Genomic DNA, 233576 nt, shown 5'->3' on the forward strand with positions numbered 1-233576 from the left:
TCGTTGAGAACAGTTGACAATAGTCCATTCCAGAGAACGTGAGTTCAAATCCCACCATGGCAATTTGAGAATACAAAATCTTGCAAAGCTATCGGATTGTCGTAAAAACCCAAATAGTTCATTAATATCCTTCAGGGAAGGAAACCTGTCATCCTTACCCGGTCTGGCCTATCTGTGATTCCAGTCCCACACCAAGATGGTTGACTCTTAACTGGCTTCTGAAGTGGCTTAGCAAGTTACTCAGTTGTATCAAACCGCTAAAATACAGTACCACATGGACTGCAAGTGGTAAAAGAAGACCCACTACCACCTTCTCAGGGCAACTAAAAATGGGCAATAAATGCCCGCCTTGCCAGCGACACCCACATCCTGAGAGTAAATAATAAAAAAAGACTAGAAATTACCATTGATGAAGTTATCCTGTGAACACTTAATGAGCGTTTAGCAAATTCTTCTCTCCTGTATCTCAATCAAAAAGTTAACCCATTTAAAATATAAAGATTTATAGCATTAAAACAGCAGAGAGAAAAATATGATATCATGCTGACAATTATTTACTGGCTAATATGTCTAAGTTGCACTGTCTTAGCTTTGTTATTTCTGAAAGAAAATTTGTTTAGAAACAGTAAAGAAGGCAAAAAAAAAATGCACCAGACATGCAAGAAAACATCATGTGGGTGGAACAGTATTTGAAGTTATTTTTATTCTTGAGTTGAAGCTGCTACATCATCAGGTTGAAAATTCATTGCAACTGCAACCAACTTTAGAATTAGATTTCCCTACATTACACTTCAAAAGTACTGTATTGATCATCCTGAGGTTTTGTACGGTGCTGGAGAAATGTAAATCCTTTCCTAGCCTTTTGATTTACATTATTGCAACTCTTTCCAAACTTGGAGCGTTTAAGTCCAAAAATTCACACTATAAAGTACAACCAGTGAAAGTGAGAGATGTTTCTTGTAAATCATAGACATTAGTCCCATTGTCTGGTCTGTGTTTTCTCTTACTACAGTGAGAAAGATCAGTGTTAAAAATACATTGAGGGGTTCCCCAGTGAGTCAGGTGTAAGATCTGGAACTGGATTATTCTACAGCTCATCTCTTGCTACTTGCTTGGGGAAAAACATTAAAAAGCATCAAATTAGGTGGGCTTTGATCTTATCAATGTTTTACTGTCCGTCATTAACAGTTGTGTAAAAATAAAAGGAAGATATACTATCAACGCCACTCCACAGTAAGGACTTGATTAGATGATCTTTGACATTAAAAAAAATTGTCCTTGAGGTTGCAGTTAAATATTTAAAATCTACACTTATAAACATATTACCCCCTATCGCAATCAATTATCTGCCTGTTACTGCTGTAAGCTATACAAAAGGTTTGAATATGTTTAGAATAACAAGATTTAAAGAACAAAACCAAAATACTGTGGATGCTGTAATCTGAAATAAAAACAGAACATGCTGGAAACATTTAGCAGGACAGGCAGTATATGTGGAGGGTGAAACAGAGTTAACATTTCACGTCGATGACCTTTCATCAGAACGGTTAAAGAGTTAAAGGTCATCTGATCAAGTCTTTATTATGGAGTGGTGTTGATAATATCTTCCTTTTATTTTTACAGAATCATTAATGACAGAAGAGTTACAGAACGTCTGGCTCAGGAGCAGGGAAATTCCCTTTCCACGGGAGCTTCCCATGTTTGACAATTTTCACTGCTTAGATTGTGCAAAATGAAAGTGGTGGATCTGAATAAAGAGCAGCTCATTGGACCTCTCTTCAACAGAACTTCATTCAACACCGAGAGAGTCACTGAGGTGAACAGAAGATCCTTCAGCAGAAATCCATTCAGCAACTCAAAGTCAAAGATGAACAGAGCAGCTGCTGTGATGACTCTCATCCTGCTTCTGTGTGTCATTACTGCACAGGGTATGTTGTCCTTTGTGATCTTGTGTTTTATTTCTCATTGCACTGAAGTGTGAAAAAGAGTCTCGAAGCTGAGTTTGTAACATGTTTATTCAACCCTATTATATGCATCCCAGTCTGTTCCTCAGTTATATGGAGGCTTGAACAAATTTTATTTTATAACTAAAATCTGCATATAGTAATATTTTTTGAAATGTGGTGATGTCACACTGAATCATTTTTATTTCCTTTTAATTTGAAACTTCACAGCCTGCTAATGACTGCTGCTGATATTAGTGAAGAAATGCTTAATGCGTTCATACAACAGTCCTCCATCTTTTTAATGTCGGTGTTCACCTTTTTAATGTAGCCTGTTTACATTCCATGGATTGATGCCTACACTAAAGCAATAGGCAGAGGAGTGGTATATGAAAGAGTTAACCATTCGCCCACTAAAATCAGCAACAGTAATTTCCAGGTTCATGTTTCTGAAAGTTGTCTTTGCAAAATCTTGTAAAATATGCAATATAAAAAAAATATAATGAACTTTTTTTATTGACCAAAAACTATTAAAATAAGGAGTAATGAGACTCCACATTTTTAAAGGTTAATTTTTAGTTGTTTGGCCGTCATTAAGACTCACCGCGTTATTAAAACTTAATTTAATCGTACCTGTTTTTTGCCGATATTAGTTACTTTCCAGCTGGGCAGAAGAACAAGTTGACGCTGGTCCATTGATTCTGTTGATTGTAGCTGGCAATATCCCTTTAATACGAAGCTGTCATATCGCTGGCAAACCAGGAGGAGCAAGTTCCGGATTTCTGCGTTTCACTCTGCATGGGTGAACGCCAGAACTTGCTCTTCGATTTCGCCACTAACAACAGTGAACATTGTTGAGCTCACTGTGGCGTTAGTAATGGCATTCACCGTCATTTCATGGTTACTATGGTGCTACAACCTAGTAAATTCCAGGCCATTATATTTTAATACCGTGCAGGTACGTCTCTCTGGATTTTGTAGGTGTGCTGCTAATTAAGGCTTCAGGAGCGATACTTTCTGGAAGTATTTGAGAATTAGGACAGATATATCAAAGCAGGCCACGTACAGAAGAAATAAAATTATCTCAATGCCGACACAAAATGTGCCAGGATTCACTCCACCTCAATCGATAATTGAATATAACTTAAAATACCTTTTCACAGGCATTCCGATCCCAGGAAACCAAGGTCGTTGTAAATGTATCCGGCCTACCACCAGGCTTATTAACCCGAAGTACATGCGAAGTTTGAAATATATTCCCAAAGGATCCCACTGTGTGACAACAGAGATAATGTAAGTAAACATATCAGAGCATCACCTTTTAATCAAAGAACTGAAACCACTTTTCTCCTTTTACAATCTCCATTTGCTAAACTGTGTTCTTTGCTCAAGACACTTAGGATTAATCGGTTTGTTTATGAGGCAGATTTTAAGAGTTTTCTTTTAATTCTTTTACTTAGTTCTCTCCTTTCAGTGGGAGACATCCAATTTCTGTTGATTCGATTTTTAAGGTTTACCTTCTCTTCACAGTGTCACCATGAAAAATGGGAAGAAATTGTGTGTGGATCCTAAAGCCAAGTGGGTGAAGATTATCATAGAAGCCAAGAAAGGTTGGTGTTTGTTAGAATTCGGACTTTTACTGTGAATAAAAATAACAAATGGCAAAAAGTAGCTTTTACTTCTCAATTTTGTCTCCTTCCCCCTTGTCCCCTCTCCTGAAGGTTTTAACTTCTTTGTGGGCAACAGTTCTGTTCATACTCATACTGACTTCATATGTGAATTGTTTCAGTATAGACAACATGAGCTTCCAACTTGCATCATTGTTGCAATGTGCCTTTTAATGGGGATAGAAGGGAGAGATTCTCTTTCTATTCCTGTGAATTGCATGGACGTTGATGGTGCTGCTCATCTTAAATAAAAGTCAGGTTTATAATGTTTCATAATTTATTTAATGAAGATATTGTGCAGTACGTTTACAGATGTGAAAGATTTCCAATTGAAAACGGAATTTACTTTTTTTCAGGTACCAAACTGCACTGAGAAATGACAGAGTGATGGGATCCCACACCTGAATAATTTGAAGTATCACGAATGGTGCAATGAAGAAAGCTTTGGGGCAGTGCATTAAACCTCGGATGTCATCCTCTGCTAGCTTGTTCTACCATTTCCTCTTTCTTTTTTGTTGAGAATGTTCCCACCTGTCAAGCTCATTGCTAATGTTAATGCAAAGTAATTTTTTTTGAATATTATAATTTTAACACAGACAAAGAGATCAATTAAAAAGTGCAATGTACATAAACTTTGTGCCACGGTTGAGGTTTTTTTCGCAGGGTGTAATGCATGTGATTTTTACGATACTGTTACAAGTTACATTGTGACTGCATTCAATTTGCTTTCAGTTCTCCACAACTATTGGAAAATAATTTCCAATTAACTAAAGATTTAGGTACGGGAGGAAATTTCAATATATTTGTGTATTTGTGGAGGAATCTAAATGAGACAGGTAGTTTCAGTTATTACATTTTATTGTTTGAAATAAAAGTGGGACATGGACCGTAGTTTTGGAATAACTCAAATTATTTTCTGTGGAAATATTGTTCAAAATGAACTTGTATAATTTCTTGATCACACACTACCTCCTCACCTCTCCATGTTTTGATTGGAACGAGAGGTTGACAATCCTTAAGTGTCCAGATTGGAACAACTATTATTTCTATTAAAATAGTCTGAGAGGGGTTTGCAGTGACCAATAATTTAATCAATTAAATAAACACATTCCTCCATTTTATTACTTGTAGATATATTGTAATGTTGCATTGTTTCAAACTAAATTTGGTGCAATTTTTCATTTCCTGTTAAAATCCTGTTGATATTCTATATAGTATATAGATGGCAAGGCAAAAGTTTTTAATTGTTGAATCAAATACACTCCTAGCTCCAATTTGAACCAAAACTTTTATATTAAAATACAACCACAACCATTGCCTGTCACTAACATTGATGGCATTTTACTTCAGTGTTTATTAGTCACTGACATTTTAACTGTAACCTGGGTTTTTTCTGTAAAACATCAGACTTAGAATCTATCCGAAACTGAAGTTTGTGAGAAGCAAATTCTCTGTAGAAATGCTATTGTGTGTAAAGTACCTACATTTTAGAAGATAGTGCTCCTTATTGTATGATATTAACTGGAAGAAATGGCATTTGTAAATAGAACTATTCTCTATAAAGTGATCTTTTGCATTGAGGAATTTTTCACTGACTGGGACCAGTTGACTAAAAGGGATAGATTTTGTCATTGTGTGATAGTGTAAAATGGGTGATATTGAATCGGCAGCCTGTTTTACATCTCTCCTGATTTTTATTTCAATTTAAGTCAATGGAAATAAAAATCGAGAGAGATGTAAAACGGGCTGCTGATTATCGCACAAGGTCAGAATTACCCCAAAATCACAGAAGATTTTTGTGTAACAGTTGTGTTGCATGTAACTAGATTTGAGTATAAACTAGATTTCTCCAGTAGATAAGTTGAGTGATTGACCTAATAAAAAGCGATGGCCTAGAAATTTGATCATGCAGAGCCACTTTTCCAGTGCTAAATGGCTTCATAAGACTTCAATATGGTGGGCAGGAAGTGCACGCTGATTACAAGCCAAAAGTGTGCTGCCCGCCATATTGGTATAGGTAAAAACACCAGACAGCCAGGGCCTGAGCCTGAAACAGGTGTTAGGCCCTTAACATATTTAAATAAGGGGCCCAATGCCTGTTTGAAGCCCCGTCTACAATATTGGGTTGATCTGAGGCAGTCGGCACTGGCTGCGCTCAGGAAAACTTGATCTACATGTGGCCTAGCAGACTCTTTGTGCAACAGTTGTGTTGAGTATAATGCTGAGTATCACTCAATTAAGTTGCTACATGTAACTTGTTTGTGAATTAATCTTTTATGCAAATTGTATTTAAGTTATTAAAATAAACTAGATTTCTTATTAAAAATGTGTTACCACTGTTTCTCAATCGCCACCAAAACAGTCATGTGTTCCAATAGATAAGGGTGGTAGAGGGTGGTAGAAGTTTGGAACTCTCTTCCGCAAACGGCAATTGATACTGGCTCAATTGCTAAATTTAAATCTGAGATAGATAGCTTTTTGGCAATCAAAGGTATTAAGGGATATGGGCCAAAGGCGGGTATATGGAGTTAGATCACAGATCTGCCATGATCTTATCAAATGGCGGAGCTGGCACGAGGGGCTGAATGGCCTACTCCTGTTCCTATGTTCCTATGTGTTCCTCCGGTAGGTAAGTTTACCTTAGACAACGATTAATTTTAAAGATGTAAAGCGTCCACAGGATAGCAATTTTCATATTAAGTTAACTAATGATTGTATTTTTTTGGAAGTTTTAGAGGAGTTGTGTAACAGTTCAGGCTATTTCCCAATACTTCTCTCATATCCAACTCAGAATTCTTCTTTCATCAGCAGTGCTTATTCACTGTGAACCAAAATATGACCACTGCACAAAGTAATCTGCATTTTTGGTGGACAAAGAATCCTTTCAGCTCTGAGGTATGCACTACATCAAAAACAGCTTGCATTTATATAGCGCCTTTAATGTAATAAAATGTGTCAAGGTGCTTCACAGGAATGTTATCAAACAAAATTTGACACTCAGCTACATAAGGAGATATTAGGCTAGGTGACCAAAAGCTTGGTCAAAGAAGTAGGTTTTAAGGAGCATCTTAAAGGAGGAGAGAGACGTAGAGAGGTGGAGAGGTTTAGGGAGGGAATTCCAAGGCTTAGGGCCGAGGCAGAATTGGAGGAGCGCAGAGATCTCGGTGGGATGTAGGGCTAGAGGAGGTTACAGAGATAGGGAGAGGAGAGGCCATGGAGGGATTTGAAAACAAGGAGCCAATGTAGGTCAGCGAGCACAGGGTGATGGGTGAATGGCACATGGTGTGAGTTAGGATATAGGCAGCAGAGTTTTGGATGAGCTCAAGTTTATGGAGGGTGGATGATGGGAGGCCGGCCAGGAGAACATTGGAATAGTTAAGTCTAGAGGTAACAAAGGAATGGATGAGGGTTTCAGCATCAGATGAGCGAGGCAGGGGCAGAGACGGGTGATGTCACAGAGGTGGAAGTAGGCAGTCTTGGTGATGGAGCGGATATGTGGGCAGAAGTTCATCTCAGGGTCAAATAGGACGCCAAGGTTGAGAATGGTCTGGTTCAGCCTCAGACAGTGGCCAGGGAGAGGGATGGAGTCGGTGGGTAGGGAATGGAATTTGTGGCAGGGGCTGATGACAATGGCTAGGAATAGTAATGCATTACACCATACGCTCATGAGGGGAAATGTAGAAATTTTTATCATTGGAAATAAAGTCAACCCTGAGATCTGTGACAAATTACAGGATTCAACCTCACTCCAAATGCTTTTTCCCATGTCCATTGCCAAAAGTTCACTTTCCATACACAGTTCTTATTCACTATGGAACTGAATCTTGACCTCATGCTCAAAATAATTGGAGAAAAGTTTCTCTGGGTGAACAATGAACAATGAATTTTTTTTATTATTTCTGGTTTGCATGTAGAAATTCCACAAAGTTTCACATCACTTCAGAAAATGAACAAAATCAACCATGTGAGACACTTGTGTAGCACGCTAACTTATCAAACTGGTTTATTCATGAATAGCATTATTTACAACAGGGATCAGTAAATGCAAGATACTGAAATCAGTCCAAAAAAAGTCCAGAACCCGTTCATAAATTGATCAACAGACAAATTAGGCAGATGAAATCCTCTGAAAACTTTCTTTTAGACCTTCACATACCTTTTAGAAAGAAATAGCAGACGTATCCCTAAGCAAGCAAACAGAATACAGTTTTGTAGGAAAGGCATAGGTGCATGCTACCTTTTCAGTGGCAGCCTCCAGCGGTCCCTTTAAGGAGCACTGGTTGCCAAGTGCCTGGAAAATCTGCAGTCATATGAATTCAATTCTGCAAATAGAGCCTAACATTTGTTTCAAGTACGGGGCTATGTCACCTACAGAAAGAAAAAAAAGACTTAGAATCATAGAATCATAGAAAGTTACGGCACAGAAGGAGGCCGTTCAGCCCATCGTGTCCATGCTGGCTGAAAAAGAGCTATCCAGCTTAATCCCACTTTCAAGCACTTGATCTGTAGCCCTGTAGGTTATGGCACTTCATGTGCACATCCAAGTACTTTTAAATGAGTTGAAGGTTTCTGCCTCTATCACCCTTTCAGGCAGTGAGTCCCAGATCCCCACCATCATTTAGGTGAAAAAAAAATTTCCTCAGCTCCCCATTAATCCTTCTACTAATTACTTTAAATCTATGCCCCCTGGTCACTGACCCCTCTGCTAAGGAAAATAGGTCCTTCTTATCCACTCTATCTAGTCCCGTCGTAATTTTATACACCTCAATTAAATCTCCCCTCAGCCTCCTTTGTTCCAAAGAAAACAACCCAGCCTATCCAATCTTTTCTCATAGCTAAAATTCTCCAGCCCTGGCAACATCCTCGTAAATCTCCTCTGTACCCTCTCTAGTGCAATCACATCTTTCCTGTAATGTGGTGACCAGAACTGTATGCAGTACTCAAACTGTGGCCTAACCAATGTTTTATACAGTTCTAGCATAACCTCCCTGCTCTTATATTCTATGCCTTGGCTAATAAAGGAAAGTATCCCGTACGCCATTTTAACCACCTTATCTACCTGTCCTGCTACCTTCAGGGATCTGTGGACATGCACTCCAAGGTCTCTTTGTTCCTCTACATCTCTCAGTATTCTCCCATTTAGTGTGTACTCTCTTGCCTTGTTTGCCCTCCCCAAATGCATTACCTCACATTTCTCTGGATTGAATTCCATTTGCCACTTTTCTGTCCACCTGACCAGTCCATTGATATCTTCCTGCAGTCTACAGCTTTCCTCTTCACTATCAACCAAACGGCCAATTTTTGTATCATCTGCAAACTTCTTGATCAAGCCCCCCACATTCAAGTCCAAATCATTAATATAAACCACAAGGGACCTAGTACTGAACCTTGCAGGACCCCACTGGAAGCAGCCTTCCAGTCGCAAAAACACTGTCAACCATTACCTTTTGCTTCCTACCACTCTTGAATAAAGGTCAAAGTTTCTTGCACCAAAATCAGTTGTCTGCTGCACTTTGTCACAACCCCCAAATAAGTCCAAGGTCTAGAACCCAGGGAGTGGGAGCGATTCGGACTGCTCAGAAGTCAGAGGTGAAGCTGACACACACCACCACCCCCTACAAATAGCTCACCATGGACTACTCCTCAGAATCAGTTTCTTTCTTGGACACACGAATCTCCATCAAAGACGGGCACCTCAGCACCTCACTCTTCCGCAAGCCCACGGACAACCTCACGATGCTCCACTTTTCCAGCTTCCACCCTAACCACGTCAAAGAGGCCATCCCCAATGGACAGGCCCTGCTCAGACGAGGAGGAACGCGATGGACACCTACAGACGCTGAAAGACGCCCTAGTAAGAACGGGATATGACGCTCGACTCATCGATCGACAGTTCCGACGGGCTACAGCGAAAAATCGCATAGACCTCCTCAGAAGACTAACACGGGACGCAATCAACAGAGTACCCTTCGTCGTCCAGTACTTCCCCGGAGCGGAGAAACGACGCCATGTTCTCCGCAGCCTTCAACATGTCATCAATGACGACGAACACCTCGCTATGGCCATCCCCACACCTCCACTTTAAACAGCCACCCAACCTCAAACAGACTATCATTCGCAGCAAATTACCCAGCTTTCAGGAGAACAGCGTCCATGACACCACACAACCCTGCCACGGTAACCTCTGCAAGACATGCCAGATCATCGACACAGATACCACCATCACACGAGAGGACACCACCCACCAGGTGCATGGTTCATACTCCTGTGACTCGGCCAACGTTGTCTACCTCATACGTTGCAGGAAAGGATGCCCCAGAGCATGGTACATTGGCGAGACCACGCAGACGCTGCGACAACGGATGAACGGACACCGCGCAACAATCGCCAAACAGGAGGGTTCCCTCCCAGTCGGGGAACACTTCAGCAGTCAGGGGCATTCAGCCACCGACCTTCGGGTAAGCGTACTCCAAGGCGGCCTTCGAGACACACGACAACGCAAAATCGTCGAGCAGAAATTGATAGCCAAGTTCCGCACCCATGAGGACGGCCTCAACCGGGATCTTGGGTTCATGTCACGCTACACGTAACCCCACCAGCGAACAAAAGCTATCTGTTTTTAATATAACGGGTCATTTGCTGGCTTTCTCTGCCTTCCGGATGTTTCTGCCTCTCTCTCTCTGTTTTTTTCTCCTGTTTGTTTTTTTTTTTGTTGACTATATATTCGGGGGCTCTGTAGGTAACACCTCTCTGTCTGAACATGGTGATTGCCTTGGCAACGGGCAGTTGCAAAGACTATCTGTAATCACCATGTATTGTTCTGTGATTTATAAATGCGTAGGCTTCGAGGAGTTCCTGACATTTACCTGAGGAAGGAGGAAGCCTCCGAAAGCTTGTAAATTTCAAATAAAATCGTTGGACTATAACTTGGTGTTGTAAAATTGTTTACAATTGTCAACCCCAGTCCATCACCGGCATCTCCACATCATACCACTGAGCAATTTTGGATCCAACTGGCCACTTTCGCTTGGATCCTATGAGCTTGTACTTTATTGACCAGTCTGCTATTTGGGACCTTGTCAAAAGTCCATGTGCACTACATCAAATCCATTACCCTCATCAATCCTCCTTGTTAACTCCTCAAAAAATTCAATCAAGTTAGCCAGACATGACCTTCCCTTAACAAATCCATGCTGACTGTCCTTGATTAACTTGTGCCTTTCTAAATGACGATTTATGCTGTCCCTCAGAATTGATTCCAATAATTTGCCCACCACTGAGGTTGATTGACTGGCCTGTAATTATTCGGTCTAACCCTTTCTTCCTTTTTAAACAATGGTACAACATTAACAGTCCTCCAATCCTCCGGCACCACGCCTGTAACCAGGGAGGATTGGAAAATGATGGTCAGAGCCTCCGTTATTTCCTCCCTTGTTTCTCCTAACAGCCTAGGATACATTTCATCCAGGCCTGGCGATTTATCTACTTTAAAAGATGCTAATCCCCTTAATACTTCCTCTCTCTATGTTTATCCCATCCAATATTTCACACTCCTCCTCCTTAACTGCAATCTCTGCATCGTCCCCCTCTTTTGTGAAGACAGACGCAAAGTATTCATTAAGAACCATATCCACATCATCCGCCTCCATACATATGTTATCTTTTTGGTTTCTAATAGGCTCTACTCTTTCCTTAGTTATCCTCTTGCTCTTTATGTATTTATATTGCATTTATATAGTGCCTTTCATGATCTCAGGACGCCCCAAAGCGCTTTACAGCCAATGAAGTACTGTTTAAGTGTAATCACTGTTGTAATGTAGGAAAAGCGACGTGTGTTGGTTGAGAGATAAATACTGGCCAGGACACCTAGAGAAGTCCTCTGCTCTTCAAATATTGTCATGGGATCTTTTACACCCACTTGAGAGGGAAGATCGAGCCTTGCTTTAACATTTCATCTGAAAAACAGCACCCCCAACAGTGCAGCACGGCCTCAGTACTGCACTGAAGTGATCAGCCTAGATGTGTTCAAATCTCTGGAATGGGACGTGAACCCTTAACCTTTTGACTCAGAGGCAAGAGTGCTACCACTGAGCCAAGGCTGAAGAGCCTTTACGAATGTGATGGGCGGCACATTTTGATGCAGAGTGAGCACGCACACACCACCGCTACATTGGTTTTATGTTGGTAGAACATACAGCTGAGAGTGGAAAATCCAGGCTAAATTTCATAACTTGGCTCAGACACTGGTATAAACCCCAGATGCATCTTGAACAGATTTCGGTTTCATTTTCGAGGCTTGAAAGGTGCTGTAGTGACTCATCCGTTTGCAGTTTGTACAGTGGTTAAGAGAATTCCAGAGCAAACTTCATTCAGCCAGCAGCCTGTCTTGGTGAATTTGTGCAAATTCCAGGAAATCACTTTGCTCTAACCCTTAGTGACACTTGTTTCAGAATTTTTACCTCACCAGTTAAATGGAAGGGAAAGGTGTTTAACATTAGGAACATAAGAAAATAGAAAAGTAGCTGACTGAAAAAGACTGATAAGAAAAAGGGAACTTGCCTTTGGGTTCAGTGGAAGATCAGTCGAAACCCTATTTATGAGTGTATCCGGGGTTTTTGCCGATCTTCCACTAAAATTATGGGGGTTGACCGGAAGAACAATGCGGAAATTCCCAGCATATGCACTCCATCTAGCCAATCCTAAAATTAATCCCTCTTATTTACACACTCCATCAAATTCAAATCACTCGACAGCACCTCCAAAACCTGCGACCTCCACCACCTAGAAGGACAAGGGCAGCAGGTGCATGAGAACACCAGTACCTCCAAGTTCCCCTCCAAGTCACACACCATCCTGACTTGGACATATATCACTGTTCCTTCTTCATTGCTGGGTCAAAAAGCTGGAACTCCCTACCTAACAGCACTGTGGGAGTACCTTCACCACACGGACTGCAGAGGTTCAAGAAGACGGCTCACCACCTCCTTCTCAAGGGCAACTGGAATTCTGGCCTTGCTAGTGATGCCATATCCTGGGAATGAATTAAAAAAATATTAATTTCTAAGTTACTTGAAGAAGGAGGTGCAGCAACCTCTCCTGGATGCTAGGGAAAGACACCACTGTAGGAGGAGAAAAACACATCCTGGCTGTTACCCTGTCTTCTGCATTTATTGCCCTGACCATTGTTTCTGTACCTTTCTGAGCAGCATTCAGGCGGTTAATTCAATAGGGAAGTAATCACGGATTTATGTCACCTTAAGTTACATCGAAATTACAGCACACAAACAGGTCATTCGGACCAATTGGTCTATGCTGGTGATTATGCTCCATAGTAGCCTCCTCCCTCCCTACTTCATCTAACCCGATCAGCATATCCTTTTATTCCTTTCTCCATCAGGTTCTTATCTAGCTTCTCCTCAAATGTTTCTATGCTATTTGCCTCAACTACTTCTTGTGGTAGTGTGTTCCCCATTCTTACCATTTTTTGGGTAAAGAAGTTTCTCCTGAATTCCCTATGGGATTTATTACGGATATTGATGGCCTTTAGTTTTGGACTCCCCCACAAGTGGAAACATTTTCTCCACGACTTTTCATGGGATGTGGGCATCGCTGGCAAGGCCAGCATTTATTGCCCATCCCTAATTGCCCATGAGAAAGTGGTGGTGAGCCGCCTTCTTGAACTGTTGCAGTCCGTGTGGTGAAGGTTCTCCCACAGTACTGTTAGGTAGGGAGTTCCAGGATTTTGACCCAGCGATGATGAAGGAACGGCGATATATTTCCAAGTCGGGATGGTGTGTGACTTGGAGGGGAACGTGCAGGTGGTGTTGTTCCCATGTGCCTGCTGCCCTTGTCCTTCTAGGTGGTAGAGGTCGTGGGTTTGGGAGGTGCTGTCGAAGAAACCTTAGCAAGTTGCTGCAATGCATCCTGTAGATGGTACACACTGCAGCCACGGTGCGCCAGTGATGAAGGGAGTGAATGTTTAGGGTGTTGGATGGGGTGCCAATCAAGCGGGCTGCCTTTGTCCTGGATGGTGTCGAGCTTCTTGAGTGTTGTTGGAACTGCGCTCATCCAGGAAAGTGGAGATTATTCCATCACACTCCTGACTTGTGCCTTGTAGATGGTGGAAAGGCTTTGGGGAGTGAGGAGGTGAGGCACTCGCCGCAGAATACCCAGCCTCTGACCTGCTCTTGTAGCCACAGTATTTATGTGGCTGGTCCAGGTAAGTTTCTGGTCAATGATGACCCCCCAGGATGTTGATGGTGGGGGATTTGGCGATGGTAATGCCGTTGAATGTCAAGGGGAGGTGGTTAGACTCTCTCTTGTTGGAGATGGTCATTGCCTGGCACTTGTCTGGCGCAAATGTTACTTGCCACTTATGAGCCCAAGCCTGGATGTTGTCCAGGTCTTGCTGCATGCGGGCTCGGACTGCTTCATTATCAGAGGGGTTATGAATGGAACGGAACACTGTGCAATCATCAGCAAACATCCCCATTTCTGACCTTACGATGGAGGGAAGGTCATTGATGAAGCAGCTGAAGATGGTTGGGCCAAGGTCACTGCCTTAAGGAACTCCTGCAGCAACGTTCTGGGGCTGAGATGATTGGCCTCCAACAACCACTACCATATTTCTATGTGCTAGGTATGACTCCAGCCACTGGAGAGTTTTCCCCCTGATTCCCATTGACTTCAATTTTATTAGGGCTCCTTGGGGCCACACTCGGTTAAATGCTGCCTTGATGTCAAGGGCACTCACTCTCATCTCACCTCTGGAATCCATGTTTCGACCAAGGCTGTAATGAGGTCTGGAGCCGAGTGGTCCTGGCGGAACCCAAATGGAACATCGGTGAGCAGGCTATTGGTGAGCAAGTGCCGCTTGATGGCACTGTCGACGACACCTTCCATCACTTTGCTGATGATTGAGAGTAGACTGATGGGGCGGTATTTGGCCGGATTGGATTTGTCCTGCTTTTTGTGGACAGGACATGCCTGGGCAATTTTTCACATTGTCGGGTAGATGCCAGTGTTGTAGCTGTACTGGAACAATTTGGCTAGAGGTGCGGCGAGTTCTGGAGTACAAGTCGTCAGCACTACAGCTAGGATGTTGTCGGGGCCCATAGCCTTTGTTGTATCCAGTGCACTCAGCCGTTTCTTGATATCACGTGGAGTGAATTGAATTGGCTGAAGACTGGCTTCTGTGATGGTGGGAATCTTGGGAGGAGGCCGAGATGGATCATCCACTCGGCACTTCTGGCTGAAGATGGTTGCAAACGCTTCAGCCTTCTCTTTTGCACTTACGTGCTGGACTCTGCCATCATTAAGGATGGGGATGTTCACAGAGCCTCCTCCTCCCGTTAGTTGTTTAATTGTCCACCATCATTCACGACTGGATGTGACAGGACTGCAGAGCTTTGATCTGATCCATTGGTTGTGGAATCGCTTAGGTCTCTCTATAGCATGTTGCTTCCGTTGTTTAGCATTCATGTAGTCCTGTGTTGTAGCTTCACCAGGTTGGCACCTCATTTTTAGGTATGCCTGGTGCTGCTCCTGGCATGCTGTTCTACCAGCCTCATTGAACCAGGGTTGACTCCCTGGCTTGTTGGTAATGGTAGAGTGAGGAATATGCCGGGCCATGAGGTTACAGATTGTGCTGGAATACAATTCTGCTGCTGCTGATGGCCCACAGCGCCTCATGGATGCCCAGTTTTGTGCTGCTAGTTCTGTTCTGAATCTATCCCATTTAGCACGGTGGTAGTGCCACACAACACATTGGATGGTGTCCTCAGTGTGAAGACGGGACTTCGACTACTCTATCAGACCCTTTCATTACCTTAAAGACCTCTATCAGATCACCCCTCAGCTCTCCTTCTGTTTAATCTTTCCTGATAAGTATATCCTCTCAGTTCTGGTATCATTGTCGTGAATCTACTTTGCACCCTCTCCAAAGCCTCTATATTCTTTTTATAATATGGAGACTAGAACCATTCACAATACTCCAAGTGTGGTCTAACCAAGGTTCTATACAAGTTTAACATAACTTCTCTGCTTTTCAATTCTGTCCCTCTAGAAATGAACCCCAGTGCTTGGTTTGCCTTTTTTATGGCCTTATTAACCTGCATCACCACTTGTAGTGATTTGTGTATCTGTATCCATAGATCCCTTTGCTGCTCTATCCCATTTAGCGTCTTATTATTCAAGCAGTATGTTCATATTCTTCCTGCCAAAATACACCACCTCACACTTATCTATATTGAAATTCATTTGCCAATTACATGCCCAATCTGCAAGTTTATTTATGTCTTCTTGCATTTTGATGCATTCTTCTTTTGTATTTACTGTACCTACCAATTTGGTGTCGTCCTCAAATTTTGAAATTTTACTTCCGATACCGGAGTACAAATTGTTTATGTAAATTGTGAACAACAGTGGTCCTAGCACTGATCCCTGTGGAACACCACTTCCCACATTTGGCCAGTCTGAGTAGCTACCCTTAATCCCTACTTTCTGTTTTCTGTTTTGTAGCCAACTTGCTATCCATTCTGCTACGTAGCCCCTGACTGGACATGCTCTGACCTTTGTCATGAGTTTAGAATGCGGTACCTTATCGAAGGCCTTTTGAAAATCCAAATATATTAAATCTACTGCATTACCCCTGGCTACTGTTTCTGTTACTTCTTCAAAGAATTCAATAAGGTTGGTCAGACTTTCCCTTCTGAAATCTATGTTGACTATTCTTTATTATATTTTCATTCTCTAGATGTCTTTCTGTTACATCTTTGAGTAAAGATTCTATTATCTTTCCTACCACCGATGTTAAGCTAACTGGTCTATGTTTCCCTGGACTTGTTTTAGCTTACTTTTTAAATATGAGACCAGCAATAGCTGCCCGCCAGTCCTCTGGCACTATTCCCTTTTCTAATGAATTTTTATATATATGTAATAGTGCTTCTGCTATCTCCTCCCTAACTTTTAATATTCGCGGCTGCAAACCATCTGGACCAAGGGTTTATCCTATCTAAGTTTGATTAGTTTATCACTTATTTCTCCTCTTTCATGGTTCCTCTTTGCTTTCATAATTGATCTTATGGCTTGTTTCCTAACCTTTTCATATTCCCTTTTGTCATCCTTTCCTTTATTGTCTATTTACTTAGAGTATGCCCTTTTCTTTAGTTTCAATTTTATCCTTATCTCTTTATTCATCCATTGTGTTTCATTGTTGGCTAATCTGTTCTTGCTTTTTAAGAGGAATATATTTCTCCTTACTCTATTGATCATTGTTTTAAATATTTCCCACTGCTGTTCTATCTCTTTGACTGTCAACATTTTTTTCCAGTTTACCTTCTCTAGTTTCACTCTCATCCCCTCAGAATTAGCTTTTTTCCAATCTATTAATTTGGTCTTTGTCTTACTCAGTCATTATTTTGAACCTTATTATATTATGATTACTATTGCCTAGATATTCTCCTACGCTTACTTCTCTTATATGCTCTGGTTCATTTCCCATTACTAGATCCAGCAATGATTCCTCTCTTGTTGGGCTTCTCACTTACTGGGCAAGAAAGGAGTCCTGTACACACTGTAAAAACTCTGTTCCCTTTTCTCCTTTCCTTACCTCTTCTTGCCAGTTTATTTGCATTTCCCTTTTACTGTTGTAAATAATGCGATGCATTAATAAACCCATCTGCTAGGTTAGTGTGCTATAAAGATGTCTCACATGGTTGATTTTGTTCATTTACTGAAGTGATGTGAGGTCAGTTTTTAATTTCATAGTGAATGAGAACTTGCCTATGGAAAGTGGACATTTTGCACTGGGCATGGGAAAGAAAGGATTTGAAGCGAATCTGAATCCAACAATAGTCACAGATCTTAGGGTTCACCTTTCTTCAGATCATAAAATTCTCTACAATGTTTATATTTTTATTAGGAATTTGTAGCTTGTCAGTACTTTAGTAACCTTAATAATGTCTTCTCTGACTACCTTGGATGACTATCTGTGGTTCTCTGGATGAGAGAAGTTGAGATGTACACAAAACAGACTAGTACAAACTCTGACGACAGGTCATTGACCTGAAACATTAAATTTGTTTCTCTCTCCACATATGCTGCCTGACCTGCTGAATATTTCCAGCATTGTCTGTTTTGATTTCAGATTTCCGGCATCCGCAGTATTTTGCTTTTGTTCTAGTACAAACTCTATTTATTTGGACTAACAAATATGGACTCTGAATTGCTAAGGCTTCTAGTTATAATATTTGCAACATCAGCAGAGCCTGTGCCAAGACTCTGGCAGTGTGTTGTGTCCTGAATAAAAGTGAGTTGCATGCTTGGTACGCAAGGTCTGCCCTGTTACTCTTCAAAACCCAACATGCTGAATAGGAGTCTTTCACTGCAGTAAGTGCTTCATAATGGGCTGGCTTTGATTAATTGTGAACAATAATATCTTTCTATCTTCCTTTGTACTGACCTGGATCAAAGGTAAAGAGAAATGTATCTGGGAGTGGAACCTTTGCTGGTCAGCCCCTTCTTGCTGAACTGCTGTATGTGCAAAAGCTAATGACAGGGTTCATATCTATGGTAAAGCTTTGCATCAAGGACATATGGTCCAAGATACTGAGGGATTCTTAACTTGCATTGTTTGGGGAAGAACACTAAGTTAAGTGATGTATAAAAATCTAACTAAATCTGCTATTTAATCTGGCTTCTGTTAATCTTACTACTGAATGCATTTGATTCACAGTTTTCAGTCTATATCTTATTTTTTTTATTCATTCATGGGATGTGGGCATCGCTGGCGAGGCCATCATTTATTACCCATCCTTAATTGCCCTTGAGAAGGTGGTGGTGAGCCGCCTTCTTGAACCGCTGCAGTCCGTGTGGTGAAGTTTCTCCCACAGTGCTGTTAGGAAGGGAGTTCCAGGATTTTGACCCAGCGACGATGAAGGAACGGCGATATATTTCCAAGTCGGGATGGTGTGTGACTTGGAGGGGAACGTGCAGGTGGTGTTGTTCCCATGTGCCTGCTGCTCTTGTCCTTCTAGGTGGTAGAGATCGCGGGTTTGGGAGGTGCTGTCGAAGAAGTCTTGGCGAGTTGCTGCAGTGCATCCTGTGGATGGTACACACTGCAGCCACAGTGCGTCAGTGGTGAAGAGAGTGAATGTTTAGGGTGGTGGATGGGGTGCCAATCAAGCGGGCTGCTTTGTCCTGGATGGTGTCGAGCTTCTTGAGTGTTGTTGGAGCTGCACTCATCCAGGCAAGTGTAGAGTATTCCATCACACTCCTGACTTGTGCCTTGTCGATGGTGGAAAGGCTTTGGGGAGTCAGGAGGTGAGTCACTCACCGCAGAATACCCTATGGCCTATCACTGTGGTAATTTCTATTAATTGGAGAAATCAGTGGGTAAATGTTTGGAGACTCCATTCCTGAAGGGGATTTTCACTTGATGGGAGTGGGGAATGGATATTCAGATCTACAGGTCAGTGTGTCCAGTCCACAGTGCTTCTGATTAATTTTAATGGGCAAAAATTTGTGAACACCAGGAAAAGGGCACGTAAAACCTCTGGGTCTGAATCTCCAGTCCAGGCTCCATCAATTTACATTCCGCATCTGAGTCAGAGTCCGAACATTTGAGTGTTATTCATCACTATTTCTAGTGGGTAACTCACAGATGCAAGGAATCATTGTTGACTGCAATTGCATATTACTTTGTGCATAAATAGCCTGAACTGTAACACAAACTACTCTAAAACATCTAAAAAACACAACCACTAGATAACTTTATGTGAAAATTGATACCCTAAAGATGCTGTACATGTTTTATATTAATCATTGTCTAAGGTGAACCTTGAACTAAATGCCCTTTATTAGTCAGTTCATTAAGCTTATCTACTCGAGATATACAACAACTTGCATTTATCAATACCTCTAACGTAGTAAAACGTCCCAAGGCGCTTCACAGGAGGGTTAACAAACAAAAGCTGACACCGAGCCACATAAGGAGATAGGACAAGGACAAAGTCAGCATGGCTTTATGAAGGGGAAGTCATGTCTGACAAATTTGCTTGAGTTCTTTGAGGACGTAATTTACAGGGTGGATAAAAGGGAACCAGTGGACGTAGTGTATTTAGACTTCCAGAAGGCATTCGACAAGGTGCCACATTAAAGATTATTGCTCAAGATAAAGAATCACTGGATTGGGGGTAATATTCTGGCATGGGTGGAGGATTGGTTATCTAACAGGAAGCAGAGAGTTGGGATAAATGGTTCATTCTCGGACTGGCAACCAGTAGCCAGTGGTGTTCCGCAGGGGTCGGTGCTGGGTCCCCAACTCTTTACAATCTATATTAACAATTTGGAGGAGGGGACCGAGTGTAACATATCAAAGTTTGCAGATGATACAAAGATGGGAGGGAAAGTGGTGAGTGAGGAGGACATAAAAAACCTACAAGGGGATATAGACAGGCTGGGTGAGTGGGCGGAGATTTGGCAGATGCAAATACAATATTGGAAAATGTGAGGTTATGCACTTTGGCAGGAAAAATCAGAGAGCAAGTTATTATCTTAATGGCGAGAAACTGGAAAGTACTGCAGTACAAAGGGATCTGGGGGTCCTAGTGCAAGAAAATCAAAAAGTTAGTATGCAGGTGCAGCAGGTGATCAAGAAGGCCAACGGAATGTTGGCTTTTATTGCTAGGGGGATAGAATATATAAACAGGGAGGTATTGCTGCAGTTATATAAGGTATTGGTGAGACCGCACCTGGAATACTACATACAGTTTTGGTCTCCATACTTAAGAAAAGACATACTTGCTCTCGAGGCAGTACAAAGAAGGGTCACTCGGTTAATCCCAGGGATGAGGGGGTGGACATATGAGGAGAGGTTGAGTAGATTGGGACTCTACTCATTGGAGTTCAGAAGAATGAGAGGCGATCTTATTGAAACATATAAGATTGTAAAGGGGCTTGATCGGGTGGATGCGGTAAGGATGTTCCCAAGGATGGGTGAAACTAGAACTAGGGGACATAATCTTAGAATAAGAGGCTGCTCTTTCAAAACTGAGATGAGGAGAAACTTCTTCACTCAGAGGGTAGTAGGTCTGTGGAATTTTCTGCCCCAGGAAGCTGTGGAAGCTACATCATTAAATACATTTAAAACAGAAATAGACAGTTTCCGAGAAGTAAAGGGAATTAGGGGTTACGGGGAGCGGGCAGGAAATTGGACATGAATTTAGATTTGAGGTTAGGATCAGATCAGCCATGATCTTATTGAATGGCGGAGCAGGCTCGAGGGGCCGATTGGCCTTGTCCTGCTCCTATTTCTTATGTTCTTATGAGGTACTAGGACAGGTGACCAAAAGCCTGGTCAAAGAGGTAGGTTTTAAGGAGCGTCTTAAAGGAGGAGAGAGAGGTAGAGAGGTGGAGAGGTTTAGGGAGGGAATTCCAGAGCTTAGGGCCTAGGCAGCTGAAGGCACGGCCGCCAATGTTGGAGTGCTAAAAATCGGGGATAGAATTGAAGGAGTGCAGAGATCTCTGACGATTGTAGGGCTGAATGAGGTTAGTTAGATAAGGAGGGGTGAGGTCATGGAGGGATTTGAAAACAAGGATGAGAATTTTTAAATCGAGGCATTGCTTGACCGGGAGCCAATGTAGGTCAGTGAGCACAGGGGTGATGGGTGAACAGGACTTGGTGCGAGTTAGGATATGGGCAGTAGAGTTTTGGATGAGCACACAACTATTTTGGTGATGATTGAGAAAAAGTATTAAAAAAATATTCTTCATAAGAAATCTAGTTTATTTTAATCGCTTAAATACATTTTAGTTAACAAGTACAAAAACATTTAAAGAATTCATTCACACACACAGGTCAAATGTGGAAACTCTACACTCAATATAACTGTAACACACAGTTCTTTCATGAGACTTTTGGTCAATCGGACCCAGTCAATGAAAAATTCCTTAGTGCTTTTGTAGCAACAGATTTTTACTGATCACTGTACAGAGGTCAGTTCTATTTACAAACGTTAGTTCTTCTTATAATATCATACATTAAGGAGCACTACCATCCAAAATGTGGGTACTTTATACAGAATAAGACTGATTGAAACTACCATCCGAGAATGGGTGGGCATCGGCCAGATGGCAGCATAAACGGGGCGATGAGTGACCCAATGCCATTTCGGGCCACTGATGCCCCATTTACACCAGGGGTAGGGCATTAAGATTGGCCTTAATATCATTTCTACAGAGAATTTCCTTTTCACAAACTTCAGTTTTGGATAGATTCTGAGGTGTGATGTTTTATAGAGCAAACCACAAGGTTCCCTTAAAATGTCAGTGACCAATAAACACTGCAGTAAAATGGTATCAATATTAGTGACAGGCAATGTTATTGTATTTTAATATCTTGCCATCATTATATCATATAGGATTTCAGCAGGAAAGGAAAAATTGCACCAAATTTGGTTCGTGAATGAGTTTGAAATAACGTAACATTACAGTATATCTACAAGTAATAAAATGGAGGAATGTGTTTATATAATTGACAAAATTAATGGTCACTGCAAACCCCTCTCAGACTATTTTAGTAGAAATAACAAAGGATAATTATTCCAATCTGGACACTTAAGGATCGTCAACCTCTCATTCTAGGCAAAACATAGAGCAGTGAGGAGGTAGTGTGTGATCAAGAAATTATACAAGTTCATTTTGAACAATATTTCTGTGGAGAATTGGGTGACATGCAATGCACGTAATAACTGGTATTTTTTGTCCCATTTTGTCCCATTTAGATTCCTTTGCAAGTACACAAATCTATTCATATTTCCTCCTGTACCTGCATCTTTTGTTGATTGGAAATGATTTTCCAAAAATTATGGAGAACTGTAAACAAATTGAATTCAGTCGCAATATAACTTGTAACAGTCTACACTTAAAAATCGTACACATCACACCCTGTGAAAGAAACCTCAGTCTTGGCACCAAGTTTCACAACAAACCTCTGACTGTTTCCTTAGGCCTCGGCTAAACAATTACAGTGTGACAAAGTTGAAATGTGAAATCATTTTCAGAAAACAATGACGTGAAAATACTCAAACAAACTATCGGAAGGTGACATCAGAGAGTTAACACCCTGGACAAAGCTTCCTTCATTGCAACGTTCATTGTACTTCAGGTTATCCAGGTGTGGAGTCGAGTCCATCCCATTGCGGTTTCATTTCTCAGTTGTGTCGTCTGGCACCTGAAATAAAATAAATTGCATTTTTAATTGAAATCTTTCCAACTAATATTCACTTTAATATAGTGCACAATATCTTCAACAACAAAATTATGAAACATTAGTCGATCTCCTGTGGCATTGCACATGGAGAGTCAAGACAATGTATAATCTTCAAGGCAGCAGAATGGGGGGCAGGGGATAACTGGACATGGGCGAGCAGATGTAATTCAGTATCTATTTTAACTTCATACTTTCTGTCCTTATTTTTAAAGTTCCATTATAAGTTCCTATGTCCAGATTGCTAATGGAAACCGCCTGTAATTAAACCCCCCTGCAGTTGTGGTGCTGGAGCGCTGAAGTCAAATATTTGATGTATTATAAATAGAATATGAACCTCACTTTAATACAAGGTGACTAGCATTGCTAATGGTTGTGATTTTGTTAATAATTCATTCTAATTTAATTGACCTTGCATAATAATTTTAATGTGCATGATATAGGGGAGCGGAGAGAAAGGCTCTGAATTTCCCGGGGACAGCCGTGCACTCCCAGTGTAGGTCAGTCAGGAATGCAGCACAGGGCGCAGAAAATTGTACAGGAACCAGAAACACCAGGTGCTAGCTCAGGTGATGAATTTCCCTCGGGGCCATTTTGGGATGGAAACTCCATCTGCTCCAATTACAATTCATGACTTAGGAAGGAGTGGGGCCGGGGGAGGAAATTCCTTGTGGCTGGCCTCCCTAATGCTGAGTGACCTGGTGTACAGGTCTGCTCTGCAGTGGAAGTGGTGTCCACTTGGAGGTCCAGCCCTGGGTGCTTGCCTGAGACCCTAATGAGAATTCCAGCACAACAATTGTTTTCGGTCCCGATATAAATGTGCGGAGGATTTTCAACCGTAAAAACTTTCTATCCTGGAGATTCAGGCACATTTAAACAATAATGGAGAAGCAGTAAATTATAAATCAAATTTTGAGAGCTGGCAACAGCGAATAACTCAAAAATGGCAGGATAGATGGTCTGCCTTTTGCTTAGCATCTTCTCTATTTAACATGAAAAAATATATGCATTTAAAATCTTAATTCTAGTTTTTTTTTATTCATACGCAAATTCTGAATTCTGACAAACACCAAACACCAACCTTTTTTGGCTTTAATGATAATCTTCACCCACTCAGCATCAGGACTCACACATATTTTGTTCCCATTTCTTTTGGTAACACTGTGAAGAGAAGGTAAACCTTTAAAATCTAATCCACAGAAATTGGATGTCTCCCACTGAAAGGTGAGAAATTAGCAAAAGTATTAAGAGAAAATCCTTCAAATGTGCCTCATAAACAAACTGTGATTGATCCAAAATGTTTTGAATAAAGAGCACAGTTTATTAAATGGACGTCACAGAAGGAGAAATGTTAATGGTGATGTTCTGACACATTTACTCACATTATCTCTGGTGTCTCACAGTGGGATCCTTCGGGAATATATTTCAAACTCCGGATGAGCCGTGGATTGATAAAATTGGAGCTGTTCTGAGTGCACAGGCAACGACCTAGGGTTCCTGGAACTGGAATACCTGTGAAAAGATCCATTTAACTTAGATTTAATTATCGATTGAGGTGGAGAGAATCCTGGCACTTTGTATCAGAGATGAGATATTTTAACTTATTCTACAATGGTCCACAAGGAAATATTAAGTATCTATCCAAACTAATCATGCTGATTATATTAACCTGGAGATGACTGCCTTATATTTTTTATAAAAATCTGCAAGGAAATCTTTTATAAACATAAAGTTCTGGGTTAAAGGGGATTAAGATTATTGAATGCAGCTCTGTTTGAGAATTCAGCATTATTCGATGCATAACCAAACATCACACCGGGACATGTGTAGCTGGATCAGTAACTCAACAGAAAGACTCCTTTCCACAATACAGTATAATGAGAAATAAAACACAAGATTACAAAGGACAACATACCCTGTGCAGTAATGGCACACAGAATCAGGATGAGAATCGTCACAGTAGCTGCTCTGTTCATCTTTGACTTTGAGTTGCTGAATGGATTTCTGCTGAAAGATCTTCTGTTCACCTCAGTGACTCTCTCGGTGTTGAATGAAGTTCTGTTGAAGAGAGGTCCAATGAGCTCCTATTTATTGAGATCCTCTACTCTCACTTTGCATAATCTCGAGCAGAGAAAGTTGTCAAATATAGGAAGCTCCTGTGGAAGGGAATTTCCCTGTTCCCTGAGTCAGACGTTCTTTCACTTATGCAATAATAAATATATTCAGAACTTGTACATAGTTTACAGCAGCAACAGGCAAATAATCTGTTATGATAGGTGGTGATTTGTTTATAAGTGTGGATTTGAAAGGATTAATTGGAACAATGTCTTTTTTTCATGTCAAAACTCTTCTGATCAAGTCTTTTGCATGCAGTGATGTGTATAATCTCTTTTTAATTTTGCACAACCATTAATGACAGATGATTAAACATTGATAAGACTTGTCTGTCTGTCACATAACCTGGTCCTTATTATTGTTATTCCCAAGTAAGTAGCATCACATGAGCTGCAGAATAATCCAATTCCCAATCTTACATCTAACCCACAGGGGAATTCCTCACTGTATTTTTGATCCTGATCTTTCTCATGTGGAAAGAGGAAACACTGGCCAGACAACAGAACTAAACTCTGTGATTTACGGGAAATATCTTTTCCCTTTTACTAGCTGCATTTTATTATTGTGACTCTTTAGATGCTAATGTTCCAAAATTGTAAAGATTTTTGCTAGTTTAAATGCTTACAATGTACAAGTTAGTTACAGTTGCTACTTGTGATGAATTTTCACCTTCAATGTACTTTCAGTTTGATGATGTAAAATGTCAAGTTAAGGATTAGAATTATCTACAAATCTTGAATCGCCAGAAGTGTGTTCTTGCATATCTGGTGCCTCTGCTATATTCCATGCTATTTCCAATCAAAATTTGTCCCATAAATAACAGAGTTAAGACAAAGAATCTTAAACACATTTGTGAAGTTGCCTCAATTTTTGACCAGTGATTTAGAGCTCAATTATGTGGTCGCAATTCAGTGGTGGCAGGACTGCTGTCCTTTGAGTGTGATGCGCTGAAAGTTAATCTACATAATGTCCGGGTGCTTGGATGCTGGATGATGCATTGGGAGTGCACTTGTTAAGGGTGCGGAATCTGGTGGCAGCAGCTCTTAAAAGTCTGTTGGTCTCCTTGTTCTGCTCCTGAAGCAGTAGGAATGGTTGTAGTCATCAAAGAAGACATTTCAATTTGCAGCTTTGGAGATCCAATTACATGAGATCCTTCACAAAAAGATACTCCTTTTTGGAGTGGTGGGACATCCACCTGTAGAGAGCAGCACCAGTGAAGCCTGCATAGAGGTTGCACAAACGGGGTTTCTGCCAAATGTCCACTGAAGTTACGGCGGTGGAGCAGGACAAGCCCCGGGGAAATTCCCAGTGTATATTCCAAAAGCCATTAATTGGCTTTGAAGTGGGTTATGATGTCCTGAGGGTATGGAAGCTGTAATGCAAATGGGAATTCTTTCTTCTTTCACCAGCCTTAGTTAAAAATTAGCATAAAAAGGATGATTTTAAATGCTCCCTTCCGGCATAAATGGGGCAGTAGAAGCTTTAAAATGGAGTTGTTAACTCATTGCCCTGCATACGGTGGTACTCCGGCTGCTGCCATCTTGGATAGGGTCCTGAAATAGGTGGCCGGAGTACTCGCCTGTTTCAGATGGGATGCCACTTTTAATATGCAAATCAAGGTCCCATGACCCCAGTTACAATTTTGAGATACAAACGGGTGGAGCATGCGTGGCGTGAACTCTGCCCATATGTACCAGGTGTAGTGTGACCTAACTAATGGTCCTTAAAGGGACCGCTAGAGATTGCTCAGAAAATGGCCCAGGATTATTTAGGAGCCGTGTAGTGAATTTTTAGCCCGGTGTAGTTTGGTTCATGTAATCAATCTTACAACACCAAGTTATAGTCCAACAATTTTATTTGAAAATCACAAGCTTTCGGAGGCTTCCTCCTTCGTCACCTGACGAAGGAGGAAGCCTCCGAAAGCTTGTGATTTTCAAATAAAATTGTTGGACTATGAATTGGTGTTGTAAGATTGTTTACATTTGTCAACCCCAGTCCATCACCGGCATCTCCACATCATAGTTTGGTTCAGACTTTGGTATAAACAGCAGTTTCACTTTCCAGATTTGCCAGGTGCTGAGGGTGCAGCTGTGGTGACTCCTCCCCCTGCAGTTTGTACAGGGCTTAAGGAATTTCCAGATGTGTTGGTGAACTTCTGAATTCCAGGAAATCAGCAATGTTAAAGTGGGAAACTGCCATCCCTACCTGATCTGATCTACATATGACTCCAGATCTGCACTTCATGGTTGACTGGTAATGCCCTCAGGGCAATAAGGAATGGGCAGTAAATGCAGCTTTGCCAGCATTGCCCACATCCCAGGAACAAATATAAAAACAATCTATTACCATTAACACTTGGTACAAACCACCTGTGGTTGCAGGCCCCTCCACGTCCCCTTTCCCCTACAGTATTAGTTGAGTGAGTTGCCAGGATTTGCTTTGCCTCCTTCTCCTGCTGCCCTCCTGTAGCCTGTTTTTCACAGGAATTGTGCACAATCTCTTCCTGCACAACAAAAGGTTGCTTTTCACTATTTAAGATTTCTCGACACTTCTCATTAAAGTTTAGACTGTTACTTTCAACTTGGATTCTGAGACCACAGTTCCAGGAGTTAGTTACCTGTGATTCTTTTATTAAATCCATTTACTGTCTCCAGGGCGCCTTCCTCAGAAGATTGCAGTTGACCATGTCTTGCACAAGGTGGCAGCCAGGCTCAATGTTCTGTACAGTACCAGCAGGACCTGGCAACAGAAGTGGAAGACAGTACACATTAAGGAATGTGGTGAGGTAAGACTATCTAATAATCCCATGAATGTTCTCAGAGCCCAGGACTGTTTTCCCAACGCTATCAATCCACACTGGCCCTATCCCCAGTATTTTTAAAAATTCATTCTCGGGATGTGGGCATCACTGCCAAAGCTGGTATTTATTGCCCATCCTTAGTTGCCCTGAGAAGGTAGTGGTGGACCTTCTTCTTGAACCCTGGTAGCAGTTTGATACAACTGAGTGGCTTGTGAGGCCACTTCAGAGGGTAGTTAAGAGTCAACCATGTTGGTGTGGGACTGGAGTCACATACAGGCCAGACTGGGTGAGGACAGCAGGTATCTTTCCTTAAAGGACAGTATGTCTCCAGTATGTTTTCACATATCTTGCCCCCTAAAACATATTTTTGTTTGTCCCCTGACTGTAGGCAACACTAGCAAGGCGATATTTAGTTCCCATCATTATGGTGGTGAGCCTTCCTTTGTGGTGCAGACTTTATGGTGATGATGCTCCCATGATGTTGCTTTGTAGCGATTGTTTTACAGCTGAGTGACTTGCTAGGCTGACCTGCAGACTCAATCCAGCACAGGGCCAGCCAGCCCAAAGTGGTCAAAGCCACCATTACATCAAACTTTTATGCCATTCACTCATTTCAAGTCAATATTGGAAATATTTGCTAGAGCAGTGAGATGTCCATACATCAATGCATCACTACAGCCTTGTTTGCCAATCATAGAATCATAGAAGGCACAGAAGGAGGCCATTCAGCCCATTGTGTCCATGCCGGCCAAAAAAGAGCTATCCAGCTTAATTCCACTTTCCAGCACTTGGTCCGTAGCCCTGTAGGTTACGTCACTTCAAGTGCACATCCAAGTACTTTTTAAATGAGTTGAGGGTTTCTGCCTCTACCACCCTTTCAGGCAGTGAGTTCCAGACCCCCACCACCCTCTGGGTGAAAAAAATTCTCCTCAGCTCCCCTCTAATCCTCTTACCAATTATTTTAAACCTATGCCCTCCGGTTACTGAACCCTCTGCTAAGGGAAAGAGGTCCTTCATACCCACTCTATCTGGGCCCCTCATAATTTCTCCAGTCCTGGCAACATACTTGTAAATCTCCACTGTACCCTCTCTAGTGCAATTACATCTTTCCTGTAATGTGGTGACCAGAACTGTATGCAGTACTCAAAGCTGTGGCCTAACTAGTGCTTTATACAGTTCTAGCATAACCTCCGTGCTCTTATACTCTTTGCCTCTGCTAATAAAGGAAAGTATCCCATTTGCCTTTTTAACCACCTTATCGACCTGTCCTGCTACCTTCAGGGATCTGTGTACATGCACTCCAAGGCCCCTCTGTTCCTCTACACCTCTCAGTATCCTCCCATTTATTGTGTATTCCCTGGCCTTGTTTGTCCTCCCCAAATGCATTACCTCACACTTCTCTGGATTTAATTCCATTTGCCATTTTTCTGCCCACCTGACCAGTCTATTGATATCTTCCTGCAGTCTACAGCTTCCCTCCTCACTATCAATCACATGGCCAATTTTTGTATGCAAACTTCTTAATCATGTCGCTTACATTTAGGTCTAAATCACTAATATATACCAAAAAAAGCAAGGGACTTAGTACTGAACCCTGTGGAACCCCACATATGTGACTCTCCCCAAGGAAAGGAGACAATAACTCAAGAGGGTGTAACACTCCAATAGGTGCCTGCATTCTCAAAGATGCAGGACCACATTTGATGGAACCCATCATCCATCAGGGTACCAAACAATAACCTTGCTCGTCCAACAGAAGCGAGGTGGTTAGGCAGTTAAAGGCCCGAGTTACTTACATGCCCTGAACTGCCAGGATCCTGCTGTCAGCAATTTTAACCAGCATCGACATCTGCCCAAAGCGAGGTCCTTCTTTACATATGCATGTCGGATCCCGATGATGTCATCAGGACCCGAATGAAATTTTAACTCATGCCTGATTGGGAAGCGGCTGTGACTTTCCCACCAGTCCTACCCAGAACAGAATAGGTTCATCCAGAGAAGAGACCAAAAAAGGGAAATGCTTTTCTTTCCTTTGTGGGATCAGGAGGAGAATCCACAAGGAAAGCTTCGGTCACCCCTACCCCGGACTCCCCGTCTACCTGAATGTAAGACCCCGTGAGACGTCCCTGGAACCTAATCCCACCACCTACCTTGTATTGGCGGATGGCCTCCGGCTCGCTTAATTTTCCGCCAAAGTGGGTGGGAAGTGGACTGACAGCGCAATGATGAGGACCAGGAGTTAAAATAGCTTGGGCCTGATTTCTGCAGCAGCGGGTGAGTTTCCAATTTACCTCGCCAGCCACCTGCTCGGCAACCAGGTAGAGTTAAAATTGGGCCCTCTGTGAATCACAAAGAATTCCATTTGATCAATGTGCATGTGGTCTCGGATCACTATAACTGATTGAGGTGACTGCAAGAAATCCCAGCAGCAGGCATGATGCAATCATCTTGTGACAGTCTACGGTGCCACAACTATTTGAAGGAGCAGGCAGAGTGGACGGGTGGTAGCTGGGGGATGATTCCTGCTCCTTGCTGCACTCTCCTATTGACACCAACGTGGAAAACCCACACCGAAGTCACAAAAAAATACAGTGAGCCTCATGCCTCCACCCAAAACCTGGTGGAACATCTAATTAGATTGTTCAAACTTCAAACTTTCACAGATCAGGCGAGGTCCTACTCTGCAGCCACTAGAAAATATTGAAGATCATCAGTGTCTGTTGTGTGCTGTATAGCATTGTCACCAGTAGAAGCCGTGACATCGACAGGGCCCCGTGACATCAGTGAAGAACTGTACCAGCTGTCGGGTTTTTGTACACTCACACTGCCGGCATTAATTGAATGGGTGGAAGATCACAGGCAGCGTGCCCATGGTTATCTGAAATGTGCCAACTGCTGTTGGCGGTGTGAGGTCTGGAAAAAATTTACCCTAATATCTCTGTAGTCAATGGATATGAATAATTTGTGTTGTTCCATGACTGTAGTTCCATGTCCCATGTTTATTGCAAACATAAAGAATGAAAGATTTGCATTTATATAGCGCTTTTCACATTCTTCAGAAATGGCAATATAAGTCCAAGTAAGGATGGTGTGTGACTTGGATAGGAACCTGAAGGTGATAGGGTTCCAATAACATTGCTGCTCTTTTCCTTCTCAGTGGTGGAGGTTGCAAGGAAGGGAGGTGCTGTCAAAATAACCTTGGTGAATTCATAGAATCATAGAATGATAGAATGATTTGGCCCATCATGCCTATGCCGGCTTTTTGAAAGAGCTATCCAATTCGTCCCATACCCCTGCCCTGTCCCCATTGCCCTGCAAATTTTTCCCCTTCAAGTATTTATCCAATTCCCTTTTGAAAGTTATTATTGAATTTGCTTCCATCATTCGTTCAGGCAGTGCATTCCAGATCATAACAACTCGCTGCATAAAATAATTTCTCCTCATCTCGCCTCTGGTTCTTTTGTCAATTACCTTAAATCTGTATCCTTTGGTTACCGACCCATCTGCCACTGGAAACAGTTTCTCCTTATTTACTCTACCAAAATCCTTCATGATTTTGAACACCTCTATTAAATCTCCCTTTAACCTTCTCTGCTCTCAGGAGAACAACCCCAGCTTTTCCAATCTCTCTACATAACTGAATTCCTGCATCCCTGGTACCATTCTAACAAATCTCCACTGCACCCTCTCTAAGGAGTTGCTGCAGTGCATCCTGTAGATCGTACATATAGTAGCCACAGTGCGCCAATGATGGAGGGATATTGAGTTCAGTTGTAGGAGCACCAATCAGGTAAACTGCTCTGTCCTGCATAGTGTCGAGCTTCTTGAGTGTTGTTGTGGCTGCATCCATCCTGGTGAGTGATGAGTATTCCATCACACTCCTAACTTGAGTCTTGTAGATGGTGGAGAGGATTTGAGGAGTCAGGAGGTGAGCCACTTCATAGTATCATAGCCGGTACAGCACAGGAGGAGGCCATTCAGCCCATCATGCCTGTGCCAGCTCTTTGAAAGAGCTATCCATTTAGACCCATTCCCCTGCTCTTTCCCCATAGCCCTGTAATTTTTTTCCCTTCAAGTATTTATCCAATTCTCTTTTGAAAGTTACCATTGAATCTGCTTCCACCACCCTTCCAGGCAGTGCATTCCAGATCATAACAACTCGCTGCGTAAAAAAATGTTTCCTCATGTCGCCTCTGGCTCTTTTGCCAATCACATTAAATCTGTGTCTTCTGGTTACTGACTCTTCTGCCACAGGAAACAATTTCTCCTTATTTACTCTGTCAAAACCGTTCATGATTTTGAACACCTCAATTCTAAGAACAATCCCAGCTTCTCCAGTCTCTCCACATAACTGAAGTCCCTCATCCCTGGCCCATTTTAGTAAATCTTTTCTGCACCGTCTCTAATGCCTTGACATCCTTCCTAAAGTGTTGTGCCCAGAATTGAACACAATACTCCAGCTGAGGCCTAATCAGTGTTTTATAAAAGTTTAGCATAACTTCCTTGCTTTTGTACTCTATGCCTCTATTAATAAAGCCCAGGATCCCATATGTTTTTTTTAACAGCCTTCTCAACTTGTCCTGCCACCTTCAAAGATTTGTGTATGTGCACCCCCAGGTCTCTCTGTTCCTGCACCCCCTTTAAAATTGTACCATTTAGTTTACTAAATTGTACCACTTATTGCAGAGTACCCAGCCTCTGCCCTGCTATTATAGCAATGTTATTGATATGGTTGGTCCAGTTAAGTTTCTGGTCAATGGTGACCTGCAGGATATTGATGGTGGGTGACTCAGTGTTTGCAGTGCTGTTAAAAGTCAAAGGGAGATGGCTGGGCTTCTCTTGTTTGAGATGGTCACTTACCTGTTACTTATGTGACACGATTGTTACCTGTCATCTGTCAGCCCAAATCTGGAAGTTATCCTGATCCTGATGTAGGCTATCATGGACTGCTTCATTATTGGAGAAAGTAAATGGAACTGAACACTGTGGTATCATCAGAAAACAACTCCACTCCTGACTTTATGACGGAGGAAAAGTCATTAATGAAGCTGTTGAAGATCAAAGTTGCTTCCCTGTTTATCTGGTTTTTTTTGCAGAAATGACATGCCTAGAAAATCCTCCATATTGTTAGGTAAATGACAGTGTCAGAGCTGTACTGTAACAGGTTGACTAGGGGAGTGGCTGGCTCTAGTACACAGATCTTCAGCACTACAACCGGGTGTCCAGAGGGCCCAGGGCCTTTGCTGTGTCCAGTGCACCCAGCTGCTTCTTAATATCATGTGGAGTGAACCGAATTGGCTGGGCACTGGCATCTATGATGTTGGGGACCTGAGGAGGAGGTTAAGCAGGATCTTCCACTCAGCACTTTTGGCTGAAGACATTTGTAACCAGTTCAGCCTCATCACTTTCTCTCACATGCTGGGCTCCACCAGGGTTGAGTTAGGTGATATATGTATGGTTCTCCTCAAGAGATTGACTGCAAGCTGATTTTCAAACCTGAATTAACCCTGTTGGGCTATAGTGGACTAGTCAGCTAAATTGACCCAAGCTGGGCCCGAAACTTCGGGGGACAGGAAGGGCGGTAATGAGATGTGACCCTGGCAGGAAGCTACAATTTGAGGCAGAACCTGGATCTACTGGGTTTCTGCTCTATTTGCCCTGCATTAGCAATCCCAAAATTCCGTTTAGGGAGGCTGGGTTCATCTTCTGGCCATCCCACTCGCTGTAGTTTGGAAGTATTTCTGGGGGCATTCCTGGGTTACCCCACAAATTCCACACAGTTTTTCCCTCCTAGGTCCAGTGGTTTCCATGCCTGATTTGAAGATTCCATCGTGGGCCTTAGTGGGGCCTATGAAGTAAGTGAATGGCAATCAATTAAAGAAGCATCTATTGCCATTTCTGAGGTGCTCCATTGCCCCTGACTGGATGCTTTACATTTTTTGTTGCTTTCTGTTTGGCTCAATAAGGGTCTCTAGTGCCTCAAAGTTCTTGCTGGCACTTGTGGAGTAGGCGCACCAGTTGCACCTCTACAAGCGCAAGCTGGCCCTTCCCGAATATTAAAATTACCCTGTGCTTGGATTTTGGGATGGGGTCACCAGCCTGGCAAAGCGGAACCTACAAGTTCCGTCCCACCGCACTGGAATTTTGTGGAATTTCAAGCCTGTAATGTTTTGGTTATATAAAAAAAATGGTATTGTGCATGCAGAGAATCAGGTGGTATTGGATCACCCAAACTTAGAAGGTCAATTCAATCAATTAATTCAAATGAAAGCATGTCCAAAGATGATACTTATTTCTCACTTCTGGTGGGTAAAGGGAAAATAATATTGAAAGCCTGGCCCTGAAAACAAGATGGCTGAATTTAAAAACGCGTGCCCCTGGTATGAAGTCTCACCCACTGGGAGCGCATATTGGAAAATTGTGGGTGTGATTCGTATAGTTTCCTATCCATTAATTGCCTTAGCAAATCCACTTTGTGGTTCCCAACATGGAATATGATACCTATATTGGATGTTGGTGCTTCCCTTGGGCCATGACACCAACGTGAGGAAAATCAAAAAATAGGAACAGATCAGTGTCCAGTTTTTGATGCATGACATTTGCCATTGTAATTGTGTTGCTTAGTTTATATTTTGTTAATAAAGAGCTCCATCTTGATGTTCAACTTTGTTCTTGTGCTTTTTTTGTATTGGTGTTTTGAATTTCTAGTCCATCGACAGCTTGCAAAACTAGTATAATAGTTCTAGATGTTCCACAGGTACTCACGTATATTTTAGATTGAACTTTAGCCTCTGCGCCCTTTGGACTATGACAGTGCATTAAGAATGGTAACATGGCTAGGGAGCGTTTTTCATTCCAGGGCTCTTTATTTAACAAACAATTTATTATGGATTTTTTCAGTATATCATACATTTGGAAAGCCTTTTATAAACCTTAACCTTCATATAGTGCTTACGGGAACAACAAAAGATTCCCATTGTTTCAAACGGGACCAGTAAGATATTTAGCCGTGAAGTTAAGAGAAATATTAACATGCGGAACATTGTGATAAGGTTTCTTTAAACAATTTTTTATGTGGCATAAATGTGATAATATTTTCTGAAGTCTTCCACACCAGTCATTATTGTTTTCTTTCTTTGGCCTGTAGTTTGTTCAGGATGCCTAAAAACAAAAGGGGAAAAAGATGCTTTTAGTTTTTCACATTCTGCTCTCCTCCCCTTCCCAAGTTTTCTCCACTTTCTGGTCTTCTTGGGCCATGCAACTTCTGCAGCTGAGAAGGTGGATAGGGGACCTGTTCCTGTACCCTCCATCAATGATCCCCTCGAGCCAGTCAAAATTAGGTCATCAAGTGTAGCAGGAACATTGACTTTCCCCATGACTTTTCCTCACTCCTCCTGGGAGGTGCGTGGTCTCCACTTGCCGCCTTCTCACAGCAGACCAATTCAGGATGACCAGTGATGTGAGAGAAAATGAACTTCAATCCCACATCTCTGTAATGCAATATAAAGCTCTGCCATCCTGCATTTTCCACATTTTAAATGAGGACGGCAAGTTATCTAAATTCCTATGTAACTGTGTTCTATCTCATGTACTAATTAATGTAGAATAACGGGAGGTTAAAGGTCTCAGGCAGTAATCTGACAGAGCAGATCACCTGCCCATTATAGAACCTGTCCAATTTTCATTTAACCAATTTCTGTGGATTGAAAATTGGATGGGTTCTATAATGGGCGGGCAATCTGATCTGCTAGTTTACCGCTCATGTGGTGAAGTCAGAAATTTACCCCTTTGTTGCTGAAGCTTGCACTGAGCTTTATTGTAATGGTGCACGAGGCCAATGACAGAGAGGTTACAGTGTGGATGGAAGGAGGACTTAAAATGTCGAGTCTCTGGTAGCTCAGGGTTGTACTTGTGAACAGAATGGAAGTGTTCAGCAAAGCACTCACCTAATCTGTATTTAGTCTCCTCAATGTGGAGTAGACTGCACCATCAGAAGCAAATACAGTGTAGTCGATTAGAGGAAGATACATAAATTACTATCTCTCATGGAAGAAGTTTTTGGGGCCTCTTTCTATCTTAAATGTCTTTATGTCTTTTTTGATCACTTCTTCAATGCCATTTCCACCTTGTTAGTCTCCCTGGTAAATACTGTTCAATATTTCTGCCATTTCGCTGTCATTACCTGAGAGTGTATCTTGAACATTCTTTGTAGCCCTATCCCTATCCTGATTTTTCCTTTGTTATTTATGTTTCTGTAGAATACTATATCTTTTTATATTCCTTGATAATTTAGTTTCATAGTTCCTCTTTGCTTTCCTAATTGTTTTTTTGGCTACTTTCCTAACCTCTTCGTATTCCCTTTTGATATCCTCTCCTTGATTTTCAATATGCTTTATGTATGCCATTTTCTTCATTTTCAATATTACCCTCATCTCTTTATTCATCCATGGTGTGTCATTACTGGCTAGTTTGTTCTTGTGGAAATACATGCATGCTTGTATCAATGGGCCAGACTTTGCTGTAAAAATAACGGTGAGACTAACAGCGCTCACTGTTATTTATGTGCAAATCGGAGAGCAACTTCTGGCGACCGCACATGTGTAGTTGAACCCGGAAATCCGGAAGTTGCTGTCCAAGATGACCTGTTCCTCCAAAAGCTGCATGAAAACGGAATCTCGCTGCCTGAGCCACCATTCAAATGTACTGAAGGGCGTGAAGTTCCTGTACTTACCTTATAGATATGGACTAAACTCGCCAAAAAAAAGTTAGGGCTTGTCCATTTCAATGTAAGTACCCTTTTAACGGTGTGGTGAGTCCTAATTACTGCCAAACAACCTCGCTGGCACTGACAATGAACTTTTACAAGTGTGGGGTCTCATTCCTTCAGCTTTTAATTATTGTTGGACATTTAAAAAAACAATTTAAATAAAAAAATTCTTTTTAACTTTATCTTTCTGTCTCTTTTATCTCTGTATCTATCTCTGACCCTCAGATGAGCTTCCGAACACATATCCACTCCATCACCAAGACCGCCTACTTCCACCTCCGTAACATTACCCGTTTCCACCCCTGCCTCAGCTCGTCTACTGCTGAAACCCTCATCCATGCCTTTGTTACCTCCAGACTGGACTATCCCAATGGTTTCCTAGCTGTCCTCCAATCTTCCACCCTCCATAAACTTGAGCTCATCCAAAACTCTGCTGCCCATATTCTAACTCGCACCAAGTCCCATTCTCCCATCGCCCCTGTGCTAGCTGACCTACATTGGCCCCCGGTCCAGGAATGACTTGACTTTAAAATTCTCATCCTTGTTTTCAAATCGCTCCAGGGCCTCGCCCCTCCCTATCTCTGTAACCTCCCCCAGCCCTACAAACCTCCAAGATCTCCGTGCTCCTCCAATTCTTACCTCATGCCCATCCCCGATTTTAATCGCTCCACCATTGGCAGTCATGCCTTCAGCTGCCTCGGCCCTAAGCTGTGGAATTCCCTCCCTAAACATCTCCACCTCTCTCTTCCTTTAAGACGCTCCTTAAAACCCACCTCTTTGACCAAGCTTTTGGTCACCTGATATTTCTTTATGTGGCTCAGTGTGAAATTTTGTTTGATAATGTTACCTTGGAGCATTTTGGGACATTTTACTACGTTAAAGGCGCTATATAAACGTAAGTTATTGTTGTTGTTAATCCAGTTTTTCTTTCCCTCTCTTTATTCTGCTTACTGTACCTGATTTGACCTTGAATTCACGATTCTAACTTACATTTCCTGGTTTTGACTTTGCACTGTTCATTAATGATGCTTCAATTTGATTGGTTAAGGAGACACACCAGTCTCAGGTGCCCTATAGAGGGCGCCATGCTGTTTAGATCTCTAATTTATAGTAACTTGCCGTGCAAAACTCCATAGAAAGTCTATGGGCACGTGCAAGTCCAACGAACAGCGGGCACCGTCCGTTTGCCACTCACTGCAAAATCCGATCCATTAATATAGAGAAGGAGCTGCTGTTCTATAAGGTAACATTACCTGGTCATTTTACATTGAAGATACTTATCACAGTGCCACCTACAGGCATAACAGGTACTGCATGGATTTCTGTAACCCCCCACCCAGTGATTTTAATATATTAGATATGGACATTGTTAAAGCATTTTTGTACTTTGTTGTCCAATTTATATTTCATAAAGAAACAGTGTCAAATGCCTACCTTTCCTTTTGATTTCTTTCAACCAGTTTGAATGAGGCTTTATGCAGATTTCACCTCCAATTGTTAAAACAGCACTAGAAGGAGCAGAAATTATACATTTATTGTGTGAACAGTAATATTTAGAAGAAATTTGAAGGACTATGTTAAAAAGCAAAAAGGAAAAAATGTTAAAACAATGTTACAGAAATCTTCTAACTCAGTGTAAAATGTTTTCAGCAGAGTAGCTAATGACAGATAATCAGCATAGAGGGTCATCCAGTGAAAGGAGCTTGAACATCACTGAAGTGTCAGTGGGGGAACATTTAGGGAACAGCGATTATAGTATCATAAGGTTTAGAATAGCTATGGAAAAGGACAAGGAGCAATCTAGAGTAAAAATACTTAATTGGAGGAGGGCCAATTTCAGTGGGATGAGAATGAATCTGGCCCGGATAATTTGGAATCAGAGATTGGCAGGCAAAACTGTAATCAAACAATGGGCGGCCTTTAAAGAGGAGATGGTTCAGGTACAGTCTAGGTACATTCCCATGAGGGGGAAAGGAAGGGCAACTAAAGCCAGAGCTCCCTGGATGACGGCAGAGATAGAGAGTAAGATGAAGCAGAAAAAGGGGCATATGACAGATGTCAGGTTGATAAGGCAAGTGGGAACCAGGCAGAATATAAAAAATTCAGAGGGGAAGTGAAAAAGGAAATAAGAGGGGCAAAGAGAGAGTATGAGAATAGACTGGCGGCCAACATAAAAGGAATCCAGAAGTCTTCTATAGGCATATAAACAGTAAACGGGTTTTAAGGGCGGGGGGGGGGACCGATTAGGGAGCAAAAAGGAGATCTACCCATGGAGGCAGAGGGAATGGCTGAGGTACTAAATGAGTACTTTGTATTTGTCTTTACCAAGGAAGAAGATGCTGCCAAAGTCACAATAAAAGAAGAAGTAGTTGAGATACTGGATGGGCTAAAAATTGACAAAGAGGAGGTATTAGAAAGGCCAGCAGTACTTAAAGTAGATAAGTCACCCAGTCCGGATGGGATGCATCCTAGGTTGCTGAGGGAAGTAAGGATGGAAATTGATGTGGTTCTGGCCATAATCTTCCAATCATCCTTAGAAATGGGGGTGGTGCCAGAGGACTGGAGAAGGTTACACACTTGTTCAAAAAAGGGTGTAAGGATAAACCAAGTAGCTACAGGCCAGTCAGTTTAGCCTCGGTAGTGGGGAAACTTATAGAAACGATAATCCGGGACAAGTGTGGATTAATTAAAGAAAGTCAGCACGGATTTTTTAAAGGCAAATCGTGTTTAACTAACTTGATTGAGTTTTTTCATGAGGTAGCAGAGAGGGTCGATGAGGGCAATGCGGTTGATGTGGTGTATATGGACTTCCAAAAGGCGTTTGATAAAGTGCTGCATAATAGGCTTGTCATCAAAGTTGAAGCCCATGGAATAAAAGGGGCAGTGGCAGCATGGATACCAAATTGGCTAAGTGACAAGAAACAGAGAGTAGTGGTGAATGGTTGTTTTTCAGACTAGAGGGAGGTATACAGTGGTGTTCCCTAGGGGTCGGTACTAGGACCACTGCTTTTCTTAATATATATTAATGACTTGGACTTGGGTTTACAGGGCACAATTTCAAAATTTGCAGATGACACAAAACTTGGAAGTGTAGTGAACAGTGACGAGGATAGAGATAGACTCGGAGGGGCATTGTGGGAGAGGAGCTGAGCCGAGCGGAGGGAGCGTCCGATAAAAGGCGGGATTTCAGAGCGCTGAGAGGAGCCGAGCCGAGCGGAGCTGCGACCGAGTTCGAAGTGACGTCAGGAATCAGATCGGGACGCGACACAGGGGAGGCACCTGATTGGTGAGTAGGTTCAGGTGAGTATTTCTACTTATCTACAGTAACTAAAGTAAAAGGAAAGGGAAGGTCTGCAGGTCTTATAGGAAGTAGCGTTTATTTTTTAGTGAATCAAGGTCCCTAGTGTAGTTAACATTCTCTAAATTGAGAACAATTTAAAGGAGTAAACTCCTTAAAGGGAGTGGTAAGTAGTTTTTCTTTCCTTTTTTTTCTCTTGACATTGTAGTTGTTCTTAAGCTAATTTAAGGGTTAAGTCATGGCAGGAGATCCCAGGGCCGTGTCATGTTCCTCTTGTGGGATGTGGGAATTCAGGGCTCCTTCCTGTATCCCTGATTCCTTCACCTGCGGGAAGTGTGTCCAGCTGCAGCTATTGTTTGACCGCTTGACGGCTCTGGAGCTGCGGATGGACTCACTTTGGAGCATCCGCGATGCTGAGAAAGTCGTGGATAGCACGTTCAGTGAGTTGGTCACACCGCAGATAAAAATTACTGAGGGAGATAGTGAATGGGTGACCAACAGACAGAGGAAGAGTAGGAAGGCAGTGCAGGGGTCCCCTGCGGTCATCTCCCTCCAAAACAGGTATACCGTTTTGGATACTGTTGGGGGAGATGGCTCACCGGGGAAGGTGGCAGTGGCCAGGTTCATGGCACCGTGGCTGGCTCTGCTGCACAGGAGGGCAGGAAAAAGAGTGGCAGAGCTATAGTGATAGGGGACTCGATTGTAAGGGGAATAGACAGGCGTTTCTGCGGACGCAACCGAGACTCCAGGATGGTATGTTGCCTCCCTGGTGCAAGGGTCAAGGATGTCTCGGAGCGGCTGCAGGACATTCTGGAGGGGGAGGGTGAACAGCCAGTTGTCGTGGTGCATATAGGCACCAACGATATAGGTAAAAAACAGGATGAGGTCCTACAAGCTGAATTTAGGGAGTTAGGAGTTAAACTAAAGAGTAGGACCTCAAAGGTAGTAATCTCAGGATTGCTACCAGTGCCACGGGCTAGTCAGAGTAGGAATGACAGGATAGCTAAGATGAATACGTGGCTTGAGAGATGGTGCAAGAGGGAGGGATTCAAATTCCTGGGCCATTGGAACCGGTTCTGGGGGAGGTGGGACCAGTACAAATTGGACGGTCTGCATCTGGGCAGGACTGGAACCAATGTCCTAGGGGGAGTGTTTGCCAGTGCTGTTGGGGAGGGTTTAAACTAATGTGGCAGGGGGATGGGAACCGATGCAGGAAGTCAGTGGGAAATAAAGTGGTGACAGAAACAAAAGGCAGTAAGGGAGAGTGTACAGAACATGACCGGACAGATGGTCTGAGAAAGCAGGGCAAAGACCAAGGGAAGTCTAGATTAAACTGCATTTATTTCAATGCAAGAAGTCTGATGGGCAAGGCAGATGAACTCAGGGCATGGATGGGTACATGGGACTGGGATGTTATAGCTATTACTGAAACATGGCTAAGGGAGGGGCAGGACTGGCAGCTCAATGTTCCAGGGTACAGATGCTATAGGAAAGATAGAGCAGGAGGTAAGAGAGGAGGGGGAGTTGCGTTCTTGATTAGGGAGAACATCACGGCAGTAGTGAGAGGGGATATATCCGAGGGTTCGCCCACTGAGTCTATATGGGTAGAACTGAAAAATAAGAAGGGAGAGATCACTTTGATAGGATTGTACTACAGACCCCCAAATAGTCAACGGGAAATTGAAGAGCAAATATGTAAGGAGATTATAGACAGCTGCAAGAAAAATAGGGTGGTAATAGTAGGGGACTTTAACTTTCCCAACATTGACTGGGACAGCCATAGCATTAGGGGCTTGGATGGAGAGAAATTTGTTGAGTGTATTCAGGAGGAATTTCTCATTCAGTATGTGGATGGCCCGACTAGAGAGGGGGCAAAACTTGACCTCCTCTTGGGAAATAAGGAAGGGCAGGTGAGGGATCACTTTGGGACCAGTGATCATAATTCCATTAGTTTTAAGATAGCTATGGAGAAGGATAGGTCTGGCCCAAAAGTTAAAATTCTAAATTGGGGAAAGGCCAATTTTGATGGTATTAGACAGGAACTTTCAGAAGTTGATTGGGAGAGTCTGTTGGCAGGCAAAGGGACGTCTGGTAAGTGGGAGGCTTTCAAAAGTATGTTAACCAGGGTTCAGGGTAAGCACATTCCTTATAAAGTGAAGGGCAAGGCTGGTAGAAGTAGGGAACCTTGGATGACTCGGGAGATTGAGGCCCTAGTCAAAAAGAAGAAGGAGGCATATGACATGCATAGGCAGCTGGGATCAAGTGGATCCCTTGAAGAGTATAGAGATTGCCGGAGTAGAGTTAAGAGAGAAATCAGGAGGGCAAAAAGGGGATATGAGATTGCTTTGGCAGATCAGGCAAAGGTGAATCCAAAGAGCTTCTACAAATACATAAAGGGCAAAAGGGTAACTAGGGAGAGAGTAGGGCCTCTTAAGGATCAACAAGGTCATCTATGTGCGGAACCACAAGAGATGGGTGAGATCCTGAATGAATATTTCACATCGGTATTTACGGTTGAGAAAGGCATGGATGTTAGGGAACTTGGGGAAATAAATAGTGATGTCTTGAGGAGTGTACATATTACAGAGAGGGAGGTGCTGGAAGTCTTAACGCGCATCAAGGTAGATAAATCTCCGGGACCTGATGAAATGTATCCCAGGACGTTATGGGAGGTTAGGGAGGAAATTGCGGGTCCCCTAGCAGAGATATTTGAATCATCCACCGCTACAGGTGAGGTGCCTGAAGATTGGAGGGTAGCAAATGTTGTGCCTTTGTTTAAGAAGGGCGGCAGGGAAAAGCCTGGGAACTACAGACCAGTGAGCCTGACATCTGTAGTGGGTAAGTTGTTAGAGGGTATTCTGAGGGACAGGATCTACAGGCATTTGGAGAGGCAGGGACTAATTAGGAACAGTCAGCATGGTTTTGTGAGAGGAAAATCATGTCTCACGAATTTGATTGAGTTTTTTGAAGGGGTAACCAAGAAGATAGATGAGGGCTGTGCAGTAGACGTGGTCTACATGGACTTCAGCAAAGCATTTGACAAGGTACCGCATGGTAGGTTGTTACATAAGGTTAAATCTCACGGGATCCAAGTTGAGGTAGCCAATTGGATACAAAATTGGATTGACGACAGAAGACAGAGGGTGGTTGTCGAGGGTTGTTTTTCAAACTGGATGCCTGTGTCCAGCGGTGTGCCTCAGGGATCGGTGCTGGGTCCGCTGTTATTTGTTATTTATATTAATGATTTGGATGAGAATTTAGGAGGCATGGTTAGTAAGTTTGCAGATGACACCAAGATTGGTGGCATTGTGGACAGTGAAGAAGGTTATCTAGGATTGCAACGGGATCTTGATAAATTGGGCCAGTGGGCCGATGAATGGCAGATGGAGTTTAATTTAGATAAATGTGAGGTGATGCATTTTGGTAGATCGAATCGGGCCAGGACCTACTCCGTTAATGGTAGGGCGTTGGGGAGAGTTATAGAACAAAGAGATCTGGGAGTACAGATTCATAGCTCCTTGAAAGTGGAGTCACAGGTGGATAGGGTAGTGAAGAAGGCATTCAGCATGCTTGGTTTCATTGGTCAGAACATTGAATGCAGGAGTTGGGATGTCTTGTTGAAGTTGTACAGGGCATTGGTGAGGCCACACTTGGAGTACTGTGTACAGTTCTGGTCACCCTATTATAGAAAGGATATTATTAAACTAGAAAGAGTGCAGAAAAGATTTACTAGGATGCTACCGGGACTTGATGGTTTGACTTACAGGGAGAGGTTAGACAGACTGGGACTTTTTTCCCTGGAGAGCAGGAGGTTAAGGGGTGATCTTATCGAAGTCTATAAAATAATGAGGGGCATAGATAAGGTCGATAGTCAAAATCTTTTCCCAAAGGTAGGGGAGTCTATAACGAGGGGGCATAGATTTAAGGTGAGAGGGGAGAGATACAAAAGGGTCCAGAGGGGCAATTTTTTCACTCAAAGGGTGGTGAGTGTCTGGAACGAGCTGCCAGAGGCAGTAGTAGAGGCGGGTACAATTTTGTCTTTTAAAAAGCATTTGGACAGTTACATGGGTAAGATGGGTATGGAGGGATATGGGCCAAGTGCAGGCAATTGGGACTAGCTTAGTGGTATAAACTGGGCGACATGGACATGTTGGGCCGAAGGGCCTGTTTCCATGTTGTAACTTCTATGATTCTATGATTCTATGACTCCAAGAGGAATCAGACAGGCTGGTGGAATGGACAGACTCGTGGCAGATGAAATTTAACGCAGAAAAGTGTGAAGTGATACATTTTGGTAGGAAGAACAAGGAGAGGCAGTATAAACTAGAGGGTGCAATTCTAAAAGGGGTGCAGGAACAGAGAGATCTGGGAGTATATGTGCATAAATCTTTGAAGGTGACAGGGCAGGTTGAGAAAGCGGTTAAAAAATCATACGGCATCGTGGGCTTTATAAATAGAGGCGTAGAGTAGAAAAGCAAGGGAGTTATGATGAATGGCTGTCTTCGTGCTGTAACCATCCTATGATACTATGATTGATGAGAGGACAACTTCAGGCAATAAATCACAGCCAATATTTTTGGACCATTACATCAAAATATGGGTCTCGGATTTTTTTTTCCTTGAGAATTCTACATTTCTCAATTTAATAGAGAATGAAAACCTGGGTAAAGAAAGATTAGCCAAGCCAGGTTTTTAAAAAAAAAAATTCCAGTGGGATCGGTGTGATAGTGGGTGCTATCTCTCTCAATGGTTTGGCTGGTAAGACTGCAGGTGGGTGGCAGCATGTGGCTGTCGTCTGCTCCGGCTATCTAGAAGGGCCACAAGGTATAGTCCATTTGACATGATTTTTTTTTCCCTTTAAATAGGCAGTTTCAGAGATGGATGCTACAAACTGATTACGGCCCTGATTTTAACTCCAGATTGGTGGGTGGCCAGGTGAGTTGGAAATTCACCCACTGCTTTAGAAATCAGGCCTGGCCATTTTAATTCCAGGGCCTGATTAACATGCCGCCATTCCACTTCTCGCCTAGTGCAAGTGGCAAGTTACAGGAAAATTGTGCGGCCTGGAAGCCACCGTCCAACATAAGGTAGGTGGCATGATCGGGTTCTGGGGGCATCTCACGGGAATCTTGCATTTGGGAGGGATGAGCGAGTCCAGGGCAGAGGAAGCCTAAGCTTTCTTTGTGGTGCTCGAAGGGGCATTCATAAAGGAAAGAAAAACACTTAACCTTTTCAGCCTCTTCTGGAGCTGATCCTCTTCCATCCCAGATTGGCCTGGCGGGACAGCCAGAGTGGTGTCACTGTTCAGGCCTCAGTTAAAATTGCAGTCGGGCCCCAATTACATGAACAGGTCCTGATATGCATATGTAAAGAAGGACCCCACCAGCTTTGGGCAGCTGTCCTTGCTGTGTGTCAGCAGAGCAGGTTAAAATTGCGGACAGTGGGATCCTGGCAGCTCCAGGGCAGGTAAGTAACTCGGGGCATTTAACTGTTTATCTGACTGGTTTCAGCTGGGCAGGTAAGGTTAAAGTCTCCCCCAACGTACTGAAGCTACCAGATTAGAGTGATTACTTACATCACTTGTTTTTTGAAGCAGCGAGGCCCTCTGGAGATGAACTTCATATCCTTGATGTACTGCATGGGAATGGAGGCCATAGTAGCTCTCGGACAATGACAACGCCCTGCTCGTCTTAAAATGAATCCTATACATTAAACAGAATCCATAAATTAATCAGAATTTAAAGTGAGAAATGTTAGCCCTAGGGGCGTAGCTTACTCTTCCATCTTTTGGACCATTGATCCATCAAAGATTCCCAAATCAGGAATGCATCAGAGATGCTCAAGTTGCAGCATTGGTGTTAGCCTTGGCTCACTCTGAGCCAGAAGGACATGGTTTCAAGCTACACTCCAGTGAGTTGAGCATATATTTGAGGAAGTAACAAGCAACGTGGATAAAGGGGATCCTGTGGATGTGGTGTACTTGGATTTTCAGAAGGCTTTTGACAAGGTGCCACATCAAAGGCTACTACACAAATTAAGAGCTCATGGTGTAGGGGGTAACATACTAGCACGGATAAAGGATTGGTTAGCTAACAGGAAACAGAGAGTAGGCATAATTGAGTCATTTTCAAATTGGCAAGATGTAACGAGTGGAGTGCCACAGGGATCAGTGCTTGGGCATCAATTATTTACAATCTATATCAATAACTTGGATGAAGGGACCGAATGTATGGTTGCTAAATTTGCTGATGACACAAAGGTAGGTAGGAAAGTAAGTTGTGAAGAGGACATAAGGAGTCTGCAAAGGGATATAGATAGGTTAAGTGAGCGGGCAAAAATTTGGCAGTTGGAGTATAATGTGGAAAATGTGAACTTGTCCACTTTGGCAGGAGGAATAGAAAAGCAGTATATTATTCAAATGGAGAGAGATTGAGAGGTACAAAGGGATCTGGGTGTCCTAGTGCATGAATTCCAACAAGTTAGTATGCAGGTGCAGCAAGTGGTTAGGAAGGCAAATGGAATGTTGTCATTTATTGCAAGGGGAATGGAATATCAAAGTAGAGATGTTTTGCTACAGTTGTACAGGGCATTGATGAGACCACATCTAGAATACTGTGTGCAGTTTTGGTCTCCTGATTTAAGAAAGGACATAATTGCTTTAGAGGCGGTTCAGAGAAGGTTCACTCAACTGATTCCTGGGATGAGGGGATTATCTTATGAGGGAAGGTTGGACAAGTTGGGCCTGTATACATTGGAGTTTAGAAGAATGAGAGGTGATCTTATTGAAATATATAAGATCCTGGGGGGGCTTGAAGGGGTAGATGCTGAGAGGATGTTTCCCCTTGTGGGAGAGACTAGAACTAGGGGTCACAGTTAAAAATAAGAGGTCTCCCATTTAAGACGGAGATGAGGAGAATTTTTTTCTCTCAGAGGGTTGTGAGTCTGTGGAACTCCCTTCCCCAGAGAGCGGTGGAGGCAGGGTCATTGAATATTTTTAAGGCTGAGTTAGATAGATTCCTGATTAACAAGGGAGTTAAAGGTTATAGTAGGTAGATGGGAAAGTAGGGTTGGGGTCACAATCAGATCAGCCATGATCTTATCAAATGGCAGAGCAGGCTTGAGGGGCCGAATGGCCTACTCCTGCTCTTAATTCGGATGTTCATATAATCAAGGCTGTCACTCCAGCATTGCAATATTTGTGGGCTGTCACATTTTCTTATATTACAAGGTACCTCAAAAGTACTTCATTGGTTATGAAGCACTTTGAGATGTCTTTAAGTTGGCACTATATAAATGCAATTCTTAATTTCTTAAATGTAACCTACAAATCCTCTGAATTTATCTAGGTTGCAAACCAGTTGATCAATCTGTTGACTTGGAATTAGTTACATCATGCCGATTTGTTGTAAATGTCTCTTGTATGATATAGAATCACCGTGATAGAAGGAAAGTTGCATAAGGAATATTTTTATGCTACAAGTACTCAATGAATACCAATGATTCATGTTCAGTGGAGCCGCTGCTAGAACATATTTTTGAAGCTGATGAGCTGTTTAATTTTTCTTGCAATTTTTCACCATTAAAATATTAATACAAACCATTTGCAAAAACTGTGGTTTGCACAAAATCAACTATTTACATCATGGCAATCATAATTCATGAGTCCTAAAGGTACCCTGGATTTAGCAGTTTGTTTTATGTAAACTGATGGTCCATACATATGCTCTCTATGTAAATGTAAATGGTATTTAGTACAAAAGATCTCCAAGCCAATTTTTTAAAGAAATAAAACACATATCCATATAACAAATGTGCATCAACATTACATAAAAAATACAACATAATGAAATATGGTGGGTCCATTATCACCTGCATCTGTGTTCACAAGTAATGTTATCCATGTTTCTTATTTATAGCATCATCTCAATAAAGCAAAAAAACATACATTTATTGGTATTTTTAGCAAGGATACTATAAGTAGACACATGAAATCGATGTTTCACTGCATGTCTCGACTGATCGCAATTGCTTTAGCATTCATAACCTATAATCAATGTATAGTATGTAATAAGGTTAATAATGAAAAAGAATGTTTTTAGGTTCACAGTTGATCTCTATTCAGTTATGTAAATAGCAAAACATCTTTCCTCATTCTGATAAGGAATATCACAATTTCCACACACCTTGAGCAGCTGCATACAGAAGCAGGAGAAGAATTGTCACAGTGGCTCCTCTGTTCATCTTCTTGCTTCTCCTGAACTATGTGTTTAGCACTGCAGGTCGGCACTAACTGCTGCTCTACATTTCCATTTGTTTGGAGACAAACAGCTCAAGGGCACTTACATAATCAGGCCAACAACCAACTGCCATGTTCCTCCAGCAACCATAAATGACATTCCCACTCAACAGCTTAAGCATAGCCTAGCAACTGAGAATGACAGACAGGGGAAATGTTTTGCTTGGGGATGAAGCATTCAAGCAAAGCCTTACATTTCCCTTTGTTTGTATCATGTCCATTTTACTGTTTTGCATTTAGTTACTTGGGGATAGAAATACATCTTGGGCGATACCACAGATTGAGCAATAGCGAATCGGTAGCATGTTTTGCACTCAGCATGATTTTCTTTTCCATTGACTACAATTTGTATAACCAATGATTTATATAAGTTTACCTTTGCCTCTCTGCTTTTGTTCTCTATACCACTATTTATTATACCCTAGGATCCTATGTACCTTTTTACAGCTTTCTGAGCTTGTTCTCCCATGTCTAAAGTTTGTGTCTCTGCATATATGTGAACCGTCCCTTTTTATTTGTTGCAGACATCAATGAAGAGTGTGGCAGCTTCACTGCAGTCTGTGACCACCTGTCTTCCCCTCCCACTCCCCCCCCCCCAGCTGCTTCCAGGACAAGCTGGTGCCTCCTCCTCAGCAGAAGCACAGAATGTAACTCTGGAGACCCATGGGGGCACAGGTTTGAGAGAGCCCTGTATTTCAGCCTTCAGGTTTGGGGCCGGCTTGCAAGAGACACTGGCCCTGAAATTCTGCAACGGTTTTCCCAATCGCCCACTGTAACTTTGATGGGATATCGGTGACACTGCCAGAGCAACATTAAATGTATCAATGTTTACTGGAATGTCTTAACGATCCTTCATCGATTCACGCTGATATGGGATGCAGGGGGCACCACTCTGATCTAAGTCGCATTCCCAGAATGTATGTGTTCTGTGGATTAAATCCCTCATGAACTGAACTTGTTCAATATATATAAATTAATCTGAAATCCCTCTTCAGCCAAATAGTCAAAAATCTCAAAACACCACACATATGTACAAGTAAGGACAGTCAGCATTCAGGGAAAGAGGAACTGAAATGTCAGTGGTGTAGAAATTACTAAGTGAGCCATGCACAAATGTTATGTAAGTTTTCTCCTTTCTGTGCCTATGTGTCAACAATCATCAGCTGCTCCATAGAACCAATGGATGATTTGACATTTCTGAAGTTAATTGCTGGTTTAGCACAAAGCTGTGCAGTCAGCTGTGTAGAAGGAAAAGAGAAGTGGATAGAGTTGACATGGAGCCCACAAAGATCCATGAATCCGCTGGCAAGGCAACCAATTTCACATTCATTTCCATTGAGAGAGTGATTTCACAAATTAATATCCCTTTTTAAAAAATGTGCAATTGTTTTATCTACTATTAATAATAATAATAAACTCTGGTCATGTGAAGTTGCAAGATTGTTTTACACATGAATGATGTGCTGTTTGGTGCTGAGAATGTTTATTGTCTTCTAAGTTTGGGCTTTCTCTATTTACTTTTAGTCACCATTTTTTAAGATAATTTAATAGGATTTTTAAGTTCCATTTGTGCAGATGTGAAACATTATGGACTGAAAGAAAATCCAACATTTCCAGAAAATCCAACCTGTTCTTCCTTCATTATCAATACTTTCACTCCATTGAACAGTTGTGATTTCTGGTAAAACAATGCAATGCAACATAATGGACTGGAATAATATGAAGTCATATAATGCAGCGTAATGTAAAATAGAATATGATGCAATGGGATATTGTATTATTGTATAGTGTTTAGCATACTGTAATTTATAAACAGAAGATACACAAAACACTCTAGTTTTTTGAAAATCCACCATTAAGTGGTGTTGTGCATTTAATTCAACAACCTAAAAGGTATAAAGCCAGCTAGTGCACAAACAGGAAATATTCACTCTGGTGCAGTAAGGGTGCTGCTCTGAATTGAGGCAAAAGTACATTGGGTGCAATTTTCATCTCGCTACCAGCCCATTTGCATTTAAAAATAGGGCAGTAGTGAAATTAAAATCAAGCAGTGGGTAGTCGCACCAACGTACCACTGCATCTACGTCCATTCTGGTTTTCGGACAGACCTGCATTTTGCCAGCCGGAGCTCCCATTGGAAAGAGGCGAGAGCGTCATACATTTAGGCAAATAGGGGTCATGGTGCAATTAAGACCATTTTTGTCTCTGCCCGTATCAATACTGCCAGTTCTTGCTCCTGCCCACCAACCATAGGTGGTACAAGTTAGGCAGCGGAAACTTCTAGTGATAATTAAAGGGATCCTCATCTGCTGTCAGGTAAAGCTGGATGGAGCTTTTGGAGACCTTTTTTTGGCAGTCGCTTGTGAGTTTTGCACTTTAACGCATCTGAAATACTATGTCATTGCTGCCGTAGGCTCTGCACTGCTGCTCCCCAGTGCTGCTACTTTTTGATCCCAATGCTAAATACACCTCCCCTGTAAGCTGCCACATCCCAATTCCCACCTCTAAATCAGCGAGCTGCCTATTGGGAAGTGCGTTTCACACTGGCAGCTCACTGACTGCATTATAATGAGAGTCCATCACAAAATTTGATTGGGTCCCATTTCCAACCCTTATCCATTGTTTATAGCAATCTGCATGCAATTGTCCACTGTATGTCAGGAACTTCATCATCGGGGCCAGTTTTAAAAATCAGTAAGTTTAAAAAAATTGGGGTCAAATTCAACATCCTTTTCATTTTTTCCAGAAGGTTTTTTTTATGTTTAAACGTTGAATATCGACACCAAAGAATGACTTGGATGAGTTATTGAGCCTAGCAGTGCAAGAGAACTGAATTGACATAACAAAGCTAAAACTGAAGCAACCTAGTTTAAAATGGTATCAATTAACCTGGCACAGGCGCGATGGGCCGAATTACCTCCTTCTGTACTGTATCACTCTATGATTCTATGATTCTAAACTAAGCAACACTCATTGACTGTATTTCTTTGTTTTCTGTCCATTGAACATCTTTCCTCCTATACCATAAGCCAGAATTTTTCTTACAAGCTTCTTGGGAGACACCTTACTGAACAACTTCTGAAAATCTATATAAACTGCATGTATTGCATTCCCTTTATCTATCCAATTGGTCGCTTCTTCAAAAAATTTGTCAAACATGATTTGCCTTTAACAAATCTATCCTGCCTATTCTTGATTAACCCATGCATTTCGAACTGTGTGCACACAGGGATATTGGGAACACTCACCCATTTACTGACGATGCCTTGAAGGTCAGGCTGCAGGACGTGCAGCAAAAGAGGCTGGACCTGTTTGGACTAGAAAAGCTGCATCCTGTGGAAGTAGAGGGTAATGCATGGATGGCAGTAGCTCTAAGACAATGCAGGAAAACCTTTCCTGTTATTAGAAAGAGTGTAGACATTATTACTATTGAGGCAGGGCACAAATATAAAACTCAACTAAACATCAAAGTTTGTTTTTTTTTAAAAACATAGTATGAACTTTTCAACCCAAACAGTAAGCCAGGCTAGTGGATTAATCATGCTATTTTATATGGGCACGGTGGGACATAGCTCACTGGAGGAATATGAAATTTAAAGTGAAACCAATTAATATAAATTTCCAGGTTTGTGCTGACCAGCAGTGTCCTGAAAGCTGACCAATTTCTTAACTGCAAAATGCAGTGCACAGTGACATCAGGCAGGAGGGCAAGGGGCACACAAGAAAGGAAACAAAAGTAAAATAGTGAGGAACAGAGAGAATGGAAAGAAATGCATAGCTTATTTATATGAGGCACTTCTTGTGGGGTTAGGATTAGTATTATTAAAAAAATCTTATTTTATTGTGCTAAATAAATTGTAGGGGATCCTTATGCCTGCTCCTCTTGTTTACCCATGTGAATGTTCTGATAGATGCCACAAATGCATGGGTTATACTCATATTATTTTCAACTAAAAGCTCCTAATAGGAGATTAAAGTAGCCTTTCTTTTCAAAGTGAATAATTTCCACCATTAAGTGACTTATGTGGAGGTTGTCAGCAGGTTTGTCAGCTTCACAGCCAAGTTTGAGAAATGTGCCATCTAGATCCTTTAAATCGTGGCAATATATGTATTCAGATATTGTAGTGTGATCATTGTTAATTGTTCATCTGGAAGTGCAGGTGCACAAAGAAATGAGCTGTTTGGTATTTGTGTATTGTATTTTTCTTCATCTGGTGCGACATTTGAAGAAATCTTGGTCATTGCCCTAAATCAAATATTCATCTATGGGTCATATGTCTGAAATGCACCTTTAACGCTTGTCTGCAAATTATGATTTCAAAGTAATTATCAGTTTACGTACTGACTGTTTGCTTCACTTTAGTTCATTCTAAAGCCTGAGACCATGTCAGGGAAAGCAGTATGATATAAGAGCAGACACGGTGTATGTCATGATTGTAGTGCCAAACAATGGGAATGACATTTACCTTAGGAAGGAGGAAGCCTCCGAAAGCTTGTAGATTTCAAATAAAAATCGTTGGACTATAAATTGGTGTTGTAAAATTGTTTACAATAAACAATGGGAAGGCTGCAAGAAGCAGGGAAGCACTAAATCAGAGTTTGTGAGATTCACTTATTTAAACGTTCTTTCTGTCCAGGAGTTTCAAAGACTGGAAAATGAATCTCCCGGGCACTGCTGCTAGCAACGTGGGAGAAACGTAGAGTTCACACTTCGCATTTGCGATTTGGACCTGTGGTTTGTGCTTGTGTACTTTCCTCGCCTGCTCGACAGCTGCTAGCATGAAACCATGAGCAAAGACACTCAACTATAAGGGCCCCAATCCTTATAAAATGAATGCAATAACATTTGCAAAGTGCAGGTAAACATTATTTGATCAAATGTCACATGATCAAACCTCCAGGATTACATCCAACCAGAGTTGGTAACCATAGGCTTGCTTATCCAAAAACTTAGGCCTACTAATGTTTCCACCAACTCTCACTTGCCCGCTCATTGACACACACACTTTTTGGGAAACAGCAATGTCAGAGCTCTTTAAGCTTGCAGCGCTTCACCAATTTGTGAATTCTTGAAGGAAAGAGAAGCCCATTACAGAAGGGAGAAGTGAGCATCCAGCAGTGGGGGCCCGAGTCTGAAATCCCTAGTCGACCTGGAGGTACTGACCCTGCAAATAGCCAACCCTGAGTTGGTGGACCCTATTGGAGAGTCTCATTGAGGAGCGCGTCCCACAACTCCAGGATTTGCTATGAAATTATTAAAAGATAAATAGTACATTAAAACTTAAATTTGTAACATGAAGTGAAGCTGATTATTGTAGGTTTTGACACACAAACCTTGGAACTAAAGCATTAGAAATAAACCACTGATATTGAGTCCATATTAATAATGTAAAATAATATTGTGCACATAATGCAAAGCTAATTACTTTACATAAGAGGGTATATTTTATAAGCTTTGCTCTCAGGGAATGCATATTGGGAATTCAGGCATGCAGGATTTTCCGTTCATTTAAATCAATTTAAAATAATAGACAGAAAATCCTATGGGGCCCACAGCTCTGAAAGGGGCTGCAACAGCTAGTTAGAGGTGAGCTGATTTGAAGAACCCATCTCCAGGTGCATCTCTCATGTGATTGCAAGGGGTGCTAGGCCCTGGCCTAAAGTTCCCTCATGTGTTGGCATTAGAGAGGGCTGGAGAGATGGTATATCAGAGTTCCCTATCCTGAGAGATAGTATGTCTGTTACCATTTCTTGTAGCCCACTGGTGCTGGGCATGGACTCAGGTGGGCTAATGGTTGGCTGGGGAACAGACTGAATAGTTTTGAATGCACTGGGAAATGGTGCTGTTAATGCTGATGTGCAAAGCATCTATGCAATTGCTGCTTCCATGACTGTTTATAGATCCTCCTCCCGATGCCTTATTGCTGCACATCTATCCCGGACCACATCAATATATGGTAGTGTCTTTTTAGGTTCACAGTAGGAGAATAGTATTAAAATTTAGCCTGTTTAAACAAATTACAGTTACATTCTCATTAGATGGTGCTATTTTGCTTATGAATAGATGCACGGTGATACCCTTTGACCCACGAAGGATAACAACCCACATGTAGCACAATGTGGCACTAACGATTATTCTCAATGTTCAAGCAACATAGATATGAATGAATACATAACACCATCAATTCAACATACATAACACGGCTGACAGTATATTATGCGGAAAGCACAACAGATACTTCGCAACCTGCTTTGTCATTACTAGATTTTCTTTGCATGTGCAGCACAAGAAAAGATTTTTGACAATCCAAGGTCTATAAGTGTGAGACCCAGTATCTGTTCTAATAGATTGTAGTAAGGGATCCTCTGGAGCAGAGTGATCATAATATGACAGAATTTCACATTGAATTCGAGAATTACATACTTAAGTCCGAAACTAGAGTCTTAAACTTAAATAAAGCCAATTACATAGGTATGAGGGGTAAGTTGGCTAAGGTTGATTGGGAAATTAGATTAAAGGATATGAAGGTAGATAAGCAATGGCAAATACTTAAAGAAATATTTCATAATTCTCAACGAATATACATTCCATTGAGGAATAAAAACTCCACAGGAAAAGTAATTTATCCATGGCTAACTAAAGAAGTTAAGGATAGTATTAGATTAAAAGAAAAGGCCTATAATGTTGCCAAGAAGAGTATTAAGCCTGAGGATTGGGAGAGTTTTTGAAACCAGCAAAGGATGACCAAAACATTGATAAAAAGGGAGAAAATAGAATATGAGAGTAAACTAACAAGAAATATAAAAACGGATTGTAAGAGCTTGTACAAGTATGTAAAAAGGAAGAGAATAGCAAAAGTAAACATCCCTTAGAGGCAGAGACAGAAGAAAATAGAATGGGGAATAGGGAAAATGGCAGAGACTTTAAACAAATATTTTGTATCTGTCTTCAGAGTAGAAGACACAAAAAACACGCCAGGAATAGTGGGGAACGAAGTGTCTAATGAGAGTGAGGAACTTAAACTAATTAAGATTAGTAAAGAAACAGTACTGGAGAAATTAATGGGACTAAAAGTTAACAAATCCCCTGGACCTGATGGCCTACATCCTAGGGTTCTAATAGAGGTGGCTGCAGAGATAGTGGATGTATTGGTTATGATCTTTCAAAATTCAGTGGATTGGAAGGTAGCAAATGTTTCACCGCTATTCAAGAAAAGAGGGAGAGAGAAAACAGAGAACTATAGGCCAGTTAGCCTGACATCAGTTGTCGGGAAAATGCTGGAATCCATTATTAAGGAAGTGGTTATAGGCTACTTAAAAAATCATGGTGTGATTAGGCAAAGTCAACATGGCTTTATGAAAGGGAAATCGTGTTTGACAAATCTATTAGAGTTTTTTGAGGATGTAACTAGCAGGGTAGATAAAGGGGAACCAGTGGATGTAGTATATTTAAATTTTCAAAAGTCATTCGATAAGGTGCCACACAAAAGGTTGTTATACAAGATTAGGGCTCATAGGGTTGTGGGTAATATTTTAGCACGGATAGAGGATTGGTTAATGGACAGAAAACAGAGAGTACGGATAAACAACTTATTTTCAGGTTGGCGGGCTGTAACCAGTGGGGTGCCACAAGGATTAGTGCTTCGGCCTCAGCTATTTACGATCTATATTAATGACTTAGAAGAAGGGACCAAGTGTAATGAATCCAGGTTTGCTGATGAAAGCCAGGTGGGAAAGTAAGCTGTGAGGAGGACACAAAAAGTCTGCAAAGGGCTATAGACAGGTTAAGTGAGTGGGCAAGAAGGTGGCAGATGGAGTATAAAGTGGGGAAATGTGAGGTTATTCACTTTGGTAGGAAGAATAGAAAATCAGAGGGCACTAAATTGGGCCATGTAGCACCCATTGTTTCGGCGCTACACGGCCTCTCTGACATCCAAGATGGCATCTTGGATGCACACGTACGTTTCCAGCTTGACGTGCGCCGGACACCATCTTGGTACAGGAGTTTGCGCAGGCGCAGATAACGAACGCTGGAATCATGTTAAGTAGGGAGAAAATGGCTTCAATCAGTGTGCAACACTGATTTAAAGTGATAGACAACCATTTTGGGACTTAACATTCAACTCAATACACAGTCCTAACCCTGACCATCTGAACGTGTCTTAGAGTGCCTGGAGGACATAGGAACATAGGAACAGGAGTAGGCCATTTAGCCCCTCATGCCTGCTCCGCCATTTGATAAGATCATGGCTGATCTGTGATCTAACTCCATATACCCGCCTTTGGCCCACATCCCTTAATACCTTTGGTTGCCAAAAAGCTATCTATCTCAGATTTAAATTTAGCAATTGAGCTAGTATCAATTGCCGTTTGTGGAAGAGAGTTCCAAACTTCTACCATCCTTTGTGTGTAGAAATGTTTTCTAATCTCGCTCCTGAATGGTCTGGCTCTAATTTTTAGACTGTGCCCCTACTCCTAGAATCCCCAACCAGCGGAAATAGTTTCTCTCTATCCACCCTATCTGTTCCCCTTAATATCTTATAAACTTCGATCAGATCACCCCTTAACCTTCTAAACTCTAGAGAATACAACCCCAATTTGTGTAATCTCTCCTCGTAACTTAACCCATGAAGTCCGGGTATCATTCTAGTAAACCTATGCTGCACTCCCTCCAAGGCCAATATGTCCTTCCGAAGGTGCAGTGCCCAGAACTGCTCACAGTACTCCAGGTGCGGTCTAACTAGGGCCCATCAGTGCTATTTAAGGGGACCATGCAGGATTTACAGGTTAGTGGCTGGGTTATTGTTTCTGGCTGCCGAGACATTTGTAACTTTTTGGAGATCTCCTAGACTTGAATACTAGGACGCGGGGACACAGCCTAACATTTAAAGCCAGGACGTGCAGGAGTGAAGTTAGGAAATGCTTCTACACGCAAAGGGTGGGAGACGTTTGGAACGCTCTTCTGCAGTTGGCAGTTGATGCTAGCTCACTTGTGAATGTTAAATCTGAGATTGATAGATTTCTGTGAACCAAGGGTATTAAGGGATATGGGGCTAAGTTAGGTCACAGGTCCACCATGACCTTATTGAATGGTGGAACAGGCTCGAGGGGCTAAATGCCACTGCCATATGCTGCCTCCTGATATGCGCCACTTTCTCCTGCAAGAAAGCGGGACGTGTGTCTGGGTGATGTGCCTGTCATGGTTGAATAGCTGCCATTGTGTCTGGGCTGTGAGTTGTGGGTGGGTGGCTTGAAACACTGGTAATATGTAAGGGTGAGAGGAAGCATCTGGTTGGAAGAGTTGAGTACTGATGGAAAGAGTTTTTTGGTATGTGAGTGATGGGGGGTTTTAGTGCACGGAGCAATGGATGCGGCTAGTGGTGCAGTTGGTAGGAGACACCACTTGACAGTTGACCTCACTCACCTTGACCACTCATGTCAAAGTATTGAACTTCTTGCTGCACTGCATTCATGTTCATGATGCTGTGCACCTGGCATTGACTTCGTCCCCCACTACCTCCCACTGCCTTTTGGATATTTGTCTGAAGGGCCTCTTGTTTCCCTCCCCCCCCACCCCGCCGCAGATATAGGATGTCCCTCCTTCTGTCTACCTCTTGCACCAAGGTCTCTAGAACATCAGCTGAGAACCTTGGTGCATGCACCTTTGCAGATCTGGTACCATCTCAGATTGGCAGATTGGTAGATTGGTGAGGTCTGGTGTGCAGATTGGAGGATGTGGGATTTAGTAGTGCGCAACCTTTATTCAATGTTTTAACATAACTCATCAGTGTGTAAACATAGGGATGAGACCTGCATCTGTGTTTTATGTGTGCGATGTCTCTGTTCAGACTCCATGTAGACAGTAGACTGTTATTTTCAGCAAATAACAGGTACCAGCTACCTTTAAGCGATTTCTAAGAAACATCCTCCCTTTAAGAGATTGAGCTCCCTCTGGTGGAAAGTGCAAATTGCATTGATTCCACGTGCAAGGCCTGGAAAGGAACATTGATTGCAGGTGAGTCCTTGGGCTGGCTGAAACTTGAGTCCTGCCTGCGCAGGGGTCATTGGGCGCAGGGTAATAGTGCATCACGTTACCCACACCCAAAAACGGCCCTTATCCAATTATTTTCCCCCAGAGTATTTTTTAAATGTTGAGAAACTATTAAATTTTGGGGTTCAAAGGGAGTTGGGTGTCCTTGTACATGAAGCACAGAAAGTTAACATGCAAGTTAACAGCAAGCAATTAGGAAGGTAAATGGTATGTTGACCTTTGTTGCAAGGGGGTTGGAATACAAGAGTGAGGAAGTCTTGCTGCAATTGTAGACGGCTTTGGTGAGACCACACCTGGAGTACTATGTGCAGTTATGATTTCCTTACCTAAGGAAGGATATACTTGCCATAGAGGGGATGCAACGAATGTTCACTAGAATGATTCCTGGGATGAGAAGGTTGTCCTATGAGGAGAGATTGAGTAGAATCGGCCTATACTCTCTGGAGTTTAGAAGAATGAGAGGTGATCTCATTGAACATATAAGATTCTAAGAGGACTTGACAGGGTAGATGCTGAGAGGTTGTTTTCCCTGGCCAGAAAGTTTAAAACTAGGGGGGCATAGTCTCAGAATAAGGGGTTGGCCATTTCGGCTGAGATGAGGAGAAATTTCTTCACTCAGAAGGTTGTGAATCTTTGGAATTCTCTACCCCAGAGGGCTGTGGATGCTCAGTCATTGAGTATATTCAAGACTGAGATCGATAGATTTTTGGACTCTAACAGAATCAAGGGATATGGGGATCGGGCAGGAAAATGGATTTGAGGTTAAAGATCAGCCATGATCTTATTGAATGGTGGAGCAGGCTCGAGGGGCCGAATGGCCTACTCTTGCCCCTGTTTCTTATGTTCTTATGTCCAGTGTTCAGTTCCAATCACAACCCCTCAGACAACATCCAGGCTTGGTCTGATAAGTGGCAAGTAACATTCGCGCCACACAAGTGCCAGGCAATGACCATCTCCAACAAGAGAGAGTCTAACCACCTCCCCTTGACATTCAACAGCATCACCATCGCCAAATCCCCCACCATCAACATCCTGGGGGTCACCATTGACCAGAAACTTAACTGGACCAGCCATATAAACACTGTGGCTATGAGAGCAGATCAGAGGCTGGGTATTCTGTGCCGAGTGACTCACCTCCTGACTCCCCAAAGCCTTTCCACCATCTACAAGGCACAAGTCAGGAGTGTGATGGAATACTCTCCACTTGCCTGGATGAGTGCAGCTCCAAAAGCACTCAAGAAGCTTGACACCATCCAGGACGAAGCAGCCCGCTTGATTGGCACCCCATCCACCATCCTAAACATTCACTCCCTTCACCACCGGCGCACTGTGGCTGCAGTGTGTACCATCCACAGGATGCATTGCAGCAACTCGCCAAGGCTTCTTCGACAGCACCTCCCAAACCCGCGACCTCTACCACCTAGAAGGACAAGGGCAGCAGGCACATCGGAACAACACCACCTGCAATCTCCCCTCCAAGTCACACACCATCCCGACTTGGAAATAAATCGCCATTCCTTCATTGTCGCTGGGTCAAAATCCTGGAACTCCCTAACAGCACTGTGGGAGAACCTTCACCACACAGACAGCAGCGGTTCAAGAAGGCGGCTCACCACCACCTTCTCAAGGGCAATTAGGGATGGGCAATAAATGCTGGCTTCACCAGCAACGCCCACATCCCATGAACGAATAAAAAAAATGTTCTTATGTAGCATAAGGCTGCTGTACAATTATAGAAATTATATCAGTGGTAAATACTAATCCATTAATTATCTGTGTGTGTGCTGATTAAAGCTTATTGCTGTCAGTTCGAGGCTAATCTGAACGCTTTTTTGAAAAGTATTTTTTTAATTTCACAAGTATATTTGCACAAGAAAAAGCAAATACTCAGCAGAGACTAGATAAATAAAAACTTGGCTCCATAAACACTCAGGAGCCAGCTGACACAGTGTAAGGGGATTCCACCTTGCTCTGTATTACTAAGCCATATCTGCAGTGCTCTGCGCTGCCTGGATTGATGGGAAAGCAGCATTATGGAGTCCAATAAATAGCAATATGTTTGAAAAAGCTATTCCAGTTCTATAAAAAGTAAACTCCCAAATATTATACTAATCCACTGAGTTCACCTTTTCCTTTATTTTGAAACATTTGACTTTTTGTTTTCTTTACTCTTTTTGTGAATTTTTGCAATCATTAAAATAAGGTATTTTAATGCTAGGAAATGGACCACTTTCTATTTGGGGCACCGAGTGTCAGCATCAAACACGGACAGGGCACAGATGGATGCAGACGTAAGCTTTCTCCATTCTGCTCCAGAACTGGGCTTTAATCCCAACCTCGGAACAGCAACCCCTTGCTGAACCAGAATGACATTCTCTCCTTTTCCCACAGCCATCCTTTGGGCTCTCTGAGAAAATGTGCCAATTTAGTGGCATACAATGCCATGTTAAGGGCAGCTTTGTATAGTGGGCCAGTAGGAACTGGATTGAGATGGCACAATCTCAAATAATGTAGACCCCTTTTAATGAGCGGAGGAGACGTTCATCGACCTGTCTGATGTACAACCAGGGAGTTTCCTGTTGCTCATTGTTTCCTCTTGGGTGGGAAAGGCACAAAAAATTTCTTTAAGGTCGTAATTGGCGATACTACGCTTAAACCCAGAGTGGCTGAGAACAGCTGTGAATTCACAGAAAACCCTGGGAGGATTGTGGCCTGAAACTTCAAGCAAAAGCCTCTGCTGGCAAAGCACTTCCACTACAGGAGTCTTTTATTTGAAGCTTCTTTTGATGTTCTGATAGTTTTGACCTTCAGTTGGTTACCGAACTACAGCCGGCAGCTCTGTCATTTCGCAGACTAAAGATAACAGATGAAGACAAAGGAGTGGGTTGAGGATGAAAAGAGCAGAAAGAATTCCTTTATTTACAAGAATTAAGAAAGGAGGATAAAAACACATCTAAAAGAAAGAGAAACCTGATGTAAAACATTTGACAAAATGGCACATCCTGAACTTACACTTCTCCACATAACACAGACACTGCAGATTTCAAAGAACTAAGAACGATTGATATATATCAGAGGCTCTTATATCTAGAAAGTCTTTATTGTAACATTTAGCAATTGTCATACCATTTTCTTCTTTTAAGGCCTTTTCATTGCCTCACTGAGAGAATCTTTATACACCACTCGCCAATTTCTACCTCTTTCCAACTTTTCAAACAACCCGTTTGTTGGTCACTCAGCCCATGATCTGCCTCTGTGACAGGAGCCAGCAATCCTGATCCTTTATTCACTTCTCTTGTTTCCCCCCCCCCCCCAACTTTGTTTTGTCTAGACTTATTAAGGGCTCACTTACCTTCCCGGTTCCAGTTCTAACGTCTACACCTAGGGTTGCCAACTCTAGTTGGACAAATTCCGGGAGATTTCATCACGTGACCTCCTGCCTCCAACCCCCCGCGCTCCTGCCATTGGTCGCCTGACACGCCCATCCTCGCGGTGTACAGCCTTCCAACGCTAATTGGAAAGTGAACAGACTCTTCATCACCTGATTGGATGATTATTGATTGTCAGTTAAATAGCCTTTTTCCCCATCTCCAATATTTCTAAAACCAATAGACAAAAGTGTTCAAAGAAAATGAAAAAAATCACAACATTTTTTTAATGCCCCTATGTGATTTTACTCCAGGGTTGCTCGCAACAGTGTTCAGGAAAAAGAAGAAAAACTTGCATTTATATAACCCCATTTCACAACCTCAGGACATCCCAAACGCTTCCCAGTCAATGAATGACTTCTTGAAATGGAGTCACCGTTGTAATGTAGGGAATTAATATTTATTTCCTGGAGATTCCAGGACAATCCTAGAGGGTTTCAACCCCATCCACACCTGAAATATTAACTTGTCATTTCTCTTTTGAGCTGTTGATTGACCTGTTGTATATTTCCAGCATGTTTTGTTTTTATTTTAGATTTTCTGTGTTTGCAGTTTTTTTCTCTTCACTTGTACAACAGATCAGTGAGTTTGTAACAGTTTTTGTACTATCTAATTACTACCACAAGAGGTCCATCAAACAGCATATGCTGTAAGGCTGGGTTTATGGTGTGCACAGGACATCTAGTGGTTGCAAGACGACAATATTATTTTTTAAGTGCGAGGTCTGTACCTAGCCTGTTGGCCTGTCTTTTCCCATTTCAGATGCTGACTGACTGTGTGTGTGGATGCTCTGAGCTGTCTGGCAGTTTGTGAAGTGGTGAAGGTTGCACTCACTGCCTCTGCCACCTCCTTCTATTAAGTCCGAACCACCCTTTTATGGAGCTTCCTGTTCTAGGTCCCCAGGAATCCTTCCCCTCTTGTTTTTATTTCTCCGAGTAGGACATTAACTGATGCATCAGTAAGCCTGCTCCTGATTCCCCCACCCCCAAGGTTGCTGCTTCCTGTTGTCTGTGATCATTATTGGAGTCATTAGCCATGACTGCAGGGCATATATCAGATCACCAATCAACCATCTGGAAACATGTTTTTGAGTTATCAGGACTGCTGGATTGTTGCATGATAAAAGTGTCACGGCATCTTCCTGGACAGCAAAACTGAATCTGAAAATAGTTTGGGCCTCCTGACCGTGGCCTTGGAAGGGCGCACTGCCCACTTTGCGCCTGTTCAGGACCAGAGTTGAAAATCCACCCCCCCCCCCAATTAAAGTGGCAAAAAAAAATGAATGCAAGTGTGTACATTTTAAATTTGCTGTCTAAACCCTGCTCTCATACCCACACTTCCTCCTTCTTCAGAAACAATGGAAGAGTCTGGGTTTATCCACTGTCATAATCAATGTCCATCAGAAAGTGGGAGTGACATTATTAACTTTTCTTTCCTTCCTCCCACATCCCAGTGCGGCAGTAATACTGAGAACTCCTGTGAGGACAGATTCAATTATCAGTTGTACCATAAGCAGCAGTCCTTTGGTGCTCTAGAAGTACCGGGTCTCTCGCCAATACAAATGTTGGAAAACAAGCAACAGATGGAAAACACCAGAATTTTTTTAAAAACACAGATGGAGGGAACAACAGGAGAGAGAAAAAGTGCTTTCAGTGTAGTTTTCTTTATTCAGGAGGAGATGCTGGGCCCTGATATTCTGAAATCCCAGAAATTACACTGGGATCGCACCAGCTGGAACCCTCATAAAATCTTTGCTGGTCTTTGGGGGTTTATGCTGCTTCCCTGGCTTGGAGCCGACTTGCACTTAACTGGAGGCTGGTACAACTCATTTCTCTTTATGTACTGGCTTTTAGTACTATGTCGGGTCCCGATTAAGTCGGGGAAGCGGGAACTCCTGACATAGGGAGCTGCTCCCCCCACCTCCCCTGACTGATATGCCTTGGCTGATGGAGGTTTGCCCTTACAAGGCCAACTGGAAAGTCCCAGAAATGGTGACATTTCCGAGTGAGCCCTGCCAGATTCTCACCAGGGATTCCCACCGGAGTTATGGCAGGACCCCTGAGGAAATTTAGGGCAATGGTCTTTTATTTTACATGTAAACAAAAATCTACAACCTAACATTTGCAGTCATTGAGACTCATCTTCCTGGTGCTGTTACCTTTCTGAATAGTACCATCTCATTCGATCCCTCCTTTCTCTCCTCCTCCCACCTCCCCCATACCCAACTTTTCCAGTTAAACCTTGGGCGTCAACACAAGATTATTTTGTTCGACTATGAGCTCTATTTATTTTAAATTGAGAAATTTGGGTGAAGGTTCATGAGACAGGGCATCATCAAGGATGCAGAGAACCGGGAAAAGATGAGGCAAATCGGAGCACAGTGAGTAGGTGACACTTTGTCCACAATAAAGAATGATGTGACTTATAAATTATCAATCACTATGCCCTCAAACTTCCAAAAGGAGACCAGATAATTAGAATACATAATTAGAATATGGTGTATGGACACATTAGGGTGTATTTTCCCCTATATTAAATTTTAAAAATGTTTTGCAAAACTTATTTGTTTATAAAGGTAGTTTGAAGAATTTGGAGTTCTCCTGATTGTTTGCTATAAGTTCAATGGAAGATCTACAGAAATCCTGGAGAAACAGTGCAAAGACCATTGACACCATTTTTCCAGGGTTTCTGTGGATCTTCAGTTGAAGTTAAGATGGATGATTGGAAATTATTGGCAGTTTTCCTTAACTTAACATACAAGGAAATACATTCCACGGTGTGGCACTCAAAACAACAAGTGAAATTAATACAATCTATTTCATGTTAGAAATCTATTGATTATACAGCATATGTCAGTCTAATGGAATCACTGGCAATGAGAATCGTTAAAGGACACTTTTGTGAAGTGCCTCCAGAGGTTTTTCTAAATTAAAGGCACTATATAAATATAAGTTGTTGTTTTTGTTGTCACATGTCCCATATGTTCCTGGGAAAAAAACAGCCCCTTTGAAAAAAATACTTTTAGGAACAAAAATTCAGAGGACATTTATAAAGCCTAGATTTGAAATTCAAGCTGAGACAGTGACAATACCTGACCCAGAGTATGTGGTATGTGGTAGGGAGAAGCAAACATCACTGGGCATGAAAAATCAATTACTCTATTGTTGACATCTCTGATATCTATTGACAGTCTATTGCAGTACTTGTGAAGAGAGAAAATGACACATTTAAAAAGTGTTAAATGTTGCACTTATACATGCTAATGTGGGGAGAGGCATGTCACACCTAATCATGAGTCATTAGCAGAGATTGTGAATTCTTTCCCCCCTATTTGTGGCTTTTTAAATTTGTAGGTTGACAAAAAAAGATCGCGCATATAGAAACAGACATCAAGTTTTTACAGAGCTGCAAGAAAGCAGACAAGATCCCGAAAGGACTACAGATCACGAACCCACTCAAGTCCACATACAACTCGGATTACGCTGAGAGACTCTGCCGCCGTACCTCTCGCACACTCCGCAACCATCTCATACACCAACTCTACAGCAGACGCCGCAATCTCGAAACTAAGATAGAGTCCATACTCTCAACCTGTACTCAGGACACAGCAGACCAGCTACGAGATACCGCCAAACAGACGAGGCAACGGAACTACGCTGCCTACATGAAAACCAACAGCAGGAAGCTTGAGAAACTCGGCATCACCACCAGCATCGACCAAGCTTCCCCTGGTACCACGGTTGCAACCACAGGGAAGTCTATCGTCAATTTGTCCGACCACACCCTTCAACCAGACGAAATCGAAGTTCTCAGCCGAGGGCTCAATTTCTGCCCCACTACCAAAATGGACCCCATTAGTCTCGCGGCGGACACAGAGGAATTCATCAGGAGAATGAGGCTCCGGGAATTCTTCCACAAACCCCAAAATTTCAGCAGTGAACCCAATGAGACAATCAACGATCCGGAACAGCAGACAGAGGGATCCGCGATACAGCAACCAAAGTGGAAAGAGTCAAACAGGACTCCTCCGGAGGGTCGCTGCCCTAAGCTTGACATGTATGCTCAAGCTGTCAGGAAATGCGTGAATGCCAGATTCATCAGCCGCACTCACAAGACAGTCCAGAATGTCACCCGAGCACAACGCAACGCCATCAACGCTCTCAAGACCAACCGCAACATCGTCATCAAACCAGCGCACAAAGGAGGAGCCATCATCATACAGAACAGAACTGATCATTGCAAAGAAGCATACCGACAACTGGACAACCAGGAACACTACAGACGGTTACCCGCAGATCCGACCAAAGAACACACCCACCAGCTCAACAAACTGATCAAGACCTTTGATCCAGACCTTCAAAGCATCCTACGCACTTTCATCCCACGTACTCCCTGCGTGGGAGACTTCTACTGCCTCCCAAAGATACACAAAGCCAACACACCCGGACGTCCTATCGTATCAGGCAATGGAATCCTGTGTGAGAACCTCTCTGGATACATCGAGGGCATCCTGAAACCAATCGTACAGGGAACCCCCAGCTTCTGTCGCGACACTACAGACTTCCTACAAAAACTCAGTACCCACGGACCAGTTGAACCAGGAACACTTCTCACCACGATGGACGTCTCGGCACTCTACACCAGTATCCCCCACGATGACGGCATCGCAGCGACAGCATCAATACTCAACACCAACAACAGCCAATCTGCAGACGCCATCCTACAACTCATCCGCTTCATCCTGGATCACAATGTCTTCACCTTCGATAACCAGTTCTTTACCCAAACACATGGAACAGCCATGGGGACCAAATTCGCACCCCAATACGCCAACATTTTCATGCACAAGTTCGAGCAGGACTTCTTCACTGCACAGGAACTCCAACCAACACTATACACCAGATACATCGACGACATTTTCTTTCTATGGACCCACGGCGAAGAATCACTAAAGAGACTACACGATAACATCAACAAGTTCCATCCCACCATCAAGCTCACCATGGACTACTCCTCAGAATCAGTTTCTTTCTTGGACACACGAATCTCCATCAAAGACGGGCACCTCAGCACCTCACTCTACCGCAAGTCCACGGACAACCTCACGATGCTCCATTTTTCCAGCTTCCACCCTAACCACGTCAAAGAGGCCATCCCCTATGGACAGGCCCTGCGAATACATAGGGTCTGCTCAGATGAGGAGGAACGCGATGGACACCTACAGACCCTGAAAGACGCCCTTGTAAGAACGGGATATGACGCTCGATTCATCGATCGACAGTTCCGGCGGGCCACAGCGAAAAATCGCATAGACCTCCTCAGAAGACGAACATGGGACGCAACCAACAGAGTACCCTTCGTCGTCCAGTACTTCCCCGGAACGGAGAAACTACGCCATGTTCTCCGCAGCCTTCAACATGTCATCGATGACGACGATCACCTCGCTATGGCCATCCCCACACCTCCACTACTCGCCTTTAAACAGCCACCCAACCTCAAACAGACCATCGTTCGCAGCAAATTACCCAGCTTTCAGGAGAACAGCGTCCATGACACCACACAACCCTGCCACGGTAACCTCTGCAAGACATGCCAGATCATCGACACAGATACCACCATCACACGAGAGGACACCACCCACCAGGTACATGGTTCATACTCCTGTGACTCGGCCAACGTTGTCTACCTCATACGTTGCAGGAAAGGATGCATGGTACATCGGCGAGACCATGCAGACACTGCGACAACGGATGAACGGACACCGCGCAACAATCGCCAGACAGGAGGGTTCCCTCCCAGTCGGGGAACATTTCAGCAGTCAAGGACATTCAGCCACCGACCTTCGGGTAAGCGTTTTCCAAGGCGGCCTTCGAGACACACGACAACGCAAAATCGTCGAGCAGAAATCGATAGCCAAGTTCCGCACCCATGAGGACGGCCTCAACTGGGATCTTGGGTTCATGTCACGCTACACGTTACCCCACCAGCCAACAAAAGTTATCTGTTTTTAATATAACGGGTCATTTGCTGTCTTTCTCTTCCTTCCGGGTGTTTCTATGTTTCTGCCTCGCTCTCTCTGTTTCTTTTTGTTGTTTTTTTTTTGGTTGTTTGTATATTCGGTGGTCCTGTAGGTAACACCTCTCTGTCTGAACACTTTGATTGCCTTGGCAACGGGCAGTTGGAAAGATTATCTGTAATCACCAGGTATTGTTCTGTGATTTATAAATGCGAAAGGTTCAAGGATTTCCTGACATTCACCTGAGGAAGGAGGAAGCCTCCGAAAGCTTGTGATTTTCAAATAAAATTGTTGGACTATAACTTGGTGTTGTAAAATTGTTTACAATTGACAAAAAAAGACATTAAAAGTTGGCATCATGTTACATGAGAGCACATTGTGGTATGTGATTAGCACTTAAACACTGAAACAAAAGTCCACAGAACATATACACTGCATTGCAATATTATTATTTCAGTAAAAGTACTGGTAAAACCAATTTTAGAACTTTCTGCAGGCCCCAAAATCACTCTGAATTCTCCTCCTGTTCTGTTACGCCGGGGGACGAATTTCCTCGGGGCTTCTCCCACTCCGCCGCCCTAATTCTGGCACAAATTTACAGCAACGATTTGGACTCAGAAACTCAAACAGATACAATCTGTGAATGGGCAGAAAGATGGGAGATGAAATTTACTATAGATAAATGTACTGCACATTGGAAGGAAAAAATAGGTGACACACATATGTTATGTACTAAATAGGAGGTTGAAAGAGACCTGGAGGTGTTAGTAAACTTGGTGCTTAACATGCCAAGTCATTGTGGAGAGCAATAACCAAAACAAACAGAATGCTGAACTAAAATGGCAAATCAGTAGAATATAAATTAGAAGAGCAAAAGCAAAATACTGCGGATGCTGCAAATCTAAAATAAAATTAGAAAATGCTGGAAACACTCAGCAGGTCAAGCAGCATCTGTGGAGAGGGAAACAGAGTTAACATTTCAGGTCAATGACCTTTCAGCAGAATTTATCTTCTATAATTAGAAGAGGTTGTACTGAAAATGTATAGTGCTCTGGTCATATCTTATCTCGAGTACTTTGTCCAGTATGGGCAACCAAACCCAAAGGGAAATATTCAAAAACAAAAATAAAAGATGCTGGAAACACTCAGCGGGTCAGGTAGTATCTGAGCAGAGAATGGATGAGTTAACGAGGTGAAATTCAACTTCGGTGGCGTCACAAAATGGGCAGTAGCAGATCAGCCGCCCGTTACAGACCCCACCGGATTTTCCTTTCCATTGACTCAAAGGAAAGCCGCGACCTCCCCTGCCCCGAACTCCCTGCCTTTTCTCCCATGAGACTCTCTTGAAGCGCCTGAAAGGCAGGGGTTAAAACCTCTTGAGAATTGTGAATTTAAAACCTTCTGGACTTTTGGACATTCAAGAGTTAACTGTGTCCCCTTTGGACATTGCACCTGGATTAAGGGAAGGTTAATGTTGCCCCTTTGGACAGCAATATAAATTAAAAACTGCAAATATGCAAAGACTTCAATAAGCTTTGGTTTGCAAAATAGCTGATCAGATGCCATACAAGTAATTAAAAAACCACAGTTATTGTGAAGCCACGCAAAGCCATGGGAAAGAGATGGGTCACAATTGCACCATGATAATAGAGGCCCACCAAATTCCATATGTCTGGAAAACACATAAGACCATTGCACCTGGTCGTAACTAATCCAATTGTCAAGCATTGAGGCCTGTTCACGGTCAAGGCATAGCAACAATGAGTGATTGGACAAAATTATACTTTCCCTAATATTCGACGCCCCATTGGGCAAAAACAACATTAAAAGAAGGCACCTTGGTAAATTCGGCACTGCAGTCAGGTCGGAGCCTAACAAAGCTCACCTAGAGGACATCCAACAACAACAATGGAAAAGACTTGGAGATCCAAAGAGCTGATCACCTTTCAGGCTTTGAAAAGGAATCCTTGGTTTTAAGGTTATACGTATTACTCGATTTGCTTGCTGGAGGTTATATGTATTATTTGATTTGCTTGCTACTTGTGTGAAGTTTTTAAATCATTAAATAATCGCTTTCGATTAATGAAAATACCTTGAGGGTGACTTTTTTGCTTGACTATTGTCCAGGTTCAAGAATCACTGGAAATCAGGTTTATCCTACAGCCCTTCCCGTTACTTACCTGCAAGCTGGTGGATGGCCGAGGGTCGCCCGATCTTTAACTTGCTGGCAGCCGCTCTGCACCCTCGTCATGCCCATTCAGGGAATTGGACCGGCAGCATTTAAATGAAGCATGGCGGTTAAAATCAGCGTGGCCTCCTGCTGCCTCTGCCTGGAATCAACTTACCAGAGCAGTTTCCTGCTGGAAACCCGCTCCGAATTAAAATCCACCCCACGGTTTCCAAATCTGAGGCAGGGACCATTTAATGCTGAGAAATATATGGCAACAGGTCAGACTTATTTTTTGTAGGATTCCTAGCAGTTATCAGAAAGGAGAGGGATAATTTTTATGTTCTTCCTTGAGCCTGGATACTGGGTAGGCAGCCTGTACCCTCTTTGTGTTCTGCCTGACCTGTCCTCAGTGCACCTGTATTTGTTGGTTCAGATCATTAGCCTAGGTCTAATGCATCCCAGGTGCAGAAGCTCCCCTTGGCAGAGGCTTGCACCTGTAACTAGGTGCCAGCATGCACCAGTGGCAATGGCGTTGGTGTCGGGGATTTCTGACCCGAAGGCTTCCAGCACTGACCCCTGACCTGATGTCCCTGAAATAAAAAGAAACTTACTTTTTTTGAGCCCTGCTGTCTCTAGTGCTGCCCCTCTCTAATCTTCTAATCGGAGAGAGGATGAGTATAGTGCCTTGTGCCACTTCTTCTGGGAGCTCCTCAAAATTCGGGCACCCTGCCGGTGATCTAGAGAAAACTGCGGCGGAGGCCCTGGAATGTCCTTTCCTACCTCAATAACATGGTTGGCTTCATATGGGCGGAGTCACTGGGTCCGCCCACTGAAAAATTCTGAGACAGTGTATTGGGTGCAGAGACCTGACATCGCAGGTCTTGGCCCCTTTTTACATTCCTTTGTACTTGGGAACTGAGCATTCCCTAGGAGCAATTGAAAGTAAACTCATCCCTGAGATCTTCATCCCATCTATGTGGCATGCAGTTGAGCTCAGGTCCCAGACATTCCATCCGTAAATCCTTCAATTTGCCCCCAATTGTTTTCCTGATAGTGGAACTAGCTTAATTCAGTTGGTAGCACTCTCGCTTCTGAGTCCAAGGATTGTAAGCTGAAACCCCACTCCAGACTAAGGGGCAATTTTATAGGAATATAGGTACAGGCGGAGGCTGTTTAGTCCCTCAAGCCTGTTCTGACATTTAATTAGTTCATTTACCTGCCTTTATAGGAACATATGAAATTGCCCTCCTGATAGGGAACCTCACCAGCCAGGAGCATATATTAAGAATTAGGATGAGCACCCCCTACTATTTTCCATCTCAAGTTCCTGCTACACAGTTTTAGTAGGTGAGACTCCTGCCAGGAGTGTGATTTAGTAAAATTGCCCCGATAATCCGGACTGATATTTCAGCACAGCACTGAGGATATGCTGACTTGTTAAAGATGCTGAGACATTTATCAAGGCCCCTTCTGGTTGTGCTGCTGATTAAAATAGATGTTGAAGATCCCATGACCCTATTTGAAGAAAAGCAGGGAGTTGTCCCTCAAACAATACCACCAGAAACAGGTTAACTGATCAAAAGCAAAATACTGTGGATGCTGGAAATCTGAAATCTATTTTCAGAAGGCCTTTGATAAAGTCCCACATAAGAGATTAGAGTGCAAAATTAAAGCACATGGGATTGGCGGTAATATACTGGCATAGATTGAAAATTGGTTAACAGACAGGAAACAGAGAGTATGAATAAATGGGTCTTTTTCGGGGTGACAGGCGGTGATTAGTGGGGTACCACAGGGATCAGTGCTTGGGCCCCAGCTATTCACAATCTAGATCAATGATTTGGATGAGTGAACCAAATGAAATATTTCCAAGTTTGCTGACGACACAAAACTCGGTGGGATCGTAAGTTGTGAGGAGGCTTCAAGGCGATTTAGACAAGTTGAGTGAGTGGGCAAATACATGACAGATGCAGTATAATGTGGATAAATGTGAAGTTATCAACTTCGGAAGGAAAAACAGAAAGGCAGAGTATTCTTTAAATGGTGATAGATTGGGAAATGTTGATGTACAAAGGGATCTGGGTGTCCTTGTACACCAGTCACTGAAAGCAAACATTCAGGTGCAGCAAGCAGTTAGGAAGGCAAATGGTATGTTGGCCTTCATTGCAAGAGGATTTGAGTACTGGAGCAAGGATGTCTTACTGCAGTTATACAGGGCCTTGGTGAGACCATACCTGGAGGATTGTGTGCAGTTTTGGTCTCCTTACCTAAGAAAGGATATATTTGCCATAGAGGGAGTGCAGCAAAGGTTCACCAGACTGATTCCTGGGGTGGTAGGACTGTTGAATGAGGAGAGATTGGGTCGACTAGGCCTATATTCATTAGAGTTTAGAAGAATGAGAGGGGATCTCATTGAAACATATAAAAGTCTAACAGGGCTAGACAGAATAGATGCAGGGAGGATGTTTCCCCTGGCTGGGAGGTCTAGAACAAGGGGTCACAGTATCAGGATATGGCGTAGGACATTTAGGACTGAGTTGAGGAGAAATTTCTTCACTCAGAGGGTGGTGAACCTGTGGAATTCTTAACCACAGAAGGCTGTGGAGGTCCTGTCACTGAATATATTTAAGAAGGAGATAGATGGATTTCTAGACATAAGAGCGGGAATATGGTATTGAGATAGAGGATCAGCCATGATCATATTGAATCGTGAAGCAGGCTCGAAAGGCCGAATGGCCTACTCCTGCTCCTATTTTCTATGTTTCGATATTTCTATGATCTTTTCCAGCATTTTCTGTTTTTATTTCAGATTAACTGATCACTCATCTCATTAGTGTATGTTGCACCTTGATGTGTTTACCTACACTAGTGAATGTGATTTATTGTTTGTGAAATACTTTGGGACTTTTCTGAGGAATGTGATAAGGTGCTACATAAATGTAAACCTTTATAAAACCCAAAGCAAACATACTGTAGCAGAATTTTCTATCAGTTTTGATTTTCTTATTGCCTTGAAATTGTTTAACTGCAGGCATGGAGCCTAGCTCAATGTGAGTGCAGAGCGGAGAGTCAATGGCCAGAAAATATGAAACACCACGGCCCTGACATTTACGGGGATGTGGGGTGGGAGCAGGGGTGGTGGGGTTGTTGGGGGGGGTGGGGGGGGGGGTTATATTGGCCAGGAAACCTGGAAATGCAGGGAACGTGGAGGTCCTGCCAAGTTTAATGGAAGGACCTCATTTGAATTTTTTTTCTCCATTTCCAGGCTGGTAGCCAGCCAGATTGAGAGGCTAGCTGTCGGTCAGTAAGGCTTGCGCACTGGTAGGCCGCAGCCGGGGAGCGGAGAGGATGGAGGGATGAAGGAATCGCCGGTGTGGGGGGGGAGGGGCGGATATTGGGGGTTGGACTTCAGATTGCGGTGGGGGCTATGGATAGGGAGGGGGTACAGACCGTATGGGGGCTACAGATTGTAGGGGGGCTACAAATTGCAGGGGGGCTACAGAACACGGCGGGTTTCAGATCACCTGGGGGGGGGGCTACAGATCGCGGGGAGGGGCTACAGATCGCGGGGAGGGGCTACAGATCGCGGGGAGGGGCTACAGATCGCGGGGAGGGGCTACAGATCGCGGGGAGGGGCTACAGATCGCGGGTACATGACGTTTAGAAAAGACAGGCAGAATGGAAAAGGAGGGAGTATAACCCTAATAATAGAGGATGACATATGGACAGTGGTGCGAAAGAATCTTGGTTCAGAAGATCAGGAAGTAGAATCAGTATGGGTGCAATTAAGAAATAACAGGGGCAGAAAATATTGGTGGGAGTAGTTTATAGGCCCCCTAATAGTAGCAATATCGTTGGACATTGAAATAATAGGAGTTTGTAACAAAGGTAATGCAGTAATCGTGGGGGACTTTAATCTTCATATGGACTGGGCAAATCAAATTAGAAAAGGTGGTTTGGAGGATGAGTTCATGAAATGCATTCGAGAAGCTTTCCTAGAGCAATACGTCATGGAACCAACCAGGGAACAGGCTATTTTAGATCTTGTATTATGTAACAAGACAGGGTTAATTAGTAATCTCACAGTAAAGGATCCTCTGGGGAAGAGTGATCATAATATGATAGTATTTCACATTGAGTTTGAGAATGACTTACTTAAGTTAGAAATTAGAGTCTTAAACTTAAATAAAGCCAATTACATCGGAATGAGGGGTGAGTTGGCTAAGGGAGATTGGGAAATCAAATTAAAGGGTATAATGGTTGAAAAGCAGTGGCAAATTTTTTTTTTTAATTTCAATATTCTCAACAAATCAATATTCCATTGAGAAATAAAAACTCCAGGGGAAAAGTGATCTACCCGTGGCTAACTAAAGAAGTTAAGGATAGTATTAGATTAAAAGAAGAGGCCTATAATGTTGCCAAGAAGAGTAGTAAGCCTAAGGATTAGGCGAGATTTAGAAACCAAAGGACAACCAAAAAATTGATAAAAAGGGTGAAAATAGAATATGAGAGTAAACTAGCAAGAAATATAAAAAGATTGTAAGAGCTTCTACATTATGTAAAAAGGAAGAGAGAAGCAAAAGTAAACGTTGGTCCCTTAAAGGCTGAGACAAGAGAAATTATAATGGGAAATCAGGAAATGGCAGATGCGTTAAACAAATATTTTGTATCTGTCTTCACAGTAGAAGACACAAAAAACATACCAGAAATAGTGGGGAACCAAGGGTCTAATGAGAGTGAGGAATTTAAAGTAATTATTATCAGTAGAGAAAAAGTACTTGAGAAATCAATGGGACTAAAAGCCGATAAATCCCCTGGACCTGATGGCCTACATCCTAGGGCTCTAAAAGAGCTGGCTGCAGAGATAGTGGAGGAGAAAACAAGGAACTACAGGCCAGTTAGCCTGACATCAGTTGTCGGGAAAATGCTGGATCCATTATTAAGGATATGGTAACAGGGCACTTAGAAAATCATAATATGATTAGGCAGAGTCAACATGGTTTTATGAAAGGGAAATCATATTTGACAAATTTATTAGAGTTTTTTGAGGATGTAATTAGCAGGGTAGATAAAGGGGAACCAGTGGATGTCGTATATTTGGATTTTCAAAAGGCATTCAATAAGGTGCCACATAAAAGGTTGTTACACAAGATAAGGGCTCATGGGGTTGGGTGTAACATATTAACATGGATAGAGGATTGGTCAACGGACAGAAAACAGAGAGTAGGGATAAACAGGTGATTTTCAGTTGGCAGGCTGTTACTAGTGGGTTTTTTAAATTCGTTCATGGGATGTGGGCATCACTGGCAAGGCCAGCATTTATTGCCCATCCCTTGAGAAGGTGGTGGTGAGCCACCTTCTTGATTAGCTGCAGTCCATGTGGTGAAGGTTCTCCCACAGTGCTGTTAGGTAGGGAGTTCCAGGATTTTGACCCAGCGACGATGAAGGAACGGCGATATATTTCCAAGTCGGGATGGTGTGTGACTTGGAGGGGAACGTGCAGGTTGTGTTGTTCCCATGTGCCTGCTGCCCTTGTCCTTGTCCTTCTAGGTGGTAGAGGTCGTGGGTTTGGGAGATGCTTTCGAAGAAGCCTTGGCGAGTTGCTGCGGTGCATCCTGTGGATGGTACACACTGCAGCCACAGCGCGCTGGTGGTGAAGGGAGTGAATGTTTAGGGTGGTGGATGGGGTGCCAATCAAGCGGGCTGCTTTGTCCTGGATGGTGTCAAGCTTCTTGAGTGTTGTTGGAGCTGCACTCATCCAGCCAAGTGGAGAGTATTCCATCACACTCCTGACTTGTGCCTTGTAGATAGTGGAAAGGCTTTGGGGAGTCAGGAGGTGAGTCACTCGCCACAGAATATCCTGCCTCCGACCTGCTCTTGCAGCCACAATATTTATGTGGCTACAAGAGCAGGTGTTCAGAGAGACTTGGGTGGCCTCGTACAAGAAATACAAAAAGTTAGCATGCAGGTACAGCAAGCAATTAGGAAAGTATGTTGGCCTTTATTGAAAGGGGGTTGGAGTACAAGAGTGAGGACGTTTTATTACAATTGTACAGGGCTTTGGTGGAACCTCAGCTGTAGGACTGCATAAAGTTTTGGTCTCCTTATCTAAGGAAGGATATACTTGCCTTAGAGGCAGTACAATGAAGGTTCACTAGATTAATTCTTGGGATAAGAGGGTTGTCCTATGTGGAGAGGTTGAGTAGTCTGGACTTTGGAGTTTAGAAGAATGGGAGGTGATCTCATTGAAACATATAAAATTATGGGGGGGCTTGACAGGGTAGATGCTGAGAGTCTGTTTCTCATGGCTGGAGAGTCTAGAACTAGGGTGTTTAGTCACAGGATAAGGGGTCAGCCATGTAAGACTGAGATGAGGAGGAATTTCTTCACTCACAGGGTTGTGAAACTTTGGTTTCGGAGGGCTGTTGCTGCTGAGTCATTGAATATATTCAAGGCTGTGATAGATATATTTTTGGACTCTAGGGGAATCAAGGGATGTGGGGATTGGGCAGGAAAGTGGAGTTGAGGTCGAAGATCAGCCATGATCTGATTGATTGATGGAGCAGGCTTGAGGGGCCGTGTGGCCTAATCCTGCTTCTATTTCCTATGTTCTTGCAGATCATGGGGGGGGGGGGCCACAGATCACGGGAGGTGGGGGGGCCGCAGATCACGGGGGGTGGGGGGGCCGCAGATCACGGGGGGTGGGGGGGCCGCAGATCACGGGGGGGGGGGGGGGCCGCAGATCACGGGGGGGGGGGGGGCCGCAGATCACGGGGGGGGGGGGGGCCGCAGATCACGGGGGGGGGGGGGCCGCAGATCACGGGGGGGGGGGGGCCGCAGATCACGGGGGGGGGGGGGCCGCAGATCACGGGGGGGGGGGGCCGCAGATCACGGGGGGGGGGGCGCAGATCACGGGGGGGGGGGCTGCAGATCACGGGGGGGGGGGCTGCAGATCACGGGGGGGGGGGCTGCAGATCACGGGGGGGGGGCTGCAGATCACGGGGGGGGGGCTGCAGATCACGGGGGGGGGGCTGCAGATCACGGGGGGGGGGCTGCAGATCACGGGGGGGGGGCTGCAGATCACGGGGGGGGGCTGCAGATCACGGGGGGGGGGCTGCAGATCACGGGGGGGGGGCTGCAGATCACGGGGGGGGGGCTGCAGATCACGGGGGGGGCTGCAGATCACGGGGGGGGCTGCAGATCACGGGGGGGGGCTGCAGATCACGGGGGGGGGCTGCAGATCACGGGGGGGGGGCTGCAGATCACAGGGGGGGGCTGCAGATCACGGGGGGGGGCTGCAGATCACGGGGGGGGGCTGCAGATCACGGGGGGGGGGGGCGCAGATCACGGGGGGGGGGGGGGCGCAGATCACGGGGGGGGGGGGGCGCAGATCACGGGGGGGGGGGCGCAGATCACGGGGGGGGGGGCCGCAGATCACGGGGGGGGGGGGCCGCAGATCACGGGGGGGGGGGGCCGCAGATCACGGGGGGGGGGGGCGCAGATCACGGGGAGGGGGGGCAGATCACGGGGGGGGGCGCAGATCACGGGGGGGGGGGGCGCAGATCACGGGGGGGGGGGGCGCAGATCACGGGGGGGGGGGGGGCGCAGATCACGGGGGGGGGGGGGGCGCAGATCACGGGGGGGGGGGGGCGCAGATCACGGGGGGGGGGGGGGCGCAGATCACGGGGGGGGGGGGTGGCCGCAGATCACGGGGGGGGGGGGTGGCCGCAGATCACGGGGGGGGGGGGCCGCAGATCACGGGGGGGGGCCGCAGATCACGGGGGGGGGCCGCAGATCACGGGAGGGGGGGGGCGCAGATCACGGGAGGGGGGGGGCGCAGATCACGGGAGGGGGGGGGGCGCAGATCACGGGGTGGGGGGGGCCGCAGATCACGGGGTGGGGGGGGCCGCAGATCACGGGGTGGGGGGGGCCGCAGATCACGGGGTGGGGGGGGCCGCAGATCACGGGGTGGGGGGGGCCGCAGATCACGGGGTGGGGGGGGCCGCAGATCACGGGGTGGGGGGGGCCGCAGATCACGGGGTGGGGGGGGCCGCAGATCACGGGGTGGGGGGGGCCGCAGATCACGGGGTGGGGGGGGCCGCAGATCACGGGGTGGGGGGGGCCGCAGATCACGGGGTGGGGGGGGCCGCAGATCACGGGGTGGGGGGGGCCGCAGATCACGGGGTGGGGGGGGCCGCAGATCACGGGGTGGGGGGGGCCGCAGATCACGGGGTGGGGGGGGCCGCAGATCACGGGGTGGGGGGGGCCGCAGATCACGGGGTGGGGGGGGCCGCAGATCACGGGGTGGGGGGGGCCGCAGATCACGGGGTGGGGAGGGCCGCAGATCACGGGGTGGGGGGGGGCCGCAGATCACGGGGGGGTGCTGGCCAATTGTGGCAGGTTCGTTTGGGGGTCTGGATGGAAGCATCCCTGTTCCTCCTGGCCCACAAGCAAGGCTGGATGTGGCCATTCTCGCCTCCCTTTAGCTGCCGGATTTGCCGAGTCCTGGGAAACCCGGACCACAGCCGTTACATGTAAAAAGCCTGCTAAAATCTGAGGTGTGAAGCCTCATTAACATATTTAAATTTATGACCCGCCTCTCGAGAGCAGGTTAGTCATCCGTTCCCCCGCCAACCCCCCAAATCCGCCACGGTTAAACCAGAAGTGTTTGAGGTGGGTTGGGTCCGTTTTCCGATTTTTGATATTTTAACCTACCCCTGCCGCTGGGAGCAGAATCTTGCAATTTCGGGGCTCATAATTCCAGTTGGTCCAGCAGTTTGTTTTAAGTAAAAATTAAATATAATTTGAGCTTAAGCAGTCCACAGATTCTTGCTCCTTTAGTGTGGGATGGTCTACGTTTGAGAAAGATTCAACATCTTGTAAGAGCATACAAAATTAATCACGTACAACACTGAGTCATATTGACTTGTTTGTTATGAAAAGCCCCTTCGGGACAAGGCACAACACTATTCTTAACGTGCAATCCCTTGACACTTAATGGCAAGTGAGCTGTTTGGGTATGGTAACTTAATGATTATGGTTCTGGACTAACTTATCACACCATGGTAAGTTGTGAAATTGAATTCAATGATTCTGGAAATTTGTGGGCTGGTACGAGAAACAAATGACCACGAAAGCAGCCATTTTGTCGTAAAACCCAACAGGTTTATTAATATTCTTTGGGCCACCCACTTTGGCCTCCATGTAACTCCAGTCCCAAACCACATGGTTGATACTTAGGGCTGGATGGAGCAGCAGAGTTCTGGTGGAACAGGACTTCCACCAATCCTCCAACACTGCCACAGCCCTGACCCATTTTCTAGAGATGCTACAGGTGCAGCACAAGAGTTGGTAAGGGACCTTTAAAGGGCAGAAAAGACCTGAAAACAGCAGGAGCTTCAGCCTTGTAGGCCTAGGCAGAGACTGATACCTACATAGGTAAGTCATGATGTGGAGATGCCGGTGATGGACTGGGGTTGACAAATGTAAGGAATCTTACAACACCAGGTTATAGTCCAACTGTTTTATTTGAAAATCACAAGCTTTCGGAGGCTTTCTCCTTCGTCAGGTGAGTGTGGGATGCCACACTCACCTGACGAAGGAGAAAGCCTCCGAAAGCTTGTGATTTTCAAATAAAACAGTTGGACTATAACCTGGTGTTGTAAGATTCCTTACATAGGTAAGTGAGTGGGGGCCAAATTGGAGGGAGAAGAGGACGTTAATAGGTCCTCTCTCTCCATTGCTGCATTACCACCCCTACCCCAGCCTACCACCACCTTCCACCAGGCAGTCCCTGTGAGCAGCAGTAACGGAGAAGTGGGAGGGGTGGGGGGCAGGACAGGCTACATGGCCCCCGTCGGCATTTACACACAGCCAGTGAGAGAGAGGTAGCCAGCGGAAGTCCTGTAGGGCAGGGGGAGGAAAATTGGAGGTGGGGTGGAGAAGTGGCGGTAGGTCTCTGCCACTATCCCACTTGTTTTCTGCCAGGATAGCTGTGGAAAATTCAGGAAAATTAGGGATGGGCAGTAAAGACTGCCTTACTGGTGTCACTCACATCCTAAGCATAAATAAAATAAGAAAAAAATGCATCCTGTATCCTAAATGAATATTTCACATCGGTATTTACAGTTGAGAAAAGCATGGATGTTAGGGAACTTGGGGAAATAAATAGTGATGTCTTGAGGAGTGTACATATTACAGAGAGGGAGGTGCTGGAAGTCTTAACGCGCATCAAGGTAGATAAATCTCCGGGACCTGATGAAATGTATCCCAGGCCGTTATGGGAGGTTAGGGAGGAAATTGCGGGTCCCCTAGCAGAGATATTTGAATCATCGACAGCTACAGGTGAGGTGCCTGAAGTTCGGAGGGTAGCAAATGTTGTGCCTTTGTTTAAGAAGGGCGGCAGGGAAAAGCCTGGGAACTACAGGCCGGTGAGCCTGACATCTGTAGTGGGTAAGTTGTTAGAGGGTATTCTGAGAGACAGGATTTACGGGCATTTGGAGATGCAGGGACTGATTAGGAACAGTCAGCATGGTTTTGTGAGAGGAAAATCATGTCTCACGAATTTGATTGAGTTTTTTGAAGGGGTAACCAAGAAGATAGACGAGGGCTGTGCAGTAGACGTGGTCTACATGGACTTTAGCAAAGCCTTTGACAAGGTACCGCATGGTAGATTGTTACATAAGGTTAAATCTCACGGGATCCAAGTTGAGGTAGCCAATTGGATACAAAATTGGATTGACGACAGAAGACAGAGGGTGGTTGTAGAGGGTTGTTTTTCAAACTGGAGGCCTGTGACCAGCGGTGTGCCTCAGGGATCGGTGCTGGGTCCGCTGTTATTTGTTATTTATATTAATGATTTGGATGAGAATTTAGGAGGCATGGTTAGTAAGTTTGCAGATGACACCAAGATTGGTGGCATTGTGGACAGTGAAGGAGGTTATCTAGGATTGCAACAGGATCTTGATAAATTGGGCCAGTGGGCCGATGAATGGCAGATGGAGTTTAATTTAGATAAATGTGAGGTGATGCATTTTGGTAGATCGAATCGGGCCAGGACCTACTCCGTTAATGGTAGGGCGTTGGGGAGAGTTATAGAACAAAGAGATCTAGGAGTACAGGTTCATAGCTCCTTGAAAGTGGAGTCACAGGTGGATAGGGTGGTGAAGAAGGCATTCAGCATGCTTGGTTTCATTGGTCAGAACATTGAATACAGGAGTTGGGATGTCTTGTTGAAGTTGTACAAGACATTAGTAAGGCCACACTTGGAATACTGTGTACAGTTCTGGTCACCCTATTATAGAAAGGATATTATTAAACTAGAAAGAGTGCAGAAAAGATTTACTAGGATGCTACCGGGACTTGATGGTTTGACTTATAGGGAGAGGTTAGATCGACTGGGACTTTTTTCCCTGGAGAGTAGGAGGTTTAGGGGTGATCTTATAGAAGTCTATAAAATAATGAGGGGCATAGATAAGGTAGATAGTCAAAATCTTTTCCCAATGGTAGGGGAGTCTATAACGAGGGGACATAGATTTAAGGTGAGAGGGGAGAGATACAAAAGGGTCCAGAGGGGCAATTTTTTCACTCAAAGGGTGGTGAGTGTCTGGAACGAGCTGCCAGAGGCAGTAGTAGAGGCGGGTACAATTTTGTCTTTTAAAAAGCATTTGGACAGTTACATGGGTAAGATGGGTATAGAGGGATATGGGCCAAGTGCAGGCAATTGGGACTAGCTTAGTGGTATAAACTGGGCGACATGGACATGTTAGGCCGAAGGGCCTGTTTCCATGTTGTAAACTTCTATGATTCTATGAAAAAGGCATAGGTGCAGTTTATCAAACATGTTGGGACTGAGCCAAATTTCAAAAATTACCCGATACATCTTAGTTGTAAAATACATACTTAACAAATCCGACTATCATAGTGCTGGAAAGTTCTGAGTCAGTTTGAAAATTATCTTTACCACTGTGCAGAGGTAGGGAATTATATGGCTTAAGGTTGCTGATTAATGAAGTAATCATTTTGACCTGCCTTCATTTATCGATGACCAAAGTTTCATTCTCTAACTGATTAGTCATCATAAATAAAGCAGATGATTCAGTAGACAAACAAAATCCCTCGGCTCGACAGCCTGTAAATGTCAAGGGATTGCACATTAAGAATATTATTGTGCAATGTCTCGAAGGGGCTTTCATTGCAAACAAGTCAACATGACTCGGTTCTGCACATGGTCGCACTTAACAGTTTTATCTGCTCTTACAAGATCTTGAATCTGTCTCAAACATGGATAGGTGTGTAACAGATCAGCAAAATTGCACATAGAACAAAGACTTTATGAATTAAGGAATGTCCTATACTCATGTGTAGATCTAGAATTTTATGTTATTATATTCATCCTTAGAAACTGAACAGAAAACATGTTATAAGAAAGAGATAGGGTTGCCATGATAACGTATCAAATGAGTCACAAAGGAAAGCCCATGTTTGGTGACACGGTGGTACTGCTTTGTCAATCTTCTCTGGGAGTAGAATTTACTTTCTTAGTTTTAATTAAAACTAAGATAACAAAATGAAAATTAAATAATTAAATTGGAAAAAGGTAATGCTGCTACAGGTAGAAATTCAACACACAGTGCAGTGACGGCAGGAGTAGATTTGACCAGGCACATCAGACTTGAAAAATGCCTGACATTGATGGCCAGTTTAATATGGGCAACTTGGGCACAAGCAGATTAGGAATCATGACTGAGCTAATTTCAAGCAGTTTTAATGTTAAAATTAGGTCCTCACTTGTTTTGGGAGAGAACACTTTAGGAAGGTCGAAAAGACTGTCTGGAAGATGGCTAACAGTGCACAATAGCTAAAGATTTGATGAGAGTGATTGCGGCCTGATTTCCAAGCTGTCTCTTTCCACCTGTTTAAATAGCCCAGGGCCTCAAATTAATGCTGCCAAGGGAGGTTTGATTCCCAAACTCCCCCCACCCACCTGAAACCCACTCCCAGTAAAAATCCCTTCCTGATTCTCAGTCTAGAAAGAGGCCGGTCCTTGATTGCCTGTTTTATATGGCAGATGTGAACACGCATCGTAAAGACGCGATGTAGAACAGAAAAAAGAATCTACACCTGTGAGAATTTTAGCCCAACATAAACTCAGACACACTAATCTGCCTGGCAGAAATCTTTCCATATTGATTGAATAAAATCTGATAATTATAAGATGGTTGGTTGGGATTTCAGACTTCAGTACAGTACTGAGGGAGTGCTGCACTGTCGGAGGTGCCATCTTTCGGGTGAGACGTTAAACTGAGACCCCATCTGCCCTCTCAGGAAGATATAAGAACTATTTGAAGAAGAGCAGGGGATTCCTCACTGGTGTCCAGGCTAATATTTATCCCTCAACCAATATCACTAAAAAAACAGATTATCTGGTCATTATCACTTTGCTGTTTGTGAGATCTTGCAGGATGCAAATTGGCTGCCGCATTTCCTACATTACATGAGTAACTACACTTCAAAAGTACTTCATTGGCTGTAAAGCGCTTTGGGATGTCCTGAGATTGTGAATGGTGTTATATAAATGCAAGTCTTTCTTTCTTTTCTCGATTTAAAAATGTACTTCACATACGAACATGTAACAGTCATATTACATCCTTGTGTGCGTTATTTTAATGCAGACATTAACCCGTTCAAAATGTAATGCCTGTACAAGAGTAGTGCACACAGGAATGTGACATGAACCTCACTGATCAGAATTCCCACCCTTCTATCTCTGTTATATGGTTTCTTTATTTATAGGAGATTAATTCCCAGATTATGCTTGTCTGTCAGCAACACCTATGTAGGAATTTAATTTTCAGAGGGAAGTGATTTATGCCTAATCTCACACTTTGGAATTCAAGTAAAATGTAGGGCTTTAAATGCCGTTCTTAATTGTGTGTTATATGGGGAAAAACCATATGATTTTCCCAAAGTTATCCTCGACTGCACCATGATTTACAGTATATTTTGTCCTGATGACAAAAAATCATCAGCCTTATAAATGGGTAACAGGCAATAGGAAGAGGTTAATTAATTCAGAATGTGACATGGAACTAAAAGACGAGAATACAAAAGTAACAAGCCTCAAGTGAAGCAAGAGATAGGAGGTGATTTCTGACCAGTGGGATCATTCCTGCCGTGCGATTTATGTTTGCAGGAGACAGAAAATGAGGTGATGCCCCATTTTAACTGACCCCCTGCTGGTCTTGTGCAAGATACTATTTTCTAGCAAGCTGTTTAGGCATAAAGAGCTCTCACACAGAATGTGCAAGAGCTTCATTTCTATAGTCAGATTTCATTATAATATAAGCTGCTGTTCTGCCTCCCCTTCTTTTACCTTCACTGTCTTCTCCCTCACCCTCTCTCCTTTTCTTTCCCCACCTCTCTCTCTCTCTTCCTTCTTCTCCCCCTCTTCCCACTCCCACAGCTCCCCTTTCTCTCCCTCCCGTATTCTCATCTTGATGCAATTGCCTCCCCTGCCCTATAATCCTACCTGACCTGAATATGCCCTTTGTCTGGACTCCCTAGGGTGAATTTTCATTTTTGCCGCCAGGCGGAAAGCAAGCGGTTGCGGATCGGCCGCCCGTTTTACGCACCACCCGATTTTCGTTTCCTTTGACTTCAAACTGCACCGCCCAGCCTGCGGGTGGCACTGTGAGGGTCATGTTATATGAATTATTATGTATACAGGTCTCCCCCTAATATTACATGACTAACAATCAACTCACGTTAATCTATTTATTTAGCACCTACAACCCCGCATTAAGCAGCCTTTTGCACATTGCTACCGAATGCTCCCCAGACTCATTATAGCCAGTAAATTTATTTGTTCACTGCAATTTCTACCATTCACCAATGGATGGCACTGCACCAATGCATTTGCTGGAGCACGGTGGACATCTTGGTAAAGGTGAGTAAATGTAAGTATTTTTTTAAATTTCCTTATTATTTCAACCAACAACTGGGCTGTCTGAGATTGTTAAAGGCGGGAAATGTAAGGCTGAGAATTTAAACAAATCGACTTGGGGCAGAAACTGCAACTGGCAGTAATCTAACTCCAAAATCAGGCAGCAGTCTGGAGAAGCTTTCAGGTAAAATTGGGTGTCAGTCTGAAGCAACATGTACTGTAATCGAGCATATCATCAATGCCTTCTCCCCAAGAGCATTAAAACTGACTGAGATTCAACCCCCCAACTAAGCATTTTAATTGGTCTAGGCATTCAGTCCTTTCACTTTGCATTGAAATCGGTCAAGTCGCCCAACAATTCTCCCCCCCCCCCCCCAACTAATCATTTAAATCATCCCTGACAACTGCCCCCCACATTAAGCAGCAAAATCGGCCCTGGCACCATGCAGCTTGCATCCCCTCTCGTCTGCATGAAGAAGTACATTTGGTCCTAGGACACTGTAATTGCCCCCCACCCCACTCAAAGGAAAATTATGGCCTATCCCCACCTCCCCCTCACTGAGGTAGTGTCCCTGCCTTTGCTCTCTCCGTTCTTATTTCACTCGCCCACTTCCTTCTTCCTCTGCCCTCATCCTCCCTACACCTCTTCTCTTTCCCTCCTCTTCTGCCTGCACCTCACCTTCCCAGTTCCCTCTCTGTCCTGCTTCCCCGTCTACCATCCCTCACCCTCTTCTTCCACCCTCACCACTTTTCTCCTCCTGCCTCGCACCAGCCTCCTTTGCCCTTCTCTCTCTCCCCACCAGGGTCCAATTATCCCCTGCCCTCTAATTCTGCCTGACCAGAATACTGCACTTAGTCCTGACTCCAATACAGTGCCATGGGAGATCAATTGGTTATAAATTAAAAATAGCTGAACTGTGTGATCACACTCCTGACACAGGAGAGAACCGTGATTTAGCCTGGACTCGGTGCCCATCTATACTTGTCTTTTGGTTAAAGAGAGGCTCTCAACATCAATACTCATTTCAAAAAGAAGTAAAAGAGAACTATTGACACTGTAATTTGTGCAATTTAACAGGCTTCCTAAACACATGTGCAGAGCTCCATTTTGCCTAAGCACCGAGAAGTCCCGAGCAAACAGCTTTGCTCAGAGGGTGAAGGTGAAATCCTCAGGATGTAGCAGATTTGTAAACATGGAAGAATATTAGAAACTTGAAGTCCAAGTGAAAGGCTAATAACTGGATGTGCTTTCTTCTTGCATTTTCATGGAATTATGCTGCAGGTACGGAAGCAATTAAGCTTTAGTTGCAAAGCTGTTTGCTACGTCGTGTTTGGGGGATGCAGAGGAAGACATTGTCATCAGTATGGTTTGTTCATCAGAGAGGGAGCCATAAACAATGTTATACAAGTGAAGGGTTGCTGTTAGAGTTGATAATTGGGAGCGAGCCTAGAGTATTCAAGGCAAGTGTGATTCATGTTGAAACAAACAGTTGAACTCTCAGTGACTTTAAGGAAACAATTTCCTCATTGATGCAATTATATTAACTGATTCAGAAATCTATTTTCTGATTTGAGGACAGCTAAAGCAGATTTACTTCCATCTCTACATGTGTGGAAGCCTTTGTCAGATGCAGTTTGAATTCTGTAGCAGATTCTAGGTGTAGAAGAGGAGAGGAGTTCTGTGAAGTATCTTCTAACCTTATTCATACTTGGGATATAATTTGAAACTGTAAGTTGGCATTTAAACCTAACCAGTAGTGTGATTGTAACAATTACAACTTTTCAGTTTTAAAATAATTGAATGTTATCACTAAAGTAAAAGCATTCTTGCATTATTCAGAAATTCTTGGTGGGGAAGCCTTGGGGGAGTTTGTGTTCATTCAACTTTGAATATCTTGCACAACAATGTTGCTCACCACCATGCCTACCCCTTCTGGCTGGTTCTGCTCAGTGATTAACTAATGCGAGACACCATTCAAGCAGAATGCAGAGCGGGACCATTCCAGTCATTCGTTATTTGGAGACGGAACTTTCATGAGTCACTTCATCTGATGAAGCAGTCGAGTAAGCAACTGGCTAGACCCACTTAGGTAAGACAAAAGTTGGGGACGCTGGGTCTCAACAAAGATGTTTTCTATTTTGTTGTGTTTTTGCTTTTAACATATGTCTTAGAGTAGGGTACGTGTAATTGTAGTGTACTCTGTGTCAATGTACCTTTCGAAAGTGGTGTTACATTTAATTTGCATTTTCTCGGCCACTGAATTCAGTTGAATGAACATGAAGCAGGTTCCACAACAGGCTGGCGATCCGCTCCACCAGGTTATCACCCAGACAGCGAGGACTGAAAAAATTTAACCCACTGTCTGTTCTCTTATCCAACCAGTTATATATCCATCGACTCCTTTTCCTTGAAAGGGTTGATTTAGATCATGTTCCAATGCATTGCAATTCTACTGCAAATGATCTGCCAATCAAAAATATATAATACAATATTGGAATTTTATTGCCCAGTGAACAACTGTAGACTAAATTCTTGTGAAACTGCAATGGTTATAAAATAACTTCAATTATTCAACTAGAATGTCACCATTCATCAACTGAACGAAAGTGGAGTATCCACGAAAATAGTATCTGCCACGACGGGGGAGTTGGGTCTCTGAATGAATCCATCTGATTCCTCTTGCATTTTCATGGGAGGGTCTACGTTTCTGTTCTTCCAGCCGGAGTCTGGAGCTCAGGTTTATATCCACCCAATTCCTCTTGCAGTCACAGATAAGGGTTATGTTTTCAATCTCTCAGGTTTTGGGGAGGTGGGTCTCAGGATCTGGCCTGCTGATTATTGTGATGTTCTAGTAACTATATTAATTTCATTAGCAGTCCAAGGAGGCTTTCTCAATCATTTTTCATTGTACTCTATTATTTGCTAACATTTGTCCAGACGTTACCGTGGCATTTAGATAGGGATTTAGGAAATCTTAAATTAGCACAAAAGTGGAGGGGAAAGCCCTGGGTTTGAATCCAAATTTCAGTTTGAAGCCTTAAAATCCAATTAATCATTCATAACTCATTACACATTGGAGTATCTTTTCTATTACTTATGGCCATAAAATCACAAAAGGTGGGATTTGTCCTCATTTTAATGATAGGAAACAAATTCCAAGCATAAAAAATATATATAAGCCAATATGAGAATCTATCAAGTATCCATCTGTATGTCTGTTTATCAGCCGATCTATTTACTTCTTGACCAAGCCAAAGTGTCTGCAGTTGTTTTTTTTTACTGGCAAGTTGTCTAGACAATACTGAGTTCCATTGGAGTGCGTTAGCAGTAATGTAAACCAGTTACTGGCAGCTTGGGTTTTATGGGCCCCTCCCGCCAAGTGCAGAATGAGCTGATGCTACTATTACATTTTCCTGAAATATGCTTAGGGCATTTGTGCTGACCTTCAAGTCCAGTTTGTGGAAATCCCCTGATTTCTCCCCCCCCTGGGCCAGTATGTGCTTTAAAACAGTGCACTAACGGAGCGGCTTTGAGGATTTTATGTGAAAAAAATCTGTTCAAACTAACTTTGATGTGAGAAAAAATTGACAATGTCTGTTAAATATCTTTGGTGAAATTATACCAAGGGGGGCAATTCGACTTTTTGAAGTCGGCGGAGCGGCCATGCCACCCGCCCGAAGCCGACATCGGGAGACATTAAATTATTTCTGGTTTGGGCCTCATTTGAATGCAGCCGGCGAGCTGTGATGGCCAAATGGGTGACCCGCTGCAGCTTGTTGGTTGTGGGAGGGCAGGGAGTTGGCCAGTTCCCACGCTGAGCCAGCCGGCAGGTTAAGCAAGCAGAAGAGGGGAAGGAACTAACGCCTGAGGAGGTGGAGCACAGGCCGGCAGTGGACTGCAGTATTTTTGTGGATCCTTGAGGAACACTCCTGCTGCTCCTGGCCCCACAAAAATTCACCCCCCCCCCCCCCCACCTCAAAAAAAACATTTCTGTGCCTTTTCCTGAGCGGCGACCAGCGATCCCTTTAAGAACACCTGGTTAGGCCACTTACCGCCTGGTACAAATGGACAGAGCATTTGCGGCACATGATGCATCCACTTGTACCTGAAAAGTGCAATTGGGGTCCTACAAACGGTGTAAGAGCCCACTTTGCTTACTTAAGCAGCCTTACACCTGAGACAGGCAGGCGGGCTGTTCACCCATTTGCAGGCCCACCTGAAAATTGTATCAGTCAGGCCTTGGGCGTCAATGGAGCAACCAATATGCCCCCCCACACCCGATTTTCAACTGCTGGCTGCCCATTTTTCAAATGAGAAATGGGCGGCCAACAGTTGAAAATCGCACCCCCCCCCTCCCTAAGTATCTGCTATTTCACTTTGTTCCTTTGCCAGCACAATTGGAGTTGTCTGCACAGGCTTTTTAGTAACTGCAGTTTCAACAACCACATCACAGAAAATATTGCTAGCTGCAGAATCCTTCTCTATTTTGAAATGATCCTTCTTAATATTGTCCTCTGCTCTGTCCCTTACTGCTGATTTGGTCAATTCTCCAGGGTTTTTACCCTCCATCAGGCCTTCTCTTCCTATGTGCTGGCAACAAAACCTTTTCTGAAACTTTTCTACTAATATAACTCTGAGTTAAGCTTCAACTCCATGCTGTTTGCTGTTGCCTGGACCTCTTGATTAAATTGCTATTTTGTAATCATTCCCATACATCCATTTTTAACTTCCTGCCCTAGGATTTCAAAAATGTGCCACTATTTCAACATATGTTGATAATTTCATTGTTTATTCATCCAGAATCAGATTTATCATTGTCTGGCGACCTCATGTAAATAGCTCTGATGATAGGAACTGAGCCCTTAGTCAAGGATAAATTGCTACTTTTAAAGATTTTCTTATATTACACACTTATCAGGAATGTGCTTGTAACACATTTATACACAAGTGGAATTGGCTGGACTGGGACTGCAAACTTTAATTAAAACAATGTAAATCAAAGAACTGGAAATTGTATATCCATTCCTTAGATAGGGTGGCAGGATATAGGCTAATTAAACTTCAAATGACAGTTGTACTGTGTCAGAAAGTAGACACATATTCAGCACACAGAAGTTGCCCTGGAAAACCTTTACTAGGATATCATACTTGTTGTATACAGACTGTTTAAACCTTATGGTTTTAAGGTGTCAGCTGTGGCTCAATGGTAGAACTCTCACCTCTGACTCAGGAGGCTCTGTGGTTCCAGACACATGAGCACATAATCCAGGCTGGTACTGAGTGCTACACTGTTGGAGGTGCCATCTTTCAGATGAGACATTAAACTGAGGCCCCATCTCCCCTCTCAGGTGGATGTAAAAGATTCCATGGCACTATTCGAAGAAGAGAAAGGGAGCTCTGCGGGTGTCTTAGCCAATTTTTATCCCTTAATTAATACCTAAAAACACAGATGAACTGGTGATTTAATTCATTGCTGTTTGTGGAACCTTGCTGTGTACAAATTGGCTGCTGCATTTCCTACATTATGACAGTGACTACACTTCAAAAGTAATTAATTGGCTGTAAAGCCCTTTGGGACATCCTAAGGTCAAGAAAGGTGTTGTATAAAAACAAGTCTTTCTTTTCTTCTTTTATAGTTACATAACAAAGCTAAGACTATCCGGGATCACATGCATGCCTCCTGTCCATGTCATACCCTCCCAACTATATCACAGGGGTGCACTTTAATAGATGACCAAGGATTATACACCACAGCCTCTTACAGATAACAAGGGATAAAACGTATACCTTTCTCCATATTATTATCGTTATCATTTCTCCAGCCATAGCAAGCAACTGAAACAACATTGTCTTTGAATAGAGGATGCCTTTTATAACAAAGAAGTGGTAAGCGCTGTGGTAGCTTCATCTGCAAATGGGAAATAAAAGGGAATGAGCAATAATTATAACTCTGATTAGAGAACAAGGATTCACTCGAGACCTCTGCAGTTCTCCGTATTTATAAATGATTTCGCTAAAAATAGAGTGCCCAAGTTTTGAAATAATACTGACTTGTGTGGGAAATCAGGATGTTAACAAAAAAAAGAGATAAAATCCAGAGAGACCCAGCAAGTGAGTAGGTGAATCACAATGAAATTTAAGATGATATATGTCGGCATTAAAAATAGTAAAAGGGAGTACAAAAGGATATATTGTCAAGGTTGCATTTACACTGCAGCTAACTGATAACTGCAGTGTGGGTTTCAGCCAGGCAGAGCCCATGTATGCAATATATCAAACCTAAGGTGGTCTTGAGAGGGTGGAATGGTAGCTCCTCCCACCCAGATATAGGGTGAGGGAAATTTGGTATATAAAGCAAAACCTGAGAGGTGGAAGTTCCTGATATGTATCATTTACATTGGTTATTATTAAATATACTTTGTCCTGAATATATATGCATGTTTTGAACTTTGTCCGAAAGAAATTGAAGATCCTGTAAACCAGTGCTTATGTGGGTCTTCTCAACTGCATGGGATAAAGCTCTGTGTACATGAGTAAACAGAGCTCCACGCCTAGTAACCTGGTTAACATTTCCACATCGTTCACCTGAGGAAGGAGGTAGCCTCCGAAAGCTTGTGAATTTAAAATAAAATTGCTGGACTATAACTTGGTGTTGTAAAATTGTTTACAATGGTTAACTGCAGGCAGAGGTAAAAAGTGTTCAGGAGGCGCAAGAGCATTTTTTAAACACAGGGTTTGACTCTGACTAGAATTTACAGTATTGCCGTTAAATAGTAGATTAAGAACATAACAAAAGTTGAGTATGAAGCTTCTCCCGTTAGTACTCTAACTCTTCCATTATATCATTCCGAATATCCCTAATGTTTTTGACTCTATTATGCTGGTTGGAAGATTACTCCAAATATTTATCATTATGTCAGTAAAGAAGTTATTTCTAATGTCTGTAGAGGTAGTGAAAATGATTTATTGAAGTATAATGTGAATGATTCCTGTTTATAAATCACTTTGGGATTGTACTATAGGCCCCCAAACAGTCAGGGGGAGATAGAGGAACAGATATGTAGGCAAATCTCAGAAAATTGTGCAAATAATAGGGTAATAATAGTGGGGGATTTCAACTTCCCCAATATTAACTGGGATACTCAGAGTGTAAAAGGCTTAGAGGGTACAAAATTCTTAACGTGCATCCAGGAGAGCTTTTTGAGCCAGCATGTAGAAAGTCCTACAAGAGAGGGGGCGGTACTGGACCTAATTCTAGGGAATGTGGCCGGCCAAGTGGAAGAAGTGCTAGTAGGTGAGCACTTTGGTGACAGTGACCATAATTCTGTGAGATTTAAGGTGGTCATGGAAAAGGATAGGGAGGGGCCGGAAATAAAGGTTCTCAATTGGGGGAAGGACAATTTTAATAGGATAAGGCAGGATCTGGCCAAAATGGACTGGGATCAGCTGCTTGTAGGAAAATCCGCATCGGAGCAATGGGAGTCTTTCAGAAGGGAGATTGAGACCATACAATGGCAACATGTTCCCGTAAAGGTCAAGGGTGGTTCCAAGAACTCCAGGGAACCTTGAATGTCAGGGGATATACGAGAATGGATTAGGAAAAAAAGGAGGGCTTTTGGCAGATACAAAAGGCTAAAGACGGAGGAAGCCCTAGAGGAGTACAAAAAGTGCAGGGGGATACTTAAAAAAGAAATTAGGAGATCAAGGAGGGGCCATGAAATAACACTGGTGAGCAAAATAAAGGAAATCCTGAGATGTTTTATAAGTATATTAAGGGTAAGAGTATGACTAGGGAAAAAATAGGGCCCATTAGGGACAAAAATGGCAATCTGTGTGTGGAGCCGGAAGATGTAGGAGGGGTTCTAAATGAATTTTTTGCATCTGTTTTCACTATGGAGAAGGACGATGTAGACACAGAAATACGGCAGGGGGACTGTGATATACTCGAACATATTAACATCGAGCGGGAGGAGGTATTGGCGGTTTTAGCAGGCCTTAAAATGGATAAATCCCCAGGCCCGGACGAAATGTATCCCAGGCTACTGTGTGAGGCAAAGGAGGAGATTGCGGGGGCTCTAACACATATATTCAGAACCTCTCTGGCGACAGGGGATGTGCCAGAGGACTGGAGAACCGCTAATGTAGTACCATTATTCAAGAAGGGGAGTAGGGAAAAACCAGGGAACTACAGGCCAGTGAGCCTAACATCAGTGGTAGGAAAATTATTGGAAAAAATTCTGAAGGACAAAATTAGTCTCCACTTGGAGAAGCAAGGATTAATCAGGGATAGTCAACATGGCTTTGTCAAGGGAAGATCATGTCTGACTAATTTGATTGAATTTTTTGAGGGGGTGACTAGGCGTGTGGATGAGGGTAACGCAGTGGATGTGGTATACATGGATTTCAGTAAGGCCTTCGATAAAGTCCCCCACAGGAGACTGGTCAAGAAGGTACGAGCCCATGGAATCCAGGGTGCCTTGGCACTTTGGATACAAAACTGGCTTAGTGGCAGAAGGCAGAGGGTGATAGTCGAAGGTTGTTTTTGTGACTGGAAGCCTGTGGCCAGTGGGGTACCACAGGGATCGGTGCTGGGTCCCTTGCTGTTTGTGGTCTACATTAATGACTTGGATATGAATGTAAAAGGTATGATCAGTAAGTTCGCTGATGATACAAAAATTGATAGGGTGGTAAATAGCGAGGAGGATAGCCTCAGTCTGCAGGACGATATAGATGGGTTGGTCAGATGGGCGGAACAGTGGCAAATGGAATTTAACCCGGAAAAGTGCGAGGTGATGCACTTTGGAGGGACTAACAAGGCAAGGGAATACACAATGAATGGGAGGACCCTAGGCAAGACAGAGGGTCAGAGGGATCTTGGTGTGCAAGTTCACAGATCCCTGAAGGCGGCGGAACAGGTAGATAAGGTGGTAAAGAAGGCATATGGGATACTTGCCTTTATTAGCCGAGGCATAGAATATAAGAGCAAGGAGGTTATGATGGAGCTGTATAAAACACTGGTTAGGCCACAGCTGGAGTACTGTGTGCAGTTCTGGTCGCCACACTACAGGAAGGATGTGATCGCTTTGGAGAGGGTGCAGAGGAGATTCACCAGGATGTTACCAGGGCTGGAGCGCTTCAGCTATGAAGAGAGACTGGGAAGATTGGGTTTGTTTTCCTTGGAGCAGAGGAGGCTGAGGGGGGACATGATTGAGGTGTACAAAATTATGAGGGGCACAGATAGGATGGATACGAAGGAGCTTTTTCCCTTCGTTGAGGGTTCTATAACAAGGAGACATAGATTCAAGGTAAAAGGTGGGAGGTTCAGAGGGGATTTGAGAAAGAACTTTTTCACCCAGAGGGTGGTTGGAGTCTGGAACTCACTGCCTGAAAGGGTTGTGGAGGCAGGAACCCTCACAACATTCAAGAAGCATTTGGATGAGCACTTGAAATGCCATAGCATACAAGGCTACGGACCAAATGCTGGAATATGGGATTAGAGTAGACAGGGCTTGATGGCCGGCGCGGACACGATGGGCCGAAGGGCCTCTATCCGTGCTGTATAACTCTATGACTCTATGACTTTGGTCTTGAAATTATGCTGTGGGATACCGGTGTACAAACATTTAATGGTTTTGCATTAAATTCTTTAGTTTGTTATTTTAACAGAGTTGTTATTTCATCTAAAATAATTTAGAATCAAAGGTGTCGTCGACAGTGTTATCAAGCGGCACTTACTCACCAATAACCTGCTCACCGATGCTCAGTTTGGGTTCCACCAGGACCACTCGGCTCCAGACCTCATTACAGCCTTGGTCCAAACATGGACAAAAGTGCTGAATTCCAGAGGTGAGGCGAGAGTGAATGCCCTTGACATCAAGGCAGCATTTAACCGAGTGTGGCACCAAGGAGCCCAAGTAAAATTGAAGTCACTGGGAATCAGGGGGAAAACTCTCCAATGGCTGGAGTCATACCTAGCACAAGGGAAGATGGTAGTGGTTGTTGGAGGCCAATCATCTCAGCCCCAGGACATTGCTGCAGGACTTCCTCAGGGCAGTGTCCTAGGCCCAACCATCTTCAGCTGCTTCATCAATGACTTTCTCTCCATCATAAGGTCAGAAATGGGGATGTTCGCTGATGATTGCACAGTGTTCAGTTCCATTCGTAACCCCTCAGATAATGAAGCAGTCCGTGCCTGCAGGCAGCAAGACCTGGACAACATCCAGGCTCGGGCTGATAAGTGGCAAGTAACATTCACGCCAGACAAGTTCCAGGCAATGACAATCTCCAACAAGAGAGAGTCTAACCACTTCCCCTTGACATTCAATGGCATTACCATCGCTGAATCCCCCACCATCAACATCCTGGGGGTTACCATTGACCAGAAACTTAACTTGACCAGCCACATAAAAACTGTGGCTACAAGAGCAGGTCAGAGGCTGGGTATTCTGCGGCGAGTGCCTCACCTCCTGACTCCCCAAAGCCTTTCCACCATCTACAAGGCACAAGTCTGGATCAGTGCAGCTCCAACCACACTCGAGAAGCTCGACACCATTTAGGACAAAGCAGCCTGCTTGATTGGCACCCCATCCACCACCCAAAACATTCATGCCCTTCACCGCAGGCGCACAGTGGCTGCAGTGTGTACCATCCACAGGATGCACTGCAGCAACTCGCCAAGGCTTCTTCGACAGCACCTCCCAAACCCGTGACCTCTACCATCTAGAAGGGCAAGTGCAGCAGGCACATGGGAACAACACCACCTGCACGTTCCCCTCCAACTCATACACCGTCCCAACTTGGAAATATATCGCCGTTCCTTTATGATTGCTGGGTCAAAATCCTGGAACTCCCTTCCTAACAGCACCGTGCGAGAACCTTCAACACACATACTGCAGCGGTTCAAGAAGGCGGCTCACCACCACCTTCTCAAGGGCAATTAGGGATGGGGAATAAATGCTGGACTTGCCAGTAACACCCACATCCCATGAACAAATAATAAAAAAATGAATGAACATTTTCATTAAAATATCAGAGGAGAGAAGTTCATAATAATGCATTAACCATTTGTTCGCCAATATCCTATGGTTTCATTTCATGGCCCAAGATATGAAAAGAGGTTAAGGAAGTTGAATGCTACTGGAAAAAACATTAAGGGAGGAGACAATTTATTAAAGTACTGAAAGAAAGAAATGGATAAGATGGATGTAGAGAGTATTTTGTGAAAAAACAGGAAAGAAGGATCAGATTGTAAAGCAGCCATAAGCTAAATGTAAGTAATAATTTATCATTGCCTTATGCAATAATCTGTCACACAGTGAAGTAAATACAGCCTTGATTGAAGTATTGAAAAGGGAACTAAACAAGGATGTAGAGGACTATGAGTTGAGGATAAAAAAAAATGAACCGTGTTGAGTAGTTATGATTTGCGCTCGTCATTGTGAACAGTTAATTAGCAGGTAAATAGAGACCCACTGCTGCTAATATGAGTACTCACAAAGAATTTTCTTCCATGGATGATGGGGAGTGGACCAATCATACTGCATCTGTCATAACAAGCATTTAACACCGGTGACAAACCATTTACATGGTAGCAAAAGGAATAGGGTCACTATTCCAGCTGGTTGCTCTCCAAAACTTAGTTAGGCATAGACTTCATTGTATACCACTAGGAAATACAGCGGTGCAATAATGAATAACATTTCCCCTCAAACTTATAGCATTAAATATTATAAAAACAGCATGAGAAGGTATTAATTGTTAGTTCAGTGGAAGTTTGCTGTAATAGGCCCCCAGTGGCACCATCCCATCTTTATGTGATTGTTTTGCATAAAATGGATTTCTTAACTAAGTCTCAATCTTAATCTCCAATGTATTGGGTGGAGTGTGCCTGATATTCATCTGTAATTCCATGCCTTGTGTGTTAGAAAATGTTTGAAATGCACAACAGGTTATTCAGCATCTGAAAGAGGGTAGGATGCGTTAATGTTTGGATGTGGCCCTTCATCAGAACTTGGTTCTAAGGTTTTGTTTAAAATATATTGACTCACCCTTGTCCAACAACAACTTGCATTTAATATAGCAAAACGTCCCAAGGCACTTCACAGGAACGTAATCAGGCAAAAAATATTATATATCCCTCCTGAAGTTATTTATTTAAAATAGTTAAATCAACATAACCTCTGTTGATGTAAACCTCCAGCTGTCTTTAGGCTGTCTTGGTCTAGGGACAGGACAGGGATAGTGGCCAGTTTTGTTTTATGCGTGTTGTATGTACTGCTGCTTGGGATTATTGTAGGTGTTTGTGGTAAAAGATTTCAGCTCACAAATTAACATGAAGTATCTGGAGTTAGATTTACTGGACCCTGGAGATTCATATTGAAGTCCCTAAAACTATTTTTATTTTCATTTAAAAAATATCAGTAACCTTTTGATGGGAAATTAGTTTTGGTTTGAAGGCAGAATTACAATCAGCTCCAAAATGTTCCAACTGTCAAAATCAAAATATTCTGGGGACACCCTGGATTCCCTTAGGAAATAAATCTTATGCCTACAGCATTCACATCTCCCTTCAGCAAGCTCTAAATCCACCATTGCTGTAAACTGCATTTTTGTGTACTTCATATATTGTTTTCCTACAATAAAAGTGATGGAATGTAGCTTAACTTATTACAAGCCTGTGTCCCACTGCACTTTCAGTCTAACTACTTAAGAACACAAGAATATAAGAAATAGGAGCAGGAGTAGGCCACATGGCCCCTCAAGCTTGCTCGGTCATTCAATAAGATCATGGCTGATCTTCGACCTCAACTCCACTTTCCCGCCCAGTCCCCATATCCCTTGATTCCCTTAGTGTCCAAAAATCTATCGATCTCCGTCTTGAATATACTGAACGACTGACCATGCACAGCCTTCTGGGGTAGAGAATTCCAAAGATTCACCAACCCTGAGTGAAGAAATTCCTCCTCATCTCAGTCTTAAATGGCCGACCCCTTATCTTGAGACTATGCCGCCTAGTTCTAGACTCTCCAGTCAGGGGAAACAACCTCTCAGCATCTACCCTTTCAAGCCCTCTAAGAATGTTATACATTTCAATGAGATCACCGGTCATTCTTCTAAACTCCAGAGAATATAGGCCCATTCTTTTCAATATCTCCCGAGAGGAATTTTTTAATTATTCGTTCATGGTATGTGGGCGTCGCTGGCAAGACCAGCATTTATTGCTCATCCCTAATCGCCCTTGAGAAGGTGGTGGTGAGAATCCTCTCATCCCAGAAATCAATCTAGTGAACCGTCATTGCACTGCCTGTAAGGCAAGTATATCCTTTCTTAGGTAAGGAGACCAAAACTGTACACAGTTCTCCAGGTGTGGTCTCACAATAGCCCTGTACAATTATAGCAAGACTTCCTTATTCTTGTACTCCAACCTCCTTGCAATAAAGGACAGCATACCATTTAGCTTCCTAATTGCTTGTTGAACCTGCATGTTAACTTTTTGTGGACAAGGACACCCAAATCTCTCTGAACACCAACATTTAATAGTTTCTCACCATTTAAAAAATATTCTGTTTTTCTATTCATCCTGCTAAAGTGAATAACCTCACATTTCCCCACATTATCATCAACTGCCACCTTCTTGCCACTCACTTAATCTGTCTGTATCCCTTTGCAGGCTTTTTGTGTCCTCTTCACAGCTTATTTCCCACCTAGCTTAGTATCGTCAGCAAACTTGGATACATTACACTTGGTCCCTTCATCCAAGTCATTAATATAGATGTAAATAGCTGAAGCCCAAGCATCAATCCTTGTGGCACCCCACTAGTTGCTCCACTTGCCTGGATGAGTACAGCTTCAACAACTCTCAAGAAGCTTATCAAATTGGCAAAGGCAGTCTGGAGGATGAGTTGATGAAATGCATTTGAGACAGTTTCCTACAACAATACATTGTGGAACCAACCAGGGAATGGGCTATTTTAGATCTTGTATTGTATAATGAGACAGGGTTAATTAGTAATCTCACAGGAAGAGATCCTCTGGGGAAGAGTGAACATAATACAATAGAATTTCACATTGAGTTTGAGAGTGACATATTTAAGTCCAAAACTAGAGCCTCAAACTTAAATAAATTAAACTGAAATTGTTGCAATTTTCAATGCCCCCCCCCCCCCCCCCGCCTCTAACCTACCCTTCAACCCACCCGTTTTCCAGTTAAAATCCTTCCCAAGAGTCTGCAAAGGGATATAGACAGGTTAGGTGAGTGGGCAAGAAGGTGGCAGATGCAGTATAATATGGGGAACTTGAGGTTATTCACTTTGATAGGAAGAATAGATGAACAGAATATTTCTTTAAAATGGTGAGAAACTATTAAATCTTGTTGTTCAGAGAGATTTGGGTGTCCTCGTACAAGAAACACAAAAAGTTAGCATGCAGGTACAGCAGGCAATTAGGAAAGCAAATGGCATGTTGGCCTTTATTGCAAGGGTGTAGGAGAACAAGAGTAAGGAAGTATTACTACAATTGTACAAGGCTTTGGTGAGACCTCACCTGGAATACTGTGTACAGTTTTGGTCTCCTTATCTAAGGAAGGATATACTTGCCTCAGAGGCAGTGCAACGAAGGTTCACTAGATTGATTCTTGGGATGAGAGGGTTGTCCTATGAGGAGAGATTGAGTAGAATGGGCCTATACTCTCTGAAGTTTAGAAGAATGAGAGGTGATCTCATTGAAACATTCAAGATTCAGAGGGGGCTTGACAAGATAGTTGCTGAGAGGTTGTTTGCCCTGGCTGGATAGTCTAGAACTAGGGGGGCATAGTCTCAGGATAAGGGGTCAGCCATTTAATAATGAGATGAGGGGGAATTTCTTCACTCAGAGGGTTGTGAATCTTTTGAATTTTCTACCCCAGAAGGCTGTGGATGCTGAATCGTTGAATATGTTGAAATCGGAGATGGATAGATTTTTGGACTCTAGGGGAAATCAAGGGATATGGGGATTGGGCAGGAAAGTGGAGGTTGAAGATCAGCCGTGATCTGATTGAATGGCGGAGCAGGCTCGAGGGGCCATATGGCCTACACCTGCTCCTATTTCTTATGTTCATGTGTTCTTATGAAATAAAACAGCTTGACGAATGGGTCAAGCCTTGTCTCACCAAATGTTCACTCAGTGCTACTTTGGAGAAATTGAAGAAATACAAGTGTGAAAGACACAAGCATCTGGTCCAGATCACAAAAGGATGCTTTTGTTACTTCCCTGGGTTACCCTTTCAAACAAGTAGATGTAGGGCAGTGCGAGTCAACCTGCATAAAAGTAAGATGCTTAGACCACTTATGGGAGCAACTGACACCACAGAGCCCAAGACAGTATTTGCTGCAGACTACAATCTAGAATACCAAGTTTCATCCCGGGTCTGTGCTTTTTTTTGTGTGTGTGTATAAATCTTGTGCTCATCACTTAAAGGATATTAGTGCGGAGGAACTGAACACTTTGTATTTCAGACATCAAGGGCTTCATTTTAGCACCTGCTATCGGGTGCGTTCTTGGCGGGGGGGGCTCCGAAAATCGGGGAATCCCGGACCGAGTCCGGAGCCCGGCTTCAAACCACCCACTTCCGGGTTCCCCACAGATGCGCCGGCGTGCGCGCGCAGCCCCCGCAGGTGGGAATCCCGTAGGCAATTAAAGCCAGCGGGATGCCACTTGACAATATTTATCTAGGTATTTCAGGTCATTAACAGACCTGATTAAGGGATTATGTGAGGAGGGGTGGGATTTTACAAACAACTGGGACTGTATCCCACACTGGGGGAAAACACTCCCAGTTGAAATGGACGTGTTGCAGCTGTCAGCCTGTGGCAGCTGCAAAGGTCCATTTGACAGGGGGGGGACCCTCACGCATTGCAGGAGGCCACTCTGTCACTTGGGACAAAGTTTGACCTCCACCACCCTCCTCCTCCTCCTCCTGAAAAGAAAATTCACCAACTTGAACACTTACCCTAGGGTCCAGAGACATGTACCTACCTTGCGGACCCCCTCAGATGTACACCTTCTGGATGGGGGCCGCCATAGCTGCAGTCATGACCTTCTCGGAGGGCGAACAGCATCACCAGCCTCACCGGCCACGCCGTCCACCTCTGACACGTGGAGCTCCACAACAGAGTGCTGTGACACATCTACCTGCACAGCAGGAGGGAGGGCAACCGCACAGAGAGATGCGTTGCAGGGGGCACTACCCTCTGAGCAGCAGCGCACACGGAGGCTCAGAGTCACTCGACATGTAGTCGTGGACATCTGCAGCCTCCTTCATGCCGAGCTGCTCCCAGTTGGCCCGAGCACCATCTTCTTACCTGTCGCTGTCAAGCCCCAAAAGTGTCAGCATAGTACAATCCCAGGTCAGGTGAAGCATAGTTGGGTGCAGATTAAAGCTTTTACTCTGCTATAACAATGTGCCTCAGTTCCAACCTCAAAAAAGCACCACTGCAACCTTTTCCCATACCAGTCATTTTGTGGCCTCCCTGAGCAAAATTGCCAATTGATTGTTGGTTATTTAGTGTTGAATTACAAGCTATTTTGTTCTGTGAGCCCTTACCCCATCAGACCTGGATTGTGACTTGCCAGACTCATTTGAAATGGCCAAACAACATTCAATATCAAGGTGCACACATGAATCAGGGACATTTGGTTGAGATGCGCAAGACTCCACTCCCAGAACATTACCTCAGCATGTGTCATCATCATGAAGGGAGAAAAAAATTACATTTGCTTCAACTTCTTATTAATAAACCAAATTTTGAATCTGTAGATTTCGCCATCAACCAAAGTGAGTTGTAAAATTATACACAACAGATTCTTAATGAACCAGAATAAATACTAAGGGTAGATGCAGGGTTATAATTAGCATTTAACAGCACACCAAAAATATTCAGTAACATGGAATTAGGTGAACGCTAGAGTTCTATTGATCATTTTGTGGTTAAATACTATGGGGGAAAAACTGAATAAGGGACCATTCTGAGCAATGCACTACCGCACCGCACCGAACCGAACGGACCCTCCGCAGGCAGCACGTGAACTTCGTGCTGCCTGCTACTTACCCTGCAATCTCTGTGCAACAAGGGCAGCCCTCACTGCTGAGAGGCTGCACGGAAAATGAGGAAGTTGAAAATGGGGCATGGCCAGTGCATGTCATCAGCTGCCTGCATTACTTAAAGGTGCAGGCACATTTCTAATGGCAGATACACAGCCAAGGAGGAGAAGGGAGAATGGCATCACGAGTAGCTGCACCAGCACCAGCAAGAGAGCGGGCACTAAGATTCTCGGATGATGCTCTGGAGGCCCTGGTGGAAGGGGTGCACCAGAGGAGGGCAGCATTGTACCTGCAGGGTGGCCAGAGACCGTCTAGACTACAGCTGCGTAGGCATTGGCAGGCTGTGGCACAGGAGGTGAATGCGAGGAGCATTGCATCACGCACGTGGGTGCAGTGCCGCAAGAAATTTAATGATTTGACACGAGCGGTCAAGGTGAGTGAATGCAAGTGTCAAGTGGCACATCCTACCAACTGCACCAATACTCCATGCACGATACCTCCCATCACCCACCCACCCACCCACCAACAAACACTGCCCATCCATACGCAATGCAGCATCTCACACGCACATAATACCACACTTGCAGGCCACACAACCACCTCTCAAGTCACACAAACTGGCAGCTATTCAACCATGACAGGCACAGCACCCACACACCTTGCAGGACACTCACTGACACACTGTCCTCTGACTTGCAGGAGAAGGTGGCGTATAACAGCCGGCAGCAGGAAGAACCTGAGACTGGATGGGCATGTCTACACGTCCTCATCCCCCGAGAGGAGACAGTGCTCAGATTAATTGGGCAGGCCGTCGCTGCAGCCATCACAACGTGCCATGCTGGAGGTACCTGTCAAGGGGGTCTCTGCATATATAATGATCCTGCTCCTTTTACACCTCTCCCCCTCCCATCATCTTTTCTGACTCACGTGCTGCACATGTTGCCAGCACGCACCTCTTACTTGCTCCTCTCCCCACTCCACAACTCAACCTATTTCCCTTTGTCATTGCAGATAATCAAGAACACGTGGTGGCACCTGAGGAGGAGGAGGAGGGGGAGGAGGAGGACACTGAAGCCACACCATCACTCGATCTAACACTTGCTTCCACCAGCTCAGAGACTGACACTGCATGTCCTTTAGAGGTTAGAGGAGGGATCTGCACGTGGTGAGACATCGAGCACAAGTGCGCAGGAGCCGGAGCGGAGGGAACGGATACCACAGGTGCCAGCTCACCGGAGGGTGGAGGTCGCTCAGTAATTCTGCTGCAGAGGAGTCAGATGAGGACTTTGATGGGCCAGGCTACAGAAGGCGGCTGATGTGCGTACACCACCAAGTGCTTGGGGCACTGGAAAACCTGCCAGAAAGCCTGCGCATATTGAGAAGGGGCACGGAGGAGTCCAGCTCCAACTTGGTGCAGGGCTTTGCGCAGAGCTCAGAGCCCATCCTTTCTAACATGGAACGGGTGGTCACCTCCATCAGTGCACCTGTGGAACTCACCATGATGCAGCGTCTGATGACTGATGTCACAGCATCCATTGCAGCACTAACATCTGCCATCCAAGGTCTGACTGCTGCATTTGCAGCTCAGGCTGCTGCATTGGAAGCTCAGACTGCTGCTATCGTGGCTCTGGGGACAACTGTGGAACGGGGCTTCCAGGGCGTCACAGCACTCCAGCAATCCGTTCCCCAGCCGATCACCAGGATTGCTGAGGCACCGCCCTGGGAGAGTGGCAGTGGTGCCATGGCAGTCGGACCTGCTGTCCTCTCTCAGGACAATAGCATTCCTGCTCCCACCCCTGCCACTCCGCCAGTGCCCCTGTTGTTGCCTGTCGGCCAGCCAGGCCAGACTGCTGCAGCCCATGCTGAGATGGTGCAGTCTGAAGCCATGCCCTCCAGGCCCAGAGCTGAAGGTCATCCTCCAAGGCCATCTGGACATTCCTGCATTGAAAGCCAGCAGCCTTCCACCATCCATGCTCCAGCCACTGTGGAAACACCTCGTAGGAGTACTAGGATAAGTAAAGGCACATGAACAACAGGCACTAAGGGAATGCACAAGGGTGAATAGTTCTGTTATGTTTGCATATTTTCATTTATTAATCCATAAATAAGAATTTGATTTTGCATTTGGTGGTGGTTTTTATTCATACAATGAGCTGAGAGGGACACCAATGTGTAATGTGATGGAGGGCGATTTGATTGTCTTGTGGGAGGGGAAAGGTGGGGAACGTAGGCCTGTTGGTGAGTTGGGGGATGTAGTTCACATTATTGATACCGGGCACGGGTCAGGCGAGCACGCACAGCCCTTGCAGACAAGGTGTGTAGTTCCTGCTGCAACCTTGCGTCTTCCTCCACCTCCTCTTCCGGCTTCACCCCCTCCTCCTGCTCCTCCTCAGGCTCTTCTTCGTCCTGCACCTCTGCCTCTTTTCCTCCTCCTCCACCTCTGGCTCAGGGTCTTCTCCAATCATTGGTGACAAAGGCTGGTCCCTCACGATGGCGAGATTGTGCAGCATGCAGCAGACCACCACAAATCTGCCCACCCGCTCAGGGGCGTACTGCAGGGCTCCTCCAGAGTGGTCCAAGCAGCGGAAGCATTGTTTAAGGAGGCCTATGGTGTGCTCCATGATGTTGCGTGTGGCAGCATGGCTCTCATTATAGGCCTGCTGTGCACGTGTGCGTGAGTTCCTGACCGGTGTCATGAGCCACGTCGTGAGGGGATAGCCCTTGTCGCCCAGTAGCCAACCTTTGACTTGCCGAGCCAGGTGAAAGATAGCTGGCACGTTGGACTGCCGCATGACGAAGGCGTCGTGACTGCTCCCAGGGTAGCGGGCATCGACCTCCATGATTCGATGCGTGTGGTCGCACACCAGCTGCACATTGAGGGAGTGGCAGACCTTTCAGTTGACGAAGACGGCTGAGTTGATGTCCAGTGCACGCAGGGCAATATGTGTGCAGTCCATGGCAGCCTGCACCATGGGGAAGCCAGCAATGCGAGCGAACCCCTGTGCTCGCTCGTTCTGGTTGTCTCTGTCGAGAGGAAAGGTGATGAACCTGTTCCTCATGTGGTACAGTGCGTCTGTGACCTCCTTTATGCAGCAGTGTACTGCATACTGCGAAATGTTACACATGTCGCCAGCAGAGGCCTGAAATGCTCCTGAGCCATAGAAATTCAGCGTCACAGTGACCTTCACAGCCACAGGCATTGCTGTCCTTGCCCTGCTCTGAGGCTGCAGTTGTGGCCGCACCAGTTGACAGATCTCGATGATGGCTTCCTTGGTGAACCTCAGGCGTCGGATGCAATCCTCCTCGGTCATGTTGAGGTAAGAGAATTGGTCCCGGAAGGCCCTCATTTGGTTGGGCCTCCTGCTCAGTACCTTGCGCCTCCTCGTCCTCCGTCTCCTTGCAGCTTGGCCTCTCCGCATGCTCCCAGTCATGCTCAATGCCCAGCAGGAGCCTGAGCAGACCGTCTATGGTTGCCAGGAATGTTGTTCCACCAGGGTTGTAGTTTCCCAACCCATAAGGCAATACCTGCCAAAGAACTCTCAAAAGTAGTGTAGGAACTCTAAATAAGAGTAGGGAGCTTCAAAAAACAATTCCTACTGCTCCAGCAGCCAGAAGCAATAATCCAGCAACTAACCTGCAACGCCTGTATGGCCATTTAAATAGCGCCGGTGGGGGGTCCTTCAGGCACTGTTAGAAACGTTTAGATGGTTGGGGATAAGACTGTGCGTTGAGTTGAGCATTAAGGTCCAAAATTGTGTGTATCACTTTAAATCAGCGTTGCACATTGTTTGCAACCATTTTCTCCCTACTTTACATGCTTGCAGCGTTCGGGGTTCCCTATACCAAGATGGCGTCTAGCGCACATCAGGCAGGAAACGTGCATGCGCATCCAAGACGCCATCTTGGATGTCGGAGAGGTCGTGTAGTGCCGAAACAATGGACGCTATGCGGCCCAATTTAGCGCCTTATATTTTAATAATGACCAAGACCAAAATAACAATGCAAACATGCAGACTTCAGAAAAGGAAATTCTAAGATTATGAGAGCAAGCCTTTTGAGGATTTAGTTAGAAATTAAATTAGAAAGTAAAACAGAGAAATAATGGAATTTTTTTAAGACTTCTTTAAGGCACGTGGAAAGGAAGTGTAAGAGAAGCAGAAAAAACAGCAAAGCCAAAACCACAAAAGCTGAGTAAGCAAGTCATAAATAATCCAAAGGCCAAACAGAACTATTTCAAAAGATATACAAGGAATCAAAAAGTAGTGCAGACTGGAGTCACACAAAAGTCAGTTGAGTAAAGTCGGTGGAGTTTCAAAGACTCGATGGAGCCTCTAAGGGATATACTGGGTAGAGATTAAGGGGTCAGTTTTAATACGAGGTGGAATCGGTGCATGGGGGAATGGAAGAGGGTGGTGCACTCGGAGGTCAGGAATAAAGTGAAGCCTGGCTGATTTTAATGGCCAGCCCACATTTTAATGGCAACGTTCCTCTCCTAGATCTATTGAGTGAAACTGAGATGCGAACCTCCAGGAAAAGAAAAATACTTGAGGCACACAAGCGATTATATGAGGCATTGGACGGCCTGCCAAAGACTTTGAGCACCATGTCTCAAAGTATAGAGGAGTCCCCTTCATATGTGGAGTTCTGTCACATGAAATTTGCACTCTGCAATCTGTGTGGCTAATTTCTACCCCATAGACTCTGGTGGAAGGGCAGATATCAATTGACCTTCTTCTCCTTGGGTAGTTTTATTCTGCATGCCTCTTTCATTTCTCTTCCGACTGATCCGCTTCTGCCTCCATTATAAGGGAATGGCCACAGTCAACCCCATGGTAAGGGCACCGTGACAGAAAGGTAGGAAGCAAAGGATTTCCCTGCCTAAAACTGCTGAAAGGCAATTTACAGAACCCTTTCTTGGATGCACAGCAGAGAAAAGATTTTTCTAATCGCTGCAGTCACAGCTGAGGTTTCTGACAAAGTTTGTGGACTATCAAAGCATATGAAAGTAACCACTTCCTGGTTTGACAAGAATACATTCTGGAACAGCAGCTTTGGTCCTCATTATCCTGTCATTTGCAAACAACTACCACTTTAGGGCTGGCAGCCAATTTTACTGCAATTTAGCGAGTGTTTTGGAATGGGTGTACCATTGCCATAGTGATGTCAAAACACTTTGCGGCTGAAAATTCCCTGCAGTTATGTCGGGATGACTCCCGTCAGTGCCCTCTGATGCTGGCACTGCTGGAGTTTGCAGGGTCGATGTGAGGGCATCTCATTGGCATAGGGCTGGGAGGCACCCATGCCACTATGGCTGTATTTCTGGTGTTCACCTGCCACATGCTGGCGGAATCTCTGGTGCCCACAAACTTTTGGGGGAGTGGCCATAACCCCGTCCCCTCCATTGACCTCATTTGTGCCCCCTTGTGTAAGATAAAATTCTTCATTTTCGGTGGGGGGGGGTGAATTATGCTCCAAATTCCAGGGCAGAACTACATTACTTTTGCATTTTTTAAAAAATCAGAATTTCTGGCCCCATGTATGTTACAAAGATTATAAAGATGAACACAGTTAGGAGTGACACACAGAGGGGTTTAGAAATATTACTTTGCTAAATTCAAACATCAACCTTTTCACATTTTCTATGGCAACCTTTCAGTTCCTCAGTGTGCTACTGATGTTTTAACCTTATGTAATAATTTAATATTCCCCATTTTCTTAAGATGGGCTATGATTCCACAACTGACAGCAGTTCCCTGAAAGTTAAAACTTTTGTTGGCGGCCTCCTGCAGTCCTTTTAAGGACTGCTGGTTGGGCAGCTGAAAAGCCCAATAACCTGAATGGAGCCATGCTGAGCACATGCTCTGCTCAATGCAGATGAATTTTCAGGAGGAGTCCTTAAACAAGCATTAAGCCCCTTATTAGCATACACAAGGCGCCTAAAGCCTGTTTAAAGCGGTCGTCAGGGACGCCTGAATATCGCCTGAGCCAAAATAGCATTGGACGTACTACTTTGGTTCAGGCAATATTCAGGCAGCCCTGACGACCGCCTTAAACAGGAGGCCGCCAATAAAAGTTTTAACGTTCTAACTTACCTTGACGTGGAGGCAGGAGGAGCAGGTGTGCTCCTTCTGGCTCCACAGCACTATTATGGGCTGCTGCCAGCCTGCGCTCGACCCCCACTTGTTTGCCTCCCCCTACCCAGGACGTACATGAGGGCCACTGCCAGCATCGTAGACGGCCCAAGTTGGTTCTCTCCAAACCAACAAGTTGCCTCTGGACGCCCGATTGGTGTCTGTAGCTTTCCAGAAATAGGCTGATGTGGCCCGAGGCCCAATTTCGGACGAGCCTCAGACCTCCGGATTCTGGTGTGTGCATCACCTATTTTAGGCCTGAAAATGGGCCTAAACCAATTTCCCGGCCAGAACGTCCTGAAACCCTGGTGATCTCTACAACTGAATTCCTAATTGTCTGGCAGGCAAATTTACCCTAATATGAAATCTTGCATGTATTATAGTGCCAGAACATTAAAAAAGAGTAACAGCAGAAATTTCCTCAGAGCTGCTCCCGCTCCACGGCTGTAAATTCGTTGGAAGTGTGGCGAAAACCCCATTTACACATGTAAACTGGGGTTCCATTGCACTTCCAGTGAGATTACGGCAGTGGAGTGGGAGCAGCTCCGAGGAAATTCCCGGCCAAAGTTTCTCATGGCACCTGTGCTGATAAATTTTCATTTTTAGTCTACGATCAGTTTAGAGTTTCATTCTTATAGCAACAGGATGCAAACTGAATTCTTCAGAGTAAAGATGAAACAATTAGCAAAGGCTAATGAAAGGATTAGTCAAAATATTTTACAGCAGAAATACACTAAGCACTGAGCAAAGAAAGAAGCCCCCTCCCACACTATCCTCCCTGTAGTCATCCTACTCAGTTCAATGTCCTTCATCTGTTAAGGCAGTGGGTGCTTATCTTCTCCTAAGATGCTTACTAATGTTATGAAAGGCCACATTTACAAAAATTAATCCATATTTACTGACACCAGGAGTACTTAAGTTTCTGTGAGTCACGAATGTGGTCAGATTAACCAGTGTGGAAGATAACAAAATGCATGGCTGGTTTATTTATAGTACGTCATAGGAAAGAAGTTTGGATTGTAGAATTTCCCTAATCCCCCTGTTGTTGTTTACTATCATTCAAGTGATCTCTAGTTACAGGACCTCTGCCATTGTTGAGAGCCGAGGAATGTGCAGTTTGCCGAATTTGCTCTGGTTCATTGGATGTTTATTCTACGAAGCTCCACATAACTAATGTCTCTATGTGTCTGGTATATATGATGTCACTTCCTGCCCGCAGGATGTTATTTAGGCTCATAGATATTCACCCTCCATACCCATAGGATTTGACCAAATCCAGCATTAAGATGACGGTTAAGAAGACATTTCTTTCAGCTGACTGAGCCAGCTGTCTTCCGAGTAGCCGCCTACCATCACTGCACTGGGTTGTAGTGGTAGCTTTTCGTGCAGCTCTGCCTCAGTCGTGTTTGTACAGCCGCCCTCCAGTCTCTACTTCAAACTAAGAAGCAACAAGCCTGGTTTCCTTTCCTGTGATGTTCATCTTTGTAGTCTGCAGCTATAAGAAAATTCAAACTGATACTACAATTTGCTGAATAATTTTACCGCCTTGTTTTGGTCCGTACTCTTAAAGGGGCATCACCTTCGTTAAAAAAAGTATTCAGTGAGAACCTTTTTTTGTTCGTCATGAAGTTAAAGGATGTAAATGATGTCAAAACACTTTGGGGCTGAAAATCTGCAGAATCACAATTCGCTGCGGTTACGTCGGGATGACTCCCATCGGTGCCCTCCGGTGCTGGTGCTGCTGGAGTTTGCAGGGTTAATGCGAGGGCATCTCATTGGCATTGGTCTGGGAGGCACCCACGCCACTATTGCTGTATCTCAGGTGTTCACCTGCCACATGCTGGTAGAATTCCTGGTGCTTGTAAACTATTTTGTGGGGGAGTTGGGGGGAGGGTGGTTGTGCCCACGCACACTGCAGAGAACTCACTTATGTGAGAAAAGAAATCTTTATTTTTAGGAGGTCCAGCCTGAGCACTTGGCCCCCTTTCCCAGTGAAATTCACTTTTCAGGGTCCTTTATAGGCCAGAGAAGCAGTAGCTCCCAGCGATGGGAGTCCCCAACTCTGCACCGAGTTAAAATCGGGACTCATCTGTCTCTTTAGGGCAGAATTTAACTCAGTGCGAAAGTCAGCAAACTGTCTGGACCTCCATTGTATGTGGCCGAAGCGATTTTAATTTCTGGGCGTTATCTGCCCGAACCCAGCGGGAAGCAGCAGCTGGCCAGCGAACAGGAGCTGGCAGGTCACTGGCAGGTCACTGGTGAACTGAAGGAACGGTCCACGGCATTCAGGTAAGTAGTTGGGAGGGCCTCGGGGTCCTGGGAGGGGTGAACCCTGGGCAGGAGGAGCCCTTGCACATGGAAAGTAAAAAAAATAAAATCACTTTCATTGTTGGGCTTCTCTTGGCCCCAATTCCTCTTAAGAACATAAGAAATAGGAGCAGGAGTAGGCCATACACCCCCACGACCCTGCTCCGCCATTCAATAAGATCATGGCTGATCTTCTACCTCACCTCCACTTTCCCGCCTGATCCCCATATCCCTTGATTCCTTTAGTGTCCAAAAATCTAGCGATCTCAGTCTTGAATATACTCAACGACTGAGCATCCACAGCCCTCTGGGGTAGAGAATTCCAAAGATTCACAACCCTCTGAGTGAAGACATTTTTCCTCATCTCGGTCCTAAATGGCCAATTCCTTATCTTGAGACTATGACCCCTAGTTCTAGACTCTCCAGCCAGGGGAAACAGCCTGTCAGCATCTACCCTGTCAAGCCCTTTAAGAATTTTATATGTTTCAATGAGATCACCTCTCATTCTTCTAAACTCCAGAGAATATCGGCCCATTCTACTCAATCTCTCCTCATAGGATAACCCTCTAGAAATCAATCTAGTGAACCTTTGTTGCACTGCCTGTAAGGCAAGTATATCTTTCCTTAGGTAAGGAGACCAAAACTGTACACAGAACTCTGGGTATGGTCTCACCAGATTCCTATATAATTGGAACAAGACCTCCTTACTCTTATACTCTAACCCCCTTTGCAATAAAGGCTGACATACCATTTACCTTTCTAATTACTTACTGTACCTGCATGTTAACTTTCTGTGATTCTTGTACAAGGACATCCAAATCCCTTTGACTATCAACATTTCTTATTCTCTCACCTTTTAAAAAATATTCTGCTTTTCTATTCTTCCCACCAAAGTGGATAATTTCACATTTCCCCATATTATGCTCCATCTGCCACCTTCTTTCCCACTCACTTAACCTGCTTATATCCCATTGCAGACTCCTTGCATCCTCCTCACAGCTTAATTTCCCACCTAGCTTTATATCATCAGCAAACTTGGATACATCACACTCGGTCCCCTCACCGAAGTGTTCCCACCAGATTGGCCTGAAGTGGGAACCAGAACAGTAGATTAAAATAGGCTCTTTTGTTTCTTCTCTCTCTCTGTCTGTCTCTCTCTCGTAATCCATCTCTTGCACCTGGGTTTCAGTACTGCTAAAATAAATAACGGCAGATATTTGTTTATTAGAGATGGCCCATTGTTGGTTAAATGAAGGAAGAGCTGCTTTCCTTTGTGCATGAAAGGGAGCCCAGGTTACACAGCGGCTCCTGGGAGTTATAATATTTTACAAAGGAGACAGCTTCTTGCACGAGCTGTGAAACTGATCCACATGTCAGCTGGCTGACTCATGAAGAAAGACGAGGGCTATTCACCTTGAAATCAAGCGACTGAGTGGGCACGTCATGGAGTTATGGGTATGGTAGCATAGTGGTTATGTTACTGGCACCGGTAATCCACAGGCCTGGACTAATAATCCGGAGTCATGAGTTCAAATCCCGCCACGGCAGGTGGGGAATTTAAATTCAATTAATTAAATAAAATCTGGAATTAAAATACTAGTATCCGTAAGGGTGGCCATGAAACTCCCGGATTGTCGTAAAAAAAAACATCTGGTTCACTAATGCCCTTTAGGGAAGGAAACCTGCCGTCCTTACCCGGTCTGGCCTATATGTGACTCCAGACCCACAGCAATGTGGTTGATTCTTAATTGCCCTCTGAAATGGCCTAGCAAGCCACTCAGTTGTAAAATCTCGCGAAAAAAAGTCATAATAAGAATAAAACCGGACGGACCACCCGGCATCAGACCACTAGGCACCGGACACGACAACAGCAAACCAAGCCCAGTTGACCCTGCAAAGTCCTCCTCACGAACATCTGGGGACTTGTGCCAAAATTGGGAGAGCTGTCCTACAGACTAGTCAAGCAACAGCCTGACATAGCCATACTCACAGAATCATACCTTTCAGCCAACGTCCCAGACTCATCCATCACCATCCCTGGGTATGTCCTGTCCCACCGCAGGACAGACCGACCAGAGTTGGCGCTACAGTGATATACAGTCAGGAGGGAGTGGCCCTGGGAGTCCTCAACATTGACTCTGGACCCCATGAAATCTCATGGCATCAAGTCAAACATGGGCAAGGAAACCGCCTGCTGATTACCACCGACTGCCCTCCCTCAGCTGATGAATCAGTCCTCCTCCGGGTTGAACACCACTTGGAACCACTGGGGGTAGCAAGGGCACAGAATGTACTCTGGGTGGGGGACTTCAATGTCCATCACCAAGAGTGGCTCGGTAGCACCACTACTGACCGAGCTGGCCGATTCCCGAAGGACATAGCTGCTAGACTGGGCCTGCAGCAAGTGGTGAGTGAACCAACACGAGGGAAAAACTTACTTGACCTCGTCCTCACCAATCTACCTGTCGCAAATGCATCTGTCCATGACAGTATTGGTAGGAATGACCACCGTACAGTCCTCGTGGAGACGCAGTCCCGTCTTTGCACTGAGGATACCATCCAACGTGTTGTGCTAAATGGGATAGATTCAGAACAGATCTAGCAGCTCAAAACTGGGCATCCATGAGGAGCTGTGGGCCATCAGCAGAAGCAGAATTGTATTCCAACACAATCTGTAACCTCGTGGCCTGGCATATTCCTCAATCTACCATTACCAACAAGCCAGGGGATCAACCCTGGTTCAATGAGGAGTGTAGAAGAGCATGCCAGGAGCAGCATCAGGCGTACCTAAAAATGAGGTGCCAACCTGGTGAAGCTACAACTCAGGACTACATGCATGTTAAACAGCAGAAGCAACATGCTATAGACACAGCTAAGTGATTCCACAACCAACGGATCAGATCAAAGCTCTGCAGTCCTGCCGCATCCAGTCGTGAATGGTGGTAGACAATTACACAACTAACGGGAGGAGGATGCTCTGTAAAACATCCCCATCCTCAATGATGGAGGAGTCCAGCACGTGAGTGCAAAAGACAAGGCTGAAGCGTTTGCAACCATCTTCAGCCAGAAGTGCCGAGTGGATGATCCATCTCAGCCTCCTCCCGATATCCCCACCATCACAGAAGCCAGTCTTCAGCCAATTCGATTCACTCCACGTGATATCAAGAAACGGCTGAGTGCACTGGATACAGCAAAGGCTATGGGCCCCGACAACATCCCAGCTGTAGTGCTGAAGACTTGTGCTCCAGAACTAGCTGCGCCCCTAGCCAAGCTGTTCCAGTACAGCTACAACACTGGCATCTAACCGACAATGTGGAAAATTGCCCAGGTATATCCTGTCCACAGAAAGCAGGACTAATCCAATCCGGCCAATTACCGCCCCATCAGTTTACTCTCAATCATCAGCAAAGTGACAGAAGGTGTCGTCGACAATACTATCAAGTGGCACTTACTCACCAATAACCTGCTCACCGATGCTCAGTTTGGGTTCCGCCAGGACCACTCAGCTCCAGACCTCATTACAGCCTTGGTCCAAACATGGACAAAAGAGCTGAATTCCAGAGGTGAGGTGAGAGTGACTGCCCTTGACATCAAGGCAGCATTTGACAGAGTGTGGCACTAAGGAGCCCTAGTAAAATTGAAGTCATTGGGAATCAGGGGAAGTACTGTCCAGTGGCTGGAGTCATACATAGCACAAAGGAAGATGGTAGTGGTTGTTGGAGGCCAATCATCTCAGCCCCAGGACATTGCTGCAGGATTTCCTCAGGGCAGTGTCCTAGAATCAACCATCTTCAGCTGCTTGATCAATGACCTTCCCTCCATCATAAGGTCAGAAATGGGAATGTTTGCTGATGATTGCACAGTGTTCAGTTCCATTCTCAACCCCTCAAATAATGAAGCAGTCCGAGCCCGCGTGTAGCAAGACCTGGACAACATCGAGGCTTGGGCTGATAAGTGGAAAGTATCATTCACGCCAGACAAGTGCCAGGTAATGACCATTTCCAACAAGAGAGAGTCTAACCACCTCCCCTTGACATTCAACGGCATTACCATCACCGAATCCCCCACCATCAACATCCTAGGGGTCACCATTGACTAGAAACTTAACTGGACCAGTCATATAAATACTGTGGTGACAAGAGCAGGTCAGAGGCTGGGTATTCTGTGGCGAGTGACTCACCTCCTGACTCCCCAAAGCCTTCCACCATCTACAAGGTCAGGAGTGTGATGGAATACTCTCCACTTGCCTGGATGAGTGCAGCTCCAACAACACTCAAGAAGCTCGACACCATCCAGGACAAAGCAGCCCGCTTGATTGGCACTCCATCCACCACCCTAAACTTTCACTCCCTTCACCACCGGCGCACTGTGGCTGCAGTGTGTACCATCTACAGGACGCACTGCAGCAACTCGCCAAGGCTTCTTTGACAGCACCTCCCAAACCCGCGACCTCTATCACCTAGAAGGACAAGAGAAACAAGCACATGGGAACACCACCACCTGCACGTTCCCCTCCAAGTCACACACCATCCCGACTTGGAAATATATCGCCGTTCCTTCATCGTCGCTGGGTCAAAATCCTGGAACTCCCTTCCTAACAGCACTGTGGGAGAACCGTCACCACACGGACTGCAGCGGTTCAAGAAGGCGGCTCACCACCACCTTCTCAAGGGCAATTAGGGATGGGCAATAAATGCTGGCCTCGCCAGCGACGCCCACATCCCACGAACAAATTTTTAAAAAGTTATATATAATACAATAAATGGTATAGAAAATGTAAATCTGAAACGCTACTTAAAACTAGACCATGACACAAGTTGAAACTAACAAAAATCAAATTTAGGTCTGTGGTCTGAAAATTCTTCACACAAATGATGCTGAACACATCGGGGCTGAAATTCCACAGGGGTCCCAATCGTCTCTCATCCTAACTCTGATTTTGAATATAACATTGAGGATCGGCTGTAAATTTTGAGCTAGTGTTGTTAAGCAAATCCAGTTTGAACAACAAAAAAAGCTGTTGAAGATAGGAGACACGCAGAACCTGCAGGGAAACAGTGGAGACCTGGTTGCGCCAGGTTTCTGCCATTTCCAGGAATTTCTGATTTGACTTGCAAGGGGTGGAATTTCCATGATCCCTTATAAGGCAAATAATTAACATGAAACTCTCACATCTGGATCTGGAAAGGGACCTTGTATTGAGGTGGCGGCTGGTATGCCAGTGAAGTGAAGTGTATTGGCCTTGACAAGGGGGTGTGCAGGTCCCACAGTGGGGTTCGCACTCAGCAAGTGGCCTGGACTCCAAAGCGGTAACAATTTTTGAAAAAATTTCATGGATCGGTTTATTTTCTTGCTCAGGGACTGATTGGATCAGTGCCAGGTTGGGGGTGGGGGCTGAGCAACCCCCTCCGACGGGTAGGTGGAAGCCAAAGTTTCTGCTGCCATGGAGCAGGCAGGCACCAGAGATGCCCCTTAAGTGGCGCTTGCACCCACCTACCGCATGCTAATGAGGTGCCCTCCACTGAGCCACAGCTGAAGGGCATGCGACCGGGACAACTGCAGGGCCCACAGAATGTACGTCCGTTTGGGTAGTGGAGGCAAAAAGTGGGGAATTGTTTCACAAACAGTGCAGTGCAGTACTAGAACATATTATAGGCTTTTTCTGGAGATGCAGCGAGGATGGACCAAATGGTTTCCTTCATCCTCATCTTTCTTTTATTGTTGTGATTGCACGTGTTAATAATTGCTTTAATGCAATTGTCACATTAAGGAAAAGATATATGGTGATGGGATGAATTGGTCATCACAGTTAACATTCAGCTGAGGTTGATTTGATGAAAGTCTCCCTTCTGACAGCTGTGAATTGCCTCATGTAAAACATGCCTCAATCTGGTTCCCAGAGCACAAAGTCATCCTTAAACTCAGTGTGGAAATGCAAACAAACAAAGCTAACCATTCATCATTAATGATGTTGGTGTCTGCATTGTAACAGAGCCATGCCTGGTATACAGCTGGACCACAGGAAGTCTCAAGTCCTTGCCAGCGCAAGCTTTTGGGAGAAATGCATGTGTTCTGCCTGGGGCTCCTTGCATTGGTATCAGCTGTTGATGTTTGCTGTGCCAAGACAGCCCTTTGCTCTGCAGGATACACAGATACACATAAGGCTTTTGTTGAAATAACCATGTCACTTATTTTAAATATTAATCTTTAATATTTTATGATACCTCTATGAGTTTTTAAAAAACTAAGTAAAATATTTGTAGCATGATTCTGGTAAGTATTATAACATCAGTGGGACCACAGGGTACCAGGAATAGTTTCATGCCCATATTCCTGACTCGGCTGACTCACCTAACCTCAGTTATGTCACCATGAAAAGGCTGAGTAGAAGTTGAGTGCCTTCCCTCGGAATCATCCTCAGCCCCGTCTCAACCACTTAACCACATGTCATGTGAGGCCAAGGGTAACTGAGAGAGAGTGCACAAAATTGCCGGAGATCAAGTTTAAACAAAAACACTGAACGTATGACACCCCATGTAAGTATTATATCCGAATAAACATTCAGATTGGTGTGGTAATAACTAGCTGCTTTTATATTCAAACTCTCTAGAGTATTCCGTCAAAGAATAACAAAAGCAATACGAGAGAACTTGGAGTGTAATTGCGACAGTGTGCTTAATTCCGTCAGTGGGGCATGTAGTGACCAGTTAACAATATGCAAATATCAAACATATCGCTACCACCCCTCCCTTAGAATTACAAGGCAAAAATAATCATCTCCAAGAATGAGCCTGGTTAACAACTAAAAAACATTAAGTTAAGAACTTCAGCAACAACATCTTATAATAGTTTCATTAAAAAAAAGCCATAGCACTCTCCCAGTGGTACTCAGGGAAAATGGGTTATGCCAACACTAGAACCATAATGAAAACCACTACACTCATTACTATCTGCATGTCCAAATACTTTGGAGGTTTTGTTGACCTAGGATTGACAATGGACACAATGGACAATTGACTCCAGTAATGCAGTAGGCCCGGATTAATAATCCGGAGTCATGAGTTCAAATCCCACCACGGCAGGTGGGGAATTTAAATTCAATTAATTAAATTCAATTAATTAAATAAAATCTGGAATTACAATACTAGGATCAGTAATGGTGGCCATGAAATGACTGGATTGTTGCAAAAACCGATCTGGTTCACGAATGCCCTTTAGGGAAGGAAACCTGCTGTCCTTACCCGGTCTGGCCTATATGTGAATCCAGACACACAGCAATGTGGTTGATTCTTAATTGCCCTCTGAAATAGCCGAGCAAGCCGCTCAGTTGTAAAATCTCGCGAAAAAAAGTCATAATAAGAATAAAACCGGACGGACCACCCGGCATCGGACCACTAGGCACTGGACACAACAAAGGCAAACCAAGCCCTGTCGACCCTGCAAAGTCCTCCTCACTAACATCTGGGGACTTGTGCCAAAATTGGGAGAGCTGTCCCACAAACTAGTCAAGCAACAGCCTGACATAGCCATACTCACAGAATCATACCTTTCAGCCAACATCCCAGACTCTTCCATCACCATCCCTGGGTATGTTCTGTCCCACCGCAGGACAGACCGACCAGAGTTGGCGGTACAGTGATATACAGTCAGGAGGGAGTGGCCGTGGGAGTTCTCAACATTGACTCCGGACCCCATGAAATCTCATGGCATCAGGTCAAACATGGGCAAGGAAACCTCCTGCTGATTACCACCTACCGCCCTCCCACAGCTGATGAATCAGTCCTCCTCCATGTTGAACACCACTTGGAGGAAGCGCTGAGGGTGGTAAGGGCACAGAATGTACTCTGGGTGGGGGACTTCAATGTCCATCACCAAGAGTGGCTCGGTAGCACCACTACTGACCGAGCTGGCCGAGTCCTGAAGGACATAGCTGCCAGACTGGGCCTGCGGCAGGTGGTGAGCGAACCAACATGAGGGAAAAACTTACTTGACCTCGTCCTCACCAATCTACCTGTCGCAAATGCATCTGTCCATGACAGCATTGGTAGGAGTGACCACCGCACAGTCCTCGTGGAGACGAAGTCCCGTCTTCACACTGAGGACACCATCCAACGTGTTGTGTGGCACTACCACCGTGCTAAATGGGATAGATTCAGAACAGATCTAGCCGCTCAAAAATGGCCATCCATGAGGCGCTGTGGGCCATCAGCAGCAGCAGAATTGTATTCCAGCACAATCTGTAACCTCATGGCCCGGCATATTCCTCACTCTACCATTACCAACAAGCCAGGGGATCAACCCTGGTTCAATGAGGAGTGTAGAAGAGCATGCCAGGAGCAGCACCAGGCGTACCTAAAAATGAGGTGCCAACCTGGTGAAGCTACACCTCAGGACTACATGCATGTTGAAAATGCGGAAGCAACAGTCCTGCCACATCCAGTCGTGAATGATGGTGGACAATTAAACAACTAACAGGAGGAGGAGGCTCAGCAAACATCCCCATCCTCAATGATGGCAGTGTCCAGCACGTGAGTGCAAAAGACAAGGCTGAAGCGTTTGCAACCATCTTCAGCCAGAAGTGCCGAGTGGATGATCCATCTCGGCCTCCTCCCGATATCCCGACCATCACAGAAGCCAGTCTTCAGCCAATTCGATTCACTCACGTGATAGCAAGAAACGGCTGAGTGCATTGGATACAGCAAAGACTATGGGCCCCGACGACATCCCGGCTGTAGTGCTGAAGTCTTGTGCTCCAGAACTATCTGCGGCTCTCGCCAAACTGTTCCACTACAGCTACAACACTGGCATCTACACAACAATGTGGAAAATTGCCCCGATATGTCCTGTCCACAAAAAGCAGGACAATCCAATCCAGCCAATTACCACCCCATCAGTCTACTCTCAATCATCAGCAAAGTGATGGAAGATGTCGTCGACAGTGCTATCAAGCGGCACTTACTCACCAATAACCTGCTCACCGATGCTCAGTTTCGGTTCCGCCAGGATCACTCGGCTCCAGACCTCATTACAGCCTTGGTACAAACATGGACAAAAGAGCTGAATTCCAGAGGTGAGGTGAGAGTGACTGCCCTTGACACCAAGGCAGCATTTGACCGAGTGTGGCACCAAGGAGCCCTAGTAAAATTGAAGTCAATGGGAATCAGGGGAAATACTCTCCAGTGGCTGGAGTCATACATAGCACAAAGGAAGATGGTAGTGGTTGTTGGAGGCCAATCATCTCAGCCCCAGGACATTGTTGCAGGAGTTCCTCAGGGCAGTGTCCTAGGCCCAACCATCTTCAGCTACTTCATCAATGACCTTCCCTCCATCATAAAGTCAGAAATGGGGATGTTTGCTGATGATTGCACAGTGTTCAGTTCCATTCTCAACCCCTCAAATAATGAAGCAGTCCGAGCCCGCATGCAGCAAGACCTGGATAACATCCAGGCTTGGGCTCATAAGCGGCAAGTAACATTCGCGCCAGACAAGTGCCAGGCAATGACCATCTCCAACCGGAGAGAATCTACCCACCTCCTCTTGACATTCAACGGCATTACCATCGCCGAATCCCCTACCATCAACATCCTGGGGGTCACCATTGACCAGAAACTTAACTGGACCAGCCACATAAATACTGTGGCTAAAAGAGCAGGTCAGAGGCTGGGTATTCTGCGGCGAGTGACTCACCTCCTGACTCCCCAAAGCCTTTCCACCATCTACAAGGCACAAGTCAGGAGTGTGATGGAATACTCTCCACTTGCTTGGATTAGTGCAACTCCAACAACACTCAAGAAGCTCGACACCATTCAGGACAAAGCAGCCCGCTTGATTGGCACCCCATCCACCACCCTAAACATTCACTCCCTTCACCACCGGCGCACAGTGGCTGCAGTGTACACCATCCACAGGATGCACTGCAGCAACTCGCCAAGGCTTCTTTGACAGCACCTCCCAAACCCGCGACCTCTACCATTTAGAAGAACAAGGGCAGCGGGCACATGGGAACAACCCCACCTGCACGTTCCCCTTCAAGTCACACACCATCCCGACTTGGAAATATATCGCCGTTCCTTCATCGTCGCTGGGTCAAAATCCTGGAACTCCCTTCCTCACAGCACTGTGGGAGAACCTTCACCACACAGACTGCAGCGGTTCAAGAAGGCGGCTCACCACCACCTTCTCAAGGGCAATTAGGGATGGGCAATAAATGCCGGCCTTGCCAGCGATGCCCACATCCCATGAACGAATAAAAAAAAAGGATAAATTTGAATAATAACAGCAGCTGCAGATGGCAACTTCTCAGGTTCAGTTTTAACAGCGTCAAGTTCCACAACTTTCTTCGGAGCCTGTCCTGGAAAGTTCACACCAGAACCTGGGAGGTGGTTGATTTGTTACACATGGAAAAAGGCAAAACATCCGAAGCTGCAGCTGAACCTGTTCCATTGCCTGTCGAAACATGTGTGGTATGAGTTTGCTTAGGATGCTTCTCCCTTTTCAGTATAGTTCCTACGTTTTTTGTATTTCAGGATCATCAAGAGTACCTTTTCATTCACTTTGTGACCACCTGCTATGTGCATAAGATAGTGTGACATCTGAGCCCCTGGACAGCGTTTGTGAGGGGTCCACTGCTCTTGTCATTGGTTTGGTCTGGTTAATCTCGTCAAGAACAACATCGTTGATTGTTGGCAAACCATCTGGTTTCTGGATACTGGCTTGTTTGAACTGGAATCGAAGAGGAAATTCACGGTCATATCGCTTCTTGCCCTCAGGATGAGCAATTTCCACTGCTCTTCTTTGAAGCCACACACCACACTGTCATTTGGGCTTTCTTGGATTTTGGTCTTGCTACTTTCACTTTCAGAAACTGACTCCGAACCATTCTGTTCAGATTTTACCACAGGCACGATCAGGCTTGCCCAGTCGCTGTCGTTGATTTTCTCAATTATGCCCTCATGCTCCATGCAATCAAATTCCATTGATATCCCCTCCTTTAGATCATAAGGCACTGCTCTGATCTTTAAAAATTTTGGCTTTGCCTCCTAGAATCATGGAATCAGCACAGAAGGAAGCCATTCAGCCCATCGAGCCCATGCCACATTAAGGTGTACGTGGACACACTTTGCTATACCAAGTTCCAGACTGAATAAGCATGTGTACTCTTCCATGAGTATGTTCATGGGTCTTTGAATGGTGAGCTTCTTAATATTGGCCTAGTTTAACTTCAGGCTATGAAACCAATCTCAGCCCACCAATGAGTGACCGTTGCCCTTATTTTACTTGGACATTAATTTTCCCAAGGACTGGCAAGGGGTGTGCAGGATAACTTTTCAGTAAAATGTCTGTTTTTTTGTAGGGCAATTTTTCAAAGCTTTTTCTCATATACTTTTGATGACATAATAGTTACCGCAGCCCCAGTTTCCAATTCAAATTCACATTTAATACCTTCTATCCAGATAGGGACTACAATTTTGCGTTGCCCTTTCCTGTTATGGAACATACAGGAAAACACGTCTCCTCTTCATCAGTCTTACCTTGTGGTACAGTTTCTTCCTTAGGTTCTTTGTCAGAATCGACATAATGGACACTGAATTTTTGTCCTTTCCTCTGTTGATTCTTCACAGTGCTATGATATGATTTGCGGCCTTCTTTTCTTCTCCCTGCCTCTAATCTAGCAGCACCTTCTGGCTTCTGGCAACACTCAGCTAAATGGCCGGATTCTGTTCAGCCATGACATTTAACCTTCTTACAAAAACATCGGTCTGGATAATGATTATTTTTACCACACATCCAACATGGCTCAACGACTCTGTTCACTCCAGAGCTATTGGACCTTGTGGCATGTAACTTGCTAGCTTGCCTGGCATCAGTCTCGTTCCCAAGTGCTATCTCAAGTGCTCTAGCAGATGTGAGTCTGTCATCTACTCACAATTTCCTCCATATCGACATTTGCTTCAAACCCCAGACAAAACGATCTCTTATTGCATCGTTGAGAAACCCACCAAAGTCACATGTTTCGGGCAGTTTTCTCAGTTCTGCCATAAGCTGAAATACATTTTCATCATTTTTTGCCTCCTCTGATTAAACTTGAACATTCTACAATAACGAGTGGCTTTGGGTTTTGATCTGCTTTGACCACTTGGGCCAACTCTCATATGTTTTGTCTTTAGGCTGGACAGGAGCGATCGGATTCTTAGTTAATGTATATGTTGCAGGTCCGGAGGTAGTAAGTAAAACTTCTCACTTTTTGGCATCTATTGCAAGTGCGTTTGCCTCAATATAAAATGTAGTCTTTCTCCATACTTACTCCAGTTTTAGCCCATGCAATATTCTCTGATTTTTCCAACTAATACTCATAAGATAAAAAACATTCAGTGACGAGGTGGAACACTTCCTAAGTAACATAAATGTCCAATATTCAATCTTTTTAACAATGTAGTGTCCATTATTCTTGTCATCACTGTTATATCCAAATAAATACTTAGACTGGTGAGGTAATAACCAGCTGCTTTTACGTTCAGACTCTCTAGAATGTTCCATCAAAGAATAACAAAAGCAATACAAGAGTAACCTTAGAGTATAGTTGCTACAACGTGTCTACACCCATCGGGAGGCATCTAGTGATCAAGTATCATACATGTCAGTAAGTTTCACAAGGAATATAAAGACACTGGAGAGGGTACAGAGGAGAGTGACCAGGATAATACCAAATCATATAGCTCTTAGTTATGAGGATAAGCACCAAGAGTTAGGGTCATTTATTCTGTAGACATACAGATTATGGGAGGGTAGTGAGGAAGCTTTTAAATTTAGGAGGGGATTGGATCCAATTACATAAATTATTATAAAACCTTAGGCAGAGTTAGGTTAGATACCTTCTCAGAAAGTCATCAGCCTCTAGGAACAAACTTCTGCGACATGTGATGAATATGGAGTCACTACAAAAGGGAACTTGACAAGCTCTTGAAAGAAGAGGACTGTCACATTTTTGAATTTTTACACTAGACATTTTCTCAGCTTCAGCACCATCAACCATTCCCATAATTAGACCTCACATCCTCTATGATCTGAAGCCCAATACTTAGGAAAATGATTGTGAGACCCAGGGATTGTAACCGAGAGCCTTCACTCTGTGCTGGAATGCATCACGTCCCACCATGTGATTCTCCTCTCTTCAAAAAGCAGACTGAATAATCTTTCTTACCAGAGTGAGATTCAACTCTGGAGCAACAAAGGCTTTTCTTTAAGTAAAACAGGTGAATGAACAGTAAAGGTTACAAAACAGTGAATCATATATTTCTCTACTCTCCTCAAAACTTAAAATGATAAAGATGCCATTCACTTTATTTCTAAACATTGATTTTAAAACATAAACTCACTTTTTTTTCATTGGGCTATGTCACAGCCTCAGAATTGACCAGACTTTTCTGCTAGTCAGTACAAAAATAAACCCAGATCTCTGCTGTCTGAAGACTGGCACTGACTGTCAACCTAAATACAAAAATTCAATACAATCCTGTAATTGGAGAACTCTGTCCTTCAAAGAGGACTATAGTCAATCTATGGCCCCCTCCCCTTCTCAAAGTTCTCAAGGTATGTTTGTGCGACCTGCTATCACAGCCCTTGCCCCCTGCATACTGCTTGTCAGGGTGTTTCCCCAACATGCAATTGTGTAATCTTCTTTAAGTATCCACAACTTTATACACAATCTGATTCAACATACAAATGTCCATCCCTTTAAAGTACTGAGTCAATAATTACATGGAATTACATAGAATGTGCAGTACAGGAACAGGCCATTCGGTCCATGCCAGTGTTTATGCTCCACTCGAGCCTCCTCCCACCTCTCTTCATCTCACCCTATCAGCATAACCTTCCAGTCCTTTCTCCCTAATGTGTTTATCTAGCTTCCCTTTAAATGCATCGATACTATAATAGCTAACATGATAGATCATCTATATATATCTGCTGAATATTGATAGATAGAGAGAGAAAAATAATAAAGAAAATTAAAGAGGTATTACCCTCACAAAAAGTTCAAATCTGGTTTTAGTCTGTCCACTAGTTACAGGTCAGATTAAAGGCTCTATTGGTTCTGTGAAAAATCAACTGGAAAAAAAGACTTGGTTCTCAGATGCTATTTCTCTTAAAAATTCAATCTGAATTACTTTGTTGTGGCCGATTTCTATTAATTTTTGGGGTGCTGATGTCTCCTGCCCTATTACACTACAGTTACAGTATAGCCACAGTCATTTTACTGTAAACAGCTGTGACTGAATTTTACTGCAGATGTGAGTCACTTCTGTGGTTGGCTTATGTTGCACAAGTTGGTTACGGTCACTGGCCACAGGGTGGGTGCTGTCACTACTGCCTGGTTGTTGTGAACCTGCTGTTGAAAGCCCTAAAGCTGGGTCTGCTCTCTCAGAGTGATTCTCTTTTTCTCTGCATCTATATCCTATGTAACACTTTCTAAGTACATGACTAATCTGCCCAGAAATGTTATTTTAAAAAGTCAAAGTAAAAGTCAAAGAGTATCTCCCACACCACGTTTCAGTTAACAGATGTGCCCTTGGCGATCAGTGGGTTTCATTTTGGACCCACCACATCTGTGTGTAGGCATTTGTCTGCACAACGCAGTAAAGGACCGGCATTTACTGAAGGCTAAGAGGATCTGGGGAAGCCCTTAAATTTACAGAATGACTTACTGTAAATCTGCTTTCTTCATCTGGTCTCTGTGAGTTTGAGCCAATGACCCAGATTTTCCTGCAATGGCAAGATCAGTGACGTACACCTCACATTTCGTCATCTAGCATGCCAATCTCGCCTTTGCTAATTTCCTATACACCTCAGCGTGTATGGCAGTAAATCATAAGTGACGAATCCAATGGTCAATGTATTGATCCTACTGCTAATGGTGCAATTTCTTTGTCATGGTGGTAAACTTTAAACGAAGCCTGCCAATTCGAGATAACATATGAATTGGCTTTTCCAGATTTAAAAAGAAAAGTTTTAAAAGTTCTTTTTCTGTAAAATAAATAAAATATAGATGTGTCCATAAAATGGATCAGCACAATGAAACCCAATTCTTATTTGCCCTTATTTTAGTTGATTATGTGATCTGGTTGGATGGATTCTTTAATCATCCCAAGTATCCACAAATCTTGCAGCAACATGGTGCAGGGAAATTTTGCAGCTATCTCACTGCCCCCGCCTCCTCATTCCCCCCCCCACCCGCCCACCACCATTTTAAACATCGTTGTTATTAAATTAACGATAAAATGAGCATTTACTGGGCTTGTAAATTTCAGGAAAGTTTGTTTGAACCCATGATTGTGTTCTGTTAGCTATTGATCAAAATATTTGAACAATTGACTCACGCAATCAGATTTCTCCACGTCACATGAAAATATATAGATTTCAAAAGAGATGGAGGACAGATAACTTTCATGAAGTTCGGCTTCATATGCCTGAGTGCTGAGACAGTGATGTCAATTTCTAGTAAGGGATCGCTAGAAGAATCAGTCTTAAATTAAGTGTTATTTTTCATGTACTGCTGACAACCATCAATTGATTTAGACTGCACGTACTATGGATTTTACATTGCGTATTAAAACATAGTTATCAAATAATTAATCAACTAGTTAAGATAAATTCCATGTGCTTTAAGGATAATTAACAAAATTATCAGTTTAATACACAGTATTTGTAAGACTGTGGATGTATGTAATTGTGGCCATTGCATGACTATACGACTACCCTATCCATTATAGACCAATTGAATCCTGATAAAAGCATAATTTGTATGCCAAGAAATGTTGGACCAGCATTATGCTATTAGTGATAATTGTTGCAGCTGTAGTTCTTCTGATAGTTCAGGTGAGACTCTTCATTCGGATCGATTTGATTTTGGCTTTAATTTTTCCATATCACAACCACCACTCCCATGTTCTCAGACAGCAGGTGCTGCTAATGGTTCTGTTGTTGCCATTTACAGCTCCTTTAGACCCATCTTTTGTTTCTTTACTTGTCCCATTATCACCCCCTTTGCCTTGCACCATTATCCCTTTTGTCATTTAATCACTCCTGTCCTCTGCCCTATCACAGACGTTCCTTTTGTTCTTTCCTCCCCTCCCCTTCTTCCCCACCCACCACCCCCACCCCCCCCCCTTTCCCTGGCTCTGCACTTGCTTAAAAATTGTTAAATCTTTACTTCTTCCAGTTCTGAAGATAGGTCATGGACCTAAAATGTTAACTTTGCTTCTCTCTCCACAGATACTGCCTGACCTGCTGAGTATTTCCAGCATTTTCTGTTTACATTTCAGATTTCCTGCATCTGCAGTATTTTGCTTTTATTTTAGTAGAGATCGGCATTCAGATACATTCAGAGTTTTGAATTAGACCTACTGAAATTTACATTATTTCAATCTAATCTGAATCCAAAGTCTAGCACAAAATACTGAGGCAAAAGCAGAGTAAAGCCTCCCACAGTTGTCAGGGACTTGAACAGAGTGGACCTGCCAGGCCACAAGGGACCTTTAATTTGAGTCCCAGAATTATTCTCGTCATTCTGCTCCAAACAGTCTCAAATGTAACAATATCCTTTTGAAGATAAGGTGACCATAATTACACACAGTATTCCAACTCTTACTTTGTCAATGGATTATAAAGAGTTATAATGGACGGTTTTCATGTCTAATTGAATGCCACTGAGATGCATCCTAAAACTTGACTAGTGTTGTTGATAACAGCGTCAATTGATTTGATATTGGCAGTAATTGACAGTCACACTTTTTTCCTTTTCCACTTTTATCAATGAACAGCCAGCTACTCATTATGTGCACTTCTTTCATGCTTCCTGTTTCAACTAGCATGTTAACAATAAAAAAAATATCTCCTACTCCTTAACCCATCCACTTAGTTTGTTGAAACCCTTTGAATAGTAGAAATCACTCATGTACTGGTTAGCTGTCCGGATAACTTGGTATCATATTTGAAAAGCACTATGAACGGCAGGAGTTCCAGAACAGACCCCTGTAGATCGCCACTGGTCACTACCCACGAATCACCATCCTCGTACATAGCTTCCCCCCAACCCCCCCCCCCCAAACCTGTTATGGCTACATCATTTTCTGCTATCTATTGCTAAGCCAGCTTTTAATCCAGCTAACTAATACACCATTAATTCTATCTTCTTCAAAAGACTCAGATCTTCTTTAAAACTCCCATTTATTCACATCACATTTATTTTACCAATACAACAATATCAGGAAGACAGTTATCAGTCAATGGAACTCTGGCTGATGATAGCAAGTAAAGTTTAGAAACTTAACCTAACAGCAAACCAGAGCAATATTTTACCAAGTTACATAAATCCATTGTAAGGATATTGAGCTGGTTATACTGCCTGTACGGCATTGGTACAGTACTATCTATTGGTACCAAATGTGTAGTATATGTTACAGGAAGTACTGTTGGTCAGTTGGAATTACACTACAGCTGATGTGGAATCAGCATATATTTTAAAAAGTTCCCAGGCAGCATTATATTTTGTCAGCTCCTTTAATCTGGAGTCAGAGCCCAGTGAGCAAAGTTCTATGGTTGCGCAAAGCTGTGCTTTCGTCAATTTGGGAGTGGTGCAAGTAAGCATTATTACTGCTGCTGCCTGATGATAGTGCTCTTAGAAATGTACCCCAGTTTCCCCAGTGCCCCACCGGTTAAAAGGGAAAGGTCTGATTTCATGAATAAGCCGAGACATCAGTGTCAACAAGACATATGACCACAGAAGTCATCAGAGTCAAGCCTGATACTGTCTGTGCCTGCGTCCATACATCATGCTTTCCAATAGATGTTACTGGATAGTAATTAGGAGCAAGGATCTTGGCTCAGTTTTCCCCCTCTTAATTCAATGATATCGAGGTCATTTGTCGTGTCCCTGGTTGAGATCAGTTAACAGCACAGACCAGAGATCGAATCTGGGACTTTCCGGATCTGTCTGACTCAGCACTCAGTTCAATTAACCACAGAGCCATTAGGGGAGCCCATAATACCTTCCAAACCCATGACCTCCACCAACAAGAAGGACAAGAGCAGAAGGTACGTGAGAAACCATCATCTCCAAGTTCCCTCCAAATCACACACCATCCTGTCTTGGATATATATTGCCTTTCCTTCATTGATGCTGGGCCAAAATCCTGGAATAAGCTCCAGGGGCTGAATGGCCTACTCCTGTTCCTATGTTCCTATAACTCCCTACCTAACAGTATTGTGGGAGTACCTTCACCACATGGACTGCAGCAATTGAATGAAAAGGCACACCACCACCTTCTCGAGGGTGATTAGAAATGGACAATAAATGCTGGCCTTGCCAGCGATGCCCACATCACCAGAATGAATTAAAATAAAGGATATCTATTCACCTTAGTAAAAAGCGATACATTGTAGATGGCCACTTTTCAAGTTTTACTAACCTTGAAACCATACTCGCTGGCAGCGGAGGTGCTGCAGCACCTCCAGTGGCAGGAAGGTGTAATTACAATGTGACAAGATTACATAGCTAATTGTCATTTATAATTCAAAACAAAAATAAGGACAGAACGCATGACTTTAAAATGGGAGCTCAATTATGTCCCGTTATATTCTCTAATTTACCATGTACAATTGGAAGATTGGCTGGTAATATATTCAAAATTTTACATCTGCGTGCACTTCCTGTCTTGACTCCCCTTGTGCAGCCCCACAGGAGATCGACCAGTATTATATGTTTATCAAGGAAAAACAATTCTTAGTGAGGCTTGAACTGTACTTTAGTAATTCGGTGTTACACCTGTAATTATATAAAAGGTACATTTCTTTTCAATGCAGCCTGTGTTTCCAGTAAACGCCTGCCTGTGAGTTTACGCATACGGAAGGAAAGCAATCACAGACAGCTCATTGATCTAAGCTGTCAGAAATCCAGAGATAACTCATTTGCGATGGTGCTGCGCGTGGGTTATGTGGGCTTTCTCGCTCATGATTTATATTAAAACAATAACCTTGCTAATCCTCTGGACAGTCATCAAAAGAAACTGTGTGAATTTTGCTGGGCCCTGAAACTACGAACAAAGTCGGGGGCCTTAAGAAGGCTGAACGGGTTTAGTCAGTTTCCATCTAAGTGTTGTTATGTATTTCACACAGTGAAACTAAAAGGTGTCAAAATATTTTAAAAAGCAAAAAAATAGGTCACTTTAAAAATATTTTACAAACTCCTTATCCTTATAACTTTTATATATATATATATAAATTTTGACAGCTAATGCATCTCTTACTAATATTGTTACCAAGTCCAAAACCATGAATCTACATGTTAAATTTCATTGAAAAAAAACATTTTCTTCCCTTCTTCTCACATGAACCGATCCATCAAATTATGTCATTTCTGGAAGAATGTTGTGAATAATGTGACTGAGATTCAGATCACTACCTCAGCAGTGCAACAGTCCACTGCCAACACGGACAGCAACTTACATCTGACAATAGTGGTGAGCCTGTACTTTATTGAATTTATCATTTAGAATATTATCATTTTCTTTACATAAATGCAAATTGTTGTTATTATCAGACTGATGAGATAGTATATAAATACAGGATACTAACTGGAGAGGCATCCAATGCTGTCCCTATCCAGTCTGGCCTAGATATGACTTCAGTCCTGTATTGACATGGTTGACTCTTTTCTGCCCTCCGAGTGGCCTAGCAAGCCACTCAGTTGTATCAAACCATTACACTGCAGTGTTTCAAGGAGAAAGCCCACCATTACATTCTCGGGGCAACGAGGGATGGGCAATGAATACCGGCTTTGCTAGTGACGCCCACAACCTGAAAATGAATTTTAAAAAGTTGTTCCAAAAGTGGGAAAAGCTAATAATCCATAAGTGGCAAACACATATGAGTTTTTAAAGATTTCCTAATAAGTATAATAATTTCAGTGGGGTAGACATTGGACTTCGTAGCGCCCATTTTTCCGGGTGTAAAACAGGCACAACTAGTCTCAATTTTGGGGACCAACATCCGATATTCCAAGGTCGCCTGAAAAAAGTCCCATCTGAAATTAGTTTGGGCTATTTTCTAGGTGTCCTTGGCAGGCTCTGAAAACAGATGTTAGGCCCCTTACATATATAAATGAGAGAGTTAACGCCTACTTTAAGCCCCCTCTCCAAATTTGGCATGCAATGAGCAGGGCAGGCGTTGGGCCTGCCCATTCGGGATTCTTCAGTGGCTACTGAGGCCTAAGCAGTGGGCACCAATGAAAAATTTGAAAAAATATTCCTATGGAGTCAGGAACTCCACAACCCTCCTGAAGGCTGCTACTGGCCCGTGATTGCTACCCACATCCTCCCCCCCCCCCCCCCCCCCCGGCCCACAGGCCACAGGACAGTTGCCTGTGGAAGCACAAGCAAGATGCCGGCTGCTCACCCACGTTACTTAGATGAGGCCTGAGGCAAAATTTTGGGTCAGCACCAGGCCTCCCAGTTCCAGCGCATGTCGAGGCCACATTGCCACTTTCACACCTGAAACTGGGCACTGATGAATTTGCACCCCATAAAGTGAAATGGAGTCCGACCTCTGGAGGAGATGCCAAGTACATGGGATGCCAGGCCTTTTCTTGAGTTTGAGTGTTCTGATAAGTAGTAATGCCATTGTGTTCATGATGTAGCATTACCCAATTCGTGTCTCCGCTCTGTACCCAATTGGTGTCTCCACTCTGTACCCAATTCATGTCTTCACTCTGTACCCAACTGGTATCTCCACTCTGTACCCAATTGGTGTCTCCACTCTGTACCCAATTGGTGTCTCCACTCTGTACCCAATTGGTGTCTCCACTCTGTACCCAATTGGTGTCTCCACTCTGTACCCAATTGGTGTCTCCACTCTGTACCCAATTGGTGTCTCCACTCTGTACCCAACTGGTATCTCCACTCTGTACCCAATTGGTGTCTCCACTCTGTACCCAATTGGTGTCTCCACTCTGTACCCAATTGGTGTCTCCACTCTGTACCCAATTGGTGTCTCCACTCTGTACCCAATTGGTGTCTCCGCTCTGTACCCAATTGGTGTCTCCACTCTGTACCCAATTCATGTCTCCACTCTGTACCCAATTCATGTCTCCACTCCATACCCAATTGGTGTCTCCACTCTGTACCCAATTCATGTCTCCACTCTGTACCCAATTCATGTATCCACTCTGTACCCAACTGGTGTCTCCACTCTATACCCAATTGGTATCTCTATTCTGTACCCAATTGGTGTCACCACTCTGTACCCAATTGGTATCTCTATTCTGTACCCAATTGGTGTCACCACTCTGTACCCAATTGGTGTCACCACTCTGTACCCAATTGGTGTCACCACTCTGTACCCAATTGGTGTCACCACTCTGTACCCAATTGGTGTCTCCACTCTGTACCCAATTGGTGTCACCACTCTGTACCCAATTGGTGTCTCCACTCTGTACCCAATTCATGTCTTCACTCTGTACCCAACTGGTATCTCCACTCTGTACCCAATTGGTGTCTCCACTCTGTACCCAATTGGTGTCTCCACTCTGTACCCAATTGGTGTCTCCACTCTGTACCCAATTGGTGTCTCCACTCTGTACCCAATTGGTGTCACCACTCTGTACCCAATTGGTGTCTCCACTCTGTACCCAATTGGTGTCACCACTCTGTACCCAATTGGTGTCACCACTCTGTACCCAATTGGTGTCTCTATTCTGTACCCAATTGGAGTCTCCACTCTGTACCCAATTGGTGTCTCCACTCTGTACCCAATTGGTGTCTCTATTCTGTACCCAATTGGTGTCACCACTCTGTACCCAATTGGTGTCTCCATTCTGTACCCAATTGGTGTCTCCATTCTGTACCCAATTGGTGTCTCCACTCTGTACCCAATTGGTGTCTCTATTCTGTACCCAATTGGTGTCACCACTCTGTACCCAATTGGTGTCTCCATTCTGTACCCAATTGGTGTCACCACTCTGTACCCCCACAGGATAGTAATGTAAATTCGAGCTTCTCGTCTCAATCTGTTGCACTATAAAGTAAGCAAAACTTAGACCCAAGAAACATCAGGGGCAGAATTTTAACTGTGAAAAATGGGTGGGTGGAAAATCCCAACAATTTCAGACCCGCCCCCAACCCTCCCCCCATCCTGCCCATTTTCAGTTTTCAACGGTGTGGGGTAAGGGGCAGGCAACCAACCAGCTCCCAGGAGGCTGGTTGGTCACTAAAACCTTTTAAGGAGGCAGCGGGCCTCCATTTTGAAAGGTTTTGCAATTTCAACCTCTGGGGGCCGAGATTCCCGGGCCTTCTCCTTCACGCCACGCAAAAGGAGGCGAGAAGGCCCGAAACTGCAGGTAAGTGCCTATCTGGCACTGCTTGTGGGCCCGGAGGAGCAGGAATACTTTCCCCAGGCCCAACAATCCTACCTGCAGTGACTCCCCCCCCCTCCGCAATGATCGCAGACTCCCCTTGATCTCCGATCACCCCCAACGATCACGGGCACCTGCGATGACCCCCAATCCCCCCCAAATTATCGCGGACCACCACAATGACTCCTGATCGCCCCTCCCCAATGATTGCGAACCACCGTGATGACCCCTGACCCCGACCTCCCCCCCCACATCGGTGACTGACCTCCGGTGACGAACCCCTGATCCCTCCCCCCATGACTGACTCCTCTGAGACTGACCCCCCCCCCCGTGACCCCCATGCCCATCGATGCCTCTGGGTCCCCCTATGCTCATCGGTGCCCCCATGCCTATTGGTGTTCCCATGCCCACCCACGCCCCTGTGCCCACTCATGCCCCTCATGCCCCCCCTCATCCAGACAATCAAAGACTTACCTGAAGACTTACCTTTTCACGTCCTCTTCCTTGCTCTGCTCCTGTCCGACTGAGGCCATCCTGTCAATCAGGCCGGCCAGTCGGACGGGAAACCGACAAAAAAATAAAAGACATCCTTACGTCAACATCGTAAGAACGTTCGGGAAACCCGTCCAAGATTTAACCCCCCACCCCCAGTCCCCTCCCTGACTCCGGGTCAAAATCGTGGCCCAGAATTAGAGTTCAGTGAGACAGCTGGAAAATGTATCGTAACAACTGTTTGATGTCAAGGGCTTTAACCTTGTGTGTCGCCAGGTGTTTGAAGTACAGCAACTGTTGGTACTAGATGGTACTGAATATTTTTTAATCACCAATTATGTCAGTCACTGCATTTTATTAATCTTTTTATCTTGTCCCAAGTTTAACTATAAGAATGCTGTTAACCAAGACAGTAACCATATGGCTCTAAGTGTGTTGGCTGTTCTTTCTCCTGCGATTTTTGGTTGAATTTCATGGCCTTTGTTTAATCAGAAAAGATAAATTTAATGGCTTATGCTCAAATCATTTTCAAAATGCGACAAAAAGTTAACATTTAAATATAAGGAATCTTGCAACACCAGGTTTTAGTCCAACAAATTTATTTTAAAATCACAAGCTTTCGGAGATTATCCCCTTCGTCAGGTGACTCAGATTCACTATTTGTTGGACTATAACCTGGTGTTGTAAGATTCCTTACATTTGTCCACCCCAGTCCATCACCGGCAGCTCCACATCATAATATTTAAATAGAGATAAAACCATTGTACTGCCTCACTAATTCAGATCAAAATCCTACATGCATATTACATCAAATGATTGTGGGCAACTGTGTAATAATTTGAATAGAGCTGTCATGGAACAATGTAATTTCAAACTTCACACTGAAAGGGAGACATCAGCTGTGAGTCGGACGGGTTATGGTAGTGTACTGGTTATAGTACTGGACTAGTAACCCAGAGATGGTGAGTTTACCTCACATGGCGGCAAGGTGTGAAACTGAATTCAATAAAACTGGTAATTTGTGAGCTAGCTCCAGGAAAAAAAGCAACAATTTACTAATGTCCTTCAGGAAAGGGAACCTGCTACACCTGCTGGTTTGGCCTACATGTGACTCCAGTCCATGCTACACATTGGGCTCGATGTTAGCAGGGCTGCAGGTTCGCGGCGGGGGGGCTATTGGGCGCGTGGGTAACGCGCCCAGCGAAATCAGTCTGCCCCCCGCGCGATCGCAGCCTAATTGGATCCACTTACCTGGTCTTCCGGGTTCCCCACTGCTGAGCTGCGCGTCGGGCGGACTGAGCATGCGCAGTAAGTTCTGTCAGCTGGAGGAGCTCTATTTAAAGGGGCAGTCCTCCACTGACAGATGCGGCAACAAATAGGAAAAGTTACAGCATGGAGCAGCCCAGGGGGAAGGCTGCTCCCAGTTTAATGATGCCTCACTCCAGGTATCATTAGATGGGGTGAGGAGGAGGGGGAGGATAGAGATCTTCCCCCCCGCCCCCGGCGGGCGGGAGGAAGCGGCCTGCCTCTGCCACCAGGAAGGCCTGGCTCGAGGTGGCAGAGGAGGTCACCTGCACCACCAACATATCGCGCACCTGCATACAGTGCAGGAGGCGCTCCAATGATCTCAGTAGGTCAGCCAAAGTGAGTACACTTACTCATTCCCCTGCACCCCATCTGCCACATCACCGCCCCCACCCCACATCTCCTTCTGCACTGCCAACACTACTCTGTCACATCACCCCTCATACCCACTCAAACCTCATCCTCATCTTACCTGCACTTACTCACCTCGCCAGTACTCATCCCGCCACTACCACTCAACCCAATCCTCATACAATCTCATGGCTCTATCTCATACTCACCCTCTCGTGCATCTCTTTCACGGTCAGCCTCACTCAACCTGCCACTACCTGTGCTGCAGCCACAGGGCATGCATCACATATGTGCAGTAGGCAGCGTAAGGCAAACATGTCGTTAGCATGAAGGGGATGCACAAGGGTGTTTGAGGGTTTGTCATGGTTTTTACTTATATTGAATTTCTGACCAACTCACATTACATATTATATTGGCACCACTACTGCCACGTCTTTGCGAATCTTGTCTGGTTTGTGCAATAATGCCCTTTCCTGAGGATCACAATGAAGACCCACAACTGATGCCACCCATTGTGTCACTGCAGAGTGGTGTAAGTGTATTTGGAGGGCTCTCTTGAGAGACGTCGGCGATGTCCCTGGTGGCACCCTGGAAGGATGCAGAGGAGAAGTTGTTGAGGGCAGTGGTGACTTTGACAGAGAGGTCCAGGAAGCTAAGCCTTGGTCTGTGGACCCTGTGGCGAGGGTAGTGCCCCCTGCGACGCATCTCTCTCTGCGGTTGCCCTCCCTCCTGCTGTGCAGGTGGATGTGTCACAGCACTCTGTTGTGGAGCTCCATGTGTCAGAGGTGGACGGCGTGGCCGGCGAGGCTGGTGAGGCTGGTGATGCTGTTCGCCCTCCGAGGAGGTCATGACTGCAGCTACGGCGGCCCCCATCCGGAAGATGTACATCCGAGGGGGTCCGCAAGGTAGGTACATGTCTCTGGACCCCGGGGTAAGTGTGCAAGTTGGTGAATTTTCTTGTCAGGAGGAGGGTGGTGGAGGCCAAACTTTGTCCCAAGTGACAGAGTGGCCTCCTGCAATGAGTGAGGGTCTCCCCACCCACCTGTCAAATGGACCTTTGCAGCTGCCACAGGCTGATAGCTGCAACATGTCCATTTCAACTGGGAGTGTTTCCCCCAGTATGGGAAACAGTCCCAGTTGTTTCTAAAATCCCACCCCTCCTCACATATTCACTTAATCAGGTCAGTTAATGACCTGAAATACCTACGTAAATACTTTTAAGTGGCATCCCGCTGGCTTTAATTGCCTGCGGGATTCCCACTTGCGGGGGCTGCGCGCGCACGCCGGCGCATCTGTGGGGAACCCAGAAATGGGCGGGTTGGAGCCGGGCTCCGGACCTGCTCCGGGATTCCCCTATTTTTGGAGCCCCCCGCCAGGAACGCACCCGATAGCGGGTGCTAAAATGAAGCCCATTGACTCTTAAACTATGTCTTAGGAAGTCATTCGGTCGTACACATGATTGCTTCAGGTCAAATAAGCATGGGAAATACATGTGGCCAAGCCTATGTTGCCCACATCCCGAGAGGAAATAAAAAAAGATGGATCCATAGCAATGAGCATATCCAAACATATCTGTATGCTGCAAACACACACACACACACACACACATACACACACACACACGTAGATTAATTTGCCATGGGCTTGAGTGCATTTTTTGCCACCTTAGCATTACATTTTTGCAATTTTTTATTGATTTTTTAAAAATATGATTTCCACAGGGCTTATCCATCCATGGGTAATGGAATCCATGGGATCCATGCACTTAATGAAAAATAACTTCTCTAATTATAACTGGAAGCTGCAAAGCAGATCTCTTGACAGGACCAGTCTTGATATCCCACAAACACCATCACACACAGGTCCACCACGCATCCTTCAACATGAGCAATTTAACAATGTTGAATGTTCGTAAATTGGCCGTTTTGTAAAATGCAGCCTCAAGCAGTAAATGTCATAGCAGGGTTTCTGTTCCATAAATGACTTTTATAGAACTAGAAAAGGTCAAACTTGAAATGTGCTACTTAACAGGTTGAGTAACAGACAAATGTCAGTCTAGGTTAAGGTAGGAGGTAAAAGAACCACATATTCCTGAACTGAAGTATGGTGTATCATGTCTAATAACATGGATGCTGCATGTATTGAGTTAGATTGTTCAATTCTGTGAAAAAGACTTATTGGAACACAAGAGCTGAAAGATGAATCTCTCGACAGTCTCCCAGGTGAGTGAGCTGCCTCATACTGTACAGATGATTTTAAAAAGTGCATCACTCCTTGACCCGTTTTAACTATTCCCTTTCCTAGTACAGTATGTATAAAGCATACACATCAAGGAGTGGTGAAAATAAAGTATGGTTTATGCATGCTTGTGTGACTATTTATTGACAAGTGTGATACGATTAGCTTATTGCTTGGAAAACTCCTGCATGTGTTCTGTGCAGACATTATTTAGCTTAGTGAGTTTAATTTCATTTTTGTTTAATTTCTCATCGATTTTGGGTACTTATCAGAGGTAGTAAGAGACTGTGGAGCAACACATATTTCTACACCATGTGAAATAAACTGAAATTAACTAAGCTGCTAAAAACATATTAAACTGAAGTATATTGTATGGGTAGTAATCAAGTGGATTACCTAACCACCTGTAAAGGCAACTGCTTTTAATATTTAAGAAAAATCAGAAGTTTCTCCAATGGCTTATTGGAGCAGAACAAACCAGACTTGTACAAATGGTGTGATCACTATACAATATTAAGCCGCAACAATCAATCCCATCTTTGGAAGGCTGGTACTGACAGCACTATTTTAGTTTTCTTTATTTTCTTTGCTTTGTTTCATTCTAGTATTATTAGTATTTTTTAGTATCATTTGTATTTTTTGTTTCTTTATTCTGCCTTTTATTTTATTGCTCTTCATTCCTAAATTTTTCAGATTCATTTTTTTGTTTATGCGTTTGACTTTTCTGCTCCTTTCTTTCTCTCTTCCTTTCTCTTTTTCTTTCTTTTTCACTCTTCTTTCTCACTCTGCCTTCCCTCACCCACTGTTGATTCACTCTCACTCTGTTCTCATTCCCTTTCTCTCTCTCTTTGTTTATCCTCATTCTTTCTGTTCTCTCTCTCTCTTTTCTTTCTTTATTGTTTTATTTTCTATTACCTGAAATTTCCCTTTGTTGCACAGTGCAGTGGTGCATTGCAACTTTCATAAAATAGGAATCAGTTCTACTTGTATTGTGTGAGTATTTCATTTTTAAATGCTAGCGCGTGGAAAACATTTACCTTGTATAAATCCTTGATATTTATGAAACCAATGAAAAAGGGCTTTTTATTTTGGTGTACTTTTCCCAATTTCCTGCAGGTACATTGAAATATAGATTTTCCCACTAACTGTCTTTTGTGGCAGTTTATAGCTTTGAAAATTGTGCAGTGTGAGAATTGTATGGGAATTCCTGGCTTAATCGTAGGAATCTTTGGATACATTTGTGGGATTTCTGTTTGGTTTTTTTTGTGCCTCTGCAATGTACTTAGAAAACCTGGAGTGCTCAAGGTAGTGCAGATTGTGGAAAAATATGCCAAGCATGTCTTATACAAAGCACCTTGGGATCTTTTACTAGGTTAAAGGTGCTATATAAATGCAAGTTGTTGTTGTAAATCTCTGCATACTATATTTAGAACCTGGCACATTTTGACACAGGTTGTTAGTACACATCATGAGCTATTAGTTCCTGGATTGCCCAGAAGGGGGAAAATTGCTCCGGACTTCACGGGGTAAAATTTTTGTCTTCTCTACCTGGGTGGAAGTCTGGTGGAATGGATTGTCCACCCATTGTGGAACCCGCACAATTTTCATTCCTTTATTTTCAATGGAATAAAAATTGAGTGGGTTCAACAATGGCTCTGCCAGATTACTGCCCAGGTGGTGAAGACGAATGTTTACCCCTATGTGCAGCAACATTGCGAATGCATTCATGAAGATTTCCTCTGATCATTTTTTCCCAGTGAAATGGTAAATGCCTTCTTCACTGTGACTGCTAGAAATGCTGATCAATGGAATTCTCCTCCATGGTGAGTTCCTGAACCTCTTGCTCTTTTGCATCTCCTACTAACAGGCCAGCTTCCCATCTACCATCCTTCTTCAGCTCATCCAAAATTCTGCTACCTGTATCCTATCCTTCACCAAGTCCCGCTCACTCATCATCCCTGCCCTTGCTAACCTACATTGGCTTGCGATCCCTAACTGCATGAAATTTAAAATTCTTATCCTTGTGTTTAAAACTGTTCGTGGCCTTACCTCTCCATTATCTCTGTAACCTCCAGCCATACAACCTTGCCCCAAACTCTCCCTTCCTCTGACTCTAGCCTCATGCGCATTCTCCTTCCCATCACCTCACCATTCGCAGCCGTTTCTTATCCCCCTATGCCCTCTGCTTTGGAAGTCCCTCCTTAAACCCCTCCATCTCTGCACCTTCCATGTCTCCTCTAAGACCCTCCTTAAATCCCACCTCTTTGATGAATATTTTGAACACCCCTCCTAATATCTCATTCTTTGGATCTCCATCCATTTCTATTGATTACGACTCTGAGAGTCGCTATATAAATTGTTGTTATTGTGGTGGTGGTGGTAGTACATTGGCAAAAGCTTGGGAATAAATCAAGTCCCCTCTCTTGCTTTGAGGATTCCATTTAACAGGGAGAGAATGCTTAAACTAGAAGAAAAAAAAATAAAAATGTGAAAGAGAAACACAATGGGGGAGATTTTCAGTTTGGGCACAGAATGGGTGCGATATTAGCAATGCACCCATGGTGCTGGCCTAACGGGGCAGATGGGGTGCCCAAACCACTTTCCAGTTCGGGCCTCATTTACATTTTGTCGGCAAGCTGCGGGTGAGGAACGGACGCCCTGCCTCAGCTCGTCGGTTTCCCGGCCCATGATGGGAAAGAAAATCAGGCGCGGTGCAAAACCGGCCACCAATGAGCCCGTTTTATGCCACTGGCAAAGACCAATTTCACCCCCTCTGAACATACATCATGCATGCTAGGCTGTGTTAGAAGGATTTGCTGTGTGAAGCACCATTAAGACCTCAGTGTAAAAATAGTTTCAAATGTGAGTTGCAGACTGTATTTGTGCAATACTACTATATGGCCATGCATGTCAAGCATATTTGACTGTAACTGCATGGAAGCTTTGAAGGGAAAAGCAGTACAAAAGTAATAGGTTATGAGGACGGACTTCGTGCCATGCATACGTGGGACATATATTTGCTAAAGAATCTTTTGGGCAGCATTATCTTGGCACCTTTCCTCAGAGAACTGTTCTGATATTTCCATTTTTACCCCAACCTCATTAATAGTATCACACTGGGTATCCCCCTGGGAGACCTTCTGAACTTGTGTTTTTTGGAGGAAGACCAAGGTCAGTCTGTATCAGAAGTGTTCTACACCTATGCATCAGTAGCCTCCCAATTATATTTGCAGAGCAAGATACATATACTTTAATGGGCCAGGATTAGCTGTAGCAGGGCATCTAATGGTATTTGCCATTAGTTAGACTTGCCCCTGCACCAAACTATTTTGCCCATAAAGTTGCTGAAAGTGCGAGCTGATAACGTCGCAGCGAGGGAAACAGGACATCTGGGTTTTGACTGAACAGGGCAACCAACGGGTTATCTCCTCAAGCAATTGTAAGGAATCTTACAACACCAGGTTATAGTCCAACAGTTTTATTTGAAAATCACAAGCTTTCGGAGATTATCTCCTTCGTCAAGTGGACTATAACCTGGTGTTGTAAGATTCCTTACATTTGTCCACCCCAGTCCATCACCAGCATCTCCACATCCTCAAGCAATGGGATAGAAGGATTGGGAAATAAACAGCGGAAGGACTGAGAAGGAGGGTGAATTAAAGTTGGTGAATTCAATGTCAAATCAGGTATACAAAAAGAAATAAAGAGAGGGAAGGAAAGATTAGATTAAGAGAGAGGAAGAAGATACAGAAAGGAAAAGTAAGGAAAAAACATTTCTCATTTAAAATTTGATATTTTTAAAATCTCCTTGAAAAATTCAAAACCTGAAGGAATAAGACTCCACATTTGTAATAGTAAATTTTTGGTGCCAGAGGGGTTGATTGGCAGTCATTAACACTTACCATGTCGTTAAAGGGGTACTTACACTTGTAATGACAAGACTTAACTTTCTGTGGCCAGTTTAATGGGCAGTTAATGGGCAAATAGAGCAAATCCCCGAAAAACAAATCGGAGGGCTAAGGGCAAGATGCCATTTTGGCGAAGCGAAGGGCAGAGCAGCGCAATTCGGACAGCAACTTTTGGATAGTCACATTTAACCGCACATCTGCTCCTCGCCTGAAGTTGCTGTACCATTTGCCCATAAATAACAGCGAGCATCATTAGCCCTGCCGTTATTGTGACAGCAAAATCTGGCCCAATTATTATATCAGAGTAACAGTGTTTTCACAGGCTGCCATTCACAAGGAGATATTGGCTTTTGTGCAGCCAAAGACAGTGCCTGTGAAGGTTGCAACAGCCCTTAATCTCTGTGCCTCCTGATCATTCTAAGATTCCACTAGTGACATCAGTCACATTGTCAGTCTGCAATATGTAGATGTATTAAAGAATCCTTGTTTGCTCAAGCAAGTAAATTTCATTTCTTTTGCTAGAGATAATGATTGGCAGCCTGAGAGGCCTGTGGAATTTTACAGAGTGCCAGGATTTCCAAAGGACATAGGGAATAGAGATTATACCCATGTGACACTACATGCTTCATTGCACAATACCACTACATACATGAATTGCAAACGATTCTACTTGTTCCTGGGATGTGAACTGGCAAAGAAGGCATATTGGTGCAGAATCTGCTGGAGCGGGGCATCTCACGGCATACCCGGTTAGTTAGATTTTTTCCTGCACCCTTCAGCTCCAAAATTTTTTGCCCTGTAATTTGCTGGAAGTGCGAGCTGATAATGGAGCAAATTCCGGTCCTAAAAGTCAGCCCTGTAGTGTGGACTAGAGTCATATGTAAACCAGGCTCCCTTCCTTGAAGGACATTAGTGAATTAGTTGTATTTTTCACAACAATCCGGCAGCTTTCATGATCATTCATGCTCAAATAACTAGATTTATTGAATTCAATTTCATAACTTGCCATGGTGGGATTCAAACTCATAAGTTTTGGATTGCTAGTCCAGTACCAGAAACACTATATTATCATACCCCATCTGAATCCAGCTCCATTTGCGAACATCACAGAATTGTGCTAGTCAGTACTTGCTTCCCAGGCAGCTGTCATGATGCCTCCAGGTTAAGGCAGTCCATCATTCCAGCAACTGTTGACCCACAAAGGCAAACTGAAGGGTGGTTTCAGGGTGATGATGGCTACCCTCTGCAACCATAGTTCACGATAACTTTGCTGCATCCAAGGAGACCAGCTGAAAACAGAATTAAATAAAATAATCATGGGGCACACCGTGACATGTTGAAGCAGTACTTCTGGTGCATGTAGGTCTGGGGGCAACCTACAGTACAGCCCAGATAAGGAATCAAGAATTGTGGTAACCTGCTACATGCTGCACAACTTCAAATTACAAAGAGGTATCATTATTGAAGCCATGGAGGAAGAAGCCAGCAATTTTTAACAAGGGGACCAACACAAAGAGCAGAAGGAGCCTGAAGAGGCTGTGGGAGAGAATCCCTTCCCAGTTGTGACAGCCATTATGTAAAATGTGATACAGGTGACCTTCTAATGTGAAAAGTTGTCCATTGCTCCAAAAGTCCTGTTTACAATTTCCCATGCCCTCCATTAATCTGCCTTCACTTACAGTGCCTCACTTCTGTCACTGAACTTCCAAAACTCTCATTCCTGCCAGTTGCTAAAACCTTCGAAAGAACACTATCTGCAGTGCAACCCACTTTTTGTTGCCCTACATGTGATGCACCAGCTGTTTTGTTCTTCAGTGCTTCACTTTGATGACGATATGTGACGTTTGTCCTGTTAAACCTAATCTTCTGCTTTATATAGATGCGACCTCAGGAATTTGAGGTGGCTGGTTACTGTGTCCATTAGAGACTCTTTATATTAATGTGGCACTTGACCCTTGGTTATTGGGCTTGAGGTTGACTAACTGCAGATCCTGCCACTTTTGCAATTGCTTGGTTGGCTTGGCCCTGTGCACTTACTGGCATCTTTGCAGACATCGGACGGCCTGGTGGGAGAGCCCAGATGTGTTACAGTTCTGAGAGACAGCATCATCAATCATGCCTGTTCCAGCCATGTCACTGCTGCTGGACACTGCCTCACTATGGCCACTGATTAGCATGACTACAGACCTAACGGTACCATGTGATCAGTAAAACCATGCATCATCATTCTCTTCAGTTGGTCCCCAAGTCTCTGAAAGAGATAACACGTTCCACTCTGGAACCCCCAGACCTCAATGGAAGCACTGTGAGCATCCATGGGATTAGAATGACTGTCCGTAGGGCCTCTGACATGGGAGCTCCATTGCAGATCTCCCTGCAGTTGTCACATGTTCCATATTGGACTCCAGTGCAGCACAATTGTTATATAAGGCTCCAAGTGTGCATTATGGTGGTCATGGAATTCATGTTGGTAACCATATCCTATCATGCCATTCTTGTGCAGTTTCCCTGAGAGTCTTGCTCTGCTCTGTCACAAACAGATCTGCTCCATCATACCTCACTTCCCACAGGAGAATTCCAATGTACCTTTCTGAAAAGTGGGATGCTCTCTGCACTGCTGGCCTTCTTCCAAATATTAGGAAGTAAAAGGAAACTTGATTACCTTGAAAAGCCACAAACTATGAGGGCTGTCCCTTGATGCTACTACAGTCTTTTAAATCCTGCCTAATTTCCTGTCGTGCAACAGACCAGCTCCCAATCACAAGTGTTTGCCTTCGTTGTGATAATGAGGCTGTCCACAGAATTACAATTAGGGTCAGTACACTAAAGACTGTGGAGGTGCTTTTCCTCCACTCAAGTCTTCCATTCAAGTATACGCCCGATTGGATAATTTTACCGTAGTGTTTATGTTACTGGACTGGTAATTTTCAAATAGAAGTCCAGATGCATTGGAGGCGGGTGGGGGGGGGGGGGCATCAAAAATCGGGAAAATCCAGAGCGGGTAAGGAAGCCGGCTCCAACCTGTCGACTTCCGTGTTTTACACAGGCCATCTGTGCGCACGTGCACTTCAGGAATCCGGTAGTCCTGCCGGAAATTAAAGCCAGCAAGCTGATATTTAAAGCAGTCATTAAGATATTTAAACTTGTTAAAGTACTTAATTTTATGTGATTGAGGTAAGGAGAGGATTTTCATTCTGCCGTAGTGTGTTTCCCAGGCAGTGTGAAACACGCCATGGTGAACAAGTCGTGTTTCAGCCGGCAGCCATTTGGACATTTAAATGCCTAAATAAGTGGTAGCCTGTTTAAGACGGAAATGAGGACGAATTTCTTCTCCCAGAGGGTCGTGAATCTTTGGAATTCTTTACCCCAAAAAGCTGTGGAGGCTGAGTCATTGAATACATTCAAGGCTGAGTTAGACAAATTTTTGATCAGTAAGGGAGTCAAAGGAAATGGGGAAAAGGTGGGAAAGTGGAGTTGAGGTAAAAATCAGATCAGCCATGATCTCATTGAATGGCGGAGCAGGCCCGAATGGCCTACTCCTGCTCCTATCTCTTATGGTCTTATGTTTGACAGATGGGGATAAAAGGTGAGTTAATGCAGCAGGGCACTCAGTTCTCCCAGACAAACTCCTGGCTGGGAGATCTTTGTATTTAGACTGAAAGTTCTTGGTTTCCACTCAGAATTCTTTTACACATACTGACCAACTTTCTGGACCCCCTCAAACTGACACCATCAGGATGGGGGCCACGCTGGCTCCCGTACCTGTGCCACCATTCCACTCATGCAGGAGTTGGACTCCTCCATCCTCTGCGCTATTGTGGAGGGTGTGCGTGGCTCATGTTCCAGTATCTCACAATTGTGTTGCTGTCCCTCGATCATTCTCCTTTTAAAGGATGGCCCCCGGGGTTCAGCATCTGCGTCCAGCTGAGTAGAGCCTAGAGAAGAGCACGCCCAGCAACGCAGACTCTCCATAGCTGCCAGTGTCTGCTCGTACTCACATGTGTGTGGTGACTCACCAGGTGCCAACCCAACTAACTGACTGTTGGACCCACTGAGGTTTGACTATTTCCACTGGTGGATGGCTCACTAAGATGTGATAGTGCACCCTCAGAAGCCTGGAGCTCCTCGAAGGAATCACCCTCTGCCATCACTGTGGTCGTTGAACAGCCTGTAAGAGAAATATATCGCCGTTCCTTCATCGTCGCTGGGTCAAAATCCTGGAACTCCCTTCCTAACAGCACTGTGGGAGAACCTTCACCACACGGACTGCAGCGGTTCAAGAAGGCGGCTCACCACCACCTTCTCAAGGGCAATTAGGGATGGGCAATAAATGCTGGCCTTGCCAGCGACGCCCACATCCCATGAATGAATAAAAAAAAAGAACAGAAGGCAGTATTAAGCATCATCACAGATGTGTCATGTTGCAATGAGCATACTGAGGTGTTCAATATGCCAAGCATTGTTAACATCAATTCATGTTGTGTGTGATGAATGTTAAAGTTGTGTCACCAGACTTTATGGGGTGCCAGTGTCAGCATCCCCGACGGACAGGCACTCGAGGGTGCGGCTGATCTGCAGGGCCTCCTGCTCCGCGTCTGTGAGGACCACTATTTGTGGAAGGCCCCGTCTCGTCCTCACCCTCTCATGTGTATTTTGAGCTCTCTCCTTCTAGAAGGGGAGAAAGTACAGACGTGTGACTGAGTGATGGTGAAGTGGCCAGCCGATGAGTGCATTGCTTTGGGTGTGGCTGACCGTGAAATAGGTGCATCAGAGGGTGAATATGAGACAGAGACATCACATTGGATGAGGATTGGGGAGAGTGATAGTGGTGGGGTGACAAATGGGGAGGTGAGAAAGTGCTCAGGAAGTGCAGATAAGTTGAGGATGAGCCTTAAGTGGGTGTGAGGGGTGATGTGATGGAGTAGTCTTGGCAGAGCAGAATGAGTTGGGGGGGTGAGGGGGTGATGTGGAACATGGAATGCGGAAGAGCCAGTAAGTGTACTCACTTTTGCTGACCTAGTTAGGTCATTGAAGCGCTTCCTGCACTGGACCCAGGTGCGGAAGATGTTGCTGCTGCTGGTGACCTCCTCTGCCGCCTCGAGCGAGGTCTTCTTGGTGGCCGAGGCAGGGCACTTCCTCCTGTCAGCCGGGTAAAAATTTTCCCTCCTCCTCCTCACCCTGGCCAGTAGCACCTTGAGTGAGGCATCGCTGAATCTTGGAGCAGCCATGTCCCTGTGCTGCTCCATATTGTGTGTTCTTGGTCTTTGCTCCAGCAAAAGTTATTGGAGCAATGGCCCTTTAAATGTAGACACTCCAGCTGACAGCTTGTTATGCGGGTGCGCAGTCTGCCCACTACACAGCTTTCGGATGGCAAACCCAGAAACCACTTTAAGGGCCACCAATTAACTCGTGATGGCGTGGGGATTATCTGGATTTGCCGCGTGCCCATTGACCCACCCCCCTCCGCTGCCATCCTGCCACCCTTTGAAAATTGAGCCCAGTGAGTTCAAATCCATGGCAGTTTGAGAATTTGAATTCAGTTTAAAAAAAATCTGGAAATTAAAAAATTGGTACCAGTAAAAAAGAAACCATGAATCTGTTGATTGTCATTAAAAACTAACTAGTTCATTAATGTCCTTTAGGAAGGAAACCTGATGTCCTTACCCTCTCTGACCTATATGTGACTCCAGTCACACACCAATGTGGTTGACTCTTAACTGAAGTGGCCCAGCAAGTCACTCAGTTATATCAAACCGTTACAAAGAATACCACATGGGCTGTAGCAGTTCAAGAAGAAGGCCCACCATCACCTTCTCACGGCAACTGGGGATGGGCAATAAATGCCGTCCTTGCCAGCATCCTGAGAATACATTTTAAAAAATCTAGGTTTGAGTGTTGTGAGGCCATTCTGTCACAGAGATCATTTTAGCTGCTCCTAATCATGTAATAAGCTAATGTTCACGCTCCCACACTTTCCAGCCGACATCACTGGCTTGTAAAGATGATTTTCTTTGGATGACTTTCCCCTCCCTAGTCCAGGGGTGCTGATGGCGAGTGTAGTGCTGACAGAGTATTTTTCTTGACCTTTTGTTTAGAAAATAGATCCTGCTGTCCTGACTGAGATACTCTGGGGGTGGTTTTAAACCCCAAGAACGGGTGGGTTGGGGGCGGGTGGGAGTTGAAAATAATTGGTTTTCTTGTGGCGCAACCTCAAAATTTTCGGACTTTGCATTCCCAATGGGAAGCCTGTACTTTGCCGTGCCCGGAAATAAAGCCAGGTTGCAGTCGCGACCCTGCAAACAACTATTTTCAATTCCCACCTGCCCCCAACCCACCCGCTCTTGGGGTTTAACATCACCCCCTCTAATTCAGTTAAGAATCAAAACTGAGCCCTCCATGGTTTTTGTGGCTCAGTAACACACTGGGCTGCATTTACTCACGTAGCTATTAGCAGGATATAATGCATTACATTCCTTTTAAGGATAAACCAGCCACTGGTGTTGTAGTTCAGCAATCCAATACCAAATGTTGCATCCCTATATGGTGAGATTTTGTTTTTTGAAGAGGATACATGCAGCATTATGGGGCCTGCAGTAGTGTATTATTATTGGCTCTTCTTAATCAGGTCTTACACATGGGGCTCGATTTTAGGGTCGGGTTTCCGGCGGGTTACCAGCGGGGTGGCCCCGAAAATCCCGATCTCCGGTCACGTGACCGGATCGCGACGAAATCCCGGCCACTTCCGGGTACCGCGCTGACGTGCGGGGCTGCGCGCGCAAGCCCCGCTGGTGGGAATCCCGCAGGCAATTAAAGCCAGCGGGGTTCCACTTGAGAGTACTTAACTTGCTCGTTGTGGTCAGTTAATGAGCTGAAGCAGCTGTCAAAAGAGGAAGTGTGGGATTTTAGGTTCAAGGCAGTCAGTTTCCCACACTGGGGGAAACAGTGCCATTCAAACCAGGCGTGTTGCAGCCAGCAGCCTGTGGCAGGTGCCAAGGTGCGCTCCACGGGGGAGAGCCCTCACCCATGCAGGAGGCCACCGCGTCACATAGGGCAACCCCTGCCCCCCACCACCCCCCGCCAAGCCAGAGGACAGACCGACACGAAACCGCAGCCCCAGTCCGAGGACCCACACACCTACCCTGCACAACCCCTCAGACCAACACCTGCCAGTTGGGTGGTGTGTGGACACCCTCGGAGGACGAAGAGCATGACCAGCACCAGCAGCCTCGCAGTCCACGCCGTCCACCGCAGAGACGTGGATCCCCCCAACACGGTGTTGTTGCACGCCCACCTGCACAGCAGGAGGGAGGGCTACCGCAGAGAGAGACGCGTCGCAGAGGGCACTACCCTCGCCACAGGGTCCACAGACCGAGGCGCAGCTCCCCGGACCTCTCCGAGCAGCAGTGCACAGGGAGGCGCAGATTCGCTCGACATGTAGTCGTGGAGATCTGCAGCCTCTTTCATGCCGAGCTGCTCCTGGCTGGCCCCAGCACCAACTGCTTACCTGTCGCTGGCAAAGTCACCACTGCCCTCCACACCTTCTCCTCCGCATCCTTCCAGGGTGCAGCCGGCTACACCGCCGATGTCTCTCAGTCGTCTGCGCGGACGAGCCCTGCAAATACACCTGCACCTACTCTGCAGTAACACGATGGGTGGCATCAGTGGTGGGTCCTCATAGTGATACCCAGGAGCGGGCATTATTGGACACAACGGACAGGATTCGCGGAGACATGGCAGTGGTGGTGTCAATATAATGTGTGCTGTTTGTTGCTCTGAAATTCAATATGGGTAACACCCATGACAAACCCTCAGACACCCTTGTGCACCCCCTTCATGCTGACGAGACGTTTGCCTTACGCTGCCTACTGCACATATGTGATGCATGCCCTGTGGCTGCAGCACAGATGGTGGCAGGTTGAGTGAGGCTGGCCGTGAGGGAGATGCACGAGAGGGTGAGTATGGGATGGAGCAATGAGATTGTATGAGGATTGGGTCGCGTGTTAGTGGCAGGGTGAGTACTGGCGAGGTGAGTAGGTGGAGGTAAGATGAGGATGGGGTGTGAGTGGGCATGAAGGGTGATGTGACAGAATAGTGTTGGCGGTGCCGAAGGAGATTTGGGGTGGGGGCAGTGTTGTGGCAGACGGAGTGTAGGGGAAAGACTTCGTGTTCTCACTGTGGCGGACCTACTGCGGTCATTGCAGCGCCTCCTGCACTGTATGCAGGTGGGCCATATGTTGGTGGCGCAGGTGACCCCCTCTGCCACCTCGAGCCAGGGCTTCTTGGTGGCAGAGGCAGGCCGCTTCCTCCCGCCCGCCGGGGAGAAGATCTGTGTCCTCCCCCTCCTCCTCACCCCATCTGATGATACCTGGGGTGAGGCATCATTAAACTGGGAGCAGCCTTCCCCCTGGGCTGCTCCATGCTGCAATTTGTTCTATTGGTTGCAGCATCTGTCAGTGGAGGACTGCCCCTTTAACTAGAGAGCCTCCAGCTGACAGATCGTACTGCGCATGCGCAGCCCGACCGACGCGCAGGCCAGCGCCGTGGACCCCGGAGGAGCAGGTAATTGATTCCTATTAGTGGGTTGCCTGCTACGATCGCTTGGGCAACCCACTAATTTCGCCGTTCGCGTTTTCGACGCTCCCGGAGGACCACCCGCTGGGAACCCGCAGGCCTGCTAAATTCGAGCCCATGGTGTACGTGTTGTTAAAAGTACAGGATTTCACAACAATGTACGTCTGCTTGGGGAGGTTCTCCCTAACATCCCTACAGTCACACAACATCATATTCACTGATCTGAATCTGACACAGCTTCTTTTTTGTATTTTTAATCCGATTGCTTCTACATGTTCAGGATATGTTATACCCTGTAATTTTCTGTGGCAGTTGATCAAAAAATAATTATGACAACTGCGGAGGTGAATCTCATTTGAGTGAAACTTGTTTCTCCAGTTGTTTTGTGTTGTGCATTAAACATGAGAAACAGGTTTTTAATATCTCCCACTAACTTACACTGAAAATTGAGTACAGTCTTCTGTTACATTTCATATTAGAAATACTACTTTAGGTCTTCATTATTCTTTACTATTATGCAATTCCAGATGTATTTTAATGTTATTTAAATTATTTAAAGTCTCACTCCAAAGACTTAAAAGCAAAATCTAAGGTGACACTCCAGTGCAGTACTGAGGGGCTGCTGCACTATCAGAGGTGCCGTCTTTCAGTTGAGACGTCAAACTAAGGCCCTATCTGCCATCTCAGGTGAACGTAAAAGATCCCACAGCACTATTTCGAAGAAGAACAGGGGAATTCTCCTCGGTGTTCTGGCCAACAATTATCCCTCAGCCAGCGTCTAAAAGAGTTGACCTGGTAATTTATTTCATTGCTGTTAGCTGCCGTGTTTCCTACATTACAACAGTGGCTACACTTCAAAAGTACTTCATTCGCTGTAAAGCTCTTTGGGAGGTCCTGAGGTCATGAAGGGCGCTATATAAATGAAAGGCTTTCTTTCTTTCTTTGTATTAAGCAGTTTTTTTTGGAGGGGGAAATAACCTTTTTTGATACTTAGTATAATGCACTATACTAAAATAGCACTAATAATTTTGTAGATTAAAGCCCCGATTTTAACTCCCGGTGTGAGTCGGAAGGGTAGAGGCGAGGACACCACAGGGTAGGGCCCGGCAGATTTTAACTCCTGGGTCTCATCTGCAAGGGTCCCCTCCGTCTTCTGTCTGAACATGGCAGGAAACATGAGCTTGCTGGTGGACAAGAGCCGGATTTCGGGTGGCATGAGGCTGCTGCTGGGGACCCGAAAGAATGGTACCCGGCTTAGGAAAGGGGCCGGAGAGCATTATGGTCAGGGGAGGGGAGGGAAGCCCGGAGCAAGGGAGACCCAAGAATCCTGCTCCTCCTTGGCCCAAAAAATATCAATTATTTATTGCTTGCCGTCATCTTGACCTGGTGAGGTTGCCGTGGCGACTTCCACACGCAGGCCTCGGATTAGAGTTGACATTGGGCCCCGATGATTTAGTTGAAGCCCAATCTACATATTTAAAGAAGGACCCTGCTGCCTTCCGGGGCAGGTGTCCCACTCGCCTGCTCAAAATAGCAGGTTAAAATTGCAACCCACAGGAAGGCAGTGGGATTGGTTGGGATAAGTCGGTTTCGGCCGGTGGGCAGAGTTAAAACTGACTTGTATATTTTTTTGGAAGCTAATTGCCAATATTACAGAAATAAAAACAGAAAATGCAGGAGAAGCTCAGCAAGTCAGGCAGCTTCTGTGGAGAAAGAAACAGAGTTAACGTTTCAGGTCGAAGACCTTTTGTCAGAACTGGGAGATGTTAAACGAGTTAAAGTTTTTGAGCAAGTACAGAGCCAGGGAAAGGGTGGGAGGATGGGGAGAGGAGGAAAGAACAAAAGGGAAGGTCTGTGATAGCGTAGAGGGCAGGAGTGATTAAATGATACAATAGTGAGAAAGGATCATGGCTCAGAATATCAAGATGTAGAATCAGTTTGGGTGGAGCTAAGAAACAGCAAGGGGCAGAAAACATTGTTGGGAGTTGTTTATAGGCCACCAAACAGTAGTGGTAATGTAGGGCACAGTATAAAGCAGGAAATTAGAAGTGCATGTAACAAGGGTAATACAGTAATCATGGGGGACTTTAATCTACATATAGATTGGGCAAACCAAATTAGCACTAATACTAGAGGAGTACAAAAAGTGCAGGGGGATACTTAAAAAAGAAATTAGGAGATCAAGGAGGGGCCATGAAATAACACTGGCGAGCAAAATAAAGAAAAATCCTAAGATGTTTTATAAGTATATTAAGGGTAAGAGGATGACTAGGGAAAAAATAGGGCCCATTAGGGACAAAAATGGCAATCTGTGTGTGGAGCCGGAAGATGTAGGAGGGGTTCTAAATGAATTTTTTGCATCTGTTTTCACTATGGAGAAGGACGATGTAGACATAGAAATACGGCAGGGGGACTGTGATATACTCGAACATATTAACATCGAGCGGGAGGAGGTATTGGCGGTTTTAGCAGGCCTAAAAATGGATAAATCCCCAGGCCCGGACGAAATGTATCCCAGGCTACTGTGTGAAGCAAAGGAGGAGATTGCGGGGGCTCTAACACATATATTCAGAACCTCTCTGGCCACAGGGGATGTGCCAGAGGACTGGAGAACCGCTAATGTAGTACCATTATTCAAGAAGGGGAGTAGGGAAAAACCGGGGAACTACAGGCCAGTGAGCCTAACATCAGTGGTAGGAAAATTATTGGAAAAAATTCTGAAGGACAAAATTAGTCTCCACTTGGAGAAGCAAGGATTAATCAGGGATAGTCAACATGGCTTTGTCAAGGGAAGATCATGTCTGACTAATTTGATTGAATTTTTTGAGGGGGTGACTAGGCGTGTGGATGAGGGTAACGCAGTGGATGTGGTATACATGGATTTCAGTAAGGCCTTCGATAAAGTCCCCCACAGGAGACTGGTCAAGAAGGTACGAGCCCATGAAATCCAGGGTGCCTTGGCACTTTGGATACAAAACTGGCTTAGTGGCAGAAGGCAGAGGGTGATGGTCGAAGGTTGTTTTTGTGACTGGAAGCCTGTGGCCAGTGGGGTACCACAGGGATCGGTGCTGGGTCCCTTGCTGTTTGTGGTCTACATTAATGACTTGGATATGAATGTAAAAGGTATGATCAGTAAGTTCGCTGATGATACAAAGATTGGTAGGGTGGTAAATAGCGAGGAGGATAGCCTCAGTCTGCAGGACGATATAGATGGGTTGGTCAGATGGGCGGAACAGTGGCAAATGGAATTTAACCCGGAAAAGTGCGAGGTGATGCACTTTGGAGGGACTAACAAGGCAAGGGAATACACAATGAATGGGAGGACCCTAGGCAAGACAGAGGGTCAGAGGGATCTTGGTGTGCAAGTTCACAGATCCCTGAAGGCGGCGGAACAGGTAGATAAGGTGGTAAAGAAGGCATATGGGATACTTGCCTTTATTAGCCGAGGCATAGAATATAAGAGCAAGGAGGTTATGATGGAGCTGTATAAAACACTGGTTAGGCCACAGCTGGAGTACTGTGTGCAGTTCTGGTCGCCACACTACAGGAAGGATGTGATCGCTTTGGAGAGGGTGCAGAGGAGATTCACCAGGATGTTACCAGGGCTGGAGCGCTTCAGCTATGAAGAGAGACTGGGAAGATTGGGTTTGTTTTCCTTGGAGCAGAGGAGGCTGAGGGGGGACATGATTGAGGTGTACAAAATTATGAGGGGCACAGATAGGATGGATACGAAGGAGCTTTTTCCCTTTGTTGAGGGTTCTATAACAAGGGGACATAGATTCAAGGTAAAAGGCAGGAGGTTTAGAGGGGATTTGAGAAAGAACTTTTTCACCCAGAGGGTGGTTGGAGTCTGGAACTCACTGCCTGAAAGGGTTGTGGAGGCAGGAACCCTCACAACATTCAAGAAGCATTTGGATGAGCACTTGAAATGCCATAGCATACAAGGCTACGGACCAAATGCTGGAATATGGGATTAGAGTAGACAGGGCTTGATGGCCGGCGCGGACACGATGGGCCGAAGGGCCTCTATCCGTGCTGTATAACTCTATGACTCTATGACTGTGGAGGACGAATTCCTGGAATGTATACGAGGTAGTTTTCTAGATCAGTATGCTGAAGAACCAACTAGGGAACAGGCTATTTTAGATCTAGTATTGTGCAATGAGAAAGGGTTAATTAATAATCTTGTTGTAAAGGAGCCCTTAGGGAAGAGCGACCATAATATGATAGAATTCTTCATTAAGTTTGAAAGTGATGTAGTTCACTCCAAAACTAGGGTCTTAAATCTAAACAAAGGAAACTACGAAGGTATGAGGTGCAAGTTGGCTGTGGTTGATTGGGGAACTACATTAAAAGGTATGACAGTCGATAGACAATGGTTAGCATTTAAAGAATTATTAGATAATTTGCAACAAATTTATATTCCTTTAAGGCACAAAAACCCAACAGGAAAAGTGGCCCAACCGTGGCTAACAAGAGAAATTAAAGATAGCTTTAAATCAAAGGAAGAAGCATATAAAGTTACCAGAAAAAGCAGTAAGCTTCAGGATTGGGAGCATTTTAGAATTCAGCAAAGGAGGACCAAGAAATTGATAAAGAAAGGGAAAATAGAATGAGAGTAAACTAGCAAGAAACATAAAAATGGACTGTAAAAGCTTCTATAGGTATGTAAAAAGGAAAAGATTGGTGAAGGCAAATATGGGTTCCTTACAGAAACGGGAGAATTTACAATGGGGAATAAGGAAATGGCAGAAAATTTAAACAAATACTTTGTGTCAGTCTCCATGGAAGAAGACACAAAAAACCTCCCAGAAATACTAGAGAACCAAGGGTCTGGCGAAATGAGGCACTGAAAGAAATTAGTATTAGTAAAAAAATAGCACTAGAGAAATTAATGGGACTGAAAGTCTATAAATCCCAAGGACCCGATGATCTACATCCCAGGGTTTTGAAAGAGGTGGCTAGAGATAGCGGATGCATTGGTTGTCATCTTCCAAAATTCTATAGATACTGGAATGGTTCCTGCAGATTGGAGGGTAGTAAATGTAACCCCACTATTTAAGAAAGGAGGGAGAGAGAAAATAGGGAACTATAGGCTTGATAGCCTGACATCAGTAGTAGGGGAAATGCTAGAATCTATTATACAGGACACTTAGAAAATAATAATAGAAGTTGGCAGAGTCAACTTGGATTTATGAAAGGGAAATCATGTTTGACAAACCTATTGGAGTTCTTTGAGGATGTAACTAGTAGAATAGATAAGGGGGAACCAGTGGATGTGTTGTATTTGGATTTTCAGAAGGCTTTCGATAAGGTCCCACACAGGAGGTTGGTGAACAAAGTTAGAGCATATGGAATTGGGGGAAATATACTGGCATGGATTGGGAATTGGTTAACAGACAGAAAACAGAGTGAAGGAATAAATGGGTCTTTTTCAGGTTGGCAGACTGTGGCGAGTGGGGTACCGCAGGGATCGGTGCTTAGGCCCCAGCTATTCACAATCTATCAATGATTTGGATGAGGGGACTAAATGTAATATTTCCAAGTTTGCTGATAACACAAAACTAGGTGGGAATGTGAGTTGTGAGGAGGATGCAAAGAGGCTTCAAGGGGATATAGACAGGCTAAGTGAGTGGGCAAGAACATGGCAGATGGAATATTACATGGAAAAATGTGAAGTTATCCACTTTGGTCGGAAAAACAGAGATGCAAAGTATTTTTTAAATGATGAGAGATTGGGAAATATTGATGTTCAAAGGGACCTGGGTGTCCTTGTACGTGAGTCACTGAAAGCTAACATGCAGGTGCAGCAAGCAATTAGGAAGGCAAATGGTATGTTGGCCTTTATTACAAGAGGATTTATTACAGGAGTAAAGATGTCTTACTGCAATTATATAGGGCCTTGGTGAGACCGCACCTGGAGTATTGTGTACAATTTTGGTCTCCTTACCCAAGAAAGGATATACTTGCCATAGAGGGAGTGCAACTGATTCCTGGGATGGCAAAATTGTCATATGAGGAGAGATTGAGTAGACTAGGCCTGTATTCTCTAGAGTTTAGAAGAATGGGAGATGATCTCATTGAAACATACAAAATTCTTATAGGGCTCAACAGGGTAGATGCAGAGAAGATGTTTCCCCTGGTTGGGGAGTCTAGAACCGGGGTCATAGCCTCAGAATAAGGGGTAGGCCATTTAGGGCTGAGATGAGGAGAAATTTCTTCACTCAGAGGGTGGTGAATCCTTGGAATTCTCTACCACAGAGGGCTGTGGAGGCTCAGTCATTGAGTACATTCAAAACAGGGATCGATAGATTTCTAGATATTAAAGGCATCAAGGGATATGGGGATGGTGCAGGAAAATGGCATTGAGGTAGAAGATCAGTCATGATCTTGTTGAATGACGGAGCAGGCTCGAGGGGCCAGATGGCCTACGCCTGCTCTTATTTCTTATGTTCTTATGACAAAAGGGACGATGGTGCAAAGCAAGGAAGGTGGTAATGGGACAGGTTAAGAAATAAAAGACTAATCAGGAGTAGCTGTAAATGGCAGCAGCAGACCCATTACCAGCACGAGCTGACCATTATTTCAGCATCTTTTCCATGCATAGATTTAGACTCAGAGAAATCTAGAATTAAAGTGCTGCAAATATTTGACACAACTTCTTTATTCATCATCATCACCCATTCCTGGAGCTATGCCATTGCTCCCTATGTTCCAGACAGTGTTTTCATTTGCTCAGATATTTAGGCAAGTTTGTAACATGTTCAGGGATGCAGCAGATAATCCTCTTAATTCTGTTTTGTTTTTATAATGTACCCTCACATGATCTTCCTTGACTTCGAAATGACACAATAATACCATGCTAGACTGTGATTTAGGCTTTAACTGTAAAGCAAATGTATTAACAGTGGCACTAGATTTTACGATGTGGAGATGCCGGTGATGGACTGGGGTTGACAATTGTAAACAATTTTACAACACCAAGTTATAGTCCAGCAATTTTATTTTAAATTCACAAGCTTTCGGAGGCTACCTCCTTCACCTGAGGAAGGAGGTAGCCTCCGAAAGCTTGTGAATTTAAAATAAAATTGCTGGACTATAACTTGGTGTTGTAAAATTGTTTACAACTAGATTTTACAGTAGTTATTAAACTTAACTATCTCCTTGAGTAAATAAAAATAACAACGAGTTATGATTGCTGCGCTAAACTACATGGGGTTGAAAATCCACAATTCCACTCTGCTGCTGTAACAATAGTGAAGCAGAGCTTCTTCTCTGCTGGACATTCATGTGTCTCATCCCATTGGAATTCACAGGGTCAAGCAGTTTGAATAAAGTGGGTAAGAGCCCATGCAAGCAGCAGTGCAAGGCAGGGGGGCAGAAATAGTGCTGTTGGACAGCAGTTGTGGACAAGTGCTGGCAGGTCCAACCGAAGATTGATGATAGTAGCAAAAATGTGTTCTTTTTCAGGAAGTCCACTTTCTTTACAGCAGCTGCTTGTTTTGTGTCCAGCTGCTGTAAGGAAACCAGCCTTTCCAACTTTGAGGCCCCTCACTTATGTCCGGTGAAAAAAAAGAAAGAAGAAGGAAAGAAAGAAAGAAAAGACAGACTTGCATTTATATAGCGCCTTTTATGACCTCAGGACATCCCAAAGCGCTTTACAGCCAATTAAGTATTTTTTGACATGTGGGGCCCGATTTTAGCACCCGCTACCAGGTGCGTTCTCGGCGGGGGGGCCCCGAAAATCCCGAAATCCAGGTGCGGGACCGGATCGCGCCTCGATCCCGCCCACTTCCGGGTTCCCCGATGACGCGCCAGCGTGCGCGCGCAGCCCCCGCTGGTGGGAATCCCGCAGGCAATTAAAGCCAGCGGGATGCCACTTGAGTGTATTTACTTTGCTTGTTCAGGTCATTAACTGACCTGATTAAGGGACTGTGTGTGATTTTGGATAAACATGGGACTGTTTCACACACTGGGGGAAACACTCCCAGTTGAAATGGACGTGTTGCAGCCGTCAGCCTGTGGCAGCTGCAAAGGTCCATTTGACAGGTGGTGGGGGGAGACCCTCACTCATTGCAGGAGGCCGCTCTGTCACTTGGGATAAAGTTTGGCCTCCACCACCCTCCTCCTGACAGTCAGAGTCACCAACCTGCACACTTACCGCGGGGTCCGGAGACATGTACCTACCTTGCGGACCCCCTCAGATGTACATCTTGCGGATGGGGGCCGCCGTAGCTGCAGTCATGACCTCCTCGGAGGGCGAACAGCATCACCAGCCTCACCAGCCTCGCCATCCACCTCTGACACGTGGAGCTCCACAACACAGTACTGTGACACATCCACCTGTACAGCAGGAGGGAGGGCTATCGCAGAGAGAGATGCGTCGCAGAGGGCACTACCCTCGCCACAGGGTCTACAGACCGAGGCCCAGCCTCCTGGACCTCTCTGAGCAGCAGTGCACACGGAGGCTCAGAGTCAGTCGACATGTAGCCGTGGACATCTGCAGCCTCTTTCATGCCGAGCTGCTCCTGGCTGGCCCGTGCACCATCTTCCTACCTGTCGCTGTCAAAGTCACCACTGCCCTCCCGAACTTCTGCTCCACAGCCTTCCAGGCTGCAACTGGGGACATCCCCGATGTCTCTCAGTCGTCTGCGCAGAAGAGCCCTGCAAATACACCTACACCCACTCTGCAGTGACACACTGGGTGGCATCAGTGGTGGGTCCTCATAGGGATATCCAGGAGCGGGCATTATTGCACAAACCGGACAGGATTCGCGAAGACATGGCAGTAGTGGTGCCAATATAATGTGTGATGTGAGTTGTTCTTTAATTCAATAGAAGTAAGAACCATGACGAACCCTCAAACACCCTTGTGCATCCCCTTCATGCTCGCGACACGTTTGCCTTACGCTGCCTACTGCACATATGTGATGCATGCCCTGTGGCTGCAGCACAGGTGGTGGCAGGTTGAGTGATGCTGGCCGTGAGAGAGATGCACGAGAGGGTGAGTATGGGATAGAGCCATGAGATTGTATGAGGATTGGGTTGCGTGGTAGTAGCGGGGTGAGTACTCGCGAGGTGAGTAGGTGCAGGTAAGATGAGGATGAGGTTTGAGTGGGTATGAGGGGTCATGTGACAGAGTAGTGTTGGCAGTGCCAAAGGAGGTGTGGGGTGGGGGCAGCATTGTGGCAGGCGGAGTGTAGGGGAAAGACTACGTGTTCTCACTGTGGCTGACCTACTGAGGTCATTGGAGCGCCTCCTGCACTGTATGCAGGTGGGCGATATGTTGGTGGCGCTGGTGACCTCCTCTGCCACCTCGAGCCAGGCCTTCTTGGTGGCAGAGGCAGGCCGCTTCCTCCCGCCCGCCGGGGGGAAGATCTCTGTCCTCCCCCTCCTCCTCACCCCATCTGATGATACCTGGGGTGAGGCATCATTAAACTGGGAGCAGCCTTCCCCATGTGCTGCTCCATGCTGTAATTTTTGCTGTTTGTGGCAGCATCTGTCAGTGGAGGACTGCCCCTTTAAATAGAGCGCCTCCAGCTGACAGATCTTACTGCGCATGCGCAGCTCACCTGATGCGCTGATCAGCAGCAGGGAACCCGGAGGAGCCCGCACCCTGGGTAAAATTGGGTCCGTCGTCACTGTTGTAATGTAGGAAATGTGGCAACCAATTTGCGCACCACAAGGTCCCACAAACAGCAATGTGATAATGACTAGATAATCTGTTTTAGTGATTTGGTTGAGTGATAAAGTTGCAGGTCACTGGGGAGAATTCCCCTGCTCTTCTTCGAAATAGTGCCATGGGCTCTTTTACATCCACCTGACAAGGCTGACGGGCCTCAGTTCAACATTTCGGCTGAAAGATGTCATCTCTGACAGTGCTGCACTAAGTGTCAGCCTAGATTTTTTGCTCAAGTCTCTGGGGTGGGACCTGAATCCACAACCTTCTGACTCAAAGGAGAGATTGCTACCACTGAGGCACTAAAGTATTTTAGGCCTACTTTATGTGGGTATACAGTATGTTGGGGGCCAGTAGAACCCCCATGGAAATTGAGGGCCAATATTTTTAATCACTCCCTGTGGTAAGAACCTGCACCGGGTTAACCATAAAGGACATGGCACAACAGCCAGTACGGCCCTCAAGGATGTTTTTTGATTCGGAGGCAAGAATGCTACCATTGAGCCAAGGTAAACAGTACAGTCCTCACCGCTTATAATGGGCGTGATGGTGTTAATGCGATTAGCCCACAATAAGCGTTGGACGGTGTATCATCTTTTACAGGCATTAAGACCTTCCTCACTAATGGAGGACTGAGAGCAGTGGAAGGGGTATACACCCTCACTCTCGCAGCCAGGCACCGTTCCACACCTGTTTGTTTAAGCTTCTTCCCTTCACAGAAGGTGCAATTCTCTCCAAAGCGAGTGCGCACTGCCCTGTGTTTGACTACGTCCCTCTGGAACTGATCACTCTGCTCATCTCCAACATCGGAGGAAACGCCCCCTCCTACGTCTACCGGCTGATGAGTAAACTCTGCAACCCTGACGACCACCAAATCTAATTCAATAAAACCCGCTGAGACCCGAAAAAAAGACACAGAATGATCCATGGAGGGATTTAAGTACAAATACGATAAGGAGGTGGGAAAAGCCTACTGTATTGCCTGAAATATCTGGCAATTTGACCAATATGCTGCCCGTGATAAGCATGGATGGTGTAAGTGGTGGTGACTGTATAACCAGGTACTTCCGCAATTTCTGCCCTCACTGGCCTCCACCCACCTAGCAAATGTCCTCAGTTCATTGGGAACGCCAAGGAAATTGAGGCCTGTATCCTTGGTGCTGGTTCTTTTCATCTCTCGCTTTCCACGGAAGCTATCTGGCTTGACTATCACCCTTCAAAGGCTTCAGACAGATTCTCCATCTGGAAGCAAACTGGGAAATACTTTCCAGAAAACAAATGGGGCCAAACAAATGTAAATAAGTATTTGTTAACTTTTTAAAATAGCAGCCAATGAAACACCTATTTGAACAAACCCCACACGATGCTTGTATTTGATTTGAATGGCTTGGCCCCCTCCCTTCGACACTTGGATGCTGGATGAGACAAAATGACTAAAATCTGTAACATTTGTTTTAAAATAAACGAGGGTATGTTTTTCTAAGTGAAACTGGTTTTTAAATTCCCCCCTCATAATGACAGAATTAAAGGAGCTAATGTCACGAAGTATATTAGACAAAATGCTTTATTTTTCTTTCACAACTGCATACTTTATTAGATGTTAACTTACCATAATTGGAGGACTCAGTCATTTGTGTCCCTCCCTCAGGAAGAATGCCACAGACTAGGAGCAGGAGCCACATTTCTTTCTGCAGTTCATGGGGGTTTTTCAGGGGTGTGTCCCTCCGCCCTTAGTAAAATTTTTTCCACTGTTAATTATGTGCCACTTTCAGTTCAGCCATCATTTTAAAGTTATGAAACCATTTTTTGTCTTCTGTGGGATATTTGGTTAACCTTTATTATCACTTCTACTTCAGCTTTTCGACGCCCTGATAAGATGGGGAATTTTATAAGAAGTCCAATCGTGTCCTCCTGTCATTTTAAAATTATTTGAATAAACTTTTAATTTTGATTCCTGAAAATGTAGCTTCCTCATTAGCTTACTTAAGTATGTAATTTTCTCTTTTTTATTATCAGAGGAAACCAAATTGGACTCCTTAACATAGATCAAGTATTTTCTTTATAAGGTAAATCAGTATATTTCTTTTAATACAGTTATGGTGCCTTTTTACTCCCCTCTTCTTTTGAAGGTGTTAACTCTTGCCTGGGTAGATTTCCACTGTTCTAAGTCCTCAGTACTTTGCCAAATTGCCTTTTTTAAGTGCAAGAGCCTATTCAGTGAATTTTGAACACCACCGGCACGTTCCCCTCCAAGTCACACACCATCCCGACTTGGAAATATATCGCCGTTGCTTCATCGTCGCTGGGTCAAAATCCTGGAACTCCCTTCCTAACAGCACTGTACCTAACACCACACGGACTGCAGCAGTTCAAGAAGGCGGCTCACCACCACCTTCTCAAGGTCAGTTAGGGATGGGCAATAAATGCTGACCTTGCCAGCGACGCCCACATCCCACGAATGAAAAAAAAACTATTTGACTGTGATGGGGATCGTAGCCAAGGCCAATGTTTTATTTAGTCAGCATCTACACCTATGTGCTTTCTAAAAGGGGCCACTGGATAGCAATCATGAGTGGGAACCTTAGCTGTTTTATCCCCCCTAACTTTGGGACCTTGGGGTCTTTGTCACGATGAAGATAATTCAAATGATTTATGACATCATCTTACCGTCTCAATGAAGCTGAGTTTGGTTTGCTGTGGTAATTGGGCCGCCCACCCGATCACAGCAAAAGATCGACCCAGCTCGCCATTTAGAGAAGATGGGAAATCGTCTGGCTCCTACACCGAGCCAACTGCTGATATGAACCTGAGAGGGAGGGCGTGTAGCGACTGCCAGCAGGCCAGAGTATTTTTGTGGGACCACACAAAAATTAAAGAAAAAGAAAATTTTGGCCATTTTTGGAGTGACCTGCAGCGGTCCCTTTAAGGTTGTCTGGTTAGGCCGCTCCATGCTAGGGACCAAAGGGTGAGTCGTGCACCATCCTGCCCATTGGTCCACAAAAATCTTCCCATCCTATCTCATCGAACTCCTCCAGTCCTACATTCCATACTACACCCTCGGCTCCTCCAATACTAGATTACTCCTGTTCCCCGCTCTTTCTGCTCCACCATTCATGGTTGCTCTTTCGGTCGCTACTCACTGAAGCTCCCTCACTAGATCTCCTTGTCCCATCACCTTCCTTCCTTTAAAAGCCTCCCCAAAAACCATCTCTTTGAATGTGTTAGTAATTTTACCCCCACGAGTTTTTCCAATCTCCCTCCCTTTTCTCTTCTGCTCAGCATCGACTGTTTGTTTCCATTGTCTTGTAAATGCTCTAAGATGTCTCTTTGTATGCGAGTAGTGCTATAGAAATGTAAGAAGCTGTTGTTGGTGTTAACATCGTGGCATTGTTCCATCGCATTTCTGTGAGGATTATTTCAGGGTACAGCAGATACTTGAATTTAAAGGGCAGTATCACCGTAATAGCAAGTTCTTTCTCATGTTTGAACACAGAGGAGGGTGCGATGATGTGATTGTCCACAGGGTAACACGATTACACTGTCAATTACATCTGGCACTACAATTGATTTTGTCAATTGAAAAAAAAGTCCTGAGATAAAAATATTACAGGGCCTATCTATACTGCAGCAGTTACAATATCTTGCTACAGTGCCTCATATCCCTGCTTTATCTGGGTGAACAGTATGTTGGGGGCCAGTAGAACCCCCAAGGAAATTCAGTGCCAATATTTTTAATCACTTTAGAATTTGTTATTCCTAGAGATTCCACGAACTCGCTGCCTCGTGGAGTGGTTGAAGCAGGTAGCAATGATGCATTTAAGGGGAGGCGTGATGCATATATGAGGGAGAAGGGGATAGGAGGATATGGGGATACAGTGGGAAGAGGTAATTAGAGTGGGAGGAGGCTTTTGTGGAGTATAAACACGGCATAGACCAGTTAGGCCAAATGGCCTGTTTCTATGCTGTAGATTATATGTAATTCTATGAACTGAGTGCATTTGAAAGCTGCCCATAGAGGTAATAGCATCCCTTAAAAAAAAGACTTTACACAAACAGACCGTATAACTCAAGTGTTCTGAAAGATCTCCCAGTCTACTAAACTGCATTTCATAAATTCTAATTCCCCCTTGGTGATTCATACACTGAAAATCGGAGCTACTGTGAATGGATATTAAAAGTTGACTATTAAAGTTAAGTTGATTATTTCTCAACTTTTGAAATTCCATCTTTAAAAAATACTGATGGTGAATGAATCACTTAATCCGTGCAATTTTCTGATTTGCTGCAGCATTCACATAACTTTGTACTTTATCTCTGCATGAATATTGTTGAGTCATTTACACTTTTGAACCAAATTATTCTTATCATTGGTGCTGTGCCTTAATAGGAGGAAAATAACATTAAAGGGAGCTAAACCATTATTAAACTGTTTGAAAATTCTTGCAATTTTCTCTTCCTCTTTCTTTTCCTGAAGGTGTTTACTCTCTCATTGAGATACGACTTGACCTGTAGCGGGCAACCTCTGGTACCTCCGTCAAGTAGTCATCGTTCATATGAGAACCTTGACAGTGAGTGTCAGCAGGCTGTCTGACGATGGAGATCAAACCCCCCCAATTCTGTCCTCGCTTGTGCACTTCCAGTAGGGGTCATTGTACAATGATCAGGTGCAGGAATCTGGATTAATTTTCATTTCCCTAATCTAGGGGAGCTGTAACTAATTGTAATAGCCCTATTACCACCCAACTGAGATCAACTAACTGCACTGGGGATTAAGCTTGAGACACAAAATCTAGGCTGACACTCCAGTCTAGTACTGAGGGAGTGTTGCACTTTCGGAAGTGTCGTCTTTCTGATGAGACCTAAACCGAGGCCCCATCTGCCCTCTCAGGTGGATGTAAAAGATCCCATGGCAATATTTGGAGAAGAGCAGGGGAGTTCTCCCCAGTGTCCTGGCCAATATTCATCTCTCAACCAAGATCATTAAGACAGGTGATCTGGTCATTATCACATTGCTGTTTGTGGGACCTTGCTGTGTGCAAATTGTCTGCTGCGTTTCCTACATTACAACAGTGACTACACTAAGTACTTCATTGTTTGTAAAGTGCTTTGGCATGTCCTGAGGTCATCAAAAGTGCTATATAAATACAAGTCTTTCTTTCTTCTTTCTTTCTTTATTGGCCTATATGGTTCAGAGCCCATAAATTATTTTAAAAGCAAATTGGGTAGTTGCTTGAAAGAGAAAAATATGAAAGATTATGGGGAATCAGCAGGAGAGTGGGCTTTGACTAAATGAATCATGTGGCGGAGACTTAATGGACCAAATGACCTGTTTCTGTACTGTATCGTTCTCTGATAGGTCAGATTGGGTTTGATGGGCTAATTGACCTTTTGTTTTTCTGGAGTTTTTTATGCTTTTATCTCATTCGTCACAATATCAAAGTAGGAATCATCACTAAGCTGCATTTAGGACCTGAAGTTATTCAAATTGGATTGGGACACTTCAGAAATTAACCAAATTTGGGCCACATCAGTTCACAGGCAAGACATTACTGTGCATATGCACAAAGTGACAACAGCACCTACTTTGCCACATGCCACCATTTTGTGTGAATGGTTTCATCATTGTTTCCTTGCTGTTATGCTGGGTGGCAGGCAAGCATTTGTGGGGTTTATGCTACCACCACAACATTTGTTTTTCTGAAAGCATTTATTAATTTTACTGGTAGTATAGTGGGTGGCACTGTGTGATTGCTGTTTATCTAGGAGTACTTCTCCTTACTGGAGAAAGCAGGAGATGTCAGAATCCAAAAATAATAATCCTACCAAACTAGTGTTGGCTATTGAACTTGTTCAGTAGAGGTCCCCATCCCCACAGCAACACATTATAAAATAAGATTGCCTTGTGCTCTGTACAGTAGACTTTGATCCAAGATAACTTTAAAATGATATTGATTTGGGTACATACAAGTGCCGATTGACAGGAATATCTCTGCTATTTGCAGCGGTATGACATACACTGAACACAGTTACTGATTGCAATGTTCAACCAGAAGGATGACAGAATCATGTTTACTTATTTTCACTTTTTGCATAAGAATGATTATAAAATTGGAAGGAGCTCTCAGCTTGTTTTGGATCAATTCTCACGAAATGCTAAAGCTACAGAACAACCAACACCTGCTGTATACATCTTAGCAAAAAAAGAAAGACTTGCATTTATATATCACATCCTCAGGACATTCCAAAGTGTTTCACAGCCAATGAAGTACTTTTAAAGTGAAGTTATTGCTGTAATGTAGGCAAATGCAGCAGTCAATTTGCACAGAGCAAGGTCACACAAACAGCAGTGAGATAAATAACCACATAATCTGTTTTTGGTGATCTTGGTTAAGGGATAAATGCTGACCATGATACCAGGAGAACCCCCCTGCTCTTCCTCAAATAGTGACATGGGGTATTTTACACCCACCCAAAAAGGCAGATGGGTTTAATGGTTTCATGGCCCAGAATTTGCTGTAGCTGGTCAACAAATGGTGCCCGTTATTAGTTAGACTTGCCCTTGCTCGTTTAATCTCCAGGAGATTTTGCACTACATTTGCTGGAAGTGGGCGATGGAAACAGCGCGGTGCCTTCTACAGGGCATCTGGGATCTGAGTGAACAAGGCAAGCAACTGTGTATCTCCTTAACCAATCAGATTGAAGGATTGTTAAATGAACAGCGCAGAATCTGAACAAGGAAGTGCAAGTTAAAATAGTGAAGTCAATGTCAAAGCAGGTACAGAAAGAGAAATAAAGAGAGTGAAAGAAAGATTCGATTAAGAGAGAGAGGAAAAAGAGACAGAAAGGAAGAGTTAAATCATTTTTTAAATTTAAATTTAAAAAAAAATCTCCAACAACAATTAAAACCTGAAGGAATGAGACTCCACACTTGTAATAGTTAATTCTCAGTGCCAGAGAGGTTGTTTGCCGGTAATTAATACTTATCACACCATTAAAAAGGGTATTTGGACTGAAACGGACAAGCCCTAACTTTCTGTGGTGAGTTTAGTTCATCCGTACCATACAAATAAAGAAACTTCATGCTATCCAATGCGTTTGAACGATAAGTCAGACGGCGAGATGCTGCTTTTGTGAAGCGAATGGCGGAACGGCGCATCTCGGACAGCAACTTCTGGATTTTCACGTTTAAATGCACGTCTGCCCTCGCCTGAAGTTGCTGAGCGATTTGCGCATAAATAATGGTGAATGCCATTTGCCTAACCAATACTTCGACAGCAATTTCTGGGCCATTGTCTCATCCTAATGTCCTATATTCCTAAATATTCCGAAAAGCAGTACCTCTGGCAGTGCAGCACTCCCTCAGCCTAGGCTGGATTATGTGTTCAACTATTGGCGTTTGGCCTTGAGCCCATAACCTTCTGACTCAGTGGCAAAAATACTACTGCTGAGCCAAGGCTGACGCCTTTGTTCCTAGCCATTTATTACTGCATACTAACCAAAGAATGCACTTATATTTTAATTGACTAATTTTTTTAAGTGCCATGTACTTCATTTTTGGCCTAAGGCCTTTTAAACAGTAATATTTTTAGCTATGTTACTCTCTAATTTTTCTTTCTCTTTTTATTCTCTGGTCTTTTTGGGCTGCATTGAATTTACAACTGAGAGGATGGAGGAAAAGCAGGTAACCTGCTGCCATCTCCTACCCATGTCTTGTGTTGACCTCTAGGAAGCTTGTGAAAATAACTGGGTGGCAGCTTTTCCCTCACATTTCCCTCCACCCTTATCAAAAGATATTTGGCCCTCTCTATCTCCCCACAGCAATGCAGCTAAGATTTTCTTTAAAGATGATAGGATAAAAAAATGCCGTAACACATAGGGCTAGAAATTGAGCCGTTTAGCACCCGTTGTTCAGGCACTACGCGGCATCCCGAAGTAGCGTCCGGAATGCACGTGCACGCTTCTAGTGTTATGTGCGCTGAACGATACCTTGGTAAAGGGTTTCTCGCACGCGCAGATAACAAACGCCGGCATCATGTAAAGTAGGGAGAATATGCATTAGATCAGTGTACACCGCTGATTTAAACTGATAGACACCATTTTGGCACTTAACGCATTGTCTTAACCATGAACACCTGAACACGTCTTAGAGTTGTAAGGGGTTTCTTTTTTACTGTTTCTCGGGCTTATAATAGGTCAGCCAGTTATGTTTTCCTGAGCTGCCCTGCCCGCAGTGCGGTTGCGAATCGCTTACCCCTTCCTGATTCTGAGCTGAGGACTTATCGAGTGGTAACAAAGACAGACAAACAGACCAGTGGATTGGTACAAGGAAAACCAATGTTTATTAATAAGAAAACTAAAACTACAAGGTAAACAGTATAATACAGAAGATAAAGAAATCGCTATGGATGTAATACAGTCTTACACTTATCGGGTTAGAAGAAACGGACACATCGAGGGAAAATTCTAAAATCACAAGTTTAGCAATATCCCCTTTAACCCCCAACCTTACACCTATGCTAAGCTGTCTTGTGGCAGCCAGAAAATTAATGCTCACCGGTGAAAACAGATGAAAAGGCCTGGCCCCTGTGCCTGCTGTTGCCGTCGACATGTGGTTGCGAGGTTTACTGGATGGCTTCCTTCTTAGTTGCTAGCAGACAGACAGGATGGGGCCAAGAGGCGAAGAGAGAAGAAGAAGAGAGAGAGATACTGGGCAGCCCCAGTTATACCCTCTTGGTAACAGGTTTTTTTCATACCTCATCAGCTTGCTTCATTGTTTGATTTAAGCACGAAACGTAAGACAAAGGACCCCATCTCTGGCCCATTTACATTAATGGCCAATTCCTGTATTTCTGAGTTCCATAACTGCTTTAAGACAAAGGACCTAATTTCTGGCCCATTTACATTAATGGCCATTTCCTGTATCGATCTGTTCGCTAACTGCTTTACCATTGTTCCGAATGTACCTTGATGGTTCACCTTTTGTCCTGCAATCACTTCCTGCTCGAATTTTGATGTGTTGGCCGGCCATGTTGATAGCTTGCCTCAGGGCTAGAATGCAGCTGCATTGTTTAAAGAAACCTGTCTGAAACACGAAGCCTGCCGAGTTGTTGAGAATGCAATTTCAAATCTGCCGGTCCTCGGCCATGTGTCTGACTGCAGCCATTTTGAGAGACCTTGGATTTTTTAAAACAGTCACACCAGGGTTTCTTTAATAACTCCAATAAATCTTCGGGGTGGGGGGAACATGTGAAATTTTGCGAATCCCTTCAGAGTGCCTGGAGGAGCCTCCGCCAGTGCTATTTAAAGGGGTCATACAGGTGTTGCAGGATAGTTGCTGGATTATTGCTTCTGGCTGCTGGTAGAATAGGACGTGTTTGTTGAAGCTTCCTATACATATAGAGAGTTGCTATAGTATATTTGAGAGTGATTTGGCAGGTACTGCTTTAGGGTTGGTGTAATTTACAACAGTGTTTGAACAAGATTCCTGGCAACCATGGGTGGTCTGCTAGGGTTCCCGCTGGATATAGAACGCGACTGGGATCATGCAGAGAGGCCTCACAGGGCAGGTCACGCTGCGAGGAGAGGGAGGGAGGAGGAGCAGGAGGCCATATCCCATGACACCCTTCAGGGAACACCATTCTTATCTCCAGATGACCAAAGATCAGTGCATCTGATGGCTGAGGTTCACCAAAGAGGTCGTGATGGAGATCTGTCACCTGCTGCAGCCACAACTACAGCCTCAGAGCAAGGAAAGGACAGCATTGCCTGTGGCTGTGAAGGTAACCGTGGCACTGAACTTCCAGGGTTCCCTGAATGTGCAGCTGGTGTGCGACCACACGCAGCGCATCATGGAGTCATGGCCCGCTACACTGGGAGCAGTCACAACGCCTTCGCTATGTGGCACTCCAACGTGCCAGCTATCTTTGAACCGGCTCAGCAAGTGAAAGGCTGGCTACTGGGTGACAAGGGCTATCCCCTCATGAGATGGCTCATGACCCCAGTCAGGAACGCACGCACACATGCAGAGCGGGCCTACAACGAGAGCAATACTGCCACATGCAACATCATTGAGCATACCATAGACGTCCTAAAGCAACGCTTCCACTGCCTGGACCGTTCTGCTGGACCCCCGCAGTCCTCAGCGGCGTGGGAGTCAAGATTTGTCGTGGTATGCTGCATGCAGCACAACCTCGCCATTATGAGGGAACAGCCCTTGCTACCGATTATCCATCAAGACCCTGAGCCAGAGGAAGAGGAGGATGACACTGTGGAGGAGGAAGAAGAGGCTGAGGATGAGGGGTAGGAGACAGAGGGGGAAGTGAAGGAAGACGCAAGGGGGCAACAAGGAACACTGGCCTTGTCTGCAAGGGCTCTGCGTGCTCACTCGATCCGTGATCAGTATCAATAATGTGAATGACATCTCCCAAGTAACCGACAGACTACTCCCACATGACCATCAAATTGCCATCCATCTGATTACACATTGCTTCCTCCCTCAGCTCGTCGCAGAAATAAAAACCACCACCAAATGTAAATTCAAATTCACACTTATAAATTAACTAATGAAATGATGCAAACAAATGAGACTATTCAAACCTTGTGCATTCCCATAGTGCAGGTCATTCGTGTGACTTTACCTATCCTAGTGCTTCTACGAAAATTGCCCAGGTATGTTGTGTCCACAAAAAGCAGCACAAATCCAATCTGGCCAATTACTGCCTCATCAGTCTACACTCAATCGTCAGCAAAGTGATGAAGGTGTCATCGACAGTGCTATCAAGCAGCACTTACTCACCAATAACCTGCTCACTGATGCTCAGTTTGGGTTCCACCAGGACCACTCGGCTCCAGACCTCATTACAGCCTTGGTACAAACATGGACAAAAGAGCTGAATTCCAGAGGTGAGGTGAGAGTGACTGCCCTTGACATCAAGGCAGCATTTGTCCGAGTGTGACACCAAGGAGCCCTAGTAAAATTGAAGTCAATGGGAATCGGGGGAAAACTCTTCAGTGGCTGGAGTCATACATAGCACAAAGGAAAATGGTAGTGGTTGTTGGAGGCCAATCATCTCAGCCCCAGGACACTGCTGCAGGAATTTCTCAGGGCAGTGTCCTAGGCTCAACCATCTTCAGTTGCTTTATCAATGATCTTCGCTCCATCAAAAGGTCAGAAATGGGGATGTTCACTGATGATTGCACAGTGTTCAGTTCCATTCGCAACCCCTCAAATAATGAAGCAGTCCATGCCCGCATGCAGCAAGACCTGGACAACATCCAGGCTTGGGCTGATAAGTGGCAAGTAATATTCGTGCCAGACAAGTGCCAGGCAATGACCATCTCCAACAAGACAGAGTCTAACCACCTCCCCTTGACATTCAACAGCATTCCCATTTCCGAATCCCCCACCATCAACATCCTGGGGGTCACCATTGACCAGAAACTTAACTGGACCAGCCACATAAATACTGTGGCTACAAGAGCAGGTCAGAGGCTGGGTATTCTGTGGTGAGTGACACACCTTCTGACTCCCCAAAGAATTTCCACCATCTACAAGGCACAAGTCAAGAGTGTGATGGAATACTCTCCACTTGCCTGGATGACTGCAGCTCCAACAACACTCAAGAAGCTCGACACCATCCAGGACAAAGCAGCCTGCTTGATTGGCACCCCATCCACCACCCTAAACATTCACTCCCTTCACCACCGGTGCACCGTTGCTGCAGTGTGTACCATCCACAGGATGCACTGCAGCAACTTGCCAAGGCTTCTTCGACAGCACCTCCCAAACCCGCGATCTCTGCCACCTAGAAGGACAAGGGCAGCAGGCACATGGGAACACACCACCTGCACACACCAGCTCGACTTGGAAATATTTTACCATTCCTTCATCGTCACTGGGTCAAAATCCTGGAACTCCCTACCTAACAGCACTGTGGGCGAACCTTCACCACACAGACTGCAGCGGTTCAAGAAGGCAGCTCACCACCACCTTCTCAAGGGCAATTAGGGATGGGCAATAAATGCTGGCCTTATGATGGAGGGAATGTCATTGATGAAGCAGATGAAGATGGTTGGGTCTAGGACACTGGTAGGTATGACTCCAGCCACTGGAGAATTTTCCCCCTGATTCCCATTGACTTCAATTTTATTGGGGCTCCTTGGTGCCACATTCGGTCAAATGCTGCCTTGATGTCAAGGGCAGTCACTCTCACTTCACCTCTGGAATTCAGCTCTTTTGTCCATGTTTGGACCAAGGCTGTAATGAAGTCTGGAGCTGAGTGGTCCTGGTGGGACCCAAACTGAGCTTCGGTGAGCAGGTTACTGGTGAGTAAGTGCCATTTGATAGGGCTGACGACGACACCATCCATCACTTTGCTGATGGTTGAGGGTAGACTGATGGGGCGGTAATTGGCCGGATTGGATTTGACCTGCTTTTTGTGGACAGGACATACCTGGGCAATTTTCCACATTGTCGGGTAGATGCCAGTGTCGTTGCTGTACTGGAACAGTTTGGCTAGAGGCGTGGCTAGTTCTGGAGCATAAGTCTTCAGCAATACAGCCGGGATGTTGTCGGGGCCCATAGCCTTTGTTGTATCCACTTGACACTTGCATTCACTCACCTTGATCACTCGTGTCAAATCATTGAACTTTTTTCTGTACTACACCAAGTGCACGATGCCATGCTCCTGGCATTCACCTCCTGGGCCACTGCCTCCCACTGCCTCTGCAGCTGGTGTCTGGAGGGTCTGCTACAGCCCTGCGGGTACAGGATGGCCCTGCTTTCATCCATTCCCTCCACCAGGGCCTCCAGTGCATTGTCTGAGAACCTTGGTGCCAGTCAGGCAATCCTGCCTGCCATCCTACACTGTTCTCATTGACAGCGGACTTCCCCTTTAAGAGGTGCAGGCTGCCTTTAACTAGTGCTGCCTACGCCCCATTTTGGGTCTTCTGCTTGTGCGTGCAGCCTCTTAACAGTGCGGGTAGTGCTGGCTGCATATATAAATCATGGTAATGACCAAGCAGCACAAATCTCACACGTTAATTGCGCACCGCAATACCCGCACCCAGATTCGGGGGTTATCGAATTTAACCCCCATATTTTTCATACAGGATCTGGACACTAATGGGCTGAAATTCCTTCGGTCGTTAGTTGTAATGGAATACTCAGTGTTAGTTGTACTCATGTCGATTTCGCTAAAATCGTTCATTTGAGAGATTTCACCTCCAAGTAATTAGAGTTTTAGTCATATTAATTCTGGCATATAAACCTTTAAAATGCAGTCGCGTCCAAATTAATATATTACACCAATGAGCATAAAGCCAATAGGAAAAGGTGGTATCAAATTTACAGGCCTATTCTACTGCAAAGTCTGGCAAAGTCTGGGTACATACCCACACGGGAGAAAGTTAGGGCAACTAAAGCCAGAGCTTCCTGGATGACAAAAGAGATAGTGAGTAAGACGAAGCAGAAAAAAGGAGCATATGACAGATGGCAGGTTCATAACACAAGTGAGAACCAGGCTGAATATAGAAACTTCAGAGGGGAAGTGAAAAAGGAAATAAGAGGGACAAAGAGAGAGTATGAGAATAGAGTGGCGGCAAACATAAAAGGGAATCCAAAAGTCTTCTACAGGCATGTAAACAGTAAACAGGTAGTACGAGGAGGGATAGGGCCGATTAGGGACCAAAAAGGAGATCTACTCATGGAGGCAGAGAGGATGGCCGAGGTACTAAATGAGTACTTTGCATCTGTCTTTACCAAGGAAGAAGATGCTGCCAGAGGAGATGTAGTTGAGATACTGGATGGGCTAAAAATTGATAAAGTGAAGGTACTAAAAAGCTAGCTGTACTTAAAGTAGATAAGTCACCCAGTCCGGATGGGACACATCCTAGGTTGCTGAGGGAAGTAAGGGTGGAAATTGCAGAGGTACTGACCATAATCTTCCAAACATCCTTAGATACGGGGGTGGTGCCAGAGGACTGGAGAATTGCAAATGTTACACCCTTGTTCAAAAAAGGTTGTAAGGATGAACCCAGCAACTACAGGCCAGTCAGTTTAACCTCGGTGCTGGGGAAACTTTTAGAAATGATAATCCGGGACACAATTAGCAGTTACTTAGACAAGGGTGGATTGATTAGGGAATGCCAGCATGGATTTGTTAAAGGCAAATCATCTTTAACTTGATTGAGTTTTTTGATGAGGGGAAATTAGGGCAATAATGTTGATATGGTGTTTATGGACTTTCAAAAGTCGTTTGATAAAGTGCTGCATAATAGGCTTGTCATCAAGATTGAAGCCCATGGAATAAAGGGGGCAGTGGCAGCATGGATACAAAATTGGCCAATAACAGGAAACAGAGAGAAGTGGTGAAAGGTTTTTTTTTCGACTGGAGGGAGGTGTACAGTGGTGTTCCCCAGTGATCGTTACTAGGACCACTGCTTTTGTTGATATATATTAATGACTTGGACTTGGGTGTACTGGGCACATCTTCAAGATTTGCAGATTACACAAAACTTGGAAGTGTAATGAACAGTGAGGTGGATAGTGATAGACTTCAAGAGGATATAGACAGGCTGGTGAAATGGGCGGACACGTGGCAGATGAAACTTAATGCAGAAAAATGCGAAGTGATACATTTTGGTAGGAAGAACGAGGAGAGGCAATATAAACTAGAGGGCACAACAGTAAAAGGGGTACAGGAACAGAGAGATCTGGGGATATGTGTGCACAATTCGTTGAAGGTGGCAGGGCTGGTTAAGAAAGCGGTTAAAAAAGCATACAGGATCCTGGGCTTTATAAATAGAGGCATAGAGTACAAAAGTAAGGAAGTCATGATGAACCTTTATAAAACACTGGTTCAGCCACAACTGGAGTATTGTGTTCAGTTCTGGGCACTGCACTTTAGGAAAGATGTGAAGGCCTTAGAGAGGGTGCAGAAAAGATTTACTAGAATGATTCCAGGGATGAGTGTCTTTAGTTACATGGATAGACTGGAGAAAATTGAGACGAGGTTTGATAGAGGTATTTAAAATCATGAAGAGTCCAGATAGAGTAGATAGAGAGAAACTGTTCCCATTGGCAGAAGGGTCAAGAACCAGAGGACATAGATCTAAGGTGATTGGCAACAGAACCAAAGGTGACATGAGGAAAAACTTTATTACACAGCCAGTGGTTAGGATCTGGAATGCACTGTCAGGTGGGGTGGTGAAGGTGGATTCAATCACGGCTTTCCAAAGGGAACTGGATAAGAACTTGAAAGGAATAAATTTGCAGGGCTACAGGGATGGGGCAGAGGAGAGGGATTAGCTGGACTGCACTTGCATTGAGGCGGCATGGACTCAATGGGCTGAATGGCCTCCTTCTGTGCTGTAACTCTGCTATGATTCTACGATAGAATGTACAAGGTGAATTCTTTCAGGATGGATATGGATATTTGGTTCAGTGCATGCAAAGACTATGAAGCTTTCAACAAAGGGTAGCACTATTGTATTAAAATGCCAGCCTACTTTATTGTTGTTTCCCTCTTTTCTTCCCATAAAACCACATTCACCACCAGTGCCACGCATCCTGCCAAAGCTGCAAGGTCAGGCTGGGTTGCACGTCAGCTGTGGGCTTCTTCATAGGAGTACTGTCGATACCACTGGAAGATCTATCAGTTGGATGAGACAGAAAATGTCAGTTTTTACTTTCTTCCCCCAACCACTTACCTGATGGAACATCTTACTTTTCATTTCAGCCGCACCTGACCAGATTCACCCAATCGAGATGGATGAGTTGATGGGGCTAACAGGAATGAAACTTGAACTTTGAACTTTCTGGGTGGGAGTTGAGAGCTTTGGCACTTGAGCTGCTAATTAGTTCTTTGTATAATTCAAAAGCAGGTGCTGTTACTTTGACAGTGCATTCCTATTGACTTTGTTTCATTGTAGAACCAATGTGCTTGAAAAACTGAATGTTTTAATGGCCTCTTTCCAGAAACCCCATGTAACCAAAAGGGCAAATTCAGAGATCCTTCATGCTAGGCATGGAGTCTCACTAGACGGGTGCGCAGGTCAGAGACATTAAAACATCGCACTGACCCACTGTATCATCCATTGAGGCTCAATGCTGAGAGCACAGAATTCTGAATCAGCATAAAATATATAGCCTAGAAAGTGCTGTTGCTGATATTAGAGGGGCCTCTGCTTAATGTGTTTCTATAACATTCCTCTCTCTGCTATTTCATCAGAGGCCCTAACCCATTTAAAATAAACTGGTTAATGCCTGTGCTAAAATAGCCGGCAGAAGAATGTCATACAAATATGTTTCTTGTCCACTAATATCACCAACAATAATTCCTAGGCTTAGATGTGAATGGCAACTCTTGAGAATTCAAGAAATTAAAATGGCCCAGGTTTTCCTCTGAGGGGCGAATGAATGGTGCCCACCGTTCATTAGACTTGTACTTGACCTTAAACTTTTCTTGTTTTTTTTCATGGCAAATTCCTCTCATGAGGTGCTGAATCCAAAATGGCACCCTCTACAGGGCATCTCTGACCTGTGTGAACGGGACAAGCAACTGTCTAATCCCTTAACCACTCACATTAAAGCATCTGATGAGCCATGAAGAGTCAGAACCAGGAAGTGTAAGAATAGTGAATTCAGATCAGGTACAGAAAGTGAAATAAAGAGAGGGTAAGAAATATTGAATTAAGAGACAGAGATAAAAGAGCCAGAAAGAAAAAGTTAAAAGATATTTTTTTTAAATGTCCAACAATTAAAATCTGAAGGAATGAGACTCCATACTTATAAAAGTTCATTTTCAGTGCCAGAGAGGTTTTTTGGCAATCATCAAGACTTACCACACCGTTAAAAGTGTGCTTAGACTTAAATGACTTGACGTACCTTATTTTGGCGAGATTAGTTCGTATCCATCAAGGGCAGCGTAGGAACTTCACACCGTTCCATTCATTTTAATGGCGAGATGCCGCTCTTGCAAAGCTTAGGGAGGAGGAGGGTATCTGCTACAGCAACTTCCGGATTTCCACATTTACTGGTGCATGTGCGGTCGCTGGAAGTTGCTCTACCATTTGCACAGAAATAACGGTGAGCGCTGTTAGGCTCACCCTTATTTCCTCAATAAAATCTGGCTCATTATGTTTATACCAGTCATACACTGATGTGGATTTCATACAAAACCTGAATTCATTTCTTTCATATTAGTGATTAATTTGGTGGGATATAAAGCCATCAACATAAACATTTCATAAAATAAATGTGAGCCGAGAAACTCCTGTTGAGCTTATCTGACATTCTTCTTTCTGCTATTTTAACACACCTGTTTATTTTAAATGAGCTAACCCCTCTGCTAAAATTGTGGATGTATGACAAATGTATTAAATGACAAACAAAATACTGCAGATGCTGGAAATCTGAAATAGAAACAAAAAGTGCTGGATACACTCGGCAGGTTAGGCAGCATCTGTGCAGAGAGGTAGGCAGAGTTAACGATTCAGGTCGATGACACTTCGTCAGAACCTAGAATGTATTAAATGTATGCCTGTTAAAATCAGCAACAGTCATTTCTAGGCTATAGTTCTCTATAGATAGCAACTATTTTAAATTTATTTCACGGTACATCTGAGGGCAATAACTCAGAATAAACATCCACTTCATCCCTCAGTTAGTGCTTCGGGTACTACAAGTACAGTGACGCTATCACGATGTGGTAACTCATTGCATCTCTGTTATAACTCTTTTCAGGTAATTTCGTGTCATTTAAAAAAAACTTTAATGAACCCACAGATTATTTTTTAAATGGCATTTATGATCAATGCAAAGATGGGACTTCGCCATCTCCATTATTACTGTAAATTACAGCTCTGTGTTCTTGCTACCATTGATGCTGATGTAAGTTTTCCACGAGTGTAGGCTGCACTATTCACCGAGGCTTTCCTGTAGGGCTTCCTCTTGCAGTGTGGGAGTGTGTTTACCCTTTTTTCCGTGACAGCTAGGCAGACAAGGGAATCCTCATGCTTGCGACATCACTCAGGGGGCTAAGCCTTTTTTTATCCATTTTAAAGAGAAATCCGTGGGAGGGTCAAATAGTTGAAACATTTCGACAACAGTTCTGGTGAGAAAGTGACTGTTTTTCTAAGGGGTTCCCCTTTGAAAAGGGTGGGTTAGATTTTTCTTTCATATATACACTTGAACAGCCGTCTGTCTCACAGATCGTGCTCTTTCCATTTTACTCACAGCACCAGTGATTTCCTATTGTAGAGATGCTGTAATTTGTGCATTGAATAGAAAACTAAAGATCATTTACCTGAAGAATCATCTACAAAACACATCATGGTAAGTAATATTTAGACCTTCTTCTCCTTGTGTATTGGGAGACTGTTAAAAATATATATTTCCACTATATATGTACAGTCTAGAGTGACAACTTGTATCTCAGTTCATGTGGATTAAGAATTTATTCTTCCTACAAGTAAAACACTCAACCTGTTATCATTTGTACTGATGTCAGTGATAAAGCCTTTTTGTATAAAATAAAATCAGTGATAAAATATTTCTTTAAGTATGATGGCTGTGATATGTATTATGAATATAATGAATAGTGTAGTATAATTCCTTATACAGCTTATGTCATAATTTCATGTAATATGGTGTGGGAATCTCCTATTGTGATTGATGTGTGGTATATTTTACTATTACATACCATAGTTTATTATACCATGAAGAAAAATGGAATTCTAATAGCACTCATAGAATGTCCTATGCCTTCTATTTCTAAATTATTTATTTTTCTTTCACTAATCTCTGAATGCCTGCACCATGTTCAGCAAGCCTGACTACACGATAAAACAAACAGTAAAAAATAATTTTGAGAAAACTATACTATCATAAAGATTAGCAAATCTCCATCAGTGAGTTTATGGCGATAACGGTGTTTTGGGGCTCGGAAAGCTGCTCAAACTTTGGTGTCATCAGAAACGCTTGACTAAATTCAGCATTGTATTATACGGAGAACCATGAACTTTTCTGCAATTCACCATCCAAAATAACTTGCTCTTCTGTCATATCACCATTCAATATCCTCAAAAGTCATTATTCAAAGACTGATGTCCCATCAGGCAGTACATCACATTGTGAGACCCTATAACACACCTTGATATCCTGCAGTTCTTTGTCGCTTGACATTGACTCATGATATCAAAAAAGTTGCCAAAAATCATAATATGTAAGCAACACTTAATAGGATAGATTTTATAAATTTGATCTACTGGTGGGTGAAGCTCTGTGCCAGGGGAACTCATTCATGACATTTATCCTAATATCTATTGCAAGCAGTAAGCCAATGTAGAGTTCAACAGAGGCCTGAAGCACTCACGCTTCATTCTGATGTTTTATGATGTCATCTGAATCCCATCGAATGGATTACTGCTTCATAGTCCACTTCCACCCTTGCAGTGTCCTCAGTAACTTACTGCAGCAATCTACAATCATATATTTTCTATTAAGGTTAGTTATATTGGGAAAAGACATGCATATTTTTAGATGTGGTTAACATGCTAACACAGGAGAAACTGAAAGAGAAGCTACAATCAGAACTGTATTCAACCAGAATGGCTTTTTCAATAACTGAGGCCAAGACAGATCAGTACATTTGAAAAATGGGAGAAGGGAAACAGTTTACTGATTTCAGCTCTGCACATACCAGCAATTGCATTTTATGCCTGATTTGTACATGATGTTAATGAATATTTGGGGTTGGTTGATATCAATGAATATTTTTTAAAAATGCCATTCCTCACTATGCGTGGAATAAAACTAAGATTTAGCAACAGACTGATAGAAAATAAAGAAAATCTTGCATTATACCATACCCTTTTATATCTCTTGGAAACATCTCAAAGTGCTTGATGTTCAAATAATTACTTTAAAATGCAGTGACTGTTGAATTACATAGAATTTACAGCACAGAAACAGGCCATTCGGCCCAACTGGTCTATACCGGTGTTTATGCTCCACACAAGCCTCTCCCATCCTTTTTCATCTAACCTTGTCAGTTTAATGTTCTATTCCTTTCTCCCTTATGTACTTATCTAGCTTCTCCTTAAATGCATCATGTTTTGTAGGCAAAAGTTACTGGAGTTGAGTGTGGTTAGTGCCACAAGTTTGTTTTTACAGAGGTTGAAGGATTACCAATGCTGCGATGTTGGCTACAGTGTAGCAATTCATTTAATTGGCTCTGGTGAGTCATAAACCATAAAGGCAGCATTTCTTTGTCCTATAGAGGAGGCCAACTTCTTCCACCCGTCACTGGAACTTTGGGCAGCCGCTAATTTCACAAAACTATTTTCAAGGACTATGCCATTTTGTGGCAGAATTGCTTGTCATCTCCTATTCATTGAAGCAAGAGCTATTCACGGTATCAAGAAACTGAACAATCCAGTAATGACAGGCCTTAAAGTTTGTCTACTTGCTGTGTGGCAGGCCCATTTTCACCCAAAACTCCATACCTGCAGTGAGAAATAAGAGGAGGCATTCAGCAGAAGACAGTAGAATATACAAAGTGTTTTGCCGTCGTAGTTCTTTCTAGTAATTTCAGTAGGGATATACATTTTTTAAAACCTTTTTTCATGTAAATTACCAAGGGTAAAATCTTGGTGCCTGTTATTGTGTTCATTTTTTTGTCCTGCGCCTAAGGGTGTAGTTGAGAGTATACTAAGGTATGTTAAGTGTACAAAATATTTTTTTTGGATAGTAGCCATGATGTAGAGATGCCGGTGATGGACTGGGGTGTACAAATGTAAGGAATCTTACAACACCAGGTTATAGTCCAACAGTTTTATAAAACTGTTGGACTATAACCTGGTGTTGTAAGATTCCTTATATATTTTTTGGAGACCCACTTTTTGACAGCATGTAATAGGAGGCATACTAAGTATATCCATTTTTAAAAATTTTTGATGCCAAGGTTCCAGGTCCAAAAGCACAAGATGACAAATCACACAAGGTCGAGGCAATGTGGGCAGCCATCTCCTGATGAAGGTTGTAAGGTGCTATGGCAGTTGTTGTGATAAAGAGCTATTTTTCATACTGTACTATTATATTTATCAATGAATCATTTTGAGATCAAAGCCTAGAAATTACTATTGGTAATATTAGTTTGATGAATGCTTAATGTGTTTGTATAACATTTTGTCCGCTATTTTAACAGAGGTGTTTATCCATTAAAATAAATGGGTAAAGCCTGCGTTAAAATAGTGGACAGAGGAATATCATATTAAACTATTATCCGCTTATGTTGCCAACAGTCATTTGTAGGCTCAAAAAAGTATTATTTTGTAACAAAAAACAAGTGTATTATTTGATTCACAGCTCATGTGAAATAGTATACACGCCAGAAAATATCTATGTACATATAAAAAATAAACTACACCAAAATGTTAGAAAATTAACATTTATGTGAGAGGGAGTAAGATCACAGAGGATCCCAACAAAATAAAAACCCTGTGTATAACGTACAATATACCCACTTCGAAAATTGTCACTCCACCATTGGCTCAATCTGTAACAGTCTCAAAAGCCAATTATGTGAAACCTTTTATTTTTTCCTAACCAAGTTATTTTAAACAATAAGAGTCCTAATTTTAAATGTTAAATTTCACAAATGAGCAGCAGTAGGTTTTTGGTGTTGGCTAGAGCTCTGTCATCATCAAATGGAGAAAAATTGATCCACATTCTCGGTCAAGTATCCTTGTAGCTCTGTCACTCCGTGACTAAGGAAATGGGACATTGGATTATACCACATTATGAGACTGTCTACATTTCCACTCTCTGAATTTAAAGCTTATTCACAACTTCACATGGGACGTTTTAAACTGCTGTTCAGTCGGCTAATGAAAGAAAGTCTTCCAGATGTGGAAATATCAGCCAGAACACAATGGATAGGGTATATGCTCTGTATCTAGTACTGCTACTTTTCAAATATTATTTGTTTAAAAATTGATATTTTTTTTAAATCCTTAAAATAATTTTTGCTGTCAAATGAAGAAATTTTGCACTCCATCAGCTTGTACATTTATTTCAGCTGTTGGTGGTGCAGGAAGCTGCAACTTGCTCCCATATCATCATCGCCATCTATTTTCAGTAATATAACAGTCAACCATTCATTGACATCAGACTGTTTTTCATTGCAAAAATCAAGATATTCTGCGGCCTCTCATGGTTCTTTTTTCTGTTTAGGACTCCTTTCACTTGGTAAATGAACACAAAGCAGTGATCACTGTTTTCCCTTACAATGGGATAGGCACTGTACTGTGTGCAATGGAATTTTTAAGCAGCACCTGATTGCCACATCCCTGTACGTGAGACTGATATCTGTCAATTTGATGTTATCTGTGCCCAGTCTACTGATTTAAAATCAATCTTCATTGCTAGATTCCGATGTAAATCTGAAAGTGGCAGCTGTACCTATAGGTATACTTAAATGGAGATGTGGCTTTAAATGTTTTAACACTATGTCCAATTCATTGCAGTACAAAATTGTTAAGAAAAATCAACCACAAGTATTGAAAACAGAGGAGGCAAATTTCCACGGGGACAGTGGTTGGGGTACTACAGTTGGCCTGGGTACCCTTGGGTTAGAGAGGGGGAAATTGGCTGGGGTTTCTGCTCCTGATTACCAGACGCTAATCCCTGTGTGTCGATGTCAGGTAAGGACAAGATTGTGTTTGGCTGTGATGCCTTCTACTGTGGAATAGCCTGCCGACACGCACTGTCAAGGCTCACAGATGGATAATGACCACTTGTGTGAGGCACCAGAAGTTGACTAGTAACCATGAAACCATAACCCAGCAAGGACTTTCAATTGCCTGAAAAACAGGCAACCAGCAGTTGAAAAAGTCTAGTGGGGACCTTGTGCACCCATTTGCCTGCCTGATTCAACTTTCAGACAGGCCTTAAAATAGGCACCCAGAAGTCTAGTCCAGGCCTGGTGGGAAGCTGTTTAGTTATGCAAATCAAGATCCTATGCGTGTTGTAGGATTCCAATTGCAACTTTCAAAAAGAAATGGCTGAAGTATATGCGAGTATCAGCTGTTGCGAGGCCACATCCTCTGAGTGGCTGAAAACCTACTTCAAAAGCTACAGGGTCCCAGAAAGATAACTCATCTAAGGCACAGTCAGAATTAAGCTCAAAAAAGTTAGCTGCAGATGTGAATTATTAACAGGAGCTAAATTAGTGCACTGAATATAGTGTCATTTTGGTGAGGCCCCTGTGAATTTTTTTAAAATTTCACAATACTGTCCGCTCTCACTTGTGATTTCACGGTGATACAATATGAAAAGCATATCATGGGGTTGGAGATGATATCACTGTGAAGTAAAGTAGGAGGAGGCTCGTGTGGAGCATAAACATCGGGCCAAATGGCCTGTTTCTGTGTTGTAAAATTCTATGTAATTATTTGTGCCCCCTTGAAATACTGAGCAACACACGCATTGAGTTGTAAGATCATTTTTGTTGCAGAAAGATTTCATAAAATTTTTCCTAAGAAACAAAAAGTCATACCATGCTCAATGTCTGTCAATCAGGGTTTCTTTAAATAGTCACAAAATCACTACTGTAACTCTGGGCAAGTCTGATAGTTAAAAAGCTAAAGTAGCATTTGCAGATTTCTGATGACTGATCAAAGCATTTCTTCAGACACAAACAGCGTAATGTTAATTTATCACAGAATCCCACGTGGCTTACTGTTTAGTTACAATGTGCAGAAAGCTGTGACAAGCATACTCATTGTGTGCTAAACCTCATGGCACAGCTTTGCAGGCCCTGTGTACTTCCATTTGCTTTCTGCAGGAAACAGCCGTTAGACGTGTCACCACACAATGTGTAAACCACTGAGAGTGTTGCTTTGAAACATTCATCCTCTCAGCTTTAAGCACAAATTGATAAAGGTTTTAGACAGGTGAAACACATGAGGTGAAATGGCCATTGCACAAAGCATCCCCGCACAGAGCGAGAAGTATCATTTGAGGTTTAGTAAAAAATGCTCGATTAATCATTTTTATTTATTCCTTTCAGATATTTCTAAAATAAAAAAACCTCTCAAAAAAACGTATGCAGATTGATGTTTGGTATTCCCCTCCATCTACTCCTGTTGCCTTTGGTTACATGACAGAACAGATGCTTTATTCAGAATTAGAATAATGATGAAAGTCATGTTGAAGCTGCATTTAAAAAAAATATGTTGTATCACTCCCACACTCATCAATAGATTGAAAAGAGACCTTATTGAATTCTTATGCTTTTTAATTTATTAAAATATGGATTCATCAAATCTGTAAGTAATTTTCATTTACAGGGTAAGCAAACTAGATGCAGAAAGTGAGTATTCATGTAAACTAATAACATATTTCTTGAAACTGATTTTATAGAAATAAAGGATATATATTGCAATGCACAGTAAAGTGATGCTCCTTCAGTGAAAATAAAATGTCGATTCACACAAGTATGCTTATCGTGACACATCACTTCAGACACCAACAATTCCATTCTCCCTGAGAATAAAGGGTGAAAAGATCAATAATTTGGGTCATTCTGATGTACGCCCACCTAATGTTAATGTGGCATTTAATTCAGGGATATTTCTGAGAGTGGAGGGAGCAGGCAGCTGTGGTCATAGTGCTCGCTTGCTCCACTGCTAAACTGAGCTAGGCAGAACACTGTATATGCACAATTAAATGTACACGTGCAGCTCTGGTCACTGGCCCCCATCCGCCAGTGTGATTTCTAGTCAGATAACAGCACGTGGGACAGTCAAATCTGTTCCAATAAGAATTAAAAATATTAGATCATGGAAATAAATCAAATGGGGAAACATCTTGCCAATTTAGAAATCCCTTCAAATACGCCTACCCTGCCCCTGATAAGATAAAGTTTTCCTCTGTGGTTAATAAATCATTGATTTAGATTTTAGAAATTGCACATGTATAAACCAGCATCAATGTATCATTTTATTTAAGAGTCAGTTAAAGTTTTTTGCCTGATTTTCTCTCAATCACCACATTTTAATTTACTTTTCCCCTTTACTTTAAGGGTGAAATCTCTGTTTCAACAAAAATGGGAGAAAGTCTATGTTTCTCTGTGGTTTATGACCCACTAACGTAATCATAGAAATGCACAGCTTTGAAATGGCTTATTTCAAAGAATATGATTTTGTTAACAGATCAATAACTGGAGAAAAACATTGTCCCATTCTTCATCAAAGGTTACAGTTTCACCCCTTTGGCAAATCCTTTCATGTCCTAAACCAGTCACCATTCTCTAGCCCAGCCAGCTGAACATTTAAAATAGAGCGGGTGAGAAAACTACTCCATTCCGATTTTAAAATGCCTGATTTTTCAGGCGTATGAAGATCCTGCCTGAGCCAGGCGGGAACCTCATACATTTATGTAAATCAGCATTCTATTACATCAATAGGACCCCGATGCCATCTTAACACGAAGGAGAGCGGGGCGTCAGTAGCAGCAGCCCCGGCAGCTACAATCAGAAGACCAAAGAGGCCTTTCCAGGAAAGTTTAAAACTTTATATTGTGGAGCAATAGAGATTCCTCTGGGCCCCACAAGGAAAGTGTAGGTCTCCCCTTCCCCGGATTCCCCCCCTTCGCAAACTATTTTGGGCGGGAAGTTGGCTAGTGGCATATTAATGAGGCCCAGCTGTTAAAATTGGTTGAGGTAAATGGAAAGCAAAATTAGTCAGTGTGTAAAACGGCAGTCGATCTGATCACATCAGTTTCCTACTGGGTGAGTTAGGTTAAAATGACCCCCTGTTTGCGTGTGTGTGTGTGTGTGTGTGTGTGTGAGTGTTTGTGAGCATGTGTGGAGGGAGAAGGGGAGCCTGAAGTAGTCATACTCTTTTGATATATAAAATGATCAATTTTCACCTTTTTTAACCAATAATGCTTTGGGGACAGCTTATTGTAAGGACTATTATTTATATTCTTGTAAAACATATATATGGGCCTTTAATAGTAGTTAAAGTTAAATTTGAGTTCAAGTCATCAGTGTTACATGCACAAACTAGTATCTCTGGAAATTCAATTGACTGAAGCCCTAGTTTTGTTTTATCATTGCCTAATAATAGCTGTAGATGCTTCCCGCATGATTCCCCCTTGTACTGATCCTTTGGAACTCTAAAAATCATAACTAAGATCTTTCCCAGTGCAAATTCCATGACTTGCATTCCTGGCTCCGGCCTACTCTGCCAATATCGAGCCTGCATCGGTCACCTATGGTACCCTTGGGTTTAATCCTTGTTCAGATTCTTATCACAACACCTCTTGGTTTAATTTAAATGATATTTTGATGTTATTGTTGACCGGTTTGATCTTGCCTCAGGTGTATAACTGTTCTGAATTTGTACCTAAATATGCTATTGTTGCACTGTTGATACTTTGCTGTATACAGAATTTTGTTCACCTCATTGTTTTATTTTTGCTTGTTTTCTCTCTGCACATTGTAGTTATTATTATAGCTTACAATTACTGTTACCACGTTACATTACAAATGCTCAACACATTCATATATATTTCCTCTCTCCATCATTTATAGAATGGCATTGACCCAGTAAAATGGTAGGAAGGAATTTGATATCCTTGTGTTTAGTGTTCATACAATGACACCGCCGACAGCAATTTCTAGCCTTATGTTATTCAAAAATTCCCCCAAAAAAGACCTGTTCATAATATATAAGACTGATGAATTTGGATCCTCACCCATTGTCAACCCAACATTTTCATTCCAGCTTCTTTTACTGTCCTGATACAGTTGTGAAATTTATAACCTCTTTTAGTACAATGTTTGATCAATAAACTTATTTTCCAAATCTTTTTGTCAACAGCTGAGAAATAAGGACCGGGAACTGAAGACTCTTCTGGGGCATCAGAAATACAGCAGGGAGCAGCCTGTGCATGTAGTCAGGTAGGTGCACTCCCAGGGTTAGTGGTTGAGGCAGAACTTATGTCAACATTCAAGAGTATATTGGATAGTTGGGTGAAGGAAAAGGGGTTGAAGGATTATGGGAACAGAGCAGGTAAATGTGATTAGGACTATTTGTTCATGTGGAGGGTAAATGCAGACACGGGCTGGTTGGGCCAAATGGCCTGTTGCTGTGTTGTAACTTCTATGTATTTCTATGTGGGGATGTGCTGCAAATAGCTTGTTACAGTTATAACCAGTACCACATCAGAGAAGCTTGTTAGTCATTGGTAAAGCAACGTAAACTCTGCATTTATTTTGTGAAAATACTATTAAACAAAATGGCCTGGAAATTCGATGGCGCCACACCCGTTTTTCAGGTGCGAAACGGGTGCCTAAGTATCCATATAGCAAGCGGGCCGCGTGCGCTCATTACGTGTCAGAAGTGCGCTGTTCGCCATATTGGTAAAGGCAGAAAAAGAGGCGTCCAGGGCCCGCACCTGAAACGGGTGTTAGGCCCTTTACATATGCAAATAGCAATAACAACATCAACTTGCATTTAAATAGCATCTTTACCGAAGTAAAACATCCCAAGGCATTTCACAGGAGCGTTATCAAACAGAATTTGACACCGACCCACATAAGGAGATATTAGAACAGGTGACCAAAAGCTTGGTCAAAGAGGTAAGTTTAAAGGAGTGAGTTGAAGGAGGAGAGGGAGGTAGAGGGGGGGGGGGGGATGTTTAAGGAGGGAATTCCAGACCTTAGGGCCAAGGCAGCCTAAGGCACGGCCACCAATGATGGAGCTATGAAAATCAGGGATGCGCAAGAGGCCAGAATTGGAGGAGCACAGAGATCTTGGAGAGTTGTAGGGCTGGAGGAGGCTATAGAGATAGAGAGGAGATCTAACGTTTGTTTGAGGCCCCCTTTGCAAAATTGGAGTGCCTCGATGCAGCTGGCTACATGCTGCCCAACCAGCGGTCCTTAAAGCTTAAAAAACTTACCTGAATGTGGAGCCGGGAGGTTCAGGAGGGCTCCTCCCAGCTCCACTGTAGTGCCAAAGACTGTTGCCAGCTCCCACTCGGCCCTTACCCAATTGCCTTCACCCTCCTTCTCGCTTCCCTCTCCCATTAACCAACCTCAAGATAGGCGATAATGTGGCACTCTGTCAGACCTCCAAGCTCCTGTATCTAGGTAGGTGGTACTGAGCCCATTTAATTTCAGCCTATAAAGTAATTTTGGTCTTAGTGCTGGAGTCCTGCTGTACACAACAACTGGCTTTCAGTTTTTTAAGTGCTTTGAGCAATTTGAAAAATATTAATAGCTTTTAATACTTTTAAAAGCGTTCAAAGCACTTAAACTTAGAAGCAGTTCCTACTCACAGTGGGAAAAGGGTTTTAATGACTGGGCAGGAATCCTTATAGGGATTTTCACACTACAGAAAGCCCTGTATTATTTAAACACTAGTGTTTCCTGTTTAAATAAAACAGAGCTTTCATAGTGGGAAAGCCATATAGCTTTTTCATTCTTCTGGGAGAGAAAGAGGAAGGGTTCTCCTTCATCCCTCTGCACCTGCATCTTTTCTCCTTCCTCTGTGCATATTTTATACCTCCACCACTTAACCTCAACTCCCTGACGTTTGCCTCTTCACCAGTCACATTGCCCACTCACATAAAAAGCTCCAACACAACTCCATCACAATTTAAAACAAATTGATTGCAGTTTTGGAAAGCGGAGGCACAGTGCCAGAGGAAAGGGAACTGTTGATGATGTCAGTGAGTACTGGGCCAAGAAAAGTTAGTTTTGTGGTCAAGATTTGGGTCGGGATGCAGTCAAGAATGCAGGAGGTAGATCTCATAGAGGAGATAAGTTTGATGACAGCTAAGGGACGATGAGAGAGAAACTACAGAATAATACAAGGTCTGGGCTGTGATACGGAGAAAGCTGAAGGAGTTGTGCGGGGTGGGAGGGGGAGGAGGCTGAAGCAGGCAGGTGGATAGTCAATCTTCAAGACAAATAATCCATGGGCTCCTCACAATTTCTAAGGAAGTGAGGATGGAGAGAAGGTGGAAGGATGTCAGAGGAGGCAGTTTGTTGTAGAGAAGAGGAGTTTTGGGATTATCCTTACCCTAGAAGGATTGGTATGTGGTTTTAGTAGCAGAGAGAAACAATATTGGTTAAGATAGTCCAGTCAGATCTGGTGGTGAGCAAACAGGCCAGCCGAGCACCAGGCACATTCAACAATGCAACCCTCAGACTTGAGGGTGTATCTCCCAGACAGATCCTATCTCCCTCAGAAATGTATTAGTCACTGGGCACCTCCTGATAAGTATCACAGAAAGATAATTTATCAAAATGGCCTGATACTATTTACCCGATACAGAAAGATTGGGGAGACTAACAGGTCTGTTTTGGAGAATAGTTGAAGAAGTTCTTGATTCATGTACAGTAACACGTGGGCCTATTTATTCTGATCTATGTTGGTATGGTCATGCGTGAGTTTTAATGCATCTTTCTAAAGAAAAATCACATATTTTGCAACTGATGTCTGCCTGTGGCTTTGTGTAGGTTTATCAAATTGTTATCTGTTACTAGTGTTTCAGTATTGGGCGGGTCCTCCTAGTCAGGCATGCTTTGTAGCTGCCAATGTTGTGTTCATTACTTTAGCACAAACCTCAGGACAAAATAATTACGCAATGAATGCCAATCAAATGTGGCGAAAGGCCGCTCATGACTAATTCTGATGGGGTGGGCTTTGGACATGTAGTCAGCTTCTTGTGTGGAACAATGTAAGCAGAGTCAATGGGGTTAACCTGTAATAACACGGTAAACACATTAGTAGAAAAGACTCACAGTGGAGCTGTTAAATGACATAGTTCAGGGCAGACAGAAATTTAACTAAGTAGGATTGCAGATAACAACATACACGTTAAGCAACCGCATTGGATGTAGATAGTCAACATTTTGGAGACCAAGGCCTAGAAATTCAGGCGTGCCCAAATGTGCTTTTTTGGATTAAAAATCTATCAATTTTAAACCTTAAAAATATTTCAAATTAATTAAAATGCATCATTTTTAATGCAAAAATTCAAAATTTTCCAAATTCCAGAACCCCTGAGAAATGCAGCACTGGTTTAGTGTGAGGAATAGGAATAGGAAAGAAGCCTCAGCATTAAGAAGGAGTGTACAAACTCTAAAATTATTAGCTACATCTGCTAACAGGAATGATCCTGTGGCCAATGACATGGGGTTCAAATTCCCTTAGGCCTTTCTTATTAATGAATTAAAACTTGTTTTTTTTCTCCCAGTAATAGATTATTTGCTACTACAGAGAGGTGTAGTTGCAAATACACCAGTGTATAAGCAACATGCCCAGAATTTTCTGATATGCAATCCCAGCAGGCTCGTACATTACCCTCCTTATTACCTACAGCTTAAGTTACAAACCTGTTTTTCAATGCGCTTTAAGTGTAATTAGTTGGTTTATGTGTCAGTTCGGGGGGGTGGGGGTGGGGTTTGAGTTGTTAGCTTTTATTGCTTTGGCATGTACTTGACTGGATTCATCATACCAGCAACAACTAAACCAAGGCCATGTTGGGATTTGGATAATGCTTGTTTCTATCAGGAACTGGTGAGTTATGGACATTAGGATCTTATAGTATGTGGATTCCACAGCATTTAGACTAAAATATTTGGTATGAAATAATGATTGTTGAGGCTGGTAGCTCCACCAGAGAAATTCTCACCTTTTACTTCATTATCCAACCTAATTAAAACACAGTTGCAGTGCAAGGTATTGCTTTCAAAAAGCCAGAAGCTGACAATTGAGGTGGCAGCAGGAAATGAGACTCAACCAAAATAAGTCAGAGTTCTGAAAAACATCATCATCTACAGCTGACAGTAGCAGATCCAGGAGAATGTGTGGGAGGAGGTTCCTGATCTTCACCTCAGATTATCACTGATAAAAATCAAAATAATTTCTCAGGTGCTGGTCGTGGAGCCTATTAAAAAAAGGCTTTGAAAGTTTCTGAAAACAAAATGTATTCATTTATAACTGATCAATATATTTTGATAAACTTGACTTCTGTGATGCTGAATAATAATAATAATAAAACCTCTCTCAAGAAGAACCTGTGTAGTGGACTACGTTTATATGATAGATTTTGAATTATCAATAAAGCAAACTATCCTTATAAATCTGTCTTTGCAAGCTGTATAAGAAGCATGTTGTAAAGTGGAGGGTGTGCCTTACTCCCACTTCATGCATCAAACATATCTCTGCCTCCACTGCCTCTGATTTGTCACGCTGCTTGTCCGACATTCAGTATTCGATGAGAGGAAACTTCCTCCAATTAAATATTGGGCAAACCGATGCCATTGTCTTCGGTCCCTGCCACAAACTCCGTTCCTTCGCCACCGACTCCATCCCTCTCCCTGGTCACTGTCTGAGGCTGAACCAGACCGTTCGCTACCTTAGTGTCCTACTTGACCCTGAGCTGAGCTTCCGGCCATGTATCCACTCCATCACCAAGGCCGCCTACTTCCACCTCCGTAACATCGCCCATCTCCGCCCGTGCCTCAGCTCATCTGCTGCTGAAACCCTCACCCATGCCTTTGTTACCTCAACTATTCCAATGCTGTCCTGGCAGGCCACCCACCTTGCACTGTCCTTAAACTTGAGCTCATCCAAAGCTCTGCTGCCTGTATCCTAACTCGCACCAAGTCCCATTCACCCATTGCCCTTGTGCTTGCTGACCTATGTTGGCTCCCGGTCCAGCAACACCTCGATTTTAAAATTCTCATCCTTGTTTTCAAATCCCTCCATGACCTCGGCCTTCTCCATCTCTGTAACTTCCTCCAGCCCTACAACCCTCTGAGATCTCTGCACTTCTCCAATTCTGGCCTCTGGCACATCCCTGATTTTCATCGCTCCACCATTGGCAGCCATGCCTTCAGCTGCCTAGGCCCTAAGTTCTGGAATTAACTCCCTAAACCTCTCCACCTCTTTACATCTCTCTCTTTCTTTAAGTTGCTCCTTATAACCTACCTCTTTGACCAAACTTTTGGTTACCTGTCCTAATTGCTCCTTATGTGGCTCAGTTGCAAATTTTGTTCGATAATACTTCTGTGAAGCGACTTGGGTCGTTTTATTATGTAAAAGGCACCATATAAATGCAGATGTTGTTGTTGCTGTAAGGTAATTATATATGGATATGTCAACCAATATGACAATGTACCATAATGATCTCAAATATCATTATATATGCTGTGCTATGTATATATTGATAATATTGTATTATTGGAAAATAAATGTAAATGTTTTTTTAAAGAACTAAAGTGGGAGTTCTCCATTAATGAGCCAGTAGAGAGAGTAGTCCAGAGTTGGATGAATGGATGGTGTGAGCTGCGGCGTGGGGTTGCAGGAGGTTGCAGAGGTCGAGTAGCATGAGGCCATGGAGGAATTTGTAAATAAGGATAAAGATTTTGAAATCAATATACTAGTGGTGGTCAATAAGGCAGGAGTGAAATGGAGTTCTGCATAAGTTGGAGTTTGGTAGGCTGCAACTTGGGAGATCAGCAAAGAAGATGTTGGAGAGGTCAAGCCCAGACAGAGGTGTGACTGAGGGTTTTAGTGGTGGTAAGAGTGTGGTGAGACAAGTATTTTGGAGATGGAAGTAGGCAGTCATGATGATGGGTTTTGAGGCTCAGCTCAGGGTCGAGCAGAGAGGTAAAGGTTGGTGTTTTGGGCATACATATGGATGTTGACCCTACGCTTAAAATAATGTCATCGAGAACGAACAAGTAGATGAGGAATAAGATCCAGGATGGAACCTTGTGGCATTTCAGAGATGACCTAGTGGTTACGTGAGGAGAAGCCATTACAGGAGATGTGTTGGCTGCTTAGTGACGGAGTTAGAGTCATGAAATGGCGATGCCTATGGAGGTGTGGAGGAGAATGCACTAGCAAACCTTATCAAAGGTCACAGAGAGATCGAGGAGGGATAATACACCACAGTCAAAGTCACATTCATGCATTCGACCAGGGCAGTCTCATTGTTGTGGGTGGGGTGGATGTCAAACTGAAGAGATTCAAAGGTGGAATGGCAGGGGAGGTAGGGACTGGTTTGGACAGCAGTAACAGGAATCCACAGTTATGCTCTCATCTTTTGTATTAAACAGGTGTACAACTGTAGATGTGAGCACTGAGGTGCAAAGCCGAAATGAGAAGGAGAACGAAAGTATGGAACAGCAATTTGAAATTGCCTCCAAGCATCAGTGGATTAACAGGAATGAAGAGAACCCTGATATGCAGCAGGTGAGTAGTTGACGACTTTAGCTGCACCGATAGGAAGCAGAAAAGGGGAACTCTCTTTTGGAAGAGAATATAAGCCCAGCCAGAACTTTCTCGTTTTAAGAAATCTTGGAATGTACATTGAGTGCATTTCCTTTTACAACACAGCCCCCTTCTGTACAGGAAATAGATGATATGAGAAAATTTTCACTGTCACATAAAAGATTATTACTTAAGATAAAAAATCACGGGATTGGGGGTAATATTCTGGCATGGGTGGAGGATTGGTTGTCTAACAGGAAGCAGAGAGTTGGGATAAATGGTTCATTTTCGGACTGGCAACCAGTAACCAGTGGTGTTCCACAGGGGTCGGTGCTGGGTCCCCAACTCTTTACAATCTATATTAACGATTTGGAGGAGGGGACCGAGTGCAACATATCAAAATTTGCAGATGATACAAAGATGGGAGGGAAAGTAGAGAGTGAGGAGGACATAAAAAACCTGCAAGGGGATATAGACAGGCTGGGTGAGTGGGCGGAGATTTGGCAGATGCAATATAATATTGGAAAATGTGAGGTTATGCACTTTGGCAGGAAAAATCAGAGAGCAAGTTATTTTCTTAATGGCGAGAGACTGGAAAGTACTGCAGTACAAAGGGATCTGGGGGTCCTAGTGCAAGAAAATCAAAAAGTTGGTATGCAGGTGCAGCAGGTGATCAAGAAAGCCAACGGAATGTTGGCTTTTATTGCTAGGGGGATAGAATATAAAAACAAGGAGGTATTGCTGCAGTTATATAAGGTATTGGTGAGACCGCACCTGGAATACTGCATACAGTTTTGGTCTCCATACTTAAGAAAAGACATACTTGCTCTCGAGGCAGTACAAAGAAGGTTCACTCGGTTAATCCCGGGGATGAGGGGGCGGACATATGAGGAGAGGTTGAGTAGATTGGGACTCTACTCATTGGAGTTCAGAAGAATGAGAGGCGATCTTATTGAAACATATAAGATTGTGAAGGGTCTTGATCGGGTGGATGCAGTAAGGATGTTCCCAAAGATGGGTGAAACTAGAACTAGGGGGCATAATCTTAGAATAAGGGGCTGCTCTTTCAAAACTGAGATGAGGAGAAACTTCTTCACTCAGAGGGTGGTGGGTCTGTGGAATTTGCTGCCCCAGGAAGCTGTGGAAGCTACATCATTAGATACATTTAAAACAGAAATAGACAGTTTCCTAGAAGTAAAGGGAATTAGGGGTTATGGGGAGCGGGCAGGAAATTGGACATGAAGCTGAGTTCGGATCGGTCAATGCCCTGTGGGTGGCGGAGAGGGCCCAGGGGCTATGTGGCCAGGTCCTGCTCCGACTTCTTGTGTTCTTTAGATTTGTGGTTGGGATCAGATCAGCCATGATCTTATTGAATGGCGGAGCAGGCTCGAGGGGCCGATTGGCCTACTCCTGCTCCAATTTCTTATGTTCTTATGTTCTTATGTCATGTGGACTTTCAGAACCTGCTGAAAGGCAGCATTTGAAAATATTGGTGCTTTGGTAAGTAAAGTCATTTATATATTTCTCAGCTTTATTATGGCCCAGTACTTGAATCTTTTCGCCAATCTGCTCAGAAGAGTTAATGCAGTCAGATGTCAGGTGTAGTCTTTAGTTTGGTTATCAATGTTGTTAATTGCACTCGGGGCGATTTTGAAGTTGCGCCCGAAACGGGCACAAAGTTGGCGAAGCAGTTCTCTGCCTGCTTCATCGTACCAATTTGAGGCCCGAGCCTTTTTGAGGCATGGGCCTCATTAGCATGCCGCCTCTAATCTGCGTGTGCCCCGCTGCAGCTCACTGGTTCTGGGTTGGGTGGGAAATCAGCCAGCTTCGCATACTGAGCTGGCTGGCATGTCAGGCCTGGGGAAGGGGGGAAGGAGGAAATCCCAGAGAAGGCCTTGAATGGCTGGCAGCAAGACAGAGTTTTTTAGGTGGCCCAGGAGTAACACTCCTGCCCCTCTTGGGCCTATAAAAAAACCCAGAAAGCTTCCTGGGCCATTTTTTGAATGCCTCCAGCAATCCCTTTAAGGACCACTGGTTAGGCCATTGAATAAGAACATAAGAGCATAAGAAATAGGAGCAGGAGTAGGCCAATCGGCCCTTCGAGCCTGCTCCGCCATTTAATAAGATCGTGGCTGATCTGATCCTAACCTCAAATCTAAATTCATGTCCAATTTCCTGCCCGCTCCCCGTAACCCCTAATTCCCTTTACTTCTAGGAAACTGTCCATTTCTGTTTTCAATTTATTCAATGATGTAGCTTCCACAGCTTCCTGGGGCAGCAAATTCCACAGACCTACCACGCTCTGAGTGAAAAAGTTTCCCCTCATCTCAGTTTTGAAAGAGCAGCCCCTTATTCTAAGATTATGCCCCCTAGTTCTAGTTTCACCCATCCTAGGGAACATCCTCACAGCATCCACCCGATCAAGCCCCTTCACAATCTTATATATTTCAATAAGATCGCCTCTCATTCTTCTGAACTCCAATGAGTAGAGTCCCAATCTACTCAACCTCTCCTCATATGTCCGCCCCCTCATCCCCGGGATTAACCGAGTGAACCTTCTTTGTACTGCCTCGAGAGCACGTATGTCTTTTCTTAAGTATGGAGACCAAAACTGTATGCAGTATTCCAGGTGCGGTCTCACCAATACCTTATATAACTGCAGCAATACCTCCCTGTTTATATATTCTATCCCCCTAGCAATAAAAGCCAACATTCCGTTGGCCTTCTTGATCACCTGCTGCACCTGCATACTAACTTTTTGATTTTCTTGCACTAGGACCCCCAGATCCCTTTGTACTGCAGTACTTTCCAGTCTCTTGCCATCAAGATAATAACTTGCTCTCTGATTTTTCCTGCCAAAGTGCATAACCTCACATTTTCCAATATTGTATTGCATCTGCCAAATCTCTGCCCACTCACCCAGCCTGTCTATATCCCCTTGTAGGTTTTTTATGTCCTCCTCATTCTCTACTTTCCCTCCCATCTTTGTATCATCTGCAAACTTTGATACGTTACACTCGGTCCCCTCCTCCAAATCGTTACTATAGTTTGTAAAGAGTTGGGGACCCAGCACCGACCCCTGCGGAACACCACTGGCTACTGGTTGCCAGTCCGAGAATGAACCATTTATCCCAACTCTCTGCTTCCTGTTAGACAACCAATCCTCCACCCATGCCAGAATATTACCCCCAATCCAGTGATTCTTTATCTTGAGCAATAATCTTTTATGTGGCACCTTGTCGAATGCCTTCTGGAAGTCTAAATACACTACGTCCATTGGTTCCCCTTTATCCACCCTGTACGTTATGTCCTCAAAGAACTCAAGAAAATTTGTCAGACATGACTTCCCCTTCGTAAAGCCATGCTGACTTTGTCCTATTAAATTATGTTTATCCAAATGTTCTGCTACTGTCTCCTTAATAATAGACTCCAAAATTTTACCCACCACAGATGTTAAGCTAACTGGCCTATAATTTCCAGCCTTCTGCCTACTACCCTTTTTAAATAACGGTGTTACATTAGCAGTTTTCCAATCTGCCGGGACCTCTCCTGAGTCCAGGGAATTTTGGAAAACTATCACCAAAGCATCCACAATCCCTACTGCCACTTCCCTCAAGACCCTAGGATGGAAGCCATCAGGTCCAGGGGATTTATCCGCCTTGAGTCCCATTATTTTACTGAGTACCATCTCCTGAGTGATTTTAATCGTATTTAGCTCCTCCCTGCCTAGAGCCCCCTGCTTGTCCAGTGTTGGGATGTTCTTAGTGTCCTCTACCGTAAAGACTGAAACAAAATATTTGTTCAGCATTTTTGCCATCTCCATGTTTCCCACCATTAATTTCCCGGTCTCATCCTCTAAGGGACCTACATTTGCCATAGCCACCCTTTTTCTTTTTATATAACTATAGAAACTCTTGCTATCTGTTTTTATATTTTTTGCTAATTTATTTTCATAATCTATCTTCCCTTTCTTAATCAATCCTTTCGTTACTTTTTGCTGTCTTTTGAAGACTTCCCAATCTTCTATCCTCCCACTAAGTTTGGCTACCATATATGTCCTTGTTTTTAGTCGGATACTATCCTTAATTTCTTTACTTAGCCACAGATGGCTGTCATTTCTTTTACACCCTTTTTTCCTCAGTGGAATATATATTTTTTGAAAGTTGTAAAATAACTCCTTAAATGAACACCACTGCTCATGTACTGTCTTACCCTTTAATCTATTTTCCCAGTCCACTTTAATCAATTCCGCTTTCATACCATCATAGTCTCCTTTATTCAAGCTCAGTACGCTTGTTTGAGAACCAACCTTCTCACCCTCTAATTGGATATGGAATGTAACCATGTTATGGTCACTCATTCCAAGGGGATCCTTAACTAGGACATTATTAATTAATCCTGGCTCATTACACAGGACCAGATCCAAGGTTGCTTGCCCCCTTGTCGGATCAGTTACATACTACTCGAGAAATCTATCCCTCCAGTTACATACGGCTCGAGAATGTTTGATACAAATGGGCAGAGCGTGCACGGCTCATGCCCTGCTGATTTGTACCTGAAAAATTGCAATCGGAGTCTGACCCCGATTTACATATTTAAGCAGCTTAAGCCTGTTTCAGGTGTGCAGGATGCTTGCCCATTTACAGGCCCACCTGAAAATTGCATCAGATGGGCCTTGGGAATGGCTGAGGCGCCCCCCTATATTTTCAATTGCTAGCTGCCCATTTTTCAGGCAAGAAACGGGCAGTTGGCAGTTGAAAATTAACCCCTTAGTTGCTAAGTCTGTTGCTATGATTGATTCCCACTTGCTATGGCATTGTTAGTTTATTTGAGTTTCTGCTGTGGTACAGAGTAATAGAGAAGCTATGCACTTGTTATCTGCTCGTACAGTGTAATGACACTCAGCTTCACCTAAAGCACCATTATTAACTGTGCAGTGGGAAGTAATAACTGTAGAGAGTGCTAATGAGTGAAGGGCCCATTCCCCCCTCACTCTGATTTAGATGAAATGATTTTCATTTTATGACACTGCTGAGGAATTGATGTTGGACTCGAAGACTCTTTTTGCACACGTACTATTATATCACTGAAGGTCATGTATCATGGCACATCATGGTAATCCTGGACTTCGATCTGTCAGTGCGTGTTCTCTTGTGCACCGGCTACTTTCAAAATGAAATCAACAGAGTTGGTACCTGAAATACTGTCCCACATGGACCTTACTGGAGCACAACCCCTCCCTCCAGCTGCAGTAGCGGCTATTATTACTGCAAAAACAACAGTATTTTTCCGGTTTTTCTGTATTTAGTTTGTCTTCATTTCTATTTAAAACATTTTTTATCGGGAAAAATATATCTATAGAGTTGGAAGGTTTTTTTCTCTGTGAAATGAGGTTTAATTAAAGAAATGTTTGATATCCATGTTTCCTAACTAAACCTATACATTCAACTAGATTAAAGAAGGAGGCTCATTATCATGTAAAATCATTTGCAAAGAATAATGAGTAAGTGTAGAATGAATGCTTTTTAGCTTTCAATGTATCTATTCCACAGTTGATCCAATCCATGGATCGGGTTAAATTTGATTTTAAACATTAATTCTAACAGCTTCCTTTGCCACAGACCTGATCAGTTGTAATCCTGTCAACCTGTAGCTTCAGGATCCCATGGGAATTGGCCTCTATTTTGGCATTGTTTTCAGCATTAGCCAGTGTTGCTATGTGCTCAGCTGGGATTTTGTTTTCCTGTGTTTGAGAATCAAAACAGCAGCCTTTGCTAGGAGGGTGGTGCAAGAATAACATTAAAAAGCTCCTATTTTGAGAGGTTCTGCTGGCGGCTCGGAGACATGCCAGGGCAGGTGCTGGTCATGAGTTCAGCTATATTTCACAACAACATCAACAACAACTTGCTTTTACATAGTGCCTTTTAATGTAGTAAAACGTCCCCAAGGTGCTTCACAGGAGCGTTATCAAACAAAATTTGACATGAGCCACATGAGGAGATATTAGGACAGCTTGATCAAAGAGGTAGGCTTTATGGAGTATCTTAAAGGAGAAGAGAGAAGTGGAGAGGTTTAGGGAGGGGAATTCCAGAGCTTAGGGCCTAGGCAGCTGAGGCACAGTGGAACAATGAAAATCGGGGAAATCAAAGCAAAATATAAGGCTAAGGGAAGCTGGGCTGTTGGCCTTTGTAGGATGCTAATTATGGTCCCATGTCAAATTTCATGTTCTTCAGACTAGCTCTATACCCAGCGCCCTCCTCACCCGTGTAAAATGGCTGCATAACTAATCCACTGGCCTGACCGGCTGAAGTTGGATTCTTAAAGCTACTTTTCCATTGGAAAAATTAATACTAAAATTGTTTGAAGAAGAAGAAGCATTGATGTTTCTTGGCATCTTCCTCCCTGTATTAGTTTCTGTTGCTATGGAGGCTGCCATTTTTGCATAATTATGTATTTTTTTCACAAAACTTCCTCCCAATATTGTTGCTTGCTGCTGCAATTGAAGTTGCAACAAAAATTGATGGTGTGGAAGAACAGTTCGTGAGTGTACCACAAATTGCAGTTGTGGCAACACCTGAGGCATTATGTACAAATCGGTCAGCAAGTTCAGGGGATTAAGAAATAAACCTTGAGTTGCGAGTCTCCAGAACTTGCTGGTCGATTTACGCCGCTCTGCCATTTGCTTTGCCCTTAGCCTCCCCATTATTTTTAAGAACTTGCTGGATTTGCAGATTAATTGCCCCTTTTAATCTTGCCACTGAAAGTTAAGTCTGGTAATTAAAAGCCTGAGAACCTTTTTAATGACAGGATAATTGTTAATGTAGTGTCAATCAACTTCTCTGGCACAGAAACTGAACAATTTAAACTGTGGAGTCTCATCCCTTCAGGTGGTAAATTGTTGTTAGAAATTTTTAAAATGTCAAATTTTACATTTAAAAATGTTTTTCTTACTTTTCCTTTCTGTCTCTTTTTTCTCTCTCTCTTAATCCAATCTTTCTTTCCCTTTCTTTATTTCTCTTTCTGATTTGACATTGAATTCACCCCCTCTAATTCACCCTCCTCCTCAGTCCTTCCTCTGTTTCTTTCTCATACCTTAAATCTCATTGGTTAAAGAGATACCCCGTTGGTCCCACCATTCACTGATGTCCCAGATGCCTCGTTGCCCTCACTGTTACCAGCTCGCACTTTCAGCAAGTTACAGCGCTAGAATTTTTTGAGCTGTTGGGTGCAGAAAAATGTCTAACTGAAGGCGCTCGCCATGAGATGCCCTGCTCCAGCAAGATCCGACCCCTTATGTACCATGTTACTGTACGTCTCTGTGCTATTGAGTGAGATAATGAGTAAGAGTTACAGTAAGACTAACAAAGGGTGGCGCACACCTCCAATTCCTCTCTCCCCTATTCCTCTCCCAGACTCCAGCCCAAAAGTAAGCTATCTCCACAAATCTGTACAGCTCTTTCAAATTTGTAGGACCGCTGCCAGCATGACTGCACTCCCAATGGTTATGTGCAGCCTTCTCCTGAAAGCATACATGAGATATCCAGATGTTAGAACTTGGCAGAAGACCCAGACAGCCACCCCTGTAGCCAGTTCATATCCCTCCTTGTGCGAGTGCATTCTACCACAGCACATGCCTGGCTTCAGGTGGCAGTGTTAGTTCAGAGCATACCTTTCAACACTTATGTGTCACAGTGCAAGCTGCTTATGTGCCCCACAAAACAAACATGGCCTACAATGAAACAGTGAATAGAAAAAGGGAAAAGATTTGCCTCCACGCTCTATATTCTACATCCCCGAGGGTGCTGCAGCTCCCACATTTGGTTTGTGCCAAATGAACTATGTCCCAATAGTAAAATAAAGGTGAGTACATTTACTTTGGCACTCCTCCTGATATCATAAAACATCTCCCCTTGGCCTTAAAAATATAATCCTGCTGACAAGGGTAGGAGACTTTTAAAATACATTTTTTTAATGTGTCTATAATCTCAGCATGTCACAATAACTCAATTAGCTTGAGATTTAAAAAAAACATGAAAAATTGCCATAAAGACATCTGCAGCAAACCCTCCGTCACAGCGTGAACTTTCCGTGATTGCCACAGCTCCCAAGGTTTTGTTTGGTGACTGTTTGTAGCAATATTTTAGAAGTGTTTTTTTTATACACAGTCACGATTTCACTACAAATATCAAACAAATGAAATCTTCCTCCATGATGGCTCTTCAGTGGAGCACCGTTTATTATTTTTCAATGCTTCTTGTGGCCTTATGAGTTGTGTGGAAAGTGAAACAATTGAGACATTTTTTTGAAATGTAACTTTTGAAAAAAATTCCTGAAAAAATAGAATGAAAATACAGAAAGCAACAATTACATTTTTGACTACATTTTTTTGCCTAACTTTGGAATTAATATCTGACTAAAATTTGGGAAGCAAAGACTACAGCAGGACTGAGACTAAAGGGACAATTTTATGAAATCATATTCCTGGGAGGGGATCTTCAGTGTTGAAGGGTGCACATAGCAAATAATTAAAGGATGGCCCACATGATTTCCCAACATTGTGAATGGAAACTGTAGGAAACATGCCCATGATTTCCTAGTGGGTGACACTCCCTACCAGGAGTATGTATTCTTAAAACTGGCCCTGAAATTTCTTCTGAAGACTATAAAGAAATAAGAATAAAACCTGAAGTCCAGGTACCAGACTAAAACTACAATTAAAACAACTTCTAAGAATAAAACCACATTGCTGGGATCTGAGTCCACCCAAAGGAATAACTTACCTGGATGACACCATCCTTTAAAAGTAGACGGTGTGCTTCTAATTCAGGTGAGTTGGCATAAAACCCAAACTAAAGTGAAGCCCGGAAGCAAAGCTCCATTAGAGGGCAGCATCAAAATCTAATCACCTGCTGTTTCATATGTGAGAGGATGCAGCATAGATAATCCTGTTCAACCCACGCAATGGTGTTTGAGCTGAATTTTTCATTAATAGGTTTACAGAGAACAACAAAAAAAATTGGAGCATTTTTTGCACCTTCCAATGAAATCACGTGTTGGTAAGGTACAATTTACCATGTTAGCAAATGTGGAACCTGTTTTATTTCATTTTTGAAAAAATTAGCTGTACGTATACTTTAAAAACAAATTGGTTTAAGTTGCACTGCTGCTCGGTTTGGAGGTTGGAAGCTGTTTGAAGTGGTGCATATTCATTGTCAAACTATTGTGTTACGGTGGTGCATGTGTGAAACTGGTTGCAAACAATTTGCTTGCAAAGCTGCACAGGTTCGACGAGAAAGAGCACTTAGGAACATAGGAACATCGTCTGGCAAAGCTATTGCTGCTTCTACTCACAGCAGCTCATTTCAGTTTAGTTGTGAGAAAAGACCTCAGGTAACTGTAGGAATTCTGATGATGATAAGTGCATGTAATGTGAACCAGGGGTTTCTGCGTTTACAAGCAGGAGAGCAGGACACAGAGCCGGGAAGCTTTCTGCTTCATTTCAAGCACGTATATGTACAAACTCCCGTATATGTAAGTGCTTCTGGGAGTCGGTTCGCGACATCATAATGTAAAAGGAACAAGGCTGTGGCCTAGTGCCAAGTCCAGAACTGAAAAAAAGGGTGGGGTCAGGAGGGTGGAATCTTGGCATGAATTCTGATGTTTGTTTTGCTACTGACGAAAAAAATAATTCAACACGTTCTTAACTCAATAACAGGACCTCCACATCATAAGATGCAGAAATATAAATTTTTTAAAATGGGGGTGCTATTTTGAAAATCAGAATTTTGGTGTCTGGTATACATTTTAGAATTTCTGGATAGCCCACTCAAAAACCAGACTTTCTGGTTAAAAACCAGACTGGTGGTAATTCTAAAAGTGAAGTATTTGTTCAAGACACCAGTTCCAATTAAATCTGTCCTCTGAAGCCAGGTCAAAAAAAGTTGATTCGAATTAAAATGACATAAAGCAAGAATGACTGCACTAGAAATCAGGAACAAATTGGTATTTGATATTTTTCAGTATTATAATTCTCTGATTGTATCCAGAATTTGCTTTCACAGGACAAGTGTTTTGATAAATCATGTCAGATAAATCAATGGGCCAGAAATCACTCCAAGCAGCGAGGCAATGCTCACTGCAGTTCCTGCGAATTAAATTAACGAAAATACTTACTGCGGGTGCTGTGACGTCGAACTGCTTGAATTTGAACTTTTAAAAAAATTGTGCGCTATTAACCCAGCCTCTAAGCAGCGTGAGTTGCTGCACGGCTGGAAAAGTCTGTGAGGAGAAGACACACCGACAAAATCTATCAGGGAGAGAATCAGCCTGCATTGCTCAAACAAGCAAGCAGACTTCATTCATTTAAAGTTAGTATTCTGTATGTCATTGTAAATAAAAATAAATATTAATAAGCCAAATAAATAATTGAATTAAATTAAAGAGACAGAAGGGAAAAGTAAAAAAGAATAATTTTTTAATTTAAAAAACTTTTTATTGACCAAAAACTATTAAAATAAGGAGTAATGTGAGACTCCACATTTTTAAAAGTTAATTTTTAGTTGTCATTAAGACTGTTAAAACTTAGCTTACACCTGGTATTTGTAAGCATACCTGTTTGGTGGCATAATTAGTTACTTTCCAGCTGGGCAGATAAGCAAGTTTGCGATTTTTCAATGATTTCTCTGATTGCAGCGTGCGATGGCCCTTTAATTCAAAGCCGTCAGGTCACCAGCGAACCACTAGGAGCAAGTTCCGGATTTCCATGTTTTACTGCACATGTGCAAACGTGGGAACTTGCTTCTTCAAGCCGCCACTAAAAATGAAGAGCGCTATTGAGCTCCTCTGTTATTTTGGGAGCGATTTCTGGCCCATTGTTACTCCAGATATATCCATGCGCACTGAAATTACACGTGCGATACTAACAGATGAACACACAACACATTCGTCTGAAATTCCTCTCTCCCTGTTCCAGCAGGATTGCTAATCTATTTGTTTTAAACAGGTTAATACTCCACGAAACTTGTGAGGAGAGGAATTTCTGATGAAGGTGTAAACTTTTGTAGCTAGTAACCCACTGCATAATGTCATCGCCATGCTGTGATGATAGAGTGATGGGATTCCCATTTGGGCCATATGTTTCAACACAGTGGAGTCTTAAAAACAGCTGTCATAATTCAAGTGCTTTGGATTGGTACTAGCAAATTTACAGCTGACTATATAGGGTAGAAGAGGCTAGAGTGGCATTTCTCTTGAGGAGAAGAGGGGAAGAAAGAGACAGCAGTGTGTTTCAGTAGCTTCAATGTGCCTAATAATCGGCATTAAAACATTGTGAATAATAAATCTGTTTAAAAAAGGGTCCCTTCTTTTGTATAAATGACATTCACAGTGAGAAACAGTGGAATTTCCAGATCACTCCATAAGTGAGGAAATCTTCATAACTCACTCATTAGTCACATCTGAGTTATGGAAGGGTGTTCCTTGCTCATTAAAATCAATTGGTATTAAAATCAATTGGTATTGATTTTATTAGTGTCCTCTGTGCGTCATTTTTACATATATTGGGGTAATTTTATGAGGTTAAGGATTTTCTGGTCATGGATTATAATGACTGGAAAATCAGGTCCACCGTGTATCAGCCACACTGACCTCTGTGGCCGAATCTCAGATCAGCACTCCCATCGAGTGAGGCTCCCCGCCAGCAGACAAATCTTGCATTTTCAGGGCAATAGTGTTGCATTATAGTTTCCAACCCACTCTTGCGTTTAGAGAGGCTCTGTGTCCGCATGAAACTCCCCCGCCCGCCCCCTTAATGTATGTACGTTACAGAAATAATTGTTAGTTATATTATCAGTGAAAAGAGATTCAAATTACACTTGGCTTACTCGACTATTCACAACACCCTCAAGTGCTGTTGATCACAACTGGAGCTGAGCACATCCTTACAGCCTTATACCAGCAGAACCAATCACGCTGACTCTTCCTGTTCTACTCAAAGGGGATGGTGTTTAAAGGCAAAAGGGCAGATCTTCAGATCGTCCTCATTTGCCTTTGGGCATTAAATAATCGACTGGACTGATGCATAGAGCAAAATTGAGCAGGGAGGATCGCATTCTGTAATGGAGCCTACCAGATTAAATAAGTGTCCTTTATTGTTTTGACCTTCATGAGTTGAAGTTCAGCCCATCCCACTTTGTGCAGCTATCCTACTTGGCCATCTTTTCTTTCCTGCTGACAACTGGTTTTACAGCTATTTCCATTTCCAGCTGTTGGCTGATTGTGTTTAATGCCGTAATCATTCGAACGAGACTAAACAAGTTTGCAACATAATGGGAAGCCCTGTCCTCTTTCATATCAACTGTCATTGATCAAAAATGTTGAAGTGTCTCTATATGTAATTTGGCGTGGTTCTAAAAATGATAAAGGAACTGGGATCATTTAAAAGCCTGGGTATGAGAACAGATTTGAATCAGAGCACTGTACTCATCCTTTGGTGCTGGGAATACACAGATATTTTGTCTTCACTTTGAAAATCCCAAAAAGTTATGGTAAATAAACAAAGAGCTTCGGATGAAGAAAGGAGAAGAGATTCTATAAAGGTGTGTGAACTCAGATTAAGGAGGTAAAGTGTCTTAAAGCTACAGTATCTCTTTTATCTGCTACTGTTTGTACACCTGGGTCTGAAAGGGTCTGTAATTAACCCTTAGAGGAGTGCAGCATCAAAATAATACTGGATTCGTTTTTTTCTCTTTTCTACAAAAGGACAGAAATTATAAGGCTGCATGTAGCTGCTCCCTTGTTCTTACTGTGCTGTGTACCAGTTAGTTGTTTTTTTAAGAAGGAAAATGGTGGAAAGTTTTTAGTAACAAGAACAACCTAAATTAAATTGGACAGCTTTTTTAAAGAGCTGGCACAGGCACGACAGGCTGTAAGATTCTATGAACTTGAATTTCCACAGAGAAATGGAGAGAAAAAGAACAGATACTGAACCCTTATAGATAGTGGTGGAGCAATTTAGTAAGGTTGTTCTAGAGAGTAGGGCTGAAATGACTGAAGCTTCTGCCAACGTGGAATAGAGGTGTGTGGGGAAATCAGAGAGGGGCAGAGTCAGAAGACCAGTGAGCATGGGAGGGGTTGTAAGTGTAGCGGTCAGGTGAGGAAAGGCTGCGGAGGGACGAGGATTTCAATACCAATGCAGCACCAGTGTAGATTAGTGAGTATGGGGTGGATGGAATCACATGAGGATGTTCTGATGGAATGGTAACATTGCAGAGAAGTCAAGGAAGACATGGAAGGATAATGCACCAATGATCAGAGACTGGACTGATGAGGTTCAAATAAGGCGTTGTCGGAGAAGTGGACGTAGGGCTGGAAATGATAACACATCAAATGGTTTTGGAGAGGAGAGGGAGGTTAGAGATAGGGTCATAAGTGAACAGAATGCAAAGATCGAAGGTGAGCCTTTTGAAGAGGGAGGTGTTGACAGAGATTTAGAAAAAGGAGAGGGACAGAGCCACAGTGAAGGGAACCGTTAATTATATCATCAAACATGGGGCTGGGAAGTGTAATTGAGTGGTTGGGGTGGAGATCATATTTTTCCGAATATGTGTTTAAACATTGAGAATGTTAATGGCCTTTTCAAGGGATTTGGCTGAGTGTGAATTAATGAGCCTGCCAGTATGAACAAGCTAAATTAGCATCAGTAGATATTGCTATTAACATTGATAGGCATAATAACCACTCCAAGTCGCTTTCTCTGGTACTATCATCATTCACTGCTTGAACAAAATATTGAATAAATGGACAGGAAAAACAAAAGGAAGTGGAAACCAATCATAATTCTTTATAATGTTTGATTTTCTGAAAATATACCAATAAAGCCTTGTCTTCAATTAAATAAGTGAACTACTTTTCAATTCAAAGTTGCCCACAGGTGAAAGCAATTTAGATTATGAACGTTAAAACCATTTAACATGTATGTGTGTGCCACAAAGTTCAGAGCGAGAAGGGTAAATGAGAAATGGGAGAGTGAGAAGTCTTGTCTGTCTTTTCTCTTGGTAGAATGTGACTGGAATGGAAATCGAAAACCAGAGGAAACTTTCCACAGATGGGAAAGAAGCGTTTGAAAGACGGATTAAGACTTTGGAAAATCAGAAAAAAGAGGTATTTTAATTTTGAAATTGCAGTTGTAATCCAGCTTCTTCTTCATATGACATCTTTGGCTCCAACAATAACAACAACTTATATTTACATAAAGCTATTAAAACAGAAAAACATTTCAAGGCACTTCACGTAATCAGTCAAAAATCAATGCCAAGCCAAAGATGGAGATATCAGGAGGGATGACTAAAAGCTTGTGTAAAGAAATGGGTTTTAAGGAGGGTCTTAAAGGACGAGAGGGAGCCGGAGAGGTGGAGAAGTTTAAGGAGGGAATTTCAGAGCTTAGGGCCCAGGTGGCTGAAGGTACAGCTGCTAATTGTGGGGCACAGGGAGTGGGATTTGCACAAGAGGCTAGAGTTGGGGGAATGCCGAGTTCTCAGAGGTCTGGAGAATGTTACAGAGATAGGGAGGGATGAGGCCATGGAGGGATTTGAACACAAGGATGAGAATTTTAAAATCGAGGTTTTGATGGACCAGAAGTCAGCATAGGTCAGCGAGCACAGGGTGATAGATGAGCAGGACTTGGTGCAGGACAGGATACGGGCAACAGAGTTTTGGATGAATTAAAGTTTATGGAGGATGGAGGGAGGGAGTCCGGCAAGTAGAACATTGGAATAGCTGCATCTGGAGGTGACAAAGGGAGGGTTTCAGCTGCAGATTGCCTGAGGCAGGGACGGGTGATGTTACAGAGTTGGAGGTAGGTAGTCTTTGTGATGGAGAGGATATGGGATCGGAAACTCAGCTTGGGGTCATATAGGACGCTGAGATTGCAAACAGTCTGGTTCAACCTGAGGCAGTGGCCGGGGAGGGGAATGGAATCAATGGCAAGTGTACGGAGTTTGTGGTGGGAGCCGAGGATGATGCCTTCAGTCTTCCCAATGTTTAATTGAAGGAAATTGTGGTTTATCCAGGAATGGTTGTTGAACAAGCAGTATGACAACACAGAGGCAGCGGAAGGGTCAAGTGGAACCTGATGTCATGTCTTTAAATGATGTCGCCAAGGGCAGCATATAGATGAGAAATGAGGAGAGAGCCAAGGATAGATCCTTGGGGTAGTCCAGAGGTAACGGTGCGGGAAGAGAAGCTATTGTTGGATTTGTGCTGGCTAAGATTGGATAGTTAAAGTGGAACCAAGCAAGGATAGTCCCGCTCAGCTGGACAACAGAGGAGAGGCATTGGAGGAGGATGGTATGGTTGACCATGTCAAAGGCTGCAGGGAAGTCGAGAAGGATGAGGAGGGAATAGTGCACAATGGTCACCGTCACATAGGATGCCATTTGCGATTTTTATTAGAGTCGTTTCAGTGCTGTGGTAGGGGCAGAAACCTGATTGGAGAGATACAAAGTCATAGTTGCAGCAAAAATGGGCTCAGATTTCGGAGGACAATCAAGGACTTTGGAGAGGAAAGGAAGATTGGAGATGGGGCAGTAGCTTGCAAGGACAGAGGGATCAATGGTGGGTGTTCTGCAGAGGGGGGTGATGACAGCAGTTTTGAAAGAGAAGAAAGGGAACCATTTACGATGTCAACTAGCATGGAGGCCCAGGAAGGGAAGTTGGGTAGTCAGAGATTTAGTGGGAATGGGGGCAAGAGAGCAGGAAGTGAGTCTCATGGACAAGATGAGCTCAGGGAGCATGAGGGGTAATGGGAGAGAAACTCGAGAAAGACGTGGGTTCAGGGACAGGGCAGGGGGGAATCTTGAGGGAGGTTTGGTTTAGTGGGCAAGGGAAAATGTGGGATTTGGCAGAGGCAGCTGAATGGACGGTCTTAATATTAGTGACAAAGAAGTCCGTGAGCTCCTCGCACTTGTTGTTGGAGTTCAGGGGAGAAGGGTTTAAGGAGACGGTTGGTGGTGGAGAAAAGAAGCCGGAGGTTATCTTTACATTCCAGGATGATCCTGGAGTTGTGAGCAGTTCTGGCCAAGGAGAGCAGGGCCCAATAGTGCTTGATGTGGTCGAGCTAGATCTGATGATGGGTGGCTAAACCAGTTGTGCGCCAGATACACACAGGTTTGCGTCCCATGGACCTGAGGGAGCGAAGATGGGGGCTGTACCAGCCGGGACAACAAAGGTGGGAGGGAGTAAGAGTTTTACTGGGGGACAAGGGCATCAAAGTTGGAAGTGAGGAAGTGGTTGAGCAAATTGGCAACTGAAATGGCGAATGGAGGACCAAAGGCTAGAAAGTTGGGGGTTTGAACGTGCAGTTGTAAGTGACTTCAGGGAGAGTTTATTTCAGGGGCAGACACAGAAGGAAGTGGGGTTCGAAGGGGATGGGGGGATGTGAGTAGTGAGGGACACAAAGGACTGGTCGGAAATTGGCTTGACTGTGATCGAGATGATGGGAGTAGTGATGCTACGTGAGATGGCAAGGTGGAAGGAGTGATTGTAAATATGAGTACGAGAGTTTATATGGAGGGAGTGGTTAAGGGTTTGGATGGACTGCCTTTTTAAATCTAAAGATTAAAATGTTTCTCTAGGCCTTGCTTTAGGTATTTGATCTTGTCTAGCCTAAAACGACAGCATATTATGCCATGCTAGTTGGGATTAAACTGAGCAAATAATTTCATTGGTATGATGTCAGCTACATGTCCTGGAATTGTGTTCTTCCATAACTCTGAAACTCAGGAACCTTTTTTTTTAATGCTATTTCCCATATGTGCCAACATTGTATTTTACTTGTGGAGTGGCTCTTTCCAATCTGTAATGTTTAAAAACTCTAACCTTTAGTCTGTGTATGGAGCAATGTTTCTATTTAGTTTGATGTGGCTCAATGAATTTATTGTTATGATAGCTCCTGGAGATAAACAAGCAGTGGGACCAAGAGTTCAGGAACATGAAGGCACTGTATGAGCAGAAGGTAACAGATACCTGCATCTTCTCAACATTTTATCTAGGTTCTTTTTTGTTCATTTGTGGTTTTCCTTGTGTGTGGATGGTACATGTACTTAATCTTGCTAATATATAAACTGTAAAAAGTATTGAAACTTAATTAATGTGCAACATTTTTAGTTTAAACCAAAAAAAACTGCTTTGTTTTTCTTTTTTTGTAAACACCCTTTTGTAAAATGAATTCTGTTAATTCCCCAGCTAAGTCCATAATAGTCTCAACATACATGCTCTTTGAGAAGTGTGTAATTGTATGTATCTCAATTTGATCCTAAACTGTTCTCACACACCCCCTAGTGAGTTGTTAGAGAATTACATATGCACAGACCTGGCAGCAAGTTCTTTATACACCTTCTTGGTTGGGGTTGAGGTTTGGTGCTTGGAACATAGAAAGGCAGAGAGAAGAAAAAACAAACTTTAAAAAAGATAATTTAAAAATGTGTTAAATATTCTCAGAACTGTATGCTGTTTGTGTATTTGTGTGTGGATGAATGTGTATCCATCCCATATACACACACACGTAACCTGCTTTGCCCACTTGGATTTTTGATTCTTTAATAATAAGCCCCCCATATTTCTGCTACCTAACAGATGATTGTTTTAATTGTGCTTCTCCTTGAATCATCCATAACATCCCACTATATAATGGATCCTTCATTGGCTTTCATGTTCTGCAGCTGAGGGAAAAGCTCACCACTTACCAGCAGTCCCTGAGTGACCTGGAGAAAGAACTGGACCAGAAGCAGAGGGATTTCGATAAGAAGCTACTGCTTGCCAAAGCAAAACTTGAAACGGCAGAAGTATGTCTTCACCAATAATGGTTTGAAAATAGAAAACCTAGGACTTTATTTGACTCAAAAGCTGCAGCAGTTACACAGTTAAAACTATGTTCATCCCATCAACTGTAACTTTACATTGATTGAATCTGTTCCTCTCAAGTCTGGTCTTCCTATTACTTATGTTGTTTTTTCCCTTTTTTTTGAAAAAAAAGGAAGAAAAGCAGACACTAAATGCAAAGTTGTATGAGGCTGAAGAACAGAACAAGCATTTGAAAGAATATCATACTTCGATAACCAAACAAAAAGGATATTATGAACATGAAATTGCTCGTCTGAATAAGGTCTGTATAGTAATTACTTTGTTCTTATCTACATGTTCATCTGTAGACCAGTGCAGTAGATAGTTCCACAAATGAATCAGTCTCTCTTCAGTAAACCTGTTTCACATGCCCATGATCACTAAGTCCTCTGCAAGATTTTTTTAAAATCCAGTTTTCTCTTCTCTCCTAAAGGTACAGGGGCACCACCTCTCACTCACTGTTAGTAAAACTTATTTGTGTGAGTTTTGCCCATTTGTTTTCAAGTAGACAACATAATAAAGGTTCAGATGACCTCGCTAATGGTCCTCAAAATTATATAATTTTTAAATTGTAAATTGCCACTAGTTAAACTTTAAAAAGATCAAATATATAATGGGCCTTTTAGTCAACACAAAACATCTGGTTAACTGCTGTCCAGTGCTGTACTGCATATTGTCTTATGGTATGTGAAGTATGAGAGTCTTGGGTATTCAAATAAAGTATTGGAGCTGAATCCAATCTGTGGTGATCATGTTGCTTTCCAAGATGAGAGCAGGCTTTAAATGGCTGGTCTAGTGGTACAGTCCATTAGTGCACGGATGGACTGGAATATGAAGGGCGAGGCCGCACGCGTGTGTGTGCGCGTGTAAGTAATATGTTTTCTCTCTTTCCCCCTTGCTGTGCCAATTTGAGTTCCTGATTTCCCCCAGGCCCTTTAGGGAAAGGCCGAAGTGGAGACATTTTTCCTTAAATGGGAGAAGAGGGACAAGGAAACTCTTTTTTTTTTCACAGTCCCTTCATGCCGGCAAGGCTCTGGGAACAGTTCACTGCTCTGCCCTTTTGATCTGGGGAATAGTGTATGGCAGGGGAGTCCTATGGAACTGACAAAACAAATATTTGGGGGAGGAAAAATTATGACTATGCCACTTAACAAGAACACTTAAAAGTCCAAGTGAGAGCAGTTTTTTTTTAAATATAAAAAAACATATGGAAAAAGAGAATTAAAAAAAAATTTCCAATCAGTTTGCTAACTGACTTAATGCACCAATTCCAAAGCTAGGAAACAGATGTGCTGTGTATTACTGGATTATGTCCACCAGTTGATATTCAAGTATCAGTCTCCTGCTGTTTCACACAACACAGGAATCCGCAGAGGAGACCTTAAGTACTTTTTGGAAGATTTATTATTGAAGTGCTGAATACATGGAACATATTTAGGTGCAAGTCCTTGACTTTTTAAGTGTCGCAGTGAGAGTTGCTTTCCTGCTTTAACAGATCAAAAGTAGATTGTTCTGTGATAATTCCAGAATGAGCCACAGTGGGTATTTTGTTTTTTCATTGAACTGTTCTTGCGTATTAGTAAATTAAACAAACTTTATAAATGTAACCACAACCAGGATCTTAAACCTTGTTGCCAATGCAAATAAATTACTAAGGTGAAACGTTCCAAGAAACTTGAGATGATAAAGAACAGGATGAAATAAAAACAAAAGTTTTGGAAATAGTGGAGGTCTGTCAGCATCTGAAGAGAAAAGATAAGTTAATGTTCAAGTATAGACCCTTCATTAGACGAAGGGTGTACACCCAAAATATTAACTTATCTTTTCTTTTTTTACCCCTTTTGTCAGATGCTAACGTTTCAGACATTGAACCATTTTTCTTTCTTTTCAAATGCTGGCAGACCTGCTCTGAATCTTTAACATTTTCTGTTTTTGTTCAAGAACCCAAATTGGGTTTGAATGTTGGTGAATATCATTGAGTTTTGAAATGGCTCTCAGTGGTAGTTTTTACCGGTATTGCTAATGTGACTGCTATTTGGCTGGGGATTTCACCAGTAGTCTATGTAAATTTCTTCTTTCTAAACCATACTGTAGAGTTATACCTCACAAATGTTAGGCAGAAGTAATCTTGAAACAAAACAGTATTGAAATCTCTAAGTAAAGACTCCAGAGGGTGACACAGTAGCTCAGCTCACTGAAGCTCCAATGCGCTGTACCACATAGTCGTAGGATTTAGGTCTAGACCCATGTTTACTCACATGCATTTTGAAGAAAGCTTAGTGTAACCCCTTGTGACTCAGTGGATAAAGATTGTTAGTCTCAAGTCTTTCAAATTAATTTTGTTACAGGCTCTGTCTGATGCTTTAAGAAAGCAGAATATTTCTTGCTCCTCTCACAATTTTGATAGTGAAGATATCATGAGAAAATCTCATCCTGAGGAACTGACGACACAAATTGAGGTCCTAAAACAGCAGGTAATATACAATGCATTGAACATTTTGCAAGAAATAATAACTTCGTGCCCTGCACAGATGACTGCAAAGTTGTTTTCAAATCCCTCCATGGCCTCACCCCTCCGTATCCTTGCAACCTCCTCCAGTCCTACAACCTTCTGAGTTCCCTGCGGTCCTCCAATTCTTGTGCATTCCCAATTTTCATCGTTCCACCTTTGGAGGCCGTGCTTTCAGCTGCCTGGGCCCTAAGCTCTGGAATTCATTCCCGATACCTCTCCACCTTTAAGATGCTCCTTAAACCTACCTCTTTGACCAAGCTTTTGGTCACGTGTCCTAATGTCCCCTTATGTGGCTTGGTGTCAAATTTTGTTTGATAATGTTTGAAGCGCCTTGGGATGTTTTACTATATTGTAGTTGTTGTACATGCAGAAAACGACAAGTTTCTGGTTTGTTTTCTTCTGTATGTGGATAATGTCGTTTTTATTAAGTTGGTGGACAGTGGTTGGAAATCACTGACCCATGATTATGATTGTCTTTAATTTTTGAGATTTCTATTTATTTGGTAAGGTTGTGATAAGAAAGAAAGGAGATGTGTAAAACTTCCTTGGCCGTCTGTGGAGATTGCCCCACTGCGTTCACGAGCCTGAACCCTGTTTGGATTTTTAGCTCATACCATATAAACAGTAGTGGTCCCAATTGGAGCCTCTAATTAATCCTCTCCTCTATCTTCTAGCTTCTTCACAAGTGGTATGTGTTCAGGGATACATTACTGCAGAAGCTTAGCATTATTTGTTCTGTGTGCAATCAAGTATGTTGACCAGATTAGGTAGAGCCAAATTATATCCAAGGATTCTTAATATATTTGGGGTTCTGTTAAAGGTGCAGATATTTGAAGAAGACTTTCAGAAAGAAAGGTGTGACCGGGAAAGAATGAATGAAGAGAAAGAAGAATTGAAGAAAAACATTGAGCAACTGCAATCAAAGCTTACTTTACTGAACACTCGGGTATTACCATAGTAACTGCCTTTCTACATTTAATTTGTCATCTTCTACTTTAATAAGTGACTGTTTCATGTTCCATTTACTTACATATTATTTGTTTGATCATGTGACCAATCGCCAGCTAAGGGAATTTTTACTTATTTTTTTCACAGCTTGAGGCTTATGAGGAAGACTTTATAAAGGAAAGGAAAGATCAGGACTTACTGGGGAAGAAACTGAAAAAACAGGTATGGGAATGTACTATAAAATATGTATTTTTTTTATTTGTTCATGGGATGTGGGTGTCGCTGGCAAGGCCAGCATTTATTGCCCATCCCTAATTGCCCTTGAGAAGGTGGTGGTGAGCCGCCTTCTTGAACCGCTGCAGTCCTTGTAGTAAAGGTTCTCCCACAGTACTGTTCGGTAGCGAGTTCCAGGATTTTGACCCAGCGACGATGCTATTATGTGAAGCCTCTGCAGAAACTAATTTAAGTGGCACTTAATGGGCCAGAAATCGCACAGAGTGGCGTGGCAGCGCTCACCGCAGCTCCTGCTAATTAAAGTAATGAAAATACTTACTGCGGGCTCTGAGGTGTCGAATTGCTTGATTTTGAACTTTAAAATAATTGTGTGCTATCAACCCAGCCTCTGTGCAGCATGAGTTGATGTGCATGGAACAGTCTGTGAGAATAGGAGACACGGCCACAAAATCTGTCAGGAAGAGAAGTCACGTCCACAGATTCAGGCTGCATTGCTCAAACAGGCAAGCAGACTTTGTTCATTTAAAGTTAGCATTATGGATGTCATTGTAAATAATTTTTTATAAAAATCAAAGAAATAATTGAACTAAATTAAAGAGACAGAAGGGAATTTTTTTTAAAATGACCGAAACCTATTAAAATAAGGAGTAATATGAGACTCCACATTTTTAAAATTTAATTTTTAGTTTGGCAGTCATTAAGATTAACTGCGCTTTTAAAACTTAATTTAGACCTGGTATTTTTAAACGTACCTGTTTGGTGGCATAATTAGTAACTTTCCAGCTGGACAGATAAGCAAGTTGGTGATTTTTCAATGATTTCTCTGATTGCAGCGTGCGATGGCCTTTTAATTCGAAGCTGCCAAATCACTGGTGAACCAAAAGGAGAAAGTTCATGATTTCCGCGTTTTAGTGTGCATGTGCAAACGCGGGAACTTGCTCCTCCATTTCGCCATTAAAAACGGAGAGCGCTGTTGAGCTCCTCCGTCATTTCAGGAGCAATTTCTGGCCCAATAAAATAAGTGTAAATTAAGATTTTGTTAAATGGATTTTTATTTAACATCAAACTGTATGTGCTGCTAACCATTGTCTGCTTTCAAAAAAATGTGGAATTGGGTATAGGGCACTGACTTTTAAACTGACCCTGAGTACAAATGTCATATCTGAGCATCACATAAATCCAAATAATGTTAGTTTACCTTGCATCTGATGTCACCTTGGAGCAAGTTGTCTGGAAGAAATGGATATAAGGAGTGCAACAAATATGAAGCAGTTCTGTTTGTTTTGTTTTGGTCTGGTAGCTGTCCCTATAAATCAGGCAGATGAGGTTTCAAACAAAACGCCTGCAGCCTCAAACTATATTTTTTCATGTGTTGTGATATTTGTTGTTGTAGTCTCCCTGGTCACAGGCTTTAGACAAAATCTAACTCACTATTTTCAAATATATAAAGACTTTTTGATCAGTTCAGTTATGAATATGATAGCCTGTTATTTTTGAATGAGGCTGTCCGTTATGAATTTCTAATGAGCCTTGGCAACAGGTTGAGAACCATAAAAAAGAAGAAATAGATAACAGTAGTCTGAATGTAATTGAATTGAAAAAATTAGATCTTCATTTGGGCAAGCTGATATGGCGACAAGGAGGTGAGCTGTGTGTACAACTGTTGTTCATAGAGATACAGGATAGCATTTTGATTTGAAAACTTTTGCCATTTCCCCTCCAAGAAGATAGATGGTAGGATTTTTTTTTATTTGTTCATGGGATGTGGGTGTTGCTGGCAAGGTCAGCATTTTTTGCCCATCCCTAATTGCCATTGAGAAGGTGGTGGTGAGCCGCCTTCTTGAACCACTGCAGTCCTTGTGGTGAAGGTTCTCCCACAGTGCTGTTAAGTAGGGAGTTCCAGGATTTTGACCCAGCGACGATGAAGAAACGGCAAAATATTTCCAAGTCAGGATGGTGTGTGACTTGGAGGGGAACGTGCAGGTGGTGTTGTTCCCATGTGCCTGCTGCATTTGTCTGTCTAGCTGGTAGAGGTCGCGGGTTTTGGAGGTGCTGTCGAAGAAGCCTTCGCGAGTTGCTGCAGTGCATCCTGTGGATGGTACACACTGCAGCCACGGTGCGCCGATGGTGAAGGGAGTGAATGTTTATGGCGGTGGGTGGGGTGCCAATCAAGCAGGCTACATTGTCCTGGATGGTGTCGAGCTTCTTGTGTGTTTTTGGAGCTGCACTCATCCAAGCAAGTGGAGTGTATTTCATCACACTCCTGACTTGTGCCTTGTAGATAGTGGAAAGGCTTTGGGGAGTCAGGAGGCGAGTTACTCGCCGCAGAATACCCAGCGTCTAACCTGCTCTTGTAGCCACATTATTTATGTGGCTGGCCCAGTTAAGTTTCTGTTCAATGGTGACCCCCAGGATGTTGATGGTGGGGAATTCGGTGATGGTAATGCCGTTGAATGTCAAGGGGAGGCGTTTAGACTCTCTCTTGGTGGAGATGGTCATTGCCTGGCACTTGTCTGGCATGAATGTTACTTGCCACTTATCAGCCCAAGCATGGATGTTGTCCAGGTCTTGCTGCATGCGGACACGGACTGCTTCATTATCTGAGGGGTTGCGAATGGAACTGAACACTGTGCAATCATCAGCGAACATCCCATTTCTGACCTTATAATGGAGGGAAGGTCATTGATGAAGCAGCTGAAGATGGTTGGGCCTAGGACACTGCCCTGAGGAACTCCTGCAGCAATGTCCTGGGGCTGAGATGATTGGCCTCCAACAACCACTACCATCTTCCTTTGTGCTAGATATGACTCCAGCCACTGGAGAGTTTTCCCCCTGATTCCCATTGACTACAATTTTACTAGGGCTCCTTGGTGCCACACTCGGTCAAATGCTGCCTTGATGTCAAGGGCAGTAGCTCTCACCTCACCTCTGAAATTCAGCTCTTTTGTCCATGTTTGGACCAACGCTGTAATGAGGTCTGGAGCCAAGTGGTCCTGGCGGAACCCAAACTGAGCATCGGTGAGCAGGTTATTGATGAGTAAGTGTCGCTTGATAGCACTGTCGACGACACCTTCCATCACTTTGCTGATGATTGAGAGTAGACTGATGGGATGGTAATTGGCTGGATTGGATTTGTCCTGCTTTTTGTGGACAGGACATATCTGTAAATATATATGACATTTACATATTTGCTTGTTTCTTTTTTACTAAATAAATGTGTTAATATTTTAAAACTAGAACAAGCTCTGATGTGACGTTCTATTGCATATTGAGGACTGGAGATAGATCTTGTGGTGGTATAAGAATAATTCCAGCAGGTTAAAAAATGACTGGCAGACCAGGATTTTCTTTTGATGTGCTCGGCATGTTACTGAACGTTTTAGCTAGATAGTGAGGCTAGAGACGACAGTCCCGAAGGCACAGAAAATTGGAACTCAACTCGGAGAGTGATCTAAGACACGAACAAAAAATCTAGAGTAAAGAATGGCAGAAATGACCTAAAAATGTAAGGGAGAGCACTAGGCACTGCCACTTTATTTCTTTCTCTTTATTTTTCGTTCTCTCTATAAAGCCTCTATTTCATTTTGAATGCATAAACTATAGGCACTAATTGCTTCACTCCTACTCTAAACTTATTATGATTTGGAAGTGCTTATCATGGTCACTTCTACTGATACCAGTTTTTTTATTTCCTGATTTTTTTGAAACTGAACATAAATCCTCAAACTGCTGTGGTGGGATTATAAATTCATGTTCTCTGGACTATTAGTCCAGTAACATAACCACTACACCACTGTAGAATGAAGTTGAAGGATTATCTTCAATAAGGTTGACTCTCTGTTACACTTATTTATTCTAGCTGCCTGAAAGCTAGATTTCAGCAAGATTGGATGCCTATCTTGCAAGGGCTCAGTTGGTATCCTTTTACCTCATGATTTTGTTTTAGTTACACTTGCATCAGTTGGGGGTAGCATTGAGATATAAAATAGTTGAAGTTTAACCAGTTACTGTGCTTTTCTAACTAAGTCTTAATTTCAACTATTATATTAGTGGACCAGTCTACTGAAAATTGAAGCATGGAATCACAAGATGTTGGCAGTAAAATTTAAAAGCATATATATTGAAGACTGCAAATCTTTTGAACACTGGTGTAATAATCTGTCTGGCATTACTCATTTTGGTCTGAAAACTTCAGTTTGAGAACTGAACTGAAGATTAACTTTGCAAACTGACTGTGAGGAATGGAGTACACTCTCAGTAACCCTGATTCTAGCATAAATGTCAATGTACCCTATTGTACCTCATTCACTCTTGTTGTATACATTCTCAAGTATCAGATTTTTAATGCTTTCCTTGCTGTCAAATTTCATGTAGAGACACCAACAAATTTTTCTATTCTCATTTTTACTTCAGTATCTTTTATTTTCGTTATGTACTTTGTTATGTTTGTGGGGACGTAGGCACTATCAGACGGAATGACTAAATGAATGACTAACTTGATTGAGTTCTTTGATGAAGTAACAGAGAGGGTTGATGAGGGTAATGTGACTGATGATGTGTATATGGACTTTCAAAAGACATTTGATAAGTACCACATAAAAGACTTGTTAGCAAAATTAAAGCCCTTGTAGGGGGTGGTGGTGTGTGTCAGCTTCACCTCTGACTTCTGAGCGGTTCAAATCACTCCCACTCCCTTGGTTCTAGACCTTGGACTTATTTGGGGGTTGTGACAAAAGTGCAGCAGACAACCGGTTTTGGTGCAAGAAACTTTGATCTTTATTCAAGAGAGAAAATACAACACAACAATCTCAACACTCTAATAAAATGGGGAACACTTCAATACACACGAGGGAAATTGCAGTAGAAAGATACCTCACCCCTCCCAATCCCACTTTACTAGCTAAGTTGGGCTCTAAAGGACCAGGGATTATGTTCACCAAACGAATCCTTGACAGGTGAGCTGGTTTGCGATTTCGGGGTTCGCTGTATGTGTTGGTTGGTGTCTGCCGTACCCCGGACGCGGTAGAGGACTCCAACTGCGTAGCTAGTCAGTCTTCGCGAGTCCACTGATCAGGTAGGGTGCTTATTGGATCTATCGGGTGAGTACCCACTTTTCTTTGTAAAGGGATAGGATTTAGAGTCTTTTGAGTAGAAAACTTACCCAGGGGTAAGTCAGGAATAGATTGTAGAGTGGAAACTTTGCAGATCTTCGGTTTTCTCCCGAGTTGGTTTTCTTTGGTCGCAGTTGCCCAATATTACCCGGTTGGTTGGTGATAATATTCGGTTGGTTGTTTCGTAAGGCCCTTGTTGCCGCGAGGTGTCTGATGGTCACTGGAGCTGTGCTCTGGTTTCTTCTTGTGTGTCGGCCTGCTTCTAGAGCTGCTGACCTTCTCTGTTGAACTTCTTTCTGTTGCCCTCCCGTCTTGGTGAACTGTCATCTTCCGAGCTGTCGAACTCCTGGCTGAACTGCCTTCTTGAGAAAACGGGCCTTCAATTTTACTAATTGAAGCCTCCTTATCTGCATGCCAAATCTGACCCAGTTTATTGTAAGATTTTGGCGGGCTCGTTAATAGTAACTTGTTTGCGAATGTGTGAAGTGGTTTCAGGATGGTTTCATGAGTTGTTGAGCTCTTGCTTGATTGTGGTCGTTGTGCTCAGGTTTCGAGTTTCCTGACTGGGCCTGAGATTTCTATGGAGTGGGGTGATTGGATTTGTTTTATGCATGTTTTGGATGGGTCCTGTAATTTGGGTGGGGACTGCTCTTCCGTGGGTCTATTGTCTGAATGTAAATGTCTGATAGGGGCTGAGTGAGGTCACACAGTTCCCCAGACAGTTTGATTAACTCCAATACTCAAACCGTCTATTACAGAGGTTGATCCCAACTCCTGTTGGAGCCTTTTCCTTCACAAGCCCAAACATGCCTTTTTTTTAGAATACCAAATCTTGGTTTTTGACCTTGAATCACCCTCTGTTAGGTCCAATACATTTCATCACCCTGAAATGGTTAGAAAAGAGTCCAAAGTCCTTTTCTTTAGGGTTTTGCTCCGAGTTTTGGGGGATCTGTGAATTTTGAGAATCTTACACCCTTGGATTAAAGGGACAGTGGCAACGTGGAATCAAAATTGGCTAGAGGACAGAAAGCAGAGAGTAATGGTGAATGGTTGTTTTTCAGAGTGTATGGGAAGTGCACAGTGATGTTCCCCAGGGGTCAGTATTAGGACCACTGCTATTTTTGATATATTAATGATCTAGACTTGGGTCTCGAGGGTATAATTTCAAAGTTTGCAGATGACACAAAACTCAGAAATGTAGTAAACAATGTGGAGGATAGTAACAGACTTCAGGAGGACACTGGTGAAATGGGCAGACACATGGCAGATGAAATTTAATGCAGAGTAGTGTGAAGTGATGCATTTTGGCAACAACAATGAGAAGAGGCAATATAAACTAAATGGTACAATATTAAATGGGGTGCAGGAACAGAGAAACCTGGGGGTAATCATACACAAATCTTTGAAGGTGGCAGGACAAATTGAGAAGGCTGTTAAAGAAGCATATGGGATCCTGGGCTTTATTAATAGAGGCAAAGTAAAAAAGCAAGTAAGTTATGCTATACCTTTATAAAACACTGGTCAGGCCTCAGCTGGAGTATTGTGTTCAATTCTGGGCACCACACTTTAGGAAAGATGTCAAGGCTTTTAGAGAGGGTGCAAAAGAGATTTACTAGAATGATGCCAGGAATGAGGGACTCCAGTGGAGAGACTGGAGAAGCTGGGGTTGTTCTGCTCAGAACAGAGACAGTTAAGGGGGGATTTGATAGAGGTGTTTAAAATCATCAACAGTTTTGACAGAATAAACAAGAAGAAACTGTTTCCTGTGGCAGATAGGTCGGTATCTAGAAGACACAGATTTGAGGTGATCGGCAAAAGAGCCAGAGGCGACATGAGGAAACATTTTTTATGCAGCGAGTTGTTATGGTCTGGAATGCACTGCCTGAAAGGGTGGTGGAAGCAGATTCAATACTAACTTTCAAAAGGGAATTGGATAAATACTTGAAGGGAAAAAATTTACAGGGCAATGGGGAAAGAGCAGGGAAATGGGACTAATTGGATAGCTCTTTCAAAGAGCTGGCACAGGCATGATGGGCTGAATGGCCTCTTCTTGTGCTGTACCTACTATGATACTATGAAGTGTGGTATAAGGATTCGCGAATGGCTGACCTTATCAGTAGTTTATAGAAATCTTGATCTGAGTGTAATCACTTCTTGGCAAATCAATTATACATATATAAAGATGGTAATGTCTGTAAAAGGGCAAATACCTGCCACAATATTTGTGGCTTATGTTGGACAGGAATTTGTCTATCACTGCTTTGGAAGGAGAGGGGAGAAATCCCAGCTTTTGCGATCTGAAACCTTTGTAGAAATCTTACAAATTTCCTCACACATGAAAGGATTTTGCCATCCAAACAATTTAATGCTATGGTGAATAACTGCAGTGTTTTCTGAGAGTGGTGAAAGTGGGCAGCCATTGTTATACCTCACAAATGAGAAAAGGCAGAACCCAAGCATGCACACAACAGATGCTATGGTCTGTGCTTGATGATGAAATTTGTAAAGTTAGAATTGTGCTGACTCTCCAATTACTTCTCTTCTAACATTAAAAATTTGCAGACAGAACAATGGATTACTGTAAGATTTTTTAATACCCTGTTCTGCACCAGCTACAGTATAACTGTAGCTAATGTGCAGCATCAGCACTGTAAGGCCGAATGGCCTTGCTGTCTTTGCTATTAGTAGAATCATTTAGCATTCGTGTGATGCAAAAGATAATAGTTCATCAACACCACATAACTGAGCCATTAAACTACTCTACTGACACCTTCACGTTTTGCAAGAGTCACCCACTTAAGATTGTAATCTGTTGCTCTCCTGCCTCAAGATTGTGATCTTGTACCTCAGTAGAGTGGGCTGGTAATTCCCAATTTCTGTTGACATTTTCTTTTGGTTGAGAGAAAGCTGGATAACACTATAGAGGGGCAGAAATATCTCAGCATTAATGGTGTAAGTAAAATGGATCTGTTAAAACTAGAGGCCTTACAGTTTTCTTACATTCTCACTCATATGAAGCACTAAGTATATAAAATATATATATTGCTTTACCAAGTAATGGGACTCAATAGAAACATCACCACCAGACTCCATACTGATCTAGGTCCAACACATACAGATTCTCTTTTGGAGTTTGTTATTTTCCTTATTTCTTAAATTATGGCAAAATTTGGGGCCAGAGATGCAGATGGAAAAGAACAAACAATATTTTTGTATCTCATAATTCCTATTTTACTCGGATTGAGATTTTGGGATTCTGAAGTACAAAACTCAAATCTGCCTCCTCTGCAAACTCTCCACAGGAGGAAATTGATTGTTCCTCCTCCTTCACACCAAATATACCACACTAGGGATTGTAGACCAATTTAGTTCACTTGAGCCACCTGATATCTATTTGATTACTAGGCTTTGAGAGATTTGGATATCCTGCTGCTATCGTAAGAGAGTGTATTTTATCATTTGGGTGGACGACTGGCAGGGCACATGGGTCGACCGCTCGTGAGGGGCAGCGGGAGGCCTAGACCATTTTAGAGGCCGGGCCTCATTTAAATAGAGCCAGGGAGCTGCCCACTCCAAACAACTCTCCAGATTCCGGCTGGCGCAATATCATATCAGGCAGCCCAGAGGCCACCTGGCTGGCAAAAAGATAACTCGGGGGGGGGGGGGAGAATTCACAGTTTTGGGGGTGGGGGGGAAGAGGTAAGCTCGGGGCAGCAGTGGTCAAGATTATTTTTGTAGGGCACACATGAGAACCTATCTTTGTGGCCACTTCGCTTCTTGGCCGACAGGTTCTACAGATTGGAGCATCTATGGCAGAGGCCCCATCCCGTGGGCCATTAAAATGGCTCTGGGGTCCTACATAATAGGACCCTGATTTAAATGTACTCATGAGGCTCCCACTTCAGTCAGGTGAGCGCCTCAGCCACCTATTAAACCAGCGGTGTGAAGGTAGCGACGGGATGGAAAACCAGGGCTAGTTAAAATCCCCTGTATGTTTTTATAACTTACTTCAGGTCACTCTGGATTTAAACGTTTCAGTTCTCTTCCCATCATTTAATGTTCTTTTAGAAGCAAACTGTCCTGGGGCTGAACCCTACAGACCAGTAGGTTCCCACATTTCTCTGGTCTACGCTGAGTTAGCTGATCAGAGTTAGGGTAACTGTTGGGTGTTACAATTAGCCTCAATAACCCTAAAACTAGTGAGAAATAAAATCAATGTGCATTCCAACTCCGAATTGCTGTCAAAGCGAGCCCTGTGTTGAGTGAGTGAGAGAGTGTAGATACCTGGTCAGTTGTGATGCCATTCCATGTTTGAATAGCCTGCCAACTCTCTGGCTAGGCTTTTAAATGATAATTAACTTCTTGGGTGAGGTTCTGGAGGGTTACAAATGCTGTGGAACTGAATCCCAGCATGAATCACTGTCTTTAAGAAACAGGAAGAACATTTGAGGAAAGCTGTTTCTCGGTCTGCGTAGATGAGTATTATTCATCTACACGTTTCATAAGAAAATATTTCTGTATATCTCTGGTAATCTTGACAGTAACACCATTTGCACACCTCAAAGTTCTACAGGATGGTAATAAAGAATAGTGTACCATTAGCCATTTTTAAGAGATTTAGAATTCATCAGTGACCTTTATTAATTTCTCCAGAGCAGATAAAGTAACTAGGCCGGTTCAGCCAGAACAGAGCCTGATGCAATTATTGTCACTGATGGCTGAGTGTCGTCCATTACAGAGACATTTGCAGGCAGCATAGGAACATGCTTTGTAATCAAGAAGCCATTTTAAACAAATGAGCTCTGGACCATGTGGCAGCCATCTTCATTAAAACCTCCCACACACTTCTCAGACTTTATCTGCTCTTGTCATAAATTACCCAAAAAGGCACTGACAAACAGTGTTTACATCAGTGAAGTGTGAGTCAGATTGGAATTTAAAACAATGACATTCAATTTTTCAATAAATGAACCCACAACAGGTATGTGTCTTCTAGATTTTCAAACAAAGTTTGCATAAATGATAAGTTTCAGAAGTGAAGTTCAAAGTTTTTATTGTGCTAAAAGTCATTTGAATTTGAACAGCATAGAACAAACTTCCTTTAACTTTCTATTTTATTCAGGTATCTGTTAACTGGGTGGTTGACTGGGAGCTGTTGAGCCTAGTGATATTGAAATTTAATTCCCATTTCTAAGTCACAGCTGTGAATAATTGAATTACTGAAACTAAAGGGGGTAGATTTTGACTTTGTGCAATAGTGTACAACGGTTGATAGCAAACTGGCTGCCTGTTGTACATCTTTCCCGATTTTTATTTCCTTTGACTTCATGACAGATGTAAAACGGGCTATCAATTCGCTATCACCCATTTTACACTATCGCACAAATTTGAAATTTACTCCAGGGAGTGTAGTGAAGTGTCTCTGGCCAAAGCTCACCATTTCCTTCTTGCTATTACATTGTTCCTTTTTGAAAATCCTTGACAGACTACCCAGGGTTAGTACAGTTCCGGAGACAATACTGATAGTCGTCACTGCCTATAGCTTGCACAGTGGTGTTAACGCGATTTGACCGCTATAAGCAATGGATGGTAAAAGTGCGAAATGTCAAATAAAAAACGTGTCTGTAGCCAGTTTGGCTTCCAGCTCTACCTTGTTCATGGAGGAGGGACACAGAGCTTTGAAAGACAATGAAACCTTGCAGCCTGAGTGATGGCTGGTAAATACATGTAATCCCCTCACTCAGCCACTGTTTCACTACACTCCCGGATACAAAGAGTGGCACTGTAGTACCGAGGCACTCCACCCCTCGGGTGAATAGTTAACCATACTTAAGCGCACTTTAACAAGGTGTGAAAAGCTTATTGAATTGCCAGAAATAGCCGACGTGCTTAATGTGTTATAAGCGGCACCTTTGTAATTTACTTCAGTGGAAATAGCAATGCCTTCGTCTAAGTCATTAATAAATATTGTGAATAATTGAGGCCCCAAGACAGATCCCTTCTAATTTAGAGTTTAAATTAATGTGCAAATGCACCCTCTGTATGGGTTTTGAATTGGTGGCGATTAACTTAGGCGAGACCAGTTCAATACTTTACTGACTATAAAATATGCCCCCAGCCGCAGTGCAGCCAGAGGAGCTGTGATGCTATTAGAAGATAAAAAGGTTAGTGCTACTTTCTGTTTCTAAAAATAGGAACGTGAAGGCACAGCTCATGTCAATGGTATAAAATTTCTATTAACCTGCTCAGACAGTTCCAAAGTAAATCATGTGACTTTTTGTATCTTGCTCTCAGGCTACGGGCTTTCCACAGTCACCTGCCACCCCTTGCCCACCTCTGGTGTATGCACCCTGTGCACCGTATGTTAATTATGGACATCCCTATGGGATCCCCATCCACTATCCAGGCCCACCATTGCTGACAACACAATCAGAAAGTAGAGGTTATCATCACCCCATGGTAAGTAATAGTTTGGTTTGTGCCACACAATGAAATCCTAAAAATACACAGAGAGAAATTGTAACTTGTATCTCATCCCTAAAGGGAAAGTAAGGTGTAAGGGAAGCAAAGTACTTTTTGTTCAAAGTACCCCTACCCAGGTCTCTCTCTCTCTCTCTTTTTATATACATATATTCCTTTCAAATTTCCCACTTTAGTAGAGACCCTCCATGCCAGGTCTCATTCCTCCATGCTGCCCTTGTAACATCAATGAAGAGAGGATCCACTCGTGTCTGTGAGCGGCCTCATCTGATTTTAATGGGGAATCAGTCTGGGAGCCGATGCAGAACAACCCACCCTCAGGAAAATACACTGCATACTAATTTGGTTTTATGTAGACAAAGGCGAGTATTTTGAATAAAAAGTCCTCCTTCTTCTCTCTCTTTTTCTCTCTCTAACTCTCTCCTCTCTTCCTCCTCACATAAATTGTCTTTCCCTAAGTATAACTGATAATGCATAACTGCAATAACTAAAAATCAAACAACTTGTTATTTGTGAATGTGACCGGATTTCATTTATTTTCTCTCTTGAAAGAACAAGAATGAGTTTTCTAGTTTTTAATTCCAGAAGACTCAATTTTTATCTCTGTGTAAACTGAATTTACAATTTCAGCCAGGGTGAGTTTTGCTCCCTATAGATGAGAGATAAATAAGCAATTAAACTGTTTTGGTGGGGTTAGTTGAGGGATAAATACTGGTTAGGACACCTGGAGAAGTCCCCTGCTCTTCAAATAGTGCCGTAGGATCTTTTATGTCCTCCTGAGAGGGCAGACAGGGCCTCGGCTTAACGTCTCATCCACCACCAACCATACAGCACTCCCTCAGTACTGTACTGAAGTGTCAGCAGAGATTATGCGCTCAAATCCTGGAGAGGGGCTTGAACCCATGACCTTGTGACTCAGAGGCATGGGTGCTAACACTGAACCAAGGCTGACAGGTGCACATATGTGCGGGTCTGCATTATTTGCCCCATTTTTATATCCATTTCAACTGTCAGAACATATCTACAGTGTCAGGGATCATTTGAACTACAAGCAGGTTACCAATGATGATCTCATAATGCATATCTGTTTGTTGATCCTTTGTTTGCATGTTAATGTTAACTTATCTTTATACTTTTGTACAAGCAATTTAAACATCATCCTGACCTTATTTGTAGTTTGGGGGTAAAGGACACAGCAATCAACCCATCAGCAACCGTAAACCAGGCACAGTGGGGGAGAAATTCACCCTTGGAGGTAACGCAAAATGGGCGAAAGCGAATCTGCCGCCCGATTTACACCCCATCCGATAGAAAAGAAAATTGGGCGGGGTGTAGAACAGGCTGGGCGTAGAACAGGCGGGGTGTAGAACAGGCTGGGCGTAGAGCGGGCTGGGTGTAGAACGGGCTGGGTGTAGAACAGGCTGGGTGTAGAACAGGCTGGGTGTAGAACAGGCGGGGTGTAGAACAGGCGGGGTGTAGAACAGGCGGGGTGTAGAACAGGCTGGGTGTAGAACAGGCTGGGTGTAGAACAGGCTGGGTGTAGAACAGGCTGGGTGTAGAACAGGCTGGGTGTAGAACGGGCTGGGTGTAGAACAGGCTGGGTGTAGAACAGACTGGGTGTAGAACAGGCGGGGTGTAGAACAGGCTGGGTGTAGAACACCCTGGGTGTAGAACAGGCTGGGTGTAGAACGGGCTGGGCGTAGAACAGGCTGGGTGTAGAACAGGCGGGGTGTAGAACAGGCTGGGTGTAGAACAGGCTGGGTGTAGAACAGGCTGGGTGTAGACCAGGCTGGGTGTAGAACAGGCTGGGTGTAGACCAGGCTGGGTGTAGAACAGGCTGGGTGTAGAACAGGCTGGGTGTAGACCAGGCTGGGTGTAGACCAGGCTGGGTGTAGAACAGGCTGGGTGTAGAACAGGCTGGGTGTAGAACAGGCTGGGTATAGACCAGGCTGGGTGTAGACCAGGCTGGGTGTAGAACAGGCTGGGTGTAGAACAGGCTGGGTGTAGAACAGGCTGGGTGTAGAACAGGCTGGGTGTAGAACAGGCGGGGTGTAGAACAGGCTGGGTGTAGAACGGGCTGGGTGTAGAACAGGCGGGGTGTAGAACAGGCTGGGTGTAGAACAGGCTGGGTGTAGAACAGGCTGGGTATAGACCAGGCTGGGTGTAGAACAGATGGGGTGTAAATCGGGCGATCGATTCGCTATCACCCATTCTGCGTTACTGTTCAAGGTGAATTTCTCCCCCATTGTGGCTGGTCTTCATGGTGCGAGCAACCACTAAACTATAAAGAACCACAAATTCAGACAGAGACCAGTCTATGAAGCAAGTACATGGTTGAGACATAGTAGCCCAGAAATTGTATTTTCTCCAGTTGGTTTATTGTCGTCGGGTGTAATTTATACTAGTTAAGTAGCTCTCAAAGTCAGTTTTGCATTTCTAATGTTGATTAATAGAAGTTACCATAGGTCCTGCAAGGTTGCCCCCACCTCTGCAGAAAACACATGTGATATCACATGGCAGAATGATCATGTCAATAAACCTGAAATCAGGGATGTTGGCAGTGAGACTGGTCTTGGGGGTGGTTATGCAAAACAGGTGATAGCGAATCAACAGCTCATTTTACACCCTGCCCGATTCTCTTTTCCCACTGTGCCTGGTTTAAGGTTGCTGACAAGGTGATTGCTGTGTCCCTTACCCTCAGGCAGCAAATAAGGTCAGGAAGAAGGTTAAATTGCTTGTACAATTCACTATTACCAGCTTTGCACGACTGCCCACGACCCATTTCACCCCTGAAGACTCTCTGAAAACCAAAAATGGAAAACCTAACGAAAGGTGGCTTTGAATTTTAAATTTTAAATTCTAGGGTCTGTACTTTCAGAAGAATGCTCGAGGATCAGGCTGTTATTAGGTCTTATCCTGGAGTATTCCTTTAATCACACTCTCCTTTCTGCCATTTCTCACTCTGTTCTGAGTTCAAAATAGATTTTGAATTTGTCTTTCATACTAGGTACACTTTTTTCAATGCATTTGTAATTCCTGTATAATCCAACAAGATTATGTTTCATATTTGTGGAGGAAATGTATTTAAATTTTTTTTAAAAAATCATTGCATAACCTGCCATTAACGTCTGAGCTATTCCTCTGATATCAGTACTAAAGAATGCAAGGATCTCTTGTCACTACATTTTCATCAGCCAACCAATAAATTTACAGTGATCTTGTTCAATTTTAATATACATATAATTATTCTTTAATATAATATAATTATAATATATGTGTAATTTGCAGCCAGAGTATCCATGGTACCTCCCATACTCCAACCAGCTTTCACCAGGTGGTCAGCAAAATGGTCAAAAATGCAGGTCAAAAGGTAAGAAAGGGACCAGTCCAGTACTGAAGCATTTTAAATAAACTTCTCGCTATTTTTGGGATTAAGTTGTAGGGGCGTAAATCCAATTCCACATATCAATCGACTTGTCCTTTTGGCTCAGTACTTTGTATAATTCATGCAAAATTTTCATTCTTGAGATTTCTCTTTATAGTTTGACTTGAACAATAATCATTGTCTTGGTATGTCTGTATATATTTATGTTTAACTCTTACTGGAAGACCCGCAATCAAATGCTAAAAGACTGATTTTGAAAATTGTTTAAACTAATCCTAATCTTTTTTTTCCACATTTAATTGCAGGTATTACCTCAGCAAAAATACATCAGAAATAACAACTTTTGGAATAAAAATGATTGCTATGAATATTTATCAATGCCTTGAAACAACACTAGGCCTTTGCCTAGTTAAGCAGTTAAGACAGCTGAAGGCACGGCCACCAATGATCGGGTGATAGAAATCGGCATCCTTGTGTATTAGAAAATATTGTAACTTGACCATTGCATTCTTGTTTTTATTTTTGTTGATTTGGCTCAGTTTGTTACACTTGTTTCTCTGAATTCAAAGTTTGTGGGTTTGTGTTGGCAGCCATGCCTTTAGCTGTCTAGACCCTAAGCTCTTGAATTCCCTCCCTAAACCTCTCCTCCTCTCCACCTCTCTCTCTCCTCCTTTAAGATCCTTCTTAAAACCTACCTCTTTGACCAAACTTTTGGTAACCTGCCCTAATGTTTCCTTCCTTGACTCGGAGTCAATTTTTGTCTGATTACGCTCCTGTGAAGCGCCTTGGAACGTTTTACTATGTTAAAGGCGCTATATAAATGCAAGTAGTTGTTGTTGTTTTTGTGCTCCATCCCAGGGCTTCAGCGCATAATCTAGCCTGACCCTTCAGTGTAATAGTGAGGGAGTGCTGCATTGTTGTCGGTGACATTCTTGGGATGAGGCATTAAACAGAGGCCCTGATTGCCTGTTCTGGTGGTTAAAGATCCCATGTCATTTTTGAAAATTCTTCCCAGTGTCCTGGCCAATATTCCTCCCTCAACCAACACCAGCAAAAACAAATTAATTGGTCATTCATCTCACTGCTGTTTGGAGGACTTGGCTGTGTACAAAATGGCTGCCACATTTACCCACAACAATTGTTTTACAATTTAACTTCATTCGATGTGAAATGCTTTGGGATCTTTTGAGGGGTATGAGAATGTGCTTATATAAATACAAGTTCTTGTTCAGAAGCTGATTTCTTATTTGTGCTAAGATGCATGTCTCAGATGTTAAATACTTTACATTTTAAATTGTATGTGAGATGCCAGACTTGCTGGGATATTAAAAATAAGGTAGCCATATGAAGATGACTTTGTGTAAGTGATCTAAAAACTGGTTTGAACTATCAGTGGCAGAGGTCAGGAGTAGATCTAGACATCCAAAACCAGTGAGTGGGCCCACAACTGTTATTCTTTGGCCCTCTGTTATTTCCGTGTAATAATATGGAGTAAAAATTAATTACCAAAAAATATTCTTGGCTTATCACTAAAAATGATTTCCCATCTGAGCTGGGTAACTATCCAGGTGAGAAGTCCATAAGGGAGATCTGACACGAGGGGTATAAAATTAAAGGGAAATTTGCACATTCAGACTGAACTTGCAATCTGGATGGGAATTTTGCTCAAGTAGCCATGTGTTTTGAAATTTTAATCCTCAGTAATTCTATATCATTTTGAACTTCCACTTTCAATTTGTTTATATATGTATATATCCAAGAAAAGTTTTTTCTTACATTTCCAAATACGTCAACTGGGAAATTTACGTTAGTGTTTAATATGGGCACTGAACAGCATTTATTATTCAGGTAGCCACTTGTTGCATGAAAATGTTTCTCAGTTTCCACTGCTTTAGAATAACCATTGCTCCAGTAATATTTTTGAATCAACCTATTGTCATCCTAATAAATTGTATGTATTTATAATGAATGCTTTGTAACATATTGTGACTGTTTAATATCTTATAACTAATGGGAAGGAGAGAGTTTACCTGACTTTTTGTGTGTTTATTTGGAAGGGTTGTTGCATCTTTAGTGTAAGCATGTTTAACACAGCACATTCACATATTTCACCAGGTTCATATATATTCAGTGTAATCCAGTACTGCCAATAGGGGGTTGATTTTAGGATGGCCGAGCGGGTGTGTTCATGGCGGGGGGCTCCGAAAATTGGGGATTCCCGGGGCGGGTCCAGAGCCCGGCTCCAACCCGCCCACTTCCGAGTTCCCCAGTGACGCGCTTAGATGCGCGCGCAGCCCCCGCATGCGGGACTCCCACCGGCAATTAAAGCCGGCGGGATTCCACTTAAGGCAATTAATTTGATACTTCAGGTTGTTAGGAAACCTAATTTGGAGGATATTTTATGAGGGGTGGGATTTTCAGGTCAACTGAGCGTGTTTCCCATACTGGGGGAAACACTCCCAGTTGAAATGGACGTGTTGCAGCCATGTGTCACGGCGGTCGCAGGTGGCCCTGCAAGAGAACAGAAAGCAATATTAAGCATGTGGACAGATGTTGAGGTGCTGCAGATGCCAAGTGATGCTAAGATCATTCGCTATCATGAGTGCTGAGTGTTAGATTTCTGTCACTAGCCGCTTGTGCACTCTCAGTCTTGGCGTCCGCCACGGACAGGCACTCCAACGTCCAGCTTACTTCCAATGCTGCTCCGCATCTGATAAGATCATCAAGTGTGGCAGGCCCCCTCCAGTCATTGCCCTCTCCCAGGCATTCTGGCATCTCTTCTATCAAGGCAAAACACAGAGGCATGATTGAGTGATGGTTGCATGGTGACCCACTGCATGCATTGGTGTGGGTGTGGGTGAGTTTGAGGGAGATGCATGGGAGGGTGCATGTGAGACATAGCCATGAGATTGTATGAGGATTGGGTTGCATGGTAGTGTTCGAATGGGAACTGGGGTGGTGAGTAAGTGCAGGCAAGGTAAGGATGATGCTTGAGTGGATGTGAGGAGTGATGCGAGAGCGTTGTGGTGGCAGTGCAGAAGGAGTTGTGTGGTGGTGGAGGTGATGTGGAAGACGGAGTGTGGGAGAATGCGTAAGTATACTCACTTTGGCAAACCTGGTTAGGCCATTAAAGCGCTTCCTGCACTGGACCCAGGTTCTGCACACATTGCCGCTGCTGGTGACCTTCTTGGCCACCTCCAGCCAGGCCTTCTTGGTGGCGGAGGGAGGCCACCTCCTCCCATCCGATGGGAACAGAATTTCCCCCCTCCTCCTCACCCTATCGAGCAGCACCTGGAGTGAGGAGTCAGTGAACCTTGGAGCAGCCTTGCCTCTAGCCTGCTCCATGCTTCAAATTTGGTTGTTTGCAGCAGGAGGAGCATTGGAGGACTGCCCCTTTAAATAGGGCTCCTCCTGCTGACAGCCTGTGATGCGGGTGCGCAGTGCGCCCGCTGCGCCGGTCTGGAACGGGAAACCGGAAGCACGCATAAGTACCTTCAATTAGGCTGCGATTGCATGCAGAGCACCCCGAATTCACTGGGCGTGTTACCCACGCGTCCAGTTGACCCCCAGCTGCCAACCCGCCTCCCTCCTAATATCGGGCCCCTATGAGTTTGAAAAGTGACTGCTTCAGAACACAGGCACTGGATGACACTTTTGGAGTATAGTTGTGGTCTTGTATTAGTAATGAATGCATTCATATGAAATTCCTCTGTATACTATTTTAATGAAAGCTTTAACCTAGTTTAAAATAAATGAGTTAATGTCTTCATTACAATAGTGGACAAAGGAATTTCATACACACCCATTACTAATATTGCACATCAGGGTTTCAACCCCTTGTGATCAAACAAGGAAGTTGAAATCAAGCTGTATGATATTACTAGTGAATATCAACAACATTCCTTTGCCATTTTAACAAAGGGATTAACTTGTCAAATACGTGGGTTAATGCCTTTGTTAGGAGTCAAAAGGATTTCACACATGTTTGCTTCTAATTTTCATACTGTCTGACCCTCAGCGATTATGCAGTGAAGAGTGGGTGGTCCCATTCTGTTCCTTGTTTTACTCAGAATTGTTCATCAAGAATAATGTTCTCTATGTTAACAGACCATCTGAAAGACAAATGGTGATCAAACCACTGCAGACAGATAGAAACAGAATTTGACAGTGGATGAACGGAAAGACTATCCTCTTCAGTGTTGAGCATATAGGAACATAAGGAAACCGGAGAAAAAAGAAAGAGACGTAACTGGTTAAATTTGCCATTTGTCCCAGTGTTGTCTTGTGTACTTATGGTGCTGGTTCACCAGCACTTGTGGTGGTAGAGGGGAAAGGGGTTTTTGTTACAAAATCAGGGTCAAGGGGCAAACTTGGCCAGTTGTGTCTCTTTTCTCTCCAATATTCTTTCCCTTCTCCTGCAGGCACTGTTTCATGCCGGGGGATATAGTTCTATGCCCTGCAGCATTTTCTCCAAGTGCCCATTC

At 43.7% G+C, this 233576-nt stretch overlaps 3 protein-coding genes and 1 long non-coding RNA gene across 9 annotated transcripts; 2 read left to right on the top strand and 2 right to left on the bottom strand.

Annotated features, from left to right (window-relative positions):
- The first annotated feature begins 1796 nt into the window (after window positions 1-1796).
- On the top strand, window positions 1797-5870 carry LOC137342028 (interleukin-8-like). The gene is made up of 4 exons (XM_068005674.1): window positions 1797-1928; window positions 3107-3236; window positions 3474-3553; window positions 3967-5870. The coding sequence occupies exons 1-4, from the start codon at window positions 1868-1870 to the stop codon at window positions 3981-3983; spliced, it is 288 nt and encodes a 95-aa protein (XP_067861775.1). The 5' UTR covers window positions 1797-1867; the 3' UTR covers window positions 3984-5870.
- Window positions 5871-21374: 15504 nt separating this feature from the next.
- LOC137342097 (interleukin-8-like) lies at window positions 21375-24921 on the bottom strand. Its single transcript, XM_068005793.1, has 4 exons — window positions 24793-24921; window positions 24260-24389; window positions 23959-24038; window positions 21375-22841 (listed from the first exon to the last, which is right to left on the bottom strand). The coding sequence occupies exons 1-4, from the start codon at window positions 24851-24853 to the stop codon at window positions 22822-22824; spliced, it is 291 nt and encodes a 96-aa protein (XP_067861894.1). The 5' UTR covers window positions 24854-24921; the 3' UTR covers window positions 21375-22821.
- Window positions 24922-34745: 9824 nt separating this feature from the next.
- LOC137342160 (uncharacterized) lies at window positions 34746-45551 on the bottom strand. Its single transcript, XR_010967213.1, has 3 exons — window positions 45433-45551; window positions 37994-38067; window positions 34746-34953 (listed from the first exon to the last, which is right to left on the bottom strand). It is a non-coding gene; the product is annotated as an uncharacterized lncRNA (long non-coding RNA).
- Window positions 45552-86409: 40858 nt separating this feature from the next.
- On the top strand, window positions 86410-231126 carry LOC137342204 (TNFAIP3-interacting protein 1-like). Of its 6 annotated transcripts, XM_068006015.1 has the most exons (14): window positions 86624-86852; window positions 177462-177558; window positions 186114-186193; window positions 192371-192506; window positions 206583-206684; window positions 209470-209535; window positions 210242-210364; window positions 210556-210684; window positions 212771-212896; window positions 213755-213880; window positions 214030-214104; window positions 225522-225686; window positions 228996-229077; window positions 229398-231126. In XM_068006015.1, the coding sequence occupies exons 2-14, from the start codon at window positions 177556-177558 to the stop codon at window positions 229427-229429; spliced, it is 1245 nt and encodes a 414-aa protein (XP_067862116.1). In that variant the 5' UTR covers window positions 86624-86852; window positions 177462-177555; the 3' UTR covers window positions 229430-231126. The 6 variants fall into 6 exon arrangements, with proteins under 6 accessions (XP_067862300.1, XP_067862116.1, XP_067862207.1 ...); XM_068006199.1 differs by lacking the exons at window positions 86624-86852; window positions 177462-177558 and adding an exon at window positions 86410-86491; XM_068006106.1 differs by lacking the exon at window positions 177462-177558 and having other exon boundaries at window positions 86627-86852.
- Window positions 231127-233576: the final 2450 nt, after the last annotated feature.

The sequence above is a fragment of the Heptranchias perlo genome, chromosome 1, assembly GCF_035084215.1.
Source record: "Heptranchias perlo isolate sHepPer1 chromosome 1, sHepPer1.hap1, whole genome shotgun sequence".
NCBI classification, from domain to species: Eukaryota; Metazoa; Chordata; class Chondrichthyes; order Hexanchiformes; family Hexanchidae; genus Heptranchias; species Heptranchias perlo.

What these genes read in the sequence shown, in the direction of transcription:
- LOC137342028 (XM_068005674.1), top strand. Translation starts at nt 1,868, where the DNA reads ATGAACAGAGCAGCTGCTGTGATGACTCTCATCCTGCTTCTGTGTGTC. An exon ending in GTGTGTCATTACTGCACAGG is followed by an intron (nt 1,929 to 3,106) that starts GTATGTTGTCCT and finishes ACCTTTTCACAG; the next exon opens with GCATTCCGATCCCAGGAAAC. An exon ending in TGTGTGACAACAGAGATAAT is followed by an intron (nt 3,237 to 3,473) that starts GTAAGTAAACAT and finishes TTCTCTTCACAG; the next exon opens with TGTCACCATGAAAAATGGGA.
- LOC137342097 (XM_068005793.1), bottom strand. Translation starts at nt 24,853, where the DNA reads ATGAACAGAGCAGCTACTGTGACGATTCTCATCCTGATTCTGTGTGCC. An exon ending in GTGTGCCATTACTGCACAGG is followed by an intron (nt 24,390 to 24,792) that starts GTATGTTGTCCT and finishes ATCTTTTCACAG; the next exon opens with GTATTCCAGTTCCAGGAACC. An exon ending in TGTGAGACACCAGAGATAAT is followed by an intron (nt 24,039 to 24,259) that starts GTGAGTAAATGT and finishes TTCTCTTCACAG; the next exon opens with TGTTACCAAAAGAAATGGGA.
- LOC137342204 (XM_068006015.1), top strand. An exon ending in TTGAGGTCCTAAAACAGCAG is followed by an intron (nt 212,897 to 213,754) that starts GTAATATACAAT and finishes GTTCTGTTAAAG; the next exon opens with GTGCAGATATTTGAAGAAGA. An exon ending in GAGGTTATCATCACCCCATG is followed by an intron (nt 225,687 to 228,995) that starts GTAAGTAATAGT and finishes TGTAATTTGCAG; the next exon opens with CCAGAGTATCCATGGTACCT.